Genomic DNA, 288358 nt, shown 5'->3' with positions numbered 1-288358 from the left:
AACCATACTTGGATATGACAAAAGTAAGGAAGGAAAGGAAATAACTGAAGTTTAGGAAACCATGGATTAGTAAAATATAGAGTAAAATATATTAGTAAAATATAGAAAAAATTAGTAAAATATAGTCAAATCTTCCTAGATAAAAGGAGTTTAATTCTATAGCTGTCAGAAAACCAGTTTCTGAAATGGAAATCTAGCCATGTTCAATTTAGGTTTTAATTTGTTTAAAAATGTCTAAATTGGGGAATTTCCTCAAGCTTCCTTCTTTTGCTAGAGATCAGTTTTGAAGAGGGAGGGGGAGCAGAATTCTTTCTAAGTGAACTTAGAAAATCTGACCATTCTGAAATATTTTTAGTCCTGAATTGCCTAGCTGATAAAAATTTTCTTTTCAAAGTTTCCCCCAGTGCTAACCATTATCATCAAATGCTACAACCCATCTTCCCTGTGCCTGACTGGATCTCTTCTAGAAAATCAATAGGAGAGCTGAGGTAGAGGCAGGCAGGCCTGCTGGGAGGGGTATCCAGTTCCCCAGGGTTCCTCTCCCACCTCAATATGACCTTTAGAAAACTGTCCCTCCCCCCTGTACCTCACTTGCACCATTTGGGAGGGATGGGATGGTGACCTTCTCAGCGCATGGTGAGAGGAATGAGTTCCTGTCTGTTGGCACTCTGAAACCCTTGAAATGCAAAGAGGGAGGAGGTGAAGGAACAGCAGGGTTTCGGGCTATGTCTGTGATCACAGAGAATGAACAGACAGAACAGGTGGCTAGCTGATGGAACGCAAGGGCCGGGTTCTGAATATGGAGGAAGTTGCAGGCTGTACTTGGAACCTCCACACTCCTTTATTGTAATGCAGCATGATTAAAATGAATGAGCAAATGTTAAACTGGTGGGTAAAACTATTTCCTGGATTTTTTCTTTTCTTTCTTTTTTTTTTGGTTTACTTGTTTGTTTAAAATGGACTAGGAAAAAAGCAGTGCTGAAGAAAACTGGATTTTGAGATTCATAAGCTAGAATAGCTTAGTGTGGAATAGCATAGTCACTAATTATAGAGGCTTTAGAGTTGGACAGATCTGGGTCTCGGTCTGCTACTTCCTGTGTGACATTGAGGAAATAGTTTAACCTCTCAGTTTCCTCAGCTGTAAAGTGAGTATAGTAATAGCAGCAGCCAGTTTTATTTGAAAGAATTAAATGAGATAATGCAGTGAAGCATACAATGCCTGGCACAGAATTCTGCCTCTGTTATTATTATTATTTATTTGACCTCTCAGAGTTGCATTTCCTCATCTATAAAATAACGACGACTACTTTGTGTCTACGTCATTATGTTGATATGAGAATCAAAAGAGATAATAGAAGTGGAGTATCTGTAACCTGTGGGGATTGGGAGCCTTTCTGTCCTTTGGAGATTTCAGTAAAATTGGCTTGAATGCTGTAAATTTTAAAATGTGTGTGTTCCTAGTGTTTACTAACACACACACAGGCTCGCATGCATGCACGCACACATGCACAAACACACAGAGTTTCTGCAAATTTCCCCTCTTACTTTCTCACTGTCTCCCTATCTCCAGGCCTTTGTTTTCATGGGTATTCCCTGGAACACTGCATCAAATCTGGACATGAAGTTCTGTCCTCATTCTATTCTCCTAAGAAATCTCATAATTTTGAGCATGCATAAACTTAGTAACTTTACTGAAGATCATGAAATTTAAAGGCATAACTCAGACACATTGCGAATTTTGGTTCCAGACCATGACAAAAAAGTGGACATCACGATAAAGTGAGTCACATGAATTTTTTGGTTTCCTGGTGCATAGAAAAGTTATGTTTACACTATACTGTAGTCTATTAAGTTTGCAGTAGCATTATGTCTAAAAAAATGTACTTACCTTAATTAAAAAGTACTTTATTGCTAAAAAATGCTAACTGTCATCTGAGCTTTCAGTGGGTCATAATCTTTTTTGCTGGTGGAGAGTCTTGCCTCGATATTGATGGCTGCTGACTGATCAGGGTGGTGGTTGCTGAAGGTTGGGGTGGCTGTGGCAATTTCTTAAAATAAGACAATGGGAGCCGGCCCGCAAGTGGGTGGGTGCGCACGCTCCGCTGCAGTGGCCCAGGGTTCGCCGGTTTGGATCCCAGGCATGCACCGACGCACCGCTTGTCAAGCCATGCTGTGGCGGCGTCCCGTATAAAGTGGAGGAAGATGGGCACAGATATTAGCCCAGGGCCAGTCTTCCTCAGCAAAAAAAGAGGAGGATTGGCACATGTTAGCATATGGCTGATCTTCTCACACACAAAAAAAATAAGACAACAATGAAGTTTGCTGCATTGATACACATTTCCTTTCAGGAACGATTTCTCTGTAGCATGGGATGCTATTTGATAGCATTTTACCCATAGTAAAACTTCTTTCAAAATTGGAGTCAACCCTCTCACACCCTGCCACTACTTTATCAACTAAGTTTATCTAATGTTCTAAGTCCTTTGTTGTCATTTCAACAGTCTTTACAGCATCTTCACCAGGAGTAGATTCCATCTCAAGAAACCACTTTCTTGGCTCATCCATAAGAAGCAACTCGTCATCCGTGAAGGTTTTATCATGAGATTGTAGGAATTCAGTGACATCTTCAGGCTCCACTTCTAATTCTAGTTCTCTTGCTATTTCTGCAGTTACTTCTTCCACTGAAATCTTGAACCCCTCACATCCATGAACGTTGGAATCAACTTCTTCCAAACTCCTGTTAATGTCGATATTTTGACCTTTTCTCATGAATCACAAATGTTCTTAATGGTATCTAGAATGGTGAATCCTTTCCAGAAGATTTTCCATTATTTTTGCCCAGATCCATTACAGGAATTACTTACTATCTATGGCATCTATAGCCTGATGAAATGTCTCTCTTAAATAATAAGACTTGAAAATCAAAATTACTCCTTCATCCGTGGGCTGCAGAATGGATGTTGTGTCAGGAGGCATGAAAACAACATTATTCTCATTGTACATCTCCATCAGAGCTCTGGGGTAACCAGGTGAAATGTCAATGAGCTGTAATATTGTGAAAAGAATCCTTTTTTTCTGAGCAGTGGGTCTCAACAGTGGGCTTAAAATATTCAGTAAACCATGTTGTAAACAGATGTGCTGTCATTCAGGCTTTGTTGTTCCATTTATAGAGCAGAGGCAGAGTAGATTTAGCATAATTCGGAATGGTAAATAGCTTCAACTTAAAGTCACCAGCTGCTAGGCCCTAACAAGAGAGTCAGCCTGCCCTTTGAAGCTTTGAAGCTGGGCATTGACTTCTCCTCTCTAGCTATGAAAGTCCTAGATGGCATCTTCTTCCAACATAAGCCTGTTTCATCTACATTGAAAATCTGTTGTTTAGTGTAGCCGCGTTCATTAATTATCTTCGCTAGATCTTCTGGATAACTTGCTGCAGCTTCTATATCAGCACTTGCTGCTTCACCTGGCACTTTTATGTTATGGAGATGGCTTTTTCCCTTAAAATTAATGAACCAACCTCTGCTGGCTTCAAACTTTTCTTCTGCAGCTTCTCCACCTCTTTCAGCCTTCAGAGAATTGAACAGAGTTAGGGCCTTGCTCTGGATTAGGCTTTGGCTTAAGGAAATGTTGTGGCTGGTTTGATCTTCTATCCAGACCACTAAAACTTTCTGCATATCAGCAGTAAAGCTGTTTCACTTTCTTTTCATTCATGTGTTCACTGGAGTAGCACTTTTAATTTCCTTCAAGAACGTTTCCTTTGGGCCGGCCCCGTGGCTTAGCAGTTAAGTGTGCGCGCTCCGCAGCTGGCGGCCCGGGTTCGGATCCCGGGCGTGCACCGACACACTGCTTCTCCGGCCATGCTGAGGCTGCGTCCCACATACAGCAATTAGAAGGATGTGCAGCTATGACATACAACTATCTACTGGGGCTTTGGGGGGAAAATAAATAAATAAAATCTAAAAAAAAAAAAAAAAAGAACGTTTCCTTTGCATTCACAACTTAGCTAACTGTTTGGTGCAAGAGGCCTAGCTTTCGGCCTATCTCAGCTTTTGACATGCCTTCCTCACTAAGCTTAATCATTTCTAGCTTTTGATTTAAAGTGAAAGATGTGCAACTCTTCCTGTCACTTGAACACTTAGAGGCCATTCTAGGGTTATTAATTGGCCTAATTTCAATATTGCTGGGTCTCAGGGAATAGGGAGGCCTGAGGAGAGAGAGACAGATGGGGGAACGGCTAGTCAGTGGAGCAGTCAGAACACGCACAACATTTATCAGTTAAGTTCGCTGTCTTATATGGGCATGGTTTGTGGTGCCCCAAAACAATTACAATAGGAACATCAAAGATCACTGGTCACAGATCACCATAACAAATATAATAATGAAAAAGTTTGAAATATTGCAAGAATTACCAAAATGTGACACAGAGACACAAAGTGAGCAAATGCTGTTGGAAAAATGGCACCGGTAGACTTGCTCAACACAGGATTGCCACAAACCTTCACTTTGTAAAAAACATATTACCTGCAAAGGGCAGTAAGACAAGGTATGCCTGTAGTCTCTTATTATTGTACTCCCTCAACCTTCTGTTCTGTGCCACACTTCACCAGTGTCAGCATTCCCAAAGCCTTTCCTGCCATATGCCATCTGCCCTGTCACACCGAGCTGGCTGGGGAAGGTACTCTAACGTCCTTACAACTGCTTTTCTAAAGGAATTCTCCCTCTCCCTTCCCCCAGATGTCTTCTTTTGTAAACTAAAAAGCACCAAATAATTCCAAAGTATCAGAATATGCAATTTATAAGAAAACTGGAATTTTAATTCCACATCAATTCAGAATATATTTATTGATATTCATCCTATGCTATGGTTTTTAAGAATGCAGTAATGACTAAAGCATATTTCCTGCCTCCAAAGAGCTGGCAGTAAGGTGCTGCGAAAGAGCCAGGAAAATGAATGGTTTCAGCACAGCTTCAGCAGAGGAGGGAAGGGCTTACGTAGGGGGGTGGGGTGGGGTGGGGTGGGGTGGGGTCGGGGGTGGGGAATGAAACAACGATGGGTGGAGCCCCCACTTCTGGAGAAGGTGAAAAGGGCACAGCAGGGTAATGAGATCTTGTGGGATAAAGACAAAATAACCAAAATAAGGACAGACAGACACTCATTTCAGGTAGAGGAAAAGCCATCACAAACAAACTGACAAAAATTTAGAAGCAAGGTGTGTTAGGGAAACAGAAAATAATTCATTGTGGTTCCAGTCCGGTCTGGGCACTTAGCTTGGATCTCTATTCCAATGTGTCAATATTTCTAAAAACAAAACAAAATTGGAAAGTCCCATTTCAGTACTATTTAGATAAAAATAATGATCAAGTCTAGCTCAGAATTATTAAGTGGAGTAATAGCAAGACCCCAAATTTCAGGCTTATTCTCATAATATATAATAGATTGGATCAATATTTATATGAGCTTTATGAAATCTTGGTATCTGCAGAAGTGACACATAAAACATCTGCTACTGAAAAAAGTGTGAATCTTTCATACTCTATGCAAGAACCACAATTTATAGGACTTTCTAGGTCATGTGTAGATACAGTCTTGGATACTAAAATGACAGACAAAAGAAAAATATATCAATTGTTGTACTGTATCATTAAGGGGCAAGTTTTTCTATTCTCTGTCATTACAAGTTACTCGTTACAATGAAAATAGAATTTTATAGCTGGGATTAAACTTTCCATTTAAAAAATAGCCAAAAGAATATAATTATCATAAAGAAAAGAAAGACAGCATGAAGTTGGAGGCTATCAAGGTCTAAAAAGAACCTAGATTTAACAACACAGAACTCAGAGCAGACCCATGTAACAAGTGTAGATTTGCTGTGCCACCCTGGAGAGATGAGAAATGTCATATCTTTCCCCTAAATAAAGATACTTTTTTTTCTTAATTATTTCAAATACAACTTAGGGCCTGCCTTCTAGGTTTGAGAAGAAATCTAGACATGTTTGAATGTCAGCATTTATCCATTCCAAAAACATTCAAGGAATGGCCTCTGGTCTTCATGTCTTCGTGACCCAGTATGCCAAGGTCTATTCCTTTTATTCAAGCTTGGGTGCAATGATCTTCATTTTCTTTCCAGTGCATCAGTACCAACTGGGTGATGAGCATTTATTTAAAATAACTTCGGTCTACCACATAAGAGTAGTTGAATAACATTTGAAGTACCCTAATCAGAAATCCATACTCCAGGTGTTTCATTAGCACCTAAAGGTTCTTAATCAGTTGTGTACACTCCAGAGGTGGCTGCATTGGTGCCTCATACATCACTATATAAATTTGCCACAGTGTTTATGAGTTAGCATAAAGGATATTAAAAATGAGTTTTGGTTGTTGAAAAGCCACAAAAGTGGTTTTGTGGAGAACACTTTGTTGCAAAGTATTGTTGATAAGCTCAACACTTTAATGCCTTTGGATTATTACTCCAGATCTGCAAGTCCTTTGAGAGTCTATACCCCCGAAAATGAAGGAATTTGTGGCCTGTTCCAACCAGTAGTCTTGCTGATCCTGCTGCTTCCCCATGGAAATGAATCTTGCACACAATGGGGTTTTTCAAAGGGCCTAAAAGGATGGAAAGTCTTTACTGAGCATAAGGAATAGGTTGCATGACTGTTTATGCACCTAGTTATTAACAACGTTCACTCGTGTGCCAGATTTTGACTGGAGACTGGATGTCATTGAAACATAACACCTGATAGTGTTACTAGATTGGGTGAAGACATATAGGTCCTCCTTACCTCTGACTGTTGGAGGTGACCAATATATACCAAAAGAACTTGACCAACTGTGAAAGCTAAATGATCTTTGCCTGGGCTCCAGAAATTCCAACCTCTATAAGTACACATACCTGAAAGCATCCCTTATTGAAATTTTGTCACTTTAGCACTATGGTGATTTTGTCCCTCAGGCAATATTTGGCAATGTCTGGAAGGCTGGTTGTTACAGTTGGAGGTGAGGATGCTATTAACATCTGGTGGGTAGAGGTCAGGGATGCTACTAAACATCTACAATGTATAGGACAGCACTCTCCCCTCCAACAAAGAATTATCCAGTCCCAAATGTCAATAATGCTGATGCTGAGGAATCCTGTACTAAATATATAATTGTAAAAGATACAATGTAAAACATGGTGACTATGGTTGATAACACTGTTTTGTATAATTTAATTTTGCTAAGAGAGCAGAACTTAAATATTCTCAACACCCCCACCCCCCCAAAAAATAGATAAATATGTGAGGTGCTGGATGTGTTAACTAACCAGATGGGGGGAATCCTTTCAAAAAAGAAAAAAAAAAAGATATAATTGGGGCCCAGGCCCTGGAACTGATGAAATCCTATCCTCCAAGTTTTTCTCAGGACAGGCCACTTTTCTATTTCCTTTCAGAATATTCTCTCCATCCAATCCCAAGCTCCCCTTTCCCTCTCAAATAAAAATCTAGGAGTTGCCTTCAAAACAGCTCATGAAATATGTAAATCTATTCATTTCTGGTGAAGCAAAAGAGCCCAATAGTGAAGCCCTGCAGACCTTCCAGAAGGGGTAGTATGTGGGCACAGATGAGGATATTTATATCCCCAGTCTTTAGAAGTTTGAAAGCTCTGAGATAATATCAAGTATTAATATCTCAATAAATTATCCTTCCTCATCATTAAAGAAACCAAAAATTCAGTCCAGTGGTTTTGGGGCATTGACATTACATTTTCTTTGTTCTTATTTTTGCCTAGAAAACAGGAGGGACAAGCATTGTAGTGGTATATAATAATGTCAACAGTAACAATGGGGATCGTGATGATGATGATAGTTATTTACTGCTCAAGGATCACTTTCTTAAAAGCCAGACGCTGTGCTAAGAATGTGCCTTAGATTACATTTTTTTTTTACATCCACCTTATTAGGAAGGTATTGTAATTCCCATTTAATGGATAAAGATATGGAGGCCAAAAGAAGTGATTTAGGCTGCTCAAGTTCACACTGATAACGTAATGAAAGCGGAGGGATGCAAACCCAGTTTACAAATCTCTGAAATTCAGACTCAATAAAATTCATTGAACAAAAATATTCAGTGTTTAGTATGTGCTAGGCACTTATTTTTGGCACCTGGGATAAATCAGAGAGTAAAAGGGGCAGATGTTTCTGAAAGATAAGTTATACTACCTATAGTGTGAACGTTTTCAGCTACTATATTGCAGTAAACTGTGTTCTTTGCTTATAACTGGCTTAGATTCATGAGTTTTTCTCACTCCACATGTCTGTCTCTTTTGGTTCCCATTCAAAGCAGATCTCATTTTTAGTTGACTCTTGTTCACTTTGTAGGTCAGCCAAATACCACCATTAGGACAGAACAAAATCTTTCTGATTTTCCCAGCATATCAAATAATAAAACTTGGGGGAAAATTTCATAAACTGGAGGCCAAGCTCTTGGAACTTAGAGACTTGGAAAGGAAAGAGTTTACTTGAGGCCAAATTCTCTTTTGAGGTCTACGTGAAGAATCTTACTGAGATTCAGGATTCTTTAATCATGAAAGATTCACTCTTCACTGTCAGCAGACCCAAGGTCACCATTCTTACCCAGACAAAAATTCTCTCTGTCCTTAGTGGCCAAGGATGTGTGACTGGAGATTAGCCTGAGGAAGGACTGCTGCATCGAGGCCAGAGGGAGAAAGGGGTTTGCAGAAATGTGTTGATTTTATCTCATGGCAGTGGGATTGCTGGTCATGGAACTGTAAACACTAATTTACATGTTATAGTGTTAGCAAATGTGACAGTGTTCAAGGGTGTAAAGTGTTTAAGGGTGTCGATCTTCTAAAGAGAGAAAGGAGGAGACATTCAGGGACCAAGGCACAAAACAAATCTCAGTCCACACAGGGATGTAACCTCCTGCCAAAAAACTATTAATTGTACCCCTCCAAGTAAAGGGTTCACAATCTGGAGAAACCCAAGCTGCTATGGAGGGGCTGCTGTCAGTGGCTAAAAAGCTAAGCTGGGGAATCAGAACAAGGCCCTAATCACTGCTGCATGACCTACCAGCTATATAACTAAAGGCAAGTTACCTACTTAACTCATTTGCACCTCAGTTTTTTTCACCCATAAAAAAAAGGAATATTAAGAGTGCTTACCTTGGAGGATAAAATGAAATAATGTACATAAAACACTTAGCAGAAGTTCTGGCACATTCTAACAATAAATACTAGGTATTGTTACTATTAGTTGGCCTCCTCATTAATTCAGATAAATGCATTCAACCGATCTTAGGAAGCCTGAAATCAGAATTATTCCTGCAAATAGTTTTCCCTGCAAAACATGAGAAAAGAGTATTGCTTTTCCAATGGCCTTTCAAAATCTAAGAAACTGGAATTATCTTATCAGTAACATATGGATTATCTGGTGAAGTTTCAAATCCTCTCGATTACATCCGTAGGTTTTCCACAGCAAAATCTCTAATGCCTTAATCATTAAACTAATTGCTTATCCTTACTCCAAAACAAATTTCTCGCTTTTGTTTGTTTTCGTCATAAGTAATGGTCTTCTAAACTTGAAAAAGGAAATCCGTAGGTTTGCATATGAAATGTTCAGGAAAAGATTTTAAAACTAGGTAAGTGAAGGATGCTGTCTGGCAAACATTTTGATTCTATGAAGGAACAACACTATTTTGTCACTAACTCTGTGGCCATGAACTAGGGAGAAAAAAATAAGTTGGTTACTAAATAGTGCTCCAGTGGATAGCAATATGAGACAGATCATAAAATTGAGATTTAAACTGGAAAAGACCAAAGGAAGCAATGAAAATTAACTTAGACAGTCAGAAAGTAAAATTGAAAAGGCAAGGAAATGAAACTTACAGAGGAAATACAAAACCACAGTATGAAGGACTGCTCCTTTGGATATTAGCGTGGTGGAAACTGAGCTCCTAAGTGCTCTATCGATAAGTGGAGCCGTCATTAATCTTTTGTGACAAGACACTTTGGAGTAACCAAATTGTGATGGTCCCAGGCCCTGAATATCCTCAGGATTGAAGATGACTTCTATATACAGTAATTGTTGTATCGTGTTTCTCTACTGCAGTAAATTTTAACAAAAATGGCTTTCAAAAGCTGTGTTAATAAAAAGTGATTTAGGTAAAAAAAACAGACTACCCAACTCCAGTTATTCGAGTTATTTCTTTTTCAGTGTTCACATAGATGTATTTGATTTTGAACTTCTTTTTAAAGGGACAGAGCTACTATGTCATTTAAAGCTGAAGTCAGAAGTGGGACATTCCCACTTGGTTGAGGGTTTTCTAACACAAGACCTCTCCCCCAGGATGTATAATTAGCGCTGTTTACACATCTTTTATAAATCTCAACTTATGACATTTATGCTTCTTTGTGTGTGTGTGTGAGGAAAATCAGCCCTGAGCTAACATCTGATGCCAATCCTCCTCTTTTTACTGAGGAACATTGGCCCTGAGCTAACATCCATGCCCATCTTCCTCTACTTTATATGGGACACCGCCACAGCATAGCTCAACAAGCAGTGCGTCGGTGCGCACCCAGGATCTGAACTGGCGAGCCCCGGGCCGCTGCAGCGGAGCGCGTGCACTTTAGCACTTGCGCCACCAGCCGGCCGCGACATTTATGCTTTTCATGAAAGATTTTCAGGGAGAGGTTAAGATAAAAGTTGGAGAAATCCAAATTTAAACTATTATTTCTCAGAGAAAAACCAGAATTTATAGCATATGGGAAGGCTTCCCTTAGCAGATAAAAGAGAGAAAGAGGGTCTTCCTATTTGCTACAATAATTATAGAACTTTATAGAAAGATGACAAATGGGAAAAAGTATTGAGATAGAAATCAGGCTCCCCCACAATGTGTTTCCCTGGGTCAAAGAAGAATTGCATTGCTGGGCTGGGAGGGCAGACTCTGGAATCACCTCCTGTGTTTCATCTCAACTCTTGCTTTTATCACTGTGACCTTGAGCAAATTATTTAACCTATCTGAGTCTCAGTTATGCCATCTGTTAAGTGTAGATAATAATAGTATCTATTTCATTTAGGGCTGTTTTGAAAATTAAATAGTTGAGGTAGAAATGTTTAGCAACTAGTGCCTGCCACACAGTAAATGCTCTCTGAGGATAGGAGCTTGTAGTGAGTTGAATGGCATCCCCCCCAAAAGATAGATCCATGTCTTAGATCCTCTGAATGTGACTTAATTTGGAAAAATTTGCAGATGTAATTAAGAATCTCAAAATGAGATCATCGTGGATTATCAAATTAGTCCCTAAATCAAATAAAGTGCTCTTATGAGAGACAGAAGAGAAGACACACAGAGGGGAAGACAATGTGAAAATGGGGGCAGAGATTGGAGTGATGCAGCCACAAGTTTAGGAATGTCCGGAGCCACCAGAAGCTAGGAAAAGGCAAGAAAGGATTCTTCCCTAGAGCCTCAGAGAGAATACTGTCCTGCCAACATCTTAATTTCAGACTTCTGGCCTCCAGAACTGTGAGACAAGAAATTTCTGTTGTTTGAAGCCACCCAGTGTGTCATAGTTTGTTACAGCAGCCCTAGGAAACTAATATGGAGCTGTTTTTTAAACAACTTCATTGAAATATAATTCACATACCCTATAATTCATCCATTTAAAGTGTACAATTCAATAGTTTAGAGGTATATTACATTATTAATTTTTTTAATATTGCAGTAAAATATATATAACATTTTAAACATTAAGTGTAAAATTCAGTGGCATTCATAATGTGCAACTATCACCATTGTCTATTTCCCAAACTTTTCATTACCCCAAATAGAAACTCTGTATGCATTAAGCAATAACTCCCCTTTTCCCCTCCCACCCAGCCCCTGGTAACCTCTAATCTACTTTCTGTGATACAGAGAGTATTTATTACTTACTATCTCCAACTGCTATTACTTCTGCCATAGTAAAATATTTGCAAATGTGATAGTGCTTCCTCTGTTACTAGATTGAGGTGATTTCAGCAAAATGTAATTATCAGACGGTAGCCTAAAAATGAAAATATCTGCCAGTTCCCCATTTGTGTGCCATATGAGAAACCAATCAGCAGCGAAAGAAACTTAACAAGGCTCTGAAGGCAATTACACAAGAAGGGCTGCCTTCCTATCCAACTCAGATTTCTATAGCCTGATATATCCTTGCTTTACCCTTTCTATCCTCCTAGGTATACATGGTGGGCAATTGTGGTCTTGTCTATAATCCATAGACTCCCTTATATACTGACAGTGGGCAGGATTTCTAGTTCACTCTCCTCTCAATATTATAAAAGTTGCCTGTATTTTATCCATTACACCACTTATAATTTTCTTTTCCATTTGAAATATGGTTTTCTAAGGAGATATTATATAGTATTTGTTCTATTCTATTTATTTATTAATTCAACAAATTTTAATTAGGGGAAATGACACACCATTTTAGGCACCATTCAAGAGTTAAGTATTTGTAATTTACTTGGTCTCTACTTTTACTTATCATCATAACTGCTGTTTACTAGGCTTTGGAGTGTGTACAAACCATAGAAAGTTCTTTTCACTGTTTTAAAGATAATTATACCTAACGGTTGGGGCTTAGGTCATAGGGAATCATATTTCAAACTATTTGCCAGAAAATTCTTCTGTCCCTTAAGAAACATGATGCCCTTTCTGAGCCAAGAAATTCCATGTATCGTGTAGTGAATATAGAGATAGTCATATCTGAATTTAGGTCCTAGTTCGGCTACTAATAACAGAGAGACCTTAGGCAAGATAGTTAACCACTCTAGGTCTGATTTTCCTCATTCTAATAAAGGATAATCCTTGAATCTACTTCTTAAGGTTGTGAAAATTAAATGAGAGGAATTGTTTAAAACTATTAGCACAGTGTCTTTCACATGAGTGTTTCAGAAATGATACCCAAATGATTAGGTTATAAGGCTAGAGATCTAATATGAATATTAAGTAGTCGTCAGTTTCAGAAGGTTTTCTTTCTCTATGTTTTCCATTATTTTTAAGGGCATCTTCCTAGATTTCTTCTTTATTTTAATCTTAAAGATAAGATCCGTGGCTTGAGATTAGACCTAAATTTAATGGCTAGCTCTCTCAGCAAAATACTGCCCCCTTATTCATTGATCTGATGAGTATTTATTAAGTTCTCACCATCTCCAGGGTGCTAGGTTCCATGCTATGTCCCAGAAGTTCATGGTGTAGTGGTATATAGACATATAAACAAATTATTAAACAATCAAATAAAGGTTATATTAGGAGGCTGTGCAGGGCAGTAGGGGAAGTACTAAGAAGTAGGCACTTAACTGCACCCTGCAAAGGCAGAGGAAATGGCATTTAAGGGGAATATGGAATCATATATAAAAGGCAAGTAGGAAGAAAGGAAAGATAAGGTTCAAGGCACGAGAGAGAGCACAGCATCGTTGGGGACTTGTATATTTGGTTTATATACAATAGCCAGACACCCATGAGTGTGGTAGGAACTAAGATTGACAACAGCCAAACTAGATCTAAGGACCTTAGCTTCTCTCTCAAAGATAATGGGGAATAATTGTAGTTTTAAATAATTAGAAATCTGAAACATATTCCCTACTTACCTCCCCTTCTTCTTTCCAGAAACATCTATGGAGCACCCATTTTGTGCCAGGTGCTTTGTCTGATGAATGGCAGAGCCCTGGGTCTCCAGGCACTCATGGTCAAGTGAAGAGAGGTGGGTAAGCATACAATCGCATCATGATATATACTAAGTGCTGTTACAGAGGTAAGTAGGAGGTGCTTTACGGGAACAGCAAAAAGGTGCCTAACCAGGTTTTAGCAAGGTCAAGGAAAGAGCTCCAGATGTATTCTCTAAACTAGGCCTTGAAAGATCAGCAGAGTAAAGCGTTAAGGTGGTGGAGGGGAAGGATGCACTAGGCGAGGAAGTGGCACATACAAATCTATTGTATCAAGGCAAGAGAGAGCACATGGAATTCAGGGCACCAAAAGTAGTTCAGTCTGACTAGGGCTTAGAGTGGAAAGTTGGGGGTGGGAAGAAACTGGGCTGAAGAGAGAGAGACGGAGTCATTCTGTGAAGTGCTCTCTAAACCATGTTAGGGAGTCTGGTTATTCTGAGGGCAGTGGATATCTAAAAAAGGTCTGTGCATAAAAGTAGCATAGTCATATTTGTACCTTAGATCATTCTGGCTATATATAGAGAAGTGCTTGAGGGGTAGAACTGGAGATAGGGAGACCAGATAGGAGGCTGCTGCAATAATCCTGGTAAAAGATAGAATATCTTAAATAGGATAGTGGCAGTGGGTATAGTTTGGAGAGATGTTTAGGAGACAGAATTAATTAGACTTGCTGATGTGAGAAGTGAAGGATAAGGAGGAGTTAAGGATTATACCAAGATTCCTGGCTTAGCAGTCCAGTGGCTGATTATATTTTCATTCTGATGGGGGGCTCAGAAGGAGGAATTATGCTTTGGAAGAAAATAATGTGTTCAGTATTGAATGTTTTAAACTGGAAGAACATTCCTATGGAATATTTAAATAGAGATAGATATCCAAGAGATATTCAATATGGACTAGAAATACAGATTTGAGATTCACCAGCAAAGAAGCAGTCACAGAAGCCTTAGGAGTATTTGAGATTGCCCAAGGTAGAGAAAATAGAATGAAAGGAAAATAGGGATAAAGACAGAAACACCAACATTTATGGAATTGGCAAATGTAGAGAAGCATACAAAAAAGATCTGGCAGAGACAGGCAGAGAGGTAGGAAGAAAACCAGAAGGGAGTATTATTACCTGACCAAGGAAGGAGTAATAGGAAGAGAAAGAAGTCAATACTATCATGAGTTACAGATAGTTTAAAATAAAGACTACAAAAAATCATTTTAGATAAATAACTGTAGACATATATGAAAAACAGTCAAGAAAATATTAAGAATAAAGCTAAGAAAATCAGTTAGCAAACCGATGCACTTGTCCAAGCATGCCTTTGTCCAAGATAATGAGATCTGGACTACTTCAACAGTAATTCGATTATTAGCAAGGGAAAGACTGACAGATCTGGATATATTTGGGAATTACAGATGACAAGACTTAGAGGTGAGGAATGAGGAAAAAAACAGAGTTAGGGAGAAGAGAGGTGATTAATTTAGTTAGGGAATTGTTAAATTTGAGGAACGACTGATTGAAGTAGAACACTGAGTGGAGAAAAATAATCTTCAGCTCAGAAGAGAAGTCAGAAAAAGAGAGATCCAGTAGAGAATCACCAGTTATCCCTGAGTGAGGAGTGTGTGCAGGAAGAGGAGAGAGACAGGAGAGGATTCTGGGAGCATCATCCTCTAAGGGAGCAGAGGAATGCCTAGAGGAGCACAAACTGAGATAGGAGGAGGGCTGCCAGAACAGTGTTGTCCAAACTAAGAGAAACAAGAAAAGGAGTATTCACAATATCGAATGCTGCAGAAAGCTTCAATTACATGGGATAGTCCTGGACTAACTCAAGGAAATCCAGTTCTTATTCTTGTTACTTATAGTGCAAAGTTATGGAGAATAGCATACCCCTGTAAATACCCAGGACTTGGATTAACAAATTAATAGATGCATATAAAGAAGATGTATATAAATGTCAATATGAAATGGATATGAGTATCTCTGGCAGAACTTTAAGGTTTTAGTTTTGGTAAAGTTCATTGTCAAAGACTGATTCTTCAATGACATGCTGAGTAAAAGCTAGGGTAGTCAATTGATAGACAAAATGAATGGATACACTCTGTAAGGGTGAGAAAAAATTCTCTAAACAACAATTTGAAAGGAGCACAATATGAAATGTTATATGAAATATTACATGGCCATTCTCTAAATCCCAATGGATTCACTCAGCTGCTTGTGGAAGCCAGATTTTAGTTAGGATGTTGACATCCATCATCCTTTAAGACTATTATGTCTATTAGAAATACCATTTATTGCAGAAAAATAAATATTTTAATAACTATCAGCAACATATTCTGGCTAAATATAATTTCAAAATACATACTCTGGAAAAAGTTGAAATTGTTTAAACAACTGTGAATAAGAAGAATTGGATACTGTAAACCATGGAAAGAGAGCAGAATTAAGGTCAGAAACTGTTCTGAAAACCACAGGCATTTTAACCCACATTAGCAAGATACTTTGGTAGAACCTAAATGTCGTAAATTACATAATGATTATATTAATGGATGAATACATTAACCATAATATAGGCTTATCTTCTTCCATGCACAAGCAGTCTTACTTCATGTATTTGCTAATTTGAATGTTTTCATATATAATTAAATTGGTAGCTCTAATAAGATAAATGCCACATACTAAATGCTAGGTTGATCACTAAATATAAATTATCTTGATGTACAATGACTACAGTGAGAATTAGGTATATCCCAGTGCACTGGATCTATCCCCAAGAATAACACCAGGTTTGTACCCCTCCCCCACCTCAACCCGACGCTCACACTTCTAAGCTGGTTTTGCACTGAAAAACCCAGGATTGTTTACAGTTCAGGGAGTCCTCACATTATGAATTTAGACAGCTTGAAATCTGGACTTGATGTCCAGAATCAGCAATCTCCCAGCCTATAGTAAATCCACAAATGAGATTTACAAGCAACAGAAACAATAATAGATCATTTTTCCTTTTAAATTAAAGCTCTGGACCAGTGGCTAGCTTAGTGGCCAGAAAAGTTGTCTTTTGGCTCCAGACCATAGTAAAATGTCTCCTATGGATTCAATAATAAAAAAGAACCTCTAACTTCGAGAGTAAACTGCAGGGATTCTTTTTGCCACATTCCAAGCTAACAGAGTAGCCATGACTTCATATTTATTAACAACTATATCATCATTTTAATACACTACTGTGTCTTTCCAGGAGAGTGCATAGAGTGCAGCAAAAGCCATATTTTACAAGCCAATTTTAAATGCCTTTTAATGATGATTCACAGTGCTCTAATACAGATTTCTCATCAATATCGCCATCCTGCAGGCACGCATTAAAGCTGCAGATCATTTCTTGGGTGGTGCTACTGTCAGACTCCAAATTACTACAAACATAACTCAGAGAGCTGAGTTAGGCATCTCCCTCGGATGCAACGGGTATAATCTGATTTCTGTAAACTGGAAGGAATGCCAGTTATGCCAGAGATAGATTTGTGTCCCCTTGTTTGGAAGATTTGCCTGAGTCCTCTCTTTCTACCCCAAATGAAAAAGAGCAGGCAGACACTCTTCAGATCAGAACCGCACCCCCATCTGCAAAATAAGCATGAGTTGAACATCTGCCCAGGTTTCTACAATTTGCAAATTGTTTGATTATTTAAGTCTTCTTTTTCCCCTAGTAAGTGTTAATCAGCATTCCTGTTGGTGGTCCTTAGGGTTGTTACCATGGAACTTGTAAATGATTTTAAAGACGTAGCTGAGATAAAGGGGGACACCTGTGGATGAGTTCTTTCCATTATCATTAGCATAAACCCTTTCAGGCCAATTCCTGCAACATTGTGATAAACTGCTAGAAATAGAAATGCTTGATACAAAACATGGTGGGAAGGCTTAAATTGTTCTGGGTCTTTAGCATATTTTCACATTGGTATTAAGAATGTTAGAAATAATTTAATCATTGCCTGATTATAGTGATGTTAGGAGTAATGAAATCCTTGCCTTATTACATATGGACTCATTCAGAGCCTCATTATTTATTTGGCAAGCATTAAGCATCAAATCAATTTAGTCAGATACTTGAAAATGGGAGATTCAAGATGAAAGTTAAAGAGTAAGAGGTAAAATTAAAACTATTTATTTCTAGCAGGCACAGAGCAATTTCCTTTGCAAGAGACCCATCCCAAGAGAGTTTAAATGGGAAGAAGGGCAAATGGTAGAGTCCATCCCAAAGAAGGGAACTTAAGAAGAGTTGGCAAAGCATCCCCTACTAACATTTGCCTGGGTCAAATGACATAGGAAGAAGAGGGTGATAACTTTGATTTGTAGCTATGGAGTATACTCTGTGCTTTTATGCAACTGATTATTATTGGAATGATTTCCATTTCCAGCTCAATAGAAATGGGAAGAAGGGAAGTACATGCTAATCACTTGGGAATTTGCAGTTTCACTTTGCGTATGAAGATGTACTGACATTAGAAGGATGCAATAATGTATTTAGCAGTGTTTTGGTCTTGGACTTAGAGTAGTGGCCACATCAATGATACATATTTTCACACTGCAATGTATATGGGAAAGTATACCACCTACACTAAATTGAGGCTGGAGATAATGCCATTGTAAGCAGCTATCTGGTTGTTCCTTGTAAGGACGTTTTCTAACGTATTGATCCATGATAATTACTGAATTGGGCCACAGGAAGCTGATCAAGCTCATGGTGTAATGGGTAATAGTTGCCAATAAAATCATCCAGGAAGCCTTAAGGAAAAAATAACTTCCTCTTGAACATAGAGGTAATTAGAAGTAGAGCCAAGACTATCATAGGGCAATATTTGGATTTGTTACCCTGGCTCTTACACACCAGATAGCAATGTATATGATAACAGAGAGAACCAGTGGCAGATGGGAGAAGCAGCAGGACTTCTCGTCTTTCTGCATAAGGTGAGAAGCTAGATATTTAGACTGAATGTTGAACGTGGGTCAGAGCATTAACTACAGAAAGAAAGAGCCATGTTTTATTCAGAAAGGGACACTGTTTAGCACAGGAACAAGAGGAATATGCATTTTGTCTTAAGGAAATGAGTCAAAATTCTCCAAGAAAATGGAGATCAACATTCTTATTGGGCCAGGCACTGGGTTAGAAGCTTTACATACAACATTTCATGTGATCCTACTAAAAACCACTCAAGCTGAGGAAGATTCAAATTTAGTAGATGAGGAAACAGATTTAGGCAGATTAGGTCACTGCTCCAGGTCATATTTGTTGGAAATGATCGACCTGGATTTAAAAGCAGCCATCTGATTTTAAAACCTATGCTTTTAAAAAATTCCACCTTTGATTTATCCAGCACATACCATCATGTAAAATAAATCCTTCCTCCCCCAAAATATCATCTGATTGCACAGACCCTATCTTGGCATTCTCCACGTTTCTGTCAGCCAGCTATAGAGGCTGATGGAGAAGACCTGAGGTCAAACAGCTTCTGTAAAGTGACCCCAAATTCAATAAACAGTCGTTTAATCTGCTGAAGTGGGGAAAGTGACTTTAGTCTCAGTCAGGAGTGGATCAATTCATCCCCACTGGAATTTTTTTAATGCTTAGATTTTACTAGTCAGCTCACTAGAGAGTCAAGAGGAGAGTAAAAGGAGAAAATCCTTTTAAAATCTGCTTTTGTTTCACTTATGTTTGCTTGAAGATCTTATGTAAAAAGAGACGATATTAATGTAAAGAGAAGGAACTAATGTGCTCCTTTGCTGCGATTACCTTTGGGTAATATTTTCACCTATTGCCAATTCCTGTGCTATTTTCAGGAAAGATCAATTGATTTCTCAAATAACTCCTCATTACTGGGTTCCACTATTCTCTTTATCATATCAAGTTTTGCTTTGTTTATATCCTGGCTAGTAACGTGTAGACGCCCAAGTATAATCAAACATATATGATAGTCAGTGTATTGGAAATGCTTTTTGGCTCTTTGTAGAAATCAGCTTGTATTCTCAATGCCTTTGTGAATAATCCTTTCATTCTTAGGAAGTTTACATTTTTCCTTCTTTATTTTTTTTCTTTTCTTTTTTTCCTTATTGTGGTAACATTGGTTTATAACATTATATAAATTTCAGGTATACCTCATTATATTTTCTTCCTGGTATTTCATGAATTCACAATTATCCACATGATTCAGATTAAAATAGGCTTGCTACTCTGATAAAGATTTGCTGTTGGGGCCGGCCCTGTGGCTTAGCAGTTAAGTGCGTGTGCTCCACTACTAGCGGCCTGGGTTCAGATGCCGGGTGCGCACTGACGCACCGCTCGTCCGGCCATGCTGAGGCTGCGTCCCACATACAGCAACTAGAAGGATGTGCAACTATGACATAGAACTATCTACTGGGGCTTTGGGGAGAAAAAGGGAAAAAAAGGAGGAGGATTGGCAATAGATGTTAGCTCAGGGCCGGTCTTCCTCAGCAAAAGAAAAGAGGAAGATTGGCATGGATGTTAGATCAGGGATGATCTTCCTCACAAAAAAAAGAAAAATAAAAAAAGATTTGCTGTCCCATGTGGTCATTGTAACCAAATCAGAATATTTTGTTCTATCTTGTTTTTTAAAATAAAGATTCTTTGTAAATAAGAGACATTCCATTGTTAATGCTACTGAGCCCTTTCAAGTAATAATAGGAAACAGTGCTGTAGGTAGATTTGAAGAGAAAGTTGGAATGTGATATTTTTCCAAATATTACAGTGAGAGATGTATATGGGAAATAATATTATAAAACATAGGTTAAGATGACAGTCAAAGAATTTGACAGCAGGAGGCCCTAGTAAAGAGACAAATAATTCCAAATACAGACACATTTTTATTTTTGGATTATAAAAATTGGGAGGAAATGTTAAAAATTTTTCAATGTTTAAATATTACCCAATAAATATCCAGAACTGAGGCACTGAATGCATGTGAAATCAAGGTAATGAAGGAAAAGAGGATGTGCTGACACCAATAAGGGAAGTAATTTTGACTATTTAAAGGAAGAATGCCAAAGAAAGAGAAGACAATAAGGAGGAGGTTACACTGAAGTAGGGAAAAAGAGAATTACAAGCCCATAAAAAATTTGTGTGGGATGAGTTGCTACAGCAGAATGAAAGAACAAAGAAAAGAATATAGCACATACTCTGTCCATCGCCAAGTATTTGAGAATAAATGAGAAAGTCTCACATTTCCTTTTAAAAAAAATTTTGCTTTTGGGGCCAGCCCCGTGGCCTAGTGGTTCACTTCGGCTTGCTCCGCTTCAGCAGCCTGGGTTTGGTTCCCAGGCACAGACCTACACCACTCGTCGGCAGCCATGCTGTGGCAGCAACCCACATACGAAATAGAGGAAGACAGGCACAGATGTTAGCTCAGGGCGAACCTTCCTTAAGCAAAAAGAGGGAGATTGGCAACGGATGTTAGCTCAGCGCGAATCTTCCTCAGCAAAAAAAAAAAAAAAGAAAAAAATATTTGCCTTTTTTTATGTGAATTACTTATTTTTCTCTTCATTTTGAAAGGTTTTACAAGATTATCTTGCTGATAGACATGAAAACATGTCATTTCCTTTTTTGGGGGGGATAGGGGATGGGATGGGGATCCATTAATGGGCCAAGGGGTTGAATTTCTTGCCATGGAAATTAATTCCATGTGCCCCACCACCCCACTCCAGCTACTCAGCTCTTAAGTGATACAACATGCTTCAGCTATAGAACAAAAATTTATGTAGATATAGAGATATATCTGATTTATAATTATCAACCACCTATATTTCTGGGTTTCCCCATACTGTGGAGGGGAAATATAAAAAGAAAAAATATTAGTGACAATTTATTTCAAAATACCCTCCATCTAAAGAGTTGTTTTAGAAGACTATGTCATCACCAGCTTCAGAGTGCCATATCGTTTCCATATTCATGTAGCCTAATAGAGGATGTATAAAAGTGAACCCTTTGAACTTCCCTGGTTATATCTATTTGTAAAGGGGAGTGCTCCATGAATAAGTCCTACCAATGTAAAGCATGATATAAATTCTCCTATCCTAAAAAAAAATCTCTCTGATGCCATGTACTCCTCTAGGTACCATTCCATTTCTCTACTCTCCTTTACAGAAAACCTCCTTAAACTCTCTGTCTCCAGTTCCTTTTTTGTCATTGTCACTTTTTTCCATTTCATGATTGTGAAATAAAACAGACATGTATGAAAGTGAACAACATAAATTTATAGCCTAACCAATTCCTAAGGTAAACATCCATGTAAATATCACCCAGGTTATAAAATAAAATATTCCTCATAGCCCAGAATCCCCTACATGCCCTTTGTTTGTAATGCTTTCCTTCTCACGTATACATAACCAGTATCTTGATGTTTCTGCTATTTATCTCCTTGCCTATTAAAAAATAGTTTATATAATTATGCTACCCTAAATAATATAATTTCTCTTATTTTTAACATTATATAAATGGAAACATGGCTTCCATTTTACTCAAAATGATATTTTTGAGATTTGGATTGAGGGTATCTATGTTTCTTTCATTTTTGTTGGTATTTAATTTTTTGAATATATCACCAATTGTATAGCTTGTTGACTAGAGGTAAATATTTGGGTTATTTATAAGGCTTCGGCATTGTAAATAGTAATATACCAAATTGTTTTGAAAAGTACCAATTTACTCTCCTTCCAGCAGTGTATGAATCCCTGTTGTTCCACATTCTCACCACTCTTCATGTTGTCAGATTTTTTTTTTCTCTTTAACCAATCTGGTAGGTATGGGGTGGTATTACACTGAGATCTTAATTTGCCTTTCACTGAACATTTTTCATATGTTTATTGATTATTTGGATTTTTATATTGGTGAAGGTGCTGTTAAATTTCTTCCAATTTTTAGAAATTGGGTTATCTTTATCATCTTGATTTGCAAAATTTCTTTATTATTATGGATATTAGTTGTCAGATAAACATTTTAAATTTCAATTTTTATGCTTTTAATTGGTTCATTCAATGAGTAGAAATTCATAGCTCTAGTGTAGTCTGTTTAAAAATCTCCGGCCCCATGGCTTAGTGGTTAAGTGCGCACGCTCCACTACTGGCGGCCCAGGTTCTGATCCCAGGTGCGCACTGACGCACCACTTCTCCGGCCATGCTGAGGCTGCGTCCCACATACAGCAACTAGAAGGATGTGCAGCTATGACATACAACTATCTACTGGGGCTTTGGGGGGGAAAAATGCTGATATTTAAAAAAATAAAATAAAAATCTCTTCCTTTGTGGTCAATGTTTTTATGTCTTACTTAAGAAATGCCTTTTATGTCTTACTTAAGAATTTCTCCTACTCTAGAAGTCAGGAAGATATCCTATTATTCTCTAAAAATTCATTGTTTTTACTTTCACAGGTCTGTTCATAATTCACCTGGAATTGATTTTTCTGTATGTTATGAGGCTTGTAATAACACCTTCATTGTCAAACAAGTGTTCATATAGGCATGGATCTATTTCAGAGCTTTTTATTCTGTTCCACTGGTACATTAATCTATCTTTAATTTAATGATTAATAATCATAGCTTTATATCAAGATTTGATCTTCAGTAAAGTAAGTTTCCCTACTTGGGTCTTTTTTTCACTTTTGGAGTATTTTGAAATTTTTATTATGTCTTTTAAAATGTATAGAAATGTAAAAAATTAGTATATCAAACTGCTATGTGCTCATGAACTGGTTTCAACAATGATCAACACATGACCAGTCATGTTTTATGTCTATAACACCACTCAATTCTGTCCACCACACCCAACACAAGATTGGTGTTAGGAAGATTGCTGATGTCATATCATTTATCTGTACATAGTCTGAAGATACTCATTTATTTTTTTCCTTTTTCATAGCTGTAGCACTATTGTTATAGAAATAAGCAAAGAGAATAATTGATAATAATTTCTCAAATCAGTGTTCAAATTCCTCTGATTACATAAATAGAGATAGATGTATGTGTGCATTTTTTATGTATATCTACAAAATTTTGTGTATGTATATTATATATTTTTATGAATATACACTTTTATGTATGTAACTGTAGATATATATATATTTGTATGTAAATATGGGTGTATATATACTTTTTATGTATATATTCTGTTTATATGTGTGTGCATATATACATTTTTTAAGGTATGATATATGAGTATATGTGTGTATGTATACACAATCAAAAAATTTGAATACTGATGTGGAAAATTATTGTTAATTATTGCATGTCTTTTTCTGTCTAATAATGCACTTGTGTATGTATATTTATATATAATTGTTATGTATATATACATTTCATATTTCATATTTATCCATATAAATGTATGTATATACACACACACACACACACATATATATATATATATACTTTTTTATGAATCAGGATCCAAATAAAGTCTACATGTTTTGTTTGGTTCACTTGTTTGAAATGTCTTTATTTTTTTTGTGTGTGTGTGTGAGGAAGATCAGCCCTGAGCTAACATCCATGCCAATCCTCCTCTTTTTTGGCTGAGGAAGACTGGCCCTGGGCTAACATCCGTGCCCATCTTCCTCCACTTTATATGGGATGCCACGACAGCATGCCCTGACAAGCGGTGCATCAGTGCGTGCCTGGGATCCGAACCCAGGCCACCAGCAGCAGAGTGCACGCACTTGACCGCTATGCCACAGGGCCAGCCCTGAAATGTCTTTATTTTTAATATTTAATAAACGTTTATTTTAGAATAGTTTCATTTTACAGGAAGGTTGCAAGGATGTTACAGAGTTCCCTGTTTTTTCACCCTGTTTCCCCTATTGTTAACATCTTACATTGCTGTGGTATGTGGGGGATCAGAATTGGCTGCCCCAAAATTGCCTTGATTATTTTTAAGAACAACTGACTCTGAAAGAAACTTTAACCTTCCCCCTAACTGCCTAAAAGAATTGAAGATAGAAAGCCTGTTCCAGGAAGGAACTAATACCGTAAGATAACATTGTCTACAGACTGCCCAGTGAACACTTGTTTAACAAATATTTGCATTTTCATCTCCATGTAAATTGCCTTCCTCCCCTTTGAAGCCCCAAACCACTACCTCCAACATCCTCCTTTGTCTTTAGCTGAAAATGGTATTTAAAGTGACAACCTCAGCCATTCTGGTGAGTTGCGGTTTTCCTGGGTTTCTCCCACGTATACATGTTATAAAGCTTTGTTTGATTTTCTCCTGTTATTCTGTCTCATGTCAATTTAATTTGTAGACCAGCCAGAAGGATGTAGAGGGTAGAGGAATTGTCTTCCTCCCCTACAGGTACATTTGTCACAACTAATGAACCAATCTTGATACATTATTTTTATCTACAGTTCATACTTTATTCAGATTTCCTTAGTTTTTACCTAGTGGCCTTTTTCTGACCCAGAATCCCATTTAGCCTACCACATTACATTTAGTCATCATGTCTCTTAGAATTCTTTAGACTGACAATTTGTTGGACTTGCATTGTTTTTGATGACCTTAACAGTTGATAAGTACTAGTCAGGTAGTTTGTAGAACATTCCTCAATTTGATTTTATCGATATTTTTCTCATGAGTAGACAAGAATATGGGTTTTAGGAGATAGACTACAGAGGTAAAGTGTCATTCTCATTGCCTCATATCAAGGCTTTGTACTATCAACTTGACTTATCACTATTGGTGTTAACCTTGATCACTTAGCTGAGGTAGTGCTTGTCAGGTTTCTCCACTATAAAGGTACTCTTTTTCCCCCTTTTCATACTGAGTTTCTTTGAAAAATCACTGTGTGCATTATACACTTACAGTATGGGAATTATATTCTCCCTCCTTGAGGACAGAGTATCCACGTAAATTATTTGGTATTTTTCTGTATGGGAGATTTGTCTATTCTCCCCCATTTATTTATTTATTTATCCAATCACTTAGTTATACATTACTGTTATTTATTCAGTTTTTGCTCAAATGGTTCCAGTTTTGATCATTGGGAGACCTTTTAGCTGTCTCCCGTATACCTTTGACATGCTTCCATCATTTTGTTTTTTGAGCACTTCCTACTTGTTGGAACCACAGGATGCTCCATGCTCATCTTGTATGTCCACTCCCATGGTCTTAAAATCAGTCCTTTTTTCAAGGAGCTCTGGTTCCTTTTATTGGAGAATAGTGTCAGAAATTAAGATCTGGGAACTGAGTATGCTCATTGTGAATGTGATGCTGCTGCTTCTAGGCCCTCTCAGTAGACAGAGCTATGAAATAATATGTGTGTGTACTATTTATATTTAATATACATTATATGTTATATTCATATATTATAAATATGCTTAATATATTCATAATGTTCTTCATCATGAATATGAAGAGAAAAAAAAGAGACAGATCTAAAAGAATCCCAAATGGACCTTATACAAATGAAAATACAATATATGCAATTAAAAAATAATATAGATTAGACATGGCCAAAGGAAAAAATTCATTGAACTTGAACACATGGCAATTAACACTGTTCAAAATAAAGAATAGAAAGAAAAAGGAGTAAAAAAAACAAGCCGTGTAACACATATAATTCCCGGAAAAAGGGGAGGGGCTGAAAAAATATGTGCCAAAAAAATAATGGCCCCAAAGTTTCCAAATATGATAAAATGTATACCCATGAAGATCAAAGCAGAATAAACATTTTAAAAAAAACAACAATAATCACTTCATAATTAATTTTGCTGGAAACCAATGATAAAAAGAACATCTTAAAAACAGCCAAAGAAAAAAAGACTTTATGTACGTAAGTACAAAGTTTCAATGATGGCATCATTCTGGTAGAAACTATGTAAGCCAAAACAATGAAGTAGACATTGTTCAAAGTACTGAAAGAGAAAAAAAAGTCACCTTAGAAGTCTGTTTATAATTTATGTAGAACTAAAGTTTATGAAGACAAAGAACAAAAAAGAGAAAATGGAAGTATACTGTTGCATGATTTATATGATATATGTGAATGGGTATATTATTAGAAGTCTGAATGTAATAAGTTATAGGTGTTTATTGCAAATTTTAGAGATAAACCCTAAAAGAACCCCACAAATATGTACAGCTAATAATCAATGGGGGAAATAGAATGGAATCATACAACTTAATCAAAAACAAAACAAAACAAAACAAGCAGAAAGAAAAAAAGAAACAAAGATATAACAAATTATAGAAAACAGGTATCAAGATGGTAAATGTAAACTCAACCATTTGTTGTTAGTGCCATGGAGTCAATTCTGACTCCTGGTGACCCTGCGTACAGCAGAGCAGAACTCTACCTGGTCTTTTTGCACCATCCTCTCACCTTCTGGCACTATATCAGACGATGCTCCGCTGCTATTCATAGGGTTTTCATGGCCAACTGTTTTCGGAAGTGGGTGGCCAGGTCCTTCTTCCTAGTCTATCTTAGTCTGGAAGCTCTGCTAAAACCTGTCCACTGTGGATGACCCTGCTGGTATTTGAAATACCAGTGGCAGAGCATTCAGCATCACAGCAACATGCAGCCACCACACAGTATGACAACTGACAGACGGGTAGTGTGGTTCCTTGACCAGGAAACAAATCCTGGCAGCAATAGTGAGAGTGCCAAATCTTGACCATTAGACCACCAGCGCTGGCTAAACTCAACCATATTGTTAATAATATTAAATGAAAATGGCCTGAACACACCAATTAACAAGCAGAGATTGTCAATTGGGTAAAACATCAAGATCCAACTATATGCTGTCTACAAGAAACTCATTTTTGAATAAAGGAAGTAATTTTGACTATTTAAATATTCCAAGTTAATTGAATGAGGAACAAATTATACTGGAACAACAATAGATGTTGAGGTTTTTTTTTTTGCAAAAAAAAAAAGAATTGTTCCAGTATATATATATACACATATATACACACACATATACATATGTGTGTGTGTATATATATATACACACACACATATGTATATGTGTGTGTATATATGTATACATATATACACACACATATATATATTTGCAAAAAGAAAAAAAGAATACTATCAATCCTTACTTTACATCATATATAAAAATTAACTCAAAACGGATTGTAGACCTAAATGTGAATCTCTGAACTATAGAAAACATAGAAGATCTTAATGACTTTGGATTACACTTAGATTTCTTGAATAAGATGCAAAAAGAGAAAAATAAAACAAAAAAACTTGATAGACTTCATAAAAATTAAAAATTTTGTTCTTCTAAGGACCCTTTTAATAAATTGAAAAGGCAAGCCAAATACTGAGAGAAAATACTTGCAAAACATATATATCGGATAAAGAACTTCTATCCTGAATATATAAAGCACTCTTACAATATAATTATAAGATGAGAAGCAATTTGATTTAAAAATTGGTAAAAAAAAAATCGTAACTTTATCCAAAGGAGACAGAAAACACACAAGCACATAAAAAGATGCTCTACATCATTAGTTGAGGGAAATTCAAATTAAAACACAACAGTGATATATCATTACACACTGACTAGAATGGCTAAAATCAGTACCACTGAAAATACCAGGTGTTGGAGAGGATGGAAAACAACTGGAACTCTGTTGTTTGTTGTTGATACACTGTTGGTACTGATACCAAATGGTAAGCAACTTTGTAAACAAGTGGTTTCTTATAAAGTTAATTATACACTTACCATATGATAATGTATGTCTGCCCAAAGATTTGTATGTGGATGTTCATAGTAGCTCATTCATTGTAGCCAAAATTGGGAGCAACACAATGTCCATCAATTGATAAATGGATAAACAAATTGTTATATATCCATACCATGGAAAACTACCCAGCAATGAAAGGGAACAAACTACTGGTACATACAACAATATGAATGAATCTTCATTCATAATATTAAGTGAAAGAAGCCAGGCACAAAAGAACATATGCTGCATGATTCCATTTTTATGAAATTTAATATACATTAATAGAATTTATTACATATAATTTTATATATTTTCATATACGATAACTTATATGAAATTCTAGGAGAGGATAGTGACAGAATAAAGGTAAGTAGTTACCAGGATGAGAATGGGAGTAGGGGATTTTACTGCAAAGGAGCACAAGGTACTGTCTGGGGTGATGGAAACTTTGTATCTCATATTTGTGGTGTGGCTACATGACTGCATTCATTTGTCACAATACACCAAATTTATCAGTGTTTCATGGAAATTATGCCTCAATAAGTATAACTTTTAAAAATGAATATTCTCTGGCCTAAGCTTTAAGGGGCAGAGACAGGCTGGTAAGCAATAATTATACTAATTCTAGTGTGATCACTACTATATCAGCAGTATCTCCATGTAATATTTATTCATTCAGCTGGGACCATACTAAGCACTGCAATGACAACTGTCCTCACAGAACTTAAGATCTGGGAAACAAAGCAGGAAATAACTAATTCTACCTAAGGTCTCAGAAAAGACTTCTTAGAGGTGATTTCTGAACAAAGTCTCAATAAAGAAGTTCATCAGAAGCATGTACAAAAATACTAGGACTAGTAAATTTAATGGCATGTCATTAAAACAAAAGGTAGTTTTGTGTGGCTTCCTAATCAGTGAAAGCATATTCTCTGTGAAATTCCAAAACATTGCATTTATGTAAACTAGCTGATAATATGGTTATCACATCAAATTTGTATTTTCTAGTTTTGGACTCATCTTCTGGATAACTACTGAAATGCTAGGAAAAAATGATCAAATTTAGCTCTCATAATGAAATAAAAGGTATTTTCCAGCAGGTGACATTTGCCAGTAGTAGGGTGCTTGTAATTTGTTTTCAAAGACTTACCATTCAGATAATTTTAAAAGGTCCAAGGGCTACAGATTGGCATTAACTTCTGTCATCACAAGAATCTTGTCCTTTTTTCCACCACTGTATACTTCAGTGTCTGAGATATGGTAAACGTTCAATAGATATTTTTGTTGTTGAATGAATGTGCAATAATGTTCTGATAACTTATTCCACTTGCTGCCTGTCCTTCATAGCCCAGAAGGGTATCTGTAGATGAGTGACCCCAACCATGTGCTTTTTGTTTTTCTCTGGTAATTCCCACTTTAACCTTCTAATGAATGGATAGAATAAATATATTAATATTAGAATGATATATTAAATTTATGAGCCTAGTACAGTTCAGATTATAGGTGAAAATCACAGTAATATTTGTCCATTTAAGAAATCTCAATTTTCTTATGTTTATCCAAGCACTTCATATACCCTCTGGTTCCTTAACATCTGAGTGGCTGCCAGAGGTCTGTCTCTGTCTCACAAAGGTAGCCTAGTTTGTGTTATCATCAGAGACATGTTGAACTGACGCATCAGGGACACTTATCCTGCAACCTACCTACAAATGCTCTACAGCTGTTAAATGTCTTGCAATCCAAAGTTAGTGATGGTAACATGTTTATTTCAACACTTCCCTATTCAACAGGTGTGATTATGGTGTGTGGTATCTAGTGTATAGTACCTTGTTTCATCACAAAAGAATGAGATGAGGTTCCACATAACTGCATGCGAGATGGTGAGTTGGATTTGCTAGTAATTCAAGAGCTAGTGAATCAGTCCAACTCCTTTCTGGCATTTTGTCACAGGCTTTTCAATCTGTTTATCTTGTTTTCCCTTCATGTCATATGAGTGGAGAATCCCTTTCTTTTTTGAAGGAAAGGAAACACAATAGTAAATTCTAGATTCCCTTTACATTACTTTCACATGGAATTTGTGACCAAGGAATTACAATATTGATAAATTCTTCTATTATTGCTACAGAGAGAGAGAAACCCAGGCACCTAGTTTAATCACATATTTTTCCCAAAAGCATCTTGTAAAGTCAGCTTTAGAAGGAGAGTATGTTAACTTTAAATTAGTTTTCAATTAGTTCAAAAGCAAGGACATGAATAACTAAACAAAAATTTCCTTTGGAACTAGCAAAAGCAGATGTTTATTTCACAATATTAAAAGGCATCTTTGTGCGTAGAGCTTTGGACTATGAGGTAGGAGATCTGGTTTGTTTGCCTTGCTAGGCCATTATCTACCCCTGAGACTGTGGATAAGATCCTTGAATAGTGTATATTTCATTTTCCTTATCTGTTGAATAGCAATGAAATTTTATATACCTCTACAGAGTTTTCTATAAAAATCAAGTCTGATAATATATGAGAAAATGCCTAAGAAAGTATTATGCAATGTACAAATATTTGTTATCACACAGACTCTTTTGTGTACACAGAGCATTGTGTTATATCTTATATAGAAGTTACTCAGGCAGACAAAATCATCAGGGCTAGTCAGTCTCCCTTTGGTAACCACTTATAAATTCCGTTATGCCCCCTAAAGAGCAAAGAATGGCTCACATATTTTTGGTTTCTCTAGATGCTGAGTAACTCAGGGTCCTGAAAGAGAAAAACTAGTTGAACTTGTTAAGTACTTTAATTGAGATGAACAAGAGAAATAACTCAAGATACTTATTGAATATTGACTATAATACTGCCCCTTTTCTTCATGGAGTTTAGAGTTCCATTGATTTATGTGTATAAAAATTAAAATTTTATCTTTACCCCAAAATATTCTCCAACTGCAAATTCTTAAATTCAAAAGTCCCCACTCTCCATATCCTCCTATCCTTTGTGTTTTCTCCTTCCAACTATAGCATGAGTCATGCTACACTTGTTCTCACCCCACTGAGATCTCCTGGACCTTTAACCCCTTAACGTCTCCTTCTCTGTCATCTCCATCCATGACCTCTTTCTTCCTTTCCTATCCATCTTAGACTTCACATCAACCACTTAGACTCTCCCTTAAAATAGTCTCAACTCATTTTCACTTTAATATTTCCAGTGTTTATATCTAACTCTCTTGCATGCTCAGAGAATATGGCTTGGGTCAATGGAGGAAACTGGAATGTATTGTAATCATTACAGATGCTGCCCTGTAATCCCAACTGAACCTTCAACACTGCCCCCCACCCTCATCCTTCTATGTTTCCTGAGTCAGCTCTCTCATCCATTCTCCACAGTAAGATTACCAACTTTGTTATTTGCTTCAAATCTATCATATAAATTCTGCTCTTTCTCTACTACTGCACAATAGAAATAGACCACTTTAGAAAAGAATTATGTTGAATGTTTGCTATAAATCTACACACATACCTGTATCTCTTTCTGAGTTGTCAAACATTGCCTCTCTACTGGCTTGTTCTTATTAATATTTAAACATGATTGAGTGACATCAGCAAAAAGGCCAAATAAGATGTCCCTCACATGCTCCCCCTCCAACAATAATTTGGCATCCATCCACAGACAAAAGTGCTTTCCTGAGAGCTTTGGGATCCAGGTAGGAGATCCTGAACGTTCCCAAGCTCATTTTATGAGGCCAGCATTACCGTGATACCAAGCCAGTTAAGGACACTACAAGAAAAGAAAACTACAGGCCAATATCCTTGATGAATATAGATGCAAGAATTCTCAAAATAATTCTAGCAAACGAAATTCAACAGCATATTAAAAGGATCATACACCATGTTCAAGTGGGATTCATCTCTGGGGTGAAAGGATGGTTCAACATATGCAAATCAATTAATGCAATACACCACATTAATTGAATGAAGGATAAAAATCATAGGATCCTTTCAATAGATGCAGAAGAAGCATTTTAGAAAATTCAACATCCTTTCATGATAAAAGCTCTCAACAAATTGGGTATAGAGGAAACATATCTCAACATAATAAAGGCCATATATGATAAACCAACAACTAACATCATATTCAACATGATGAATATGTCGAAAGCTTTTCCTCTAAGATTAGAAACAAGACAAGGGTACCCATTCTCACCACTCCAGTTTCACATAGTACTGGATGTCCAAGCCAGAGCAGTCAAGCAAGAAAAAGAAAGAAAAGCCATCAAATTGGAAAGGAAGATGTAAAGCTCTCTCTGTTTGCAGATGACATGATCTTATATATAGAAAACCCTAAAGACTCCACCAAAAACCTATTATAACTAATAAATGAATTCAGTAAAGTTGCAGGATACAAAATCAACATACAAAAATCAGTTGCATTTCTATACACTAACAATGAAATATCTAAAAGAAATAAAACAATCCCACTTACAATAGCATCAAAAACAATAAAATACTTAGGAATAAGTTAAACCAAAGAGGTGAAAGATCTATACACTGAAAAGTATAAGACATTGGTGAAAGAAATTGAAGAAGACACAAATAAATGGAAAGATATCCTATATTCATGGATTGGAAATACTAATATTGTTAAAATGTCCATACTACCCAAAGCAATCTACATTTTCAGTGAAATCTCTATCAAATTCTGATGGTATTTTTCAGAGAAACAGAAAATACAATCCTAGAATTCATATGGAACCACAAAAGATCATGAATAGCCAAAGCAGTCTTGAGAAAGAAGAACAAAACTGGAGGCATCACACTTCCTGATTTCAAACTATACTACAAAGCTATAGCAATCAAAAGAGCATGGTACTGGCATAAAACCAGACACAAAGATCAATGGAACAGAACAGAGAGCTTAGAAAAAAACCCATGCATATATCGTCAACTAATATTTGATAAGCAAGCCAAGACTACTCAATCGGGGGAAGGTAATTTTTCAATAAATGGTGCTAGGAAAACTGGATATCGACGAGCAAATGAATGAAATTGGACCTCATCTTATACCACTCACAAAAACTAACTGGAAAAGGATTAAAGACTTAAATGTAAGACATCAAACCATAAAACTCCTAGAAGAAAACGTAGAGAAAAAGCTCTTTGACTTTGGTCTTGGCAATGATTATTTGGATGTGACACCAAAAGCATAAGTAACAAAAGCAAAAATTAACAAGTGGGATTACATCAAACTAAAAAGCTTTTGCATAACAAAAGAAACAATCAACAGAATGAAAAGACAACCTATGGAATGGGAGAAAATACTTGCAAACCACATATCAAACAAGGAGTTAATATCCAAAATGTATAAGGAACTCATACAACTTAATAGCAAAAAACAAATAATATGATTTAAAAATGGGCAAAGGACCTGAATAGACTTTTTTCTAAAGAAGACATCCAAATGGCCAACAGGTACATAAAAAGATGCTCAACATCACTAATCATCAGTGAAGTGCAAATCAAAACCACAGTGAAATATCACCTCACACCTGTTACAATGGCTATCATATCAAAAAGACAGGTTATAACAAGTGTTGGCAAGGATGTACAGAAAAGGAAACCCTAGTACCCTCGTGATAGAGATGTAAATTGGTGGAGCCACTATAGAAAATAGTATGGAGGTTCCTCAATAAATTAAAAATAGAACTACCATATGATCCAGAAATCCCACCTCTGGGAATATATCTGGAGGAAATGAAATCACTATCTGGAATAGATATCTGTACCTGCACCCCCATATTCATTGCAGCGTTATTCCCAATAGCCAAGACATGGAAACAGCCTAAGTGTCCATCACTGGATGAATGTATAAAGAAAATATAGTATATATACAATGAAATGTTACACAGCCATAAAAAAGAAGGAAATCCTGCCTATTGCAACAACATTAATGGACCTTGAGGGTATAACGCTAAGTGAAATAAGTCAGAGAAAAACAAATTCTGTATGATCTCACTTATCTGTAGAATCTAAAAAAACAAAGTCAAACTCACAGAAATAGAGACTAAAATGGTTGCCAGGGCCTGAAGGATGGAGGAAATGGGGAGATGTTGTTGAAAGGATACAAACTGCCGGTTATAAAATGAATAAGTTCTGGGAATCTAATGTACAGCAGGGTGATTACAGTTAATGGTACTGAATTATATAGTTGAAAGTTGCTAAAAGAGTAAATCTTAAATGTTCTCATCACACACACAAAATATTGTAATTATGTGAGGTAATAAATGTGTTGTCTAACCTTATTGTGGTAATCATGTCTCAATATATACGTGTATCAAATCATCGTGTTGTACACCTTAAACTTACACAGTGTCACATGTCAATTATGTCTCAATAAAGCTGGAAAAATATTTAAACATGGTCAAATTCAGTTCATCTTGAGTAAAAAAGAAAAATGCTCTCGACTATATTACTCTCCAACTATGGCTTTATCTTTTTTCTCCCACCCTCAGCTAAATCTCTTGAAAGAGTTGTTTACACTCATAGCCATCAGACTTCAACTCGCACAACTCTACAAAATGACTTCACAACTACACAAAGTGAATTTTTGCCAAGGTCATCGATATCTTGGTTCCAAAATCCACTAGATGCTTTCTCTACTTATTTCACTACTTCTTGTTTTTTGTGAGGAGGACTAGCCCTGAGCTAACATCTGATGCCAATCCTCCCCCCCTTTTTTTTTCTTGAGGAAGATTGACCCTGAGCTAACATCCGTGCCCATCTGCCTCTACTTTATATGGGACGCTGCCACAGCATGGCTTAACAAGCAGTGCGTCAGTATGCGCCTGGGATCTGAACCTGCGAACTCCGGGCTGCCAAAGCAGAGCGCGCGCACTTAACCGCTTGTGCCACCGAGCCAGCCCCTGATCTGATCTTTTAGTACCATTGCACAATGTTGGCCACTTTCTCCTTCATTAGACACTCATCTATTTGCTTTTGTGATACCCTCCTCTTCTGGTTTTCTTCCTACCTCTGGGTCACAGTTTTTCAATGGCACTGCCCCGCCAACCAATCCCACTCCCCTGAAATGGACGCTCTCATCTATATCCCTATTCAGTGTAATGAGATATTCGATTCTAGAGATACATGACTATCTCTAGTCATGTAATACATATGTCTTTGCCCCCCCCCAGCTCTTCCCTCTCCCTCATTCCTCAAACCAATCAATCATCATGTTGATTTAATTCTACTCAATAAATATTATTGAAACCTGAATCCGTCCAGTCTTTTCCAGCCCTGCTTCTACTTCTCTAATTCAGCCAATCATTTATTAAAAAAAAGAAACTCTTGAATGCCCACTCTATGCCAGGCACTGTGCTATAAGCACTGGGGAAATATTGGTAATCAAGCCAGATATATATTTGAGCCATCATGAAGTCTCTATCACCTTTCTTGAATTATTGCTATAGCCTCATCATTTGCCTCCTTTTCTCCAGATATGTCAGCTTCCAAATTATTTTTTTATATTGAGGCCAGATAATTATTTTTCTAAAATGAAATTTCAGATATGATATTCTTCACCCTAAATCTTTCAGTGGATCCCCAATGCTCTTAAGACAAAGCCTAGGCTCTGTAACATGGCCTACAAGACCCAGCATGATTTGGCCCTAACTCATATTTCTGGACTTATGTCACTGATACTCCCCCCCCTAGTTTCCTTTCTACCTTGAATGACATATCCAGCTACCCTTTTAATTTCTGTAAGCCACAGTGCTATTTCTCACTAGAACACACTACTTTCTCTTCATGAAACATCCACTCTCCCTCTTGATCTAGGTGCCCACTTCTAGAAAGCAGTCCATGACACATCCACTCACTATATTTGTGTTTTTTGTTCCCTTTCTCAGTGCCCACTTCTAGAAAGCAGTCCATGACACATCCACTCACTATATTTGTGTTTTTTGTTCCCTTTCTCAGTGCTCCATGGCATCTTCTGTGATGTTATGCTGATATTTAAAATGCAGTTCTTCTTAATGATTTTTCTTATATTAACATTATCAAATCATACTCACACAAAACCCTTGTATGTGCTGGCCGTTTGTGCATATCACTATAAATAGAAAGAATATCTGCCTCCAGGGAAATAGATCTTAACCAGTGGTGTACAGAATTACCTGTGGAGATTTTAAAAGTATAGATGCCTATATGAATGCCTAACCCCAGATATATGAAATCAGAATTTCTGGGGGCAGAATCCAGTTGTTATTTAAAATCCTCAAGGTATTTTGATACTCAAAGGTATTCCTGGTTAAGAAACACTGTGCGTGCATGCACGCATGCACACACAGAAAATTTTTTAAAAAGACATAAAAGAAACAGTGATTGGTGATTTTCAAAGTGTGATCCCTGAACCAGCAGCATCAGCATCATTTCAACATGCAGAAAGTACCCATTCTTGGACCACACCCCAGATACACTGAATCAGATATTCCCTGGGGAGTGGGACCCAGTAATCTGTATTTTCACAAGCCCTCAAGGTGTTTCTGATAAGGATGGCATACCCCACCCTATATTAATTTGGTATTTGATTATAGTGGCATTCCCCTTTGAGACCAGGCCATGGTCTCAGAATCATTCTCAACAGAGAGACACAGGAAGTATTGGCAATCAGTCAGAGTTATACCTTGAATTGAAATCTTTCTGATTCTTACTGTAATTTCCTACAAGATTTATACTACTTCTTAGTGCATGGAAAATTGTTTGGGATATAGCCTTGAGCAATGGAGGAGAGAGGGTTGGGCATGAAGATATGAACTTTACGATACCCTTGAGAAAGGAAAGAACAAAAGAGATGGTGTGGAGGAAAGATTCTCTAAATGCAGGGAGAAGTGTTGGAGGCAACAGTGGAGGGAAAACCAGATAAAGGAGACATTTAACAGGGGATAGTAGACAGAATAGTCTGGACTCCAGAATGGACAGAGTTTCTAGCTATAACTTTTAAATACAATCACATTAATTTACATTCACAAACTGTACTGAGCCCTGTAACTGAGGGCCTGGTTCTTGGTTTTGATACAGTGTAATGGCAGAAATTGTCCTAACTGGTCTCACTGAAGGGGAAAGAAGAGGCAAGTAGATATTTTTAAATCACTTAAATTTAAGGCAGTAAGTATTTCCAAATAGGCTAAATTTAATGAATTTAAGACAATTTTGAGAATTTTTGAGTTTTTAAAATATCAGTATAATGGTTTAATACAATTAATACCAAGGCCTTTCAGCCCCCACTTATTTTATTGTCATTAGAAATTCTTTTTCTTTGGTAAATGGCATTGTCTATGAGCTATTAAATGCTTCCCTTTTTTGAAAGAAACAGGGCATTTTATGAGAATATCCACAATTTTTATTTATCCAAACCATTATATGTTTAAAATCTCAATAGGTCTGAAGTAGTGTATAAACAGGAGTAACTAGAGTTTTAAATGTATTTATAATAGCCCCATTTAATAAATATCTCTTATATTATCCATTAATTTACAAATATTTTGAAAGCTTGAATAGTCTCATTTGAATGTATGTTTCCATGCTAGAGTTTGTGTGACTTTGCTGTCACCAACAGGTTGCTGTGTGAATTAAATGTTTTCATCTCAATATGTTTTCATTGTATCTAACAGTTAAAAATCGAGGAATAAACTATATTGTTATTTTTCTTAAACTTGAAATGCTCTGTAGAGCGCAATTAAGCATTAATGTATTATATCTGGGAAAGTAATTATTATTTTTTGATTTGCCTGAAGAGGATAGTGTGGACATATATCAGACAAAGAGCCATTTGTATTTTTTTTCTCTAGTGGCAGATTTATTTCTCCATTAAATGCAGAAAGATCATCAATATCCACTACATGGCTTCAATTAGCTGAACATTTTGTCAACCACTGCTGTTCTCCAGCTGCCAAATATACCATATGAAATAGTAGAGAGCCTATCCTGTTTTCTCATCTTCCTTCTCAATTAAACAAAAGAAAATAGAATGAGAAGAAGACATTAAAACTAAGCCTGGCTTTTAGTTGGCATCTGCTCTTCTACAGGCAATTAATTTATAAACAGTTATATAAAAGAAGAACTAGCGTAAAGGCAAGAACACACAGGTATTAAAATGTTCCCTTCCCCCACCTCATTCTATTGTCAATGACCTTGGTTCTTATGCTTCCCAGAAAGTCTCAGCATCACTGAGGCATAAAAGAGAAGGATTCAGAAAGCATTATCCTTTGGCCAAGACAAAAATACCCAAGAAAACTATTGGTCGATCATGAAATAACACAACAGTTCATTAGCCAGCCCTGGTGGTCTAGTGGTTAAGACTTGGCACTCTCACCTCCATGGCCCGAGTTTGTTTTCCAGTCAGGGAACCACACCACCCATCTGTCAGTTGTCATACTGTGGAGTCTGTGTGTTGCTGTCATGCTGAAAGCTATGCCACCCGTATTTCAAATGCCAGCAGGGTCATCCATGGTGGACAGGTTTCAGCAGAGCTTCTGGACTACCAAGAAGGACCTGGCCACCCACTTCCAAAAAAATTGCCCATGAAAACTCTATGACTAGCAGTGGAGCATTGTCTGATACAGCACCAGAGGTGAGAGGATGATGCAAAAAGACCGGGCAGGGTTCCACTCTGCTGTACCCAGGGTTGCTGGGAGTTGGAATCAACTCTATGGCACCACCAACCACAAAGTTCATTAATGTAATTCCACATTACAACAGACCACCTTGTTATCCTTTTATTTTTTAATAATCCAGACTGTTTTGTTATTATCAATTGAGTAATATTTCTCAGAGTTTCATTAAACCTAAAATATCCCAGATGGAAACAGAGCATTAAAACGTGTATTTACTTTAGGTTCATCTTTTTTTAATAAGGAATTTGTAAGAATTTAGGACCACATGACAACATGAAAATAAAAACACAAATTTTATTATGTTACATTCAAGTGTAGTCCAAATGTACAGATTGACTTGGACTATCTAAAAGAACTGCTCTATTTTTTATGCTCATATTCATTCATTCAACCACCTACAACATGCTTGGTAAAGTGCTGGAAAATTGGGATGCAGATCTCCATGTTAAGGCTACTGTCTAGTTCAGAATGTGTGAAGACCCAAACGAATACTTATAATACAGTGTGACAAGTGCAATAATAGATGTGTGTGTGTGTGTGAGAGAGAGAGAGAGAAAGAGAGAGAGTTTATATGAATTTGGGAATAAGAAGGAAGAGAACCTAAGGAATCAAGGAGTGGTCATAGAAGACTTCCTAGAGAAACAGTTATTTGAGCTGAGTTTCCCAGAATTTGGTTAGAACACTCCAGGATGAAAAAGCATTTTTGATGAAGACAGGAAGATATTTCTTTGCTTGTTATTTTTACCTTAATTGAGCAACTACAAGTCAAGCCTCAAGCAAGATGCTTTAAGGAGGACACCTCCTTGAATCCTCCCAACTAACTCTGAGGCATTTACTATTATCATCTTTATATAAAGAGTTAAAAGTAAACAGTTTGTCCAAAATCAAACATGCTGGATTTTATCTCAGAGAGTCTGATTCCAGAGTCCATTTGCTACAACAGTGGAGATAGCATGGCACTTCCAGGAACATCCTATTTTTCTCCATGACTGAGAATCTATGGTATCTGGAAATGCAGGGAGCTACAAGAGATGACACAAATCAAAAATGAAAGTGTGACAGAGACAGTCTTTAGATGTGAAAACACTATCTTTGGACTTTATCCTCTTGATTATATGGTATCATTATAGGATTTAAAGAAAGGATGGATAGAATTATGTATTAGTTTTATAATAATCAGTACAGAAGACAGAAGAAGTAATGATTAGAGTTAGGAGATAACTTGATAAACTATGGCAATATTTGAAGCAAGAGATGATAACTTGAACTGAGTGAGTGGGAATTGAAGAAAAGTGGACAAATTCAGGAGATACTGAAAAGGAAGAATCCACAGGGCTTTTTTGATAGATTGTATGTGTGGAGACAGGTAGAAAAAGGAGGAATCTGAAGTGACTCTCACATTTCTAGCTTACGGAATAATATTTGGATTGTAGTGACTTCTGCTGATAGGGAATATAGGAAGAGGACACATTCAGGGGTAGAATGAGGGAAATGATGTATTCTCTTTGGGGAATGATGTGGCTGATATACCTGTAGAGAATATCATGGCAATTGAATAGAATGATATTGGATGCAGAGAGAGGTTGAGGCCAAATATGTATTTGTGTGTAACTAATTTATAGGCTATTGAAGTTGTGCCAGTTGGTAAGATCAGTCACGAGAGTATGTAGAAGGTAAAGTGCCTAGATATCAAGAAAAATCAGATCCCATGAGAGAGGCTGAGAAGAAATGCCAGTAAAGAGAGAGTGAAGCATAAAAAATTGGTAAGAGAGAATTTTGGAGTAGAGGCAATGTCATCAGTATTAAATAATAGAGAAAATGTAGGTTTGATAGGGACCCAAATGTATCTACTGAATGTGGCCCTTGAAGGATCAAATTTTGTTGAGTTGTGGGGCAGAAGTTAGACTATGGTTAGGGGAGGAAGAAATTTGAGTGTCTAGGCAAGAGAGGGGCTAAAGTGATGCATCTTGAGGTCTAGAAGGGATAGGGAAGAAATTAAAGCTAGGAGGAACCGAGGAACTGGAGATTGTGATGAATTTACAGAGTAGAAGTATTACCATCAAGGTACTGAGGAAATGAAAAACGGAGAAGTTATGGCAAAAAAATGTGCCGCTAACTTTTTAAGATTCCAGAGATAAGATCTCTTTGAGCAAGTATACCATCTAGGCATTTGACCACAGATTGAGTAACAGAGAATGGAAATGAAGGTCACTGGAGAGGAAAAGATCAGAAATTTGGGTAGCTGGCCATGCAAATGTTTGAAGTATCTGAGGTAGCTGACAGCAGTCAGAGTAGAAGGGGAGACTGAGGCAGGAGCCAATTCATAAAATACACAAGGTTGGGGGATCAGAGTTAGATTAAAGACCAGCGAGGTAGCATGAGCCTTACGTGAGAATGGCTTTCCCCAAAAAGGTGAATAAACACTAGATTGACAGTCGAAAGAGGAATTAAAAAGGTCAGCATCTCCTACCAGCTCCAAGATATGCAGAATGTGGAAAATCAAAGTGTCTTCACTAAAGAGAGCAGCAGAGTAGACATTAATTTCCTCCTATAAGTACCTGGTGAGCCACAAACTCACCTCATGGCAACCTGAAATTCCTCCTACCCACCATTCACTGTACTTGTCGTTACAAAAGCATATTTGTCTTTATCATATGTAACTTCCCTCAGAGTTACTGGCTTATATCTATTGCCTCACTCATCATTATGTTCATCCTTGCACCTTCTATAGAATATAACTCAGAGCTATACACATAATAACCTGGTAAAGACCATGTGAATGAAGGAATAAATGTGTACTGATCAGAAATGCTCCTGTGTCTTTTCCAATTGGGTTACATAACAACAACAACAAAATGGATATGTCTTCTCTACAAGATATTAATACATTTGCATCGTTACTTGTATCATAAGTAAACAAGCCAGCTAGGGCTTTAAAGTGTTTATTCCGGCCTGAATGATGATCCAACTCAGCCATATATTTTGACCAAATTAATTGGTAATATGGCAATAACCCTACTTCAATTTATGTTGTGCATAAAGAGGCACAGATATAGACAAGTCAAACTAATTAACTTTTAAAAAATCTAGATACCAAAAACCATGTTTATGAAAAGAAAAATAATATCAGGCGTAATATTGTCAAAGATGCATTACACATTCTAGTTTTGACTTCAGCCTCCCGATTTAATTCCCTTTAATCTGTCTCACTTGTATATTTCCTGATGATGCTTCACTTGCAGTTTCAGAGACTGAAATTATGCCACCAGGGATAGCATCGGAATTCTCTACGCTCGGAGTGACTGTTGTAATGAGCAAGGATACAGGTTCAGTCACTGTTTCAGTTAATGGATCAATATTTGTATCTTGTCCAAAGTCTGCTGTCTTTCCTTGACAATAACTTCCACCACTCCCTTGAGGAATAACCTATCAATGTCTGCAATTTTCTATCTCAAGTCCTCCTTTCTCTCTCACTATCCCTTGTCTTGGCAAAATACTTTTCTTTTTCACTACTTCAGAGACTGGCCTTGTTACTCCCTCATCCCATTTGGCATTAGCACTACTATTGGATAGGAGAGCTGCAGTTGGTAGAAGCTCATCTCAAAGAGTCAGACAGTCAAACTGGTATTTAGATTTTTAAAAATTTATTTCCTAACAATAGAATTAAAAATTTCAGATACAGAAGCAGTCGCTAAGTGCTGAATGCCAATATAGGATCAATATTTGATTAGTATTCTTTAAAAGTGTCAGTTTTATGAAGCTGAATCTAATAGTTGAAATAGCCAGTCTTTTCTATCAATTAGCAGATCACATAAATAAAAGATAGGATTGAATTCCTTTGCTAAAGTGGAGCTCATAAAAATGGCTGATACCTGCCTAAGAGCTTATAAAGGCTTTTTTTTTGATGTGATAAAAAGATAAATCTCATAGATATGTTTATATCAGGGACCCTATAATATTTTAATGATGTATACATTTAGTTTGATATTTTATTTGAAATATTGAGGGCTTGCAAGGAAGTGGAATCATTCAATGCACATGACAGCACGTGGTAGCAGAAAACAACTGAGATTAGGGGATGAGATCCTTGGATTCTATCCCTACTCTTTCTCTCTCTGCCTGTTTAACCTTAGGCAAGTTATTTTTGTCTTGTTTCTTTGTTTCTTCATTTGTAAAATGAGAGATATAAATCATATCCTTCTAAGGTTACTTCCCATTCTGTGACTCAAATCAAAGTGTGCAAAATATTACTATAGTGTTAGCTAGATTGCATAGCTAATGCTTCTCTAATTACCTACCAAGATCTGCCTTCCAAATATTTTACTCCAAATATTTTTCCAAGATGTAGAAAATTCTAATCATCTTAATCTATGGAAAGATGTTGAGAAATACATTTAAGATTTTCTATATATTGCAGAACTTGTCTTTTCATAAATACCTTGTCAAAACACAAGATGCTAAACATTTGTTACATAATAGCCTTTTTTCCCCCAAATAACATCATCAAGTCTAAGACAATTAATGAAAGCTTCTACCAATACATTCAGTTCTCAACTTCAAGGTAGACATCTTTCAAGTGCTCTGTCTGTAAAGGTCAAAATAAGCAAACTATTTTAGATATCATGCATGCTGTCACTGAGTTTTCAGGCATGTATCACAACATCAAGCTAGCTATTTAAACCAAAATCTATGTCAGTCTCTATATTAGTATATTCTTAATTGAGTGGCACCAGATTAACCTACCTACAGATATTTCATATACCACAGTTAGGGAAAGAAAATATATTCTTGCATTATTTAAATTTTTAATTAACTCTACTAGTCAACAATATGCTCAAAAATTTGTCTCTATGGTGATGAGGGAGAAATAGAAATGAATGAGCAAGTAAGTGAATGAACAGATATAAAATTGTAAGCCAGCACTGTGTTAAGTATGTCACATGCATTATTTCATTTGATCTTCACAAAACTCAATAATGTACCTATTATTATTATTATCATTCCCAGTAAAAGCAAGCTTAGAGATAAGTAACTCCTTAAGGTCACAGAGTAGGGAAGAAGAAAACTGAGCCCTGAAGCCCAACTCCAGAGCCCACACACATAACCACTAAGCTGCCATGTCTACATCATTAGATATTTATGGGCATTCAATTACACAGCACATGTGAAATGGTTAGTACAGTGTGTGGCACATGAATAGACCATAATATGAAATAGAATATGTAGCAGTGAAGAGTGTGGACTCAGGAACAAGAATGTAGGGTTCACACCCTACCTCTGCCACTTACTGGCTGTGAGACCATGGGCAAATCACTTAACTTCTTTGTGCCCTAGTTTGCAAATATGTAAAATGGTGATAATAAAAGTACCCATTTCATATGCTTGTTGTGAGGATTAAATGGATCAGTACATGTAAAGCCCTTAAAAAATGCCTCACCCATAGGAGGAACTGTGATTATTAATTATTATTATTACAAATTTTAAGCTGATATCATTTCCACATTTAAAAATAACAAATTATATTTTGTACAGCACTCCAGAAATGACAAAGAATCTACTCAGAGACTCTTCTTTGCTTCTCACTTTATTATAATCATTATTCTTATTTTGCCGATGAGGAATCTAAGAGTCAGAAACATAAAGTAATTTTTCAAAGTCACATGGGTGAGGAGTGTCTCAAACTCAGGCCCTCATGCTCCAAAGTCATTTACATTATATGTCTTATTGCTTTGGCCAAGAATCAAAACTAAGTCACTCTCAAGGAAGGTGATAATTTTACCACCAGTTCTTACCTCTGAAGTCCTTTGGAAAGAAATATGGGTAGTAGCTTGATATAAACAAATAAATTAACAAACAAACCAATCAATCAATCTAAAGAGTTAAATTCAGAATTCTACTTCTCTTCTAGAAATCAAAGAGTGCTTAGGAGAGTGGAGTAGATGTAGGCAAACTGTGGACCACAGGACAAATCCAGCTAGCCGCCTAAGTTTTGTATGGTCCATGAGCTGAGGATGGTTTTTACATTTTAAATGCTTGGGAAAAAAATTAAAAGAATATTTTGTGCCACCTAAAAATTATAAGAAATTCAAAATTCGTTATCCATAAATAAACTTTTATTGGAAAACAGCCATGTCCATTAGTTTACATACTGCCTACAGCTGCCTTGCACTACAACGACAGAGTTCTCTGTATGCCACAGAGACTGTATGGCCCACAAAGTCTAAAACATTTACTATCTAGCTCTTTACAGAAAAAGTTTACTGCTTCCCTTGCCTCTACATCTTAGTGTTGGTGGTAACTGGACTATTCAGAAAAAAAGATTTTTTATGAAAATGATGCTGAAACAAATGTCTTCTGATCCCCTCATATACCCAGCAAATTTCCTATAGTAATGGTTGTCTCTGCTATGCTATGACTCTGAATAAGTGTACCTGGAATTATTGGAATACAGCATTGAAATATTCACCTTTTGATTACAGATCTTTACACGCTGCCTGTTATTACGAAGTTCTCATATAAAAGGCTGACAAAAGCCAGCCCACAGTGTCCTTTCACAGAGAAAATAGAGTGAAGGTGATGGCTTGGGTTCACACCTAATGTATGGGGCCGGCCCCGTGGCTTAGCGATTAAGTGTGTGCGCTCTGCTACTGGTGGCCCGGGTTCGGATCCCGGGCGTGCACTGATGCACTGCTTCTCCAGCCATGCTGAGGCCGTGTCCCCCATACAGCAACTAGAAGGATGTGCAACTATGACAGACAACTATCTACTGGGGCTTTGGGGGAAAAAAAAAAAGGCAGGAGGATTGGCAATAGATGTTAGCTCAGAGCTGGTCTTCCTCAGCAAAAAGAGGAGGATTAGCACGGATGTTAGCTCAGGGCTGATCTTCCTCACAAAAAAAAAAAACAAAAACTAACGTATGTATATTCAAGCTGAAAACTGAAGGTCCCCAGCCTGCCAGGCTCTAAGATGCATACTGAGCATGGTATCTCGAGATGGATGAAACACAGGGCTGATGTATCCTAGATAAAGGATGGCATACTAACCCTAGACTCATATCAGCTGACTTTTTCCTTGGGGGCTAAGAAGCCCAATGATGACCTCATGTTCTGAACCCTGGGACTGATAAATGATTGAATTTGGTATTAGCTCAGGCAGTGGTGTTCTGTGGTTTAGCATTTCTAGTGACCTCTTGAAACCATAAGCTCAACATTATTTCTTAATGAATTTCCTTTGTCCTATTTCAGGAGCCCTCAGCACTCCTTGGTTACACTTGGGTGACTCATAATTAGTTCTGCAATACTAACATAGATTACAATTTAAAAAAAAAAGAGAGAGTAAAAACAAATATGCTTTCAATCACAGCAGAGGGGAAAAAAAGGAATTGTAACAAAATATGTTGGTATTGCAAATTACCTGGTTTTATTACTTGTTCTCTAATTTATTTATTTATTTTAATTAAGATTCTCAGTCCTTTAAGCCAGGCTTGTTCTTTCAATGGCATTCTATTTTCTAAGCTTTGAACAAGGGGAAAAGACAGTCTCTTTGATAAATGGTTATCCACATGTAAAAGAATGAAGCTGGACCCATATCTTATACCACTCACAAAAATTAATGCAAAATGGATTAAAGACTTAAATGTAAGACCTGAAACTCCTCAAAGAAAACACAGGAACAAAGCTCCTTGACATGGGTCTTGGTAATGATTTTTTGGATATGACACCCAAAGCACAAGCAACAAAATAAAAAATAAACAAATGGGACTACATCCAACTAAAAAGCTTCTGCAAAAGAAACCATCAACAGAGTGAAAAGACAACCTACAGTATTGAAAAAATATTTGCAAACCATGTATCTGATAAGGCGTTAATATCAAAAACATACGAAGAGGGGCCGGCCCGGTGGCGCAAGCGGTTAAGTGCGCGCGCTCCGCTGCGGCGGCCCGGGGTTCGCTGGTTCGGATCCCGGGCGCGCACCGACGCACTGCTTGGTAAGCCATGCTGTGGCGGCGTCCCATATAAAGTGGAGGAAGATGGGCACAGATGTTAGCCCAGGGCCGTCTTCCTCAGCAAAAAAAGAGGAGGATTGGCGGATGTTAGCTCAGGGCTGATCTCCTCACAAAAAAAAAAAAAAAAAAAAAAAAAAAACATACGAAGAACTCATACAACGCAATAGCAAAAAAACAAATAATCCAATTAAAAAAATGGGCAAAGGACATGAATAGACATTTTTCTAAAGAATAAATACGAAAAGCCAACAGGTACATGAAAAGATGCTCAACATCTCTAGTCATTAGGGAAATGCAAATTAAAACCACAATGAGTTATCACCTCACACCTGTTAGAATGAGCATCATCAAAAAGACAAGAGAGAACAATTGAGGGCGAGGATGTGGAGAAAAGGGAACCCGTGGGTACTGTTGGTGCAATTGTAAATTGGTACAGCCACTCTGGAAAACAGTATGGAGGATTCTCAAAAAATTAAAAATAGAACTGCCATATGATCTAGCAATTCCACTTCTGGGAATATCTCCAAAGGTAACAAAAACACTAACTCAGAAAGATATCTACACCCTCATGTTCACAGTAGCATTATTTACAATAGCTAAGACATGGAAACAACCTAAGTGTCCATCAATGGATGATTGGATAAAGAAGTTGTGGTATATATATAACAATGGAATATTAGTTAGCCATTAAAAAAAGAGGAAATCCTACCCTTTGTGACAACATGGATGGACCTTGAAGGCATATGCTAAGTGAAATAAGTCATACAGAGAAAGAAAAATACTGTATGATCACACTTACATGGTATCTAAAAAAAACTCATAGAAAAAGACATCAAATTTATGGTTACTAGAGGCAGGGATTGTGGGGAGAGAAAATTGGAAGAGGGTAGCCAAAAAGTAAAAACTTCCAGTTATAAGATAAATAAGTACTAGGGATGTAGTGTACAACATGATGACTATAGCTAACACTGCTGTATGATATACAGGAAAGTTGTTAAGAGAGTATATCCTGAGTTCTCATCATAAGGAGAAAAATTTTTTTTCCTTTATTCTTTTCTTCTTTCTTTACTTTTTATTGTATCTATATGAAAAGATAAATGCTAGCTGAACCAACTGTGGTAATCATTTCACAATATATGTAAATCAAACCATCAAGCTGTACACCTTAAACTTATATGTCAATTATTTCTAAATAAAACTTGAAAAAAGAATTCTCTGGTGTTAATGGGAGTTTGCTTAAATAAGCCACCCTGGCCATTAAATTTGATCTTTAAGTAAACAGTATAGTGATTACTGCATGACACATCCAAGAGTCACAGAATTGAGTATCCATGTGCATCATGGTAAAATCTGTGTGAGGTTAAGATCACAGGATTTGGGTTTTGACAAATCTCTGTTTGAAGCCTGTTCTTGCTACTCACTAACTTGGAATCTCAAGTAATTTATTTCAATTCTCTAAGGCTCAGTTTCAAAGGACCTGTCCTCATAGAATTGTGATCAAGATGAAATTTAGTATTCATGTAAAGTGCCCAGCACAGAAAGTGCTCATTAAACATATTTATTATTACCCTATTATAATGCAGTCTGAAAGTCCTGTATCCCACTGATTCATTGCCCAATGCTAAATGCATGAGTGTTCTAAAGTGTCCCTGAGAACCTTTTGGCTATGCAGTCTCTACCTGAACTCACAGATGCCCTCAAAGATGCCCATTTTGTTTCATATGCTCAAATTACCACAATTATTCTTATATTGGTCTTCAATCATTAGTCCAACCCTGCTTCCTGGAACTACACAAAATTAATCTGTCTTAGGGTCATCCACATACCTCTTCTCTTCCTCAAACTAACCCAAGTTACCTCAATTATTTCTCATATTATATCAGTGGTTCTCAACCCTAGCTACACATAAAAATCATCTGGGGACTTTTCAAAAATCCTGATGCCCAGGAAACTCACCAGAAAAATTGAATCAGAATCTCTGGAGGTGGAACCCAGGCACTGGTATTTTTAAAAGCTCCCCAGGTAATTCTAGATGTGCAGCCAGGGTTAAGAACCCTATATATTTTCAAAGTATTTCATAATGTTGATTACTTTATTCCTAAATAACTTCAGTTTCTAACAACACTACCTAAATTATTGCTCTCAGATAGACATTGTACTCTCAATACGACCTGAGCAGGATCACCATCAGTTCCCCTTTTCTTAGTGCAAGAAAATTTTCACCTCATTCAAGCAAACACAGTCCAGTGCTTCTCAGACATTACTGTGCATAAGAGTAACTTGGGGATTTTTTTAAATTGTAGAGCATGATTCAGAATCTTTTGGATGGCACCCAACATTCTGCACTTCCAGGAAGCTCCTAGGTAACGCTGATATTGCTGGCCCAAGGACCATACTTTGAGTAGTAGAGTCTACTGGCTGATAGAATCACATTAGAGTGATATGCCAGTACTGAAAGAGAGAGAGTAAATACAGGCATACTTTGTTTTATTGTGCTTCACAGATATTGCGTTTTTTACACATTGAAGGTTTGTGGCAACTCTGAAGTTGAGCAAGTCTATTGGCACCATTTTTCCAAAGGTATTTGCTCACTTTGGGTCTCTATGTCGCGTTTTGGTGATTCTCGCAATATTTCAAACTTTATCTTTTTTATATTTGTTATGGTGATCTGTGACCAGTGATCATTGATGTTCCTATTGTAATTGTTTTGGGGCCCCATGAACCATGCCCATATAAGACAGAAAACTTAATAAATGTTGTGTGTGTTCTGACTGCTCTACTGACCTGCTATTCCCCCATCTCTCTTTCTCTCCTCAGGCCTCCCTATTCCCTGAGACACAGCAATATTGAAATTAGGTCAATTAATAACCCTACAATGGCCTCTAAGTGTTCAAGTGAAAGGAAGAGTCACATGTCTTTCACTTTAAACCAAAAGCTAGAAATGATTAAGCTCAGTGAGGAGGGCATATCAAAAGCTGAGATCGGCCAAAAACTAGGCCTCTTGTGCCAAAGAGTTAGCCAAGTTGTGAATGCAAAGGAAAAGTTCTTGAAGGAAATTAAAAGTGCTACTCCAGTGAACACACGAATGATAAGAAAGCGAAACAGCCTTATTGCTGATATGGAGAAAGTTTTATTGGTCTGGATAGAAGCTAAAACCAGCCACAACATTCCCTTAAGCCAAAGCCTAATCCAGGGCAAGGCCTTAACTCTCTTCAATTCTATGAAGGCTGAGAGAGGTTAGAAAGCTGCAGAAGAAAAGTTTGAAGCTAGCAGAGGTTGGTTCATGAGGTTTAAGGAAAGAAGCCATCTCCATAACATAAAAGTGGCAGGTGAAGCAGCAAGTGCTGATGTAGAAGCTGCAGCAAATTATCCAGAAGACCTAGCTAAGATAATTAATGAAGGTGGCTACACTAGACAACAGATTTTCAATGTAGATGAAACAGCTTTCTATTAGAAGAAGATGCCACCTAGGACTTTCACAGCTAGAGAAGAGAAGAGAAGTCAATGCCTGGCTTCAAAGCCTCAAAGGACAGACAGGCTGACTCTCTCGTTAGGGGCTAACGTAGCTGGTAACTTTAAGTGGAAGCCAATACTAACTTACCATTCTGAAAATCCTAACGCCCTTAAGAATTATGCTAAATCTACTCTGCCTGTGCCCTATAAATGAACAATAAACCCTGGATGACAGCACATCTGTTTACAACATGGTTTACTGTATTTTAAGCCCACTGTTGAGAACTACTGCACATAAAAGAAGGATTCCTTTCAAAATATTACTGCTTATTGACAATGCACCTGGTTACCCAAGAGCACTGATGGAGATATTCAATGAGATTAATGTTGTTTTCATACCTGCTGACACAACATCCATTCTGTAGCCCATGGATCAAGGAGTAATTTTGACTTTCATGTCTTATTATTTAAGAAATACATTTTGTAAGACTATAGTTGTCATAGATAGTGATTCCTCTGATAAACCTGGGAAAAGTAAATGGAAAACCTTCTGGAAAAGATTTACCATTCTAGATGCCACTAAAAACATTTATGACTTATGGGAAGAGGTCAAAATATCAACATTAACAGGAGTTTGGAAGAAGTTGATTCCAATGCTCATGAATGACTTTGAGGGGTTCAAGATTTCAGTGGAGGAAGTAACTACATATGTGGTAGAAATAGCAAGAGAACAAGAGTTAGAAGTGGAGCCTGAAGATGTGACTGAATTGCTGCAATCTCACGATACAATTTTCTTGGATGAGGAGCTGCTTCTTATGGATGAGCAAAGAAGGTAGTTTCTTGAGATGGAATCTACTCTTGGTGAAGATGCTGTGAAGACTGTTGAAATGACAACAAAGGACTTAGAATATTACATAAACTTAGTTGATAAAGTAGTGGCAGGGTTTGAGATGGTTGACTCCAATTTTGAAAGAAGTTCTAGTGTGGGTAAAATGCCATCAAACAGAGAAATCATTTCTGAAAGGACGAGTCAATCAATGTGGCAAACTTCATTGTTATCTTATTTTAAGAAATTGCCACAGCCACCTCAACCTTCAGCAATCACTCTGATCAGTTAGCAGCCATCAACATGCTAGACGCTCCTCTGGCAAAAAGATTACAACTTGCTGAAGGCTAAGATGATGGTTTTATCAATAAAGTATTTTTTAATTAAGGTAAATACATTGTTTTTTAGACATAATACTCTTGCACACTTAATAGACTACAGTATAGTGTAAACATAACTTTTATATACCCTGGAAAACCAAAAAATTTGTGTGACTCGCTTTACTGTGATGTTCGCGTTATTGCAGTGGTCTGGAACTGAACCCACAAAATCTCTGGTCACATCATAAGTCATTCCATTGAATTCTTTATAATCTGTATGTATTTGGTGAGTTTGTAAGTTGGTTGGCAAGCCATCTGTCTCAAATATTGGTTATTTTCTCAGATGTTCTGTTTGGTTCCTGGTTTGGAAACCAACATCCATTTGTCTTTGTGGCAGCTAGAATAGTGAATTTAGGTAGCTGGAGGGATTCATAGAAATATGAATATTGCAACTTCAAGCTTTTAAGAAGAAAAACTTTCTAAAACATTATATATATATATATATATATATATATATATATATATATATATATATATAATTTGAGCAAATAAACAACCTCTCTGAGTACAAGGATCATGCCCTTCCTTAATAATGTCTCTTGTGACACTCAGTGTTTTCAACATGATGGACATAAAGAAGATGCTAAATAAATTGTATTGATTTATTAACTAATTGATGAGACACACTCACTGAACAATAAAACATGCTTTTTATGTCCATGGAATAACTAAAGAGGGAGAGACTATGCCAAAAATGACAAATTGCATGGCATAAGCAGTGAATGTAATTTGGCTAATATGAGGGAAAATTGAAAGGAGTTGAAACAAGGCTTTGAAGGAGTGATAATCTACAAAAAGGTAGAGAAAGAGGGCAGGGAAAAGACATTTCAACATTTTATATGGATAGTTTTACATCCAGAGTCAACATCATGCTTGACTTAGGATATCTAATGAGACTGCAGACCTAAATGGTGTACTTGTAGGACCTTCTGTCACATAATGTCAGGGATAATATATTAAGCCAAGGAACATGTGAGCTATATTACAACTGCACAGGAATAAAAATTAAAACCCTTCATGTGGAAATAGACATAATCGTGCTACATTTCCCTGTAGAAGAGCATACAGTGGCAATTTTTCTTCATATAATATTACATTAGTTTTAATTCTTATTAATAAGATACAAGAGTCATTAACACTATTAAAAATCTAATTATGTTAGCAATTTTCCATCATGTCATATTTGAGCAGTTAAGTATTGGTATTTGTTTTTCTTAATGGGATTCAAAAGTCTAATTAATACGCTTTCTTTTGTGGTTAAGTGGAATGAATCTCTATGCGAGGCAAGCCATTTTTAATATGTGCAGGCAGCTTATTTTCTCATATATTACACTACCAAGCCATCTGCCCATCTGTGGTATAAATAGATATGAATTATGAGATTATTCTATGAAATTGAACAATGCTTTTCATTACATGTGATGTTATAGCTACTATATTCTAAGAACTTTGATATATTTTAGACAAGAAGTATAGAAAAAGAGTATGCAGTAGGACGTTTTGCCTGCTTGAGTGGGTATTATTTTGGGGCAGTACACATCCAAATAACTAACAGCCAAAAGTTGTATTTCTTAACTCCAGTCTTGTTTAATTAACGTAAAGTTAATGTATTAATTAAGAAATATTTGTGTGTTAACTAAGAAATATTTGTGTGTTAACTATACCTCTTTAATCCTTGGTAGTATGCTAGTATGTATAATATATAGGTAATATAATATACATATAGCATGCATAGCATACATATGTAATGTAATACAATATATATTATAGTTTACTATATAATGTTATATATATGTAAACATATATGTATGTATTAGCATAGTACCAAAGAATAAAGAATATTTATATAGGTAGCTGTTTCTTGGTTGTTCTTATTAAAAATGCCCCTGTGATATGCTAGTCATTTGTTATTAGTCATATAGTCTCAGGAATTAAACCACCATCTCTTTTTTCCTTCAAACTATTAATTATAATTTTTTAATTGAGACTTTATTTTTTAAAGCTTTTAGGTTCACAGTAAAATTTATGGGAAGGTACAGAGATTTCCCATATAACCTCCACCCCTACAGATGCATAACCTCCCTGCCTTATGAACATCCCCCACCAGAGTCGTACATCTGTTAACAATATATGAACGTACACTGACACATCGTAATCACCCAAAGTCCATAGTTTACATATGGCTCACTCTTGGTATGTTGTACATTTGATGAGTTTGGACAAATGTATAATGACATGTATCCATCATTATGGTATCATACAAGTATTTTCACTGCCCAAAAAATCCTTTGTGGTCCATCTATTTATCACTCCCCACCCTCCCACCACTTGCAACTACTGATCTTTTTACTGTCTCCATACTTTTGCCTTTTCCAGAATGTCATATAGTTGGAATCATACAGTATGTAAACTTTTCAGATTGGCTTCTTTCACTTAGTAATATGTACTTAAGGTTCCTCCATGTCTTTTCCTGGCTTGATAGTTCATTTCTTTTTACAACTGAATAATATTCCATTGTCTGGATGTTTATTTATCCATTTACCTACTGAAGGACATCTTGGTTGCTTCCAAGTTTTAGCAATTATGAATAAAGCTGCTATAAACATCCATGTGCAGGCTTTTGTGTGGAATAAGTTTTCAGCTTCTTTGGGTAAATACCAAAAAGCATGATTGCTGGATTGTATGGTAAAGAGTTTATTTAATTTTATAAGAAACTACTAAACTGTCTTCAAAAGTGGCTATATCATTTTGCATTCCCACCGAAAACATGAGAGTTCCTGTTTCTCATACAGTTCTTCTTATATAGTTCCTCACCGACATTTGGTGTTGTTCTTGTTCTGGATTTTGGTCATTCTAACAAGGGTGTAGCAGTATCTCATTGTTGTTTTAATTTGCATTTCCCTGATGACTTATGATGTGAGGCATCTTTTCATATGCTTATTTGCCATCTATACATCCATCTATACATCTATACAAAGACCTATTAAGGTCTTTGGCCCATTTTTTAATCAGATTGTTTGTGTTCTTGTTGAGTTTTAAAAGTTCTTTGTATATTTTTAACAATAGTCCTTTATCAAATGTGTCTTTTGCAAATATTTTCTCATGGTCTATGGCTTGTCTTCTCATTCTCTTGACATTGTCTTTCATAGAGCAGAAGTTTTAATTTTAATAAGTCTAGCTTATCAATTATTTCTTTCATGGATTGTGCCTTTGTTGTTAGATCTAAAAAGGCATCATCAAACCCAAGGTCATCTAGGTTTTCTATGTTATCTTCTGAGTGTTTTATAGTTTTGCATTTTGCATTTATGTCTGTATCCATTTTGAGTTAATTTTTGTGAATAGTGTAAGGTCTGTGTCTAGATTATTTTTTTTCCAGTTGTTCCAGGACCATTTGTTGAAAAGACTATCTTGGCTCCACTGTATTGCCTTTGTTCCTGTGTCAAAGATCAGCTGACTATATCTACATGGGTCCATTTCTGGGCTCTCTATTCTGCTCCATTGATCTATTTGTGTGTTCTTTCACGAAAATCACATTGTCTTGATTACTACAGTCTTATAGTAAGTCTTGAAGTTGTGTAGTGTCAGTCTTCCAGCTTTGTTCTTCTCCTTCAATATTGTGCTGGGTATTCTGAGTCATTTGCCTCTCCATATAGACTTTAGATAAGTTTCTCAATATTCATGAAATAACTTACTGGGATTTTGATTAGGACTGCACTGAATCTACATATTATTTATTTTTCATTCTTTAATGGGATTTAATATTGCTCTATTTTATGTTATAAATATGCATGTGCTTATTTTACTAGTCCTAGTAAACTGTAAATTCTTTAAGGTTATTGGTAATTTGGTAACTTATTTTTGAAAATAATTTGGTAACTTGTTGATTTGAAATACACAAATTGTGTTCAGCCCAATGGAACTTTTTAGAGATAGTAAGGAAACGGTGAGGGTTGTTAACATATAAAGCAGGATTATGTCCACAACTCATCCCCCAAAAATCAGACCATTCCTACTTATATCTATTTTATATCTTAATCTGCTGTACTTTTAAAAGGGTTTCTCACCTTAAAAAAAGTTTAAAAATCATGGTTGAGATTTGCAGGTGAGATGGTAGATTGAATACACACTTTTATCTCTGTTCCCTCCCCAAGAACCAGTAGAAAGACAACAAATGATTTCTAATGCCTAAAGCTATAAAGATAAAGATAATGGGAAAGGAGAAAGCAGCCCCAACACTTTGAAAACTAAAAGGCAGGTAGATGAGTGGTAAGTGACATGGAATTAATTGAGTACTAAGCTGCCATGAAGAAATCTAAGAACCAACTTAACTTATACATCACAACTGCAAAAGCTCAGGAACTGGTTGTACCACATACTCCTGGACGTGGGAATGAAGGTGGTACCCAAAACAGGAAGCTGCTTATGAAGCAGTTAACTGCCAAATCTCCCCTACTCCAGCAGGAAACTAGAGGGCTACTCTCTTCTGAGGGTAAAAAAAAAAAAAAAAAGTCTTTCCAAGGGACACTAAATACAGTTAGGCTGGGACATCATATTGAGAAAAGGGGAAGCGAGGAAGTGAAACAAATGTTTACACACAGAATGTTAGTTCCCTTAGCTTTTTTCTCACATACAACTTCTAGAATGCTTGCATCTAGGGAGGATTTAGAAGAGACGACTCTGAGCGTTTAAACTAATAAAGAGAGAAAATAAAACAATACTGACATTTTGTGTTTGCCAATATAACTGCCCAGCCAGATGGTCTTCAATTAAGACCTCATTTGACAAACCACACTCAAAAGTTGAGAATCTCAAATCAGCCTCTCTCTTTCTCACTATTAAAATTAGCAGAGTCAAGGATCACCAAATATAAGGAAATTTCTCTGGTGAAATACAGAGAACAAAGAAATCAAGCATACAATATGAAGGAAACAGAATCATGCAGAGAAATTTAAAAAATTAAAAAGTCATAAATAAGTGAATATATTTCTTAGATGAAATAATGACAGGCTGCCGTAAAAGAAGAACTCTCATAAAATAAGGAAGAGCTCCTGTAAATTACTGTGATAGCAGAAATAGCAGACTCAACAAAAGTGCTAATAGGAAAAAAAAAGATAAAGAAATGGCAAAATAGCATAGAAAAGATTAAACAATTAGAAAACTAGGGCACAAGGCCCAATACCTATATACTTGGTCTTCCGCAAAGAGAGAAAGAGAAAGTAGGGAAGGAAATAAAAAAATTCAAGAAAATTTCCCAGAACTAAAGGACTTGAGTTTTAAGATTGCAAAGCTCCACTGAGTGACCTGCATGATGGATAATGATATACCAGCACTAATGATAGACATTCACTGTAATATCATCATGAAATTCTATAGCACCAGGAACTGAGAGGAGATTCTCCAAACCTGCTTATGGAGAGAATAAACAGACTTCCAATGAAAGGAAGAGTCAGAATGGCATCTGAGTTTTCAACAAGACAGAACCCAGATGTCTTCAAAATTCTGAAAGAATAAGATTTCCTAACTGTAATTCTGGACCTGACTGAACTAAAATTAAGTGTAAAGGTAGAAAAACGATTTCTACGGATATCCTGTATCTAAACAAAAAAAAAAAAAAGGAAAGAAAAAAGCACTCCTCATGAGATCATTCTCTGAAACCTACTAGAAAATGGGCTTCTCTAAGAAGGGATAATTCAAGAAAGAGGAATACAAAGAATCCAGGAAACAGAAGGTCCAACTAATAAAGGGCATCAGTCCCCAGGAAATCGTGAATGAAACACCCAAGACCACAGCTGAGTAGATGCCTAGAAAATGACCAGTCTAGATGGGAACACGTGAAGGCTTCAGGGGAAGTTGCTTTTACAATGAGAAAGGTAGATTATCTGATGCCTTCTTCCCTAAGAGAAAACTTACACAACTGGGAGAAGAATTTGCAGTTGAATTTGTGATAAGTTCATAGAGAGCTAAGCAAATAAATAGCAACAAAAAATTAATTCCAGGGGAAAAAAATTTGCCAGAAAGGAAAATTAATCATGAGACCTAGCTCAGCTGAGAATAGCATTTGCATAGTCAAATACTATAAATGCTTAATATTGATCTAAAGAAAATTATGACAATTGTATTGGGAGGCCAAGAGGATTGGAAATTGTTTGTGTGTGTGTGTGTGTGTGTGTATGTGTAAGCATGTAGGCAGAGCAGGTTGGAGGAGAGAGGAAGAATAGAATGTGAAATGCTGATCTTCTTTAGAGGAAAGTCAATAGATAAAGTTTAAAACTGAAAAATAAAAACACAGCAGTATACACATATTATTTAGAAATATGGAGGCAATAACACAAAGAATGAACTAGATGAACTAAAAATAGTTATCTTAAGAGTAGGAAATAATTGAGGAAATGGGGGTAGGGGACAGTTATTTTTCATAAGTATCTTGTAGAAAAATTATATGCATATACTTGATAAAATTGTATGAATACTTAAGTACTTTAAAGCATATGTATATCCTTTGATAAAAACAAAAACTAATTTTAAATATCTAAAGTAAAAATCAATAATAAAATTAGTTTCTTAAAGCCTAAAATGTGGTATGACTTCAATAAATACTTTGATTTAAATAGCCTGGACTAAGCCCCATTTAACTGAAGATATTGCATTAGAGTATGATATGCTGCACAAGGATGACAAAAGAATTTCTCAACTCATGTCATCTTTGACCAAGAGCAGTTGTGTAAAATGATGTGTTGAATAGGATTTTGAAACTGAGTGTAAGATAAGTGGAAATGAGTCTGTAATTGATTAACTATGTCTGCCATAGGTAGAAGAGTGGATAGTGGCAGCGTGTAGAGGAAGTATTTTCCAATCTCAGTTAACGAGGTGACAGTAAGGTCTAACGAGTTTCTCCAGTTTTCAGTCTGTGGTTTTAGCTGATCAGCAGTATTATAAATGGAATGATTATATAATTTATCAAGCAAGTGGAGATATTTTTGAAAGTAAAATGAGCGGGGTGGGATGGCTATTGATAATTATGCTGGGACCACAGGGATAAATGGGGACAATCCTGGACAGTCTCCATTTATACCTGTGGTCCCAACAAAATTATTTATGGTCACCTTAAATATAAACTGTAATACTGAATAGAAAATGGATCCATATGGCGCTAAAGTTATGGTTTAGAATTATTCTTAAATTAATGTTGAGGAGTGAGTGGTAGGATATGAGATGTCTAACAGCCCTAGAAATGGTATAATACAAGAGCATGCAGAGCATGGATAGAGACCGGTGGTATTTCAGGCCATTTCTCTGTCTGATATACATACATATATAGATAGATATAATTTTTCAGTTTATTCATAACCATGAAACTGGTAAGATCTCAAAAAGAAAATACTAAAATCTAACTTTGCAAGTTGCAGATAGCAACACAAATGAACATATTATAAAGGCTATGACATTATTTTTATCTTAAAGCAGAGAAAAAATCTGAGACAGAAAATGTGACTATTTTTTACCTGTTTTATTTTATTAATTATTTTATTACCTGTTTTTATTTTATCTGTTTGGCTATATCTGTTCTTCCTATTTTAAAGCTACAGAATTTTAAGATTTTTCTCCATTGTTCTTTTTGCCCTTTCATGTTGAGAAAAATTGTTTATAATTCTGTTCCTTTTACCTGCATTTATGTTAGTTCTCTACATCTTATTTTGCTTTTCCATGTGTTTTAACCTCGGTTAAGTTAATGGTTTCTCTACATTATAGTTTTTGCCTAATTAATTTTGGCATTTATGTTTATTGCTCCTTTTCTTTTGCTTTCCTTATAGCTATTTTTGTTTATTTCCTAACTTCTTAAGTCAGATTTTTAATTTATCTTAATTATTTCTTGTGTTAGTACATGTGTAGGGCTGTGAGTTCTCATCTGAGCATGGCTTTTGCTATTTTTCCCATGTGGTGTCTTCATAATCATTATTTTCTAGATATTCTATAATCTTGGTTTCAATTGCTTCTTTGGCCCAAAAAATTTATTGAGCGAGTTTTAATTTTCTTAATTTTCCTCCGGTAAGTTTTTCTTTCATCTGGTAAGGAAAGTTATTACTTTTTAGCTTTATTACATTGTGATCACAGAATGTTTGCTGTATTTCTTTAAACACAGTTTTTTTCTTTGAGGCCTAACATAAAAACAATTTTTATGATTGTTTTCATTGTATATTTGAAAAGAAAGTATGTTTTTAGATTTCTGGGTATAAAGTCCTATGAATATCAATTAGATCTAATTGATCTAAAGGTTTACCTTTATACTTTTAAATATACTTATAGCACCATCCTTTGCTTAATTTCAGATTTAGTTTTTGACTACCATTTGCTGTCCTACCCCCTCTACAAGAATTGAAGAAATCAGTATTCTGATCACTATCTTCTCCACTATCCCTTTCCCAGGTCAACTATGTTAAGATAACTATCTATCTTGTTAGGATTTATAACATTTACATTCTGTTTTATAACCATAATCCACACTTCTTTACTCTTAGTCCTAGAATTAAATGGAATCAATTCTCAGTCAGCAGTATTCTACTATAGTTTGTTCATTAATTTTATTTTTGGCTTACATTTTTCCTTGAGAATTCATTTTTTAATACATGCTCATAGGATGCATAATCCCTGTGTTGTGGAAAATTCAAATAAGTTTTTAATTATCTTTATACTTGAGTGACATTGTAGATGGACATAAAATTATTGGGTCACATTTTGCCTTCTGTGGGCTTTTAGACATTGCACCTCTGACTTCTGGCGTTAAGACTTGCCATGAGTAGTATGAGGCACATCTGATTACTCACTACCTTCTTCCCCAATTTGTGACTTGATTTTTTTGCCTGGTTGCCTAAAGGATTGTTCTTTCTCATTAAAATCCAATAGGTCTTAGTATTAGTCTTTCTAGATAAAGATTTCTGATAGACATTTTAATCTTTTAAACTATAAATTTAAGTCCTCTTTTATTTAAAAATGTTTTTGTCTAATATACATATGTTTTTCTCTGCCCCATTATTTTTACTGTCTTCTTCCAGAACACCAATTACAAAAATGTTGTATCTCCTTTGCCTATGATCAAGATCTATAAATTTCTCTCTAACATGTTTTTAAAACGTCTTTGTTCTATTCATTTTTTTTTGTCTGCTTTGCTTGATTCTGTCCTCTTTGTACTTTATAGAGTTTTCAGCAGTATCTCTTCTTTGCACTGTTTTCAATCCATCTTTCTCTTTGTGATTTTTTTTCCTTCCTTTTATTCCTGAACTCTGCCAGCTCACATTTCATCTTCTATTGTCTGGACATATTTTATGTTCATTCTGGAAACTCTATTTGGGATTTTTATTTTATACTATTGATTGATGCCATAATTTTTTAAATATAAATATATTTCGTCACAATTTTTACATGCCCCATTACAACGTGTTTATAATGAACATTCTTCATCTGTCATTTTTTCCTTTCATTTTCTTCATATTTTCTTACATTATCTTCATATAGACAACTTTTATTTATATTAAAGGTCATTTTATGGTTTCTTTTAGTGAGATGACTACTTCTGAGAGCATCTACTTAAAGGAGATTCACTGGGGAAAGGAGGCCAGGGGCATGTTACAGACTAGCAGAAGATCTTATGTAAGATTGTACTGTGAGTTCCTTTAATATTTAATTCTTCCGAACAACCTTGTATTGGCAGTGCAGCACTTCTCACGATACAAGATTTCTCGCCTCATTCCTTCATTCATTGATATGCTACTTCCTGAAAATTGGTATGTCCCTGTGATTCTTGTTCAAACTCAGCTAGCTTCTTGAGACCTTGTGCTAACAGGGAATACTGGCATGATTTCATCATGCCTTTCCTGTTCCCAATTGGTTTTGTTGTTATAGGGTATACGCCTTAATTTGGAGAACAGTACACTTTTGGCTTTGTCTGAGTTCTGCATCCATTTTCATCCTCTCTCATCATTACCTCACAACTATCTGTGATACTTACTGCATTTGGTAGTATTTCCTGAAATATTCAAATATCGTTTGACTTCTGGTTTCTTTAAAGATGCACTTATATTTTTGTTTCTTTTTCTCCTAAAATTTTTTGTATGAGAAGTTGGGAACTGTCAGCCTTTATTTCAATGTGTTAAAACTAGAAGTAAGAGTGGCAATATTTTTAAGTCTGTTTTAAGTCCTAGGAAGAGAAACATACCTTCATCCTGAGGATGTTAGCAGTGTAGAATTAGCATTAGACTCATGGGGTATGTGTTTATCTCATCATTTGCCCTATCCACTGGAACACTGTTCAGATTAGAGAGCATTTTATAACGTGAGGAAACCTCACAGAAATGTTTGCCTTTTCTCTATCTGATTTTAGGATCCAAGATAATAAGTATTTCAACAGCATACGAGAAAAGATCACAAAATGCTGCTGCTGCTGCTTTTTTTTTTTTTTTTGGCAAGGAAGATCAGTCCTGTGCTAACATCTGCCAATCCTCTTTTTTTTTTTTTTGCTAAGGAAGTCTGGCCCTGGGCTAACATCCGTGGCTCATCTTCCTCCACTTGATATGGGATGCCACAGCATGGCTTGCCAAGCAGTGTATCGGTGCATGCCCGGGATCCGAACTGGCAAACCACAGGCCACCGCAGCGGAACACGCACACTTATCCGCTTGCGCCACCAGGCCGGCCCCCACAAAATGCTTATTCTTAAAAACAAAGTATTTATAAAATTCATCCTGACCTTTTATGTAACTTGGCTATATTAATTTTTTTAAAAATTGGCAAATTGAAAGAAAACTTTCAAAACACTTTCATATAATGCAAACATCAATTTCACTTTTACAAATATTCGCAAATATTTCACTTCAAGGTGTAATTTTAATCTCGCAACAAAATTATTATAAATAATTCAAAATAGCCCTATATTTAACTATTTATTAATAATGCGTCCAACATGTATTATATATATTCTATAATATGTAAATTATAATTTTAAAATATAGAAATACTTTATATAATAATTTTATATTTATCATTGAAACAATTACAATTGTTTATATGACTTCTATTTTAATCATAAGGTCCTAACAAATACACAGAAAACAAGTTATTTCAGCCGACATAAGAGAGATTAAAAAGCAGACATAGTAAATATTATAGCTAACATTTATATAGCAGTAACTAGTTCTAAGCCCTGTAATAAGTACCTAATTCTATCCTCATCATACTCTTATGAGATACATATTATTATTATTTCTACTTTATAAAGAAGACATAGGCTCATAGAGATTTTGTGCTGTGGTCACAGTCACAAAGCTAGTAAATGGCAGAGCTGGGATTCAAACCCAGGCAGAATGACTCCCAGTTCATTCTCTTAACCTCTTGCCTAAAACTTACCCAACAAAGTGGCAGAAAATTGTAGAAAGCACACTCACCTGGATGAGTGTTCAGTTTTGTTGAGCACACTCAGCAGTTGGCACCACTTAGTAATCATGAGTGGCTGTTAAGTCAGTGAACCAAGCACATGGCCTGGAGTTTGAGGAAGGATCACACTTTACAGGAAGGACAAGATAAGGTACTTTCAATTAATTCAGTGATCCTCCCAACAATAAAAGAAAGACCAGGTACATGCTCCTTGGATAAATATCATTGCAAATGAGAATCCTATGATTTTCACAGTTCAGGCTGCAAATTAAAAAAATGGCCAATTTGGGGCTGGCCCGGTGGCATAGTAGTTGAGTTCTGCACGCTCCACTTTGGCGGTCTGGGTTCGTGGGTTTGGATCCTGGGTGCAGAGCTACACCACTCAACAAGGCATGATGTGGAGGCATCCCACATACAAAATAGAGGAAGATGGGCACAGGGCCACTCTTCCTCGAGCAAAAAGAAGAAGATTGGCAACCCAGGTATTAGCTCAGGGCCAGCCGTCCTCACCAAAAAAAAAAGAAAGATCAATTTCACGTAAAGCAAGAGTTCTTTTTACAAATATTAGACAAAAACCAACCTTCACTCTCCTACAAAAACTCATTTATTTACTATTAGGATAGATTGGTTCTTAATTGGTGGCTATTTTGCTTCTCCTCCCAAATGAGGACATTTGGCATCTCTGGGGACATTTTTGGTAGTCACAACTTGGGGGGGAGAGTTCTAGCATCTAGTGGGCAGAGGACAGGGATGTTGCTAAACATTCTATTAACACAGGACAGCCCCCCCAACAAAGAATTATCCAGCCCAAAATGTCCATAGTGCTGAGGTTGAGAAATCATGAAATACATATGTGTGATTTTTAATTTTGATGAAACTTTGATTTTTATTAACATAAGAGAAGAAAATAATGTGACTTGGGAAGTTAAACAATGCTCTCCTCTTCCTCATTCCTGCCCCAAGTTTTAAGTGATTAGTTGGGAGAATAAAAGCAAAAGAAAGAAATTAAGTCCTCTACAGTGCTATTTTGGAACTCAGAGAACTTGAGTGGATGGAAACTACTGAAGACTGCCTGCTATTTGTCTTGACTTTGAGATTCTTGGCTCTTGAGATTCTACTTCAATTCTGGACTTTTATCTCTGCTCTTGCTTCCACCAAAATACATCTGCTAGCACCTTGTTCTTTAAGTTAACTGTTCACAAATATTGAAACATTAAGAAGAATTTGCTGGCTTTTAACTTTTGCAGGCTAGGTTATTTGGATCAACCTTCCCTCTGGAAACAAAAGCTAAAAATGTTTGCTTTGGTGTTGAGCAAAGCAGAAGAAAAGAAAAAACGAGAGAAGGGAGAAAAAGTCCCTTAGAACTGTGGGCAAAGACAGGACTTCATGGTAGCCTGAGTCAGCCAAGGAACCACCAGCCCTGACATGGTTGTGGCTAGAGCAGTACAAAGCCATTCTGGAGGTATGTAGCTACATCATTAGACTTAAGGGAATACCACAAATAATTTTTCAAGGGCAATGACCATCAAGCAGTATAAGATAATTAGATCTGAAAAAACAAGGTAACATGAATGAAAACCAGCAGAAATAACAGATATCATAAAAAACCAGTAAACAGTTTAGTTACTGGAATTATCAGATATAGATTTGAACACCATGCCTACCATGTTGAAAGACAAATATCAAATATTACCAATTACGGTAAATTTGAATGGATAAATGCTCAGTTAAAAGATAATGGCAAAATAAAAAAATCCAAATTATATCTTTTTTCTAAAACCTAAGAAAACAGATATATAAGTAGAAATATAAAATAGAAAAATGACAGATCCTTTAAATAATAACTGAAAGAAACCTGGAGTGACTACACTAATAATAAACAAATATATATTAAAACAAAAATCATTATTGGAGACAAAGAGTTTCACCACATAATGACAAAAGTTTTAATTCGCCAGGAAGATTTTAAATTTTAGACTTATATGCACCTGATATAATAATCTGAAGAATTTGTAAAGCAAAAATTGACAGGCCTAGAAATAAACTAATTCACAGTCACATTAAGATATTTTAATATTTCTCTGAGTAATTGATTGAAGCAGCAGCAAAAGATATGAACAGAGATAGAGAAGATTTGATTAATATTTACATTCTTGATCTACAGATAAATATACTGCTCCCAACAACTGTAAAATATACTTTTCAAGCACACATGCTATATTTTTGTAAACAATATATGCTGAAATATAAAAGTCTCAAAATTTTTTAAAAGATTGAAATTCTACGTGCATAATCTCTAACCACAATGAAACTGTTAGAAATTAGTTCAAAAATAACTAGAAACTTCTCATATGTTTTAAATTAAGAAATGAACTAAATAATGCATAAATCAAAAAATATAATGGAGATTAGATAATATTTTGGATTCGATGATAATAAAAATACTGCATATCAATACATATGAGATGTAGCTAAAACAGTACTCTGAAAAAATATATAGCCTTAAATACACGTAATAGAAAAGAAGAAAGGCTGAACACTAAGAAATCAAACATTATCTCAGAAAGAAAGAAGAAAATGGCATAATAAACCCAATGAAAGTAGAAAGAAGACAGTTTTTAAGACATCAGAACTTAATGAAGTAGAATATAGACATAAAGTAGAGGGAATCTATAAAGCCAAACTTGACAATCATCTGGCATGATTGTTCAAGGAAGAATTGGATAGATAAATTCAAAATGAGAAGTAGAGACGATCAAAGCTGTATTTTTTTTCCTTCAGGGATAAATGAATTTCAAAGGAACTGCCTCATAATCTAAAGGAATAAAACTCTTGATATTCATGCTGCCAGTATCTTGAGATTATAATGATTTGCCTTCTCCTAACTCTGCCAAATTGTATAAATAAGACAATAAAGATTGTCCTCTGAAATTGAAAATATAAAGCCAATATCAAATAGATAAGCTAATAACCTCACCTTTAAGATATTGAAGAGTTCTCAGGCTTGGAAAAGTTGAATTCCACTAGATAAAGAATGGCAAGATACCTCAAGAAAGACTTTGGAAACAAGAGAGCTTGATCAGCCATGGAAGCCTTAGAGAAGATATATCTCAAAACCAAACACTTGGAGTACACATGAAAGCCTGTCTGGGGAGGAGGATACCCTGCTGGGCACAGTGATCCTGTCCCCATGGAAAGTGCACTATGTGATGGCAGTGCCATTAAACATCTTCCTTCCTGACTACTTTTTTCTGGTTCTATGCTTGTCAAGAAGTCTTTCAAAAATTTGGTTTCATTTGCAGTTTGCCTATGGCATGGATTTTTGACTTCAAGATTCGAAGAAAGCCGTGGCCCTCTCAACAAGGAAAAGAAAAACAGGTTTGCATATATACGTACAATTTTTCATGCAATTTTGGGAGGTGATTGTGAAGACCATCCTGATAATCCAAGGCCTAAAGGGGAGAATGTGCTAAGTAGGAACAATATTGGACCTCCTCATAGTTCTAAATCTCAAGGTAAATTAATAAATTAGCATTCTGGTTCAACGTTTCAGTCTCTTGTGGACCTTTCCAGGAAAAGTCAGTGTCTATAAGTCTGAACAACTTTGGAAAACTGAAGAAACCAGCATTCTGCATGGCCAAGCCAGATGGAGGTGGCTGGGTTTACTTTCTTGTATATAACATTTGAACTTATTCAGCTTGAATGGAGGAATCTCAGTCATCAAAGTGATTTTGAAAAGAAGGAACACACCTTACATTACCTACATCCCTGGCAGGTATTGTCAATGGGCAAAGCCAACTTGAAGGAATATCTGATCTTCCAAACAGTTTTCATCTTTAAATTTCAGTTTTGTTAGATCTAAAACAAACAAAAATAGATTCGTTAATATGAGTCTGGATATTTCCCTTACCCATTAATTTACAAACTTAGATTTGTAGCCAGACAGCTTAGAAATGCCAGTGAACCAAAAATACATGAGCTTGTTAAGCAATAATTTGTTGGGAGATCCTTGAGAGAGGAGTGAAAAAATAAGTGAACGATACTATGTATATTAAGAATGTTAAACAAAAGAATGAACAGCTTCTTAGATAAGTCTTTGGAACTTAATTACTAATCAATTTTCAAGGATCTCAATGAATATTAATAGCCAAAGTTTAATGCCAATGCATAATAAATAATCTTAAAATCACTGATGTGTATTTTGAAATGGCAAAGGCAAAGAAAGAAAAAGATAAGTAAGTCAACAGATTGAAAGAAAATTAAATATGGGTGACCTAACCAAAGCTGTTAGCTTTTCTTTTTTCCTCCCTATAAAAAAACAAGACTGAGGGGGCCAGCCCTGTGGCTTAGCGGTTAAGTGCACGCACTCCGCTACTGGCGGCCCGGGTTCGGATCCCAGGCGCGCGTTGACGCACTGCTTGCCAGGCCATGCTGAGGCGGCATCCCATGTACAACAACTAGAAGGATGTGCAACTATGACATACAACTATCTGCTGGAGCTTTGGGGAGAAAAAGGGAAAAAAAGGAGGAGGAGTGGCAATAGATGTTAGCTCACGGCCGGTCTTCCTCAGCAAAAAGAGGAGGATTGGCATGGATGTTAGCTCAGGGTTGATCTTCTTCACAAAAAACATAAAAAAAAGACTGCATTTACCCACATTTTACCCAACCATCATATAAATTAAATATACATAGATTTCTAGAAAGAGCAGCAAACATGGGAATGCTTTTCCTTCGTGTTTGCTCTGGCATTGGTAAGATATGAAGATCAATCAGTGTACCTCCAACTTCAAAGTTTAGCCTATATTCAAAACAATCTAAACAAAGGAATTGATTTATCATTTCCCTCTTATTATTTTTATTCATCCACATAGAAGAGACTGAACACATTCTCATAAAGATTAGTTTTAGGCCCAAGACGTGTCTCTACATTGGAAGCCTCAAAGATGCACGCTTGACTACTAGAACATTTATTTGGTGGTGGTTGTGATTTGTCTGGAAGTTAATGGAAGAAAATTGTAATGTAAGTCTTTGTATACCTATGGGGAGGATCTAGGCTTACTAGGAGGTGTTCCCTGTATAATTTTCCAGAACAAATATTCCTTTTAAAGGAAAATTGTAAGCTTCAACTAATAATGGTCAATGTCCTGGTGACATTTTATATTACAAAATGCTCTGATTTAAGTTTACAACAAAAGTTCTCAAATATAAATACAAATCTCCAAATCTTTAATGTTCAGCTCAAGACAAAACAAAATTAAACTGTTTAAAACATAGAAGAAAACAAAATTCTCAAGAAAATAAAAAACGATTGGATGTTGAGCAAATCTCTTTCACGTACTCTGGTTTGACAGCTTTGATTAATTAAGGATAAGAAGTTTCTTTTTAAACCCAATATATCAAGTCAAACTCAAGTCCCAACTCTTTATTTTCTCCTACTGGGTCTTACAAATAATTCCATGAATTCTTTAACAAACACTCATTGATTATGACAATGAGGAGCTTTCTTTGAAGTCAAGGGGCTCTTAGTAGATGTAAAAATTATTGCTAAGGGAGAGAAATTCCTTTCCACTTTAATAACTGTCTGTAGCATCCACAGTTTTCACAAGGCAGGAAGGACCACAACTCACGCGTGAGAGGGCACCCCTCATAAGAGGGAAAGGAAGAGAGATACGTGGTGACCACAGACAGTTCAGCTTTAGCTTATTCCCAAAACACTGTGCTCAAGCTAAAGGCTTGAAAAAAGTTGAACACGAAACTAACAACTTTGGATTTTCTTCTGGTGGGGAGGGGACTCAGTATTTTTGATCAAAGGTGAACATAATCATGAAAAAACTGTCTATCTTCACAACTTCTTTAGCCCCTACGCTTTCTTTTACTTGTGATTGTCTATATTCCACTTATATCAAACCTTTATGGGTGTGCCACCTCACTCCCTTTGTGGCTTATTCCAATAGACATATCTTAGTCCTTCTCATACTTGACTTCTAAATAATATTTGACACTGCCGATCCCTTATTTTTTGAAATGCTCCCTCACATTTAATTTTCTTCTGTTTTGGATCTTTTCTTCTCCAGCTCATCCCTAAATGTTGATATTCTTGAGGCTTGGACCAAGACCTCTTCTCTCCTCGCTCTACCCACTCTACCTACATAATCTCATCCAAGCTGGTGATCTCCAACCTACGTCTACAACCAAGATGTCTCACCTGAGCCTCGCATCCATACATCCACGTGCCTAATGAATTCTGAGGTCCCTTTAATGTCCTGTAGGCTCCTGAAATGCAATTTAGTCAAAGCTGAAATTTATCAGCCTCACCACAAACCTACTCTTCCAGATATGTTAGGTAATGGGACCTCTAATCAATAGGAACAGAAATCTGGGTTAGTGATGAGAGTCAGATTTCTCCAATATAGTTCCCAACATAATCATGGCTTCCAAAGTATTCTTTCTAAAGTGTGTATCATGATCCTACCTCCTTAAGAACCCATTTCTGATTCTTCACTGCCCAAGAATATGGCTCACTTTAATATCACATTCAAAACCCATCACTGACTTCAAACTAAGTTTCCAGTCTTGCCTCTTTTTGTCCCCTAAGCCCCTGTGCTCTTGTCATACAGAACTATCTATCGTTCTTCAAACATGGCAATAATTTTCACCCCTTTATGCTTTTCCCCTCTATTTTCTCTGCTTAAAATACCTGTGTACTCCCATCAAAGTCTTACTCATTCTTTAAGACTGAGATGAAACACAGAAGCCCCCAGACAGAGCTAATTCTGTCTTCTCATACGGGCCCTGAGCACTGTGTTCAATCCTCTCGTCAGCCCTTCTGTATGTGGTGTTACTATATCTGCCTCACACGCTGGAATATAAACTCCATGAGTGTAGATACTCTGTTGCCTATATCCTTCATGTCACATGTAGCAAAATTCCTGATGCGCTCAATAAACTTTTAACAAAATTTCAGCGGAGCACCCCCCACCCAATTCACGTAACCATAAGTCTATCATGTTAGCAACAATTATAGGTCAGTGTTGACCCCAAAGTAAACACTCAAGTTCCATTCTTGTTTCTTATCCATGAGCTCAGGTTGTATGTATCTTACGGTCCTTTTGAAATAGAATTTTTTCATTTTAGGGACCCTCATTTTCAGGGGAGCAATGACTCCATTGTAAGCTGATTTATGTGGCTTCAGGAAGGTAGGACTTACAGGAGGGTTCTAATGGCACTTTCTGCTCACTTATTCCATGTGTGTCATTCAGCCATGGCTCACAATGCTATAAAAATGTCTCTGCCTGCATGATGAAACACGTGTATCCCAAGGTACGCCAGAGATTTGAAAATAAAAAGTAAATCTCCTCCTTGGGTGGGATCCACATTATCATGCAATTTGTGAGCTTGCCCACGTGAGCCTGTTTCAGGCACTTTTAGATCAGTGGAGCAGCTATTAAAGTGCCATCAAAGCATTTTTGACTCCATAGAATTAATCATGAAATCTGTTCCTGCCAGCTCACTTATCATATTCGAAATATTAATTTAGAGCATAATTAAATCGGACACCCACCGACAGCAACATTTTGCCCTTCAGAACTCCCCTTCATATTGATTTATTAATGGCTGCCAGAACAGTGTACTAGAACAATTTATTACTTCTTTCTGGATGTTTCTGTATGCTTACAAATAGTCCTTGGGAATGAGAGGTGTTATCTGACAGTCTTTTGACAGAGATATTTTTCAATTTGCATAACATTTGGGGGATTTATTGAGATTTAAAGAAGAAGTTTCATCTTCCTATTGGTGGCAATGGGTGATTTGTTTCAAGAAGTTTTAAAGCCGGGGTGGTCGTTTAACTGTGGTGCAAGTCGGAGATAATATAAAACTTAGCGCATCACTGAAGCCACTCTCCACTGTGATGAGGTACTGTAAAATGCAGAAAGGAAGCATAGGGTGTCCTTTTATGAACTATGTAAATATTCTTTTTACTTTTGCTATTAAGACCTTAAAGGCCGCATCAGCACTTGAATACCATGAAAGTTCAAATGATCAACTGTGGCAGTACATACTCCAGGCAGTGAAAACAAATAGTCCTCTAATCCTGAGAAAAAAGGCCTTTACCCCTGGACTTCAGAGAGGAATTACACTGAGCAAAGCCACTGAACAACCCTCTTACAAGGGCCCAATTCACCATCTCATTTGTGTAAATAGTATCACCAAATACAGATACAAATACGAGATAGTCTTGTTTGAGCAGTAAGCTTTGTGCTCATTCATTTAGTCATTCAACACATTTTTAATTGAGTGCCTACTACCAGGCACTATTCTAAACACTGGGTGTTCCATGTTGAATGAGATAGACAAGGTCCCATATGACATCCCAGCTCACACAGAGCTTACATGCCTAAAGAGGCAAGGGGGATGGTGACAGAAAATAAGAAAGAAAGAAATAGACAATTTCAGATAGTGGCAGGTGCTGTGCAGAAAATAAGATAGGGTAAAGGAATAGAAGGTCACTATGGGGTGGAGAGATACTGCATTTTAGTTAAGCAGTCAGGGAGGCCTCTATAAATAGCTGGGAGAAGAACATTCAAGCAGAAGAAATAGTCAGCATAAGATTTTTGCTGTAGGAATGATTTTGTATGTACAAGAAACAGAAACAAGCCAGAGGGACTGGAGTATGAAGAATGAAGGGGAGAGTGCTCATAGTTGAGGTCAGCCAGGCAAGAGTCAGATCTTTAGGGGCCTTGTGTATATATAATGTGGTTGATGTTTTAAAATATCACCCTGGCTACCCTGTGGGAAGATACTTTAAGTCTATTATCTCAATTAATGCCCACCACCACACAGTGAGGTAACTACTATCACCCATCCCATTTTAGAGAGGTTAGGCAGATTAGCCAAAGGCACAACTAGTTAGTGAAAGAGCTGACATTCCAGCTGCACTCAGTGTCCTTAACCATTGTGCTGTGCCACTTCAAGTGAAGTACAAACATGATACAACTATTTAGTTTCTTCCAGATCCAAGGCAATCAGCACCCCACTGTCGCAGGTAAACAGATTCCATGTAAAAGGAGTCTGTTATCTCACCATCACCCTGTGCCCACAGTCCTGCACACAAAGCCAGATTTTAGAGGTAGATTCTCCCATTCATTGCCTTTTGGCTAGTTACTTGGGATTTGTCCTATCTCCCAGCTGTCTCCTTCCTCCGTGGCTTACCTGTTCTCCATCTCCTTCACCTATGATCACATTGCCATCTTCTGAACACGACCATGATGCACAAGTGATGGGGTCTTTCCTAGTTAGTCTCTGTGAATGCTGGTTGTGTCTTCATAGGCTCAATTCAGAGGTTCCTCATCATTACGCATCCAGCGTGAGTTCAGCTATCTGGAGCATTCTCATTATAGGCAAACAAAAATAAACAGTTTGACCTTTATATGCTACGCTATTAAAGCAATTTCTCCCCTTATTATTTTTACTTTTCTTTATATTTATCAGGACTGAATCATACATTAAAAATTAGATCACAGGAAGATAATATTAAGTATGAATAATAAAAATAGCCCCAAATATGTTAATAAATACAGCATTTGCTAGCTAATGTTTGATCTTTTGTAACTAGGCAATAATTTGGGGAAAACAAAAATTAACTTTCATTTAAATTGAGACACTTAACAGATATCACTATTTATTATCTATTCATCCATCTATGTTATCAATATTTATCTACCTACCTATATATCTATAATGCATTGCTAAATCATTTATACATAAAGATAAAAAACAATAGAAAAAAATGTCAGTGGAAGACATCCTAATTAAACTGTAATTATAACCAAAACCTAAATGATGATTTCTGCCAGAATGTATCAGCTCTTGTGTTAGATGTTGTGACTATATGTAGGCAAGAATTTTTTTCCTAAAAAAAGCAATAGTGCCAATAGCAAAGCCATAGTGCAGCAATTGTTTTTCTACTTTTACATATGAGTGAGAGTAACATCAGCAAATAAGAAAAAATAAGACAATTAAATTCACATACTTAGATATTCTCATTCTTGTACAAACTAGAAACAGACAAGAAGATAAATTAATAAAAGAGAGGGAAGTCATAAATCTCAGCCTAAGAAATTACCTAAACTGTGGTGAGAATATAGACCTGGGAATTAAGACGACGTTGTTCTACCTCTGACTTGTCACATGAGACGTTTGACCACAGTGAGCCTTGTTCTCCTCATCAAATGAGGCTAGTAGAATCAGTTCTTACCTCCCGTACTTAGTTGATAGATAATAAAGTTTAGAAAACCTGCCAAATGTAGGTGGTGAATCCTTACTCTTAACTTTCTCGGCCTCCTTATCTCCCAGCTTGCTATTGACTATCTAGTATCCATAACAAGAGATGCCAAAAATCTCAATAATCAAGATAAATAATATTTTATTGCAATATTTTAAAAAAAATCAAAGTTAATGCAAAATTCATGGTGACAAATGTCAAAAATTTAAAATAAAGACAAGATCGGTGTTACCGATTTTTCATTTTGCCTCAGGCTCCAGCATGGCACTGTGGATTTGTTCATATTAATTTTGACTTTTAAAAATACTGTATTTAAATATAATTTATCCTGACTACTGAATTTTTTGGTGTCCTTTAAATTTTGTATGCTAGGCAAGTGCTTCACTCACCTCACTCATTTCACTCGATCCCCTGTCCTGTTTACCAACCAATTCCCTAGGAGCTCTGAACAAACTAGAGTTGGTGTTATGGATGCAGATAAAAAGAATAGCAGAAGTCACTGGATAAAGTGTAAATATAACAAATGTTATGAAAACCTAACTGTACATGGGGCCTGTTCTGCTTGTGTCTGCACTTGCTTTCTGTTTCTTCCCTGAAGAAGCTCAGACATAGAGCTCACTATGTTCACCAGGTGCTACAAGAAACCCACCAAATAGTCCATGACATTGGAGTCTTCCCTGATGATGTCTAGGGTCGAGAAGTCTACATCATGAGGTGTAAAATTTCCTCTGGACCTCCTGTCTGTTCCTCTTCTCCCTGCATCTTGAGCCCCTTCAAATGCTTCTGAAAACTGGTGGCGCATGCATCCAGGTTTGTAGAACCTGCTTCTCCACCAAGACAGCTGGCTTATCAAAAAAGTTTCCCAAAAGGGAAAAAGGTTTTCCTTAAGAAGAAATATCTTAACTAATTTTACTCTTCACCACCCTGCTATAAAACATATATAAATGTGATAAAAGAATAAGATACATTATAAGGGTCAAAAAGATTTCCTTTAGGAACCTTTGTCCAATCTGAAATTGATCATTTTCTCTCTTCTCATTCACTTCCTAATGCCAGCAAAAAGTTCTATCCAAGGTAACAGATTTTGTTTACCTTGGTTCAGTCATCAATTGAAATGGAGACTGCAGCCAAGAAATCAAGAGAAGACGGAGACTTGGAAGGGCAGCAATGAAAGAACTAGGAAAGATCATCAAATGTAACGAAGTGTCATTAGAGACTAAGGTCAAGATTATCCACACCCTCGTGTTCCCAGTTCCTATGTACAGGAGTGAAAGCTGGACAGTGAAGAAGGCATACAGGAAAAAAAAAAGATTCATTGGAAGTATGTTGTTAGAGGAGAGCTCTACGGATACTCTGGACTGCCAGAAAGATGAACAAGTGGGTCCTAGAGCAAATTAATGCCTGAACCATCATTGGAGGCAAAAAGTGATAAAACTGAGGCTGTCCTTCTTTGGGCACATGATGAGAGGGCAGGATTCTTTGGAAAAGACAATAAAGCTAGGAATAGTAGCAGGCAGCAGGAAAAGAGGAAGACCAAATACGACATCTATTTACTCCATAAAGTAAGCCATAGGCATGAGTCTACAGAAGCTGAGTAGCACTCTTGAGGACAGGACATTGTGGACATTATTTATCTATAGGGTTGCCAGGAGTCAGAGCTGACTTGATGGCACATAATAACAAAGGAAACAGAAGTAGCTTTCTCTCCTTCAAGTTATTTTCTTTTTTTTTTTTTTTTTTTTTTTTTGTGAGGAGATCAGCCCTGAGCTAACATCCGCCAATCCTCCTCTTTTTTTGCTGAGGAAGACGGCCCTGGGCTAACATCGGTGCCTATCTTCCTCCACTTTATATAGGACGCCGCCACAGCATGGCTTACCAAGCAGTGCGTCGGTGCGCGCCCGGGATCCGAACCAGCGAACCCCGGGCCGCCGCAGCGGAGCGCGCGCACTTAACCGCTTGCGCCACCGGGCCGGCCCCTATTTTCTTATTTTTAATGGCCACCTTTGCTCAGGAGCCTTCATCCTTTCCCGTAGCAAATATATATGGGTTTTTCTCTTGATCTCTGTGGGAAGAGAAATACATGCAGCAAAACACAGGAGATGGGGCCGGCCCTGTGGCTTAGCGGTTAAGTGCGTGCGCTCTGCTACTGGCGGCCCAGGTTCGGATCCCAGGCGCGCACCGACGCACCGCTTGTCCAGCCATGCTGAGGCCGCGTCCCACATACAGCAACTGGCAAGATGTGCAACTACGACATACAACTATCTACTGGGGCTTTGGGGAGAATGGGGAGAAAAAGGGGAAAAAGGAGGAGGATTGGCAATAGATGTTAGCTCAGGGCCGGTCTTCCTCAGCAAAAAGAGGAGGATTGGCATGGATGTTAGCTCAGGGCTGATCTTCCTCACAAAAAAAAAAAAAAAAACCCCACAGGAGACTCCTGAGGTCTACCTATGGTCCAGAAGAGGAAAGTTTGGCCCTGGGATTTGTCTCATAATGCTAGGGATTAGCTGTGAAATCAGAAGGCTCGCTTTCCTGTACCACAGAGTTCTGGGAGTGGCACCAGAGCTCTGCCGCTTATTTCCCTGAAACACAGCTAAGGTGCAGGCTACCTGAGATACACTGTTCTCATGCACTGAATGCTTTTTTGGAGCTTCATGCCTTTGAACTTGCTGGTTCATCTGTCTGGAACACACTTCCTTTCTCTATCTTACAATGCTCATCAATCCTTTAAGACTGTTCAAAAGTCTCCCTAAAAAGCCACATTAGTTTCCTATTGCTGCTGCAACAAATTACTTAAAACAATACAAATTTATTACCTCATAGTTCTGGAAGTGAGAAGTCCAAAATGGGTCTGCAGGCTCTTGGGGAGAATGTTTCCTTGCTTTTTCCAGCTTCTTGACACCACCTATATACCCTGTCTCTTTGCCTTGTCCTCCATCTTAAAAGCCATCAGGATAGTATCTTCTCATCTCTCTCTCTCTTCGATCATCACATTGCCTTCTCCTCTCTGACTCTGTGCCTCTCTCTTATAAGGTTCTTTGTGATTATATCAAGCCCACCTGCTGTAATCCAGGAATATCATCGCATCTCAAAATCTTTAACTTAATCACACATGCAAAGTTCCTTTTGCCATGTACAGTAACATATTCATGGGTTCTGGGGATTAGGACATGGACATCTTTGATGGGGAGGACATTATTCTGTCCACCATAGAAGCCATCATTGATTTCCTCCCATAGAATAAAGCTTTGCCATCTTCTAGGCACAACAGAACCTAAGCTGTGCGATCCCCTCAGGGATAGGTATAGGCAATTGCCCAGGAGGCTTATCTATAAAGGATGTTAGAACAATGCTGTAAACGAAATGAGTTGAAGGAAATTGTATTTGCTAGAAAACCTCCCAGGAAGGAGGTCTATTTGGTTAGGAGGAATACTTCCATGAGCTATTTAGAGGGGAGGGAGGAAGACGGGGCTCCTAAGGCAGATACTGGCTACCACACTGCTTTCTAAAGAAGACTCTGCTATCCTCCTCTGCCCTTTCCCACCACAGACTCAACCCCTTTTCTAAACAATGAATACACATCTAAACGATATTCATCAGAAGGGAAACCAAACTATCAGCCAGCACAGAGGGCCAACATATCCCACCCAGTTGGAGATCTATCTATATTTTAGTGCTTATTACTTTGTTATAAATTTCTTTATTTCTAAAATGGTGATAAAAGCTTTTCCCCATATGGTGGAGGGAAGATCAAATATGTAAAAAGTTTAGTACAGTGCCATACACATAGTGAATGCTTAATAAACCTTAACTATCCTTATTGGGCATTGTTATGCTTATATGAGGGCCATCTGGTTTGATAGGCTTGTATTCTTCAAACCCCAGTATTAATAATTTCTGCAGTGGCTAGATCTTCAGTGTCCAATACAATAGCTAGTACCTACATTTGGTTATTTACATTTACATTCAAAATAATTAAAATTACATAAAAATTAAAAATCCAGTTCCTCAATCACACTAGCTACATTTTAAGTGCTCAGTAGCCACATGTGTCTAATTATTACCCTATTGGACAGCTCAAATCTAGATTATTTCCATCATCACAGAAAACTCTACTGCATAGCCCATTCAATAAATACCCCAGTGTCAAGGAATATTGTAAGATTTTTACAGGAGGTAGAGAAGTTTAATGTACTCATAGAATCACACATATGTGACAGTCATATTTCTTTCATGGTAAATCTTAAAACCATTATAGATCTGAAATTAAATAAACAGCATTTTAAACTCTAAGATGAATATACAGTTTGGGCTTTGAAGTTTCTGATATTGTGATATTCTTTTTTTGGCCTCTACCCTCTAGCACCAATCAGCCAAAAATCTATTAACCTTTTCCTTGTGGTATTGACACTATTTTCTCATAATCTTCAAAACTCTGGCTAGATTAGGTGAGGCCAGAAAAGAGAACACTTATAATTCAGGTCATGTTCACATTATCAAGGATGAACAATATGTTCCAGTAATCTGACTCTCAACATATCACCTGTCATTACTCTAACTTTTTTTTATATTCCACCTATATTTTCTCTATCTAGCCCCTATGGTAGTGCAGAATTTATTCTTACCATAGGTCCTCAGTATATAATAGAGTTGAAAATGTAGGCTAAAGCAACAATGGCAAGTATGTCACCGTTCCAATAGTCTGTACCCACAGCAGACATTGTTAATCAATCCATAACATTCTCCCCATTGGCTTGGATATGGCATCAGAATCCTTCTCAACACTGGGCTCTAGCTAGCATCTATCAGTTGATATTGGAATTTGAGCTCAAACCTACTTGTCATTCCTGGGTCAAAGAGTGTTTAGTGGATAGAAAGACTCAAACAGAGAAAAACCAATTGTCCTGTTTAAACAATGCTACTTTCTTTAAGGCACAATCACGCTTCATTTCTTTTCCTTTTTCAGTATAAGAGAAATGTTCTTTAACCAAGAACTCAGTGGAGCAACAGTGCCACCCAGTGGCTGGTTAGGTTAGATATACATTTAACTGTAACATTTTAACAGAGAAACTGTCTTCCACAAATAAAAATGGGAACTGCAGTTGGCTATTAGCTGCTTAAGCTGCTATTCACTGTTTTTCTAAATGATACACAAAAGGTAGGAGGCATCCTGAGAAAGAGAATTGTCTTAAAACAAAATCCTCAGCACGTTTCGGCAATCAAATCAAACAGCTCAACAAAAAGAAAGGCTCCTCATGAAGTTACAAATGAACAGGATGGATTTTTACCTCTCATTTATAAGTGGGTAGAATGGGCAACAGTTCCCAACACCTCCCTCCCCCTGGTGAGCATGATTCTTTTTTTCCTATTTTCTGATAAATCAGTGTGCTAAACATACCCTACCAGAAACATTAGAGTCAGTATATGTATTGCAGCATTTTGTATGTAAAAAGGAGTGTAAAGGCTATGACAAGTGTTATAAATAGAACCATTATTTAGTTTAAAGGGAAGCAGAATTTACATTTCCCAAATCGGAGACCACTCAAGCTTTGAGATTCAAGTAAGCAAAATAAATCTGAGCTTTTTGCAGTGTGAAATCAAAGCTCTAACTCTATTAATAGAAGAGGTGAGTAACAGATTTCCCTGGTTGGATGGTGGTGGGTTTATTGCCCAATCTTCGTGATCTGCATAGCTCACCAAATACTTCCACCATGACGTGACAGGGAGTTCCCAGGCGCTGAGGTTGTACGTTGTAAGAGCTGGAGTTTTTCTCCCTTAGAGGGACTTATTTGAAGATCTAGAGACATCCTCACAGGACTTAAGCCCAAGGAAAGAAAAAAGACTGCTCTTCTTTTTATCTCGCAATCAATCAAAGTGCTCATAAAATCTTTTTTTTTTTTTTTTAACTACATTGATGTTCTTAAAAAAAATATTCCACAGTCAAACAGAATGAGGTGGTGCTGGGTTGATCTGATATTTTTTTAATGTTTAAAGAGGTGACACACAAATATATATTACTGTTTACTAGTGATTGCTATAATTAATCACTTTTAAAGGAAAATTAAATTCCCAATTTGGCATCCATTTGTAGTCAAAGGGATTTTGTCTAGAACTTTTTTATTCAACCTTTGTCCTCTTATTTCATTTAATTTTTATTTCAGTGACTTGGACTGTGTTTTGCTGATAAATATGATTAATTGGAAAAAGACTCTAGCTTTGAAAATGAAATGTATAGGCTGAACAGAGGCATATAGGAAATATTTTATGCAAAGACCAAAAATATAACCCTAGTGAATCCAAGAAGAATATTTGATTAAGTTCCTGTTTATTCATTGAGTCAGTAGGTAGGAAGTTCAATTAAAAGAAGTTCCCTGCATTATTTTAGTTCTTTTTGAATAACCATGATTTGTTCTGAGAGTGATGAAATGGTATAAACTAGTTCAGTAAGAGACAAGATAATGTGGGCTGTAAGTTTGTGAGCTTTTAGATCAGCTCACTGTGCTTGAATCCGAATTCAGCCACAAATTATCTATGTGAATCTGAGTAAACTACTTAACATCTATGAGCCTCAATTCCCCTATCTGTTAAGTGGAAACGCCAATAGCACAAACCCATAATATCATTATGAGGATTAATGAGTATTGTCGATGGTGAGAGGATGAAATATTCAGAAACTGTCAGGACCTCCAGTGTAACTGGAGTGGCAGGAAATGTGAGTAGAAAGGAAGACTGAAGTTAGAAAGCGACTTGGATCTTAGACATGTAAGTCTAGCAGCATCCTAGAAAGTAGTCTCAGAAGAAAGCCAGAGGCAAAGAAAGAAAAGAAGAAGGTTCTTCTCCTGGGTCAAACTACCTAAATTTAAATACAATTTCCTCACTTCCCAGCATTGATCACTCATCTCCAAATCTCAATTTTCTCATCTATTATATGGGAGTAGTAATAGCACCTCCCCAGAAACTGTAGGGGATAAACTGAGATAAGACATACATAGCTGTTACACACTGCAGAGTTCAGAGTAAACAGTTAATAAGTAGAAACCAGAAGCAGACCTCATCTTCATTGTAGTTGAAATATTAGCATATATGGTTGTACCTGTGCTTATTCCACTGACGGAGGCAGAGTTTAATAACTGTCAGGTCATGCAAAGTTAAATAAGCTTTGCAGGAGATAGAACAAAAAGGAACATAATCTGCAGAATCTGTAGTTAAGTTCCTGAAATTCAGAACTCTTTTTTTAACCTATTGATTCTTTGCTATAAATGCTGTTATCTTCACCTTTACCAGATAGAAAGCATCAGGCAGACAATTCCTACCTTCAAGGAGTAGGAATTCTAGTTCAGGAGGCAGAACATTCACACATTAAATGTCAAATGAGGGGGACCCATAGCAAAAAATTAGAGAGGCACTTCTGCACAGCCGTAAAGACTACAGACTCTAAAGCCAGACTGCCTGGGTTTGATTATTGGCCTTACCTAGCGGTGCCACTTAGGAGCTGTGTGACCTTGTGCAAGTCACCTAACTCCACAACGCCTTAACTTTTCACATCTACAAAAGAGGGTAATAATAATACCTACCTAATAGGGTAGTTGTGCAGAATAAAGGAGTTAAAATATGTTAAAGTACCTGGAGCATATTTAGTTCTAAATAACAATTTACTACTATTACTACTTCTACTACTACTAATAAAGACCATTAAGAAAGGCACCACTGGAGCCAGATGTTTTTCAGAACTTTCTGATATTAGACAGATAACATGATATGAACACCATATATTAAACAACCATCCCAGTGGGATCCAGGACAGCACCTATATTCAAAAACAATATTTCTACAGTATGAATTTCCACAATTGTTAGCTAAATAAAGACCTATAAGGAGACTCACATCCAGTGAAGTCAGGTTTTACTAATAAATGAGTTCAGATCAGGCAAGATTTTATCACCAGATGAGTTTTTAAATTCTTTTAGTTTCCAGAGCGTTCTGAATTTTGGCTTTGTGGATCTGCACGGCTATGAACGTTAGAGAGAGATTGGTCAGGCTTCAGAGAGGGGCATTTTTTCAGTTGGTAAAGAGTGGAGAAATTGCGAGCAAAGGGAACTTGTAACAGTCTCTCTGGTCAAAGTGAGCAGGGTACCCTGTGAGACAGAAGGGCAGAGGGAGAGGTGAGGCAGGGGTCAGATCACCTGAGGAAAAAAATTGGCAGAGGTCAGACAAGTACTGATCTGTTTCAATCCAATAATGTTCATGCTTTTGGAATAGTGACTCATCTTTATGCTTAGCGTGTATAGCCAGAGACTGCAAATCAATAAATCTGCCCAGCCAGTGTTGGTTTTTCAGATGTGTTTTGTTTGGTGACACAGCGTTTAGTTTTGGGAATGTGGATACTTTGAGGAGGGCATATACTTGCCATTTGCCACAGATGGGCCCATCACTCTCTACTGTCTTCTCCCAGCTGGGTTCTCTCATTTCTATCTCTGGTCTCTCCTGGCATTGAAATTTTTGACTTCTGGTTGGCAAATAAAAGAAAATAACTGTTTGAAATGAGTCTTGAGATTTCAAATGACCAATTATGTGGCTGAATTCATTTTATGGTCTCTATCTAGATTGGCAGAGAGGTTTCATCCTAAATGCCTGCTCTCTTGATTGGCAGTGACTTCCCAAAATGCTGTGTTATGAAGATGTTTAGGCTGCTGCTGGGCTCAGTGTTATAGAGAAGGAGAAAGAGGGCATTAATCTGTCCTTTGTTCTACATGGGTTGTTCTCAAAATATAATCCAGTGAGTATAAGTAACATATTATATGATCTTTTACTGTGCTGTCCAATATGGTAGCCACTAGCCACATGTGGCTATTGGGCAGTAGAAATATGACTAGTCCAACTTGAAATACACTGTAAATGTAAAATACACACTAGATTTCAAAGGCTTTCTACAAAAAATAATGTAAAATATCCCATTAATAATTTTTAATATTGATTACATGGTAAAATGATAATATTTTTATATATTGGGTTAAATAAAATATATTATTAAAATTAATTTTACCCTTTTTTACTTTTTTAATGTGGCTGCTAAAATAATTGAAATCACATATATATTTGTGTCTTATATATTATTTCTATTGGATATCACTATTTTATATTATAGATGTTAATGATGTAGTAATATTAAATGTAATTTCTGACCTCTGTTTTTTTTTTTTTTTTTGTGAGGCGATCAGCCCTGTGCTAACATCCGCCAATCCTCCTCTTTTTTTGCTGAGGAAGACGGCCCTGGGCTAACATCTGTGCCCATCTTCCTCCACTTTATATGGGACGCCGCCACAGCATGGCTTGCCAAGCAGTGCGTCGGTGCGCGCCCGGGATCCGAACCAGCGAACCCCGGGCCGCCGCAGCGGAGCGCACGCACTTAACCGCTTGCGCCACCGGGCCGGCCCCCTGACCTCTGTTTTTTGGTTTATTTTTAATGAACTACAGACCCCACTAAATTATTATTTCAGCCAAAAAAAGAAAGAAAAGATTTCCTCTTAACTCTTGATGGGAAAAAAGATGAAAATTTCTAGTAGATTCTCTTTACCTTTTCAGCTAATGAACTTCCCAAATCCCTCACCAACACACATAAACATCAATTGGGAATCACTGTTTTAGAACAGCTCATGGGCCAAATCCACCAGCCACATACATATGTTTGCATATTGTCTATGCAATGGCAGGGCTGAGTGATTGTGACAGAGAGGGTCCCCAATGCCTAAATTACTTACTATCTGGTCCTTTACAGAAAAAGTTTAGACCCCTGCTCTAAAACAACAATTCCCAATGGGCTTTTCTAAATTAATCTTCTTAGCAAATATTTGGATCAGTTTACAGCTGTAAAAAAACTGCTTAGGAAGAAATGTGAGTCATCAGTGTTACAAACCATTCATATATTCAGAAATAAAACATCATTTTCCAGTTTCTAAAAATATTCAAATTGTTTTTTTTGAAGCCATGCTTTGTAAAATGAGATCCTGGGGGTCAGTGTTAAAGAGACTGATGGTTATTAGAGGCTGAAATGAGCAAACAATAAAGGGGATTACTTCTGGTCATTTGCTCTTCTAAAGATCCTATAGAACTTCATGTTTTACTGACATGTGTCCAGTCTAAGAATAGACATCTGAATTAATGGCAAATTACTGAGAATTTCCTTGGATCGATCGTAAGCATCCTAAACTTTTGGTTGCTTAGCTAATAGATATTTTGGTGTTTCAATGAGAAATTGAGGATATTATATTATTACTTTTGTCATGTAATTTTTTTTTCTTATAAGTTGAATCTAAATCTCCTGGTTTTTAGAACCCATTTGATAAATCTTCTGGTTTGTGGTTTATAGGTCATCACACAAAAAGTACAGAGCTTCTATATGAAAACTGGCATTAAAGACCTAGTTATCATATTAAAGCTTGCAGATGTTCATTTCTCAATTTTATTAGCTTTCTTCACAATTTGTTAAAAATGGAAAGAAAGGAAATTACAATTCTAATTGTGACTCTACTTAACTAGTTCAAACTGATTTAAGTATGAACATCTGAGAAGCCTGAAGACTCGGCAGCCATTTAAAAGTCTATTTGCGCAGTAGATCACAATTCCTTAGAGAAATGGAAAGGTGCTTTATAGCTATATCTAATGCTTCCTTTTGAACTATATATCACTTTTTCTGTTTAGAATTCATTTGAATGCAGAAATCAAGTTAGGTTCCTTTCATTGGAGACAGTCCAAATATTTTGACAGTTATTTGAATACCATATCGACAAGCCCATTATATTTACTGGTCCTAAAACAAATAATTTCCACATATTCTAAGCTTTAAAACTCTTTAGTACAAATTATTAAAAGATTATAAAGTGTTTGTGCATTTTTAAAGGGAGGGAGTTGTGACTTCTTAAAAAAGGAAAATATTTGAATAGCAGCTATAATTCTAGTATATTCACAAATCAGTCATGAAAATGCATAGAGCAGAGTTGTTGCAGCTGTATACAGCTTTTATTATTCAGACTGCTAAATGGGTGAAACATATATTTTAATTTAACGTGTACTGCACAGCTCAGAATGAACCAGAACGATTCTTCCTCCCCTCCCATTCCTAAGGAGAAGCCAGAGATCCTTCAACAGGCTGGTGATAATTTCTCCTGGGCAATAGCCAGCTGAGATTTATGGAATATGCCAGCATCTCTTCATAAAACAGTGCAAGAGCTGGCAGAAGTTTAGTCAAAAAATCAGCTCATAACATTTCTACTTTTATTCATATATTTTCATGGGGGATTTAATCTCTAAGCCTTCAGCTCTGGTTACCAATTATGGCTCAATGGGAACTTCAGCTCCTGTGGAAAGTTAACAAACAGAGTGTCTTCCCATTTCATTATTATGGGAATAGAAGACTTGGGTTTGGGGAGGGGGAACATTTCAAGTCCTGACTAAAGGGAGCTACAAAGAACCACCTCGATTTATTGATAAAGGGGAGGAACAGGTGAGGAGGGGGTGTCTATTCTCATTTAGTGACTTTAGTAGGTCAGTGAAGGTATGCTAGAAAGCAAAAGAAATCACATGACATGACTGTATTCAAAGCATGTCGAGATTCCTCTATTCCTCTATAGGGCTTTTACCTGGAGAATGCTATTGTCTACCTAATGGTCAAACTTTCCAGCCCTTGGAACGTCATCTTGAGCCCCCCTCCAACATAAAGGCCCTCCTCTTACATTTTCAGAATAAACAAAATCCCATTTATAGATTCTCATACCTCTACAAATACTTGTAGTCTATTTTATTTCTTTGATGAAATGTAAGGTTCTCTCAGATGTAATTTATTCCTTTCTTAAGGTCTCCAACAAGCTCTCACTGGAGTTCTGAACTCTACTTCTACAGCACAAATCTCCATGGTAGCACTTAATTAATTTACAGTGTTTAATCAGAGACTCTGAAAAATAATTTTCTTGTGTCTTTCCACGTCTAGAGATTTATATTGGTGCTTAGTCTCTTAGAAAGGACAGTGCTAAACTTCATGTCAGTTATGTTGGCTTTTGGATTTAGTCAATTCGTGACCATGTCAAGAGGGGATTGTATCTTTTAGCATTATGAGTAATTTCACAAAGAGAGGAACAAATTAGGGCTGAGAGTTAAATGGTCTTAGGAGACTCTGAACTTGACTTACTGAATTGCTGAAGCAAATCGTGACACATAACAGCCTTCAAAGCTGTGAGTGCCACAGATTCTCTGTGTTCTCTCAGGCTGCCACTGCTCTGTGGCAGACTCCCGCTAGAGTCTAAAGGCCTTGTCTTATTTTCAAGATGTCCAGACTACACACAAAGGCCTATGGTATCTCTTCTAATTTTTGATCATTTAAAAATAATCAGTGATATGGCCCCATCTCTCCCATATCTATACTGTTTCTGAAACATCCTCAGTATATTCATGTTTTATCCATTAGCTTATAAAAGAGATTTGAGGTATCCTTATAATAAGGGAGATAAATCTCATAACTTTAATAAAATAGAAAAGTAATTCAGGACCATGGAGAGGTAGAACATGTAAATATGCTACTTTCTGGGGCTTATGTAATTGAAATTGGACTTAACACGTGACTTGATGCTTCTTGCTGGCAGTATAAGAGGAATGCAAGCTGTGATCCATACCAACTGTTTCTTTCCCTCACTTCTAAAATGGATTTATCCTTGATACCCACATCCATATGACTTTGTAGCCTAATTGCCTTATATGTTCAAAGTTCATAATTTCATTACATCAATTTTATCAAAAAAAAAATAAACAAAAATAGGAGAGGTCAGTAAGATTACTCTAATGTCTTAATTCATCTTCCTTTTTTAGAGAAAAAGCTAATCCTGATCTCTTCCAAGACCATGCTGGACATCTGTGCTATCATTTTTATTCTACTTCTCCTTGAACCTTCTTCATCAATTAGCTACTTTCTCTTCTATCCTAACTCCCTCTCATCTCTTTACTTCTGTCTATAAATATTACAAGTCTCTTATAAGGAAAAGCTTTCTTCCATTCAGCTTCATTTTCAAGCCTACTACCCCCATCTCTCTGTCTCTTTTGATTATCAAAATTCTTAAATGAGTAGAGTATTCTCAGAGACTACTCATTCTTACTTCCTTAATCCTCTGGATACTACTGTCAGAAACTCCCTGACATTTTTCTAGAAAACCTTGTCTATGACTCTCTATTTGCCAAATTCAAAACCTCCTCCTCTCTCCTCTTCAGTCCATCACTAATTTATACCTGAAATATCTCAACTCCTGTCCCCAATCTTTCCTCTTGCTGATGCGTTGTCTTTATTTCTATCAGAGTTAACTTTCTAATCGAAAATTGGATTGTATCACTTGGAGAACTCAAGACCTTTCTCAGATGAATTTTACTTCATCTTTAGATACTCCTCACATGCAAACACACACCCACTTCTGAGGCACACAGTCACAAATAGCCATTCAGAGCCCACTCCACAATAACACTGCTCTTCCTAGAATATCCTTCCTTAACTTGTCCATCTGGCAAACTCCGGCTCTTTAGTTCTCTCTTACTGTCTCTGCCCCACCTTGAAGAATTAATCCTGTGTGTTGCCAGGGCACTTGATTAGATTACATGATAGTTATTTGTTGATATGTCTCTCTCCTGCTAAAATGTAAATTCATCTAAGGAAGAGACCTTGTCTTATTCTCCTTTGAATTTCTGGTAATTTAGTCAATGTCCAATAAATATTTAGCAAATTATAATGTTAGTTTAATGTTATTATTCTGCTATTGATTCTAGATATGTGTGTACAGGCACATTTATATTATAGATGACTTTGGTCATTCATGCCATCGTATACTATTGTCAACTGCCCTTGGCTGCTCAGAACTTATCGTGGGCATGTTCTCATTACCTACAGCCTAACACTGAAATGAAACATGGACAAGAAATGGCAGTCATAATATTTTAACAATATCACTATCAGCATTTATTTATTGACTGTTTGACATGTGCAGTGCCCAGTGGTAAGAACTTTTCTTCTACTCTCTCCTTTCCTCCTCAAAAAACCCTATGAGGGTGAGTGATGTCAGCAAGATGGTGCAATAAAAGCCCTAGACCCTCCTTCTCCCAACAAACACAGTGATTCAACAATACATGGACAGATTCCCTTTGTAAGAAATCCAGAAACTAGCTAACAGGCTCCTGCACCCCAAATAAGCACAAACCAGCCACGTCAAAGCTAATAGGAAAATCTGAGACATCCTCTTGCCAAAATCCCTACCCCTGGAAATTAACCCTAAAGGAATAGAAATATATGATTTACTTAACAGAGAATTCAAAATAACCCTCATAAAGATACTCACTGAGATCAGGAGAACAATGCAAGAACAAAATGATAATTTCAACAAAGAAATAGAAAACTTACGGAAATCATGTACCTGAAGAATATAATAAATGAACTGAAAAATTCACTAAAGGACTGCAGCAACAGACTGAATCAAGAAGAAGAGAAGCTCAGTGAACCTGAAGACAGGTCATTGGAAATTATTCAGTCAGTGGAGTAAAATGCAAAAGAGTAAAGAAAGCCTACAGGACATATGAGATATAATCAAGTGGACCGATATATGCATTATGAGGGTCCTAGAAGAAAAAGAGAGAGAGAAAGGGGCAGAAAGCTTATTCAAAGAAATAATGGCTAAAACCTCCCCAAATCTGGAGAAGAAAATAGACATCCAGGTCCAGGAAGCTGAAAAGATCCTAAAAAAGATTAACTAAAGAAATCCCCACTGAGAAATATTATAATAAAGATGTTTAAAGTCAAAGACAAAGATAGAATTTTGAAAGCAGTGAGAAAATAGCAACTTGTCATGTACAAGGAACCCCCTATAAGACTATCAGTGGATGTCTCCGCAGAAATCTTACAGGCCAGAAGGGAATGATATGGTATATTTAAAATGCAGAAAGAAAAACAGTGAAAACCAAGAATACTATACCTGGCAAAACTGTCCTTCAAAAATGAAGGAGAGATAAAGACTTTCCCAGAAAACAAAAGCAGAGGTTATTCAATACCACTAGACCTCCTTACAATAAATACTAATTTAGTTCTTCAAGTAGAAATGAAAGGACACTAAATAGCAACACAAAAGCATAAGAAAGTATAAAACTCATTGAGAAAGGAAAATATATAGATAAATACAAAATACGGTCATACCTCATTTTATTGCACTTCACTTTATTGCACTTTGCAGATATTGCATTTTTAATACGAACCTCCACCAGCAAAAAGATTACAACTTGCTGAAGACTCAGATGATGGTTAGCATTTTTTGGCAATGAAGTAGGTATGCACCTTGTTTTTTTAGATATAGTGCTATTGTACACTTAATAGACTACAGTATAGTGTAAACATAACTTTTATATGCACTGGGAAACAAAAAATTCATGTGATGCGCTTTATTGCGATATTCACTTTATTGCAGTGGTCTGGAACTGAACTTGCAGTATCTCCAAGGTATGCCTGTACTGTGTTACTGTAATAGTGGTGGGTAAATCACTTTTAATTCTAGTATAGAAGCTAAAAGATAAAAGTATTAAAGGTAACTAAAATATAACTATGTTAATGGATACATAGTACAAACAGATATAGATTGACATCAACAACTTAAGTGTGTGGGGGGAGTAAAAGTGTAGAGTTTTTGTATGCAATTGAAGTTGTTATCCATTTAAAATAGACTGTTATAGCTATATGACATTTTATGTAAGCCCTTTGGTAGCCACCAAGAAAATACTTATAGAATTCACACAAGAAAAGAAGAGACAAGAATAAAAAGACATCAATACAAAAAAATCAATGAAACACAAAAGAAAATAGCAAAGGAAGGACAAAATAACTACAAGACAAACAAAAAAAGAAGGAACAAAATGACAATAGTAAATCTTTCTCTATTTAATAATTACATAAATTTAGATGGATTAAACTCCCCAATCAAAAAACATAGAGTGGCTGAATAGATTTAAAAAATAATATTCAAGTATATGCTATCTACAAGAAACTCACTTTAGATTTAAGGACACACATAGGCTGAATGTGAAGGGATAGGAAAAGATAATCCATGCAAATGGCAACCAAAAGTAGGGGAAACTATACTTACATCAGACAAAATATACTTTAAGTCAAAAACTATCACAAGAGACAAAAAAAGGACATTATGTAATGATAAAAGGGTCAATTCAACAGGAAGACATAATTATAAACATATATGGAACCAACGGCAGAGCATCTAAATAAATAAAGCAAACATTGACAGAACAGAAAAAAGAAATAAACAGCAATACAATAGTAGTAGAAGACTTCGCTACTCTATTTTCAATAATGGATAGAACAACCATACAGAAAATCAATGAAGAAACATTAGACTTAAACAACACTGTAGACCAAATGGACCTAACCAACATGTACAGAACATGCCACCATACAGCAACAAAATACATTCTTCCCAAGAGAACACAGAACATTCTCCAGGATAAACCACATGTGTGATATTGTGATATAATAAGAAATATATATTTTTGTCTTTGTCTACAGTTCCTAGCACATAGCTCCTAAAACCCTTGTGATTTACAATATAAGAGCTATAGCAGCCTTAGTTTTATTTCCAGTTCCTGAAATAGCTCCAGAGTGATAAAAATAAAATTCATGTCTTTTGTTATTCATAACAAGCCCCTTTCAATAACATTTGATTAACCACATATGTTAATGAGGTGACTTTTGGAAATCCTCTAAGGGTGGGGGCTTGTTGCCAGGAGAATCAACCATATGATTAGAGAGTTGGAACTTTCAGCCTCACCCCCCAACCTCCAGGGAGGAGAAGGGGGTTGAAGGTTGAATTAATCACCTATTGCCAATGATTTAATTAATTGTGCCTATGTAATGAATCCTCCATAAAAGCCCAAAAAGTTGGGGTTCAGAGAGCCTCAGATTGGTGAACACTTGGAGGTGCTGTGATGGTGGTGCTCCCGGACAGAACATGGAGGCTTCATGCACCTTCCCCCATATCTTGCCTTATGCATCTCTTCCATCTGGCTATTCTTGAGTTAGATCCTTTTATAATAAATGAGTAATCTACTAAATAAACTGTTTCCTGAGTTTTGTGAGCCATTCTGAGGAGGTGGTCATGGGAATCTCTGATTTATAGCTCGTTGGTCAGAAGCACAGATAACAACTTGGACTTGTTGATTGGCATCTAAAGTGGGAGGGCAGCAGGCTTGTGGGACTGAGCCCTTAGTTTTTGGGATCTGATGCTAACTCTAGGTAGATAGTATCAGAATTGAGTTAAATTCTTGGACATCCAGCTACTATCGCAGAATTCCTTGGTGTGAGAATGCCCCCACCCTGTGACACACACACATTTGGAGTACAGAGTCTTCTATGGATAGACAGAAAACAGAGAAGTGTTTTTTCTGTACATTTTGGTATCAGCATATGTACAGAACATTCCACCCTACAGCAGCAAAATATACATTCTTCTCAGGTAAGCACAGGACATTCTCCAGGATAGATCATGTTAGGTCACAAAACACATCTTAAATTTGAGAATATTGAAATCATTCCAAGTATCCTTTCCAACCACAATGGAATGAAACTAGAAATCAATAGCAGAAGGAAAACTGGAAAATTCACAAATATGTGAAGAATAAACAAGACACTTTTTGAATAACCAGTGGGTCAAAGAGGAAATCAAAAGGAAATTAGAAAATATCTTGAGATAAATGACAATGCAACATACCAAAACTTATACAATGCAGCAAATGCAGTACCACGAGGGAAGTTTATGGCAATAAACATCTATATGAAAAAAGAAGAAAGATCTCAGCTAAACAACTTAACTTTATATCTCAAGGAACTAGAAGAAGAAGAAGAAAGCAGGCCTAAAGTTAGCAGAAGGAAGGAAATAATAAAGAGTAGAGTAAAGATAAATGAAATAGAGAATAGAAAAAGATCAACAAAACTAAGACTTGGATATTTGAAAAGATAAACAAAATTGACAAAACTTTAGCTGGGCTAACTAAGAAAAAAAGAGAAAAAACCAAAATAAATAAAAGAGCAGATATTGCAACTGATGGCACAGAAATAAAAAAGATCATAAAAGTTTACCCTGAACAATTATATTCCAACAAACTGGATAACCTAAAAGAAATGAACAAATTCCTAGAAACATACAACCTATCAAGACTGAATCATGAAGAAATAGAAAATCTGAACAGACTGATTACTAGTAAGAAAACTGAATCAGTAATCAAAAACCTCCCAAACAAGGAAATCCTAGCACCAGATGGCTTCACTGGTACATTCTAGCACACATTTAAAGAAGAATTAACCTCAATCCTTCTTAAACTCTTCCCAAAAAAATGGAAGTACATTTCCAAACTCATTGTTTGAGGCCAGCATTACCCTGATACCAAAGCCAGACAAAGACACCACAAAAACAAAATAACTACAGGCAAATATTCCTGATGAATATAGATGCAAAAATCCTCAACAAAATACTAGCAAATTGAATTCAACAGCACATTAAAAGAATCATGCACCGTGTTCAAGTGCCATTTATGCCTGGGATACAGGATGGTTCAACATTGGCAAATCAATTAATGTGATATACCACATAAAATAAAGGACAAAAATCATGTGATAATTTCAATAAATGTAGAAAAAGCATTTGACAAATTCAACACCCTTTCATGATAAAAACTCTCTACAAACAAGGTATAGAAGGAATGTACTTCAACATAATAAAGGCCATATATGACAAGCCCAAATATCCAAAGAAGATGTACAAATGACCACAAGTATATGGAAAGGTGCTCAACATCACTAATCATCAGGAAAATGCAAAGCAAAACCATAATGAAATTATCAGCTCATGACTGTTAGAATGGCTGTCATCAAAAAGATAAGAGATGGTAAATGCTAGTGAGGATGTGGAGAAAAGGGAACTCTTGTGTACTGTTGGTGGGAATGCAAAACGGTGCAGTCACTGTGGAAAACAGTATGGAGGTTCCTCAAAAAATTAAAAATGCAATTACCATATGATCCAGCAATTCCACTTCTGGGTATACATCCAAAGGAATTGAAATCAGGATCTTGACGTGATATTAGTACCCTAATGTTCATTGCAGGACTATTCACAATAGCCAAGATGTGGAAACAACCTAAAGTCCACTGATAGATGAATGGATAAAGAAAACATAGTATATACATACAACGGAATATTATTCAGCCTTAAAAAAGAAGGATATCCTGCAATATGCAACAACATGAATGAACTTTGAAGATATTATGCTAAGCGAAATAAGCCAGTCATGGAAGGACAAATACTACATGATTCCACTTCTAAGAAGTATGTAAAATAGTCAAACTCACAGAAGCAGAGAGTAGAATAGCAGACACCAAGGGCTAGTGGGGAGGTGAAGGGAGAAATGAGGAGTTGCTAATCAATGGGTATAAAGTTTCAGTTATGCAAGATGAATAAGTTCCGGAGATCTGTTATACAACATTATGCATATAGTTAAAAATACTGTACTATGAACTTAAAAATTTGTTCAGATGGTAGATCTTATGTTAAGTATTCTTGAGATAGATAGCTAGGTAGACATGAGTGGGGGATCATAGTTGGAGACCTTGTTGCATCAGTGGAGCGTCTTACTGATATCCAGGCATGAGCAGGGATCATAGCTGGAGACCTTGCTGCATCAGTGAAGCGTCTTGCTGGCATCCTACAAGGTGCAGATAAAGGGGAACTGAGATCCGCCTGGCACCGCCACCTGAGACCTTCAACCACAATGATGAAAGTAACGAGTGCACAAAACAAAGGCTTCTGCTATACATCTCTAGAGGACCTTGACCTTTCTTTAATTTACATACAAATTCTATATCCATTAGCCCCTCTTCCATGGGGGATGACTGCCATGACAGTTCCGGAGATTCCCCTAGAAGGTCAAGAACTCCCCCTCCTGACATGGAGGTGGAGGAAAAACCATTATTGGCAGATAACCAGATAATGCTAATTCCCTTCTAAACAGCCCAAATAAAAATAAAACTAACTCAAGAGCTGGGGCAGATGCATTCTCTGACACTGCCTGCTCCTCACTTGGAGTATATCTGACCTTTCCTCTAATAAATCTTTGCTTACTTGCTGTTGCCATTGTGTCAGTGCCTGAATTCCTCTGTTACGTTGACCAAGAACCTGGGCGATCAGACTTTTCAGTCTGGTTACATTCTTACCACATAAATTAAAAAAAAAAAAAAAAAAGCCACAACCCTATGAGGTAAGCATTGGTATCACCATTTCTTATCAGGAACCTAAGACCTGGAGAGACTACTTTGCCTAAGACTCTATACCCATTAAGTGACAGTGTCCATTAAGTGGCAGCGTGAATTGTGTGCACTTATCCACTTGTCTAAAAATAAAATGGTAACATCAGAGGACTGTTTTTTCTGTTGTTGTTTGTCTGTTTATTTGTTTTGTTTTTTGACATGAGCAAGTTAAAGGTGTTTTGGGGAGACAATGCCTGGCTCTGTTTTCTGACATAAAGGTGCGAACCTCCACTCAGACCAAAGAAGAGGGGAAGGCAGTGCCTGTGGAAAGGAAGAAATTTGAAAGCATCTTCAATCTTCATATACACTGTGTGGAGCTTCTCCTACTTAGATTCTAAATGAAAGCCCTAAGACCAGGGTTCAGTTTTAAGTTTGTCTCTTTCTGACTCTGCTAATAAGTTCAGTCTGTGTCTTTTGTACAGTATGTAGTTTGGTGTCATGCTTGATTAATGTTTTGTGCTAATTAATAATAAAGTAGATAAATCAGAACCTTGAGATTTAAGTTCTCTATCCCATTGTCTCTCCCCCTCAACCTGATTGAAACTATGCTCATTATCTTTCTGCAATTAATTCCTTATTCCTGAGGCTCATTCCTGTTATCCCAAGGGATGAACCTCTTGGAAGGAGAACTTCATCAAGATGATTAGGTCACACTGCATTCACCAATTAAACAATAGTTAGCTATTGATTTCTACTGAGAAATGTAAATGATTAGCAGATCCTTTACAGCGAGAGCTGTTGTTCTAAGAGGTTACCATTTTATAGTTCTATTTCTAGAGAATTACTTGGCATTTTCTTAAGGTCAGATGGGATACCATAGTGCTAACTATTTAAGAGGATAAATCTGTACCTTATCACCATTGGAGAGTGCTTTCAGGGCCACTGCTAAAGCTCATCATATAGACACAAATATTAAACTTTTTTATATGTGAATAATGTGATATTACAAAGAAAAGTACACCATAATCTCTTCACTATTTGCATTTCTTTAAGGCCTCTCTCTCTCTCTCTCTATATATATATATTTATATCTATATATTTATCTAAATATATATGTTTAGATATATAGGGAGAGACACACAAACATATGTGTGTGTATACATATGTATATGCATATAGATACAGTCATGCACTGCGTAATGACCTTTCAGTCAACAACGGACCACATATATGATGGTGGTCCCATAAGATTACCATATAGCCTAGGTATGTAATAGGCTATACCATCTAGGTTTGTGTAAGTACTGTAGAGGAGGAAGAAGTTTTTCTCTATTCTTCTAGGTTCTTCTGGCTGGTCTAAGAATTAAATTGACATGAAATAGATTAACAGGAGAAAAACAAACAAAAGTATAATAACATGTATACATGGGAGAAACCCAGGAAAACAGAGTAACTTGCCAAAAGGGCCAAAGCCCTCACCTTAAATACCATCCTCAGCTAAAGACAAAAGAAGATATTGGGAGTGGGGAGAGTCAGGGACTTCAAAGAGAAGGAAGGCAATTCACAGGTAGGTGAAAAGGAGCATATGTTTGCAAAACAAATGTTTATTTGGCCACAGAGAAACAGAAGAACACAGAGGGGAGCCCAATAAACAGACTTTTCTAGATGCCTCCCTGTGGACACCTAGATCATGTTATACTAAAGTGATAGCTTACTCCTTGAGATAGGTTTTCTTTTTAATCTGAATTCTTTTAGGCAGTTAAGTGGGCGTTAAGAAAAACTTTCTGAGTTTATTATTTCTTAAAAATAATCAGGGGGCCGGCCCGGTGGCACGAGCGGTTAAGTGCGAGCACTCCGCTGCACCGGCCCGGGGTTCGCTGGTTCAGATCCCGGGCGCGCACCAACACACTGCTTGGCAAGCCATGCTGTGGCGGTGTCCCATATAAAGAGGAGGAAGATGGGCACTGATGTTACCCCAGGGCCAGTCTTTCTCGGCAAAAAAAGAGGATTGGCAGATGTTAGCACAGGGCTGATCTCCTCACAAAATAAATAAATAAATAAATAATCAGCCTACAATAATCCTTATGTTAAAGAGACACATTTTGGGCTGGCAGATTTTGTTCCTCTTCAGTACATTCTATGATATTTGTACAATGATGAAATCACCTAACGATGCATTTCTCAGAACATATCCCCATTGTTAAGCCACACATGACTGTACATACGTATGTATGTGTGTATTCTGTATATGAACTGTCTTTTGTGGACAAATGTTCTATGTTCTCAGGACCAAATGTGTCTAATTAATCTGTAGTGAAAATTATTTCTGAATAGATAAACCATGTGAACATAGGTTGACCTTAATAATAAACAGCTATAATAAGTATGGCTTTGTTTATTGCACCTCTCTCTCTCTCTCAATATGTATTCCTTGTTTTGCAAATAGATAGTTTTGGGTGGATTTGAAACTTCAAACAAATGGCACAAAACTGTAAATACGCATAATACTCATAGTATGTGAGGGGTTTGGGGTGATACACAGACAACTGTTTTTATAAGGTTATATATTTATTTCATGTATGATAAAATATGCAAAGCACATAAAATTCATGATTTTCTAGCTATAAATGCCCAATATAAAGCTAAGTAAAAACTGAATTTCATTTGATTTAATGAAATATTGTAGGTATGGAAAAAATTGTGAAGGCTGTACAAAAATATCAGAGGTAGATGTGGGGTAGAAAACAGATTACATTCAGGAAGAGAGAGGTTATTGGCACTTGCTATGTGCTCAGTGTTGTTTTTAGGGCTTTAGGTCTATTAATTTATTTATTGCCTGCAACAACTCTAAAAGGTAGATACCATCATCGTCTTCATTTTCTAGATGAGGAAACTGAGGCACATTGAATGTAAATGACTGGCCCAAGGTCACACTGGACATAAGCCTCCAGATTCTTGACTCTTAACTCTAGGTTGCACTCTTTCTGTTTTTAGTAATAGTCAATGCATTGGGGAAGGACAAAAAATGTAAAATTTAATGCTTAAGCATAAAAAAGAAAGGGACTAGGACTTCAGAGGAGACATTACTGGGTCCCCCGTGCTCCATATAATCTTTTAATCTGGGCTCATTCCTTATCTAATCTAAAAATTGAACAGATGGAACTATCCCCTCAGAGTATTTAAGCTATTTTGTAATTTTCAGAGCCAGTTAGAAACACATTAGGGAAAATGGTCATTTATGGACAAACATTGTTTGTTCTCGGGCCCAACACCTATCTAATCAACCTATGGAGAAAACTATTTCTGAATTGATAGACAATATGAACATGATTGTTCCAAGCAATAAATGACTATCATTATTATGACTTCAATTTATTGTGCACTTGCTACATGACAGACACTTGTTAAATCCTTTATGTGCATAATCCAATTTACTTCTCACAAGTGACGTGGTTATTATATTCCCATTTCATTAAAGAAGGTTTGGAGGAACAGAAAAGCTAAGCAATTTGTTGAAGGTTCCATGGATGGGAAGTGGGTGCACTCAAAATTTCAACTTGGGGCTACCTGATTCAAACTTATGCTATTTTGCCTATATGTAGATGATGTCAGAACATTTTCTTAACAATGTCTTAAAAATTAATTCTATCGACCATTCAACAACAATAACTTTGCTGCTATTCCTTCAGAAACAACCACTGTATAATTTAATAGTTCAGCTCAAAAAAGCAAAATTTGTAGCCATCCAGATGCATAAGGGTCTCCGTGCAAAGAATTTGGTTTTGTAGACCCTATAAATTAACACTAGCTTACTGAATTCAAAATTTTCTTATTTATGCTCTTTAAGATGTGATTTTATTAACTCAATCCAACAAGAGCCTGAGTGTCTACCAATTCCTGATGACAAGGAGCCAACCATCTTGTTGGAGATAAATAACAGGTACATGCAAAAGTGACATAGTTCAAGACCACATGCTATAGAATAAGCTGTGTAGAATAGATAGATAATAAGGTCACTTTCTGCATATCCTTCAACAGCAGAAAAAGACAATTGTGTCTCAGGTGGATAAGGTTAATTCTAGTGAAAATTAATTTTCTTCTTTACCATATTTGGAATCCCTTTTTACTCTGTTGTAGCACACAGTTTAGATCGCAATAGAGTTATTTAGGCACGTGTCTCTCTCCCTCCATTATTGGATGGGAACGCTTAGAGGGTTAAAGACAAATTCTTACTCATCTTCATATTGCACTTCATAATGATGGCTAAGTGTTAACTTTGATTGAGTACTACTCATAGCACTTTACATGTCTAATTCCTTAAATCTGTACAACCACCCTTTGGGTAGGCACTATGATCATTGCATTTTACAGACGAGGGAAGTAAATCACTTGCTCAAGACATAGACTTAGTAAGGGGCAGAGTGGGATGTAAGCCCAGGCAGACTGACTCTAGGAAGTAGGCACTCAATGAATGTTCATCAAAGTGATTTGAGTAAAATCTGTTTCAAGATGGTATTCACAGAGGAGGTCAGTACTCACATTGAAAAAATAATTATCAGGGGCATTAATCAAGGTTAGGTAGCCCGCCCCTTCATCCCCAACCAAGCAAGGTCATGGAGTGTTGACACAAATACAGCAGCAGCAATGTACTAGGCTGCTCTACAAAGAAAGCGTAGGACTCATGCACAGTATGGATACTGCCAGTCATCTTCTGCTGTCCTACACAGAAGCTTGAAGGTGTAAGCAAGTATGCCAAAATATGGGTCTTGCCTTATTTGATCATAACAATTACATGACAAGGAAGAGGAAGGGGAGAAAGAGGAAAAGAAGAAAGCATTTATTATTGAGCAGTTATATGCACTGTGCTCTGAGCTAGGCACCTCATATATATTATTTTATAAATCCTACCACATCACTTTAAATTTTGAAAACTAAAGCTCAGTGACGTTGAGATTGTCCAAGGCTACATAGCTATCAAGATTGGAATCTAAGCCTATCAGGATCCAAAGCTTTATTCTTCCCACTACAAACAGAGAAACCATGCTTATTCTATTTCTCAAATACTTAATATAGTCTTTGTTTCAAAAGCTACATATATAGCAAGTATGTACCGGATTTGGGACTTGCTCATAAATGTTAAAAACCATCATAATTTTCCTGAGAATAACACCCAAATTCTGAGAACATCTGTCTGTGCTATTAAGCATCTGAGCAGTTTTTCAGAGTGTGGTATGCTGTAAAGACTATGGATGCTTGTTTGTTGAATTATTAGGATCCAACTGTTTTCATTTTTTTGAAGTCAAGATGTACTTACCAAATTCAGAAGCAGAGTATAGACTATAGTGTACATGAAGAATCTTGTGCTGTGATTCACATTAGTCACCATGCACTGTGCACTGTCCAAAAGAAGAAAGGATGGTCTTTGCTCCTGAGATGCTCATTATGTTATTGTGAATTTAAAAAAAAGAGACCAATTGCAAACATGCATATTAATTTGCTGAAAGGAATGATTCAGACTATGTACATGCTACTTTTCAGTGAGGAAAGCAATGTTAGCCAGTGGGCAAAAACTTTTAGGGAAGGGAACATTTTAGTTTGGAGGGAATATATTATAGTATTGCCATTATGAGTTTGGATATAATAATAACAATAATAATACTAATAATGATAAACAACCTGGGTTCAGATCCTGGTTGGTCTCCATAGTGCACATCTGTGATTATTGGCCCTCCTGTATCACCTCTCCATTCTTCTGGTAACAGCTTCCCCATTTTGCTTAGGAGATCAGCCCACCATTATTCTAAGTCCTGCGTTTAGAGGGAAGGACTTACCTGACCCGAGCTCCAGTGACCCAAGCCTAACCCTCTCAACATATTCTATCTTGTGAACGTCAAAGATGGCTACGTGACTCTAATCGGTCTAATCAGAGCTAGCCCCAGGACTTTTTTAGAAATTGCTAGAAATGGAGGTTTTCACTTTCACTGGGGATGCTGTCCCAGTCTGTCTGCGGCAGCCATCGTGCCACAACAGGAGGGATAGTCTGCCTGAGAACAGAGCCAACACATGAGGAGGCAGTGATGGGCAATACAGAGAAACCAAGTCCTAATGAATATCATTAGTCTCCTTGAATCAAGCAGCTCTATCTTAACTCAGCAGTGACTCCTGAATTTTTGGAGTCAATAAATCACCTCCTTATTTTTTTCTTCTTACATAAATTTGTTTTTTATCTCTTGCAACCAACAGTGCTGACTAATACAGCTATTTACCACTGGCATGTCCTTAGACAAGTTATCTACCTCTTGAGATTTTTGTGAGGAGTTTTTATAAAATAATTTATGTAAAAGATTCAGCATGTGGCCCAGCACAGTTTATTGCTGGCTGACTGGGAAAAGTATTTTCTGAATAATAATAAGCTGCACTGAGAGTTCAGAAACCCTTATATGGATGCCTAAGAGAAGTCTACAGAAGAAGGGGCCAGAGAGCATGATAACCTTGCTCTCCAGCAGTTCTTCTCTTTTTTCAGGCCTGGAGAAACTAGTTTGGAGTCTGAAGTGACAAGGCTAAGAACAGGGAGGAGAAATGGGTTAGGTCACGTCCATTCATGTCAGTCACTTTCACATTCCAAGGTACAGTATTTCAAGTGACAAGCCTTAGACATACAAAGGAAAACAAAATAGGTCACTTGAGCCATAGTGAGCTTTTCAGGAAAACCTGCTCTGGCTCAATCAGGCTAAACTGAACTGCATTGTATAAAGCTATCATATGACTTGAGAATATCACCAGTGGCAGTCATTTGGGACTTTCATTGTAGTTCTGTGGCCTAGTTTCCACACCTCTCTGTTGTAGAGAGAAATTAATAATGATAAAAATTATTCTAATTATTTCCTTCTGGTACATAATTTGATAACCAGCAATTTAAATAACATGCCTATATTAAAATATTATTATATTTAAAGATATTTTTGAAGTTCTATAGAATTTAAATCACTTTCTTATATGTTTATTCTTAGTAAACAAGGTCAACCCCATCACAGAATCAGTAGAGTGGAACTAGAATAAAAGAAAGAAAATTCACTTATATGTTTTGGAATTAAGACCTAGCATGTGTATTTGAAGGAAAATTCAAAATTATTATAATTTTGGCTATTAATAGTACTTTGTTTTGTGATCGCTTGAAAAACAGACATGGTCTTTTTTTTTTTTTGTGAGGAGATCAGCCCTGTGCTAACATCCGCCAATCCTCCTCTTTTTTTTGCTGAGGAAGACGGCCCTGGGCTAACATCTGTGCCCATCTTCCTCCACTTTATATGGGACGCCACCACAGCATGGCTTGCCAAGCAGTGCGTCGGTGCGCGCCCGGGATCCGAACCAGCGAACCCGGGGCCGCTGCAGCGGAGCGCGCGCACTTAACCGCTTGCGCCACCGGGCCGGCCCCCGACATGGTCTTTTTTATATATATGTAATTCATACAGGAAAATGTAAAACTTTATATTTATAATGCCACCACAAATGTTTCCGGGATTTCAAACACTAGACTTTAAATACAAAATAATAATTCTTCTCATTTATACTTTTGTAAACTCAATTTTAGAAGCATAGCAGGACATTCAAATGGAAACATCACAATGTACATTTTTAGGTTCGACCATACCACTTAAAGAAAGAAATGTGAGTGCAAGCAAAATGATACGGGGATAGTAGGATTACTCCTGCTAAATAAACTTGAAGTCTTGTAAGAATAAAAGAACCAAACTGATGATGTTTTAGTTAAGTTTAGTTTAAGTGTTTTACAAAAATGATTAAAGAACTAGGTTGTTTTAAAGGAAGATCTTGAATTAAGCAACCCAGGATTGTCACATATTCAGACGTTTAACACACACACACACACACGTTATTTCCTGAGTAGCCATAGGTGGATAAAACTGGGCTTATTTTCATCGTTTTAAACTACTTAATTGAGGTATAAATGACATACAAAAAGCTGTACATATATAATGTACACAACCTGATGAGTTTGGAAATAAGTATATGCACAACTGGGATTCTTTTTAATTATACTTTAGAATTTCCTCTTTAATCATACATTAAATTTATTTAGTCTAACTCCCAAATGGTTCAAGCCTCAAAGTTAAGCCCAATTATGACTTTTTTAACCCACTGAGTAAATACAATAATTTTTAAGCAGCACTGTCCAGTAGAAATACAAGCCACATGTGCAATTTGAAAAATTTTAGTAACTAGATTTTTTTTTTTTTTTTTTTTTTTTTGTGAGGGAGATCACCCCTGAGCTAACATCCATGCTAATCCTCCTCCCTTTTGCTGAGGAAGACCGGCTCTGAGCTAACATCTATTGCCAATCCTCCTCCTTTTTTTCTTCCCCAAAGCCCCAGTAGATAGTTGTATGTCATAGTTGCACATCTTTCTAGTTGCTGTATGTGGGATACGGCCTCAGCATGGCCGGAGAAGCGGTGCGTCGGTATGCCTCCGGGATCCGAACCCCGGACCGCCAGCAGCAGAGCACGCGCAGTTAACCGCTAAGCCACGGGGCGGGCCCAGTAACTAGATTTTTTTAAAGTCCAAAGAAACAGGTGAAATTAATTTTAATAGCATATTTTACATAGCTCAACATATTCAAAATATTATAGGTTCAACATGTAATCAACATAAAATTTATTAATGAGATTTTTTTCCTTTTTTACTTTTTTTTTTGTACTGTCTTTGAAATCCAGTATGTATTGTACACTGATGCACATCTCAATTCGGGCCAGCCACACTATGCTAGTGGCTTCTTATTCAACAGTGCAGTTCTAAAGTTACCACTGGCTCTTCCTCTGACAATTTCCTTCTTTGAAAATTAGCCTGCCATAGCAAACGCAACATATCCAACCTCTCCCCCAATCCCTTTTCTGCTATCTTCATCATGGAGAGCCATTAGGAGAAATCAAAATCTCAAAATTCCAGAACACAATCTGAAAACTATTTGGGGAAATGAAAAGGTCCAACAAATGTAGATAACTGAGAGAAAATGAAACCAGGAACTAGAAGTGTATACAATAAGTTGACCAGTCCAATGACTTGACACATCAGAAAATTAGATGCCCTTGCACTTTTACTAAAACATTAAACATACAAAATTGTTGGAAGACTGTATATTCATTAAATTCTACCAGGCCAAGAAATGTAGGCTTTAACTGAGTTTTGTAACATAACATTTAATTTCTGATTATAAAAGCAGTAATTTTAGATAATACCTGCTATGAAATAGTTCTAAACTTTTCTAATACATCAGTCAAATAAATATATTTGGACTACAAACAAATGTGACAAAATGCTGGCATACCCTCTGCTCCCCTCTCCCTTTCCCATCTTCAGGCTGGAGAAGGTGGCCCAGGAGCTTTTACAGATGCTTTTCCATCTTGGGTTGGGAATAATGACGCTGTGTTGATACCCATAGTGCTCTGTCAAATTGCTTGTAATCTCATGGGGAAAATCACATAACCAATTATTCATAATCATAGTGACCACTCCAACAAACTTCAATTATTCTTTCTCTAAAATATTACTTTGTAGATAGTCTTAGTTAATATATCCTTTAACTATCTATTCTGTGCTTATTTAAATTTCCAGTTTTTTCTCAATACTCTTTGACCATACCTTACTTCAATTGGATATCTAATCCCTCTTACCTCTCAGTCTACCCTCTGAGAGGCACCAAAGCTCAGTAGATGAAGGGACTGTGGTATAATGAAAACCCATGGGCTGTGGACAAAGGCCAGTGTTAGTTCAGAACCTGCCCCTGCCATTAGTAGTGAGTGACTTTGAGCAAGGTGCTTAATCTCTCTGATTTGCTTCTTACCTTTAAAATAAGGATGAGATCTAATAAATTGGGAACATCCATCAACAAGGCATGGCACAAATGCTAATTTTAGCTATTTTTATTATTGTCATTATCAATATTAACCCAATAATTTCACTTCTAAAAGGTCTTAAAGTCCTTTAAAGAAAATTTCAGAGTTAAAAAAATACCTCAGTATTATCTGTCTATATGTTTATATCTCTCTCTCTCCATGGATATATAGGAATCAATATATCTATCTCTCTATAGAGATAGAGATAGTCTCTTTCTCTGTCTCTCTGTCTCTCTGTAACTTCAAAGTTAGTCAGTAAATTATAGCTATCTGATGCTGTCCCCTCCTACTATATTCTAGTACAGTGATTCTTAGGAATTACTCTATGAGATGTTAATAGTATATTTTAAGTTCTATTTCAAAAAGGTTTGGGATATACATTTTATATGGATAGTTTTTGATTTTTTGGTAAACTTGTCAGAATATCTAATATGATTAAGGACTTGTGAATCTCCAGAAAAGAGAGATATTATCAGCATTTTCTAAATTTACATGAGCACAAAATCTTTTTTATCAAAGTATTTTTCAAGACTGGTGTTCCACAGATCATACTTTGAGAAATGTTACTGGCATCTAATACTTTTTTTTCACCAACTGACTCAGCATCTTCGGCTGCATATACTTTACAGTTCTTGCACTTTTACCTGCCGTCTAAATCACAGGAACAAATCTTTTCCTTGCTTCAAATCTTCCTGAAACAATTTTGTGCCAGGTTTCAAAACTTTGTTAATCCACATTCTCTTAAATTCTACTGTATAAATAGAATTCCAAGTGAAGAAATAATAATTAGAGGCATAAAAGGATAAAAGCCAAGTTTTCAAATAAAATACTCTCAGGGCTTCAAGTTCAAATAAAATTGAATATCCCAGGTGTGAATTAAGGGATTAAGTTGCTAATGAAAAAATTGAATGCAGAATTTTAAAAAGTCACATGACAAAACCCATCATATATAACTGAGTACCCACTTATAATGAAGCCATATATAAAAATATCATTGTTTACTAAATATTAAGATATAATTATGATTCCTCACTAGGTTGCTCAAGATCACAATTTTATTTATTTATTTTTAAAATAATTGTATTTATTTATTTATTTTTTCCCCCAAAGCCCCAGTAGATAGTTGTATGTCATAGTTGCACATCCCTCCAGTTGCTGCATGTGGGACGCGGCCCCAGCATGGCCGGAGAAGCGGTACCCCAGTGCCCGCCGGGATCCGAACCTGGGCCGCCAGCAGCGGAGCTCGTGCACTTAACCGCTAAGCCACCAGGCCGGCCCAAGATCACAATTTTAAAAGGTACAAGTAAACTAAATATATGTTAATGTATTGAACAGTAATCAAATTACTTGCAAAAGCATATTTTTCAAATCAATTTTAAGATGCCACACATTTGGAAGGTATTTAATTGACTTTTCTCCTGAAAGATACTCAAATGGAATGCAAATAGCAGAACATATATCTTATGATGGTAGGAACTATGATAAACACCTGGAACTTCTAAGGACTTCTTTCTTTCATTTTTTTTAGAAAGAATTACAGGGGCCGGCCCTGTGGTGTAGTGGTTAAGTGCGCGCGCTCTGCTGCTGGTGGCCCGGCTTTGGATTCCAGGCACACACCAATGCACCGCTTGTCAGGCCATGCTGTGGATGGTGTCCCATATAAGGTGGAGGAAGATGGGCACAGATGTTAGCCCAGGGCCAGTCTTCCTCAGCAAAAAAAGAGGAAGATTGGCATGGATGTTAGCTCAGGGCTGATCTTCCTCACAAAAAAAAAAAAAAAGAATTACAATTTATGAATTCTCAGGATGCAAATTGTAGGTGAAATTAAAATCAATGGGAACGAGATAGACATAAATGATTTGTGGGGACTCTCCTCCTCCCTAACCATGTATATAAAAGAAGAAACTATCTTTTGTTCTTGTATAATATAATCACCAGGAATAGAACTCTTAATTTTCCATAATTTTAATAAATTTAGGATATTAGCTACTTCCTATTCTATACTGTCTGCTTCTATTCTCTGTATCCATTTAACATGAATAAAGCCCTAACTAAGCATGGGAAAGACAGACAGATAGACAGACAGATAGATAGATATAGAGATATAGAGCCTTAAAAATGAACCCATTTTTCTTTTAATTTTCACTAATTATATTATTTAGAATAGAAATTTGTATGGGGTGAGGGCAGCAAGATAATAATCTGTAATTACGTAACAACTTTCTCAGAAGACTTCAAAACATTTGTAATCTTTGCAATTTGTAGGCCCATTTCTCAGATGGAAAATTGAAGGTAAAACATGTATACAATGCCAAAACCGTGTCTGAGATGCCAAAACTTCAATCAGTGATTTGTCCATCAAATGCCTGCCAATCAAATGAATTCATTGGTTTTTTTTCCCACTTATTTTAAATTACTGGCTCTTTTAAAAAATCTCGCTTACTTTCATATCCTATTTACTTGACATGAATTAGCCTATATTTAATATTGTGAAGAGCTTGCAAAATTCATTTGGAACTGAGCTTCTGTCCTGAAAAATAACTCAAAGCCGGTCAAATATATAGGAATATGCCTTTTTAATATCCCAAATGGTCAATAGTACCAACATCCTAGTTATCACTAAATAGAGACACAATTCAGATTTTGTTGCTTAAAGTTAACAGCTTCAATCTAAGGATCTCTAAAGAGCTCCAAGGCTCAGAAGCTTCTAGCTGCTTCTAGAGTTCAACTGACACACAGTCATGGCAAGCTGAGAGAGAATTGCCAAAGGTCACTCATGAGCAGCAGTAGGGAAAATCAAATCCAAGTGCCGCATGCTTTTATAAATGTTTTCATCTCAAGAACACCAAGAAAAAAATGCTTTGCAATATGCCAGTCCTCAAGTGTATTTATTATTACAATTTAATAAGCATTCACCTAGTGAGAACCCAAGAGCCCAAATGAAAATAAATGATACTTATTAGTGAATAATGGTTTATTCCAGTGTCTGGGTCTAAAATAAAGTAACCTCATCAAAAGATAAATACTAGCACTACCCTTGGAAGCCAACCGGTAATGGTGAATACGAACAAATGGAAAGAAACAAGGAAAACAACTTAGAGAGTTGGGAGATTGATTTTCTTATATCAATGATATATTCTGTTTTTTTTCCATTTCCTTCATTGGCTAGCACAATTACATTGAATATAAGAATTTCTCTTCAATAGATTTTGGTCCATTTGAATCATAGATGGGGCCTAAAAGAGGAAGAAAAAAAGAGAACAGTTTCTGATAGGTATAATTTCTGGGAATGAAAAATGACATTTTTCCATTTCTATGGATATTATACGATCTTAGATGTAGCAGTAGTTTGGCCACATCATATCCCTTTCGGAGAAGTTGCTTTCATGCAGATTGGCCTTAAACCACATATATGTTGAGAAAAATGTCTATCAGATATTTCTAATAGACATCCTGAGGTCTTGTTCAAAGTGTTTTTAAGTATCATTATTGTCATGTAGCTGAGGTAAAAGATGAACTGCATTTAAAGATACATGATTATCTAATGGAGGTCAAGGTCAGAAAATATGGCTAATCCTCATGAAGGCTTAGAACCAAGAACCGGGAATCAGTCATCAGTCTGGCATCTTTTCTCTACTTCTCCTCATATAGCCTGTGTCTGCTCCTATTACCTGATTTTCTCCATGAAATGACTCTTTCTCCATACATGCCTCCTCGCTGACACCCTGCAAAATAAACCCTGCCCAGAAAGTCAGCAGTAATTCTAGAGATTATGTCATTCCCTAAATCCAGACTCATAACTACAGTAGAAGCTAAACCCTCTTATCCAACCTTATTCAGTTATGTGAACTAAAAAGTCAGATAGAGTGAAGAATTAAAAAAATATATACATAATTTATAATATAAATTATATTCATATAAAATACATAGTAATAAATATATAATAAATATAAATATGTATTATAAATATCTATAAAATACATACTCGATCACTATAACTTTTTTTTTTTTTTTTTTTTTGTGAGGAGATCAGCCCTGAGCTAACATCCGCCAATCCTCCTCTTTTTTTGCTGAGGAAGACGGCCCTGGGCTAACATCAGTGCCCATCTTCCTCCACTTTATATGGGACGCCGCCACAGCATGGCTTACCAAGCAGTACTTCGGTGCGCGCCCGGGATCCGAACCAGCGAACCCCGGGCCGCCGCAGCGGAGCGCGCGCACTTAACCGCTTGCGCCACCGGGCCGGCCCCACGATCACTATAACTTTTTAACTTAAAATGATTATATGTAAATCATACACCAAGTTTTGATATAAGGTCTTGAAGCTGGAGGGGAGGGGCCAGGCATGGGTTGCACCTCTCCACCCAGGTGCTGGCTCACCTGTAGGGAATGTTGAGATAGATAAGGGAATAAGGGTAACATCTCATTTCCTAACTGGACAAAAGTATGGTCTGATGTTAGGTTGGTTGTCATTGCTTCTCTGGCTAGCTTGCTGACAATCTTTGAAGGACGCTGTAGGGGGCCTCCCATACTACACAGATCTCTGAGGTGGGAGCTCCTGTTTCATCTCTTTTTCTTTTCTCAGTCCCTCACCAAGGCAGCCCAATTCAGACTCTTACTGCTGGGGCCATTTCCCCTGGCAGGAGGATATCTTTAGTGCAGTTCTGGCAAAATAACTCAAGTCATCTACATTGCTACTCAAGCCACAGGAAGCTCACATACGCTTGATCAACAGCATGCAGTTGGAAATGACATTTTGGGACTTTCAAGACTGGTTCATTAAACGCCTTCAGCTTCTGCCTGTGCCTCTTAGAATGCTCACTCTGGGAAAAGCCAGGTGCCATGCAAGAAGTTCAGTTACTCTGAGAGAGTCAGGCTGTGAGGAAGTCCAAGCCTGCTATCTAGAGAGGCCCCATAAAGAAAAGAAAGACGCCTGATGAGTTTCAACCATTCCAGCCCAGTTAGACGTGTGGGTGAAGAAGCCATCCTGGACATTCCAGAACCCAGCAGACATGATATGGAAAAGAACGAAGGAATCCAGTCAATGGCCAGTATTCAAGCAATAGGCATATGGCCACAATGAAGCCATCCCAGCTGAAGACCAAGTCATCATGGAGCAAAGACAATTCATCCCCACCATGCCCTGCCTAATCTACTGATCCACAAACTTGTGGGCATAGTCAATGATTGATGCTTATACCACTAAGTTTTAGGGTGGTTGTTACGCAGCCATAGATAACCAGAACAACTGTACAACCCTTGAATTCAAACTTTTTCAGCCTTTTAAGATGTTTACATACATTTTTGTGGATGGCTGAAGTTCCTCCATTAGTAATTACTATATAAGGTTATTTCTCTAAAAATATTTAATCTTATTTTAGCTTAATTAGCATGGATTTGCTATCATAATGATATAGTTTTTATATATATATAAAAACTATAAAACTAAAAAAAGTACACATATATATAGTTTTAAAAACAATGTTTTTTTGCCTATGTAATCTTGGGCAAGTAACATTAACTCCTATATTTTATTTTACTTATTTTAAAAATGGAATAAAATCAGCCGTTTCATGGGACTCCATGGGAATTCAATAAAACAATATGCATAAAATGCCTTTCACAGTTCCTGACACATCATAGGCACTTACCAAATGGTGGCTCTTTGGAATGATAGTATTAACATATTTTCATTTTCATTACTATCCTTCATAAGAGCCAGATGTGCACAAATGCCTAAAGGAACTATTTCTGACACAGTAAAAATAAGTTTGCATTTAAAGGAGTAAAATCTGTGGAGATATTAGATTTTTGCATCTGCTTCAAGACCATTTGGAAGAAACTTGAGAAATCTTGTCAGTCATTCCCAAGTATGTCTGCTTGTTCTACCAGAAGGAAACCTCTTAATGTTTTGAAGTTTCCTCATCCTTACTTGAAACATTTGTGAAAAAAGAACTTCACATATAGAAAGAGAAAGTAAACAAAGATAAATCATAGAAATTTAATCTGCCACAGATGCAATGAAAACAGAAAAATTGTGGGGGAGGGGTAGAGGAAACTTGCAAATATTTCAATCAAATTAGCATCAAGCATACGTCAGACGAGACTGGGAGGATAATTATCTGACTACAAAATCAATTAAATTAAGCTTTTGTCTTTTTTTTCGTTAACAGCACATGCTGCTGTAAAACAGTAGAAGCATTAATTCTAGTAATATAATATTTTACGATTTATTTTTTCTGGAAATACCTATAAATATGAATATTTGGTGTGAATGTAGAGCCATGCAAAATCATATGCTGTGGAACCAGTGCATCCTCACACAGGCCTTCCATTTCACTAGATCTTGACTGGATATTATTATTTTACATGCCTGTAATAAAATGGCTCTTTTTGAAACAGGTGTTATCTTCCAACAGTTACTTCTACTTTATTGGAAAAGTAAAATCTGTGAATCCTTTCTTGATAACTTTAGGCTGTTCATCTCGACTGATTATTCATTTTACTTGAATCCTTCAAGAGGGTGTCAAGGACTTTTATTTTTGTTGTAGAAACCATTAATTTGCATTTGAAAGATGAGAAGTTGGAAATAAAGTCTTCAACTAATTATAATCAGTGGCTACATCTCTGTGCAGAAGCCTGTGCCCAGTCACAAAGGATCGAAGAGGAGAAACGCATCTGTTTTATTCCTCTTTGTGTTTTCATCAAAATTGTGGAGATTTTTATTAGTCTCCTCCACATTTCATTTTTCATCATTTCTTATCTTCGTTTTATATGTGAAACATGTTTGGCCTTTCAAAAGTCAACATTTCTAATTCTCTCTTACAATTAATTGCCCTCTGCTTCCTCCTCTTTAACTTTGTTGTTTTACTTTTCTTATTGTCAGAAAAAGTACAGGATAAAAGATGGATCTAAAGAGGATGATAAGTGAGTCTATATGTTCTAATTTATATTTCAGCAGAAAGTGAGAAAGATATATCCATTGACTATCTCTAAGAGAAATAATAAGGCATAGTATAAGTAGCTAATTAGGATTTGAGATCACAATTAACTTTTATATCTATTATATCTTTGAAAGAAAACTATATTTCATATATAGTATTGTTAAAAGATAAAGCATCAGAGGAACTGTGTGAAATACCAAAATAAAATTTCAAAGGCAAGTCATCTATAAATATGAAGAAAGAAAACTGAAAAACAATATGAAGAAAAATAATGCAGCAGTGAATAGAAGCCATATAATCTCCAGGAGAAGAAGAGAGTTGAGTAATGGAAACTTAATATAAAATAAAAGTGGTTGCAACAAAACAGTTTCGAATTTCAAAGGTCAAAAGATAGGGGGAAAAATATCCTTATGACAGGGAAACAAAATAAATTAATATAAAGTAAGGTTTGGTGAAGCAGCTCAGATAAAACAAAAGACCTTGAAAAATCGCAAACATTCATTCAAATTTAATCAAACCATCTTGAACTCAACCCAGACCTCTATTTTATATTTTAATAGTGTATACAGAAGCATTCTGCATCACAGCAGACTTTAATTTATTGGCATTCTTAAAGAGCAAAGAGTAGGTGCAATGTGATCTTTTAACTAAATTACAAAGATTAAAACACAACAAACTTCAAGTGAATTCCTGAATATAAAAATAGGTAGTATTTTAGGGTTGATTTCATATAATAAATCATTCATTAATATATCAATGTACATTTTCATCAGAAATATACCAAAAGAGACTTTGGATCTGATATTCTACAGTGCTGGTAAAATATACTTTAGCTGTGGTATCCCCCCTAGGAATATGCTAATAGCATTCAACCAACATTTTCAGGTCAGAAGTGCCCCTAACTCTGTGAATATTTAATTATTATAAAATAAAGTTGATTCTAAACCTGTATGTTTTACAGTCTAATTTTCACTAAATGAAATTTTAAAAAAGTTTTTTTCCTCTCAATCTTCTGGCTCCATAAAGAGTCCCACTAAACATCTATGAGAAAAATAGCAACTACAAGAGAAGACACATTCAGACACTGATTGTTTTCTTATCTTTGGGATTAGATTGGCAAAGCCAACAGCCAATGAATGAGAGAACTATTGCACTAACAGATACTTCAACTGTTTCCCTTGGAAATGGCAATGAGACTAATAATAGCCTGCAATAACAATAATGAATCTTATTAGCTTTTCATGATGATGATGATGATGATCATGATAATGATGATTACTCTATGTTGAAAATAAGATTACAATAAAGAATATTGTGCAAGATGTTCTCTGAAATTATAAATGAAATATGTTCTCTTTCATATGTACAACATTTCTTCCAGACAGTGTGCAAGGTAGCAGCTATTTCTTTGGTGCATAATAAAAGAAAGATCATTCCAATCGTGTAAATTAAATTCTGGTTATTGTTTCTATGGAGGTATAGACTAGAAGCAGTATATATACTTCCTTTTCCCATATCTGCAATATTACCTCTTATCTGTAAGTCAGAGAGAAATCCTCTTGCTCCTGACACAGAAAGAAATTAGCTAATATCTGACAATGGATTAAGCCATCCTTAAATTCTGGCTTTTTCAGAAAATTAATTATGTTTAATTCTTACCCTAGAATTTGGGTTTATATTTTAAAATACCTAAATTCTAAAACCTCTAATGTGTAACGATATTGCTTACCTCGTGCCATTACATTTGTTTAAAAATGGCAGTCCTCTATTTTCAATAAAATTTGATGTCAACCACACAGTCCCTTAATGTAATAACTTGATAAAAGAGCAGGTCGTTTTAGGGCATTATCATTTCAAGGCACTGTTAGAAATATTGATAAAAGTTTCTGTTTTAGTAGCATAGGTTATTTTCTTCCAACAGAACCTGTACTGTGCATGATTACAGCAGTGTTTAACATTACAAAACTCTGTAGAATATTATATATGGCTTTCCATCAAGTTTGAACTCCAAAATAGAGAATGAATAATGAAGAAAGAAAACCAACTTGAACAGTTTGGGTAACTAAAGAGAAATGTGTCACCTAAACTTTAGCCAATATTTGTCCCATAATTTAAAATCTCTTCCTAGTAAATGAAATTATTTAATGTAATTAATTGTGGCTTTCCTTACGGTCACATACAAATCTCCTCTCTCCATCCATCCCCAACCACTACATACATCTTTCAAATGGGATATAATGAGGCTTGTCTGCCTTTGTCACACATCGGAGGAGGGCCATCCAGTTTAAAATGAAATGTTGGAACTTGTCTGGGGTAAATAATGGTTCCTTCATCCAAAAAATGTCTCTAGGGTGCCATTTCTATGCCAGACACTTTGTTCCGAGTGCCTGTCTCTTCTAGAGCTCAATCCTAAAACGGCTTATAGACTTTTTTGACATTAGAGCTGCCCAACAGTCAGTGTATAGTCTCAATGAGGGTGTGCTTTTTTAGATGGTGACTTGAAAGAGGGAGAGGGAAAAAGAAGTGGTGCAAAATGAGTTGGACCAGAAGTCAGTAAAAATAGATTCAAAGCCTGCCTTTGTCTTCAGCTGTATGATCTCAGGCATATTACTTAACCTCCTTAGCCTCACTTTCCTGATTTATTAAATTACTAAGTGATCAAGACGATCCCTTAACTTTGAAATTATACCAAGCTTCCTTTTAGTCATTTTTATACCATCTTGTCTATGATTCTAATTTAAGCCCTTTTCAATTAACATTGATTAATATAATACATTTCCAACTAATCTACATTTTCCATTCCTTCTTCTGCTCACCGTTTTGTCTGATGTCCCTGTATTTACTTCCTAAAGAACAGTTGTCATCATGCTTATACCAGTGGATCTTAAAATTCATGATTTCAGAATGGGTGAGCACTTGCCCCATTTAAAGGGGGCAGCCATTACCTGGCTTTTGCCAATGGTTAGTAGACAGAAATGTGGACACAAAGTTGTCCATTAAAAAAAAAAACAAAAAAACCCGAAAAAACAGAAATCTAGGTTTTTATATGAAATCTCCTAATTTAACAATCTTATCAAATACTTTTTAAAAATTGAACACTCTACATGGATCAAATAAAACACTTTGAGACAAATACAGCCCATGGAGTAGATGAGTGCTTGAAATCTCTACCTTAAGGCTTATAGAGCATTTCATTAGATGCCCAAGGACCAACTGTTTTCACTCTGCATTCTGACAGGCATCAGCATAAAGATAGCAAAAGGTTGCAACTACCTATCTAGCAGATTGGCAGTTAGTCCAACCTACTCATTTTACATGTATGAAAACTGAAATCTGAAGAATTGAAATCCCTTTTCCAAGGTGAGACAGCAAACTGGTAACAAAATTGGAGCAAGAATCCAAGTTTCACACTTTCCAGTAAAATTTCTGTATCTTATAGTTTCCTCCTCATTCTTCCGATATGTCCCTGATAGAAAAATTTCATGCTTTCAAATTGCAAACATAATTTTCTCATTTATGGAGCTGCCTTTCCTAGGATCACCGTACATTATTCATCTTGTTCATTTATATAAAATTTAATATATATTAAATCACAATAGAAATATATGTAGTTTATTATATATGCACTTTATACATATATGTTTATTTTATTTTATACATATATAAATATACATATGTGTATTTTATACACATAAAAATATGAGGCTTTTAACAACGTGAGTTCTCACAAAACTTTCAATTCTGATAAAGGCATTGTCCTTTATCATGTACTCCATCGTTATGAACAATATCCTTCTCTTTCCTAAGCTCTTTGTCAGAAATACGTGGTTACTCCCTCTCGAGCACTATTTAAATCACAGTGGAAGAATGCTAATCCTGACAGCTCAGTAAAATCACTTGGATAAGTCAAAATTGATCCATTCTTTTATATGCCTTGTCAACCAGTGGTTTGAATTTGGTTTCTCAAATACAGACCACTATGAAAAATGTAAGTGGCTGACAGTTGTCAAAAAAAAAAAAAAAAAATGGAGGATAAAAATAGTATGGCAACAAGAGATGATCTTTATTTTTTCTTTAAAATATGTTGCTGCATTCAGTATTTTTTAAGCCAAAGTTATTCAAACACTACAGGAAAAAATGTACACAGGGGTTCTTTTTATAGTATTACTCAACAAGAATGAAAATTAATGAATAAATAGAAATAAAAATGAATATCTTGGGGACCATTCAATCTGCTTGAATCATTTCTAATCCCATTGAATCATATGAATGTTCTCAGACCTAGGGGATCCAGGAACTGTATTTCATTTCTTCTCCTGTTTCTCCTTTAAGAAAATGCTACATCAGGGGATGAAAACTAGGAATCTACAGGTCAAATCTGGTCTATACACATTTTTGTACATCATATATGTATAGTTGGTTGTTTTTGTTGAAGTTGTTGTTGAAATTATTGTTGCCTACTTTTAAAAATCCGGAGATTTTACTTACACACTGGATTCTGACTTCTCTTAAATAATTGGGCAACCTGGAAACAACTAACCAAACTAAGTCACTTGTCTCCCTTTAAATGTAAGGTACACTGACACTTCACCACAGTCCTCAGCAGTCTTGCTTGTGTTTTCAACACTGAGCCCATTTAATAATTGCTTCATACCCAAACCTCATCACTCATTTACTTTACTCATGGGACATTTGTGAGGATGTACACTGTGAATTTTTGCTCTAACAAATGTATGCTTTACTGAAAAGACAATAATTAGGTAGTGTCTATACAACTCCAAAGCCACCAGATTGTTCAGTGTAGAAAAACAAGAGTTCACACCAAACTGACCATTTATTTAAACTGATTTTCCAATCACTTTAGTCTAAGTGGTAAAGTTGGGAGATGATTCTCCATGGATCTCCTGCGTCTCTGCACATCTTATGAGCAAGGTACTGATTGCCCTTTCATTCTGGACAAATGTCAAAGACATTTGTATAATGAACAGCCTTGGGAGACAGAACATCTTCATCCAGAGCAAAGAACAGTCAGGCTTACTGTCTATTGTCAAAGATTTGGGTTCTCTCAGCTCAGGGTTTCTGCCTTGTAAAGCAACCCACTGTGCGTGCAGACATCAGTCTGCGACCATTTATGTTGCCCCCTCCTGTGTTCCGCAAACATCCATGAAACTGTTGCAGGCTAACTTGTTACCTTGTATATAGAGTAAAATCTCAGACTCTTCACAGCTCTTGACAAGTCCCCCCATTCCCTGGATTTATGAATTAACTGAACTTGGAGTTAACTCTAATCTAAGTCATGCCATAATGATGTCAAATGTATTCATCACTCTTATGTTCACACACACAAAAAATATTTGCAAACCTCCTACAAATAGGTGTTCAGAATATTCTGGGTGAATTGTTCATGTTCAGGATACTCACACTGTAGAGATGGGATGCTGTAGTGACTATAAACACAGGCTTTCCAACCAGACAGACTAGATTTCAAATCATGGTTCCCACACCTATTTGCAGTGTAAACTTTGGACTGTGCTTCTCTTTCTTAAATCTCACCTTCCTCATCTTTGAAATGGGACAGTAATTCCTATGTTATAATGTTGTTATAAGTATTAAATTCAATATCTGTGAAGTACAGTAGAAAGAAATTTTCTTGAGAAATCATGTAGTGGGATAACTTGTTGATAAATTGTTTTTTGCCACTATAGATTTACTGGAAGGAACAAAATAGAATATTTAAACCTCCTTTTTTTTTTTTCCCTCTTCCCTCCAATGTTCAGGAGGGTATTCAGGCCTATATCCCCAAGTTCTAGGTTTTCCTTATCCCTAGAGGGTATTTTTAAAGATTTTTTTTTTAAAGGCCGAGAAGTAAAACCCTAACAGGCCTTTAAGCCCATGGCGATGGAATATATGCTGGGGGAGTTAAAGGTGAAAGAGTAGAGGCATCAATTCTAGGTGTGATGGCTATCCTAGAACTTGATCGTATGAACAGACGAGCCCTGAAGCAGATGAAAAACCATGTTCTTAATGTAGTAGACATTGCAAAGGATTACATTTGGGGTGAAAAGGAAGATCAGACTATGTAGTCTTAGTATCTCAGTGAAGGTGCTCTGACAAATCTGTCCTTCAGGAAGTGGTGCACCACTGGTACCCAAATGACCACAGAGGCCCTGGAAAAGATAAATTGCCAAAGTGTCAAATGTGGATTTAAAAACCAAGACCCTTCCCATTTTCATGTACAGCACAAAGAAAAAAAAAAAAAGATTACCAATGGGAAATGGCTGATATTGGACTTTTCACTGATTTTGGAAGTGGGGCCAACTTAGATTTATTGTGATTTGAAAAAAAATTAAACTTGGTGTTTATTTTATGAAGATCATCATAGAACAATTTAAATCTGTTTAGCAAAGTTCCTGAAAAATATTATGTTCTCAACAAATTGGAGCTTTTATTAGTATTATTATCCTAGTCAATAGAAGCCATTCTTATATAAAGATCTCAATTCTGTGACACTTATCTATTTTCTTAGACAGTTGGAGTTATAAGTGTTCTAAGAGATCATTAAGACCAACCTCTTATTCAAGGTAGCAACTATTTGTACAGCTTCTCTGACAGATGGTTATATATCCTCCACTGGAATATGTTCATTGACAGGGACTTCACAGTTTTTAGTAAGTATTCTTTGTGAAATTCCCATCTACCTGCTTTTAAAAAAAAATTAGAATATTTTTCATAGGGGAAGAACACCAAATTCCATGATAAAGATCATTTTCATGACTATACTTTATCCTAAAATATATTGAATAGTTGTATCTACAAAACAAGAACTATATAGGAACAATTAATTTTAGTTCACTCATTAAATGATTTGTGTATTGAATCAAATATGTAAGTATTCATGTTATTTTTAATGTTCTATATCCATATGTGAGCTTTTACATACACAGAACGTGAGAATCTCTCTAAATGTAACATTGACTATAAGGAATTAAGAAAGTCTGAAGTACTATACGACAGAGAAAATAGAATATCATTGTATCTGACAGATCATCTTTGATGTAAACTAATACAAATCTCAATAATAATTGAGGATAAATAATAATATGACAGGGGAAGTCCAAAAAGGAATAAAACCATTTAATTTAAAATTTATAAATTAGCTCCCCCAAAGTGTTCTGTGACTTGAATCTAATTCAAACTGAATTTGGCACAAGACTTCAGGATAATACATGGGCATGGAAATGAAGCAGTATGAAGTACAAAAGTTCACCTCCTAGGGGTCTCGGTGACAGATCCTATCTACCTTGTGCCTAAATGGTGAAAGGAGTCATGTTTAAAACTGAAGGAAGCAGAAATCATTTGCACTGCATTAACTTAATTCGCACAGGCTCTGCTGAAACCTTGGAAAGTCATTCTATTGGGGAAAAGCTTAAATTATAGGTGCCATATTTTTCTGTACAATGAACCTGAGTTATTAAAAGCACTCACTAATCTCATCAGCCACCTATTGTTAACCAAATTGTGAAATCCTTTATAATATTTTCCCACAGAAAATTTTCAAGCAATTCAACCAAATGAAGCTATTTCAATTCACTGCATTTATCATCTATTTTTACTCTTGCTGAGGCATTATGGGAAATGTGCAGAAAAGGTGCCCCTTTTCCTCACCTTTACTGAGTATTTAATGTAGTAGAAGGACTTTTGATAGGGACACAAAATACCTACATTAGAAGGTATAATATGGCAAGGACCATTATGTAAGAAACTACGGGTTTCTCCAAAACAAAGCCTTGGTCCCCCGTACCAATGTATTCTCTTCTCCAAGCGTAAGGCCCAATGTGTCTGTTGAATGGAGAATTTAAAAACTAGAAAACAGAAAGATGAACCGAACTTGGGTACAAAATGAAAGACAGAGAAAATGTCTCTAAGTGTGACTGAGGGAGAAATCATGCATTGAGTATTTGAGCTGGGTTTTTGAACAATGAGGATGATTTTGACAGGCAGTTATTGAGAGAAAGGGTATTTAAGAAACAGAATTCAGCATGAGCAATTAATTCCTAAATATGGGAAAAAACAAAGCTAAATTCAATGAAGAGCAGGGAGCATCTTTGACTGTTTAAGATTAGCTGTAAATGTCCCTCTGGGAGGTATCATGTGGGAATTTCACCTGACAGAGAGCCAGGTAGTAAGCATATGCTTCGTTTTTGTTTTCACTTTTGTCTGATCAGCATCCACTTACCTTATTCTGATGCGAGTGCTCTGATATGCCTGGGAATACCATCTCTTCCCTATATTTGTTTAACATTTTTTGAGGTATAATTTAAATTCAGTATAGAGCCCAAGTCATAAGATAGTGAATTTTCATACATGTATAAATATGAATTACCAACCAGACCAATATTTCTAGAACCTCAGAAGGCCCTCTTGTACTGTCTGCCTATTAATACTCCATCAAAAGAGATTATTAAGCTCACCTTTATTATCGTATAATAGTTTTGTCCATTTTGAGTATCACATAAATATAAACCTGCTTCTTCAACTGAACCTGTGTCTGAGTTTCATCTGTGCTGCGGCATGTAGCAGCACGTCATTCTTTTTGTTGTTGTTGTACAGTATTCCATTATATAAATACATTACAATTTATTTATCCATTCTACAGTCGGTAAACATTTTGGTGGTTTTCAGTTTGGAGAATGCAAGTTAAATATGGATTTTTGTTAAAACTAAAATCTTCATACAGAGTGACCACATATCCCAGTTTGCCTAAGTCCCACTCTACACCTATTTTTTCTGGCTTAATTATAATAGTGTGTCCTTCCCATTTTACTCCTAAAAAGTGACATAGTTTGTATGATAAATTACATGATAAGCCTATATGAAAATCAGATGATACAGATAACAAATATATTATTTTCTGAAGAAAGACCAAGAACAGCCACCACTTACTATCCTAGCAGTTGACTGGATCTATAAAATAGACTTTAATTAGAAGAACTTCCAAGAATTCCATGTACTATACAGTGATCTTAAATCTATTATTACCATGGATATGGGTAGTGATTTATTTGAGAATAACTTTAGAACTTCATTATGTAGATTATTAAAATTAACTTAAGACAGTATAAGAAGAATAGAATATAAATAGAAATTACATCAAGAGCTACAGAACAATTTCTTATCCAAAAACATTTTTTTGAGGAGCTCTGTGGAAGGATTGCACATTTAATTTTCTCCCTCCGTGGCCTTTTCATTTCACTCGTGTACACCCCAAGCCCAAGAGCACAGAACCCACATTACGAACTTTCACTGAAATCCTCAGCAATATTTACATGTTTACTTCTTTTTTTCCTTACAAAGCTCTATTTACTTTGAAACATCTCATGACTGGACTTGATTTGGCCATTTTCCTTTTATTCAGTGCATTTATTATTGATGCTGTTTTAAATTATTGATTGTGCTATTTATTTGGTATTGTCAAGACCTTTAAATAAAAGGATTTTTTCCCTTAAGTAACTCACATTTAACTCCATCTCCATCTCTCCTCTAAGCACTAATTTAATCAATTATTTCTGCATATATAGTGCATTTCATACATCACCAATGGATTGTGCATTGAAATACCTGTTTTTAATTTCTTCTTGAATATATTATATATCCCAAACTTAAGTGTTGATGATTTTTAATGTTATATAGGAATGTCACGGATATAATTTGTTACCATTAAAATCGTGTTACTAAGGATTACTTTTCAATTGGTTTGTGAAATTTAGCCTATACACACTAGAAGGCATGAAAAATTGGCAAATGGTAAAAGCTTGATGTTCTTACTTAACAAGGTGTTAGTGTGCATTCATAGCAAAGGTATTAAATGGATTTAGTGCCTGAAAGGGTGTTCAAAAGAGGCCATAAATAAAAGCAGGAAGACTAGCTAGACATAAAATTACTAATGATATCTTTTTTACTGTCTTCTGATGAAAGAAAAAAGAATTTGGAAATGTCTCTTAAACCAACAATGGAGAGGAAAAGATGCTTTTCTAATTTAAATAACACAGTATTGCAAAAGTCACTCTATGAATTTGTAGAAGTCCAGTAGGAAAATTGGTGGCAAGATTTACAAAAATGACAACAAAGAAAACTTATCTCTGTTTGTTAAAAGGAAGATTCTCTCCTGAAAAAATATATGCTCCAAAAAGAGGAATTGACCTTTAGCATAGCATGGAATAATATACTATTTATAGATAAAAACAGATACTACCCTATATTATCTGTTTATACATTTATTATAAAATTATTTTGAGATCATTTTTAATTATTTGCTGTTCCTGCTGCTCTTTTCTTTCTTGCAACAAAAAATTGACCTTGTAGCATCTAAAACTTCAAAGAATCCAAACATACAATTTGGTCATTACCAGATTTCAATGCATCTAGAGATAAATTTTTCTTTCCTGTAGGCTTTTACTAAGTAAGCAATGTGCCTATATTCTGCATTTTGAATTTCATTAAATGTCATTTTGTCCAACACTCTTTTAAGTTAATCCAATTGGTCAAGCTTCCAGCAATGGATGTTGAAAATGAATTTTAGCCTGCATCTTAAAGTATTCTATCCAGGAAGTTTTCATACTACCATGATAAAAATACTGAGATTTTATAGGACACATTTGGAGTCTTTCAATAAATGTAAATTTGTAGGCCCCATCTCCTGCTTAACTTCAAACAATAATATTTCTAGACTTGTTAATGACTGTTAAAAAACTCAAGGTGTTTTTTCATAGGAAATTCTCTGACGTACGGTAACTAAACCAAACTCTACCCTGTTGAAAACATGAAAACACCATAGATAGTCTTCATTCATGTCTTCTTGTCCTCAGCCATTCAAACATGTCTTCGGGCATTTCAAAGCCCTCTTCTCATACTCTCTTTGGAAAAGATTCCAGTCATTCCTGAGGTTAATTGATCTCATTATGTCAGAACTTTCTTCCTGTGACCAACCTGGATTTTTTCCAAGAAGAATGACCTTTCTTCCTTTGAAAACATCAGGAAAACTTCCCCCCAAATTTATACAGTGTTTGTAGGTATGCACATATTTAATAATAAACAACATTAAAACAAAGGGAAATAGAATCCTTATACACTGCTTTTGGGAATGTAAAACACTACAGTCACTTTGGAAAACAATCTGAGTTCTTCAAAAAGTTAAACATAGAGTTACCATATGACCCAGTAATTCCACTCCTAGGTATAAATCCAAGAGAAATAAAAATATGCATCTACACAAAACTTGTACATTAATGTATTATTTATGATACCTGAAAAAATTAGAAACAGCCCAAAGGTCCATCAACTGAGAATGGATAAATAAAATGTGGTATATCCATACAATGGAATATTATTTGGCTGTAAAAATGAATGAAGTGTTGATACATGCTACAACTGGAATGAAACTTGTAAATACTATACTAAGTGAAAGAAGCCTACCACATGTTGTATGATTCCATTTATATGAAATATCCATAATAGGCAAATTTACAGAAACAGAAAGCAGATTAGTGGTTGCCTAGGAAGGGGTGTGTGAGAAGGAATGAGGAGTGACTATTAATAGAAATGGTGTTTCTTTTTGGAGTGATGAAAAGTTCTAAAATTGATTGTGGTGATGGCTGTATAAGTCTATGAATATACTTTAAATTGTGTACTTTAAAATGAGTCAATTATGTGATAAATGAACTATATCTCAATTAAGTTGTTATAGTTTTAGAAAATATAAGATAGCATGAGATGCATATATACATACATATATTCTATATATCAACAATAACCTGATTGAATATTTATTTATTTACTCAACTGACATTAATTGAGCACCTAGAAAAGCAAGAGGAATATATTAAACATAAAAAAATGATAGAAATAATAAAGGAAACAATGAGCTTTAAAAAAGAATGAAGTCAAACACATAGATAAGGAGAATAGATTAGTGGTTACCAGAGGAGAAGGGGGTGGGGGGAGAGCGAAATGGGTAAAAAGGGGCACATATGTATGGTGATGGATAAAAACTGGACTGTTGGTGGCGAGCATGATGCAGTCTATACAGAACTGACATATAGTGATGTACACCTGAAATTTACACAATGTTGTAAGCCAATATGACCTCAATTACAAAAAAAAAAAAAAAAAAAGAATGAAGTAAATAAAATCCAAGCAAATCTATGGAAAAGAGATATGGCAGATCTTAGGTCAAATCTTGGCCCTACCAGTCCATAGCAGTGTAACTCTAAACTGGACATTTAACTACCCTCAGCCAAAGGCCACCTGGCTCAGCTACTGCCCACCTGCACAGCAAAAGCAGTTAGATGGTTCAAACCTGTCTTCTATTCTAGAACATTTGGGTTGTTTTGAATTATAGCTTTTAAGTTAAAAAAAATAAAACAATGGGAAAAAACTTTTAGAAATTAAATGTAACCCATTTCATTAAACTGTATTTTTAAAGATAGAAAGAATACATAACCATATCTATGCACACTACAGTGGAAAAAAATGAGTGCTATAGCAGAACAAGATATAGTGTCAAATTCATTAGTGGCATTTCTAATTTTGTGCTTATAGCCACTGTTTTAAGTAAGATATTTTATTTCTATTCTGATCAAAAATAAATAAGTCAAATTTGTTTTTCCCCAAGAGTGTTTGAATTCAACAATTCTATTTTTTGTCAAGCAACGTTATTTTCAACTTGAAAAGCAAACACACCAACAGAATCATTTCTCTTCAATTTGATGATTGTCGAGTACAGTCAAGAGAACAGGGCTCTGGAGTTTGATAGACCTGGCCCAAAGCCAGGTCTGCCTTCCTTTCATTTGCCTTGTAACTCTAGCAAGTTACTTTACCTTAGTTAGTCTCGGTTTCAGTGGCAGATGCTATAAGTTGCCTACTCATTACCTGTTCTCCTCTTGTCCTTAGATGTAAATGCCAATTAGTGTTGGGTATCAGTGTGCCCAGTTAATACTCAACTTTCCCTGGGTTAGCTTTAGTCATTGAGAAGTAAGAGTAAGTCCCTGAGTGGGCCTTCCAAGAAAGCTTTTAAATAGGGGCAGAGTCAGCTGGCATTCCATTTTGGTCTTTTGTCCTTCACCCTTGCCCTCTGTAGCTTGTCTAGAATGTAGACACTATACCTGAATGAACGGCAGCCATATCATGCATGAGGAAGCATATCACACACTAAGGATGGCAAAGTAGGAAGATCAAAGGATTTCTTATGACACCATGTAGCAAATGCACCAGCCCTGGACACTATACCTATAAACTAAATCTCATTTGCTTAAGCTCCTGATTTCTAGGTTTTCCACTTCTTGCAGCAGAGCACATTCTAATAGTTTCTTCTTCTGATACTATTTGAAGATAATTATTGTACCAATCCCTGTGTTTTTTGATTAGCAGAATGCTTAGCACGTGGTAGGTACCAGAAAGTGTTTACAACTAATGTTATTAGCAGGGATTCTATCATAAACCTTAACTGATAGATGTCTCTGAGATACCTAACGTCTGAGGCAAAACATGAGTGGGAGAGAGACATGTATATGTGAAACCAAATATAGAGATACACATTTTAAAATCTGATTGGTTTCTAGTGACACCTTTATTCAGCTAGGGAAAGCTTCCATATTATACACTTAACTTTCGAGCTATTGCCATTTTCCCATGGTCTCGAAGAAGTCAATAAGTAATTGATAAATTTTCTGTCACTGTGGGCAATTAATAGGAGTTACACAGCATCAGTTACATCAATTTTCCTGTATCTGAGGAGCAAAAAATTGATTTCACAAAGTTACTGGTGCATATTGATTCAATGCCTATCCCTAGGCCATTTCTATTTAATGCTTTTGTGCAGTCATTGAAAAAAGTCTCGGGACTGTCAAATAAAATCTAGTTTTGTGGAGTTCTTATCTATTACTCTGCTTTGCAAGTATTTTTGGTATCAGTAATGCACTTTCAAGCTGGGGGATGTGGATATTCTCTGTCTTGAAATATTTTCATATCTGGAAAATATGAATAAAAACAGCTAAAAATTATTCAAGTCTGAAAGCTCAGATGACACATTCGCAAAGGTATTAGAGTATGTGTTTTTTCAAAAAGAATGGGATTTGTGTGTTTTAAGCCTTTCTTGAGTTTCAACAAGTGGTTTGAGATAAAGGAATACAAATATATTTCCAACACTATTTTTGGGAGTATCTCATTCCTCATCTTCTCATGGAGGCCTGGGGTGGCGTTCAAAGAGAAGGGAGGCATTGCAATATATATATGAACATATATTATATTCAGTAATAATAGACTTTAAAAGAAATTCTAAAATTTCTTTATTCAGATATTTCCCTGTCAACAAATATAGTTGAGGTGTCCATTCTGTGCCAGGTACATTCTGAGTCTTGGGGATAACAGTGGGAGCAAGAGAGACAAGACTCCTGCCCTCATCTAGCTTATATTCAAGAGAAGTACAAATGGATGCGGATGGGGAATATAGAAAAAAATAATAAAAAATAATTGCAAATAGTGTTAATGCTGCGAGGAATAGCAATGGAATCTAGCAATGGAAGAGATAGTAAGTGGTGTGAGTGAGAATTTGCTGTCTAGATAGGGCGGTGAAAAAGTCTTTTCAGAGGAGGTGATATTTGAGCTAAAACCCGAACGACAAAGATGAGGAAGCTGTACAAAAACTGGACGAAGAACATTCTAGAAAGAAAGAATAGCTTGTGTAAAGGCACTGAGGCAGGAAAAAGCTTGTGTTGTTCAAGGACTAGACAGAAAAACTAGTGGCTGGAGTGAGCAAGGGATGAATGGTAGGAGGTAAGATGAGAGCTATCAACAGAGGTCAGATCATGAAAATCTTCATACTTATAGACTGCAATAAAAACGTATGGATTTTTTTTATGTGACATGAGTAGACACTACAGGGGACTAGGCATGGAAGTTACTGAAGCTGACTCATATTTTGTTTCTTCAATCCCAATGTCCCTAACTAATCATATATAAAGAAATTAGTTAAGGTTATTAAAAATATAAAGAATGTAATTGTTTGTTAGAATCCCTCAAAATTCAAAAACTATTAAGTTTTTCTATAAAACAGTAGTTCTCACCTGGGGGAGATTTTTCCCTGTAGGGACATTTGGCAATATCTGGGGAAAGTTTTGGTTGTCGCGATTGCAGGGTGCTACTGGCATCTAGTGGATAGAGGCCAGCGATGCTTCTAAACTTCATAAAATGCGCAGCCACCCTCACAGAAATGCCTTATCTGGCCCAAATGTTGATAGTGCTAAAGTGGGGGAAACCTTGCTTACTATAAAAGAACTAAACAGAATTAAAACAGTTAGAGCATTTTTGTCTAATACAAGAGGTGATTTTTGTTTAGCTCAATGCTGATCTCTATTTACTCAAAGTTCCAACACCTCTCCTGTAAATAAATACATAAATAATACATACACAGAAATAGAACAAAAGTAATCAATTCTTTGTGTTATGGACTAAATTGTGACCACTACAAATTCATATGTTGAAGCTCTAACCCCAGTATGACCATATCTGGATATAGACTCTTTAGGAGGTAATTAAGGTTAAATGAGGTTGTAAGGATGGAGTCCTAATTCAATAGAACTGTGGCCGTATAAGAAGATGAAGAAAAAGAGATCCTTCTCTGTCTCTCTCTCTCTCTCTCTCTCTCTCTCTCTCTCTCTCTCTCTCTGTCTCCTCCATGTGAGGACACAGCGAGAAGGCAAGCCAGGAAGAGAGGAACCTTGATCTTGGACTTTCCATCATCTAGTACTGTGAGAAAAGAAATTTCTGTTGCTAAATCTACCCAGTCTATGGTATTTTGTTATGACAATCCAAGCATGCTAAGATATTTGAGTATGAGCTTTCCAAACAGTGATCAACATAGAGAGAGAGAAGAGCTTGAGAAAGCAACAGTAACTCCTGTGACACATTTCAAAGTCACAGTGACTTTCAGCCAAATACTTATCAAAACTTTTACATTCAATTTGATAGATGATCACGACATTGTTTTCCAAACTTCGCCCTAGGATAGAAAATCTACACTGTATATAACACCCCTTGACTTATTGACAGCAGCACCCTCTTGAAACCAGTTATTTCCTTGATGATGAGGCAAACATTGAAACATATGGCTGCATTCAATAAAGTTGCGGTCATGCTATGTATCAATATAAATATTTCACTTTAGAACAACCAAATTTATAGTGTGGATTTATTCTCTAATTGAAATTTACTATCATTTCTTCCTGAGACATTTTTCCCAAAGATGCAAAGAAGTATTTTATGTTTCAGCAATTGCAATTGTATTTTTCATAATTAATAACACAATTGCTGTGTATTTTCCATATTGAGGCATTACAAGAGTCTTGACAGTTGCAAGAGTTTTGCAAAATGTGTTATGTTGTGTTGCTGAAGACCTTATTAGGGAAACTGTCTTGCCTCCAAGTTAGTTCCGTTTGCTACATTACAATGAGACTGTAAGTTACTTTGACAGGGAAACAGGAAAAGGAAGTCTATACTTATAAATATAAATAAGGGCCCAGACAAAAGAGAAAATGTAAAATTATCCCATAACCTACATGATGATTGGGAATCCTGATCAGCATAAACATGAAACTCAAACACAAAGCTATTTTCTTTTTCCTCTGATATCTTTATGAACATAATCAAGACTTGGATACAGTCCTTACTAGCCAATATTATAAACACAGTTAATGTTTATGAATACATATGAATCATTTCCATTTTTAGCATTTACATATCCCTAAAAATAAATGCCCTATAATCCTGCTTAACTCAAATATTAAAAATCTACCAGAACCTATTCTCCTCTGTAAGAATAACAAAATAACCTTATTTTATGGTTATGTGAAATTATTCTAGTGCAAAATATTAATAAAATTGATTGTCATATATGACTATCTTCTTCAACATGTAGTCTAAGAACACAGAGAGGGCGAGGATAGCAAAATGTTGCTCATGATGGAGATTTGTTACTAAACTGAAATACCAGAAAATTAAGCAAAGGATTTTCAGGCCAAGGAAAACAAAACATTCTGCATTCTAATGAAGTGTTACAGTATTAATCAATTTTGTTTGGCGAGTACTCTCCTGCTGAACTTGTAGAGTGCAATATTAATTAATCATCTTTACCCTTGAAAAAGAATCTTTAGTTTCTGCTGCTTCTCCTCTCTCAAAAAAAAAAAAAAGAAAGAAAGAAGGAAGGAAAGAAGGTAGGAAGGAGGAAGGGGGGGAGGGAAAGGAAAAAGAATGAAAAAAATGTGAGGGCTGAGAAGAAGAGCTTGGACATAGGTTGAAAAAAAAAGAACCAGGTAGGTTTCGGGTTGCTTCAGGAGCAAGAGAAAACATTATGAAAATAACAAAGTCAGAATGCGGTCAAACGCTCCCTTTCAGTAACAACCATTGCACTACATGGTTTGTCAAATTTCACAACCCTTGAAAGCAATGATTACATTAGCCGTAATTAGATGGGTGTGCTATGGGGCCAACCTACTTGGGGAGCTGATACACCAGGTCTGTATACCCAGCTTCAGGTAGTTTGGATAGCATAGTAAGATCTGGTCTGCTTGCCCATAGTGGCTTTTGAATATCTTGTGTTGCTGCACAAAATGTCACTCTTTAAAGATAAAGAAATAATACCCTCCAGCAATCATGTTTCATCAGTCATTTGGGCTCAGTAGAAATTAGGTTCAAGTTGCCAGGACCTAATGTGAATGTTCCTTTGTAAACATACCTGGGCTTCATGCTGCTTTGTTATGTGGCTACTTGCATAATTTATAGCCCCAACACTTAGCCCAGGATTGTAGGAAATCTATGCCCAGTGTCTATATTTTATTCTTTCATTTAGCTGAGCATTTATTTTAAAGAGATAGTGTTAATAATTCTGTTTCCACTTTTCTTTGAATTGCTTTTTTTTGTGTGTGTGTGTGAGGAAAATCAGCCCTGAACTAACACCCGTCACCAATCCTCCTCTTTTTGCTGAGGAAGATTGGCCCTGGGCTAACATCCGTGCCCATCTTCCTCTACTTTATATGGGGCGCTGCCACAGCATGGCTTGACAAGCGGTGCGTTGGTGGGCACCCAGGATTCGAACCTGCGAACCCCACGCCACCGAAGCAGAGCACGCGTACTTAACGGCTACGCCACCGGGCCGGCCCCTGAATTGCTTTTTTGTTTAAAAAAATATTTAGTGCAAAAAAAAAAAAGAAAAGGAGTATATTATTCCCTTCTCTACTCTTTAAACCTTACTCATCTTGCCTTAGTAGGCAAAAAAGTAAGCAAAAAGAAAAATTTCACTTATTCATGTTGCTTCTTTCAACCACAGGCTGATTTTTGATCTTCATAGTACAGGCCCCTTTAGTGAACAATATGTGTCCTTTTATCGAATTATATTCCTCCTAACATCCCACGTATATTTCTGAAATAATCTGTTCTCTTTTAAAGTCAAAGTACTAGGACTCATTGCCAAACCATCAAGTATTAGAAGAGAAGCTCCAAAAATATATATATAAAGTAGAGTAGGTTTAAAACTGAGCTACTGTTAATATTTATGTTGTTTTAGTCAGTTCAGGCTGCTATAACAAATTATCACAGACTGGGTTGCTGGGATAAAAAACCAAACATTTATTTCTCACAGTTCTGGAGGCTAGATGTCTGATATCAGCGTGCCAGCACGGTCGGGTTCTTGGTGAGGGTCCTCTTCCTGGTTTACAGATGGTGGTCTTCTTGCTGTGTCATCACATGGCAGAAAAAGAGCCAGCCAGCTTCTGGCCTCTTCTTATAAAGGCACTAATCCCACTCATGAAGGCTCCACCCTCATGATCTAATTACCTCCCAAAGGGGCCCATCTGCAAATACCATCACATTGGGATTAGGGTTTGAACAAATAAATTTTGGGAGGACATAAACATTACATGCAGTCATGTGCCACATAACGACGTTTTGGTCAACCACAGACTGCATATATGACAATGGTCCCATAAGATTAGTACCACAGAGATTAGCTCTGTAGTAGGCTATATCATCCAGGTTTGTGTAAGTATACTCTATGATGTTTGCACAGTGACAAAATTGTCTAACAACACACCTCTCAGAATGTATTCCTGTCATTAAATAATTCATGACTGTATATATATATATACTTTGATTCCATGTGCAATGAGGAATAAAAGCAAAATTATGAAATGTCATTGACATCTTTCATCTACCACAAAATCTGTAGTCAGTGCCTTTGCATGGGCTCTGCTGCTCCCACCTTAAAGGAAGTGTTCTGGTGTTTATTATTGCTTTAATTGCATCTTAAGAAACCACCTGAAAAAAAATACTGAATATTACAAATGAATGTGCCTCTGTTGGTAGAATTCCTTATATTCCCAAGATGATAGTGGAGAAGATATAGTTTGTATCAGTAAGAACTCCATACCTTCGCAACTACAAGTACATAATTTTAACATCCATTTGTTCCATCAATAAACATAAGACTGAATCAAGTTATCAAAATGTACTTATAAATTTGATATACTCTTTATACAATTATAGACTCATACAGTTAATGAGACAGGTAAAATAAATTACTGTTTTGTCACTATTAATATATCAACACACATGGGTAACTACTAACATGGATTAATAGAAAAAATGGAGTCCATTGTTCTTTTAATCTAGATGTTCCCCTAAGATATAAAAAGTGATAAACTATTTTAGAGAGAAATATAGCATGCAATTGTTGCACTTTCTCCAGATACTTGCCACCATAGTACCTTCTATGAAGACAGAAGCAAAAATAACAGAATTGACAAACTCAAGCTTCCTGAAAACCATCCCTGCAAAAGAGGTAAGAACTAAAACTTTTCCCATTATTCTCTTCCCAGGGAATGAAAACATGACCCTGTGGCATGTTTCAGCAAGATTCCAGGTAAGTGGGAAAACCAGTCTTAAACCCACAACTCCACTTCAGAACAACTGCTCATTTAGTATTCTTCTGAACAAAGATGGGACATTGTATGATATAGTTCCACTTCACCTGCTAGTCCCTTTGAAGAGTTTCACATGACATTCAGTGATAAATCACCTCCTTTAAGGCTCTTAAGTCACTCTATCACTCACTGCAGACTAAAGACCTAAGTCCTGTGCAAGAGTACCACTCTCCACCCAAGCCAAACATGTACTTTCCTGGAATCCTCACATTGTCCTCCAAACCTGACCCCTCTGCAACAGGCTTCCTTGAGGGAGACCTTCAAAATAGAAAATATTGTGTCCCCCTGTCTCACAAAAGAATTCAGTATGAGGTAGTCTTTCAACTATTTTCACGGAGGTTTTCTCCCAGAGGGAAAATGCATATTAAAATATGAATTTACTATCTACTGTTTTCCCTTGTAGGAAATGAATTAAAATTACAGAATTCTAACACTCTTTCTAAATAATCAATGTGAAATTAAAAATCATGGCAAATATGTAGTTCTAGAAAAGAGAGATATATCAGTCATCTTTTTTGTATGTGTGGTGACGGATGTAAAGGAAATGCCATAATCTAATCTTTTTCCTCCAATTTCAATTTGAAATGCACCAGCAGTCAGTGATGTGACTATACTATTTCTAGAGTTTTTGTTGTTGTTTTTAATAACGTCCTCATATTCTTCATAGCATGTGGGTAGCTGACCTTGGTGCCTAAACAGTTTCACATCAAAATATCCAATCAGTCCAGCTATCCCATTGACTATATACCACAGGTGGCTTGTGTGATTTTGTGGGTTTAGAAAAATGAACCAACTGAATAATTTAGGTCCAAATAGGCATTCACAAAGAAAGCCAACAAGGTCCTTAGATATATAACAGACAGGAGTTTCCAGCAGGAGTTCTGTTGGCCCTGCCCTGTAAATAGGCAAGACTAGGAAAACATTTGTATGATTGAGAGTTCCCAGTTTCCGCATCCTTCTCACATTTACTACCTGGCTTGATCATCTCTTACAACTTTCCCAAACCAATCTCTTTCTTATTTGTATGTGGAAGAGAGGCATTCCCTAAGGAAATATACGAAATTGAGGTATTTTATGGATGCAGTCAGCATGTAACAGATGACTTATGGCAACCATCTGAAATGTAGCAATTTTGCATTTCCTAAGTCCATTTACTATACTCCTGCTCTACTCTTGAGACATAACCAAGACCCTAAATGTTTCATCGTATCTGGAAGACATTTCAGAGATGAACTTCTTATAAAGTAATATGTTTCCTTGGGCATATCTGTTGCTTCCAGGTAACCATAACTATGATGGTCATTAATATAGTCATTGGTGGTAATGTCCTGAATGTCTCAGTTGCAATTAAAATAAATAAAAGGATGCAGAGGTTACCTTAGCCTCTAGGATAAACCACTGTCAAGATTTGCTTGGCATACTTTTTGTCATATGTACCTTAGTCTTTGGCAAGATAATTATATAGAATAAAGATAGTTTTTAAAAAGCAACTGTTATTGGCAAAATGTCAAAATTTCAAATACATTTAATAGTAGGTAGGCATAGCTACATTATAATAATGAAATGTTATTTCAATAATATCCTGGCTGTTTGTTGTAGCTCTGATAACTTCATTATTTTATTATTAATCTTCCTAATGCTTAGGATATATCACCTCCTACTCAGAAGCCTTTAATGCTTCCTCACTAGACATTGGATAAAGTCCAATCTCCTCACTTAGGAACACAAGATTTGACAGGTCTAGCTACCTCTCCAAATTTAACTCCCATTGCCACACTGGGTAAATCATCTCAGTCCAATTCTTCCACTTACTGTTGCAGGAACAAGATGTCAACATTCCCTTAGGAACTCTGCTCGCAGCATTCTTTCTGCCTGTTCGCTCCTCTCTTCCACATTTAGAAGCATCATCCTTTCTTTAGCACTTCCACAGATAGTGTCCGAGTTTGGTGATGGTAATATCACCTTCTCAACAAATAGAGTTATTCTTTCTATTATCTATCAGACACTGTGCTTGGAATATCCTCATTAAATATGAATTCTTATCCTCAGTATTAAGACATCAAATTTAAAAAAATCATTTCTAATTCTCATAAATTTTATTCATCCAGTCCACATATATTTTACCAAGTGCCTATGGTGTAGCAATATAGTATTGACAGAGGTTGACATGGGCCTTGCTCTCATAAAGGGCATTAGCGGGAAGTGGGAGTAGGGGCGACAACTAAACTACAAAGCAGGTATTATTATTATTCGATGTCACAGATGGACAAACTCAGTCTTAGAAAAGAGAAGTGACTTAGCTAACTCCACACATTAAGCAGAGTTGGATTTCATTGTCCATTTTTCCCACTTATTCTCTCATTCCTTTGTCTAACTCCTTCATCTGTGGTATTCAGCATTCATTCAGCATTTGGTATATGTTATTTCACATTGATATTTAAATTTCCACATGTGCATCCTTTCTTCCTAAATAAAGTGTTAAAGCCTTTGAAAGCAATGACCTCATCATTTATCTTTTGTATCCTTGAGGCCCAAGGCAGTGTCTAGTCTGAAGTGCAGATATTCACTAAGCTTGATGATATCAACAGTCTCCTATTTGTAGTTATCATCAACTGATATTATAATAAGTTTAGCCATAGTGATATTGAACACTTAGCAAGCATGAAGAATATCCACCTAGATACATTGTCATTTTCAGGCATGTTCTTTTAAAGCATATCAAATATATTTTAAAGCATATAAAATTATTAAAATATGAAAATTAACAATGGCACAAGACTATTCTCTAATCCATAGACTTTATTCAGATTTTGCCAATTGTCCCAGTAATAATTATTGTAGTAAAAGAATATTCAAGATCGTGCATTGTATTCAGTTTTCCTGTCAAGTTAGTCTCCTTTACTCTGAACAGTTATTGAGTTTTTATATTTCAAGACATTGAATTGACTTTTTTTTTTTTTTTGGTAAGGAAGATTGGCCCTGAGCTAATATCCATTGCCAATCCTCTTTTTACTGAGGTAGATTGGCTCTGAACTAACATCTGTGCCTATCTTCCTCCATTTTGTATGTGGGATACCACCACAGCATGGCTTGATGACCGGTACGTTGGTCTGCACCCAGGATTCAAACCTGTGCACCCCAGGCTGCCAAAGTGGAACACGCAAACTAAACCACTATGCCACCGGGCCAGCCCTGAATTGACTTTTAAAGAGTACAGTCCACTTATTTATAGAATGTCCCTCAATTTGGATTTGTGTGATTCATATTATGGACTTTTGGCAGGAAAACCTCAGAGGTGATAAGGTGATGTAAAGTTCTTCTTAAAGCATCCTATCAGGAGGTACATGCTATCAATTAGTCCCATGACTAGGACTAACTGGTTAAAGCAGTGACTGCCAGCATGCTCCACTGTAAAGTCAGTATTTTACTCCTTGTAATTGATAAGTCTCTTATGAGGAGTAATTAATAAGTCTTTTATGAGGAGATATGTAGAGACTATGTAAATATTCTCTTACTCCTTAAACTTTCAACCACTGGTTTTTATATCCATTAATAATTCTTGCCTGAATAAATTATTACTATGACAATGGACAAATGGTAATTTTCTCATTCTATTAGTCAGTGTTTTCTAGAGAAACAGAACCAATAGCATGTGTGTGTGTGTGTGTGTGTGTGTGTGTACACACACAGAGATTTACTATAAGGAATTAGCTCACACAATTATGGAGGCTCACAAGTCCCAAGATCTGCAGTTGGCAAACTGGAGACCCAGGAGAGCCGACGGTGTAGTTCCAGTTCAAATGCCAATACAAGACTTAGGAAGAGCCAATGTTTCAGTTTAAGTCCAAAGGTAGAAAAAACCCATGCCCAACTCAAAGGCAGTCAGGCAAGAGGAATTCCCTCTTACACATGGGGGGTCAGCCTTTGTTCCATTCAGGCCTTCAACTGATTGCATGAGGTCTACCCACATTAGTGAGGGCAATCTGCTTTACTCAGTCTACAAATTCAAATGTTAATCTCGTCCAAAACAGCCTCACAGAAATACCCAGAATAACGTTTGACCAAATATCTAGGCACTCCATGGCCCAGTCAAGTTGATGCATCAAATTAACTATTGCATATTATTTCACAGTTTTGCTGAAATATTATATCAGATAGGTCTTCTCTAACCATCTATATAAAATCACAACTACATTTTGTCTCTATTTCCTTTACTCTTCTTTATTTTTCTTTCTAGCACTTATCACCAACTGGTATATTATATATGTGTTCTTTGTATACTGTCTCTTTCCTCCTACCCTCCCCCTCGGCCAAGACATTTGATTATAAGCTCTATAGAAGTATGGACTCTGTTTTATTCACTGCTCTATTTCTAGTGCTCAGAACAAAAAGGCAATCATTAAATATTTGCTCATTGAATGGATGAATACCTTCCTTACCTGCCATATTCTTTAAAAGGTAAACTAGCTTGTTCTTTTATCACAAAAAGGAGTAATATGCCATAGAATTTAGTCATTCATGTGTGATAACCTAGAGACAACTTTCTATAAGGTAACCATTGGTGACATGTGGAAATTTCTTTTTGTTTTAGAATATACACATTATGTGGATTATCATCATCACTCTTAAAAATAGATATTTATTTCTCAGTATTCACCAAGGCAGTAGCAAAATCTTTTGATGAGCTTTTAAGAGATTACCAAGTTCATAGTTGTCAGAACTATGGAAGTATTGATTTGTATTTTAAAGTTTTTGCTCATTTTTAAAAAATAGGTAAATTTCTCGACTATTCAAATAACAGTTTACACCAAATAGTTATCAATTGAAAAGTTGCAATGACTACATTTCTGAGTTAAAATAAGCTAGCACAGTGATCAGTTAACAAAGAAAATATATAAATGTGCCTTCAACTCTAATTTCTTGCTGTTTATCCTGACAACCATCTCCACTCTGCTGCCTACACTCACTTTATTGATAAAATAAAAACATTTTTCTTTTCCATTTTCCTTCTCCCAGTTGCCCTCTTTCTCTCATTTGATCTCATTTGATCTCATTTCTATTTTTGACTTCTGTTAGGAAATGGAATTTTCTGTATTCAATGTACAATGCCCTGTATCTTCAACAATTTTGCTTCAATGATACACAAATCTGGAAACTGATAACTGCAGCTTGTCAGAAGGTATTTTTATAAGAGAGAAATTTCTATGGTTCATTTTTATGGGAAGTTTCCTAATGAATTTTTAAAGCATATATTTTTTCATTCTTAGCATCAAAATCTATTATTTTCATAAGCAGTTTTGGGACTGGTATATCCACATGTGAAACTTTGATAACATCCTTTATTATGTTCTTAACAAATGTAGAACTCAATTATTTCAAATCTGTTCAATTAATGCTCTATTGCTTTTTCATGCTGGTCAGTCAGTCTTTTAAGCTCTTTGCAGAAATAACAGGAGCTTAAACCACATAATACTTGGTGTCTGAGGAGGGGGTGTGCTTTGAAAGGCTCAATTCTCTAAGCAAAGTAGTTCTAAAAACTGTTTTCATCTTCTTGATGATAATCCATCAATTTCTACAGTCCTTAAAATAATATAAAGCAGTTAAGCCACGGGGTTTCAAGCCTTACCTACCACTGGAAGTAAGCTTAAGTCCTGTTTGGAAGGATGTAAAAACATTTTTATACAAAGAAAAATTAATAACCTCAAGCATTTGGATAAGGACAAAATAATCCATATGCTCTAATGTTTTGGTTTATTTGGGGAGCCTTCGAAAGTGTCAAAAAGGAAAAAAATATCTCAAAGATACCGTGAAAAGAAAATTCCAGAAATTAAATCTTTTCCCTCTAGTGACATATGTATTCATTTATTATAAAGATAGTTTCAAAGAATCAGAATCCAAATAGACTGTCCCAGCTCAATGATGCCAGAGAAAACTTCTTGGTGTGGTAACTATAAAAATGGTTCAAGAAGCTAGGAAATAGAGACTATGATTCTCTTTCCATCTCTCTCCGAAATTTCAACAAAAGTTTGTTTTAACGCAGCAATAATCATAAGCTTCTAGAGCAGAGCAAAGGTTAGCACATGCCAGTCCTGGATCAAATCCAGCTAAGGGGCTTCTATGGAATGGTCTTTATACTTTTAAAGAGTTGTAAAAAAGAAAGAAAGAAAAAAGAAGAAGAGGAATATGCAAAAGGTATTGTATGTAGCCAGCAAATCCTAAAATATTTATTACCAAGCACTATATGGAAAAAAGTTTGCTGATCCCTCTTCTAAAGCATAGTCTGAAATTTAAACTTGTATTTCTTTTTCCTTTACCAGGAAAGCAACAAAAAGACACAGAGAATTAGAACCAAGAAAAAGTAAAAATGCCACATCTACTACAAAAATTATCCAGGAATATGGATTAAATGCAGTGATGTCCTACAGCTGATCACACTGGCTTCCAGCAACCAATTATTAAATTTTCAGGAATTTTGTGAGTTACTTGGTAAACTACTGACAGTTTGAAATCAGCCATTTGTGAGAGTATTTACACCATGGAAATTAGCAAGCACTGCAAATAGGGGGCTTTGTTTATTTTTGTTTTGTCTGTCTTCCAGCACACCAGTGACTAAATGTCTGCCTTACATGAATTATAAAGTAAGATTTCTATCAAAGAATCTCAGAGTTGAAATTATCTTGCTCAACCGTCTATATATTTCCAGTGAAGTGGTCCTTAGCCTTTTGCATACACTTCTTTTGACTGAGAACTTGCTTTCTGCAAGGTAGCCCATTCATTTTGGGATTTGTGTAACAACCACCATGGACTTCCATTTCTACAGTATTATTGACTGAAAACCTTCTGTTACCAAGCACAAAGAAATTCTAGAAGAAATATAACAAGCAGTCCTTTAAAAAAAAATACCTAGGTACATGTGTTTTGTGCATGAATTTGGATCTCCCAAGGGACAAAAATTTAAAGAACACTGGAAAGCAGGGGGTCTGGCATGTGAGTTGACTCCACAGAAGCTGTATGGAGGGTTATTGCTCTCATAACCAAGGGACTTAATATTTAAAGGTCATGAGAATACAGAAGAGGAAGAGATGTTATCACACAAATTCTGAGATGAAGGCAGGACATTTGAGTGGTTATTAAATCAGTAAAATGCTATTAAATGAGTTACCATCTAACAACTGGCTCAAGGAGGTGAAAAGGAAATTTAAGGTTGGATTGTGATTGGAAAAAAAGTCTTCCTTGAGAATTCATAGGCCAGAGGTTCAGATTTAAACTACTTACTTGATCTGGACCCTACCAAGCTGAAATATTAACATTATAAGGGCAATGATAATAATTAATGGCATTTGGCAGAAGCAAATACAAACCTCCTTAAAAGATGAATTATCACAGCTAAAGGCCTTCTAACAATAAGCCCACATAACACAAAGTTGCAGAATACTCAAGGAAACAATAGACCACAAAGAAAGTCAGTAAACCCAACAAACGCACAAAACTTCACATAATTAAACTATCAGAGTTAAGTATCTTGAAATGATTATATTTGTGAAAAAAAGAAAATTAAAGGCATAAGCCAAAATAAAAAATTGGCAAAATTGAAAAAGAAAGAAGTTAAACTTCTGGAAATAAACCAAATAAAATCACTGAAAAGAGATTTAGTAAACTGTGTTTATAAAGAAATTACCTAGGAGTGAGCACACATAGAAGAACATTTGGAAGAAAAGAGACATCAAGGATAGAATGAGAAGATCTAATACATCTTTAGTAGGCGTATACAAAGAAGAGAATCCAAAGAACGGGGAAACGTGATATATTGAAGATTACAACTGAGAATTTCCCATAACTGACTAAATGTAAGAATCCTTAGCCTCAGGAAACGTACAGAATACAATGGAAGAAAAGTAAAACATCTTTTCATGTGTCTGTTGGCCATCTGTATATCTTCTTTGGAGAAATGTCTGTTCAGGTCTTTTGCCCATTTTTTAATTGGGTTGGTAGTTTTTTTGTTGTTGAGATGCATGAGTTCTTTATATATTTTGGAGATTAAGCCCTTATCAGAAGTATGGTTTGCAAATATCTTCTCCCAATTGTTAGGTTGTCTTTTCGTTTTGCTGATGGTTTCCTTTGCTGTGCAGAAGCTTTTTAGTTTGTGGAATACTACTCAGCCATAAGAAACGATGAAATCCAGCCATTTGTGACAACATGGATGGACATTGAGGGTAAATGCAAAGTGAAATAAGTCAGAGGGAGAAGGTCAAATACCGTATGATTTCCTTCATTAAGTAGTAGATAATAACAACAATAAACAAACACATAGGGACAGAGATTGGATTGGTGGTTACCAGAGGGGAAGGGGGGAGGGAGGAGGGTGAAAGGGATAATTCGGTACATGTGTGTGGTGATGGGTTGTAATTAGTATTTTGGTGGTGAACATGATGTAATCTATGCAGAAATAGAAGTACAATGATGTACACCTGAAATTTTTACAATGTTATAAACCAATGTTACTGCAATAAACAAAAAATTAAAAAAAAAAAAAAAGTAAAACAAAATCCATACCTGGATACAATGAATATAAAGACAAAGAATACGCCTTTTTTTTTTTATGAGCATTATCATTTATTTATTTTTTAATTTCCTGTTTATTGCAGTAACTGGTTTATAACATTGTATAAATTTCACGTGTACATCATTATACTTCTATTTCTGCATAGATTACATCACGTTCACCACCCAAATACTAATTACAACCCATCACCACACAAGTGTCAAATTATCCCTTTCGCCCTCCTCCCTCCCCCCTTCCTCTCTGGTAACCACCAATCCAATCTCTGTCTCTATGTGTTTGTTTATTGTTGTTATTATCTACTACTTAATGAAGGAAATCATATGGTATTTGACCTTCTCCCTCTGACTTATTTCACTTTGCATAATACCCTCAATGTCCATCCATGTTGTCACAAATGGCTGGATTTCATCGTTTCTTATGGCTGAGTAGTATTCCATTGTGTATATATACCACATCTTCTTTATCCATTCGTCCCTTGATGGGCACTTAGGTTGCTTCCAAGTCTTGGCTATTGTGAATAATGCTGCAATGAACACAGGGGTGCATGTATCTTTATGCATTGGTGTTTTCATTTTCTTTGGATAAATACCCAGCAGTGGAATAGCTGGATCACATGGTAGTTCTATCCTTGATTTTTTGAGGAATGTCCATACTGTTTTCCATAGTGGCTGCACCAGTTTGCACTCCGACCAGCAGTGTATGAGAGTTCCCTTCTCTCCACATCCTCTCCAACACGTTGTTTCCTATCTTGTTAATTATAGCCATTCTGATGGGCGTGAGGTGATATCTCATTGTAGTTTTGATTTGCATTTCCCTGATAGTTAATGATTTTGAACATCTTTTCATGTGTCTATTGGCCATCTGTATATCTTCTTTGGAGAAATGTCTGTTCAGGTCTTTTGCCCAAGAATACGTCTTAAAAGTGTCCAAAGAGAAAGAAAAAGATTACCTTAAAAAAAGATATCTTTAATAAATTTTTCAATAGCAGCAATGGAGCCCAGAATGTACTGGAATAAAATTAAAGTGTTAAAAAAATATTAATAATTACTACCCAGCTAAACTATTATTCTAGAATGAGGAAAAAATGAAAGAATTTTCAGTCAAGAATAAGAGAGAGAGAAAATGGGTTTGCTGTAAGAACTGCCAAAGGATGTGCTTCGTGGAAGAGGAAGTTCAACTCAGAAGGAAGGCGTAGCAGGAAGGAGTGGTGAGAAAAGAAAGTGGTATGTGGACTGCTAAGTCTAAAGAAGCATTGACTGTATGTATTAGTCTGCTCGGGTTGCCATGAGAAAATACCACAGACTGGGTGGCTTAAACTACTGAGATTTATTTCTCACAGTTCTGGAAGTCCAAGATCAAGGAGCTGGCAGGATTGGTTTCCACTAGACCTCTCCTTGTCCTGCAGAAAGCTATCTTCTCACTGTGTCCTCACGTGGCCTTTTCTCTGTGCATGTACACTCCTGGTGTCTTTCTCTTCTTCTAAGGACACCAGTCCTATTGATTAGGGCCCCAGACTTATAAGCTTATTTACCCTTAATTATCTCCTTAAAGGTCTTATCTCCAAATACAGTCACATTGGGAGTTAGGGCTTAAACATATGAATTTCAGGAGACACAATTTGGTCCATAGCACTATATAAGATAATAATAGAGGTAATTTCTAATGGGAAGGAAAAATAAGATAAAATTAAAATACCAGAGAGCAACATGTAAAAATTTTTGCCTTTGAATTCTTTAGAAGGAGGAAGAGATGTAAATTAATTTTAGATTTTATGTCAAATATGCATGTTAAATCTTTAAAACATTGATGTAGAATGTATAAATTCCAAACAGAGGATTGAAAAGAAAAAGTACAAAAAATCTGCTCAATCTAATAGAATAAAAATAAATGGAATCATGGGAAAAAGAATACACTTACATTTACCCTAAACATTCTAGATGAAATATAAAAATATTTCAAGTCTATTGATGATTTTACAAGGAAGTAAGGGACATTCAGGCTTGCAGCTAAACCAAGGCAGGAGCCTAGACTGATAAGCAGTACACTTAAGCTCAGTTTTGCCTTGAAGGCCTTTACTGACCCAAGGGAACTTAAGCTTTGGTTTTTATGGCTCCAAAAAGCTCAGAGAATAAGCGAATATAAATTAACAAGCATAGAAGGAATGACAGAAATATAAAACTAGAATTTTGTGTCTCCAATATAATAATTGATTCAGACAAGGATCATCAAGCCCGTAAGGTGAGATGTTGCTGGGGAACAGAATATTTGCGTCTTGCCAAAGTATCATCCTACAGATTATTTGTTAATTTAAAAAATAAAATAAAACAAAAATGAACCTTAACAAAGGTGAGATATGATGGTCACCACTTTAACCAAATGATCAAGGCAACCATCATTAAAAATGAGACAACCTAAGTGTCACCTGATGGGTGCAACAAGAGGTACATAACATCACCTCTGAAGTACTCTTGCCAAAAATAGCATCCACAATGGAATCAAATCTACAGATTTACCTTCCAGTTTCCAAGAAAAACAGGATATAGACAACAAGTTCACACCATGGGAAAAAAGAAGGACCAATACAGAATGGAGACTTCCTGCACGACAACTGGCCAGGTCTCTTCACAAGTCAATATTATTTAAAAGAAAAAAAAAAAAAGAAAGCTTAGGGACTGTTCTAGATTAAATGAAACTAAAATGGAAATTTGAATATGGACTGTATTTAGATGATATTAAAGAATTATTGCTAATTTTCTTAGATGTATGAGAATTATTTATTTTTGGAATATGTACACTACAATATTTAGATATGAAGTGATTTGATGTTTGCAATTTGCGAATGGTTTAGCATAGATACATAAATGTGCAGATAGACAAAGCAAATATGGCAAAATGTTAACATTGTTAAAGTCAGGAGTACAGACCTTAGAGTCAAACTGGTCTGGTTTGAAGTCCTAGTTTCATCTCTGTCTAGTCCTAACTCAGTTCAGTAATGCTTACTTCCTGGTTATTCCAGAAAGTGCTGCCTTAATTCCTGCCTCAGCACTTTCCCCCTGCGATGTCCCTTGCCCGGAGGACCACCACTGAACTTATCCATGATCCAGCTTCGGCGTCTCACACAGCCATTCCTGACCACTCTGCTTTCATGGGTCTCCTTCTGTGGCCAGGGTTTGAACACTCCCCTAAGTCCTTCTCTGTTTATAATTTTAGGCTTCACATGTGGCTGTGATAGAAAACCAGACAAAGGACCAAGGCAGGGTCTGAGACTCAGGAGACAAGCCTCTCAGTTTCTTAAACTAGACCACACGGGAGGCATTAGAGATAAGAAATAAGAAAAAGCTCAGCTGTTAGAACTAATGTTTTCTTTCTAGGCCCATGGTACAGCAGAAAGAACAGGGCGAAGGTATAGGGGTGGAGCCAGGATGAACCATGTCACCCCTCCTTGTCCACCCTTCTAGGCCTGAAGATCATCAGTGGTTAATCAGCAGACTCCAAGGGCATTCACCACACCATTCATAGGGGCCTCCCACAAAACCTTTGCCTCTTTGTTTGGTGGTTTCCGTCCCTTTGCAAGCATCTTTGCCAGGAGCTGCTACACTCAGCCTTTCAATGCCTTTTACCCAGTGCAGGTGGATGAAGATGAGAAAACACTTGGTGCCTTTGGCCACTTTGTCTTCAGTGGGCTGAGCAGAAGTCCAAGATGAGCCCCAGATGCACTGTACCCTCTGGGGTGCAGGACCCACCCATGACGCATAAACTGAGAGCGTCCCTGAAGGAGACCTGTCATGGCTCCACTGAGCTCATGAAGATCACAAGGCAGGAGTCTCTATTAGGGAAACTAGGGACATTCCATTCCTTCTAACAAGCTGGTTATTCTCTCTCCTCTTCATTCTATTTCCTCATTTTCCACTCAGTGTACCCACATCTTTCCTCACTCTGACTCAGTTTTCCTTGGGCACTGTGTAGTTTCACCGTGAACATTCCCACCACGAATGTCTGGGTAATCCCTTTATTTGCAAACAAGTCACCCAGCCAGGCACTGGGCAGAGACTGCGTGGGGAAGGCCTTCCCTTCCAGGAGGAGCTAAGAGCCCTCAGGGTGACATCACTATCAGTTCAAAGTTTGTTCCTGGATTAGCACACCAGATATTAGGATCCTTAAGGAACTACTCTGATTCGCAGCTTTGCCTCAGCCATCCCAGGCTCCATCACAGCAATACCCCAAAAAATATACCCACCATGCACAAAGGTCACGTAGCTTGTCTCTGCATTTTCAGGAAAATGTTCCCATCCCTGAAACACTTCACAGCTAGGTTGTCTTGTGATGGGAGGGGAGACACCTGACCCAACCCGGGGGGTCAATTTTCATATTCTTATTTTTGAATCCACTTCCTATCACGTGGCTAGAGGAATAAAATAGATACAATGGCCCATGAAGTTGAGCTTGAGCTGCTCCACGCGGTACTACATCTGTTCGGGAAATAGAGCTCCTTCTCCATCTCCTGCAGCTCGCTGCTGCCTCAGGCAGCACTGGGTACCTGACACTGAGCCTGCGGGCTCTGAACTAGAGACGGAGGCCCACGTCACTGAGTGTGGGACAGTCACTCAGGGCCCTCAGGGTGGGCGGGGGAGCATAAGGGGAAGGTGAACCCACAGCTCCTCCGCCACCACCCAGACGCCACAGAGATAGGGCTACGAGGTCCCTCCACCCTAATCTGGGCCTTGCCATTTTTAACTCCAAATTTACAGCATATCTGTAATTTTCTAATCATTCCACACAGACAGAAATGAACTGACAGTCTCAGCTTTGAGGCCATCAATTGCTCAGCCCTGAAAGTTTGAAGTTTTGCCAGGAACTTTTTGCTATTTCCCAGTGCTCCACTTTCAGAATCTCCTCTGCCTTAGCTCCAGCTTGCCCATATAATCTGGCCTTGCCTTGTATCAACCCAGACATAGAATTCAGCTCCCCTCTTCGAGTTTACCCAGAATAACTCACTTACACAAAAAACATGAGTGAGCAATGTGTCTCTATTAAAGATATTCTAAGGATGACAAAGTGAGAGAGAGGTCCTAGCATACTCTATGGCAAATAATTTACTACTAATAATTATTTAATAATTTAAATTTAGTAATTTTTGTATAGCAAACTCTCTTTTGGGCTGCTCTGTCCCCAAGACTGCTCCAATGGCCCCTCTCGGCCAATGCAGTGCCCCATCTTGCTGGTCCATTTATTCAGGTCCCCATCCCCCAGTATAATCTCACCCATAATTATAGAGAGTAATTCAGCTCTCCACAGTCCCTAATCAACCTGCCAACCAAAATCCACCTGGATTTTCAGCCTGGGTCAGGCCTCCTCTTGAAGTACAGTTGGAGTTCTATAATGCAACATACTTACTTTTTTAGTATTACATCTGTGGTTACTGACTCTGTGAAGCACTTTCTGATTTTTACCTTCTACTTCCTAAGTTTCCACCAAAATTCCTATTTGCCTTTCAATAATTCTTAAAAATAATGAGGTTTTACATATACACATTCATACACATATTTATGTATACACACACATAAGATCAATATATGAGATTTATCTTTCCATTTTGGCAGGCATATAGCAGCATTGTAGTACTGAATGCTTTATTATTAAGATTATAAACTGGAAATCAAGCACTGAATCATTTCATTTCTTTGATTTCCTCAATCTCCCTCTAGTTCTAGTGAATAAGCCTTGTCCCAGAACAGCAAAACAGTTTATACAGGGAAAAATTCATGCATCCATATAAAAAAGATACTTGAAAAATAGGGATAGGAGAGGAAACTAGCCAATTATAGAGAAAAACGTAATAGAAAGCAATCATACTTAAAGCAGTTTGGTACTAAGACAGGGCTAGACAGAAAAATAAATAAAACAGAATACAGTCCAGTAATTGATTTAAACGTCCATGGAAATCCTGTCATAAGATATTTCATATAATTGGGGGAAAAGTTACAGTTAATGTAGTCTGTTGAGGCACATGGGTAGCTGAGAAGAACTGATTTCCAGAATGATGAAAATGGAGGCTGAGATGTTTGTTCAGAAATACCTGGTACTGACCTTACTTTTTCTCCCCTAGGTTTTAATATGGACCTAATGACGTGGAGCTTATACGGGGGAAATGGATGATTCTATAAAATTTCATAAGCGGAAATGCCTAGTTGTGTGTGTTCATTTTATGGGAGGGTTCATAAAAGCAGAAAGTCAAAAAGGCCTGCAGTTTGGCAATAACTAAACTTTACAGATCCAGCGAACCCCACTGTTGTGAGGAATAAATCACCCATAGCTGCTTAACATCACTCACCATCTGAAGGCCAAGAGAAGCACCTGTGAGAAAGCAGCACTGTGTCTCTCCCTGTCTTGGGTAGCCACCTCTCTTCTGAAAACGTGTGGACTCTGTGTGTGTGTGCTGCTCCTTCCCATTAATCTGTGGTGCATCTTAAAAGCTGCACAACCCACCCCTAGAAAACCACCTTAGTTCTCTACTTCATTCCTTCCTTAAAATAAGTATCAGTAAGGGTCTGGCCCGGTGGCGTAGTGGTTAAGTTTGCACACTCCACTTCAGTGGCCCAGGGTTTGCGGGTTTAGATCCCAGGTGCAGATGGACATACCGCTTGTCAAGCCATGCTGTGGCAGCGTCTCATATAAAGTAGGGGAAGATGGGCACGGATGTTAGCTCAGGGCTAATCTTCCTCACCAAAAAAAAAAAAAAAAAAAAGTATCAGTAAAATCAAAGATTTAAATATAAAGAAAAAAATCATAAAAACACAAGAGACCTTAAAAAAATATATTGTCAGCATTGGCAAGATTTTAGAAACATGGCTAAAAACCACTGAAAATACTGACTGATAAATACTTAAATTTTAATACATACGTTCTCCTAGGCTTAGTTGTAAAACTGTTGGCCACTCTGGGGATTAAAATATTCCCCTGAGAGCTATGGTGAGAGTTTCAGTGCTAGTCACTATTCTCAGTTAACAGACTTCATTTGTATCTTTACTGGTGAATTAACTGAGTTAATCCATGGCAAATTCAGTGACCAGAACAACATCATCATTTAAATATACTTGTATAAGTTATAGGTTGTTATTGGAAGATATTCAAAGATAGAATTATTGTTTGGTGCAAACTTTAAAGAAACATTTGACCTTATTTAGTAGCCAGCCTTTCATCAAAAACTTATCTCCTCCCCTCTCATTGTTCCCTCAATCTGCAGCCCCCTCCCACCTTCACCTTCTCGCTCCCTCCCTCCCTCTCTTTCTCGCTCCCTGTAGTCTTCTTTCCATGGGAGGAAACATAAGAGAATTAATAGTAGTTAACTGTGATGAGGCATGGGGATGTGGATTTTCAATTTTAATATTTTTACCAACATTATTTAAATTGTCTAATTTTATAAGTATTATTTTATTTTTTATATAAAACATGTTAAGAGTATATTTCTGAACAAGAAGGTTATGCATCCACTCACCCTCATTTTTTTTATTTTTTTATTTTTGTGAGGAAGATCAGCAATGAGTTAACATCTGATGCCAATCCTCCTCTTTTTGCTGAGGAAGACTGGCCCTGAGCTAACATCCGTGCCCATCTTCCTCTACTTTATATGGGACGCCGTCACAGCATGGCCCTACAAGCAGTGCGTTGGTGCACGCCCGGGATCCGAACCGGTGAACCTCGGGCCGCCACAGCGGAATGTGCACACTTAACGACTTGCGCCACTGGGCCGGCCCCCACCCAACCCCATTTTTAATGCTTTGGTAGAAGGTAGATTTTTTTTAAGTTCATTTTTTAACATTTTTAATTGTCATAAACAACACATAACATACAATTTTCCATCTTAACCATTCTTATGTGTACAGTTCAGTAGTGTTAAGTATATTCACATTGTTGTGCAACAGACCTCTAGAAATTTTTCATCTTGCAAAACTGAAACTCTATACCTATTGCACAACAACTCCCCACTTCCCTCTCCCCCACCCCTGGCAACCACGATTCTACTTTCTGTTTCTATGAATTTGACTACTTTAGATACTTCATATAAGTAGAATCATGCAGTATTTGTCTCTTTGTGACCGGCTTATTTCACTTAGTATATTGTCTTCAAGGTTCACCCATGTTGTAGCATGTAACAGGATTTTCTTCTTCTTTTTTTTTTTTTTGTGAGGAAGATCAGCCCTGAGCTAACATCCATGCCAATCCTCCTCTTTTTGCTGAGGAAGACTGGCCCTGGGCTAACATCTGTGCCCATCTTCCTCCACTTTATATGGGACACCGTCACAGCATGGCCTGACAAGCGGTGCATCGGTGCACACCCAGGATCCTAACCCAGGCCGCCAGCAGCAGAGCGCACGCATTTAACCGCTATACCGTGGGGCTGGCCCAGGATTTTCTTTTTTTTTTAAGGCTGAAAAATATTCTATTGTATGTATATACCACATTTTTTTAATCCATTCATCTGTTAATGGACATTTTGATTGCTTCTACCTCTTGGGTAATGTGAATAATGCTGCAATGAACATGGGTGTGTAAATATATCTCTTCAAGATCTTCCTTTCAATTCTTTTGGATATATACCCAGAAGTGGGATTACTGGAGCACAGAGTAGTTCTATTTGTAATTTTTTAGGAATCTCCATACTGTTTTTTATAGCAGCTGCACAATTTTACATTCTAATCAACAGTGCACAGAGGTTCTAATTTCTCTACACCCTCACCAGTACTACTTCTTCTCTGCGTTTTGTTGTTGTTGTTTATAATAGCCATCCAAAAGCGTATGAGGTGATATCTCATTGTGGTTTTGCTTTGCATTTCTCTAATGATTAGTGCTATTGAGCATCTTTTCATATGCTTGTTGGTCACTTGTATATCTTCTTTGGAGAAATAGGTATTCAAGCACTTTCTCCATTTTTTAATTGGGTTATTTGTTTCTTTGTTGTTGAGTTAGGAGTTATTGGTATATTCTGGATATTATCCCCTTATACGACATGTGATTTACAAATATTTTCTTGCATTCCATAGGCTGCTTTTCACTCTGTTGTTTCCTTTGATGTTCACAAGTTTTTAGGTTCGATGTAGTCCCATTTGTCTGTTTATGCTTTTGTTGCCTATGGTTTTGGTGTCATATCCAATAAATCATTGCCAAATCCAGTGTTTTTGGATTTTCCCCTATGTTTTCTTCTAGGAGTTTAATATTTTTAGGTCTTATATTTAGGCCTTTAATCCATTTTAAGTTAATTTTTGATATGGTGTAAGGTAAAGATCCAATTTCATTCTTCTGTTTGTGCATATCCAGTGTTCTCAACACCATTTGTTGAAGAGACTATCCTTTCCCCATCGTGTTGTCTTGGAACCCTTGTTGAAGATCATTTGACCACATACACGAGGGTCTATTTCTGGACTCTATTCTGTTCCATTGGTCTATATATCTGTCTGTATGCCACTATCACACTGTTTTGATTAGTGTAACTTTGTAACATATTTTAAAACCAGGAAGTGTGATGCTTCCATCTTTGTTCTTTTTTCTCAAGATTGTTTTGGTTATCCGTGGTCCATTGAGATTCCATATGAATTTTAGGATATTTTTTCCATCTCTGCAAAGAATGCCAAATTGGGATATTAATAGGGATTGCATTGAATCTGTAGGTAGCATTGGGTAGTATGGCCATTTTTAACAATATTAAGTCTTCCAATCCATGAACATGTGATGTCTTTCCATTTATTTGTGTCGTCTTTAATTTCTTTCAGCAGTGTTTTGTAGTTTTCAGTGTACACATCATTCACCTTGGTTAAGTTTATTCCTAAGTATTTTATTCTTTTTGATGCTACTGTAAATTAGATTGTTTTCTTAATTTCCTTTAAAGTATAGATATTTTGCAAGAATAATTAAAAGTCTGGATTCTATGTGATATGTGAATAGTCACAGACCCTGAGACAAGGGTTCAAGAACAAATGTCTTATTTGGGAGGTGACCCCAAAAGGCACTGGTAGAGGAGCAAGAACATGAGACAGTGAAAGTAAGGCAGCCTATAAAATATGCTTTGTTCTGCCAATTCACTGGTCTTTGTGCCCACTGGGATGAAGCCTGGAATCAATGTGACACATGTGTCTCTGAGTCATCTCACTGGAAGTATCACTGGCTGAGAGTTGCTCCCAGGGATCATTAATTCTCTTGCCCCTCAAGCCTGCCAGGACACTGGGAAGAGCAGGCTATGGCTACTGAGAGAATCGTCAGGGAACTGGAAGCCATTTGTGCTCAGCAGTTGTAATGCCCGAGGGGGAATGGGCAGGAAGCTTTAGGTTGGCTTCAAATATCTTGACATTTATTTAGAGTAGTGGTACACTAACTTCCCCTGGTCTGAAATTTCAAACGCATCTTCTCTCTCTACTGCCCTGATTTATCCACTCCTGATTCTTGGGGGGGGCTGGTCAGGATTTCCAGCCAGGAGAGCTGGAAATGAGGCCAGCTAGAGAGCAGATGCACCTCAAATATGGTTGGGTTGGTGTCCATTTTTATTTCCCTACACAGGGAAACCATCCTAGATTTATTTGGGAAGGTTCTTCCCCACCCCTTCCTTCCCCTGGTCCCCACACCCCCACACATACTCTCCAGTCCACGTGAATCAGGATACGCAGTCAGCAAAATTTTCTGTAAAAGGCCAGGGAGTAAATATTTTAGGCTTTGTGAACCAAGAAGCAAAATCAAGAACATTATATGGGCAGTAATATAACAAGAGAAAAAACAACAAATTTCCACATTTAAAAATAAAAAATCCATCCCGGGCGAGCACCATCGCACCACTTGTCAAGCCATGCTATGGCAGCATCCCATATAAAGTGGAGGAAGATGGGCACAGATGTTAGCCCAGGGCCAGTCAGTCATCCTTAGCAAAAAGACGACGACTGGCCACAGATGTTAGCTCAGGGCTAATCTTCCTCACACACACATAAAAAAATCTAAAATATAAAAATAATTGAGTCTGTTTTTTGTATAGAGGTCTACAAGTGAGAAGAATGGAATTCTTTTCTTTTGGGGTAGGGACAACATTTCACTTAAATGGAGGAGGGATAACATTTTACTTAAATGGTGTTCCAAATTAATATTCCCTATAATAATAAGCAGTTGCAAATGTTCATCTGTTAATGCTGATCTGTAATGAAATTTTACCTATTTCATCTTTAAAAAGGTCTCTTCACACAGATAGGTATTGTCAAGTACTGATACTAATTCATGAGCATATAACTTTAATTGAGGATATTCATCATTTGGAAGACATTTATAAATTCTATTAAATTCTTCTCTTGGTATTTGTCTTTCAGCATGTCATTACAATGTGGATTAATCACTTTCAATCGAAGGTTAAGTGGAAGCTCCTCAATTATACAGTTAAATGGATTTTGGAATACAGAAATTCCCTTTTCACTTGCATTGAGGTCCGAAAAATGCTGCTAGATCTGTAGTTTGACCTTAGGAAGTATATCTATTGTAAATGTGTGTGGGTTTGAGGATCAGTCTTCTTGTTTTAACTCGTAATAGTACAGGAAGTATGTAAAGAAGCTTGACATTACTTGTGATTCAAGCAGTGTTAGTTGTCAAAATATCTTTACTGCAGTATACATTTCATATATAAGTACCGTTTTGCTTTGTAATTTTAGTTTTAATTCATTACACAACATTATCAAGTCTTCAGCAAAAGCAAATTAATTTCCAAAATGTGCAGTATTGCATAATAGTTGAGGAGCATTCTTCTTGTTTAGAAAACTTTCAGTCTCAGTCCTGAGCTCAAACAATTACAATGAAACTTTACCCCTGTTAAGTCATCAGACTTCTGAGTAGCAGGGCAAGTTATGATATTTAGCTTCTACTTTGACAAAAATTCACAAAACCGATGATAGGTAAGTCCACGAGACTGAATGAAGTTCACCATTGACACTACCAGTTCAGTAACATATGATAGATTCACGTATTTTCTGCAAAGTACTTGCCAGTGAATAACATGGTAAATAACCACGGGCTTTAACCACTTCATATTTTCACAAGAAGCTTTGTGAGTTTGTCAACAAACATATTCCTACTCCACACATATTTTGCCACCTTCAGTTATAACACATCTTAGCAGATTCCACTTCAGGCAGTACTGAATTAGTATTTTCTTAAAGTCTTTGAAAAAAGACTTGCTTCTAATGTTCCATACAGACTAATTGTTCAATGTCTTCAAACTTGGTGCTGACTCTTCAAATAAATAACTGAGCAATATGGTAACATCTGTCAACTCACCAATAACCAAAGAAATCCACTCAAAATTGTTTGCGTTGTTTTATAATTAACTATTGATGTTGTTGCAAATGTCCTCAACTGTTTAAGCAACTGTTCTTGCTGAAAAGCTAATAGTCTTAAGCTTATTTTCTCTAAATATATTTCTTTGGTTGTTTCAATCAAACATGATTTAATTAACTCACTTTCAGTAAGTGACTTTTCTTGCTTAGTTAACAAGTGAGCCATTTGAAGTTTACTTTGCAGCTTGATGCTTAGTTTTCATTGTTGTGAAGAATTTCTGCTGAGATGAGATACTCTCTTGCAAAATTTTCTAATTTTCCTGACCATTGCTTTCCTGTGCACTGGGAATATCGTGATGCGTGCTTATTCAGGTAATATCATCATATATTGTAGTCTTTTAGCACATCTGTATTGTAATTAATAATAATTAAAAATTAATAATAAACACAATTTGGGGCATCTAATTGAATAATAAAATAATTCACACTCCATTGTGCTTTAAAAGTATGATATTCTGTATCAGTTTCTTGTGGCTGCTATAAAAATTACCACAAACTTAGTGGCTTAAAACAACACAAATTTATTCTCTTACAGTTCTGGGAGTAAGACATCTGAAATGTCTTATGGGGCTAAAATCAAGATAGCAGCAGGGCCAGTTCCTTTTGAAAGCTTTAGGGGAGAATTTGATCCTTGCTTCTTCCAGCTTCCAGAAGCTGCTGGAACTTCTTGGCCTGTGGCTTGCATCACTCCAATCTCTGCTTCTGTCATCACATCACCTTCTCTGTCTGACTTTCCTATATGCCTGCTGCAAGGACCCGTGTGATTACATTGGACATACCCAGATAATCCAGGATAAGCTCTCCATCTCAATATCCTTAATTTGATCATATCTACAAAATCCCTTTTGCCATATAAGGTAACACACAGCTTCTGGAAATTAGGACAGGGACACCTTTGAGATATTCAGCCTACTGTGCAAAGTCCACTTTTCTTTTCTCATTTTGATATAATGAGCATGCACTAATAAAAAGTAAATAAACAGCATAAGTGTACACATGTAAAAGTAAAATAGTATAGTGTAAATAGTATACAATAATATGCATTTTGAAATGTTGTCAAGTTATAACAGCATCATTGCACTTGTTAATACACTGAACATGATGAGAATATGGTCTTTCTTGCAGCGACTCAACTCTGCTTTTGTAGCATGGAAGCAGCCATAGACAATATGTAAATGAATAAGCCGCGGTTGTATCCCACACTAAAATTTAAATTTTATATAATTTTCACATCATGAAATATTAATCTTCCTTTGATGTTTTTCAACCATTAATAAAGTGTAAAGCCATTTCTATCTATTAGGCCATACAAAATGAGATGGCAGGCTGGATTTGACCCTTAGGCCACAGTTTGCTGACTCTTAGCTTAAACCAACAGACAACATGACAGCCAGACAAGATCTACAGATATACTTTGGACCACCAAGTGTTCAAAGAAAAAATATCACATTTAAAAATCAGGAGAATTCACATAAAAACCTTGCTGTCTGTCTCCTCTTATAAAATCTGAAGATCTGGCAACACTGGGCCCACATGACAAAATTCCCACAATGAAATAATTTACCATCTTAAATAGAACGTGGACTCCCCATCTGGCCTACTTCGATTTTATATTTCTTTGAGTATATGGCCCTGGTTTCTTTTTTTTTTTTTAATTTATTTTATTTTATTATTTTTAATTAATTTTTTTATTGACATGACCTTGGTTTATAACATTATATAAATTCCAGGTGTACATATTTACCCCTATATTCATTGCAACATTATTCACAATAGCCGAGACTTGAAAACAACCCAAGTGCCCATCAATGGATGAATAGATAAAGAAGATATTGTATGTATATACAATGAAATACTACTTAGCCATAAGGAAGATGAAATCTTGCCATTTGCAACAACATAGAAGGACTTTATGGGTATTATCCTAAGCGAAAGAAGTCAGATGGGGAAAGACCCTGGTTTCTTATCCTTCTAAACTTCCTTTTGAATTCTTTCAACAATTCCTTCCAGGCCATAATTTCTCAACCCTTCTGCCATCTCAACCCCTTTCCTTTGTACCAGCTCCATTCTCTCCTACCATATGGCACCCAATAAAAAATGCAGTGCTTTACCTACTTAGCACAAACCCTGGGGTGGTGGTTCTTAACCCTGGCTGTACATTAAAATAACCTGGGGATACTTTGGGGGACAATGCAAATGCTTGGGTCCAACCCTAAAGCAATTAAATTAGAATTGCTGGGACTGGGGCCCAGGTGTCAGTATTTAAAACACCCCATGTGATTCTAATGTGAAACCAGGGCCCAGACCCACTGAATTACAGCAATAACATTATATCATCTTCTCTTATTCTGGGGTTTATGTATTCAAAATAGTTTTTAGATTTTAAACTGAGAAACAAATATCCAGTAAACTTCTGTTTATCTAGAATAAACAGAATATTTCCATTTAATTTTTATTTCCCATTCTCAATCATTCATTCATTCATTCAATAAGAATTTATTAAGCACCTACTACTTTCCACACACTAGGCTTGATTAGATAGTTACAGTAAGAATAGTTTGTTAATTCTCATTTCAGTTTGTTGACCTGGACTGACTTCATGCTACATTAATAACTACTCTATTGAACACTTGCCCGTGTGGCAGACTTTGTGCCAGGCACCCGTCACGGATTTCTCAGTTTGTTCTTAGAGCAACACACTACTGTATATATACTCTTATTACCTCCATAATATAAATGTTGATCCTGAGGCTTAATGGGGTTAGAAACTTCTGCATGGTTCCACAACTAATAATTTGTACACACTGGAATTTGAACCGAGACTCCAGACCTAAACTATCTACCTTACTAAACTGCCTTACCATGTAATAAACTATAACTCTCACTAAATAAAATGTAATATTTTTAATGATATAAAGCACTTTAGGATCATGCAGTGCTTCAGGCTCAACTCTGAACAATAATAATCATTATTCTGGGGAGACCATACACCCTAGTTTGCCCATGACACACCTGGTTTATGCCTATTTTCTGGGCAAACATATTAATAGTCCCACCTTCACCCTCAAAAATGTCCTGGTTTAGACAATAAATTATATAGTCACCTAGTTTTACAAGATTATAGCCAAGTACAGTATTGGTAAACTCTAGGCACTCAAAATTTGTTGTTGTTTAACAAATAAAGGAATGATGGTGAAGGTAAAAACTTATGCCCTGCCTATAGCTTGGCAAGTTTATGTTTAAGGAAAGTCACCCATAGCAGTGTGTTTATCATGGGCTGTTCTCAAAACTTCAGTAAAAGAACATTCCAAATATTTGAACATTCAGAAAAGCAAGGTTTAACAATTAAAAAAGAGTCACTTTAGTTATTATGACTGCCTCTTTTTGCAAATGAAATAAAAGTTATTGACTAGCACTAAATTTTAAACACGGCTACCTTGAGGAGCTTTTTGCCCCCTGAGTATACTTATGCTGTTACTGAAATTTCCCCATTTGAGAAAAGAGATTTAAGTACGTCTCCTTCCTGTATAGTGGCCAAAGAGACAACTCAGTAGAGATGGAAGTTTTTTCACTCACAAGAGGCGTTCAGTCCTGGGTCGTGTCTAACGCCCCCCTTGTGTAATGTGAGATGTGGTCAGATCTAGGGATGTCAGCTCACAGCCACAAGCTACAGAGCTTTGCCGTTGATTGTTCCAATCACTCCTCATAACTCATCCTACGTGCTGTTGGAACATTTATAAAGGCTCACAAAAAATAACTATCAGTGTATTTTTAAAGATTTTATTTATTTATTTTTTCCCCCAAAGCCCCAGCAGATAGTTGTATGTCATAGCTGCACATCCTTCTAGCCGCTGCACGTGGGACGCGGCCCCAGCACGGCCGGAGAAGCGGTACGTCGGTGCGCGCCCGGGATCCGAACCCTGGGCCGCCAGCAGCAGAGCGCGCGCACCCAACCACTAAGCCATGGGGCCGGCCCCATCAGTGTATTTTTAAAGTGTGAGAGTAGAGGTGAATTTGTGTGTGTCTGCATTTACTCCTATTGCAGGTGTTTGTTATGTAACGAAATGATGCACTTTTTCAGAGTTCTAAGAATGTCATTGATGCAAATTTTATCTTTTCTCACATTACACTTCCTTCTCCAAAATTGTCCATACTCTTATTTGACTTGCATTTTCTACCCCGTGACTATAATTACATTATATATTAAAAAGTAATAAAAAAAAGTGTTCCCACTTGAAAAAAAATACAGAAAGATATGTTTCTCTAGTCACTTCTGATTAGCTCTAATCTGGCTCTCCAGAGGGAAAGGACACGACATTGAACATCGAGTCTCTCTATTCAGAAAGCTGATCCTTAATAGCGCTGAGAAAAAAAAATGATTCTTTTGATCTTGTATTTTAATCTTAAATTATCATTTGCACCATACAATTTTAATAACTGTCCTCTAGGTTTCAAAGCGAATAGAATTAAGCATTTTGCGCACGTTGCATATTACACATGTAACTTCAGATTCCTTTGTATCTGCAAAAGCTTTGAAGACTGCTTATTAAATTAGTAATGACCACCAGTCAAGGGCTGTCAACCTCTTTGTATACTCATGAGCCTTGGCCACAAATCAAAAATAGATGTTGAACTTCTTTTTGTTCCCAAGCATAATATAATAATGTGGCCATGATTAAAAAACTCCATATTTCACATGGGATTGTAAGTAACCATGTCTCTTGCTTTTTCTAGGCTGTTTATTACACACAAATGAATAAAGATGCCAATCGATTTCTTATACTGTCCAAAAGTCTGATGATCAAGTTCTACACTATAAAAATAGGATCACTTCTGAGCAGCATGTTCCTATCCTTATTATCCTAGACTAAAGCAAAGTTAATGTTCCAACAACGGAAAGACATCAGTAGTCCAAGCCTTTCAATTTAGAAGTCGCAATTTCACTTTTCTGTTTGCTATTTTGTTTTGTGTGAAGATTAGATGGTACTTAAAATTAAAGAATATATTATTAAAAAACTACAGCCTGTACATCTTGAACGCATGTGAGAGAATGAGTCTGAGTTTATATATTTACAATTCAATTTGGAAGCAAACATTAAAAAGACATGAATGTGTAATACAATTGGCAAACATTTTACATTTTCCCAAGAAAGTACGCTTCTCTTCATTAGTTCGTGCAGGGAAAATACACTGAGAAGTCGCTATACGTTATGCACTGTATTAGGAGCTGAAGAGAGAAAATTTTACAAAGCAAGGAGTTTTGTCCAGTAATCCACTGTTTTCTAGGGCAGATAAACACGGAATCAAACAGTCACAGGAAAGGGCTATAAGTGGAAGAATGGACGGAGGCCGATAGACTAGAACGAAGGTGATGGAGCACTGCCATGAGGGGGCAAGTAGCTTCAGTGAGGACAGAAAGCTTGACTTAGAGCTTGAAACATACGGAGGAGCTCACCAGGCAGATAAATGGAGCAAGGGCATTCCAGGCAGACCTCAAGTAAGGAAAAAGAGAGGCATGGAATGTGAGGTCCATCGAGGGCTTTCTGAGTGATTAGTATGGCTAGAGGACAAGTGAGAGAAATAGGAGATGATGCTGGAGAGGAAATCAGGATTCTACTCTGTGTGTGTGTGTGTGTGTGTGTGTGTGTGTGTGTGTGTGCGCGTGCACATGAGTATGGATATGTTAGATTTTAGTTCCTGAGAATTAAAGTGGCTACCTAAACACTCTGTGTATATTTAAAAAGTAACCATATAGGAAAAAAGAGCAAATGATTGCTATTATGTTGTCCTCCCACCCTCAATGCCTCAACACACCCACCCCCAAAACACATATAAGTAAATATAAAATTGGCCCAGAATAAGGTATTCAATGAGTATAATTTGTGTCTACTAATAATCTGGTAAAATACAGATTATAATAGACTCAAGACTTTATTATCATGATGATCTATACTAATGTCAATTCAACAAATTGATATACTTTGTTTATTGAGTTATGATTTACACGTTGTAAAATTAGATCTTTTCAGTGTAAGATTCTATGAGTTTGAAAAAACATACAGTTGTATATCTTGACAATCAAAATATAGTACAGTTCTACTACCCCCCAAAATTTCCTTGTGCCCCTTTTAATCACTCCCTACCCCACACTTCCCCAACCCCCAGCCAATGGCAACAACTGGTCTGTTTTCTGTTGCTATAGTCTCACCTTTTCCAGAATGTAGTATAAATGGAATCACACAGTTTGCAGTCTTTTGAGTCTGGCTTCTTTCGTTTAGCTGAATGCATATGGGGTTCATTCACATATGATGTACATTCATACATACATGTATCAAGAGTTCATTTGTTTTTATTGCTGAATAGTTTTCCCTTGTATGGATGCACCACACAGCTTGTTTAGCTATCCATCAGTTTAAAGACATTAGGCTATTTCCAGATTTTGTCAAATATTAAGAAAGTCACTATAAACATTACATGAAAATTTAAGGGTGAACATATGTTTTAATTTTTCTTAGGTATGTATTTGGTGGGGGTGTTACTAGGCAATATAGTAAACATGTTTGAAACTATATAAGTAACTGCCAAACTGTTTTCCAGCGTGGCTGTACCATTTTGTATTCCTACCAGGAGTGTATGAGAGGTCCAATTGCTCTGCATCCTCACCAGCAATGGGTTTTGTCATATTTGATTTTTTAAGCCATTTTATTAGGTATGTAGTATCACAATTTAGTTTTAATTTGCATTTCTCTAATGACTACTAATATTGAACATCTTTTCACGTCCTTTTTGCCATTCATCTTCTTTGGTAAAGTGTCAGTGCAAAACCTCTGCCCATATTTTCAAATATCACATTTTGGAAGTTCTTCATGTATTCTGAATATATGTCCTTTGTCAGGTATGTGTTTTGCAATATTTCTCTCAGCCCACAGATTTTCATTCTCTTAATAGTGTCTTTCACAGAGAAGAGGTTTTTAATTTTGAGGAAGTCCAATTTATCATTTTGTCTTTTATGATTGTGTTTAATGTCATATCTAAGAAATATTTGCCTAATCCAAGGATTTGCCAATCCTTATGGATTTTCTCCTATAAGTTTTATAATTTAGGCTTTATATTTAAGTCTAGGAAACATTTTAAGTTAATTTGCATATAAGATGCAATGTATGGGTCTAGGTTCATTTTTTGCACATGGATATCCTATTGTTCCAGTACCATTTTTTGAAAAGACTCTTTTTTTCTCCATTGAATTTGCTTTGAACCTTTGTCTAAAATCAATTGGCCGTATAGGTAGGACTGTTTGGGGACTCTTTGATATACTTTTTAAAACGAAACTAGTAAATAATGGAACTCACTACAGTTTCACTAAGCAAGCTACCTAAAATATACGTGAAAAATGAGAAGCCCAAACAATATGTGAGAGATGGGAAGAAAGAGGCTTGACAGAACACTGAAGGGTCTGAAAACATGAGATGCCCTGGACAGTAACACAGAGCCATCCTTCTTTGTTAAACTGCTGTTTCCAAGCATCTGGGCCACCTCTCTTTATTAGAAATATCAGGTTAGAATCTTTTTCCGTGAATTCACTGACTTAAATTGAAGCTGACACATCACCCAGGTAAGCAGCAGACAGAAGGATTTGACCCACAGTGGGCAGATCCATTAGGAGCCAGCACACACCCGAGTATCATAGGATGACTAAAGAACAACTTCTCATAGCTCTGTGCACACATCTTGTAAGGTGTTGTTGTTGTTGTTGCTGTTTTCCTCCCAACTCACTTTACATATACTTGTAGCACAGTCTCTCAAAGAGCACTCTATTGAAAGGAGATTTCTCAGATTCAAAGCCTTTGTTCTTAGGTAACAGTTTTTGATACTTTAACTGCCCAAATCCAAATCCTCAGCCAACTTCTATCTGTACGTCATATTCCTTTGTGTGGTTAAGGATGTAATTCATATACAAGTCATCTCTCTCTTGCACAGCCTGTAATTCTCATTTAATTAAATTGTAATTAAAACCAAATAAGAAAACATGCAGATGAATAACTTCATAAGTTTTTTCTCCAGGAAAATGGTTATTTTTTCTTTGATAATCAGCCTAAAATAGAATCAGAAAATGATTTTGTGCATTTTGATAGTAAACCACTGTTGTGTGTGTGTGTGTGTGTGTGTGTGTGTGTGTCTTCCCCTGAAAGGCACTCACACAGAGAGCATTTTAATTTTCGATGGTATTGCTATTTTGACCTCTGAGACCTTGCAAAGTAAAGTATTTATGATCCTGGGCTTTTTTATGGTATTGTTTCAATATTTTTGTAACATTTGTATTTCTTGCTGAAGTTTTTGGCATTAAAAATCATTCAAGCTGTGCTGAAATATAATGGTATTCACTGAACCATACCATGGAAGGATAATTCAGTTCAGTGAGGTTATTCTAGCTCATCATGTACACAAAGGATTGAAAGAAATTGTAGAAGATTCTCAGTTCTCTACACGGGCAGCATTGAGTGTTTTTTTCCTTCTAATAACTTGACATAGACAAACCGTCACTTGAATATAGAAATATCTAGTTTTAAGTCTTTAGACCAAACCAAAGGAACAGTACAATGGCCCAAGGTATAAGGAAGCAAAGTACTGGTGAACGGTTGCTCTGGATCACTAATTTCCTTTACCTGTTAGACAAAAATCAAACCTCCAGAAAGAGTCAGCTTCCATTCCCAGTTTCAACACATCCCTATACAAGCCCCCAAAATGATTAGTCTCAAACTTGATTAGAGTAGTGGAATATGCTATTACAGATATAAACCAGGGATGATTTAATTTCCAAATATTTAAGTTGTCCCTAACTATGCATATCCATTAATGCCTAAGCTTGACCATTCTGTATTTATTTTGCAATTTCTGTCCCAAGAATAGATAAATGCAAAGCCTTTCTGTCTCTTGTCACACTCAACTTGAGATGTCTATTAAAACAGCATCCAATATTATTTGACCTTTTGTATATTTTCTCTTTGATTGGCTTACTGTTCAAGTTTGGCTTGGTCACACAACGTAAACTCCCACGGGATGAAGCACAAAAGCTGACTGGTCAAAGCACTAATATTTACAGGTTTAAAGATTAGATAGATAGATAGATAGACAGACAGATAGAGATATAATCTCTAATATATATATCTTTTTCTTCAATTACACAGGACAAATATATTTTCATCTATAAATTTTGATTGAGACCTTAAATTTAGTATGCCTATCTAATAGAAGCCATAAATTCCTACTGAAGATGAAAAATAGATCTTCCCAGTTTTACTCCCTGTAGGTAAGTAAAAGTAAATACTGTTGCAATATTCAAATGCAGCAGACTTAAACACATGGGCTCTGGAATCTGACAAACCTGGGTTCAAATGGTGCCATTGCTATTTATCTGCTAGGTGACTTTGGGCAAGTTTCTTAGTCTCTCTAAAGCTCAATTTTGTCATCTGCAAAATGGGTATAGTAATAGTTGGGTTTCTGGTTCAGTTCCTTGAGCACAAACTACAAAATAATGTTGACTCAAACAAGATAGAAGTTTATTTCTCTCTCAAATGACATGCTGAACGTAACACTCTAATACAGCAGTTTTTTTATGGTGTCAGGGACAGGGCTCTCTATCATGTTGCTCTGCCATCCTCAACATATAGCTTCCAAATTTTGGTCAAAAAATGCTGCTTAAGCTCTTGTTATCATGTATATGTACCAGCCAGTGGGAAAATGAATAAAGAGGTGGTGAGGTACACTACAAAAATGATCTCCATTCTCCACTCCTTCCTGTATCTATGCCTCTTCACAAGGTGACTTTGCAGTAACTCCCATAAAGAGTATTTCTCCACCCCTTGAATCCTTGAGTGTCTTATGACTTACTTCAACCAAGAGAATGCACCAAAAACTGCATATGTGAGTTCTGAATCCAGATCTCAATAGGACTTGCACTCTCCCACCTGCTCTCTTGGTTCCCTGACAGTCACTGTGTAAACAAGCCCAGGCCAGCCCTCTGGATGAAGAAAGACTTGTAGCCCAACCATCATCATTGCCTCAGTTGACGGTCAGTCCCCAGCCAACCTGATAGCTAATCACAGATGTATAAGCTCAGATAATGCCAGAAGAATCTATTAGCTGATCTCAGCCCAAATTGCCAACCTGCAAAATTATGAGTAAACATAAATTTTTGTTGTTTTAACCCACTAAATTTTGAGGTGGTTTGTTAGGCAGCAAGTGATAAAAGGAAAAGGCATCACTTTCCTTTTAATGCTATGACCCAGAATCTGCACACATCACTTCCACTTTTGTGCCATTGGTAAGAATTCAATCATATAGTCATAGTAGCTGCAAGGGAAGCTGGGAAATGTAGTCTTTCACTGGATGGTCATGTGTCCAGCTATAGCTAGGTTCTTATTACTGAAGGAAGAAAAGGGGAATCTAGGAATCTATTTGGGGGACGACTAATTAGGTCTCTGCCACCTCCACCTCTTCAGCTAGTTGTTTGCTGCTGAAGATTAAAAGATTAAATGTTTTCTGTTATTTATTTTCAGAATCAGAAATAGATGACATTTGTTACAGGATCACGAGGAATAATCAGAAGTATCAGATTCTTCATACCTATTTCTGGTTTGTCTGTTATCTTCCAGCAACCATTCCTTTGTCCCAAACTAAAGTAAGGAACCACATTGGAAGAAAATCCATAGAGAAAATATAAAGAGTGACATTGAAACACTGTGTCTACTGATGTGATGCAGACAAAGCCTGGATGTCTGTTAGAAAAGATTAGATAGTTTATGGCGTAAAGCCAGGACACAGGACTAAAGGAAGTCCTTTCAATTCTGTCATCTGTCACTGTATAGTAAATTGAGAATGTCACTGGGCAACTGTCAGAAATCAGAGTGGGAAGGGCTTTTCTTTTTTCCCTTTTTGTTTTCTTTTTTTGGCACTGGGAGTTTTCTTTAAAAAAAAGAGTAGTGGGTGTGGTAGTAAACTATCTTACCCTTGAGGAGAGAAAAAAACAGGTGCCCATTTTCTGCAGCCAATTTATGTGTCTCTTTCCAATTTTAATGGAAAAGAAATGAAAGACAAGAGCAGAATGGGAGATGGGCTGTGGGAAACTGACAGAAAATAAATCTAAAAGGAAAGTTTTGAAAACGGTTTGATGGATATAGATAAACTCCGCCCCTATAAAAGATGATCATCACTTATTAACCAGCTAGATGATTACCCAACGGTAACTGGAGAATAAGTCAGCAATCATTAAACAAGCCCTAGTCAAGAACACATGCATGCATGTGTTTTGAAATCTGATGTTTTGAGTTATCCCCCAGACCACTGGATGACCTCACATTTGGTAAACAGTTTTTATTGTTGAAATCTGTGTGAATCATCGCTCTCTCCTTCCAGAGTTGCTGCCAATTCAGAATTTGCTATTACAAGTCAAATCCTGAAACAACCCCTGAAAAAGTATAACTGAGGGACCCTGGATAGAAGAAATATTAAATAATCAATAAGTAAAGTGACACATGCACAAAAGAATGAGACAGCAGTGAGATGCAGGGCAGGTGTGGGCCATCTTGTGAGTGGCAGTATTTACAGAATATGTCCAATTGAGACGCCAGGAAGGGCTCAAGGTCAACAACAACTAGAAAAACAGAAAGCCATAAGAAAGAAGACTTTGTCAGGAGCCATATATGGATAAGGCCTAAAAGCTGAGAGTTTTGTGCTCAAGGTGAGCCAGAGAATACAAAGGACATTTTAAAGGAGAAAGACTTCAGAAATGGGAGAAGGATCATAGACCAAGATAGTGGCATACGGGAGAAAAGGAAGACCAATGATTCCAAAGCAGCATCTTTAGAAATATTTGTTTTATTCAAAGTGATTAGGAAGCAAACACCCATGTCACCTACAGTAGTTGATATTTGAAATATGAGAAAGTGTCAGGGTAATCCGATCAAAGGATTAGGAAATTGTAATATAGAGCATAGGAGGAATCCAATCAAAGATTAAAGTGTGATGCCCAAGAGATAGAAGTCAGCATTTCTAGAGGTTATTCAAAGGAGTCCTAGTCTCTCCTGAAAGTAACAGATATTACAAAAAAACAAGAAATATGAAAAACAGCCAGGTTACCTGGGGTTTTATAGGTTTCTTTCCTGCAGAGAATATTAAGAGCTAACGTGCATTGTGACACTCCAAAAGGGAGATGTGTGGTAAATACCTGTTCTTTGTTCCCCCATCATCACCTCGCCACTCTTCCTTTGGGGAGCAGGATGGCTGCTTGCATTGGGATTTTCCATCAGAGTGCTCAGGTTATAAGGTTATACCCCCCTCCCAAACTGGTGGACACATGACCGAGTCCAGGCCAATCAGGCTCTCCCTCCTAAGAATGTGCCACTTTAGCAAATAGACACAAGGATGAAAAATCAGTGCCAATACGCATCAGTGCTTTGTTCCTGCTAATGAGCTTCCCCTCCCTCCTAAGGCCTGGTAATTCAGTTTACCTCCGATGTTCTGAGCTACCCCTATCCTTCTAATGAATTCCTCTCAGCCTTGGTGCCCAGAGTTCCTTTGTGTGTAACCAAATTGCTCTGAGGGGAGCAGTTTGCAACACTTCGCAAATACATTTGACTAGATTTTTTTTGGCAAAATAACATACTGCACAGGTTATCTTCAGAATACACACTGTTCTAGAAAATAATGGAGGGCTTTTGGAACATATTAAGGGAACATAAAGTGTCTTCGACGCTTATATTTACTCATCAGAAATCACCAAGCAAGGAGCAATAACACATCCCTCTCTGTGTGTTCTTGACATAGAGAGTGTTAAAATGGCCTTGCTAATGATAGTAAAGCCACCACACAAAGGTACTGTATTGGTACTAAGACCATCAAGGGTCAGATGACTCCTAGTCTGAGGAGAAATGTAATGTCCTCAGCAAAGAATAGGATTTACCAGGGCATCATATGTCAAAATGACTATAAAAGGGAACCTTGAGCTTACCACAAGGCAGGACCTGCCTGGAGAACAATAAGCCTTAGTTAATGAAACAATCTCCTTTACTCTGGAAGAGTGTGAGGGATGGGGGAAGTACCCCTCACAAGTCTCGTCCCAAAGCCTAGTAATGTGGTGGTGATTATATACATATATATATTTTGTGTGTGTGTGTGTGAGGAAGATCAGCCCTGAGCTAACATCAGCCCTGAGCTAACATCCATGCCAATCCTCCTCTTTTTGCTGAGGAAGACCGGCCCTGAGCTAACATCTATTGCCAATCCTCCTCCTTTTTTTCCGTTTTTCTCCCCAAAGCCCCAGTAGATAGTTGTATGTCATAGTTGTACATCCTTCTAGTTGCTGTATGTGGGATGCCACCTCAGCGTGGCCAGACAAGCAGTGCATCAGTGCACACCCAGGATCTGAACCCGGGCCGCCAGTAGTGGAGGGCGTACACTTAACCACTAAGCCATGGGGCGGGCCCATATTTTTGAAGAAAAAAATAGCTCTTTAAGTATATTCACTTAAGAAAAGTAAAATTTCCCTAATATACAGCACAACAAAGAAATATCCCTTAATAGGAAAACGGAGAGAGGAGGGTCTAACTGGAAAGAAGGCATAAAAAAGTGCTAAAAGCACACACCCAAATCATGTTACCTGTTTGTCTTTCTACAGAATCTCTACAATGACAGGTCCAGAAACAACAACAATAGTATTTGTAATAGTAATAGCAAACACTAATAATATGATTTGCATTCTATTCTATTTACATTGCAAACCATTATCCCCATTATACAGATGAGAAAACTGAGGGAGGAAGGAAGGTTAACTGTCCAACAGCTTGCCTCTTTAACCAATTCAACTTCCCCTCAGCTACTTCTCTTGCCCTAAATGTCCTCGTCTCTATCCTATAAAAAATGCAAACATGATAGAATCCATAGTGATAATGGTGCTGCAAGGAAACTGTATATAGGTTTGCAGGCATATTATCGAGGTCATATTGGGTTTTAACATTGTGTAAATTTCAGGCGTACATTATCATATTTCAGTTTCTGTATAGATTGCATTGTGTTCACCACCAATAGTCTAGTTTTTATCTGTCACCATACACAGGTATCCCTTTCCCCGTATCGCCCCCCTTCTTTTCATTTGGGAACTACTAATCTGTTCTCCTTATCTATGTGTTTATCTTCCACATATGAGTGAAATCATATGGTATATGTCTTTCTCTGACTTATTTTGCTTAGCATAATACCCTCAAGGTCCATCCATGTTGTCACAAATGGCACAATTTTATCTTTTTAGTCTTTGTCTCAAAGAGATAAGAACCAACATTGGTCTTAGTCTCAGAGAGATAAGGAGTGGGCTGGCGTTGTCACAAACTGGCAAATGTGTGATCATCTAAAGCTGGCAGCTGCTACCCAGTCTTACCCATCAGTGCCATGCTTGAAGTGTGATTCCAATATTGTCAGATGTTCTGAATTTTTAAGCAAAATGTGGTAGATGACAAAAATGTCCCCTCTTCCTGTGTCTATGCCCTTTGCCATGTAACTACACAGTGCTTTCATACTCTGACTCTGCGATCACCTATGTCACTTGCTTTGACCAACACAATGACATACAAGTGACAATAATGCCAGAGCTTCTAAACCTAGAGCTTAGGAGGTCTTGCATGTTTCTACATGCTCTCTTTTACTTTTACTATCAGCACAAGAACACACCACAGCTAGCCTGATCTGTGTGAGGGACAGCGATGTGGAGAAAAGACCAATTGCCCTAGCTGACAACCAGATATGTGAGCCTACCAAATCAGTGAAGGCACATAGCTAACCCTTTCACATCCCAGACACATGAGCAATAAACTTACTTTTGCATGCCACTGAAGTTTTGTGGTTGGTTGTTAAACAGCATTATCATGGTAGTAGTTAACTGACATACAAATCCAAATTCTTATGTGAAATCTTCTGATTTTTAAAATTCATGCCTGAAAGAAGTTCTTGGAGAAGTATCATGCAGAGTGATCTGGAAAAAAAAAAGTTTTCCATCTGTTTCTTGAGTCTATTGGTCTGGACTAGCTTGCCATTTTCTAACAATCCATCCTCTATCCACATAGGATAGAGATATTTATCTATGATGGAAGTTTTTTTAAAAGTTAGCAACCAATTCATGTTTTTTAGAAAACACAACACAGTTCAAACACAATATTTCTGTGGATATGATCCAGACCACAGGTCACTATTTTGCAGTCTCTGTTATAGTCTAATTCTTTCATTTCATAATTAAGAAAAGACATTCAAAGAGATAAAATATCCTTTCCAATGCCAAGTAATTGGACCTCAGATGTGTTGATTCATCTAATTTGGTCACTTTTTAAAAAGCATCTTAGTGTCCTCCTTTGAGTGCATAGGTATTTCCAAAATACTCAGGTCTTCCCTCTTCATCCTTCCTGCCACTTTGCTTTTGTCCAGAGACTAGATCCACATGAAGGATCTACATTGCATTCATCTCTACAAGCCTCATCTGAGCCCTGTCAGTTACCATCTTTTGAGCAGGGGATTTGAATTCTCCTTTTCCCAGGAAAGGTAATACTTCTGAAAACATGCTTGAGGCCACAAACTTAGTATATTCTTTCAGCATTAAACTTACACTACCTCTCTCCACAAAACAAATGAATAAATGATGCTTCTATTTTAAAATGGAACAATTTTTACACAATGCTGACTAAGGCAAAATTCCCATGAAATCTGGATAACATTGGTCTTGGACCAGCAAAAACAATCTAGGATAAAAGCAAACAGGGAAATCCTAATAGGGTATATGTCCACTCATTTAGAAAAACAGTTTCTCTTTCACAGAGCTACTGAAGGAGAACCCATATTGAAAGTTGTGATTATTGTTTTAGCCTAGATTCATAAAGAGACTGAACAGCTGCACACTTTATTAGATCTAATCTAAATACCTGCTCCTTATATTTTGTGCTAGGAGATATTTATGTTATCAATTCAACTTTATATTAACCATCAAGAATACTCCCTGTAGCTCTGCTGACTCAAAATAATGACTTGTAAGGGAGCCCTAATGACAGAGCAAGGGGCAATTATAGACACAGCATGAGACTTAGAATAACTGTGATGCATTTTGTGCACTTGATTGACCTCATGTTCAAGTTGGTTTGTACCTCACTGTTGTAGATACGGCCTATGCCTTAGGGTATATGCCTTGTTAATTTCAATATAAGAAGACAGAAGGATTAAATCAGACGGCTCAAACGAAAAACAAAGCCTGCACCAGTGCTTGCTGGAAAAGTGATGGCACATTGGGGCCTACTGGAAGAAACCATCAAATATCTTTCAGAGAAGAAGGAGAAGTTAGAATAATCAATATGGATTGTTAATTCATTTCTACTCTTGGGATAACTAAAACCTCAGTACTTCTTGTGTCTTTACATAATTGTGGTGGCTGCTGGGAGGACTTGGCATTTATTGTAAAATGAGAGACGGATAGAAAAAGAGAGAACAAGAATTCAATATAAAATAAGGTTACTGTGAGATGTCCATAGACTGTATTGCTTTAGAGCAAGGCCATTTGGCAGTCTCTTCTGTACATGTCACACTGAAATACACTCCTGCTGTGCTGTAATTCACTGTGTGAGAAAGGGGAGAAAAGTCTTTTCTGATGGATTGTTTATAATCCCAATTCCAAACATGCTTACTTAAATGGGGGGGGGGGTAAAAGAAGGGGAGTATAGGAGAGGAAATGTTGTTTGTTTGGTTTTCATCAATGTTAGTGTTTACCAAAAAAGAAAAGAAGAAGAACAAATCCTCTCGTTTCGTTGTGTACAAAATTACAGAGGGAGTTCAAGCACATAACGATATTGCAGACTGACTGGAAAACAACATGGAATAACTGGCACTTATGCAATTTCTCAGAATTATAGCTTTGATTCTAAATTGGTTGAAAAGAGGCGTTCCGAAAAGTCGTTTCATCAGTCTTGGTTGTTTGTTAATAGTACCATCTAGTCAATTCCCCCTACACTGCCAAAGCAGTTGTTAGAAAAACCTACAAAAGCCTTAGTAGAAACTTGAAATCAATGTTTTCTAAATCAGACCGGTAACCACATCTTTGCTCTTCTATTGTTAGCCACATAATCTTTGAGAAAGTGCATATCTAATATCTAATATTGAGTGAGGGAGCACCTAATTCAGAATACAAATAAAGCACCAGCCTAGCAAGGAATACAGGCAAACACTGCCAAGTGATTACAAATTGGAATATGAGAATCTATTCTATATTTATCTGCCCTGAAAAATTTAGGCTAGAAATGAGTCATAACTGAAACTATAGGAAAGTATGAGCTATTATAGGAAAGGACAAGATGCTGATGTTTTCCACACCGATTTTTGCCTCAGATGTTAGGGAAAGAGTAGGAAATGTATGCTCAAATATGAAGTACTTTTTTAAAAATTTATTTTCAATACGCCAAATTTTAAAAACAAATATTAGTAAGTTCTCTTCAAGACACTAGTCAGATAAAATATACTGATTTTAAACAGCATGTAGAAAAATGGATTTTCAGATTTCTCTAAGAAAATATGATTTCTGACTGAAAGCTCTTGCTTTAGGAAAGATGTTTCTTCTCCAGTGAGGCAATATCCTTCACTAACTTAGAGTAACTAATAAGATTCAGCCCATCCTGGGGCCAGCCCCGTGGCATAGGGGTTAAGTGCGCATGCTCCACTGCTGGCAGCCTGGGTTCGGATCCCGGGCGCGCACTGCTTGTCAGGCCATGCTGTGGCGGCGTCCCACATAAGGTGGAGGAAGGTGGGCAGGGATGTTGGCCCAAGGCCAGTCTTCCTCAGCAAAAAGAGGAGGATTAGCATGGATGTTAGCTCAGGGCTGATCTTCCTCACAAAAAAAAAAAAAAAAAAAGATTCAGGCCATCCTAATAAAACAAGTATAGTATGTGTGATCAATTCATTAAATTTAAATTGCTGCCCTTCGATTTTATTTTAACAGCACTGCCACCACTTTTTCCCCAAATTAAACCAAAGAAAAAAGAAAAAACCCTCCAAAATAAGAGATAGTGATATTATTTTATAATACAGTATATACTTTTTTTTTTTTGTTTTTTTTTAAAGATTTTATTTATTTATTTTTTTCCTCCCAAAGCCCCAGTAGATAGTTGTATGTCACAGCTGCACATCCTTCTAGTTGCTGTATGTGGGACGCGGCCTCAGCATAGCCGGAGAAGTGGTGTGTCGGTGCGCGCCCGGGATCCGAACCCGGGCCACCAGCAGCGGAGCGCGAGCACTTAACCGCTAAGCCACGGGGCCGGCCCACAGTATATACTTTTTAAGCAGTATAAACTCACTGATTTTAAAGTCAATAAGTTAGAAAAATAAAGCTATTTTTGTGATTTCAACAATTAGAAATTAGAAATGCAGAGAAAAGTTTTGTCATATAATAGCCTTTGATTCAATCTATTTCAGCATTTTATTCAACTAAAGTTGAAGAATATGGTAAAAAAAGTCTATGATTTGGACATAGACTGGCTGGAAAACATCTATTCATCATTCATCCAGTAAGATGATTTTCCTCTGGAAGCCACCTACCCAACTTTCAGTTCCCACATTTGGGAATGTTCATAATTTCACCCCTGGCAGGTGACTCAGGTCTGACCAATCAGACCTTATTTTTCCTGGCAATAGTAACTGCTTCAAAACAGAGTATCTGACACAGTTAAGATCCATGAAACAGTCAAACTCTGAAAATTTTCTGCAATTATTGAGAGAGTCAGTGGATTTGAACCTGGAAACATTGGTCTGGAGCTATTTGCAGCCATTCTAATGTTACACAGGGCCTGAGAATAACTCCATCAAAATAGAAGACAGCTCCACAGAAAAAGTGAAAATAAATTCTGATACATTCATTTACTTATTAATTTATTCATTCAACAAATATTTATTGAACATTTACTATGGACCTCGACAGTTAACGAATGCTCTTGACCTCATGATGCTTACTTTGTGGTGACGATAAGAATAATTTTTAAAAATTTAAATAATTTCAGAGTGATATGGGGCCTTGTAATAAATAAAGAAAAGTATACTAAGAAAGGATGAGGTGTGTGCACTATATTGTCTAAAGCATGGGTAAGCAAACTACATGTCATCGATCAAATCTGGTTTTTACGTTTGTAAAAGATTGTTAAAAAGATAGAGAGAGAGAATATGCAACAGAGACTGTATGTGGCTATAAAAGCCTAAAATGTTTACTATCTGACCCTTTATAGAAAAAAGTTGCTGGTCTACCAAGGTAGTTGTCAAGAATTTCTCCTGTCCTTCTATAAGCATGCCATTGATCCTATCAAAAAGTAGAGTCTATTCTCCCACTTGTACCTTGGCTGAACTTGTAAATATTTTTGGCCAATAGAATGATGTAGAAGTAATATTCTGAGACTTCCAAGCCTACATCTTAAGAGGCCTTGTAGCTTTTGCTTTCACTCTTGGAAACCAAACCCCATGTAAAGAAGTCTAGGCTAGCCTGCTAGAGAGAGAGGCCACAGGCAGAGAGAGACCCTGAAGGATAAGAGACCACGTGGAAAGAAAAGCCACAAGGAGGAGAACTGAAGCATCATAGGCAGTACTAAGGACCTCAGCCCATTACTGAAGCCATATTTGGTCGTCTAGCCCTAGTCAAGGCACTCCAGCCAACAGCTAACATGTGGAACAGAGATAAATCATCTCTACTAAACTCTACTGGGAATTCCTGACTCACAGAACTGTGGACAATAAAATGGTTGTTGTTTTGAGCCATTAAGTTTTGAAGCTGCTTTGTTTTACAGTAATAGATAAGTGAAACAGAAACTGGTACCAGAATTAGAGTGCTGCTTTGGCAAAATGAAAACACACAGTTTTGCCTTTGGAATTGGGTGAGGGGTGAAGATTCAAAGGGAGATAAGGAACCATTAATGGAAGTTTGAAAAGTGTTGAAAAGAACACTACTGGGGCCACCCAGTGACATAGTGGTTAAGTTCACATGCTATGCTTTGGCGGCCCAGGGTTCGTGAGTTCAGATCCTGGGCGTGGACCTACACACCGCTCATCAAGCCACGCTGTGGTGGCGTCCCATATACAAAATAGAGGAAGACTGGCATAGATGTTAGCTCAGGGACACTCTTCCTCAAGAAAAAAGAAGAAGATTGGCACAGATGTTAGCTCAGAGACAATCTTCCTCACCAAAAAAAAAAAAAAAGAACACTATTAAAGACTAGGGAAAGGATGACCTGTATACATAGAGGTAGAATGTTTGGCAACACTTGTGAATCTAGCTAAGACTTTTAGGCATAAACCTGAAAGTACCAATTGGTTTCTTGTAGTTGTGTATAATAAAGTATAGGAGAGAGAGAAACTAAAGAATTGCTCCATATACAAAAATAATTTAAAGGAAATATAGAGGACCTGGGACACTTTTTCCAGTCAGAAAAATGTTCTCAACGTAAGAAATGGCCTTCAAGTAAAAACTAAATCAAGAGTGTGGCCATAAGATCCTTTGTTAAGAATTCAGAAGAATTAAAAGTAATGCTTATTACACACTTTGGGCAAATTAAGACAAGCATAAGAATCTTAAGGCATGTTCTACATCAGCCTGACATGCCCAAAGTAGAGCAAAAAATATATATGTACACACATAGATATATATCAATGTGACTTTGAGACATGGAGTGAAACCTAATAAGATATATGAAAAGTCCACAAATATTTTAAGAGAGCTACATTGGTACAAGTACTACCGGCCTAGATTAAACGGGATTGAGATAGATGAAAATGAAAAGAGGCCTCTGGGCTCCCAACTTTGTATAGGTACAAAGCAGGAGGAGAAAGCAGCTAAACTGAACACAGGAATTCTCAGTGCATGTAGCCATGAGTCAAGGAAAACAATGTGCTAGAGAAGCACTGTCAGGGAACAGGAGAACCAGGCCCTAGTAAAAAAGCATTCTCTTGAATAGGGAAATGGGTGACATGTGCCTAGATGAATTTTAGAATTGCTATGGACCAGTCACTGGTCCATGGAGGGAAGGACCAGTCTTCCTTCCTCTCATTGCTGAATGGGAGTGTCTCCTACAGATAACCTGCCCCTGTCTCACCATTGTCTGTTGGTGTGGGGAAAGGATAACTTGACTTTTAGTTCACAAATCTCTAGATCAAGAAGAACTACATTCAAGGAGCTTTATCCCCTCCAGAGCAAAAGTAGATCACAAGACAGTGAATTTTGGGCCTGATGCTATATTTGCATAGGATTTGGGGGTCTTGAGGGAATGAATATATTTTGCATGTGGAACAAATAAGAAAGGGTGTAGCTAGAAGGTGGACTGTGGTAGATTATCTGCAAAAATGGTCACCAACAATTATCCAATCCCTGTAGACACATGACACAATTCCCACCAAGTAGGGAGTCTGTTTCCTCACCTCTTGAATTTATGGTGGTCTTATGACTTGTTTTAACCAATAGAATGAGGTGAAAATGGCATTCTGGGACTCCTAAACACAAGCCTTTAAAGCCCTGATTGCTTCAGCTTTCACTCTTGGAAGAAAGCTACTATACAGCAAAGTCCAAGAAAGAGAAGGTCCAAAAGATGAGAGATCATGTGAAGAGAGAAGCCAGATGGAGGAGAATTGAGGTGTCCCATCTGACAGCCAGCACCAAAACCCCAGACAAGTGAGTGAAGCTATATTGGTTCCCAGCCCATCGATCCACCCAGCCAACACCACATAGAGGAGAGATAAGCTACCCACAAGTCTTACTTGATTTTGACACACAGAATTATAAGCAATAAATGGCTGTTTTACGCCACTTATGGTGGTTTATTACGAAGCAATAGATAAAAGACACAGTCTATTTTAGATAGGGTAGCCAAAGAGGCTCACTCTTTGAAGTGGCATCTGAATCAAGATCAAAACGATATGGATGAGGAAATGGTAAGACTGAACATTCCAGGCAAATACACATAGCTATAAAGCTTAATTGACTTAATCTATTCTAGAAACTTCAAGAATTTTACTGAAGCTGGAGTGGTGTGGATAAGGTGAGGAGTGAAAAGAGATAAGGTAAGTGAATAGGAAGAAACTGGAAGAAATCAGATATTTAAGACCTTTTAGTCCAAAGAAAGGAATTTGAATTTTATTCTAAGCCTGTGTTCCAGTTTCTGAATCAAGCATACTACTCCAGAGCTTTTAAGTCTTATACACCAATACATTATTTTCATCTCTCTCTTTCTAAGTTTGTTGTATTTGCATCTGAAAGAGACCTAACTAAACAATCTGATTCACTGAGATGATTGATTGCAAAGTAACAGTATTTTAACACGTTGCATTGAAATCTTAGGATACTATTCCATTAACTATGAAGGGTAAACTTTATCCAGATATCTAAGCTCTGCACAAAAATGGGATCCCCTGAAACTAAGAGCATAGTAGTGATCTCCAGTGTGTTCAGATTTGGCAGATTATATACATATGTAGGTGCTTTCAGAGTTTATTTTAATTAGTTTTAAGACATACTTGTATTAGTTTCCTGTGGCTACCATAATAAATTACCAAAACTTGGTGGTTTGAAGCAATAGAAATTTATTCTGTCACAATTCTGGCAGCCAGAACTCCAAAATCAAGGTGTCAGCAGGGCAGTGGTCTTTCCAAAGGTTCTAGGGAAGAGTCCTTCCTTGCCTCTTCCACCTTCTGGTGGCTCTAGGTGTGCCTTGTGCCTGCATTACTACAATCTCAGCCTCCATTGTCAAATGGCCTTCTCCCCTTCTCTGTGTCATATGAAGACACATGTCATTGGATTCAGGTCTCAACCATTTAATCAAGGATGATCTCATCTCAAGATCTTTAACTTAATTACACCTGCAAAGATCTTTTCCCCAACTTGGATCACAATCACAGGTATCCGGTGTTAGGACTTGGACATGTTTTTGAAAGGACACCATTCAACCCACTAAAAACTAAAAATACATTTTTTAAGTCAAAGAAAAACAGTAAAACATTGCAGTGTGCCTAAAGCACCATTACAAGGAACCATTAATGAAAATCATTAATTTCAAAGGCATATGTTATTTCATTTTATTTTTAATTTTACAATTTCACAGGATAATGAAGTGTTGAGTTTAAGAAGGACCAATAGATGGAAGAAATCAGTTTGTATTTGATGTATTGCACATCCACAGCACCAGCCTACTTAAAACATTTGAAACTGCTGAAAAAATCATTTTGAGAGTCTTGATACTTTAGATGCCAACCTCCATCTCCACACATAAGAAATTTTTATTTTCATCCTGCTTTCACTGGAACCGTCCTTACTCCATTTACAATGTGAATTACAATTTATATTGCTGCCCTACATGCCTGAAGGTGACTCGGTAGGGAATAGAAGAGGGAATCACTGTAATATAGACAAGCTTGGTGCTATCTGTCAAACAAACAAAAAGAACATCCTGAGAGTGTTTATGACGTCTTTTTTATGATGCATCCAGTTGAAGAGTTGAATCAAAAATAATTGTAGAGAAACAGAGATTAAAAAGAACACTGAAAAGCAGTAGGATATGATTATGACAATTTAAAACAATATTTAATAGCAATTTTCATTTCTGACTACAGATGCAAATAATGGGTCCATACTCTTTTTTTTTTTTATTGATGTTTTAATGGTTTCTAACATTGTGAAATTTTGGGTTGTACATTTTTGTTTGTCCATCACCATATATATGACTCCCTTCACCCCTTGTGCCCACCCCCCACCCCCACTGCCCCTGGTAACCACAGTCCAGTTTTCTCTGTCCATGTGTTGGTTTATATTCCACATATGAGTGAGATCATACAGTGTTTGTCTTTCTCTTTCTGGCTTATTTCACTTAACATAATATGCTCCAGGCCCATCCATGTTGTTGCAAATGGGACGATTTTGTCTTTTTTTATGGCTGAGTAGTATTCCATTGTATATATATATACCACATTTTCTTAATCCAATCGTCAGTCGAGGGACACTTAGGTTGCTTCCACTTCTTGGCTATGGTGAATAATGCTGCAATGAACATAGGGGTGCATAAGCCTCTTTGGATTGTTGATTTCAGGTGCGTTGGATAGATTCCCAGTAGTGGGATGGCTGGATCATAGGGCATCTCTATTTTTAATTCTTTGAGGAATCTCCATACCGTTTTCCATAGAGGCTGCACCAATTTGCATTCCCACCAGCTGTGTATGAGGGTTCCTGTTTCTCCACATCCTCTCCAACATTTGTTGTTTTTTTGTCTTGGTGATTATAGCCATTCTAACAGGCGTGAGGTGGTATCTTAGTGTTGTTTTGATTTGCATTTCCCTGATGATTAGTGATGTTGAGCATCTTTTCATGTGCCTATTGGCCATCTGTATATCTTCCTTGGAGAAGTGTCTGTTCATTTCCTCTGCCCATTTTTTGATCGGGTTGTTTGTTTTTTTGTTGTTCAATTGTGTGAGTTCTTTATATATTATGGAGATCAACCCCTTGTCAGATGTATGTTTTGCAAATATTCTCTCCCAGCTGGTTGGTTGTCTGTTCATTTTGATTCTGGTTTCATTTGTCTTATAAAAGCTCTTTAATCTGATAAAGTCCCACTTGTTTATTTTTTCTTTAGTTTCCCTAGTCTGGGTAGGCATGTCATCCGAAAAGATTCCTTTAAAACCAATGTCAAATAGTGTGCAGCCTATATTTTCTTCTATGAGTTTTATAGTTTCAGGTCTCACCTTCAGGTCTTTGATCCATTTTGAGTTAATTTTTGTGAATGGCGATAGCACATGGTCCACTTTCATTCTTTTGCATGTGGCTGTCCAGTTTTCCCAACACCATTTATTGAAGAGACTTTCCTTTCTCCATTGCATGTTCTTAGCACCTTTGTCGAAAATTAGCTGTCCGTATATGTGTGGTTTTATTTCTGGGCTTTCAATTCTGTTCCATTGATCTGTGTGTCTGTTTTTGTACCAGTACCATGCTGTTTTGATTACTATTGCTTTGTAGTATGTTTTGAAGTCAGAGATTGTGATGCCTCCTGCTTTGTTCTTTTTCTTTAGGATTTCTTTAGCTATTCGGGGTCTTTTGTTGCCCCATATAAATTTTAGTATTCTTTTTTCTATTTCTGTGAAGAATGTCATTGGGATTCTGATTGGGATTGCATTGAATCTGTAGATTGCTTTAGGTAATATAGACATTTTAACTATGTTTATTCTTCCAATCCACGTGCATGGGATATCTTTCCATTTCTTTATGTCATCATGGATTTCTTTCAATAATGTCTTGTAGTTCTCATTGTATAGGTCCTTCACCTCCTTGGTAAGATTTATTCTTAGGTATTTTATTCTTTTTGATGCAATTGTAAATGGTATTATCTTTTTGAGCTCTCTTTCTGTTAGTTCATTATTAGCATATAGAAATGCAACTGATTTTTGTAGATTGATTTTGTACCCTGCAACTTTGCTGTAGTTGTTGATTGTTTCTAATAGTTTTCCAACAGATTCTTTAGGGTTTTCTATATATACAATCATGTCATCTGCAAATAGTGAGAGTTTCACTTCTTCGTTACCTATTTGGATTCCTTTTATTCCTTTTTCTTGCCTAATTGCTCTGGCCAAAACCTCCAGTACTATGTTGAACAGGTCCATACTCTTAACATAAGGAATGTTTACATATCCTTTACGTTTGCACATTTCTAATTCTCATGTCTAAGAATACTAAGTTGGTCAGAATGATTTCTGTTCCAAGTGACAGAAAATGCAACTCAAATTGGATTTAGGGGGAAAAAAAGCAAAAACAAACAATAAAAAAACTTAGTGATTGACTTAATGAAAGAGTCCACAGTTTCAATTATGGATGGATCTAGGTCCCTAAATGAGTCTCTCTCCATATTTCAAATCTGCTTTTCTATGTACTGGGCTTCATTCTCAAAAAAGGCTCTCTCCATGATGTATTCCCACAAGTCTTGGGTTACATTCTTTCAGGTTCATATTCAGTAGAAGAGTAAATGTTTTTCTCCCAAACACTCCAGCAAAAGTCTCAGGTTTATTTTGGTAGAATCATGTGCCCAATCCTGAACCAATCACTGCAGGTGGAAAGATAGAATGTTCTGATCGGTCAGAACTAATACTTATTAACATGCCCAATTCTGGAAACTTCAGTCAAGTCAACCCAGCATTGGTGGAAATTTAAGTTGTTCTCTTTTATTTTCATTATAGACAGCTGTTCAAGGAATATCTTTACATATGTCTATGTATTATTTTCTGATTAATCTTAATAGAATAAATTTGTAGAAGTGGTATTGCTATGTCAAAGTGTATACATATATTTTGAAACTTTTTTAAAAAAATGTACAAAATTGGGGCTGGCCCCGTGCCGTAGCGGTTAAGTGCACGCTCTCTGCTGCTGGCAGCCTGGGTTCAGATCCCAGGCACGCACCGACACACTGCTTGTCAGGCCATGCTGTGGCGGCATCCCACATAAAGTGGAGGAAGATGGCTGTGGATGTTAGCTCAGGGCCAGTCTTCCTCAGCAAAAAGAGGAGGATTGGCATGGATGTTAGCTCAGGGCTAATCTTCCTCACACACACACACACAAAAAAGTACAAAAGAGCCTCCCAGGAAAGTGGTATCAATTTCTATTTCAATGAGTAATGTATGAATTTGCCTTCACATGGTTTCATCATATTTGGATATTATCATTTTTGCTAATCTCTCCCACATTCGAAGACAAAATAAATGAATTCATGTTTATGTCATTGAGCACACACATTACTTTTGTCAAAACTTTTGAAAGTCAGTTGCACCTATTAAGATACTTTACCTCTATATACTTCTGCAAATATCTCTTACATAACCACAACACCATAATCATAACCAAGAAACTTAATTTTGATATTTAATAAATAGTTCATATTCAAATTTTTCCAATTGTCCCCAAAATGCCCTTTATAGCTTTTTTTTTCAGATCAAGATCATAAATCACATTTAGATATCATGACTCTTTATTTCTCCCTTCCCAAACTATATACCTTTTATTTCTTTTTCTTGTACTATTGCATTAGCTAGGACTTCCAGTATGATATTGAAAAGGAATGGTAAGAGGAAATATCCTTCCTTTGTTCCTGATATTAGAGGGAAAGTGTGTAGTTTCTCACAATTAAGTATGATGTTAGATGTAGGTTTTTGTAGATGTTCTTTATCAAGTTGAGGAAGTTACCCTCTATTCCTAGTTTACTGGGAGCTTTTATCATGAATGGATGTTGCATTTTTTCAAATGCTTTTTCTACAGTTATTCACGTGATCATGTGATTTTTCTTCTTCAGCATGTTGATGGAATGGATTACATTAATTGACTTTTGAATGTTGAACCAGCCTTGCATATCTGGAATAAATCCCACTTGGTCATGGTGTATAATTCTTTTTATACATCACTGGATTCTTTTTATACATTGTTCAATTTGCTAACATTTTGTTGAGGATTCCTGAATCTGTGTTCATGAGAGATATTGGTCTGTAGTTTCCTTTTCTTGTAATGTTTTTATCTGGTTTTAGTATTAGGGTAATGCTGGCCTCATTAAATGAATTCGGTGGTATGCCCTCTGCTTTTATCTTCTGAAGGAGATTGTAGAGAATTAGTGAATGTTGGTAAAACAGTGAACCAATCTGGGCCTGGTACTTTCTATTTTGGAAGATTATTTATTATTGATTCAATTTATTTACTATATATAGGACTATTCACATTGTTTATTTCTTCTTGTTTGAGTTTTAGCAGATTGTATCTTCTTTATCTTTGATTTTCTGCAGTTTGAATTGAATATAGTATGCCTAGGTATAGTTTTTTGACATTTGTCTTGATGGTGTCTCTGAGCATCCTGGATATGTGGTTTGGTGTTTAACATTAATTTGGGGGAAATTCTCAGCATTATTGCTTCAAATATTTCTTCTGTGCCTTTCTCTCTTTCTTCTCCTTCTGGTATTCCAATTATGTGTATCCTATACACATAGTAGTTGTCCCTTTGTAGTTGTCCCACAATTCTTAGATATTCTGTTCTCTTTTCTTTTTTTTTTTAGTCTTCTATTTGCTTTCAGTTTTGGAAGTTTCTATTGACATATCCTCAAGCTCAGAGATTCTTTCCTCAGTCATATCTAGTCTACTTATGAGCCCATCAAAGGCATTCTTCCTTTCTGTTATAGTGTTTTTGATCGCTTGCATTTATTTTAAGTTTTTTCTTAGAATTTCCATCTCTCTGCTTACATTGCCCATCTCTTCTTGTGTGGTGTCTACTTTATCCATTAGATCCCTTGGCATATTAATCATAGCTGTTTTAAATTCCCAGTCTGATAATTCCAACATCCACGCCATATCTGAGTCTGGTTCTGATGCTTGCTCTGTCTCTACAAATTGTTCTGGTTAATTTGCTTTTACCTTTTAGTATTTTAGTATATCTTGTAATTTTTTTCTTGATAGCCAGATATAATGTACTGACTAAAAGGAACTCCAGTAAATAGCCTTTCATAATGTCGTGGTAAGGCGTGGACAAGGGGGAAGAGAAGCCGTCTACTTCCTATGATTAGGTTTCAGTCTTTTATTTAGCCTGTGCTCTGGACTGTGAACTTATCAAGTGCTTCTCAGTTTTTCCCCCCTCCTTAGGTGGACAGGATATTTAGAGCACGCTGGAGTTGTGTATTTCCCTTCTCCCACTGAAAGGCTAGAGAGGGCTACAGTTGAGCTATTTCCCTTCCCTCAGGTTGGTTAGGCTCTGAGGAAAACTCAATAGTTTAGGCTCTAGTAAATAGTTTCTCTTGAGGGCAAGTGTTGATAAGAAGAACAGAATGCACTGGTCTATTTCAAAAATGATTATTGTTCTCCTCCTCTAATGAAAGCATGAAAGGATTTTTCTCTGATATTCACTGAGAGAATCTGGTCTAATTCCTGGAGGTAAAACTCACATACCCTTTATGACTAGCCCCTACCCCTGAAATTTTTAACTATCACACTGAGCCTCCCGCAATTCATCAATGACAGTTCAGGTTTTCCAAACCGACCACTGGTTCCTGTGATTTCTGCTCATGGGTTTCTGCTCCAGTAAACTGTGATTCTCTGTATTTGTCTACCTGTCTCTTGAATTTTGGGGGCAGTGGCTTGCCCTGTGACTTCACTTCTCTGACAAATCTAAGAAGAGTTGATTTTTCATTTCATTCAGCTCTTTACTTGTTAGATCAGAGTGGCAATTTCAAAGCTCCCTACATGCCAGATTGGAAACCAGAAGTCCATTTTTTTTTCTCTAGTTTACCATTTCCCTCATTTTTAATATCCATCCTGGGCTCAAACAGGCCCCAGGATATGCTTAGAAGCTTCCATAATGATATGCTCCCCCTTGGCACATAGCTCCTCAAATAATCCATGAGTTTGCTTACACTCATCAACATCCTTATGCTAGAGTTGTCTTTTTGTTCTCTTATAACAGAGTTCTTACCATAACTTTTAGCATTGCAAGTTTTTTCCCATATGTCACCAGTACAACTGATTAAATAACAGAAAATCTGGACAAACAATTGGATTATGTAGTATACATACATTCAAATGAATAAGCCTTTTAACTAAATTTGTGCTCATGGCAACACAGAGAATAAAGGCAGTTTGTGGTCTGCTACTTCCTTGATAGTAGATGTACCTTTGCGCATGACAGAAATTTCTCATTTCTTCCACCATGTCTGCATTGTTGCAGGTCCAGGATTTGCTGGTATGCTGGAAGGTCATCACCAATCTCTGATGAGAATCTAGTCTCTTACCTATAATGAGAAACTTTAAGAATTGTCATCCCCTTATATGCCCTCTTCATATTGGCAGAACATATCGGATCTCAGCTGCAGATGACAGAAAGCCCAAATCAAATGATCTTATCCCAAAAGGGAATTTATTGGCTCTTGTGAATGGAAAGCTCCAAGTAATAGAGCTTACCTCAAATATAGCTTGATATTACTAGGACACTCTTCTGACCCAGCTCTCCTCTCTTCTGTGCACTAGCTTTGTTCTTAGACACCTCTTCTTTTGTGTTTCTGTGATGACCGCATCAAATCTAGACCTTCTCTCCCCAACTACATGTCCAGAAGGGAAGAATGAGAGACGCTCTTCCAGGATTTCCAGAAAGGTTTAATTACATTGTTGGTTCTGAACGGTTCTAAATAGGCTGTGGGCCCACCCCTGATCCAATCACTGTTTCTCAGGGAATGCAAGATGCTGGTTAGCTATGGCCCAGGCCACATGATCCACTTGTGAACAAGGAATGGAGTCAACTCCCCTGAAACCTTTGGAAAGAGATTTGGGGATGGTGGATAGCTCAGAGGAGAATCGGGATACAGTTAGTAGAAGATGGATGAATGGATATCAGGCAGCCAAATCAACATATGTTGTCTATCCTAGAAAACTAAAGCTAATTTGTAGTTATTCACATCAGCAGTTCTTGGATAAAAAACTCAAAAGTGAATTTTACTGGTTTGTGATAATTTAAATTTTTTCTCTCAATCATATTTACATGATTATAGTATCAGAATTTTGGTATTTATTCAGTACTTCATTTACTTTGCATTATTATTCCCCACCACTAATAACAATGTTCCACTTATGATACTACAATTAATTTAAGTTACTTTGGGAGGAGATTTTGATACCATGAACTGAAGACTATAACTACAGGTGAAAAATAAATAGCAGGAACCAAAAAGAGAGAAAATCAAGACCATGGTTTCATGAAAATGCTCCCCCCATTGTGTAATAAATTTTAAATGTGATTTGTGATTTATTGGTACCATTGTTTTTAAACACACACAGTTTTCTTCATTTTCCCCCTAGGGTATGTTCTTGGGTGTTACAATAGTTAATGATAATTCATAAATGTTGAATTGCTATGAATTTCATTTGCACATTATTTTGAATACAAAACAATAAATATGAAGTTGCTCTACATGTATACAATTGTTCGCATAAAACAAATTACAGGGTTGATGAAATCAAAAGTAAATTTGACAGGACATGTAGTCTAGAAAAAATAACAACTGTATAATAGTTGGTATGCACAGGCAAAGACTAAAGATATGCCAATGATCAATTATAATTCTGACAAAGAGAGTGAAGAACAATGATCTAAATTAAGGCTTCTTATATTCAATATTACTGACATGATCATAAGTTGCAGAAATGAAAGCGTACAATAGAAACTATATCTGACAAAGGAAGTCCTGAGTAGGGGTCATTAATGTTAAATAAATATTCAACATTCACTTTCCACAATACTGAAAAGCTGGCAGGCTGAATCCCAAAGGCCTCGCAGACCTAACTCTCACAGAAATGTGTCGGTTTTTTTCAGTTATAAAAGCGCTTATTATTAAAGTTTTTTTTCTTTTTTTTTATTGAGACTAACATTGGTTTATAACACCACATATATTTCAGGTGTACATCATTATATTTCGACTTCTGTATACACTACATCATGTTCACCACCCAAATCTAATCACCATCCAATCCATCACCGTACAAATGTCCCCCATTACCACTTTGGCCTTACCCCCAATTAACAAAATATATGGAGCTCAGTAAAAGTACTTTAGTTCTCAGGCCCTGGGGCCATATGAGGAAAAGAACGAAATATGCTGAGATATCAAGTATTGTTTCTGTCTCATCCCACCCCATGGAGAAAAAAGTAAAAATGAAATATGTGCATTTAAAAAAAATTTACTGAGCTCCTAATAAATGTCAGGTGTGGTTTCCAAATGTGGTTTAAAGTTTGAGTTCACAGTACACTGTAATCTCCACCAAGATCTCAGAATGATTCTCTGAATAACTCTCAGTAACAAGACATTAGGTTGACCAAAGAGAGGGAAGGAAACGGAAAAAGGTAGCTTGAGCTCCTTGGGGAAGTCCTCTCTAGATCACCAGAATCCCAGTATATTGTAGTGGAGTGGAAAGAATGTGACATTTGGAGATATGCAGACCTGAATGTGAGTCTTGACACCCACCAAGTACAGACTGTAGACTTTGGTCAACTTGTTGAACTTCTCTGAGCTTGAGTATGATCACCCATAAATGGGTAATCACTCCAACTGCACAGGTTTCCTTAGAGTGAAGACTCTTAATTTCAATTTCAGGGAGATTTCTTCATTGACTTGAAATTATGTGGAAAAAATATACCTGCATATGTATTATTTTGTGTGGATAGCTATTTCATTACTCTTATTGGTATACCATTGTCAAGCAGTACAATAAACTAGCATATTAAATCTTGTATATCTTTAGATTTTATTTTAAAGCGTGTTTTATGTTTATATGTGGTACATCACTATCTATCTCTCTATCTCCAGGAAAGAAAAAGACCATAATTTTACTCTTATTATGCTTTCAAAAAATTCCATGTAACTCTGGGTTTCTGAGTATCAGTTAAGGATTTGGAGCATAGGATTTCCAAGAAACATCTTGCTTTACCTCAGTACCCAAGAGGTTATTTCCACTATGTCTAAAATATCCAGTAAGGACGAGAGGGAAAAGAAACTCTTCCATTTAATTGCTTCTTTGATTTGTATCAGCTGCCTTAGCTTTGTTGCTGATGCCAAGAATAGTTAGAAGAGTTGGAAGGTGAGAGATAACAGAAGAGCGGCTTCCGTGTGGCTTACAAATGCAAAGCAAAGCATCTTTATTGATATTCTTTTTAAAGAGTTCACTGAGGTGCAGCTCACAGTTGTCAATGGAATGGAATATAGAAATCCCTTTGAAAATAAGAGATAGAATTCAAGGTCAATCTCCCACAAGCCAGTATTCCCTCTACCCGCACCGTTTTGGAAATGATAAATCATTTATCTGGGTTTGTTCACTGCATGCTGATGGTATCGCACCTTATCACTGTCTGAAAGAACACTTCACTAGAATATTTTTAGAACAACAATTTATCTTCTCTTGTCCCCTAAGCTAATTTGAACCCCAAAAGTTTCATTGGAAAAAAATTTATAAGTTGCAATGCTTTTGATAAAAATTAAAACTTTCTTAGATCTGTCATTCAAAAGTTAATGAATAGAAGATACATTTAGAGTGGATACATTTTCTCTTAGATGGGCCACTGTGCCTACTCCAATGAAAAATTTCAGAAAATATTCACACCATTCAAGACAAGAAGAAAATTATTATATTATAATAATATATTATATTATTATATAATAATATACAACACATTTTTGGTCATCTTTTCTCCATTTCTTTTATGCTGGATCTCTCAGATAGAAAAACACTGGTATTGAGTCGCTGAAACCACCATAGCACAAGACACCTAAGCCAGAAGTACTCAAACTTTAGCTCCACCTAAATTTCTGATTCAGTAGGTCTGGGGTGAGGCCTGAGAATCTGTATTTCTAACAAGTTCCCAGGTAATGCTAATGCTGCTTGTCTGGGGACCACACTATGACAATCACTGGCTTAAGCCAGAGAAAGATGAATTCATTAGTCATCAGCATTAGGATTTTAAAGTATTACTTCATTGCAGGTTAAGAAATTTCTAAACACATCTGAACTGCAAAAACACTGAATAAATATAGGGAAATCTGTATCATCTCTATGACAAAATCAGCTCAGCAGGCATGATATTTTGAGATTATTAAAATATGCGTGTGCTACAAAATGCAAGATTATATTTTCTGCCAACAGCACTTAAGATACAAACTATGTTCAATTATGGATAAATAAATTATGTTTTCCTGCACACCTAAGTTTTGTGGCCTAAAACATTGTTAAACAGTAAAATGAGGCACATTAAAATTTTTAAGTGTTTACTTGAGCATACATCCATTCAAATCAGGCAGCACCAAACCAAAGGTGGTTAAGAGCATTCCACTGACAGGAGCTTTATAAAAACAGGGGAGGAGTTTTTATAAAGAAGATGTGGCAGCAAAGCAAGGAAATTATTTGATTGGCCATAGCTTAAGCAGTTGCCTTATTTGGGAAAGCCTATTTTGGCTATTTGTGATGTGTTGTTCTGAAGTTCCGTTTTCTCAGATTTGAGTGCATTGACTCTGGCTTAGGTTTTGGTTTGCTTACATAAGTTACCAAGGCATTAGAGCCACCCCAGTCTAATGGCCTCCTTGTTTGATTACTTTAACAACATTACAACTGTTTCATCCATTTTTAGGGGGCAAGGATTTATTGGTGCTTTCCTACTGATGGCTAAGGCAGTGATTTCCTATCTCTGCCAAATTTAATTAATGCGTAAATTTTATATTTGCTTTGTCAAATCTTGATCCAGGTATAAATTTTACATTTTTTATAATTTGAATATTCATATAGTTAGACAAGTTTGAGTGTTTCTGTGACAGTAGAGACCAGAGTACATTTTTCTTCAAAGAATATAAAAGAGGCAAAATGTACCTTGAAGTCAGGGCCAAAAGATAAAGCAACAACAACAACGAGCTCATGTTTACTGGAACCCAGAGGGCTTCGTATCATGATTATGCATAAGCGAGCTGTAGAGGCAGTGGACAGTTCTCCTCTAAAATGAAGTGTCCTAAAGAACAACCAAGAAAAGAGAATGATTCCTAAGGATGTTTAAATTAAAAGCAAGACAAAAAGAAGTGATTAACGTATCTTCCAAAATTACAATTTAATGTTTTGAGTCTTTTAAGCTTGCCTACTCCCAAAATCTAGTATTATTTAAAAGTGCCTAGGAGCCTAAGAACTCAGAGAGAATGAGAACTATAGACCTAGAGTTGAATTGAATGATTTATTTAAACAAAATAAAACAAGAAGGATAAAGCAGCTATCCCTCAACTTTAGTGAGCATTGCTTGTGAAAACTAAAGATCCTTGGACTTTACTCCCAAAGAATCTGATTGACTAATTTGGGAGTAGGCCCAGGAATCTATATTAATAAATGATTATGAAAGGACCAATTGGGAAAACTCCAAAAGAGAGTAATCCTTAGAAGGTTCTTTCCTCCTCTGTGCCTTGCTTCTTACTCTATTGCAATCATTTTCCCACCTAGGATTGCCCAGAAGGACTTACCATTGATCACTAGACTTATACTTAGCTACATATTATTGAAAATAAATGTTATGCTCTATATACACTCCCAGTCTAGTGGACATTCTGTGAATGGAAATGACTAACCGTCAACTTCTTTTTGAATACTCCCTTAAAAATAAGATATTTGAAGAGTTAGGCAGTTCAACATGTCCCCTTCTCTGAAAACCTTGGTATTATGCCCATGAATTTCCCAGTTTTAGCCTGAAAATCTCATGGCCCAGGAACCCCTTAATAACCTGGGAAAACCAGGGTGGTTTGTAATCCCACCCATCATTCTGTGATTGACTGTTCACATTTACATTCCCAGATGCCTATATAGTAGCTGAAGCAATAAAAACAAACAAAAACCCTTCAATCTAGAGTGTTTTTCTTTTTTAATTGCACTCTTGCTTCTCTTCTGCAGATACCCTCACATATTTTTCAGAACAAGAAACAAGACATCAAACAGCCATCAAATCCATGAGTGACTTGAGGGCAAATACAGCATCATATTCAACTTTCTCTCCCCAGTGTCTAGCCTAGTGCCTGACACTGTGAGAAGTATTCGATAAAGTTTTGGTGAATGAAGGAGGTTGGAGGACTTTAAAATATCGTTTTCCAGGCAAGAAAGAAGTCATTTCCTTCTGTGAATATGCTCAGAGTCGGTTCTTCTTACTCTCAACTACCAACAAATGTATTCTGCCAATCTTAAATTACGTTTCAGGTAAATGCCCCATTTGCAAACTAGGCTTGCCCCTCCAAATGCTCTTCATAAAACAGTAGCTCTCAAAATTATCCATCAGAATTGTTGAAGTGCCAAAGAAGAGATCTGTACTCTGTTGTGAAGTTTGCTTTAGGGAAATAAAGAAATGCATATATTTGCACAACCAAAGATTGTGCAAAAAGCCTCGGACATTCATCCGAGGCTTTTTGATGTGTATCAACAAGGATATCAGGAAAATCAGATTAAGTTCAGATGCATTTCTCTTGATTCCTAGGGACAGCTGGGAGGCATTTGACAGCCATTCTGAAAGTGGAAAAGTTTCTTCCTGTAAAAGAGAAAACTATAGGACCAAATCCCAAGCTGGGAAACCAAAGAGAACACTCTAAAGCTTTCTAGAGATTTTTCAATGAAGGAGTTTAGGAAGAAATTCTGACTCTTATTTGAAACATGTATCACAGAAACATCAGCAACAATTCAGAAATCAGTAAATTCACTATCACAACCCCATATCAATTAAAGTTATGAAGACTCCCAAATATCCAGGAGTGTGTGTACACATATCTATGCTTAGGTCTGGGAAGAAAATATAATAGGACTTTGAAGAAGATACAGATCCCATTCCTGTACAAAGAACAAGTGTCTTGATAGCTGGCAGCTCACTGGTATAGCTGATTTGAAAACTCTATATATAAATGACTCTTCTCCCCAAATCTTAATCTTCACCCTTGTACCAACTATACAAACGCCTTTACACATTTCAGTCACTCATTAATAATGATGAAAAGCCCCTGGAAAACATCCTTTGAGCCATAGACTTTCAACATGGTCTTTCAATATTCTGTTGCTCCTGACTCCAGCACTCATATTTTCCCTTCACCTCTGCCTGAAACATCAAGTTCAAGGCTTCTCCTCTCCCTCCCACGTACGCCCATCACTTTGAAGCCTTTCCTTCAGCATCTTAGCTCCTCTTCCTCTGTCAAACAGACTGATGAAAGACAGGAGCACATGGCTTTTACAAAGTCTTTTCACTTACACAGCATAGGATGATGTAGCCCAGTCAAATTTTTCCAAAGGATTCAATAGGCACTGAGAATATTTCTGCTATTTCTTCCATTTCACACCCCATCTCTCTGTGCTGACAGCTGGTTTTGACAGTATGTTCCATTCTGATGTCACCTCAGGCATATAAGTTAGGTCAAAGCTTTAACAAGAATGATTCAATCCGGATGAAGAGGAAACATATTGCTAATAAAATTCTGGGTGTATTTTCTTGATAACAGCCTGATGGAGTCATTAATTTTTAAGCCCAAACAATTATTTTAATAGTGCCTTCTACCATTAAGAGCTTTGCATTTGTTTTGTTTTATTTTGCTTTGGGGGGGGCGGATTTTGTTTTTGTTTTGTTTTGCTTTTGGTCTTAGCAATCGATAATGAGTTTTGTGATTTCCTCGGAGGAGAATAGCACTATCCACCAGCATTGCTCCACAGATTATCTTTGAAGTTTCTTTTGCAAAATATGTCATTTGACTCTCTTGGGTATTCCCAAGATAAAGCAGTTTTGGTTAAAAATTAATAAATAGTAAAGTTTATATACAGTCTGCGAAAGACACTGTACTTGCACATATTAGATATTTAGCAGTAAGTCAATGATTCCTTATTGTTAGAACTATAAAATCATCACAGAATAAGAAACAATCTTAGTTGCAGTACATCTTATATAGATTATAGGCTTGTGTGAGTCATGAATTTTTATAGATTTAGGCATGAAATCTTTTATGGTTTCATGCCAACTGGTTTAGGAAAACAGAAAATGTCAGGTCACACAAAGAAGTGACTGCCATGCATGAAAGGAGGTATGGAATTTTCAAGTCTGTACGTCTACTCCTTCCCATTCACCCTCTACTCTGGCTCAAATTCGTCTATACCCTCCTGGGTCAAGATGATAAGTGACAAAGACTCTGTCCTTGACCAAACTCTCATCAGGTTCCTCGGAGCTCTTTTTGACTAGGTCCTGTCCTTGGGCATGGCCTTAAGAGCTCAATTTTAGCAAGAATCTTGTCAAGTCAGATTAGCCAGAATCCTACACCCCTGACATCTGATCACTCTTCTCATCCCCCACCACCCCCAGGTGATGTCTGATCACCCTGGCTTGCCTTTAGCAAGAATCCTATCAGGTCAGTTTAGCCAGAATCCTTCCTTATCCTGATGTTTGTTCTTAGTAATTTTCCACCCTGCTTCTTGGCTATAAATTTGCATTTTTCTTTGTCGTATTCAGAGTGGAGCCCATCTCTTTCCCCTACTGCAAAACCCCATTGCAGTAGTCCCTACATCTTTCATAGGAGTCTTTAATAAAGTCTCTTACTGTTCTTTAACAAGTGCCACAAATAATGATTTCTTTAACAAAAGACACTCAAAAGATATTTTAGGAAGCAATGATTATTTTGTTAACTTAATGCTACATCAAAGTGTGGAGTTTATTCATCTGTGAAAAAAGTATGCTGATCTCCCTGGGCATATTTTTGTTTTCTAAGGAGAAAATGCAGTCCTATCAAGAAAAACAGACCTGGAAAAAGAGAGCAACATACCTCTGTAACGTGTCTACTGAGGAAATGCTAGAAGAAGAAAAGGCAGAACGGCAAACTTAGAGGCGGAAAGATGGAAGTTCATGATCTCAAGGACAGAGAAGTTTCTCTTGCCCAAGCAGATACTCTGGGTGATCAGTAGCACTTGTGGTATTATGTGGAAATGATGCTACTTTAGAAAGCAAGGGCTGTTATTGAAGTTAGGTGACATCTCTGTCATCATCTAATTTGATTAGAGACTATAGAGTTTTGAAAGGCTGTTTTAATTTTTTTTATTCTCTTTCACAAATGAACAATGACAGAATTACGTGGGTTGGGAGGGAGAGAGATTTGTAGGTTTGGGGAGTGAGGGTTAAGGATTGGGGGCAAGTTTTTTTGTTTTTTTTAACAAAAAACAAAATCACATCGAAAAGTAGTGGAGATAGGGCCAGCCCAGTGGTGTGGTGATTAAGTTCGTGCACTCTGCTTCAGCAGCCTGGGTTTGTAGGTTCGGATCCCGGGCGCAGACCTACACACTGCTCATCAAACCATGCTATGGCGGCGCCCCACATACAAACTAGAGGAAGACTGGAACTGATGTTAGCTCAGGGACAATCTTCCTCAAACAAAAGAGGAGGATTGGCAACAGATGTTAGCTCAGAGCCAATCTTCCTCACCTCCCCCCCCGCCAAAAAAAGTAATGGACCACATCGCTATTGAGTTCACAGCTACTTTTTCACATTGTATTCCTTGCCTTGAATTAGATTTGGGGGGAGCTCTTCATTTAATTTTAAATAATATTTGGATTTCAAAAGTGAGATCATATTCCTCAGCTGGAGTCAGCTCTTGTGGAGGGGCGAGATTAAAGCTCAGATCATTGAGGACAGAGCATTCAGCCCTTGGGTCTCCCACTGTCTGCTGCTATTCTGAGTTGCTAAGGACACATTAAAGGAATATTTATCCTGCACATGTTTTGGAGGTCTATTTTCCCTCTATTCCCTCCTTACCAAGAAGAAGCTTTGATTAAGTTTCATTAATTGGCCCTTACCAAAGCCAATAATCAGAGGCAACGTTACTGTTGACTCACCACAGCTATTCCAGCCTGAGCTTCTGCCAATATTTTCCCACTTGAGCTGTTTTACTATATCTAATGTTAATTTCATTGGGTTTTCTGGGTCATTTTAGGGAGTAAGAAAGGGAAATAGATGTTAGGAAATATTCCCATACACTACAAAAGTTCTTTATAGAGTGACAATTTGCTTACATATATATATATATATGTTTACGTACATATATAAGCATATATATGTATGTATGAATATGTGCGTGTGTATATATGTGTCTCATTCAAAAAAGTCATGTATTATTAAAATAATCTTTTATATTACAAAAAATTTTATGCATTATAACTTTTAAATGGTCATTTGCTGATTTTTTAAAGGCTTTTCTAAGTCCCCTATAATCTCTCTTTCATTAGGGAACATAAAAGACGTCATGGTCCTTGATCTGGAGTTGAGTAGACAAAATATACACATATAAAACAACTGAAGTACAATAAAATCAAGTTCAAGTTTCTATGATACAGAGAACCTAAGTGTACATAATCTTATTCCATAATGACCCTCCACTTTTTCGAAGTCATTATAGAAAAAGATTTGACTTGGCTGTCCAGAGGGGAGTCTAAGTGAGAGATACCATGTGTGCAAGGGCACAGAGGAGGATAGAAGTGTGATGTGCACATTTTAATATATTATTATACACAAGAGCAGCGGCCTGGTGAAGAAATAGTAAGAGAGAAAGTTCAGATGGGAGGAGAATATCTATATCCATATACTAAACATATCAAAACTAAAAATTAAATGGACATCTTTTCATAAATTCTACCCAATTTAGAAGCATGGGGATCAGTTTGTCATTTGTTTGTAAAATTTTCTGGTTTTTTGCATGTAGAATTTACCATTTCCAATTGTGATTTTTTTCCTATGTCTTCATTTAACTGAATCTATGCCAGCTGTCCCCAAAGCAAAGAGTGTGGTATATTCTTTTTCCTTTATTTTAATTGGTTGTCTGACGGCTAAAATAACACTTTCATTTCTAAGGAAATGAAAGAGTAAAGTTGTCCATTCTTGCTCTGATCCCATAGTCAAAAGCACTTGGAGTTTATACAAGGTCCAGACAGTTCAGCCCCAATCAGAGCAGGCTATTTTCCTTTTCCACTTCTGACAGTGAAGGACCTGCTGCCAGGTTATCACTTCCAGAAAACATGTATGCCAGAAAAACCTGCAGAGAGAGACTTCTTTTTTTTTCTTTCTGAATTGTTAGTTGGTCTCTCAGCACATTTTGAACGTAACCTTTTTAATCCCTGCATTTGCAATTAGAGATTAAAGTTCCATTCCAAGAGCCATTCGGCAGATGGCATAGCATGAAAAAACTGGAGGTAGTTTAAAATTGTATTTATACAGAACAGATGAATTTGCCAGGCTGTTTCTTCCTGAGCTTATACATTCGGTTGCGAAAATTGATTGTTTAAGATGTAAATTTCATTTGCTGGGATTTAGCATTTTTATAGGATTTTAAAGCATCAATTAATCCATCTCTTTTGTTCAGCACAGTTGCTTTACATATGGAAGTAAAATCTATATTTAAAGAAACTGCTTCTTAAGAAGATTAAGTCAGCTGTGCAAGGGTCACCAAGGTAGGCTGAGAAAGGGCACGTGATAATGGAATGGACAGGCCACTGAACCAATGCATCTATTAAGTGGAAACCTCATCATATCTTAGGCCATTTAGGCAATTTGATTCTTAATTAAGATTTTTCCTTTAGCTTCCTCCAAGAGCATTTTTTAAAATCCTTATAGATTTTAAATGTTTATTGACATTTAATAGATTCAGAAAAGTACACAAATCGTAAACATTATAGCTTAAGGAATTTTTTTAAAGTGAGCATACCCATGTAAACACCTCCCAGATCAAGAAATTAAAAAATTACTCATACCGCCAAAGCCTGCCCTGTGCTCCTTTCCATTATTTCCTCCCCCAACATAACCACTATTCTAATTCCAGCACCAAAGACTAGTTTACATCTTACTGAAATCTATGTAAGTAGACTCATGCAGTATTTACTATTTTGTGTCTGGCTTCATTCACACAACATTCTGTTTGAGATTCATCCATTCTGCCAGAGGTAGGGGTATTTGTTCATTGTCATTGTTGTACGTAAGTATATTTTATAAACATACCATAATTTATCCATTTTACTATTGATGAACTTTGGGGATTTTTCTAGTTTGAGGCAGTTACAAATAGTGCTTCTATGATCATTTTTATACATGTCTTTTGGTGAACATCTGCATGCATTTCGGATAGGATTAGACCTATTTCTAGAATTGGTCACACTTTTCCAAAATAACCACATCCAGCAGCAGTCTATGAGGGTTTCAGTTGCTCCACACCCTTGACAGCACTGGACATCGTCAGTCTTTTTCACTTCATCTGTCTGGTGGGTATGTAGTGGCTTTGTATTCTAATTTTATTTTGCACTCCCCTGATAACTAATAAAATTGAGCACACTTCCATATTTATTGGTCATTTGTGACGTGTCTGTTGAAGTCATTTGGCCATTATTTGATTGATTCATCTTTTTCTCTTTTTTTTTATGCTAGACGCAATTCTCTTGTGAGATTGCAAATAATTTCTATCCTGTGGCATTCTTTTTCACACTCTTGGGTCCTTAAGAGGTTCTTAATTTTAAAGAAATTCAATTCATCAATAATTTTTTTCTGTATGCCTAGTGCTTTTTTATGTTTTGTTTATGAAATCATTGCCTCTCTTAAGTTCACAAAGTGAACTATGCCATCTTCTAGAATCTCTATTGTTTTATCTTTCAAATTGGGTCAACAATCCAAATTTATTTTTCTATATGGTGTCAATAGGGATTAAAATCATTATTTTCCTTTTAGATATACTATGATCCAGCATCTTTTATTGGAAAGACCACCCTTACCCCTTACCCTCAATGCACTGCAGTGACATCTTTTTCATAAATCAATTGATCCTATATATGTGAGTCTATTTCTGTACTCTATCCTGTTTGGCTATCCTTGTGTCAATACCACACCATTTAATTATGTAGCTTTGTAAATCTCAATATCTGTGGAATAAGCCCTTCAATTTTGTTCTCATTCAATAATTCCTCAGCTATTTTAGTCCTTTGCATTTCCATATACATTTAAGAATCACTTATGAATTTCCACAAGAAAATATAACTTGCAGGGATTTTGACTGAAATTGTATTGCAAATAGATTATTTTGGTGAGACTTGACATCTTTGCAATACTGAGTCTTTTATTCTGTTAATATGGTATGTCCCTCAATTTATTGATGTCTTTAATTTCTCTCAATAATGTTTTGTTATTTTCTGTGTAGAGTAAATATACATCATTTAATAGGTTTACTGCTAGTTATTTGCTTTGTTTTGCTATTATATAAGGTATAGCCATAAAAAAAAATTTGAGATATATGGGATAGTACAAAAAGGTGTAGCATATATGTAGATTTCTGAAAGAAGAAGAGAGAATTGAGTAAGATAGAAGCAATCTTCAAATATATAATGGTCAGGAATTTTCCAAATCTGCTGAAATAGATCAATGAACAGATCTAGGAAGTTTTTCTCTAAACTCCCAGAAGTATAAATTTTAAAAATAAAAAAACAAAACACACATACACACATCTAGGTTCATGAGAGTGTAACAAAAGATAAAGAGAATAACTTAAAAATAGCTAGGAAAAATACACATTACTTTCAAAGGTAGAACAACAAGAGTGATGAATAGATATTTAGCACAAAAGATGGAAGCCAGAAGACACAAATTGGTATCTTTAAAGTACTGAAAGGAAATAACCTCCAACCTTAAAAATCAAAAGTGAAGAAAATAATATCATCAGAAAAAAAAAGGAATTTATTGTCAGCAGAGTCACACTAAAAGAAAAATTTAGGGGAGTTCTTCAGCAGAAGGCAAAAGATCCTTTATAAAAGTATGAAAATTCAGTAAGTAATAAAGAGCAATGAAAAGTAAATATGTAGGTAAATCTCAATGTATATTGACTTACAAAACAATAAATATAATTGGAACCAAAATAGACGACAATTATATAAAATATTGGAGAGGAGTAAACGGATTTGAAGAGTTCGAACATCCTTGCATTGCCCGGGTAGTGGCAAAAGGATTAACTTACGGTAGAATTTAATAGTTCAAACATGGTAGTATAATCTTTAAAAAATAATAAAATATAACTAAAAAACTAATGGTGGGTGAAAATGGAATAAAATATGGTTGGTTACTTCTAAAGAATATAAGAAAGGAGAAAAAAAGAACAAAGAACAGATAGGGCCGTTAGAAAACAAAAAATAAGGTAGTAGATGAACCCAAAGACATTAATAATCACATTAAATGTAGGTGGACTAAATCATTCAAGTAAAAAATATTGTCAGTCTGGATAAAAAACAAGCCCTGGCTATATTCACATAAACTTTCTGAGTGTTGGTTTTCATCCATAAAGAGGAATAATAATTCATGTAATTAAATGATACTTTAATGTGAAAATCATTTGTAATTGAAATGCAAAATGAAAACAAGAGATAAAACCAGTTATGATACCAAAGGAATACAAAAACACTCCAGACATATTTATAGTAAAAAGGATCAGAATTGAAGACTAGAATTGACATATACTAATCTGTTCCACACGTAAGAGCAAGCCTTTTGTGGGTCCTGAGAAGCTATTTTTCAATGGGTTTTTATTTACTCAAAACATACCTAACTAAAGCGAAATAAGCCAGACAGAGAAAGGCAAACACCACATGATTTCACTCATATGTGGAAGATAAACAAACACAGGGACAAAGAGAAGAAATTAGTGGTTACCAGAGGCGAAGGAGATTGAGGGGTGGGCAAAAGGGGTAAAGCGGCACATATATATGGTGACAGATAAAAATTAGACTATTAGTGGTGAGCACAATGCAGTCTATACAGAATACTGATAAATAATAATGTACACCTGAAATTTCACAATGTTATAAACCATTATGACCTCAATAAAATAATAAAAAAACAACAAAAAAACCATACCTAACTAAAATATGATCTATGTAAAAAGGAAATAGAAAATATGAATACACTATGACAAATAAAGAGATTAAACTAGTAATAAAAAAAACCCACAAAGAAAAGCCCAGGTGCAGATGATTTTATTGGTGAAGTCTACAAAACATTTAAACAATCAAAAAGACATCATAAGATAACTACAGATGAATATCTCTTATGAATACAGACACAAATCTTCAACAGACTACCAGCATACCAAATCCGACAACATGAAAAAAGATTATACACCAAGACCTATTGGGATTTATCCCAGGAATGCAAGGTTGGTTTAATATGCAAAAATCAATTAATGTAACAGACCATATCAATAAATAAAAGTAAAAACCAAAAGCTACATAATCATCACTAAATTGCAGAAAAAAAAATTTGACAAAATCTAACACCTTTTCATGATAAAAATACTCAACAATCTAGGAATAGAGGGAAACTCACTTAACATGATAAAGGGCAACTATGAAAAACCCACAGCTAATATCAACTTAATTATGAAAGACTGTACGCTTTTCTGTAAAGATTAGGAACAAGACAAGGATGTCTATTCTCTTTACTTCTATTAAACATTATACTGGGAGGTGTAGCCAGGGCATTAAGACAAGAAAATGAAATAAAAGGCATCTAGATTGGAAAAGAAGAAATAAAACACACTCTATTCACAGATGACATGGTCTTGCACACAGAAATTTCTAAGGAATTTACTATTACAACTAATAAATGAGTTCATCAAGGTTATAAGATACAAGATTAATATAAAAAATCAGTCATATTCCTAAACTCTAGCAATGAACAATTCAAAAGTGAAATTAAGAAAACAATTCAACTTAAAATAGCATCAAAAAGAATAAAGTGGTACTTAGAAACAAATTTAACAAAAGAGGTGTAAGACTTATACTTTGAAAACTACAAAACATTGTTGAAAGAAATTAAAGAAGCTCTAAATGAATGGAAAGACATCCCACAATCATGGTTCCGAAGGCTTAACATTGTTAAGATGGCAAGACTTTCAAAACTGATCTACAGATTCAATGCAACCTCTATGGAATCTCAACTAGCTTCTTTGTAGAAATTGACAAGCTGATCCTAAAATTCATATGGGAACTCAAGAGACTTAAAATGGCCAAAATCTTGAAAATAAAAAGCAAAGTTGGAGGACTTATACTTCCTGATTTTAAAAGTTACTAAAAAGCAGCTATAATCAAGACAGTATGGTACTGGCATAGGATAGACATACAGATCAAAGGAATAGAACTCAGTGTACAGAAATAAGCTCTGGATTGGGTAGAGGTTTCTTAGGCATGACACTAAGCACAAACAACAACAAAAAAAACCAGATAGATTGACTTCATCAAAATTAAAAATATTAGTGCTTCAAAGAACACTATTAGGAAAGTGAAAACACAACCCACAGAATAGGAAAACATTTTTGCGTATCGTATATCTGACAAGGTACTTGTATCTAGAATATATAAAGAACTCTTACAACTCAATAACAAAAGGATAAATAACCCAATGACAAAATGGGCAAAAGATTGAATGGACATTTCTCCAAAGAAGATAGACAAATGACAAACGAGTACATGAAAAGATGCTCAATGCCATTAGTTATTAGGGAAATGCAAATTAAAACCACAATGAAATACCACTTCACACCCACTTGTATGGCTAGAACCAAAAAGTCAGATAACAGGAGTTTGTAAGGACATAGAGAAATTGAAAGCCTCATAAATTGCTTATAGGAATATAAAATAGTGCAGCTGCTTTGGAAAATAGTTTGGCAATTCCTCAAAAAGTTAAACCTAGAATTACTATTTTACCAAGCAATTTCACACCTAGGTTTATACCAAAGAGAAATAAACATATACATCCATACAAAAACTTATATTCAAATGCAGCATTATTGATAATAGCCAAAATGCAGAAACAACCTAAATGTTCATTAATATGTGGTATAATATGTGGTATATGTAAATATGATATATACATGAAATGAAATATTATTCAGCAATAAAAAGGAATGAAATACTGACACATGCTTCAACATGGATTAACCTTGAAAACATTATGCTAAGTGAAAGAATACAGTCACAAAAGACCTCATATTATTTGATTCTATTTTTAGGAAATCTCTAGAATAGGCAATCTATAGAGACAGAAAGTAACTGAGTGATTGCCTAGGGATGAGGGGAGGTGTGGGGATTGAAGAGTGATAGCTAAAGGGCATAGGGCTTCTTTTTGGGGTAATGAAAATGTTCTAACATGGTGGTGATGCTTGCACAACTCGGTGAATATACTAAAAACCAGTGAATTGTATAGTTTAAGTGAGTAAATTGTATGGTATGTAAATTATATCTTAATAAAGCTCTTACCCTCCTCCCCTAAAAAGCTATATATATTCAGCAGTAGTACTAGGTACTATAAGGACTTAAAATATATTAATCCCTGATTTTGATAAATATAATAAAATCTATAGAAAGAAAACATAGATATATTTTTAAGTAAAATTTAAAAAATTTTAACTCTACACCAACAAATACATATTTGCCTCATTTTTTAGATCATAAATTTCAGTGGTCTTTAAAATCTTAATATATCTAAAAGGATATATCTTAAAACAAAGTATAATTTAATGTAGGTTACTATTCCTCATAAGAACTATGAGTTATACTCCCTCAGTAACTTAGAATCAAGTAAATGCTGAGGAATGTAATGGAAAATAATTTGTATTATACAGGTCTAATCTCATTGTGAATTCATGCAAGAAGTCCCATACTACTGAGGTTTGAAACGGTCAGAGAAGCTTTTGTCAAAATTTGTGCTCAAAGTAGTCTTTAAAAAATGGGCAATGTACAGATTGGGGGAAAAAGCAAGAAAGAACTTTTCAGGCACTTTTTATGGAATTTCTGCAGATGTCTTATAGATTCATTCCCTTTTGCTTCTATTTCCATGCCCTTGCTTTTAAACATATTGGACACACACATCTGCTGCATACAATCATCTAATTAAAGAATGAGGTCCATATCTTTTCCTTTTATAAGTCACGCATATTACCAATACAAATACTTTACACCATTCAAGATAAAATGGGTAAAAATAGAGCATTTTTAAAATAAAAGATGAGGGAATTACAATGATTCTCTCACAGTCTGTTTTCTTATTCATACATGAGCAACAATTGTATTTATAGGAAATCTAAATTCCTACAGTGATTTTATATAATTTATTTCATCCTCCTCAAATATTACATCACCAGCAGCACAGCTAATTTCACAAAACAATATAGGATAAGCCTAGGCATTATTTTCTTTAAAAACTAGACAAAATAGTGTAATTGTTAAGAGCTCAGGCTGATTTCAAAGCCAAAACTTTGTCATTACTACTTGTAAGACCTCATGCATGCTTCCTAATCTCTCAGTCTCAAATTCCTCACCTTAAAGTGAGAATAATAACAATATCTAGCTGTGGGAAAATGAATTTGTTTTCATGGTCCTCATATAAACTTAGTATCAGAATCACCCAGATAAAAGACCAGAGTCGAAGTAGACTTTAGGGAAATGGATTTATATAGTTCAAGAAAACTGGATGAAGCTATAAATCTACTTTCTGCTTCCAGATAAGGATATAGATTCAATATTACTAAGTTTGGTTTCAGAATCATGAGTGTCTCATTATTGTAAAGATTCCCTCAAAAGGGAACATTGTTTGTGCAACTTTCTGAATGGTGACACAAAAATGAGGGTGGTGCAGCTAAGATGATATTCTCAGGTCTGGCAAGATTCTATCTTGTCAGTAGATTTGGGTGATCTCCTGTTAGGGACTCTGGGACACATGGGAAGCTATGCTAAGATATGCTGAAACTGGTCCTGCTGTCTCTCAGCATCCACCCCTCTTACACAAACAGTTTGCATCCTTGACTAATTAACTCAGGATTACAATCTAACCTACAGAGGATGTTTGTGTAAGTGCCAGCCTCTTCCCAGAATCTGTAACCTCATAGGCTGTTGTGCACAGACAACCATATAATGCATTTAAAGGGCTTAGCAGGATGCCTGTTATAGAGTGAAGCCCTAAATAAACACTAGTTAGGACTATGATGAAGGTGATGACGTTGATTACGAAATGAACAGATGCATAGATGATGTCGGCATTCTATTTTGGTGGATGATCAATAAGATAGGAGTGGGGGGATGCTTCCTTTACTCCTCTAAAAGCTATTGGCATGAAAGAATAGGGATTTTAGTCAGTTCTTGGAGAATCTTGCTTCTCCTCATTTTGTGAGAATTTTAAAGTAAGATCGTTAAAGGCAATGAGGTGGTCCAGAGAGTACATCAAGGAACACGTTTTTTCTTTTGTCTTTAAACTAAAAATGGAGTGATGGATCTTAAATTAAGTTGGAATCTGACATTCCAAATGTGGTCATTTTTGTGATTCAGAGGGATTCTGTGCTCAATGTTTAATACAACAATGGTTCACTCAGTAGACAACCCTGTAAGATCATCCAGAAGACGCAGATACAAGATCTAAAGGCTCTTCAGAGTGAAAGTAACACATAGGGAAGAATTACCATAGCCTCTGCCCCTGTCTGTTAATTAAAGCTCTGCCATTACCAGCTCTGTGGCCTAAGGCAAAATACTTAACCTCTCTAAATCTCATTACACTCACTTGTAAAATGGGGAAAGTAGAAGCTACCTCATAAGTTGTGTGGGTATTATTATTATCATTTCACCATTATAAGCATTATAAAAATGTCTTAATTAAAAAGGACAGAAGAAAAGGAAGCCAAGATTTTTCAGAATCCAAGCCATTGTATCCATCTTCCTTTCTAGCTTCATCTATAAAATAGCTCTCAACTCTTCCTACATTTCAGATACATCAAAATACTAATTGCTCTTAATTACACCCTAATTCATTCCTTCTCAAATATGACTTAGGCACCTACTATCTTTCAGACCCCTGAAATACAACAATGAAACAACCTAGACACCATCCTCAGGAAATTTACAATCTGGTTAAAGACTATTATTATGCCATTATTGACACTGCTCCCCTAATCTACACATAAGTCTCTACTACCATGTTCATTCAGGAAACACTTTCCAACACACTCCAACAGACTGGATCTATCTGCCCTCCTTCTCTTGCTACATTTTTTTTTTCAACCTTGAATACAACACTTAAAATACTGGGTCATACAGAACAGTTAGTTGTATATATAGTAAATTCCATAATGCAAAGGATATGTATCCTTTTTATATAGGGTCTTATTTCTGTGTATCCAACAGCACTAGTAAGCTATATCTATCAGCAGACATTACACATAAATAAATACACATGAACACAAATAATAATACCTATATTCCTTTGGCATCTTATATTTTCACAACACTTTCTCACACATCTCTTCTTTTAACCTCATAATAATTTCTAAAATGCATTAATGTGAAAGAAAAGAAGACTGCTTTAATGAGTTGCCAAAAGTCACCAACAGACAGATCCGAGGAGTCTAGAATATAGGACTTCCAACTCTCGTTCCAGTGATTTCTCTACCATGATCCCATTGCCTTCTAAGAGCAACCTTACAATCTGTCAATTTTCAGATGGGCTTTGAAGAAACATTTAGGCAGAAGATTGGAAGTTAGAAATGAGAAGTATCAAGAAAGTGAAAGATTTACTACCTTCTTGAAAAGGATGAAAAGCTATTGTTAGCAAACGACAAGCCTAAATTCAAAATGCAATTCTAAATCAATGATTTCTAGCACTATTTACCTATTAAAATATAACTTAAGTCAACACCTTTTCACCTGTGGAGCTGCCAATTTTGTATCTGTAGCACTAGGCTTCAGGGCTATGTTCATCTCCCATTAATGAATCTTATGATATTGGTTACTATGTTCATAAAAGACTATTAGTTTCCCTACGTATGTATGTGTGTATGTGTATATATATATATGTGTGTGTGTATGTCTGTCATTGTACAGAAGAAGCACTAGACAAGCTCCTAGTTCAGAGAGCTATCTCACTACACATTCTATACTTTCAAAATTGTGATTCTCACTGGAGAAAGGGAATGACTGGACAGATCAAGTGACCTGAGTCTGGAATTCATGAACTATCATCTTTGATCTAGCTGATTCATTTTGTCATCTAATCTTTTCTTTTTTGGAAAATTAGTTGTGCTTTAAACAGTTATTTTTCAACATGTATGATTTGCTGGTTGATATTGGTACTAGAAGTGTATGCTTAAGGAGATATCTGGTTCAGTTGAGGGGGATATAATTGCCTAAAACAGACTAGGTTGAAATCGTCATACTCCTATATTCTCAGAGACTAATCGACAGGAGACTTTCCTAAATTCCACTGACCCCTTTTCCTTTACCTGGCCACTACCTCCACAGTCATTTGGACCAGCCCACCCAGTGAAGCAAGAACTTTCCCCTGATGCTGAGCTCATCACCTTCTCCTAAACCTCAGGGTAATAGAGGGAATGATATTTTATTGTTTAAAAAAAAAAAAATGGCCTTGTAGCAGAGGAAAAAAGAGGAGAGACAAATGGACAGATTTTAAAGCAAGAAGATATCCCCACCTATTGAAAATTGGCCAGGTTCAAAACGTAGCCCACAACACACACACTGAAGATTGCTCTTTATTCTACTCCACAACTTCGCACATACACCTTCTAAAAGGATCTTAGTCTCCAGGTGTTTTTTCCAAGCTCTCTCAAGTTTTAATTATCAATTCACATGATAGGTCTAAAATCAAGTGCAGAACCAGATTTATTGCTGTGGAGACAAGGCTCTGTACATCAAATATCAGCCCTGTTAGCCAACTGGCAGCTCTGTTTGCACACTCTTGCAATTACTTCCAGGTCATTAGGCCCATCTTGAGTAGATATTTTACCGTCATTAAGAAAAGTGGTATAATGACATTCAGTGATTTCATGATCACAGCAGCAAAAGAGGGAGGAGGTGATGCCAACAAGGAAGACTTATAGGCATTGAATTTAAGCTAAATTTTATGAGAAAAAAATATGAATAAGAAATCCAGCATTTCCATACATTGATTATCAATAGATTTTATTCAACAAAGATATATTGTGGGCCTACAGTTAGCCAGACACTGTTCTAGGTGCTAAAGGATAGAGTTCTGGATAAGACAGACAAGGCCCTGAATTTGCAGAATTTATTTTTAAGTGGGATGAAATAGACAGATAAACAGATGTACCAGAAAATATTAGTTGTAAGCGCTATGAAGAAAATAAGACTAGGTGATATAATAGAAAATGATCTGGGACCTAATATAGAAGTCCTTCCTGAAGTATCACACTAAACTTAGATCCAAATGACAAAAAGCATCCAGTCATTTGGAAATCGAGTACAAGTTGGGACAGCTGGTACAAAGGCTACAAGACAGGAATAAATTTAGTGTGTTTTAGAAACAACAACAACAAAAACATCAATCTTGCTAGAGAATACTGACCTAGAGGAAATGGCTGGAGAAGTAGTCAGGGACCAGATCATGTAAGGCTTGATAGGCCCAAATAATTGTACTAAATATTTATTGAAAAGCTAGTATGTACCACGTACCATTCTAAACTCTGGGGCTATATCAGTGAACAAAAAGGGCAAATTCCCTGACCTCAGGGAGCTCACTTCCTAGTTGTTTGAGACAGATAATAGACAAATTTTTACAAATACAAATGCTATGGAGAAAAATAAAATGGGATAAGGAAGCTAAGTGGTATGTGGTAGGGGGAGGCATGCTATATTATATAGAGTACTGTGGTAAATGAAGGATGAATGCAGATTCTCTGCCATTCCTTGCATTGAGATGTTGAGTCTGATTCCCTTACCCTTGAACCTGAGCTAGCCTTGATGACTTACTTAACCAATAGGATGCAGTGAAAGTGATTTTCTGAGACTTGTGAGGCTAGAACATAAGAATCCTTATACAATTGCCCAGGTCTCCTGGGACACTCTTTCTGGGAGCCCTGAGAGCATCAAGCTGGAGATGTCATGTGTAAACACTCTGGCTGTAGTAGGAAGTATCTAAACTGGCTCGCAATGCTCAACTTCCTAATATTCACATCTTTGTGTATTCCCTCCCCTTGAGTATGGGCTGGACCTAGTGACTTGCTTTTAACAAAGAGAATGCCACAACCATGTTGTGATGTCACATCCAACGTTAGGTTCCAAAAAACTATGTCTTCTGTCTTGCTTGACCTTTCTTCTTGCTCTTTCTCTTCCAGATCTCCCACTCTGGAGAACGCAAGTTGCCATGTTGTGGTCAACCTATGGAGAGGCCCATGTAGCAGGGAGATAATGTCTGACCAACAACTAGCAAGGACTTAAGACCCGTCAACAGCTGCATGAGTTTGGAAGCTGTTCCTCCCCCAGCGGAGACTTGAGATAACTGCAACCCCAGAAAATGCCTTGATTGCAGCCTTGTGAGACACCCTGAATCAGAGGACTCAGCTAAGTTCCACCTAGATTTTTGACCCCAAGAAATTATGAGATAATAATGTTTGTTATTTTAAGCAACTATGTTTTGGGGTAGTTTGTTACACGCAACAGATAACTAATATCCTGGAAAACAATCCTAGTTGAGGCCAACCTTCTGTTCATCCCTACCAAAGAGCCAGGTGTGTGAGTGACACCTCCCTACAAGCCCATCCACCAACTAAATACCACTGAATGACCTCTGTCTCCAGTTGCAACAGATTCATCCAGCAAAGCCCTGCCCAAATTCCTGACCCACAAAATTGTGAGCTCTAATAAAAACTGTTGTTTTAAGCCGTTATATTTTGGGGTAGTTTGATATGTAGCAACAGATGACTGGAATGGGTGGTCAGGAATATGTCTTTTGATAAAGGCAACATTGAGCAAACATCTGAAGAAAAGAGAGTGAGACATGCTAATATCAGGCAAAGGGAATAGCGAGTAAAGAACCTAGGTGAAAGCATGCTAGGCATGCTCAAAGAGCGACAAGCGGCCCTGTGGCTGAAGTGGAGTAAGTAAAGAATAAACTGGTAGGAGATGAGCTCAGGGAGGAAGCAGGATAGCAGATCATGAAGGCCATTTCAAGGACTGGCACTCAACTGTGAGTGAATTGCAGAGTTTTGAGCAGTGGCTCCAAGTTTTCAGGAGAACATCCTGTCATGAAATTCTGTCTCTCAGTCCTACTCCCTTCACTTACAATAGCCATGTCCAAATGGTGAGCACCACACACCTACAGCAGACATCCTTCACAGCATCAAGCACTCAACAACAACCAGTCCTTTTCAAACTTCTCCTAAGAGAATGGCTCATGGACTTGGGAGTCTGTCTGTGGCCTGTGCCTTTACTTCTTCCCATCCTTCTTCTTTGCCTGGCTATATTTGCAAGGCAGCACAGGTGCTTTCATTGTCAGAGTGTTTACATTAACTTGAAGTTGTTAACCTAGTTGTGTTGCAGAATGTTTCAGACAGTGCCAGAGGCTATAAATAAATAACAGTTATTTCAGGTTTGCTTGGCAAACAAGCGCCTGGATTCTGCTGAGACCCCAGAGACTATGACTCCTGCAGTGCTGAATATCTCAAACAGGGCTAAAAGCAGGTATTCTCAAGGAATACTAAGCAGACGCACTCCAGGTGACACAGTTATGTCTCCCATCAACATACATCTCCTGACTGCCATGAAGACCAATAAATAGACCTCCCTGTCATACCCACTTGGAATAAACTGCAGCTAACCTGAGCCAATTATTCCATATTACCAACCAGATTTCTTATCTCTCCTGATAAATGACCAAAACCAAGTCTTCCAAGGATTTTTTTTTAATTTATGCTGTCATCTACAGCAGTGGGTCCCAAATTTTTCAATTAGGAAGACCGATTTTTTAGCATCTCATTAATTACCAATATCTAGCTACGTGCACCCAGCCCAGATAATCCATCTCTCTGTGTCTTGGTTTCTCTACTTGTAAAATGGAGATGAAACTACCTACGTCATAGAGTTAATGAGAATTTAAATGAGATAATACACGTAAAGTGTTTAGAAAAGTATCTGACCTGTAGTAAACAGTCAATAAATATTAGTTCATCATCATTTAAAAATATTGACTATTCTTCTCTTCACATAAGAGTAGTTATACTTATAACCATCTTTTCTAAGGAAAACAGTCATGACCACGTTACAATGAATTCAGTAGCACTTATAAGTGAATTTATAATTCATTATCCACTAGAGAATTGCATATACTTGAAACATAGGACATTTTTGAGAAAGACACTGTTTATTGAGTTGGTTGTGCTTCGGGAATATGTGGCCATCATAGAGTTTGTGAATCTCTGGTCCAGGGGTCAGAGCACATTTATCTTCATCCACTTTGTCACTTGTATCTCTAGTATTATACAGTGAAAGTTACTGTTCAGAATTATGATACACTGCCCCAGGAAGAGTCTTTACTTGTCAAAGAACATAATTAAAAATTATATTAGTGCATTTTAAGAGCAAATGCAGGAAATTTGAATTTGGAATTCTTTAGCAACAAAATAGAAAAAAAAATTTTGTCCTTTTGATTCATTTTCCATTAAGTAGAAAAAGGGAAAAAGGATAAATTAATATGGTTTTAGTGTGGGAAAGATTCATAGTATCTTTGATGAATCTATCCATCTTTAATAATTTTTCCTTCATAACCATTTTCACATTTGCCTTTCTTAGGAACATACAAGATTTTTTATATACAAGACAAAGTGCCAAATTAAATGCTATCATGATATCTAATTACTCAGAATAATTCTATCTTATGAGCAAGAGAACATATTACTGCTAATCTTCAGTACTGAACCTGGCCCAAAATGTTGACTATTTTTAATTCCCCACATTAGGTGGCCACACCCATTTAAAGTTCCTGCCTTTGTCCTCTTAATCTTGGAATTCACATGTCCAGAGCTGCTATTTGCAGACTGAAGTTGGACTAAGAATGCTTCACGCAGGTCTTTACTCTGAGAAACTCTTGATAGTATGCGTTAATAATCTCTCATCTCACTTCCCAATACCACTCACTCAACTAAATACAAATTTGAATGGAAAAGACAGTTTTCTTCCCACACAAATGTTTGTTTTTAGCCTAATGCACTTTCTAAATAACTGGTTGTCATTGTGGCAGGCACTTTGGACAAAGTATCTCAGAGTGAGTAAAGATCATTGAAAATGACTAATTAGCCATCAGATAGGAAGTACTATTTTCATGCTGAGGTGAGAACCAGAATTCTCCTTGCAGTTTGATATACATGCACATAAAATGGGAGAGAAGTGAAGGTGAAGAACACGTTTTCTTTTATTCCTTCTTTCTCCCCGAAGGGGACTCTATTTCCAAAGGATATTAATAGGCTACAAAAATTGCTCTTGGTTACCTGAGTACCAATTACTGCTGCCTTTCTAGAATATCCATCTAGTATCCATCCTTTCACAGGCCAGTTGTTTGTGATGTATATGAAAAGAGTGTAGTCATTGGTACTTTAGCCATCATTAGATTCTGCTACTTCTCTCACCAATTCAAAATTCACTATTGTATTTCCAGAGAAATGTCTCTAAGCACAAGGTCATAAAGACACTACCAATTTCAGTTTAACCTGCCTCTTCAATTGACTACTTAAACTGACAACTCTAATTGTCTACTAGTGGAGACATTTATGCATTAAAATGTCTGGTTACATTGTTCTAAACCAAAGGATAATCTGACTTCCATAATCAGGTCTGAATTTAGAGGCCAATTGCATCTCACCCTTTAACCTTTAAAATGAGTTCCCCTTATAATTTAGCAGAATCTTCTGCACATTTGTCTAAAACTAAAGGTTCCAAAGGGATGAAAATGAAAAAAGAGATTATTCTCTGTGACTGAAAACTGACAAGGCAATGACGTCCCAAGTCTTCAATTTCAAAAGGGTTATGAAATCTATGTTCATATTGCGTACTTGCTGGATTTATAATTCGTTCATCGCCCATTGCTTTCATTTGCATGAAAAAAGGAGGAAACGGTCAATACATTCGTTTTAAAGTGTCTAAACTTCAATTCCAGAAAACACTGTTTAATGGATAGTGTCTCTCTTTTCCTCTCTCCTTCTCTCCCTCTCTATCTCTTTCCAAAAGATACAACCCCATAATGTAGATGTGTGTTCAGTTTCAGAAAAATCTGAGTCTTGATCCTAACTCTGCCCTAACAAGTCAAATAATTCAGGGAAAACATTCATCTTTTTTTCCAATATTGTTTGTTTCTGGAATGTAAAGATTATTTTTACAACCTACTCAGTTACTAGCAGTGTCCCGCGTATGTTTAACAGATAGTCATTAGATGTTTGTTTGTTGCCATGTCATTTGGCAAATGTGTAAACGATTGAATAAAAATGAAGTAAATTATGTATGTTTATTAGAGACCATGGTCACTGCCCTCAAAGAGATTATAACCCTACTGCTACCCAGTTTAAGGAAACAGTGAAAATGTGTTCTCAGAAAAAGATAAATCCATATGTAAATATCAGTTGTTTTTACTTGTTTAGATTTCTCTGTCACGTGTCTACTCTGCTATACAAAAGTAATAATAACTCACAACTCACCTGCTTTTCTTCTGATTCCTGGACTGACTCTAAATTGTAGATTCTGTCATTTATTCCGATATTTTCCACATATAACACAACTTTCAACTCAGTAATATTGGTGAAAAAATAATAACTCTAATGAAAGTAAAGTACAAATATGCCTATTTTTGCTTATTTGTTTGGACTGTCGAATTGAATGTACTATTTGAATGTATGACATTTTTCCTATATGAATAGAATGAAGGGAATCATTCTTCTCCAATCAGAACTGCTCTATCAAAAATCTAGGAAAATCTAGGGGGAGGAGAGTTGCTATTCCATAGGTATAAAGTTTCAGTCATGCAAGATGCAAAATTTCTAGAGATCTGCTGTACAACATCGTACTTATAGTTAATACTGTACAGTACACTTAAAATTTTGTTAAGAGGGTAGATCTCGTATTATGTGTTTTTTACTACAGTAAAAAAATAAAAAGTCTTTCCTCCATGGATGATTAAGAAACCGTTAGGCTGCTCCTCAACAAAATATTAGCAAATCATATACAGCAATACATTAAAAGGATCACAAACCATGATCAAGTGGGATTTATTCCAGGGATGCACAGATGGTTCAACATCCACAAATCAATTAATGTGATATACCAGGTTAACAAAATGAGGAATAAAAATCACACAATCGGGGCTGGCCCAGTGGTGTGGTGGTTAGGTTCGCGCACTCTGCTTTGGTGGCCCAGGGTTCGCGGGTTTGGATCCTGGGCGTGGACCTACACACCACTCATCAAGCCACGCTGTGGCAGGGTCCCACATACAAAATAGAGGAAGACCGGCACAGATGTTAGCTCAGGGACAATCTTCCTCACAAAAAAAAATATCACATGACATCTTTAGATGCAGAGAAAGCATTTGACAAGATCCAATATCCATTTATGCTAAAAACTCTCAATAAAATGGGTATAGAAGGAAAGTACCTCAACATAATAAAGGCCATATATGACAAACCCACAGCCAACATCATACTTAATGGTGAAAAACTGAAAGCCATCCCTCTGAGAACAGGAACAAGACAAGGGTGCCCACTCTTGCCATTCTTATTCAACACAGTACTGGAAGTTTTGGTCAGAGCAATTAGGCAAGAAAAAGCAATAAAAGGGTTCTGAGTTGGAAAGGAAGAAGTGAAACTCTATTTGTGGGTGACATGATTCTATATATAGAAAACCTTAAAGAATCCACCAGAAAACTATTAGAAATAATCAACACTACAGCAAAGTTGCAGGGTACAAAATCAACATACAAAAATCAGTCGCATTTCTACACACTAACAACAAACTAGCAGAAATAGAAATCAAGAATACAATCCGATTTGGAATCACAACAAAAAGAATAAAATATCTAGGAATAAATTTAACTAAGGAGGTGAAAGACCTATACACTGAAAACTATGAGACGTTATTGAAAGAAATCGAAAAAGACATAAAGAAATGGAAAAATATTCCATGCTCATGGATTGGAAGAATAAACATAGTTAAAAGCTCATATTACCTAAAGCAAGCTATAGATTCAATGCAATCCCAATCAGAATCCCAATGATATGCTTCACAAAACAGAATGAAGAATCCTAAAATTTATATGGAACAACAAAATACTCCAAATAGCCAAAGCAATCCTGAGAAAAAAGAACAAAGCTGGAGGTATCACAGTCCCTGACTTCAAAATATACTACAAAACTATAGCAATCAAAATAGCACGGTGCTAGCAGAAAAACAGACACACAGATCAATGGAACAGAATTGAAACCCCAGAAATAAAACTACACATATATGGACAGCTAATCTTTGACAAAGGAGCCAAGAACATACAATGGAGAAAGGAAAGTCTCTTCAACAAATGGTGCTGGGAAAACTGGACAGACATGTGCAAAAGAATGAAAGCAGACCATTATCTTACACCATATACAAAAATTAACTTAAGATGGGCTAAAGACTTGAATGTAAGACATGAAACCACAGAACTCCTAGAAGAAAATATAGGCAGTACACTCTTTGACATCGGTCTTAGCAGCATCTTTTCGAATACCATGTCTACTCAAGCAAGGGAAACAAAAGAAAAAATAAACAAATGGGACTACCTCAGACTAAAAAGCTTCTGCAAGGCAAAGGAAACCAGGAACAAAACAAAAACACAACTCACTAATTGGGAGAAAATATTTGTAAATCATGTCTCCAGACAAGGGGTTAATTTCCAAAATATACGAAAAACTCATACAACTCAACAACAAAACAAACAACCTGATTAAAAAATGGTCAGAGGATACGAACAGACATTTTTCCAAAGAAGAGATACAGATGGCCAACAGGCACATGAAAAGATGTTCAACATCAGTAATTATTAGGGAAATGCAAATCTAAACTACAATGAGATATCACCTTACACCTGTCAGAAAGATTATAATTAACAAGACAAAAAATAACAAATGTTGGAGAAAAGGGAACCCTCATACACTGCTGGTGCAAATGCAAACTGGTACAGCCACTATAGAAAACAGTATGGAGATTTCTCAAAAAATAGAAATACCATATGACCCCGCTATCCCTGGGATACTGGATAAATATATTGGCTATTTATCCAAAGAACAGGAAACCAACAACTCAAAGAGATTTATGCATCCCAGTGTTCATCACAGCATTATTCACAATAGCCAAGATGTGGAAGCAACCCACGTGCCCATCAACGGATGAATGGATAAAGAAGATGTCATATATATATACACACACACAACAGAATACTACTCAGCCATAAGAAAAAGACAAAATCATGCCATTTGCAACATAGATGGACCTGGAGGGTATTATGCTAAGCAAAAGAAGCCACACAGAGAAACACAAACACTGTATGATTTCACTGATATGTGGAAGATCAACAAACACATGGATAAGGAGAACAGATTAGTGGTTACCAAAAGGGAAGGGTGTGGGGGGAGGGTGAAACGGTTAAAGGGGCACATAAGTATGGTGATGGATAAAAACTAGACTACTGATAGTGAACACGATGTAGTCTTTATAGAAACTGATATACAATAATGTACACTTGAAATTATACAATGTTATAAGCCAATATGACCTCAATAAAATAATTAAATTTTCAAAAAAAGAAACCATTTGGATTGGAAGAAAACATGTGAATAATCAGCTATTTATCACTAATAGATTTAATGATAATCGGCTGACCTCCATAAGTAAAACTGCTATTATTTCTGGTCTCCCACAGTAGACTATGCTTGGTTTGTTTGTTTCACATGCAGTTTCGAGGACTCCCAGAGATTGTAATTCAGTAGGTCAGCTTTATGGTCCTCAAATGTGCATTTTCAACAGGACTTCAAGGATTCATAGGCATAGGTCTACGGATCACACTTTGAGAAGTCTGGGGTGGTCTGCCCCTTCTACCTCAAATGCCAAGGATGGATTTGATGAATTCTTTTATAATACCTTTCATGATTTCTACTGAAACATGCACTTGGAAAACATTGCCCTGGATGTAGTTGGAAGCCTAAAATGGTGTAATATTAAGGGTCAATTTGGGGAATAAAATCCGTGACTCTGACATTATTAAAACCAATAACTGGTTGCCATGGTGACAGGAACTATGGTCAAAGTGCCTCACATAGAAAGTAAATTTCATTAAAAACGACTAATACACCATCAATAGGAAATTTACTAAAATAGCTATAATTCATGGGCAAGTTAGTTTAATAAAGGAAGAAATAAAGAGGAAAGAAACTACCCTTGAATCTGTCAGATCTCAGAGACTATTTTTTTTAAAGCTCCTTATGAATACAATGAGACATCTGACTGGTGATGCTGCAACTTTAGCCATTCATTTGGCTCCTTTCAGTGTAGCACCACTAACTTTGATTAGAATATTAAAATTCCAGAGGTTATTGCAATTTATAAAAACATATTGAGAAAGGCTGATGATAACAAAGACATGGATAAAATGTATCACCAGGCCACAGGATATTTCAAGATTACAATTCTCTTCCTTTTTTTTTTTTTTTTTTGTGAGATCAGCCCTGAGCTAACATCCGCCAATCCTCCTCTTTTTTTGCTGAGGAAGACGGCCCTGGGCTCACATCTGTGCCTATCTTCCTCTACTTTATATGGGACGCCGCCACAGCATGGCTTACCAAGCAGTGCGTCGGTGCGCGCCCGGGATCCGAACCAGCGAACCCCGGGCCGCCGCAGTGGAGCGCGCGCACTTAACCGCTTGCGCCACCGGGCCGGCCCGTCTTCCTTTTTCTTTTATTAGAATGAAAACCTTTTTCCACTCAAAAATCTTTAAATTGCATTCATGACATCTTGGTATTCTTGGAATATCCTTCTTTTCTATATAAGGTCCAATGATTATAAATCAAAATCATCCAACAGAATCATACTCCCAGACAATAATTTGCTGGATAACTAACCTTGTATATTTGAAGATATCTTAGAATATGTAAAAATCCTCCTTCCCTAATCCAGACCTGCTTCAGCACAAATCAGGAAAGTCTTTCATACCGTGGGTGATTAAGAAGCCACTGGAATGTGAAGGAAGGATTTAAATAATACAATCTCTATAACACTGGAAAGTTGTCAAGTCATTCACAGATTGCTTGCATTTGTATTCTTCTTTCTTTGTATATGTGAGCTTCAAAAACACTCAAAAGACCAAGTTATCAATTAAAAAAAATCAGTCTCAAGTTAAATTTATATCTAGACTTTGATGGATACACTAGACCAATTAATTCATATCTCTCGGCCTTTAAAAGAACACTTAGTCCCAGTTTCTACTTGCCAAACTACCACCAAAAGAGAAGCTGTAAATTGTAAGTACTGTAAATGGAGTCCCAAACCCATATTCCATCTTCACAATCCAAGGGAATGATTTCACACTAAAGACAATAATTTGAATAACTTTGAGATTTTGCTTCCATTAATATAGCAGACACTGATTATGTGAATATTGGTCTTAGACCACGTAATAGAGATGCAAAGGTAAACTGCTGCCCCCTGAAGGAGCCTGCATCCTCGCAGGCCTGACCATCCCAGGGCCAGTTGCAGCCCAAGTGATGAGAATCACAATCCAGGTGTGCAAACATTGTGTGGGAGCAGAGCCGAACTCTAGAGTGACTCTGTCTAGGGGAGTCACTAGTTAGTGAAATATTTATTTCACAAATCCCACTCTGCTCCATGAACAGGAGTAGATCTTGGGCAAGTAGAAAAGAATCAAATGTAGAGGGGCATTTGTGATGGAGAGAACAACATTTTTCAAGTACATGGACTGTTTCGTTGGGCTGAAGGATGGAGTAAATGGTGGACACTGGTAGGAGATGAGAATGGAAAAGTTTTTCCAATCAGAAATCTTTAAAACAAATTTGTCTTTTTCTTCAATTCACCAGCATTTTCTGAGAGCCTACTATTCCCTTTCCAACTGTTTCACATTGTAACACACACACAAACAAATGAAAGTACTTGTATGGCACACTGAGGTAAAGGTCCCTCCCAGGACTGAAGGAAGCACAACTTCAGAACACCTGAAACTGCCTCTCAACCCCCTGATGGGAAGCTCCAAGTCAGAGAAGAGTATGCCCCGGCTAAGAATCAGACTTCTCAGAACTAAACTCTCTAGATTCAAATTCTGATTCAGAACTAAACTCTCTAGATTCAAACTCTGATTCACTAGCTATGTGAGCTTGGAGAAGTCTCTCCACCTAGCTAAGCCTCTGTATCTATATCTGCAAAATGGAGATGAAAATATTTACTTACCCATGTTGTGATGATTGATAATGGAAGTGAGTAACAAAATATATGTAGCAGCTCACCAAGTTTTAGCTACTAATATTATCATTATTAGTTACCATGGAGAATACAAAAGAATAATAAAAAATAGCCATTATACATTGAACTCCTACTAACAGCCAGGAGCTGTTTAATCTTCATAACATTCTGATAAGGAAGGCACTATAATTATTCCCCTTTTACAGATGAGGAAACTATAGCACAGAGAAGTTAAATAATTGCAGGGGCCGGCCCAGCGGCGCAAGCAGTTAACTTCAGATCCCGGGTGTGCACTGACGCACTGCTTGGCAAGCCATGCTGTGGCAGCGTCCCATATAAAGTGGAGGAAGATGGGCACGGATGTTAGCCCAGGGCCAGTCTTCCTCAGCAAAAAAAAAAGGGGGGGGGGAGGATTGGCAGATGTTAGCACAGGGCTGATCTCCTCACAAAAAAATAAAATAAAATAATTGCACAAGGTTGCACAGCTAACAAGTAATAGTCATCTGAACCGTGTTAGGAAAATTGTCATTCCAGGGAGATCCTCTAGCCCATCGAAGAAACTGGTTCTCTTCTTCAATAAACAAAAAATAATAGTGTATTCTCAGCTTCTCTTAAGAGGTATCATGCCATTTCTAAGTGTGTCTAAACCCTCTTGATGTTCATTTATGTGTTCTGCCTCAACCATCTGCTAGTAATTCTGCAGTACTTTCCTTTAAGTTTCCTATATTTACTTCTCTCAAATCATACATAATATCTCCTTGGGCTGATATTTCCAGATTTGGACAGAAAGTCAATTTTCTCCTCAGATGATTGTTTCTAACTCTGGCTTCATATAGTAACCCCTTGTCCCTAGTCCTTTCCTAGATTGTTTTATAAGTGGTGCTATGTCTTTTTGAGGTGTGACTGCTAGAATTACACGCAGTATTTCAGGATAATTTGGAAAGTTGTGTTGAGTCTGGTTTGCAGTACTTTTTTTGTTTATAAACAAATCCTGCTCTCAAGAAGCTTAGAATATGGTTGAGAAGAGAGACTAATATACTGACATAATGTTTGCTGAAAGATGGAAATGCATTTTATGTTTTTCCCCTGCCCACAATGCCCTTCATCTTTCCCTACTTACCCAAATGCCATACACATTTCCATCTTGTAGAATGAACAGGATTTTCATAGAAAGCGGTGAAAAAAAGTTGGTGAATATTACAGACAAGGGAATAGCATGAAACCATGCATCCAGAACTAGTTGCCTGCTCATCAGTGTTTTGCAGGCTGTTATTAAGTGTGCTACAAACATGTTCTAGTTCAAGCAAGCTGGAGAAAAGCTGATTTAAACAGAGTAAAATATTTTTTATGTTGTTGTTTTTGTTTTGTTTTAACACTGTAGGAGTTTTCAGAGCCTTCAGGATGCTTCTGCACACTGTGAATCTCCAAGGGACAGAAGAGGTGTGATATTTCCCACACATATTTGACCATGGAATTCTAGATGGCATATCCTGGAGCTAGTATACCATAGGACACAGCTTTGGAAACACATTAAAAAAAAAAAACCATAAAAGTAAAACCAGCATTATTTAGGGGATACAACAAAACCAGTGAAACTTAATAAGAGCATCTATCATGAGGATTCCTGGAATCTGTTAGGTGGAGTATAGGGAGCAAGACCCAGCAAAGGGATTCCGTCTCAATCCTATACAAAATAGGAGTTCATTTTCATGGAGTACTATACTACTATAAGTATTCAGTCACGTAAAGATATATGAGTTTAGCTAAAGTACAATATTCACATTCGAGATGTGTTTTTGCTTAGCAAAATAGAGCTCCTGGCATATCATTATTGTTTTTCATGGTGTAAGCGTAAAAAAGGTAAAACATCTGGCCTTCTGACATCATTAATTTCCTACTTTGCACAAATAATTTCTATAAATTACGTTGACATCCAGAAAAATATTGGTTGTCTGTTCAATGGAAATTACATTATGACTTTACTCAGAAAGGTTGAGGTATAAATTAATTTTTCAAATCACCAAATGAAAACTAGGTATTGTTTTCTGAAAATAGACCAAATAGACATGCATGATAGAAAACTTTCCAAATTGTCATGCTTGGTGCTGCTATATTGTTCAAAAAAAAAGAAGTATGCGGGATAATCTTGTTATTTAAAGACGTGGAGGTAAATCCCAGATGAAACAGCTAAAATAGTTTAAGATAGGTTTTCTGGAAAATGATGTAGGGGCAGGAGGTTGGTAGAGAAGGAGCGGGAGACAGCTGTTTTTAACTATGTCTTTTAGTATTGTTTGATATTAGAACACTTGTGCAAATTGTCAAAAAAAATTAAATAGTTTTCTAAAAGAAGACATACCTTTGCCATTTAATGCTCATTTGCTAAAACGAGTGCTGAAAGTGCTCAAGTGAATACTTAACCTGAGGCTGATATCGCTATGATACATGGCCAACGCTGTGATATGGGGTCTATTTAAAGTTTGATGACTAATAAAATGTCCACCCTTTATTTACCAAGCAAAGTAGAAAGGCTGAAATAAAGTCAATAAAGTCAATCTATTTGTTTAATCAGGAAAATTTTAAAACTTAAATCACTTCGAATGGGATTTTCCCCCTTCAATTTGAAAATAAATATATCTTCTTCTGCCCTATGGCATTGATTATCTTGTTATTTATCAGACAACTAATCCCTTACAAGTAGTCCATAAACTCTTTGAGGAAAGGTCCATATTTTCTTCAATTCTTGTCTCATACAGTCATTTCATAACTGTAGATGCACGATGAAGGGAGAAAGAAAGGAGGGAGTGAAGGTGGTTAGAAGAAACAAGTCGGGAAATTCCAATCCAGGGTTTTTACAAACAAAAATGTATTAAAACCATCTTGAACTCTGGCAGCATTGCTTTTCTGTTCTTTGGGTGTTTTTATTTAATTATACAAGAATAATCTCAGAAGCTAGTGGTTTCAATTTATCTGATAGAGAAAGCTAGAGAATTACCCTTCATAATATTTAATTAAACATTTCTATCAATTACACTGAATAAACATATAGTCATAACTACTTCTGGTTCAGTTGGTATTTCAAAAGATGGCATATATTAAAGCCTCAGTTTGGCTATGCAACGCATTACATTCAGTTAGTAAACATAGCAATTGTTTTTCCTGACAAAATTGTTCCTTTTAATTAAAGCATTTGCTCTTCTCTTAGCACTTTACAATGTGTGATGCAAAATAAACATAAAATAGTTACCACAGATTTTTCCTCAGCTTTCTCAGTCCAGATTCAGAATAATTTGATTCATAATAATTTCTTAAGGGTTTATTTACTTGGACTGGGAGAAAAAATACTACTGGCAGTTTTGGTAATCGGCAAAGCTACTTTATCAATAAATCATACTACTTAGAAAATTCCTACAGAAACCATGATGGGATGGTAGAATGTGGGATCTTATATCTCCTTTTCACTTAATGACTAACAAATGAACTCTCCAGTTACATATCGAGATGTATGTTGAAAAAATTGACTCACATGGGAAAATGATTGCTTCAAACACTGAAGATCAGGTAGAAATAAAGAATGTGGGTCTTGAGCCTAAGGTAATTTATCAGAACTGGGTGTTCTTTCTCCTTGAAATACTGCAATTAAGTAAGAAGCGTGAACTACTTTTGAGTTCGCGTTTTTTAAACTAATCTCAGATCATAATATAAATTGACCTATTCTTCAATTATAATTTAGAAATGTTGCAATTTCTCTCTCTCTCTCTCTCCCCACTCCCCATCCTCTCTCTCTCCCTGCTCTCCCCCCTCTCTCTATAAATATATTTAATTCATGCCCTGGATCTACTTTTTAAAAATAAGTATTAGATGGGGGCCGGCCCCGTGGCTTAGCGGTTAAGTGCTCGCACTCCGCTACTCCCAGGTGCGCACGACGCACCCCTTGTCTGGCCATGCTGAGGCCGCGGCCCACATACAGCAACTAGAGGGATGTGCAACTATGACGTACAACTATCTACTGGGGCTTTGGGGGAAAAAAAGGAGGATTGGCAATAGATGTTACCTCAGGGCCGGTCTTCCTCAGCAAAAAGAGGAGGATTGGCATGGATGTTAGCTCAGGGCTGATCTTCCTCACAAAAAAAAAAAAGTATTAGATGAAAGAGTATTCATCTAGTATGCCTGAACCATCCCCCAAAAATGTGATTCTTCTGGATTTTCTCTTCAAGTGAACGTTAGCAGAGATTTTAGAAGCTCTGGAATCAATTCCTCCTATAGAACCACCTCCAGTGGAAACTAGGTATAGAACTGTCAGTCTAGAAACACACCTGTGTGACTGATGTTTTTAAAGGAAAATTCAAGGAAACCATTTTATTGTTCTATTTGATGCCAAATACAGGTTTCGCTTTTAATTGGGTATTTAGAATTCACTGGGTTTTTTTTACCTATGGCTGAAAGAAACAAAAGCCTACATCCACTCACCAAAAATGTGTGTATTTGTCTGTGTGTGTATGAAAGTCAAAAGAATAGGCCACAAAACTAGAGACACAAAGTTCATCTTTCCTCATGAGAACCCAGAATTAGAAATTAGAATCAGAAACTATACCCTCAGTCACCCGTCCTTTATAAGTGTAAGCATGTCTTCCATCTGCCTCATTTCTTTGTCCCTTTCTCCACATTCCTTCTGACTCTCCTCTCTCCACCCTCTACCCAAGGAAGGGAGATCCTCTCTTTGTTCTGGACTAAGTCCTTAATTTCACTCTTTCATTCTGAAAATACAAAATTACAATGTTAGAGTTTGTTTTACCAACTAATAGGAAAATCTTCGTCAAAACTCCCATGGAATTGACTAAGTCAGTGAGCATTGTGGGACCCATTGACAGGCACTGGAAACAGGGACTGGGTGATGTAATATGGGCCTTTCAGGAATGCATGCCCTGTAGATGCAGGCGTACAAGGAAGGTGACAAGTTCCTATTATCCATAGAGCAAGCCCCCAAACACTACATATACAGTCATGCGGCACCTAATGACATTTCAATTAACAACAGACCGCAAAGATGACAGTGGTCCCATAAGATTAGTACCACATAGCCTAGGTGTGTACCAGGCTATACCATCAGGTTAGTGTAAGTACACTCTATGATGTTCACACAACAACGAAATCGCCTAATGACGCATTTCTCAGAAGGTATCCCCATCATTAAGTGACACGGGACTGTATTCCATAAATAAAGAAATAGGGCATTTATGGATATAAGGCACTAGGACGAGAGTAAAACAATAGGAATCAAGTTAGAGACAAGAAAATTGGCTTTAAAGTTAAAACACCTTGTATTCAACTTCTGACTGAATTATTTATTAGCCAAGTAACCCTGGGAAAATAATTTAACTTCCATGTGTGTCTGTTTCTACATTTGTAAAATGGAGATAATATTATCTACTTGGTAGGGTTGAAGAAGTAATCAGATAATGCATATAAAGTCTGTGACACAGTGACAGTGTTCATCTTTAAAAAGAGTGTGTACAGGCTCAGCGAGTGGGAGAGGTAGGCTATCAAACGTAATTCAGAGAAGAATGCAGAAGCGTATCTGTCATTTCCTAATCTGGTCAGGGACTTCTGGATTATCTTTGTCCCTATAATTTCTTCCCCTAAAACGTGGAGTTCCAGAATAAAGGGTACTTGCACGATGGGCAGCTTAAAGACTGCTTGGAACACCTGCCTTCAACACGTCCATCATTGGCTAACTTCTATTTAACCTTTCATTCTAAGCTTAAGTGCTCCAAGAAGCTTTATCTTACTGACTGGCCTGCCTTTCAAAAACTAGGTTAGGCCAGCAATCTCTCTAGTTGGTCCAGGAACTATGCCCTGTGCTATAATATAAATCACTAGTTTGTCACATCATTGTTATCATACTGAGATTCTTTTGAGCAAGGAGCATTTCTTGTTCACTACTGCATCTCTAGCAGTCAGTACAGAGTCTGACAGGTGAGTGGTCAGAATTAACATCTGCCATTTGTTTTTTAGTAGTCTACCATCCAAACACCCTTCTAGCTTTTGGTGAAACCTCCAGTGCATGAGACTTGGTAACAGTTAGGGCTGACAGAAGCCATATGTACCAGAAATTCTCATTTTCTGAAACCTGTAAGTTAGGGCTTGAGCATGAGACCTAAGCTTGGCCAGCTGGACACCCCTGCCGAGGATTCTAAATTCACAGGGAAAACAACCAAGCATATGAGACAGAGATTATTCACAGTGGCATCTGTGCTATTAGGAGGCAGGTATTGGCAATCATTGTCATAAAAAGACCATGTTCAAGCTCTGCCACCTACCTGGCTATGGTCTGTGTTGTCATTTGCCTTGTGTCCTGAGTCCAGGTCTTTAAGTCTATGAACTGCACAGTTTTCTACAAAGAAATTCATTTTCTGTTTAAAGTAGTCAATAGCAGTTTCTGTTATTTATAATCAAGACATCTAAATGATAAGGAAAGAACTCAAAATTTTAATAACTAGATGATCAGAGAAATGGACTGATGCACAAATAATTAAATCAACAAACGAATGAGTGAAACAAAGAATCAAAGGAAGACTAGGCTCAATTTCCATGATATCTGACATTCTTTCTCTCCCTCCTCCATGACTTGTCCTCTCAATCTTTTCCTTAATAACAATTAATTTTTAAAACAAATAAACATTCCAGTTTCCTAGAAACCCTTAGGGATCTCACATAACTTATAATAATAATTCCTAAGATATTGGTTTAATTATATTCAAATAGACTGTGAACTAGTTGAAGTAGCTCTATATCCTCTCCTTTAAGCTCATTTATTTTTTTGAAACTAAGAAAGATTAGAAGGAAATGAACATCTTTTCATTTATAAAAAACTAGCTGAGCTTAGCACTATTTAAAAGCATGAGTTTCAATAAATAATTCTACTCATGATTCTAAATAACAATTAGAGATCTTCCTGTGAATATCCCTCAGGTATCTTAAATTCAACAAGTCTTTAAAAATTAATTTACCTCTTCACTGCTAAACATGGTTTAAAACTTTGTTTATTCTTCATGTTCCAGATGAAAACATGAGCCTATAGACAGACCTCCACTACTTTTTACCTTCAAATTTCCTTAAAATTAGTAAGAAATGCAGTATTAGTAAGAAAATATATATTATTACTAGAAAAATTTTTAAGACTATTCCATACAAATGCTAGATATTTTGAGGCAATTCTGTAAACAATGGAAGGAAGGAACAGAGAGTGGAATTTCTATCACGCAAAGCAAATGCCAAGATGGGGAGTAAGTGAAGGAGTTCCCAGCAGAACCATCATCAGACCTCATACTGAGAAAAGCAAATGAGCTCAAAAAAGGACTGAACCTACCAGAACATGTTTTTAACATAGCAGAAAATTCTTTAACACTCCTTCCATTGGGATGTGGAAATCTATGAAATCTCCTTTTTAAGAAGAGTAGGCTTATGACTGCCTTGACCGACAGCACAGCAGACATAACTCTGTGATTTCCAAGATTTTAAAAATGGCTTAAAGACCATGCAGTTTGTGCTTTATTCAATGGAATTCTCACTAATGGAGCCCTGGGCCTCCATGTAAAAAGTCTTACTGCTCTGAGAAGCCCATGTTAGGGTAGCCATACGTAAGCACTCTGATCAACACTCCCAGCAGGCCTCCAGCCATCCATGCCCAGGTGCCAGACATGTGATTGAAGTCAATATTCCAAACCACACCTTTTATCAGCAAAATGTCATGGAGTGACCTTCATGTGACCTCCCCTTGATCAGAAGAAAAACAAAGTCAAGTCCTGCCTGAATGTCTGACCCAGAAATTTGAGCGATATTGACACCAAACCTAATCTCAAGCTTGTGTGCCTGATGTGCTATAAGCCAATCGCTGAGACACTGGAGCTTGGAGATGGAGGAAGATTTTATTCAAATTGGCCAAAATAAGAAGGTAGGAGGATAGGTTCTCTCAAATCTGCCTTAATGAGAGAAGAAATCAGGGGAGTTAATAGAGCTAAGAGGCTCGGCAGGAGGAGTTTGGAGAAACAAAGGGGTAGACTGTGTTTCTTTCACTCCAGATAAGCCCTTGGGCAATCTGACTTCTGGGTGTCAGTGGCAGGTGGGGACTGGTTATCTGGTATCATAAATTCCTTGAAGGTATTCTTTTTCTTCTGCAAAACAAGCTCATAAATCCTTGTGACCCTTGATTCACTCCTCAGGTTAAACAAGAAAACAGCAATTGACAAGATTAACTTCTTTTCATCTATGTCTGTGTTGGGAACAAGGTGGAAAACTAATCATGTTCTTATTGAATATTTACAGTAACCCTCAGTACCTCAGGTACCTGGCTTCAATATAATAGAATGGCTGGTGGGTTAAGCCCCTATGTTTTGGGGTAGCTTGGTATGCAGCAACAGAATTTGATGACAGAAGTGGTAAAACTAAAGGTACGACATGTAGCAAGGATTTGGGGAACAGGCAATGGATGAAAGCATGACAGGCCTCAAGCTGTCAAACGGCTTCATGGAAAATGAGGAACAACTTTTTGGAGGCTGGAGGAAAAAAAAATTCTGGTTATGCAGTAGCAGAAAGTTTGGCAACATTGTCACCTGGGGTAACATGGAAAATAGAAAGTATACTTAATGAATTCAGTGATCTAGCTAGCTAAGGAGATTTCTGGACAGGTTGGAGATACCATCTGACCTGTTCCTAATGCCTCTATTAAATGAAAGAGGAGAGGAATGAATCTAGGAAAAAACTCCTTAGTTTTTGAACAGAATTTGGAGGAAATGTAAAGGGCCTATTCTTTCCAAATAACTCAAGGTTCTCAAAGATACAGCCTTAGGGAAAAGATCAAATTCAGAGCACAGCAAATAAAACTCAGCCTCAAGGAACCCAAGTTTTGGCTGTAAGATCCTTTTAAGATGTGAGGAAGACTTAAGTCAGCACTTCAAACACCCTTTCACTTACACAGAGAGGCTTCTAAGAACATTAAAAGCATGCCTCACAGACCCTCTCAAATAAACAATAGTCCTTCTAAGACTCAAAAGAATCCTAAAATCTATGGACAGAGAACAGACTAAGAAAGTTACTTAGTTGGACATTGGCTATGTTTTAGGGATAGAAAGTATTACTTAGACGGCAGAACCAAGAGTTTCAGAGAATCACTCACAGAGAGCCGGACTGAGCCCCATTCATGAAACTGACAATATGTACACAGCTGAATTCAGAATTGCTCTACTGGTGACCACCATGTACGTCCCATTTCCATCTTTCTTGAAAAGAAGTGTCTAGTGTGTCTAGTTCCCATCACTGTATCTTAAGTGTATGGTAGGGAGGGGAGAGAGGCAAGGTATTGTTCCTTACAGTCACAATTCTTCAGAATAAAAGGAATTCTGTCCAAATAACTGAACTCAAAGAGTTTCATCTGCTCCTGGACATAATTTAATATGAGATCCTAGACCTCAAGCCTGAGTTTGATACTGTAATAAGATGAGACTTCTGGGAAGAAGTCTTAGGGAGGATGAGCATACTTTGTATGTGAGAGAAATGTAAATATAAGTGGCCCGAAGGCAGATTGTGGTAGTTTTAAACGTGAATGCAAAATCTTTGATACTTCTCTTATCAAGAGCTAGGGCCTACAAACCCTGCCCTTGAACCAAGGTGAGCTAGGGATGCTTCAACTAATAGAATACAGCAGAAGCGATGCTCAATGATTTCTGAGGATAGCTCATAAATGACATGCAGCTTCTGACTTGTTCGATGGGCGTCTGACCACTGCAAGGCTGCCACACTAAACAGATCATCTGTAAGCAGTATGATTGACAGTTCCAGCTGAGCCCAACCTTCCAACCACTCCCATGAAGGCACCAGAATGTCAGCGAAGCCATCCTGGATGCACTAGAGCAGCCCTCCACCAGCTGAATACCAGGAGGTGACCTCCATCTATACCACTTAGAAGAAGCACCCAGCCAACCCCTGCCAAAAGTCTTAACTCAGAAAATCATGAGCTATAATAAAATGCTTGCTGTTTTAAGCTAACAAGTTTTGGGGTCATTTGTTATGTAGGCATAGATAAATGGAACACTTATTAAAGCTTCTAGAGTGTTTACTAGGCACTTCAGGCCATGTATCAGGAATCCCACTGACGGGATTTCGACTACCACTCATTACAAACAATAAACTAAGTAATGTGAGGGCTGCTGCTGGTGATGCCACTAAAAGAAGGAGCTAGTCCCAGCTGATTTAAGTAAGCCACAAAATAAAAATCCCTTTCTGTAAATGATCATTCTCCCCCAGATATTTCTAGCCAGCCACAATATCTTCCCTACTCTTCACTGAGCTTCGAGCTGGGAAAACTAAATTACAGAGAATCCATACTTTTCTCACCACTTGTTTTTGTTTTTTTTTTTTTTGGTCTTTCTTTGAACTTTTGGTCTTTTTCTCACTTTCTCTGAAAAGTGAGCAGAAATTTTTGTAGTCAACTCCTTTATCCAACCATATAGAAAAATTTGATGGATCATAGAACCAAAATGTAAAAAACAGAAACATAAAACTTCTAGGAAAAAAATATAGAAGAATAATTCTCTGATGGTGGGACAGACTTGGACAGGACACAAAAACACAAATGATACCAGAAAAAAAAATGATAAATTGAACTTCAACAAAATGCCCATCAAAAGACACCAAGACATTAGAGACATTAGAAAATGAAGAAACAAGCCACAGACTGGGGAAAACATTTGCAGCAGATGTATCTGACAAAGAACTTGTATTCGGAATAAAGAACTCTTACAAATTACCAATAAAAATACGCCCAAATTCCCAAATTAAAAAATGGATACAGGACTTAAACAGTTAGATACTTGACAACAAAATATATTTAACTGGCCAAGAAAAACAAGAAAATGTACTCAACATGTCATCATGTTGAAAATGTCATCAAGGAAAAGCAAATTAAAAACCACAATGAAATACTACTTCAAATATGATAGATAGCTAAAAAACAATGGTGGTAGGGATATGGAACAACTGGCACTCTCATTCTTTGTTGGTGGGAATGTGAATGATACAGCCATTTTGGAGGACTGTTGACAGTTTTTGATAAAACACAGATCTACCTTATGACCCAGCATGTTCACTCCTAGGTAGCTACTCAAGAGAAATGAAAAATATATGTCTACACAAAAACTTGTACAAGAATGTTTATGGCAGCCTTATTCATAATAGCCAAATACTAAAAACAACCCAAATGTCCACGAACAAGACAATGGATAAACAAAATGTAGTTTAGCCACACTGTGGAATACTACACAGAAATAAAAAATAAATTAAGTATTGATATATGGATATTCTTTGTTCCACAAATTCCACTTCCAGAAATTGCACAGGAAATGAATTCAGAAGATTTGCAAAATTTAACTACAAGTTAGTTGTTACAGCATGTTTATAATAGTAAATAATTGAATCAATTGGAGTTCCTCAAATTAAGAGACAGGTTAAATTAACTGTAGTTTATACGTATAGTGAGAAAATATAAAAAATTAAAACTGGGCTGTAGAATTTATTTTTATGGAAAACTGGTCACAATATATTAATTGAACAAATCACCTTACAGTATAATATATATAGTACAATAAGTTATAGACAATGGGTAAATGCTCACATAAACTTGTACTTACAATAATATTTGTGTGTTTCTATATATGCGTACACTTGTGTGTGATACAAGTGTGTCCCAAGCTGCATAAATGTGTGTGTACCTGTGGAAAGGCTGAGTGGTGGGGATAAGAAAGAATCATGCTGAAATAATGTTGTGAAGCTTCTTTCTTCAATGGCATCGCTCAATCTTATTTTGTTAACAGATGTTAATTGCCAATATAATAAAAACAAACCATAAACCAATAAAAATTCAGTGTTCAAATCAAATAAAATATGCTTAATTATATGCATTTTATATAACGTACTCATTAAAATGAATCGTAACTTTTCATCAGATGCTTTTCACACGATCCATGCACAACTATCATTTCTCATAAACCTGATGTGAAGCCAGCCCATATTTCTATTGGGAAACACCCAGAACAAGGGAAAAGCTGTGAATTTGCTTTTTATTGGTTTGTGAAACTATGTAGCTAAATGATAATTCTGGAATACCATGCCCCAGACTCTCTTAGGGCTAGCAGGTAGAAGTTACTGTTTCCATTGACTGAACTCTCCCTAGAACATGTGTTTTAAATAACTTTTCTCCTATATCATGGGTTAGCAAACTTTTTCTATAAAGATCAAGATAGTAAATATTTTTGGCTTTGCAGGCTATTGGTCTCTATCACAACTACAAAATCTGTGTTGTACAGTGAAAGTACCCACAGACAGTAGATAAAAAATGGTTGTGGCTGTGTTCTAATAAAACTTTATTCACAAAAACAGGCAGTAGGCCAACTTGGCATACAGAACACAGTTTGCTGACCTTGCCCTATATAATATAAATAATCATAATACTGATGCAAAGAGTAATGAATATCAGGAATGAATTGAATAGAAATGAGACGGACAAGGTAAGACAAGAATTAATAAATTTAATAGACTGGGGCCAGCCCCGTGGCTTAGCGGTTAAGTGCGCACGCTCCACTACTGGCGGCCTGGGTTCGGATCCCGGGTGCACACCGATACACCGCTTCTCCGGCCATGCTGAAGCCGTGTCCCACATACAGCAACTAGAAGGATGTGCAACTACGACATACAACTATCTATTGGGGCTTTGGGGAAAAAAAAAAAGGAGGAGGATTGGCAATAGATGTTAGCTCAGAGCCGGTCTTTCTCAGCAAAAAGAGGAGAATTGGTATGGATGTTAGCTCAGGGCTGATCCTCCTCACAAAAAAAATAAATAAATAATAAATTTAATAGTTTGTATATATTGAATACTCATTTTGTAGATGTGAAATATTTTACCAAAATGTTAGTCATGTGTTTTTTATATCAATATACAACCTCTAGCAAATACTAAAAAATATTTAAGTCAAAGTAGAATCTTGTAGTGAGAGAACAAAATTACATTTGACGACTTTTTTGAAATAGATATATATCTTTTGAAAGATATATACCAATTTGCTAATGGCAGTTATCTCTGAGCATTAAACTGATGAGTTGAGTGACCATATAATTTATCATTCAAATTGGGAAAATTTGGAGAATAAAAGCAAAGCTAAAATAATTAAAATACATACTTTTTGACATATGTATTTATTAACCAACAACTTTGTTTCCTTATGTTGCTAGATTTATAAAATAGTTCTATTTAAAACTTATTTCTAAACATGATTAAAATTCTTTGTAAAAAATCAAAATATATACACATGTTTATTTAAGCAAATTTGTTTCTATTAACCGGACATTGAACAACAGCATAAGAAGAATAATCATTCTTACCTTATACGTCTCTTATACCATGTCACAGGTATTGTTCTGAAGTTTGTATTTCTCCAATATAATCTTATTATTAATTTATTAATAAAATTGCTTGAAATCTTCAAATTTTCATTTTAGAGTTAATAAAGTTGAAATTGTTGACACTTTCAATGGATTTTGCTCTATAGATTATAATGTATTTAACTAAGAAATTATTCTCTATTTAGGTTCCAAGGTAAGCAGAACAAACTCTTAAATATTCTCATTTCTAATGTTTTCATGTTGAACTTTGTAAATATTTCAGCCCAATATATTTAAGGTACTGACTTTTTGCCTCCATTATGACTATCTTTCTTCACAACCATTTTTACAAAATAAAATCTTCAAAAAGTCTTCTCTACTTTTTATATATTCCTTACATCTTTCACACAATATAAATGCTGAAAACTCATAGAACTTCTCAAACTCAGTCCTTTTCAGTCCAGAATATATATTTATTCCATTAGAAATAGGAGTTCCACCAAAATATTTTTCCACACTTTGAAATATTCCAAAGTGCAATTATAAAATTTCAAATTTAAATCTTGTCCACCATTTGAGGAATAATATTTAATTTGTTCTAATCTTCCCTTGTTGATCATCCCTTATACGGATGCATTGCAACAGTTTCCTGTTCATAAGTTTTATTTTGAACAATTGCAATGTACTAAAAAGCATTAAGACCTGATGTTTCTTGGTGTTCCATTCATAAATACATTGATTAAATATTTCCAACTGATTTTGAGTAAAATGTAACAAAATTTTAAATGACTCATTATCCAAAAACCTCAATATCATGGTAGAGCATTTAGGTTTATTTCCAAAGTTTTCAGAGGCTCAAACATTTCTAATATCTGAGTGATGGTGGGGAGCAAAGGTGGAAAACACATCTGCCAGTGAAAATTCTTTTTTTGTTCTTATTCAGAGGAGTTGCTCACATAAAAATTTTGTAGTTCAGTTACTCTAGACTATTTGTTTAACACTGTATAAATTTGACAACTCTCACTTTTGTTACCATTGATAGAATAGGAACAATGATTAATTATGTGCTCACCATGATGAATACCAAGCACATTGCTCCAAATTTTCTTAATTCAGTAACAATATTGTTTTTCTGTGATGCTACATTCCGCCATTTGTAGTAAAACAGCAACGCCACATAATTTTATTTTGAATGTTGAACTTTTTAACTGAATTTCACAAAAGCATCCACCATAATATAAGATATTTCACATTTGACAGAATGAACATCCAAAGCCTTTACTTTGATCCCATAAATTGGATGGGAAAAAATTGATCCATTACTGAAATTAACTAGTTTTCTGTTTGAAGGACCTGAACATACTGATATAAACCTGCCATCATTTAATGATTGGAGATATTCTTCTGCTGAAACAGCCAACATATTCACAGCCACTGCTTAAGTGTTCATATAGGCACAAGAAAATCGGGAATGAAAATTGAATAAAAGCCATTTTAAACAGTCATTTTGTCTAAATGATAAATGATATTTCACAGAGTGATATGTAAACATACCATCTGCAGCTGCATATTAAATCAGTCTTCAGACACATTCTTCTTAATATAATTATTAACTTTTGAAGTAGATTCTGATGCTTCCTCAGCATATTTGTCTTCTGTTTTCTATGCAGTCACTGATATCACTGTGCTCCCAATGGCAGGTGGTAATTGTCAACAAATATTTTGCATAAGCTAAATGTTCTTCATCAACTCTTTTGAAAAACAGAAATTTAGTACTTAATTTTTTTAACTATGCACTTGTAGTTTTGAGCTCACTGCACCCAAAAGGATTTATTCCAAAATTAAACACATCACCAAACAATAAAATATATGCTCGTATATTTGTCCACATAAGAAAAATCAATATCACTGTAGTGATAGTTTCTCAATATTCTCAGCCTCTCTTTCCTGCACATGTTTCACACACACTTAAGCAATAATTGTCCATTTTACCCACTGATTCCTCCAACTGGTGATCTGACAACTTCTTGTATCTCACAGGCCATAGCACAACCTTCTGGCACACCAAGTAGGGAGAACAATGAATATTTCTTCCACTGACACCAATGAGTTAGCAGTTCCTAGCTATTCTTAGGAGGTAGTTGTTACCAGGTAAATGAAAAAGATAAAAAATACAAACAAATCATAAGTGAATATTTTGTCTTATTTTGCTTTGTTTTCCAGATTTAATCATGTGATAAAGTGAAACTACTGATCACTGCATGGTAGAAGCTGGAAGCTCTAAGGGGAGGACTACAAAACCTTAATAGGTACAATTTTCCAACAAACAGGTGGAAACTGGAATTAGAGAAATAATGCCATTTACAATAGCATCAAAACAGGAAATACTTAGTATAAATTAAATATTAGGATATGTGCAAGAGCCTCACATCAAAATCTACAAAGTATGGCTGATAAAAATTTTAAAAAATCTAAAGAAAGACATGAATCATGCTCATGGATTAGAAAGTGCATTACAGTAAGATGTCAAAGCTTCTAAAGTTGGCCTATAGATTCACTGCAATCTCAATTAAAATATCAGCAGATTCTTTGTATAAATTAAAGATCTGATTCTAAAATTAATATGGAAAGACAAAGGAATTTAAAAAAATCCAAACAATTTTGAAAATGAAGAACAAAGCTGGAGAACTTACAAAATCGGATTTCAAAATATCCTAGAAAGCAACAGTAATCAAGACAGTACAGTACTGGACACACACATAAATCAAAAAACAGAATAGAGGGAAAAAAATATACACATACACACATGTATCTGTATGTGTATAGACACATGTGTATATATGCATGTGCATTTATACACACGTATATATACACACATTACATGCATTTTGTTAATATATTATAGATATGTTATACTCTCTATATATGTAAATATAATGTATACGCAAATGATTCCAACAAAGTGTCAAGGGAATTCAATAGGAAAAGCATGGTCTTTAAAGAAAAGCTCCAGTTTCATTTCAAACCATGCATAAAAATTAATTCAAAGTGAGTGACTCATAGGCTTAAACGTAAGAGTTAAAACTATAAAACATACAGAAGAAAAGTTAAGAGAAAATCTTTTTGACCCCAGGTTAGGCAAATATTTTTCAGCTATGACACAAAAAACATGGGCCAGAAAATTAAAAATAGGTAAATTGGACATTGTCAAAATTAAAAATTTCTGCTCTGTAAAAAAAATAAAAGGAAAGACAAACAGAATGGAGAAAATATTTGCAAAACATATATCTGATAAAAGACTTTTATCCAGAATATAAAAAGAACTCTTACAACTGAATAATAAGACCAACAACCCAATTTAAAAATTGAGCAAATGATTTGAACAGACATAGAAAGCACATAAGCAGAGAGAAAATAGTTCAAAATCATTAGTCGTCAGGTAAATACAAATTAACCCTACAGTAGCATATAGATACTACTATATGCTAAATAGAATGCCTAAAAACTTAAACAGCAGACAAAAGAAATACTCACCAAACTAATTGCTGGTGAGGAGGCAGAGACCCATATGTCTACCAGCTGATAATGGATAGACAGATTGGGGTAGAATATTATTTAGCAATGAATAGGAATGAATCACTGATATATACAACACAAAGGTTTGATCTCAAAAGCATTATACTAAGTGAAAGAATTTAGAAACAAAAATCACATAATGTATGAATTCATTCGTGTGCTATTCTGAAATTCACTCGTGTGCTATGGGGTCAGAAAACAGACGAGTGATTTTCAGGGACCAGGGGTGAGAGTAGGAGCTTGAATGCAAAGAGGCAAAGACAACCATTTTGGGGTGATGTAAATATTATAGGTTGATTGTGGCAGTGGTTATGTAACTGTATACATTTGTCAAAAGCCATGGAAATGAACACTTTTAAAGGGTGGATTTTATCATATGTAAATTTTACCTCAATAAATCTTACTTTTAAGAGAAGAGTAAGTAAAGGAAACCTAGATTGAGCTGCCACTTCCTCTTGGAAATATTTCTTGCCTCCATTATTTTCAGCCTGGCATCTCACTCCAGCAGTTAAGTGGTCACTCTCTTTTTCCCACCCGATGTGATGTGCCTCTATCCTTGTGCTTAGTATTAGTACTCTAGGTTAAATTCTCTGATATTCCTGTCTGTTCTCCCACTGGATCAGGCTTCTTGAAGGTTTTTTTCCCCCCTAAAGCTGTATCCTCATGCTTAAAGTCACATCTAACATATAAAGATAACCAAAAAATGTTGGGAGAGGGAAAGAGTGAAAGAAGGGGAAAAACGACCCTCTCTTCATGACTATTTTCTCTCCCAATCACCCCTTGGAGGAAAAAATGCTTTCTTCTGCCAACCTGTAGATACCAAAGCTAATCTTAACTATAAATATGTCCTGGATTTATATTTTAAAATGAACCCAGGATTTTGTTTTCATTCAGGTATGGAGGAGCCAACAGATCAGGAGATGATTACCACTGGAAAGATCATTTGTCACTCACGGTGCCCAAGAGGAGGGGGTATGCCACGCTGAGCAGGGCCACACAGAGAAGCACCAGTTGGGTTAGGAGGCAAGAGGAGTGAGGGGAGAGGTGGGCAAAAGCCTTTATTGTGGTTTTCATGAGAAGGAATGGGCAAGGCAGAGTACGCAGCTGAGCAGGCTTAGGATCAGATAGTTTGAATAACTTTAGTGGGCTCTGGGCCGTAGGGGTGGTCTCTAGGTTTCCAGTACCTGGTCTTGGGGTGATTTACGGCAAGGGGATTGTGTCCCAGACTTCAGGAGCCTGATAAAAGGAGGCAGAAAGAAGTATGGACTCAGGATTGGTTGGTTTGCATATCAAAGGCATACTCACAGGCAAGTATTTGCTATCTCTAGGAATGGGGAGGTCTCTTTCCCCACACCCCACCTCCAACAGGGAGGCCCCACATGCCATACATGAAGAGTAAAGAAAGGGGCCAGCCTGGTGGCGCAAGAGGTTAAGTGTGCGTGCTCCGCTGCAGTGGCCCCGGGTTCACCGGTTCGGATCCCAGGCGCACACCGACGCACCGCTTGTCAAGCCATGCTGTGGCGGTGCCCCATATAGAGCAGAGGAAGATGGGCACAGATGTTAGCCCAGGGCCGGTATTCCTCAGCAAAAAAAGAGGAGGATTGGTAGATGTTAGCACAGGGCTGATCTTCCTCACAAAAAAAAAAAAAAAACAATAAAGAAAATACAAAAATATAGTTAATACAATTTGTATAGTATCTTTCCTGTATACATTACAGTTTATTCTGCAGCCTTAGAATAAAACTGGGTGTGCACTGCTAGTGATCGAGGTGTTATTGCTATTTTTAGTCTCTAAAATCAGTAGAACATCTTGCTAAATATCAAGTGAAAAATAGCTTAGATGATGTGCTAAGGCACATTCCTCTATATTCTGCAATAAGCACTATGTAAACATTGAGAGAGAGATTTAATTTGTGTATGGAAAGATGGATTACACAGTCAACTTCTTTAACTTTTATTTTCTACTGTGAATCAACAAAAGCCACGCTTTAGTGCCTCCCAGGATAAGTAATAGAAAATGCCACAGACGCAAACTGCTGAGTTATCTTCACCCTTGTTCTTTTATTTAACATTATGTCCGTGTTATTTCATTTAATAAAAGATACAAGGGCTGAGAAAACACAATAGTATGTCTGTGCATGTAAAGATAGAGGAGAAATCAATTACGATATAATAGAAAGCATTATATTTTCTTCCATAAATTTTGTTTAAAGTATTAGGAAAAGGCCACACTATATTAGACTTCAAAATATATTTACCTTAATATAAACTCCACAATAACAAGAGAATAAAACATTTATTACTGTTCTAAGATCACTATTAGGTTTTCATTTCTGATGTTTCTCCTACAATCTACTTTTAGGCATTATTCAGGGTTAAAGGTGGGCACAACAATAATTAAATATAAGACCATCAAATACTTTCATCATAAGGTTCTCAATTACTGGGTAAATGTACAGAATAACATATTCATTTAGGAAATTGTGTTTTGTGTCTCAAAAGGCCTCTCTCAATTACCCTCTCATTTTCAAAAACATAAATATAAACATTGGCTAACTCTAAAAGAATGCCTAAATGTAACCTATAATGACAATAGTAATATTAAACAGCTAATATTTGATATCTTACTATGTGCTCATTAAATGTTTGACATACATTATCTCATTTATTCCTCTAACCACCACATGAGGGATATATTTATGCCATCCTCATATGTGGATGGAGAAACTGAAGGACAGAGAGATTAAGGAACTCACCCAGAGCTTGGCACGTGCAAGAGGCAGAAAGAGAAGCACATGGGAGGAATGGGAAGAGATGTGGTCAGGAGTCAGCCCAGGTCGTGAAGGGCCCTGTCGCCCACTGCAGGGTGTTCAGGTCATATTCCGAGTGCAGCAGGTGGGCACCAAAGGGGTTTAAGCAGAGGAGGGCCAAGGCCTGACTGACACTTTAGAACTGCGCTCTTCATCGCTGTCGAGCACTTGACACGTAGCTGGTCCACAGTGAGATGTGCGACAAGTGTAAAATATATGGTAGATTTCAAAGGCTTAGCACAAAAAAAGAATGTAAACTATCTCATTAAACATTTTTATATTGATTACGCGTTCAAATGACAATATGTTGGATATATTATGTTAAATAAAATATATTAATAAAATTTAAAAAAAAAGAAAAGAAACTCACCCAGTCACTCAGCTGGTCTGTGGTAACCCTGGGATTTGAATACAGGGCTCTCTGACTCCTAACCTACTTTAACCACTCTGTTATGCTGTAGCTCAAGTATAAGCTGCTTAGTTGGAGCATTTTCGCCCTAGAAACCATGTTACAGTGATTATAGTTCTATGAGTACCCACAAAAGCATACTGCATCCATATAAAAGTGTGAATACAGTTATACAGAATCTGACCATAACGTGTAAAGTCAGTTCTGTGAGACAATGCATTCTAACATTTTTATTCTTGACATAGCAAGAATAGATTTTTGTTTTTAAGTAATTGGACAATGGAATCTCCCCCCTTCCCCTGTGCCCTATTAGCCTGAAATATAGCTGATTACGGGGGGTTTTGTGATAAAATAAGAGAGTGAAATAAGAATCACTTTCACCGTTGAGGGGACAGAGGTAGATAATTCTAGAAAGACTAAAATAACCACATATAATGGGCATAGTAGAAGATAAGAATCTGTTCTAAGTTTGTTTTTGAGAGAATACATTCCTATCATACATTACACGTTTATGGTTTCTAAGCCCATGCTAGCAATTTTAAAGATATTACCTCTAATCCTCACAGCAGCCTTGTGAAGTAGACATAGATATTCTTATTTTATAGGTTAGGGTCAACTGAAACTAAAAGTGGCTCTCACAGCCAGAGAGGCAGTAGAACCAGCCTCTGAATTCCTGGTATGTCTAGATACAGTCTCCACTGGACGTGATTATTGGTGGTGAAACATCTCTGAGAGGGCAGTAAACTGTCAGCATGAACATCAAGGTTGTTCCACAATCATATTTTATTTGGTGCCACAAGTATTTTAAATAATTTTTAATTTAAGTTCCTTTGCTCACCAATTTGTTACAGTTCCCTCATACACTACCTCTTACACTCAGCTTCAACACAGTGACATTGATTTCATGGTTCCTGAAAGAATGTAAGAAGCCTGGTGGAAGATGATGATGATGATGATGACATCAAGATACTATACAAAAGCACTTCACCTAATGCCTTACACGTATTATCCCATATTTAATCCTAATAACAATCTAATATGTTAAATACAGTTATTCCCATTTTATAGATAAGGAAATTGATTAATTTGCCTAAGGCCACACAGCTCTCTAGTGGTAGTGCTTAGATTTGAATCCAAGTCTATATTACCCAAAGCGTGTGCTCCTAACTACTATTTGTATTGCTTCTGCTAAAGGACCATGTTGTAAATATTTCTGTTAAGAACAACTCCTGGACAACAGCTAAAAATATCAGAATATGCTCTAAGAACTAACAAACAAAGCTGATTAACTTGTTGTTCATCAGTAGACTCTTTCCCTTCCTTTAAAAATGAATCAGCCAAGAGCCAGCCCTGATGGCCTAGTTGTTGAAGTTTGGCATGCTACACTTCAGTGGCCTGGGTTTGGTTCCCAGGTGCAGAGGCACACCACTCATCTGTCAGCAGCCATGCTGTGGCGGTGGCTCACATAGAAGAACTAGAAGGACTTACAACTAGAATACACAACTATTTGCTGGAAAAAAAAAGAGAGGAAGACTGGCAACAGATGCTGGCTTGGGGTGAATCTTTTACTAGCAAAAAAAAAAAAAAAAAAAAGAATCAGCCAAAATTTCAATTCAACTCAATTACAAACACCTTATATGGAGAAAACCTTCACCTAGGAGGTTGACGTAATTGTCCAGAGGATTTGAGGCTAAATAGTCTGTCCTTTGATTTCATTCTTGAATCAATGACCCTCATGCCTTTCTGTGATTGTGAAGACTACGGCTTCTCACTCTAGACAGCAGAAGAGCAAGTGAGCTAGAAGGGATGTTTGCTGATGTATTAAAGAGAACCGCAACCTGGGCAGAGGATTGATGGTGGCTTCAAGAGAATGTGCTCTCCCATTCACTCACAAGTGTAATTTAAAGAGGATTTTTCAAGGCATGGATAGACACCATTACTCACATCAATTCCCACTGCCTTCTCCCTCTATAACTCTTTACTAATTCTGGTCCACAGCCATGCTGCCCTGTTTAATCAACAGCATGCATTTGAGAAGTATTCTCCAGCATCCCCAAATGAATTTCTTATAAAGCAAATTGAATGAAGTGGTGAAAATGATAAATATGTCTACAGTGTAACAGATTTGTTTCAAGCTGTATGATCTGCCTGAGGGTAAAAGGGACTTCCCAATTAACTAGCCAACTTCAGATTTGATCTATTTTGACCCTAATCTTACTCTCAATTTTTCTCCCATGATTTTTTTTTCTGTGAAAACTTTCATCTACAATGTTTTATGATATTGAGGTCAATTCTCTGCTTTGAAAACAAAGATATAAATAAACTCAAGGATGTGAGATTATGCAGGACAAAAATTCCATAACCTAGAATGCATTTGCGATTCACGATGTTTTTCTAACACTTTTCCCACATGACTATTGTGGTAGACAAGATAATATACCCCCAAAGATGTCCATGTCCTAATCCCTAGAACCTGGGAATATGTTATGTTACATGTCAAGGGTACTAAGGTTGCAGATGGAATTAAGGTTGCCAATTAGATGACCGTCAAATGGAGAGATTATCCTGGAGTATCTAAGTGGGCTCCATGTAATCGCAAAGGTCCTTATAAGTGAGAGAGAGAGGCAGGAAACTGAGAGCCAGAAATTGAGTGTCAATGTGATATGAAAAAGGAAGGGGTCATGGAAGGCAGGAAGTCTATAGACGCTGGAAGATGCAAGCAAACAAATTCTCCCCTAAAGCCTCCAGGAAACAGTGCAGCCCTACCAACACTTTGATTTTACCAAGCATGGTCCTTTTAAGATTTCTGGCCTTCAGAACCATAATATAATAAATTTATGATTTTGTGTGTGTGTTTGTGAGGAAGATCAGCCCTGAGCTAACATCCATTGCAATCCTCCTCTTTGTTTTTGCTGAGAAAGACCAGCCCTGAGCTAACATCTATTGCCAATTCTCCTCCTTTTTTTTTCCCTTTTTTCTCCCCAAAGCCCCAGTAGATAGTTGTATGTCATAGTTGCACATCCTTCTAGTTGCTGTATGTGGGACGCCGCCCCAGCATGGCTGGACAAGCGGTGTATCAGTGCACACCCGGGACCCGAACCCAGGCCGCCAGTAGCAGAGCGCGTGCACTTAACTGCTAAGCCACAGGACCGGCCCCAAATTTATGATGTTTTTAAGCCACTGAGTTTGTGGTAATCTGTTAGAGCAGCAAAAGAACACAATACAAATATTAGGACCCAGAAGTGGGATGATGCTATGACAAAAAACTAAAAATGTAGGAATGGTTTTGTAATTGGGAAATGGAAAGATGGAAGTGTGAACAAACTTTTGGGGCCCCTCTCCCTGGTCTAATAGGCAAATCTAGCAAGCAAGCTGCACAGGCTTCAAGTCAGTAGGAAAACCCATGCTGTGCTGTCAAGCTGCTGTGCAGACCATCTTAAGCCTGTCTTAGAATGACCTTGCAACCCCACACCTCATGACTGAAGACGCCAGCTGGACAGATCCACAACAGGAAAAGATAAAGGGTATCTCGCTCTCACGTTTCCCGGCTGCATTTCTTAGAGACTGAGGGAAAATGTGACAACCCTGGTCCTTGACTCCCTCAACACATAGATGACACCAACATTACAAGCCTTGTTTGATGTATAACCAAAAAGCTCTTGTTCGTGTTATCCTTGAAGTATATGACCATTAGACATGTAAGCCCTTTCCTGCACATGTACTGTTTTGTTAAAAAAAAAAGTATATAAACTACACTCAGATCTGTAGACCTCGGAGCAGTTCCTCAGAATATTCTGTTGAACTGTTTCCCGGGACTCAAGTTCCTCACTTTGATTATTAAGTAAACGCCTTCATTTAACCTTCACCTAGACACTTTACTTCAGTTGACAGAAGAAATTTGAGGATCATGATAGAAAAAAGCCTAGATTGCTTCAAACAGAGTGTTAGTAGAAACGTGGATGATAATGACTCTGCTAGTGAGAAATCATAAGGAAATTAAGAGAATGGTAGAGAAACATATATCATGTCTCAGAGAATATCTAAATCATCATAAACATACTGTTGGCAATGAAGCTGTATTACATCGTTATATGCCTGCCAAACATGGGAGATAACTCTGATAAATATTTTATATACATATATATAACTTCATTAATTGTTTTTAAGAATTATTGAGAGGCCAATAGGAATTTTGGTGAAAACTTAGGAAACAGAGGTAAAAATCTTCACAGGGTAAATTACAAAAAATTATAACCATAGGTATAATTTTTCTAAAAAGCAGATATGTTGCATTGTGGAACTCCAACTTCTCTTAAAGAGAGGGCCTCACCCAGGCTCTAAAGCCAGATGGGTTTAGGCGCGCAGGTTGGGATAGATACTTGGGAGAGCAGAGCTACTCTTTATTGTTATGGGTGAAAATATACTGGGGGTGTGAAGACCTCAGAACATGGGCCAGCAAGGTACAGCACTGCATGAGCATAGAGGGGAGATTTGAGAGGACTTGGGGCAGAACAACCCAAAAGAGACTTTAGTAAATAAAAATATTGAAAATTGAAAAGTTATATCTAAACAGCCAATACAAATATGAAAAGGTGCTGGACCTCATTAGTCATCAGGAAAATGCAAATTAAAATCAGGACTAGATACCATTGTGCTGGGTGAAAAGATTGACAACATAAGGGTTAACAAGAAGGATTAACAAATAAGGTACCTTTAAGAAGTAAATTACGCAACTCAGCAATTTCACCCCAACACATATATTTAGGAGCAGCATTATATGTCATAGCTGTAACCTAGAAACAACAAGAATGGTCATGAACAATGGAACAGATACATCGTTTATGTTATGTTCATACAATGCAATACTACACAGCAATAAAAATGAGTGAACTATAGCTACACAGAACAACTTGGATATTGAACAAATACAAACATATTATTGAGCTAAACAATCCTGACACAAAAGAATATACGGTGTGTGACTGTCCACAGAAAGTTGGAAAACAGAATACAGCTAGCCTGAGAGTTTAGGAATGCATACTGAGGGGCAAATTCAAAAGGAAAAGCAGGGCAGTAATTCCCATAAAAGTCAGGATGGTGGTAACCTTTGGGAGACATTGGGAGGGACAAGGAGGGGGTTCAGGCATGCTGGTGATGATCCATTCCTTGACCTGGGGAGTGGACACACAGGTAGTCACCTTTGTTTTGTGTACTTTTCTGCTTGTGGGTTATATTTCACAACAACAATAATGGCAAAGAAGAAATTAAAAGCTGCAAGTAGGAAAACCACAGTGCTAAAGCTCCTCAAAATCACCACAAACATTTCTGTTTACGTGTGAGCTACCTTTTTCCAAGACAACATGGTTATGAGCTAAATGATTTTTACCCTATGGGATGTAAATCATTACCACTCGGCATTACAGTGCATTTGAAATTACTTTTCATAAACGTGCACGTACGTCTCTTTGTCTCCTTTTAAAATCTTTAATTCATTCCAGACCTGGAAACAGCAGCACAGAATAACAGCATTCTAAAACACATCACTGCGTCCATTATCTTTGTGATAATGGACCTGGTCACCGCAGTTATGGACCCCTACCTAAGTTAGGGAGAGAGGAAAAGAATACTTTTTTAAGCATAGCTCTTCCACATACAGCGTGCTTGAAAAAAATGAATAATTATAGACTAATGGAACCATACTTAGTTATTCTAACAGTTACTGCAACTAATTCTTGCACATTTCAGCAAATGAATATTACATGATCATTATTATCTCTAGGAGCAGTTTCAGGTGTTCAAAGAATAAAGCCAAAACCCTAGCCCTCTGATGAGACCTTCAGACATATTTCCTTGGTACAAGGGAATGCAGTATCAGTATTCCATGTGTAAATAAGTTCAATTAACAACGAGTTATAATTGCACAGGGAGATGAAAATTCGTTTAAACAAGTCAATTAAATCATAAACATTTCAGAAATAAGAGGATGTGTTTGTAATCCAATTAGTGTGTTAATATACCAATAAATTTACTGATTTGAATGGTATCTTAATTGTATAGTAGGGCACCAGAAGAAAAAAACAGTATATCTTAATTGTCATAAAGGGAGCTTTGGCTGTAGTATGACTACATAAGTTTGGAGAAAATTATCCACGTTAATGAGATCAAAACGCTTCTATCTAGAATAATAAATAAGGTTACTTGATGGTTTTGTTAATAAAAATGCATCCAAGGGACAGGGGAAATGACTGAACACAGCGTTGTCTGCCAGACGCTAATTACACTAAGTTCCTGATGGGAGAGAATGGGACATTTTATACCATGACCAAAAAAATAACTTCCATAGTTTAAACAGTCAGATAATCATGGCAATAAAATATTCCAGGGATAATTCTTTATTGCTACCTCAATTACCACAAATTAAGCTGATATTAATATACTTTACTGATGCTCAGCCTTAAGTGAAATCAGTTGCACTTCACAGATAACTCAAGGGAATGAGCTGATCTCCTATTTCTGCGTAATTACCTGTAATTTATGGAGCACAGAGAGATCTGTGAGCAGCCTAGTCAAGGTCATCTAAGAAGGTTGAATCACATTGTTTTCAATCACCATCTGTGATCTGGGCTGAGGTTGCCACCTCCCCACTTGCCACAAGAAGAAGGGACCCCTTCCCAGCACAGGAGTCATAGGACCAAATCCTCAGGCCAAGGGGCAGAATGATCATGAGCTTTACACAAAGTGTGCATTTTAATGAGTATACAGCATTCCAATGAATGCTGAAATGGATAAATAATGGGTTTTAGTGCTAACTGCAACATTTTAAATCAATTGGAATGCCCTCGAAGAATTTTGACAACCCACTCTGGAAAAAATCCAACTTACTTCTGCAAATTCACCCTGCTCCTCAAGCCTTCTACTCTAGCACTGTAGACATCTGTAGCATCTTCTCCAGCTCTCCCCAACTTTGACAAATCTCCAGCCACTTTAAACATCACCATAAGCCATTATTACTCCACTAATATTTCCCAATTTTTACCTCACTCTAATAAAATTCATTGTGAGGATTTTCTATTTGCTTTTATGCTCGTTTTCTTGCTTTTTTTCTTTTTTTAATCAAGTGGAAAAGCATTGGGGAATGACATGCAAGGGAAGTCACTAAACCCAATGACGAACTAAAAGTAGCTGAATGTGAGGGGAAAAGACAATCTGGGGTTTCTTGGGGAGCACTGTGTGTAGAATTTAATAACACAATAGCATTTTGTAAGCCAAAATTAGGAAACCAAGATAGAAAATGATCTTATATTAATTAATTTAACAAATACATAATAAGCACTTGCTTTGTGCTGGTCACTAGAACACAAGTCCCCTAATAGCCTAGAGTTCACAACTTTGAGTTTATTGCTTGGAAGACAGATGGTAAACAAACAAACAAGAGTAAATATAAAATACAAATGATAAATGAGGAGAAAAATAAGGAAGAAAGGGAAAACAACAGGGGGAGGGGAAAAAGTTTATTTATGGTGATAAAAGAAAGCTTATCTAATAAGAAACACTTGTCCACAAGTAAGCGAGAGAAAGTCATGTGCCTAGTAGAGAAGAAATAAGGCAGAAGGAAAAGTATGTGAGGTTGGGCCGTGACATGGAGGTGTGCTTGGCATGTTTGAGGTAGGGGGAGGAGGACAGCACGGCTGAAGCTTAGAAAGTGTAAGGGAAAGTTGCACGACGTGATATCTAAGAGATTCCAAAGGGCCAGATATTAAAAGCTGTTATAAGCCATTGTAATAAAATTTTCTTTTGCTTTGAGTGATATTCCCATATCATTAAAAGCCACTGGAAGATGATGTGACCAGATATGTTGTAAAAGAATTATTGTGACTGCTGGATTGCTAGATTGATGTTAGTGTGTCAGCATAGGAGACAGAAGAGTTAGGAGGTTATTGCAATAATCCAGGTGAGAAATTATGGTTGTTGAATCAGGAAGATAGCAGTACAGGTAGTTAGAAATTATCAGAAGTCTGTATATATATTAAAGGTAGAGCCAACTGGATTTTCTCATATTGGAGGTAGGATAGGAGAAAAAGGCAACAGTGATGGACAAATTCAAGATTTTGGTGTAAACAATCGGAAGGATGAAATTATTCTTTGCTGAGATGGAGAAAACAGAAGAAAGAGGTTGAGAAGGAGAAAAGAGTTGGCAGTTAAATTGTAGAAATAGTTTGTGATGCCAATATATCATTCAAATGGAACTACTGAGAGAGCAGCCAGATAGATGAGTTCACATTGGTCCACACTGCAGATATAAATTTAGAAATCATCAGTTTTTAAATGGTTTTAAAAGCAAGAGTCTGGATGAGATCACTCTGGAGTGAGAATACACAGAAAAAGGAAGAGATCCGTGGACTAAAGTGGGGAGATGAGGAACCACTAGCAAAGGAGATGGAGAAGTACCACCTCATTCCTAAGAGGAAAACAGTAACCCAGACTCCAAGTGATATATATATATGAGGTCAAGAAAGATGAAGACTAAGATGTGACATTTGGATTTCACTGTGTGGAGGTCACATTGGTGATTTTTGACAAGTGTTTTCAGTGGAGTGGTGGGGGTAAAAACCACTTTGAGTATGTTCAAAAGAATATGGGAGCAAGCAAACAGATGCCCCTTTCAAGGAATTTTGGTGGAAAGAGTAAGAAAAATAGGGCATAAGCTAGAGGGAAACATGAAGTCAGGAAATGTTTTTTGTAATGTGAGAAATTACAGCCTATTTGCATGCTGATAAAAACAAATCAGTAAAAAAGGAAGAGAGAGGGAGAAACTACTAAAACACGAGTGTTGAGTTTGGCCTTAGAGAGAAACACAAGAGATTTCATTCCTAAAAATTAAGGAAAGGCAGATTATATGGGTACAGTTTCAAGTAGACTAGCAGATGTCAGAGGGGGATCATGTAGAAGTTTTAAGTGTGTCTATTTTCTCAGTGAAATAGGAAACAAGGTTATCAGATGAGAAAGTACGTGTTGAAAGTTTGATGAAAAAGAGATGAAAAAGAAATAGTTGTCGAGGAGTGTTAAAGAATGAATGGACTAGGAAAATGAGGTAGGATGGCTCAACAGCAGATAGACCCACTTGAAGAAAGTGGCCATGGGTTTCAAGTAAGACTATTCAACATAACTTTGTTTTTCTCTAGACACGTTCAACTATATAGGTCCAGAAGCAGATTAAGTAGAGAGTAGAATTCAACCAGGATTAAGTGTTACCAAGTAAATACAACGAAGGGATAGAGGAAGAAAGGGCAATGTGGTTGCGAGTGTATGCAGAGAAGTGATTAAAATGGCAGACCTGTTAAAGAATAACCAAACACCAGAAATATCAAAGCTGAATTTATTAGTCTGCCAGGCAAGGGAAAGTCACTCTGGAGTGTACAGTGAGTTTCTTTGAGTGTGAAGTCTAAGGCTAGATATAGGGCAAGAAGAAGGACATTCTATCCAAATAGGATAGAATTCTGAACGGCACTTTTTGATTATACATAAAGGTAAGGAAAGCCTTTCTTAGGATTGGTCATTATCTCAGCATGACCAGTCATTTGTACAGGACTAAAGCAGGGCCTGATTCTCAACAAGGTGGGATAAAGTAACTTAGCATCAAACTGGCTTAGGGTTAGGAGTGATCCAGTCCTTATGAGCAGGGGCAAGATTGGATCAGACTTAGGTCAAGCAGTGGTTAAACTCTGAAGTGCCAGTGCAAGGTTTAGGCCGAAATATTTCATAATTAGACCAGAGAACCCAAGCTAAGTAAGTATGAGAGTGAAATGTGATATTAGTGAAAATGTGACAGTGTACAGCCCATGGAGTAAAAAAAATTGCTGGCAAGTATATTAGAGGAACTGAGCTAGAAAGATAAGAAGTGGTAGCTGGAGAGTGAGATGCTTGTAATTAAAATGATGGAAGGAGTGTAATTTTAGAGAATCTCCTAGTCTGGGGTTCAACTAAGGGAGTGTATGTCTGTATTAAGGTAGAAGACAAGATCCTTGGAAGAGAAGAAGTCGAGGAACTTGGAAGTCAGGGTGGTGGAAGAATTATCAACATAGAAATTAAGATCAGTCACAATGATGACAGGAAAGTGTTAGAGAAAATGACAGTGAGCTAGGAGCTAAAATCTTCATGAAATAAGGAAATGATGTGTCTATGAAGACTGCAACAAAGGAACGGCAGCAGGTAGTGTAGTCTGACCCTTTGAGTTTCAAGACTGGAGACTTTCTGGGAAGAGAGAGAGACAATGATGTCTAATTGACAATGATAAACAAAGACACCACACCTTTAGGGAGAATAGAACAAGCCAAAGATGGGGAAGATGAAGTCAGATTAGAGGTGTACACGGACAACTGTACCTTATTCTTAGGTCAGTCTGGACATTAAGTGTCCCTGCAAGAAAGGGTTCAGTGCCAGTCTAAAGTTCTACTCAAGGAGAAATTTTCCCTGTCCAATGTTGGGGTTAAAGCCACATAAAGAATGGTATTTTCATAATATACTTGGACCCTTCACGACAGTGGACAGTATAGGATTCTAGGTTTTAGGGTGGAAAGTAGTGGCAATTTCCAGTGGATGATTTCTATTTTCTCTCTGTAATTTCTCATACCAAAATAACAAATGACTTTTCTGTTCTTAAATCCAATGGACACCTTGCTGTTCTTGTCTTCTTTAATCTCTTAGCACCACATGACATTGTAAACTGCTTCCTGTTTCTTTACATGCTCTTGTCTCTCAGCTTCTCTGACTTGTCACTCTGCTAGATATTTTGCTGGACTTTTTCATTTCTTCAAAAATGATGTGCCAATTAAAACCACAATGAGATACCGATACATACACTAGAATGGCTAAAATTAAAAAGATGAACACAATACAGTGTTGGTGAGGATAGGGAGCAGCTGGAACTTTCAGACTACTGGGGAGAACGTAAAAGAGCACAGCCACTTGGAAAAGTTTGGCAGCTTCTTAGAATTAAAACGTTCATGTTCCATACGACTTAGCAATTCTACTCAGGTATTTACCCAAAAAGAAACTGGTCTATAAAATGACTTGTGCTTGAAAACTCATAATATCTTTATTCATAATAGCCAAAAACTGAAGAAGAAAAAAAAGTCATCAACACATGAATAAAAAAACCAATCATGGTACATCCATACAATGGAATACTACCCAGCAATCAAAAGAAATACGTAAACCGCTGATATCTGACGTACGTAACGACATGGATGAATCTCAAAAACATTACATTGAGCAAAAGAAGCAATACACAAAAGAGTATTATTAGACTTACATGAAATTCTAGAACAGGCAAAACTAATCTATAGTGACAGAAAGCAAATCAGTGGTTGCTTGGGGCCAAGGATTCAGCAAAGGGCATATGAGGAGACTTTGTGGGGGGATGTATATGATCAGTTTTGTGCTGGTAAATGCTTAACAACCAGCTCTCTGAAAAATAACATGTTTATTATAAGTTTTACTGATATAAAAATGTACAGTACGTAATTTACAAATAATAAAATATAGAATAAACTTCACTGTAAACACCATACAGCCAATTAATACTCACAGAATGTTTTCCTTGGTTTTTGCCAGACTCTTACATGCCTAAGCTACCTATAATTCCAATTCAATCAAGTTTCCACAAATGAAGTTGCATCCTAATTCCTAATTCTTCTCCCAATAAATTTATTTTCATTGCATCTGATATGTGACATACTGTTAAACTCTTTCTCGTTCTCTTGCAAAGTACATTTATTAAGCTTCAGCTCTATGTATATTGGAACCTAACTTGTTCATCAAAAGCATGAACGATTTATTTGCTAAACCAGATAATAGTTTTTAAATACAGGAAGATTATATCTTCAAATAGCCTCAATTTTTTGTGCTATTCATAAAGCAACAGCTACAGACATGGCACTTTTAAATTTAATCTACATTATAAACATTTTATCTTTCACTTACTTATGTCTAGACAATCCACTAAAAAATAAGTCAAGCCCTGACTTACAGTGTTTATCAAGTTTACCATGGTGTAAATACTCTCACCATGGCCAATTTCAAGCCACCAACATGATATCATTGAACAAATACCAATATATAGTATTTCTTTCATTCAAATAAAACACATGTAAATAACCCCAAGATCATAGATAGTATTAAACATACTACGTAACTAGGAAGTGTTAAGTTTTGAGAATGTTTTGCTTTTAATATAATTTATTTAATTAAGATCACACAATATAATTTTTAACTAATGGCTGTATCTAATAATTAGTATCCAAAACTCCTAAAAACGAAATGATCACAGAAGTGGCAAGCCAGATCCAGCACAACACTAGATATTTTCTGTATCATGATTAGTGTGTTGGTTACAGGGGTATATACATTTGTCAAAATCATGGAAATGTTTACTTAAAAGGAGTGCACTTTGTTGTATATAAATTATACTTCAATAGAGATGATTTAAAAGAAAACAATTGGTATCCCTTAGAGTTCTGTGTCAGGCCTCCTTTCCACTCCACTTGTACTCCCTGGGCCAGTTTATCTCCTCCCATTGTTTCAATTAATATCCATATCTTCATAGCTCCCGATTGTGTATCTCTTAAGTTTCTCTCTCTCCTGACTGCCACTTTCATATAATCAATCTTCACTTGGATGTTACAAAGACATTCCAAACTCAGTACATCTAAAACCGTACTCCACATCTAATGTTACCCAACTGTTCTCCCTCCTGGCTCCCCATTTCAGAAAACAGTACTTCCATCCCCTGAGGTGCACAAGCCAAAAATCAATATGAAACTTAAATCTCCCCACCTCACTCTAACTCCACACCTCTAATCAATCAACATCTGTCAATTCTACCCCTAAATATCTCACGTTCATCTGTCTCTAAGTCCCTACCTCTCACTGCTCCAGCTCAGATCACAGCTCACTCTCACCTGGATTACCCCAAAAGCCTCCTAATGACCTCTCACTGTTTATTTTTGGCCCCTCAAATCATCCTGCAAACTATGTAGACAGTTTTTTTTATATATGCAATTCTGACTTTGTAATATAGCTTACGAGAGCCTGCATGATTGGGCCCTGATTATGTCTCTTACATATTTCTTTGACATTTACTCTCCAAGCTCACTGAATTTTACCCTCCAACCTCACTAAAATTTTTTCACTTCCTCTACACGAAGTCCTTTCTCCTCCTTTTCTCTAGCTATTTCCTACTCATCATTCAGATATCAGCTGATGCATCCATCCTTAGGGAAGTCTTCCCTGACCCCTTAGGTTTGGGTTAGATGCCCCACCTGTATAATCCATAGCTCTTATCATACCATAATATTGCCTAGGTAATATTCTGTCTCCCCTGCCAGACCGAAGCCTCCTTTAGGTCAGGGACCATTTTTCTGTGCTTGTTGTTGCAACACTAGCTCCTAGCAAGGTGCTTGGAAAACAGCAGCTTATCATGGAATATTTATTGAATGAGTCTTATTAATACTCCAGACTGAAAGGGTTTTGTCAGGTTTTTCACTGTTAACCCTTGTCCTTGTCTCATGCACATCAAATTTCAGGCCTTGTCGCCTCAAACATTACTGTAAATTCCTTGATGGTTTTAAGGTTCTGTTTTAAATTTATTTAAAAACCCACATAGGCTTCATATAGCACTAAGCATCATTCACTAAATACCTGATCAATTATGTGGATTCCTATTATTTCCAAAACCCAAACTCTTCAAGTAGACAATGAAGACCTTATCAACAAAATATGTAGCATGTTTCAAACATTTCTTCTAAAACACAGATTTTGTGTTGTTTTTCAGCCTATTTTCAAATAGTTTCCCTCCTCACTCACCCCTAGTTCACCCCTTCTCTTCCCTCCTCCCCTCTCCCCACCTCTGCCCTGTGCTTACTCTTGCCACTATCTTGAATATCTTCATCTCTTGCGATTAATTTCTATCTCCAAAGGACGACTTCAGTTCTTGACTTTTTCCTGCTTTATGTTCCTTGTTTTAGGGATATTTTTCAATTCTCTTTCTATTCTAGGAACAGCAGTAGGTGCTGAGAAAACAAAATTAAGTAACAGACTCTACCATGTAAGAGCTTCCATGCTGCTGGGTTGGGGTGGCTGGTATTTAAATACATAGTTTTAATACAGCGTGATAAGGTACAAGGTGCTGAGGGGAGCAGTGAGAAGGGAACCCCCTGTGACTGAGCATGGGAAGTAGAGGAATCGAAGAAGTCATTAAGAAAATTATATCTTCTTTCTCTAGATTCCTATAATAGAATAACATGTCACAGTCATTCCAGCACTTTCTGCGGCTAACATTTGTGGAGCACACCCATTAACTCATTTAACTCTCATTACAACTCTATGAGGTAGAATGATAAGATACTATTATGCTTAGCATTTTAAGGCTGAAATAATAGACTTAGAGACACTGAGTCAATACTCATGCTCTTCACCACCGCCGCAAAGCATCAATCGCCAGTGGATGACCTAAAATAAACTTGGAGCAAGGGAAGGTGGGTCCCAATTCCAAGTGGCAGTCTTTGCTTACCTGTAGATATAAATATGGTTGATTAAACTGTGACTGCATTTGGTGGCCACTGCAAGAAATTATGCAAAGTAAAAAATTCTCCTTTGGATAAACTAGAGTATTCCAGGAAACCCACTTGACATGCTGACACAACTTTAGAGCATTCATTTATCCAACAAATATTTACACATGTCACATGAATCCTAGGACAGCACCAGGCACACGATAAATTGTTTGCATTTTTTTTCTCATATATTTGGGCCAAGGACAGTCTATACATCAAGCTTTAGGGGCAGAAATGAAATCCACAGCTGCTAACCCTCCACTCCAATATGTTCACACAGCAGACCTAGATTTTTTTCTCTCTTGTTGTACATTTATTTGTTTTGCTTGAATTGGGGTTGAGCATGTGTTTATTTAATGAGCGAAAGTCTCTCAGGAAGAAGAATGAATACCACAACAACTGCTCCTGTAGGAAATAAGCTAAATATGAGAATCCACAATCACTTTTCCCATTTTTATCAGGAAAAGTCTCTCTCTCTTGCATTTCTCAGTGTAGACACTGAAGCAGTCAGGCCAGCTCACTGACTCCCTCATTCTCTGTGCACACCAGCCAAGCAAGGCTAGTGTCCAATTGCCCTTCTGATGCTTCTCTTGCTGTTTGCATGAAAGAAAAGCTTGAAATAAAATTTACTCTTTGCTCTCAGCAAGAACTAATACTTATCAAATGCCCTGGTCAAACACAATAAAATCATACTGTGTAAGGAAATTGCTTTTGTAATTGATTTACTAGTTTTCATAGAGGAAAAAGCATTTCAGTAGCATTTTCATTAAATTGCTTGTCTACAACAAGCAAAAAATATCTAGTTTTCAGTTTTTAAAGACCCAGTATCTCTATAGTTTGGATTTAAAAAAAAAAGTAATAGAATGAGGAAAAATGCTAAGCCTAATGGCACACTGTATAGTAAATAAAAGACGTAGATGTGTCCTTCGTTGTAGAAAAGTATAGAATTAGAGATTATTTATAGGGAACACAATGCTTTTGTTTTTGCTGTCTTAGGTTGGAAGACAGAAAAATACAGTGAGAAAGGAGTAGTCTGGCTTTGTTTATAATTTAAAAATGCCTTAACCCACTCCCCTGAGCCTCAAAGGAGAGTCCAGAAGGCAAAGAACAAACTCAACTGCTCAGATTCTGCTCCCCAGGACTCTGCATGTCACTCGAGGCCCCACGATGAGTCCATAAGTGTCAACAAAAAGCTTGTATCACTTAAAATACACTTGGTTCAAAAGAGATCAAGGTAATGAACTACATCCAAGTTTCCTGTTGGTAAAATCACTTGACATAAAACCAAACCACTGAGCCTTTGGCTAACAATCTGTGTTTAGTCATTTCCATATTAAATTGTAAGCGCCATAAGGACAAGGTGTGTGTGTGTGCAGCTGTGTCCCCAGGGCCACGCACAAAATGTGGCTCATGATTGATATATGCCTTTTAAATAAATAAATGAATTTTAATTTCCTGCTGAATCAAATAACAACTGTCTTTGAATGGAGGTCAAAACAATATCTTTCACCATTAATTTCTCAAGGTAGAAATCTTCCCAAGCTCCCTTGATCTCCTATTTTTAGGGTGCATCAAAGGAACAGAAAGAGATGTGGGAGCCAGGGCAGAAAAATGAGAGTAACAGAAGGAAAGCTATAGGAAATGGAAAAATCACTTGGCACAATCAGATCAAAAGGTTGGGCTTCAAATTCCAAGTGGCAGTCTTTGCTTACCTCTAAATATAAATACTGTTGATTAAACTGTGACTACATTTGGTGGGCACTGCAAGAAACTAGGCAAAGTAAAAAATTTCCCTTTGGACAAACTAGAATATTCCAGGAAACCCACTTGACGTGCTGACACAACTTGAGAGTCTTCATTTATTCAACAAATATTTAGAGCCCTGCTATTTGCTAAGCACTGTGCTAGGTGCTGTGGAATCAACAGCGAACCTGCAATGCACGTCTGAGATTTTTTTGAAGGTCTGGGATAAATTTAAGAATCTGATATATAGAACATCCCCTTAGGAAAAAAAAAAAAAGGCACATTCAAACATGTACATGTTTTGCCTAGAATTTCAGGGGAGTTGTAGATCCCCCAAAGCCACTTCACATACCCAAAGTATATATATGTAGCAATCCTACCAATTCCATTGCCCTCTGCCCTAGCAGTAATCTAACGTGCTGCTGTATTTTGTCTCTTTGCATTTAAGTTAAATTCAGGTTATGTTCTAGACAGAAGCCTTTCGATTAGAACAGGTTACAAAAGGAGGCTCATGAAGGCAGGGCAAGATGGCAGGTGATCTCAGTCCCTTCCCAATCTCAGAGAGCTTCCTGAAGCAGCTCATAGAAATTAAGTATATCATTTTAATATAGTTTTTAGAAACGTTCCCTAACTTGATTAATCAACCTGGAGCACTTTCTATCTCAAAGGTTTTACTCATTTGAAACACTTTTGCATTTTCAATATGTAGATAACAAGCCAGGTATGAGGAAGAATCTCTAGGAAAAATCAAGCCGAGGTGTTCAATTCCACATAGAAAATGCTAGGTTGACGTTTAAAATACTTGTTTGCACAAAGGACACTTTGGGGTTTTTTTTAAATTAATTATCCTGCTCTCACTTGCTTTATGTATTATAATTCATGGATTACTGGAATTCATAATTGAATAATATGTAGATGTCACCTAGAGGTGCTAAACCAATTCTCCTACTTGGAATTGCCTGTCTAAGTAAGAATGACACTAACTTTAGCATTTTCTCTCTGGTTAGAGACACTATAGATTTGCAGTCGCCTCCATGTAATATAAATCAATAAAGAATAATTTTCCAGGCAGTAAATCAATTGTCAGTTCACAGACCCTAATACCTCTGTGCAGGATTTATTGAAAAAATGAATGGCAGTCTTGTTAGGAGATGTACAACATGCTTTATACGGACATAATAGTGTAAACCCCAGACTATTACATTCACTACAGTGAGGAATCCAACAGGAATAACTCTTTCTTTTCCATGAAACACACACTCAAACGGATTTTCTAATGACAAAATGAAAAAAACTTAAAAGACAATAGAATAGATAACATATCTCTGGAGCGGGAGAGTGTGTCAGTCTTAGGGACATCATAACCCCTTTGCTGGGACTTTCTGCACTTTGGGTGTGGTGGCCCTGAAAAATTAATATTCTAAGTCTTTGCCATCCAATAGGCTATCCACTAGCCACATGGGGTTTTTGAGTTCTTGTGATATGGCTAGTCCAAATTGAGATGTGCCCTAAGCGTAAAATAAATGTTGGATTTCAAAGACTTGTCCCAAAAAAAACCCATAAAATATCTCATTACTAATTTTTATATTAGTTACATGTTAAAATGGTAATAATTTTGCTATATTAGGTTAAATAAAACATACTAATAAAATTAATTTTGTACTGTTTCTTATCTTTTTTATGTGGTTACTAGACAATTTAAAAGTACATATGTAGTTCACACACTATTTCTATTGTACAGAAGTCTTCTACACAGTAAAGTGGCTCAGGTCACTGACGGAAAAATTATATCATGGTCGGCCAACAATGAACCAGCAAATCCTCAGAGAAGCAGATAGTTAAGTAAGGGAACAACAAAATGAGGCTCCACTTTTTAGAAGAGAACAATATGTGGATCCTCTGAAGAAGTGGAGAGATGACAATGGTTGGATGTTGATGGGGTGGGAAGGGAGGTCCCCAGAGGTCATATGGTAAATATTAAAGTGCTTGGCAAATGAAACTAGAGAACCTGAAAGCAGAGAAATGCCAGACCCGCTCATGGCTACATAACCAGATTTGAGCTAATGAGAGGTATAGGAAAGAAAAAGCCAAGAGAAGTTTTATTAATGCCCTACGAGGACATATGTTTGTTAGTGTCAAAAGTTAGCATTGGTTCAATAGTTAGAAGCAGTCTCATTCATTATTAGATGCCCAGAATCTTGCACAAGGCCTGACTCTGGAAAACACTCAATAAATACTTGCTAAATGAATAAAATGATTAAATAGAAAAAAAAAAAAAAAACCAATGCACTTAAAGTATGATTTAATGCAAAAAAAAACCCAGTATATTAATTTTTCTACCGCACTAAACTAGAAATACCCATGGAGTAGAGTGGAAAAATTGGAATTCTAGACAATGAAGAAGGAATTACTGAGAAAAGGTGGATAAAGATGGAGAGATTTTGAGACATAAGAGTAAGGAAAAATTAAAATGCATAGTAGCATTAGTGAATCCTAATCAAGGGAAGGTAAACAAGGACTATAAAATGTGAAGAGTGATAGGGTCTAGGCCAATTTCTACCATTCTGTGGCTGGGTGAGGTAATCATAGCTTTTTTAACCTCAAATTTTGAATTTGTATAAGGAAATTTTGGAATTAATTCTAAAATTCCAGTAGTCTGTAATATCGATATGAGGGAAATCAAAGGATGCAACCAATCATTCCCAAATCCTCAGGGAGTCCTTTAATAGATTCAACATCAAGGAGGAAATGCACGTAAACGTCAGTGCTTCTCACCCAGGGGTGATTTTGTTCCCCCTGGGACGTTTGGCAATAGGTCTGGAGATGTATTTGGTTGTCACTACTAGAGAATGCTACTGGTATCTAGTGGGTAAGACCAGAAATGCTGCTAAACATCCTACAGTGTACAAGACAGCATCCCAAACAAAGAATTACCTGGCGCAAAATGTCAGTAGTGCCATGTTGAGAAACTCTGATCTAGAATAATACAGAAACAGTATTTACAGAAGCCAATGAGGGTGGGACAAGAAAATACCAGAAATTTCAAAGTGCTGCACTGGTAGGACAAAACAGCTTGTATAAGTCTTAGGCTTAAAAAAAAAATGAAATAACACCTAAATTCATCATTCACCCCTGGTTCTACCCTCTCAATATCACTTCAGAAGTTTTGCTAGAATTCCTCTTAAGAAATCATCATCTCTAAGAAAACGAGGAAAATAATTCAAATTTATACAGGAGATGTACGCACGTTTTATGCAGAGGAAGTAAAAATTATGCTTTATTCTATTATGAATAAAAAGACTTGCCATAAATTTAGACTGGGTTCATTTCTTTATGCTTAATAAAGCCTGCACACAAGCACCTGAAGAGAAAGTAGAAAAACGTACCCATTAAAATATTTACCCTTCCAAGTAACCTAAAGTGGTAAGAAATACAGGCTTAATTATCCTCTCAGATTTTCACTGGCACATGAATTTGTAGTCCTACTATACTTGAAAAATATCAAATTTAAATCTACTGCTTTAAAAGTACCTTCCTTTGGGCTGCAAACTATAATCAAGTATTCTATACCACCATGAGTTTTAGTACATTAATGTGATATAAAATATGCTTTAAAGATACATTTATGATTTATAATAATTGCGACTTTCAGAAACTAATAGCCAGAAGCATTTGACTTTTACCTTCAAATATCTTCACTCAAATCCAGTTAAAATGCTGTCCAAATCAGCATAAGAGCTTCTATATAGTAAGATATTAGAAACAATCATCATTTTTTTAAAAGAACTCTGCTATTATGTTAATGCTTTATGTTTTACTCTTCCCAGGTAACATATTTTTTTTTGATAGGAATCTATTAATATTCTTCAATAGAATTCTAGTGGTGATATTTTCAGGGAACCAAAGCTGGAAAGCATATAAGTATATGAGTGGTTGGGAGAGGGAAGTGAAGGATAGGCAGAGTTTTTGGAATATCTCACCAGATAAGTTTCCTGAGGCTGCTACAACCAAGTACTACAAACTATGTGGCTTAAAACAACAGAAATTTATTCTTTCACAGTATGGAAACTAAAAGTCTGAAACCAAGGTGTCAGCAGGGTTGGCTCCTTCTGGAAGCTCTCAGGAACACTCAGGAACCCCATGCCTCTATCCTAGCTTCCAGTGGTTGCCGGAAATCCTCGGCACTCCTTGGCTTGTAGCAGTATTTAACCAAGTATCTGCTCATCTTTACATAGCCTTCTCTGTCTCTACCTCCTCTGTGCCTGTGTTTCTCTATGTGTCCTCTCCTCTTACAAGGGCAACGGTCATCGGATTTAGGGCCCACCCTAATTCCAGGATGATTTTATCTCTAGATCCTTAACTGATTATAGCTGCAAAGACCCTATTTCCAAACAAGGCCACATTTTGAGGTTCTGAGTGGACATGAATTTTGGGAGGACACTATTCAACCCACTATACTCACCATACCTTATTTGTAGTCAACTATTTTGTTTAAATAAAGGTCTGATTCTGTGTCTCCCTGTCTCATTTTCCATATGGCACCAAGCCTGAAATTATATATAGATAACCCTTCCCAAGGACCCATTGTCTCATCTATAAAATGGCATTGGCATCAATAGATGTCAATGAAAGAATCCAAACTGAATTGGAATAAAGTGGTCAATGTACCAGTTTGGGCTTTTTCAAAAATTACCTGGGAACATTAGATAAGTGATTTAAGCTCTTAATGTCTGTGTTATCAGGAAGACAAAATGAATTAACCATGACAGAATGTACTTGGAGTTTGATCGTAGTTCTTCCACCATATAGCTATTTGACCTTGGACAAATTACCCAACTTACTTTAATTTAGATCCTTATTTGTAAAACTAGAATAATGTAGTGCTGATTTTACTGATAAAATGAAAATCCTGTATATGAATATGCCTACCACAACAGATCCAGTGGTTACCCAGGTGACAAATTTTGTTTGGCCAGCACAAAGAACTTTATTTGAATTTAAATGACTTTAAGCAGAAAAGGCATTCTCCAATTTGCCATAGGCACCACTTTCCACTGCCTTACACTGAGTTTATCTGTCCTGGGAAGCCCTTGAGTTTGTTACTACAAGGTAGATACATAGCAAATATTCAATAAATGACAATGATATCAGAAGCTACCTGCCCCAGTACTGAACATCCAACTCAGCAACAGGGAATTCACCATCTACAGAGAGAGCTAATTACATTTTTTAAAATAACTCTATTTTCTGACAAATTCTTTCTTCTATTTCTGTAAGTTTTATTCACTGACCTTAGTTTTTACTCCTAAGACAATATTAAATAAATCTAATCCTACATCCACTCAACTGTCTTTCATTTACATGAATGCATCTATTGTGACTCCTTAATACATGAGATCATTTCTATGACAGCATTCAAAGGCGTAACTGTAAATTACAATTAGTACACATCATTGAACCATTCATCTCACTGCTGTCGAAAAATTGCCCAAGAAAATTTTCATGCCATGAGATGATTATATTTCAAACTTATAAACCATCAGCCCTCCTGTAGTTTTTTGACTTTGTGAGATATGATGGGAAAACCCCAATTAATCATTCCCAACGTCATAGGAAAAAGGACAGAAATATACCCTTGTGTGAATTTAACAAGGGCTCTCCTTTATCCACTTTTCTTGGGCCCAAGGATCATAGAATCAAATTAATGGCCAATTTTCCTTCTCATAAAAATAATTTTTCACCTAGTCTTAACCTTCAGATTTACCAGTAGGATGTAGTAAGCTTTCCCCCCACCCCTTCACCCCAGGCCACCTTTCCAGCTCCAGAAGCCCCACAGAAAAGCTTGAAGTTTGAAGATACATTGAAAATGCTAACTTGAAACTATTGACCAATGGTCATATGTCAGGAGTCTGGAGAATATGACAGGGGATCTCAGTCAGCTCTGGTATTCCTGGTGTTTAGAATGCATGGGAAAGAAATACCAGTCACCTTGGACAGCAACTTCTCATGCGAAGGCTATAACTGCAAAGTGACGAGATATCAATATAGTCAGCTCTCTGCAATGGCTATAGGAATTCTATCGGGTCTGGAATGCTGAGATACTTACTTATCTTGCTAACGGCAAAATAAACTACTGTCACCAAGCCCTTGATATTTAGGTCTTGTAGAAGCTAATTCTCTTTAAAGATATGGCAATCCAAAGTGCCCTATACATTAACTATTGGTGATAGGAAAGATGAGGATGACACTGCTAGTAATTTCCAAAGCATGTCAGGTTTATATTTCTCTTCTATCCCCCCATTCTAACCTGATGCTAAACTTACCCAAATAATCCTTTGATTAATGAAATAGTTGTATTCAAAGTCTTCTAAAGAAAAAGTGTATGAAGTTAGTTGGATTATCCTAATACATCAATTACAAATTTAGAAAACAGATTCTGCTATGGCCAAAAGGTTTTTTAAATTAGTTTTCATAACAAAAACTACACATGCATTGTATACAAATATAGCAAAGCAGTGGAAAAAAGGATAAAAATCACTAGTAGTCAACCTAACCATCAGAGATAACAGGTGGTGATTTTGGATTTTGCATTGTACTTTTCAGACAACCAAAGACTTATAATGATGGAAAGCAAGACGATTATCGACTTCGTATGGTATGACTATGGTTTTATTCAACCCAGCATTTTCCATCATCATTCTATCCAACTAAATATTCTGCCATCAGGTCAGCCTTAAGAATTTCTCTTATACTGGTGAATTGAATACACTCTCAAAACTTCCTGTTCCTTGTTACCATTTAATTCCTCATATATTGAGAATGGCTAGTAAAATTAGCCTACATAATAACCACATTTTATTATATGTAATAATTAAATCCATATAACTCAGACTTAAAATTCCTCATGTTTAAGCAATCCAGTTCAATAAAAATGAATTTGGTCCAACTTGATGTTTGATACTCAATACATTTATTTAGTTTTTAAGAACGAGAGATCCTTATTAGGCAAATTAGGCAAATATAATCAAATGTATTTCAAGAGATTTTAAAACACTACAATAATAAATGCGTATTCATAGTAACATTTCTTAAAGAAACAAAAAAAGAAAGATATATGTAACCAAAATTATTCCTCACTTCCAGTGTGCTGATGACCTGTGAAAGTGACAAAGGGTGAAATTAAAGAATTAAAACAAATGACTAAAGAAAACCTGGTAATTGTAGTTAAGAAGTTATAGGCTTTTAGAAAATTACATGTCTTACAGTTCAGTCCAAAATTCAAAGAGAAGATGAATCAAACTAAAATGATATTAAAAAGTACTTAAGAAATATCAACACTGAATAAGAGATGGTAGAATAATCAAGAGAGTGGGCCCCATAATCAAGAGAGTGGGCCCCAGCGGCAAGGTAGCAGGATAAGACTGGAAAAGGTGGATCAAAGGTGCAAGTTGGGGTGTCTCCTGTAACGGGCATGACCTCTGAATATGAAGAACAATCCTACTCAAAGGAGTTGAAAACTTATGTCCACACAAAAACTGCACATGGATGTTTATAGCAGCTTTATTCAAAACTCGGAAGCAACCAATATGTCCTTCAGTAGGTGAAATAAACTGTGGTACATCCACACAACAGATTATTATTCAGAGCTAAAAATCCATATTTTTAATTAAATAAATCCTAAAGCAATCATTAAAATAACAAAGCAAAGAATCATAGCTAATAAATCAACAAAGGAGACAAGAGGGAATCAGAAATACTACCCAATTATTACAAAGAAAGCAGAGGAAAAAAGAAAGAAAGAACAGGTGGGACAATAGCAATATGGTAGATTTAAACTTTATCAACAATCCTATAAAATATAAATGTTCTAAACACTCCAATAAAAAGGCAAATTTTGTCAGACTGGATAAAAAAGCAAAACCCAATTATGTGCTTCCTATAGGAAATGCACTTCAAATAGAAAGACACCAACAGGTTAAAAGCAATGATGCAAACAGATATACCATAGCAACACTAACCAAAATAAAGCTGGAGTGACTCTGTCATATTGGACAAAATTGAGACCAGAGAAAAGAATATTATCTGGGCGAAAGAAGTTTACTTCAAAAGATAACGAGGTGAATTCACCAGGAAGACCTGATGTGCTAAATAATTTTGCACTTAAGAAGAGAGTGTCAAGACACATTTCAAAAAAAAAAAAAAAACTAAGTTGCAAGGAGAAATAGGTAAATCCACAATTATGGTTGGAGATTTCAATATTCTCTTTAAATAATTAACAGAACAAATACACAGAAAATCAATTAGGATATAGGAGACTTAAAAAACACTACAACCAATTTGACCTAATTGATTATAGAACACTCCACCCAGCTAGAGAAGAAAACACATTCTTTCCAACTACACACAAAACACTTACCTTTATGTGTGTTACATTTTGCATCATAAAACATTATACATTTAAAATTATTCAAGTCATACAAAATATGCTCCATGACCATAATATTAACTAGAAATCAATAAGAGAAAGATCTCTGGAAAAATCCTCAAATATTTGGAAACTAAATAACATACTTCTAAATATCCCATGAGTCAAAGAACAAATCAACATTGAAATGTGAAAGTATTCTTAAGTGAATGAAAATAAAAACACAGCACGTAAAAATTTCCAGGATTGCTCTACCGCAGTACTGATGAGAAATTCTAAAGCACTAAAAAACAAAGGTCTCAAGTCAAAGACCTCAGATTTCACCTTAAAATACAAGAAAAAGAAGAGCAAATGAAACCCAAAGTAAGAAGAATAAAGGAAATAATAAAAATTAGTGCAGACATCAAGAAAATAGAAAATAGAAAAAATTCAATGAAATTAAAACTTGGCTTTTTGGAATCAATAATATTGATAAACATCTAATGAGACAAATGCAGTAAAAAAGAAAGACACAGATTAATAGTATCAGAATTGAAAGGGGGGATATTACTATAGACTCTATGGATATTAAAAGAATAATAAGGCAATTTACAAAAGAAAAGAAAACATTTAAATTGGATTACATCAAATTTAAAATTTTTTACTGCAAATAATACCATCAAAAAAGTGAAGAAACCCACAGAATGGGAGAAAACAATCGAAAATTATGTATCTGATAAGGAACCTGTCAACAATAAAAACAACAATAAAAATACAAAAACCCAATTAAAAAATGGGGAAACAATTTGAATAGTTATTTCTGCAAAGAAGCTATACAGATGGCCAATACACACATAAAAAGACACTCAACAATATTAGTCACTAGGGAAATGCAAATAAAACTACAACGAGACACCATTTCACACCCACTAACAACAGACAATATATTACACATGTTGGTGAGGATGTGGAAAAATTAGAACCATCATACACTGCTTGTGGGAACGTAAAGTGGTACAGCCACTGTGGAAAACAGTTTGGCAGCTCCTCAAAAAGTTAAATATAGAGTTAAAATACAATCCAGTAACCCCACTCCTAGATACAAACTCAAAAGAAATGAAAACACATGTCCACACAAAAATTTGTACATGAGTGTCCATAGCAGCATTATTCATAACAGTCAAAAAGTGGAAATAATCCAAACATCCATTAAATGATGAATAGATAAATAAAATATGGTATTTCCAGACAACAGAATATTATTTGGCCATAAAAAGCAATTAAGTACTTACACATGCAACAACATGAAAATAGTATTCTAAGTAAAATAAATCGGTCTAAAAATAGCACATATTATTCCATTTATATGAAATGTCCAGAATAGGTAAGTCTATAGAGACAGAAAGCAGATGAGTGGTTGCCTAGTGCAGTCAGGGAGAGGAGAATAAGGAGTAACAGCTAATAGGTATGAAGTTTCTTTTAGGGCAAACAAAACTGTTCTAAAATTAGAAGGGTGGTATATTCATGGGGTGGTTTGAAAACCCCATGAATATACTAAAATCATTGAATAGTACCTGTTAAGTGGGAGAATGGTATGGTATGTAAATTATATCTCAATGAAGCTGTTAAAGAAATATTATGAACAACTTTATGGCAATAAATGTGACACCTTAGATGAAATGGGCAAATTCCTTGAAAGACACAAACTAACAAAGCTCACTCAAGAAGAAATAGATGACTTCAATAACCCTATATCTATTAAAGAAATTTAATCTACAGTTAAAAATCTACCCAGAAAGTAAACATCAGTCACAGACAGCTTCTCTGATGAATAGTACCAAGCAATTAAGGAACAATACAAATTCCACACAAAACTTTCCAAAAATTAAGAAGGAATACTTCCTAACTCACATTATAAGGCTAGGATTCCCCTGATACCAAAATCTGGCACACATTACAAGAAAAGGAAATTACAGATCAATATATCTCTCATGATCATAGCAACAAAAATCCTCAGCACAATACGAGCATATCAAATCCCACAAAACATAAAAAGACAAATACACACAACCAAATGCAATAGTGTTTCAATGTTCACAAATCAAGCAATGTAATCTATGATATTAACAGTATAAAGAAGAAAAAAACACATGACCTTTTCAGAAAAACCTTATGCAGAAAAGTCATTTGACAAAATCCATCATCCATTCCTAATAAAAACTCTCCTAACCAGGAATAAAGGGCGCTTCCTCCAAGTATTAAAGAGCAACTATAAACAAACTGCAGCTAACATTATACTTAATGGTAAAAGACCAAACGCTCTCCTCTTCAGATGAGGAAAAGACAAGGATGTCCACTTACTGTATTCAACACTCCACTAGAGGTTGTAGGCAGTGCAATCAGAAAAGGAAAAGAAATAAAAGTATCAAGATTAGAAAGGAACAAGTAAAACTCTTTATTCACAGCCAACATGATTGTCTATGTAGAAAATCCAATGGAATCGATAAATAGCTACTAGAACTAACAAATGAGTTTACTAAGGTGCAGGATAAAAGATCAATATGTAAAAATCAATTGTCTTTCTATATTCTATCAACAAATAATAAGAATTTGACATTTTAAAAAACAATTAAAAATAAACATTTTAAAAAACACCATTTACCATTACCATTTTTTTAAAAAATGAGTCTATGTGTAGTTTATTTTATGTCAATTATACCTTAATAAAGCTGTTTTTAAAAATTAAACAAAAGCAAAGAGAAAAAAAGTTCTTACGGAAACTTAATTTAACAAGAAGTATTATAATCAACATCTGGGAATAAGCTAGTATTAGATTAAAATACAATAATAATTTTTTTTAATTGATGAGAATGTTGAAAGGTTATAGTTCATTTATATTTATTTTAAAGATCACTCTATCAGAAAAATCTGCTTCATACAACTATATTAAATCCAACTATATTAATAAAAGACTCATTTTTTTAAAAAGATCAACATCTGTTGTACAACAATTATAATATTGTACTCTTGGCTTCTGATTATTAGCATATATTTTATAAATTTCATAGTAGTTTGGAAATACAATTTTAGTTTAGGTTCTTTATTTTTAAGATTTATTGATTATTTTGTACCAGAGGAAATCTGAAGTATAAGCACCTAACATTTTATAATATGTATTATACTTTAAATAGCACAAATAATTCAATTTATGTGTTTAAAACCATCATTTAATGTAAACTAAGCACAAACAAATTTTACCCTCTCACCACATTTCTATATTTTATGTGGACAGAGAAATGGTTATATAGCACATAGGAAAGATTCCCAAAGGTAAAATATAGCTCTCTGATAAATTGTCAGGTATTTAATATGTATATTTATGTGAAATATTTTAAGCTAGAGGCTATAATATATATTCAGCCATAGAAAATGTATTCTCTGCCCTCAAGGAGTTTATGATCTAATAAAGGAGATAAGATTAACACATAATAGTATAATCACTGATAGGAGAACAGATAAAAACTAGTAATGTAATTAAGTGGCAACGAGTCATCTCAATGAGTTCAGCGGAGCCTAAGTGGTTTGGGATGGTTTCCAGATGATGATGAGGTGGAAGCTTATCACACCCTACCATAATTGCCTATTTACTTGTCAGATTCCCCATTATAATACAAGCTTCTTAAAAAGAAAGACCCTGTCGTGTGATGAGTTGAGTACTAAAGACATAGGCGCCTAGTTCAATGCCTGCACATAGCACACACTCGAAAAACAGTTGATCAATATTGCATAAATAACGGAATAAACTTTAAAGGATTTAGCCATGTAGGATTTGAAAACACAAATACGACAATTCAATTGTTGGCAGAGCTAGTAGTATTAAGCAAAAGCACATGGTTAAAAAAGCAAGAGTGATTCAGCAACAGTGGGCAGGCCAATGTAACTGGAGGGTAAGATGCATGCAGAACAGTCAGATGTGATAGAATTTGAGTGGTTAGTACAATCCCAATTGAGACTGAAGGTAATAACACCAATTAGGGCACTGAAAATAATGCACATATGAGCCAAAGAAGACCTTAAGCCAGGGTACAGACTCCATGGAAAAGGAAACTAGTTATAACCCAACATCCGTTAGAAAGGATGAACTGTGCTCACTTCAGCAGTCCATACTAAAATTGGAATGATGCAGAGAAGATTAGCACGGCCCTTACGCAAGGATGACATGTAAATTCACGAAGTGGTCCATACTGTGTAAAAAAAAAAAAAAAAGAACTGCCAGCATGTGTTGACTGACATGAGAAGGAGCCTAAAGAAGTGTGGAAAGTCAGGGATGACCAAGCCTTCAAGTTTCAGTAACAGGAAATACAGTGGTGCCTTTCATCATGGGATGGGGGATTAATTTTAATAAGAAAATTGTAAGTTATGTTTTACCATTATATTTAATTTTTCTTTTCCTACAGAAGATCTGTCCTGAGCTAACATCTGTTGCCAATCTTCCTCTTTTTTGTATGTGAGCCACCGCCACAGTATGGCCACTGACAGACAAGTGGTGTAGGTCCACACCCGGAACCGAACCCAGGCTGCTGAAGTGGAGCGCGCTAAACTTAACCACTAGGCCACCGGGCTGGCCTAAATTTTTGCACAAGAAATCAAAATTCTTGCAAATTAGACAAGAAATTTCAAAGAAAAGTGTGAAATTTTAAGACAGACCATTGGAGAGATCAGAATTAGATAAATCTTCTCACAGAAAACATAAATCAGAGTTTTTGGCTGAATCTAGAAGAGCAGATCTGAGCTCTAGTAAATAACTGGAAAGAAGAGAAGAAGACCAATGGGAGAAGAAGGAAGACACTCAGGATGTTGCAGCATTTAGGAGGCTGGAGAGCGGTCTGAAGACAGGGTTTGATAAAAGTGCAAATACTACCAGAAGGTTAAGGAGAAGGATTTGACCACCATGGAAGACAGCGGTTACCTCTGAGGATATAATTCAGGGGTGAACATCAGGTTCTTAGTTATAAAGGAGAAAAAATAGTGAAGAATTTGATGGAACATAATATGTACACAGTACTGTCTCAAGAAGGGCAAATATAAAAGAAAATTTTAGCACTTGGTGATAACAGCAGAATAAAATGAGGAATTTTGTGTATGTGTGTGTAAGCCCAGGAGGGGGAAGGAAGTGGCAGAGGGGTGGGAACTGGTGTATATTTTAAACAGAAAAAAATATACTAATAAGCAGAATTGAAGAGGAAAATAATCTAATTAGCAAATTGCATAACCAGATGTTGGCCTTTTTTTAAAGAAGTTCCTCAACAGTTCTTTAGAACTGCTCTGTCCAAAATGGTAGCCACCAACCACATTTGGTTATTTAAATTTAAGTTAATTAACTTAAATCAAGAATTCAGTTCCTCATTTCAAGTGCTCCATAGCCACACATGGCTAGTGGCTACCATAATGGACAATGCAACTTCAGAATATTTCCCTGATCTCAGAAATTTCTATTGGACAGCACTGCCCTAGACCATGGCCTTTTGAAAGTATGTAAATTAACTACTAATTTTCCTGAAATGTGTTGGTATTATAATAGAATACTGTATTCATCCTCTTTGGTCCTTCTCTTCCAGAGTAAACACAAGCTCATACGTTGACACACACACAGCATTTTACCATGAAAGACATAAATCAAAAACAGAATCCAACTTGCACAGAGCCATAAGCATTGATTACAAATCCCTAGAAATACTACATAACTGGCGAATGTCTTCTTTTTCAGTTGTTTTTCCTGACACATCACTACATCAAGCATTTTCAATAAACACATTTCACACATGGGTTTCACAGATGGGCAGACTGAGGCCTAACATGAGGAACAGTAATCGGAAATAGTTATGAGGAATGTCAGTTGCTCCAGTGTGTTTCTTTCTCTGAGGATTCTCTTTTCAACAGCCAGAGCTCAGTCTGCTCCCTTCCCATGTACTTCCAGAGATAGTATTTCCCTTGATCTCTCTGACAGGCGTCAAAAACCTCTCCCAGGCTATATCAAATGCTGGCTGAGAAATCAACCATGGACCAGACACCACCTACTAGACATGCACTATATATGTAGGTGGATATTTCATCTGACACAATTATCCACCACACTATTATGGCATACGAGTGCACCTGAATATCCAGTTTTATACTGCTTTTCTGCCAAGAAGCCAAATAAAAACTCTTCAAAAAGCATCTTCTTCAGTTCACCTCTCTATTCACTACAAATGTCATTACTGATATTTATTTGCATGTGCTTAATAATGTCACATTCATAAATGCATCCAGAGTGAACTACAGCAACTCAAAAAATAGACCTGAATAATAGGACATACATTTTGAAGGGATAGGAAGGATGATAAACATGGCAGAACAACTAAGAATAATTCCACTTTCCCAACTTCCCACGGTGGAAGACTGGAGTTTTCTGGCACACGACTCCCAGTGAAGTTCTGTATAGCATTTTAGGAACTTGCGAGGATAAAGATAATCAACAGTACTCGACAAATTTGAATTATACTGCTTGATGATTTTTCTTAGACTTTCTCCTTTCTGTCCACTGTGTTAGCATTACTGCACCCAGCCAGATAAAATATATGTGCAGCTACTAACAAAAGGGAACAGGCTCCATGACTCACTGGAATTATTATCTGATTGAGCAAGACTGTTCCCACAAACCTCTGTCCAAGGATTCACACGATTACCCTCCTAAAATTCTTAAGTGCTTCCCAAGCTCCTGCTTCCTTCATTCAAGAATCACATGAAATTCAACATCCTCCAGAAAGTCTTTGTTTCAGTCAGTGGGTTTGGCAAATTCATTTTCTTCACCCCTATCCCCCACTTTGTCATTTCCATTCAGATCACAACTCAAATATCATCTCCACAATGAGGTCCTGCTTGGCCATATCATGTGTCATCAACTGTCACTAGCTTAATTTCCATCATAGCACTTACCACCTGGGGAAGTTACCTTTATATAGATTTATAATATGTTTGTTTCTTGTATGTTTCCCTAAAAAGAATTTGAGCTTCATGAGAGCAAGGCTTTGCCTGTGTTGCTTCCACACTATCCTGGCACATTACAAGTAGTCAAACATTTACTGAACGTAATCCAACTGAGCCTCTAGACCTCAATTCCAGTGCACAGTTAATTCAGGGGAGAGAGGTACATATTAAACGACACCAAGAGGAAACAATCAACCAGATCAAGAACGTGGGAGATTATACATAATAACTGACTTGAACTCTTCAAAAAGTCACTGTTAACGGCGAAAACAAAGTAGAGGGATAATTCTAGATTAAATTAAATTCTAGATTAAAAGAGACCAAGCATAAAAGCATGAAAGCAAAATGATTTGCATGAATCTTGATTGGATCCTCATATGGGGAAAATAAAACACTACAAAAAGACGTTCTTGAGAAAAATACAGATATTTGAGGAGGATTTAGATACTCAACGATTTATGGAATTAGTGCTATTTTCTTAAAAACGATAATGACATTGTGGTGATTTAGGCAAATGTCCTTATTCTTAAGAGATCCGTGCTAAATTATTAATGGGTGAAATTTTTTAATATCTGCAACTGAAACTTTCAAATGGGATGGCAAAACAATGGGTGTGTGTGTAGACAGAGAGAAAGGGCAAGTATAGATGGTAAATCTTAAAGGATTTATATGAGTGTTCAATATACTTGTTTTTTGACTTATTATTATGAAAATTTTCAAAGTTGGGAAAAATAGCATTTGAAAAAATGACTAGCTAGACAAAACGTAGCAAATTCCTTTTGATTCTAGCCTACCTAATACCAAATGCTTAATACCCACTATTCCTCCAATTTTTCACTATAAGAATGTTTATTTACACTTATTTAATAATCTAAGCCATCTGTTTGCTGACTGTTCCCTAGTTGTATGTCCTTTATACCATTTTTTTCAATGATAATCTTTTATAGAATAAGAGCCCAGATTCAGGGATCATGCCAATCCATTCATTTCTAATGTTCATACTAGAGAGCCAAACGCAGAAAGATAATTAATAAATCATTTGGAGGAAGAAACATATTCAGATCAACTGCCCATTTAGGTAAGTCACAGATCCTGAGCATCTAGATAGAGATTTTGAAACCAGTCCCAGGAGAGCTGGCCATGAAAGGGAAAGTAGCTAACATTGTAAAATGAAGTAAGTCTGGTTCAGTTTCCAAATGCTTACATTGCAACTTTTGCCAAACCTACCTCAAATACCATGGTCACTGCAAAGAGCATCTGGCAGGGCCCAAAATGGTGTACTCAAACTAATGAATTCCTCCTTTCCTTTGACTTTCCAGATTGCCCACTAGAATGGAAGCTGCAAGAGAACAAGAGTTTGATTACTTGTTCACGCTGCTGTATTATCAGTGCCCAAAAAGAGCGCCTAGAACTTATTAGATACCCAATAAATACTTGTTGAATGAATGAATGAATTGAATTCCGTAGGACAATGGTTCTCCAACTTGAGCATACATCAGAATCACCTGGAGCACTTGCTAAAACATAAGATTGCTGGACCTCACTCCCAGAATTTCTGATTCTGTACTACTGGGGTGGCCCAAAATATGCATTTCTAACAAGCTACTACATAATGCTAATGCTACTGGCCTGGGGCCACATTTTGAAAATCACTGCTGTAGGAAATATCTCTTTTAACTTTTCCCTTGCTTCAGCTAGCTGCTGCTTCAGAAACAAACACTGCAGTCCTTTTGTATAAGATACTTAATGAACCTCATTGTTTATTTGACAAATAATCTTCTTATGGTATTATAGAAACATTTAAGCTTGAGTTTAGATTACTCAAAATTTAGACACTTTCCCATCAATCAAGCCAAATATTTACCATAGGTATTTTTCTCCCTGCCAGGGGAAGCTAGAATTGCATATTAGCAGCTCAGCATACTACTCCTTCAGCTCATATTTGTGCATTTGGAAGAAGGCTGGGAAAATATACACTGTCTCTTTGTAGCATGATTGCTCTGTGAAGCATGTCTGCCCCCAGAGAAATCAGGTGCCGCGTGCACTGCAGAAATTTATGTTCAAGAAAGTCTGTTTATGAGAGGCGAATGTGTAACCCAAATTTATCTCCCAGTGACAACTTCAGAATCTGAAAATTTCCAACTTCTCCCCTTGTGAGTTGCTTGAAATTGCTGTTTTTCAAGTAAAGAACACCTGTTTAGTGTTTTTCTCCTCACCCTCCCTGGTAAATGGCGCCGTTAGGAAAACAGCATCTGAAGGTTTTAATGAATAAAAAACACAAAGTATTGACAGATTTCAGCACATTATACAACCCTTACCCTGTCCCCCTAATGAGGCAAGATCAAAAAGGAAGAAAACAGTTGTGATATTGGGCTCTGGAGTTTGTTTTTAAACTGCTGCAAATGAGCTCAGATAGAGTACCATTCTACCGGGGACAGTCATAAGCAATTTGCGCATTGCTGTGAAATAACATACAGACATGACTTTGGTAAGTGAACAACTAAAGGTTTGATGTTCAGCATCAGGCACCCTTCCAAATAACTTTCCATCTCAACTATACCACACTCAAGCAATCAAAATTCCACTTGTGCCTTTACCACTGGGTCAGATCTAACTACAAAGCAAAAAACAAACAAAAACAAAAAAGCCTGAGCCACTTACTGAATCTTATTCTAATTCAATAGTTGAGTACCTACTCTGCACAAAGGAAAATATTAATTACGGCTAGGTGAGATGAGGAATCAGTACAGGCTTCAGGAGGATATAACCTTTATTCATCCAATAAACTGTCATAAAGCACCTACATTTTGCTAGTCACTGACCTAGGTGCCAATATTTATTTGATGGTCACAGTCCCCAAATGCCTTTGTGGATCTAGGTCTAGTCATAGAGAAAAACAAACAGGTCAACAAATAAAGGAATATGTAATTACAACTTAAGAAAAGTACACCGAAAGAAAATGAACAGAAGGCCTTTCATTCAACCAAGACTTTCTGTGCAACTGCAATAAGTCTGGTCCTGTGGCTTGAAGGATGAGAACCAGATAAGGAAAAATTGGGGAAAGAAGGAGAATGAGAAGAGCAGTCTATGTAGAGTGAATAACATGAAGAAATGTCAAGGATAAAAAATTACAGGCGAGTCATCAAATGAAAGTGAGATCTTAGAAGGCTTTGAACTCTGTACAAAAGAGTATGGGCTTTATTCTCTAGCACAGAGGTCTATCTACAAATCGGGGTTTACAAAATAATTAATCCACTGAGAATAGGAAGAACACATTGAAATATCTATCTTACATTTCTTACCTAAAATTTTTATTATGAAGAGCAGCATGGCTTCCTTACCTGACCCATATGTTGGACAGACATGAATCTTGAAAGGAACCTTGACAGAGAGGGTCACTTCCCTCAATCTTGCCCTCACTTGCAGTGTTTGCATAGCTGCCCTGAGATGTTATAGATGTCGATAAATTTAATTAGTAGAGTTTTTATAATAATTTATAACAAGATAAGGACTCATCAGGAACATCTTATGTATCATTCAGATGTTTGTTGGTGATCTCAAGAGACAGAGACAGTATTTAAAAGAGTTGTAGAATTGTCAAATTAAAGATGAAATATACATTTTTCTTTTAGAGAAATAAATTCCAAATTTTCGGGCCTTTTCTATAATTATAATAGATTTAAAATATCATATATGATTTATCTGTTCCTTCAAGGTAAATAATAACTAAGAAAGTAACTGCTTTCAGGAGAGAAAAAAGCTATAGAGAGAACATTTAGAATATCAATGTTTGGAAATTTTTAACTTTTTTGTTAACAAAATGACTTATGTCACATATTTAAACAAATATATATCAATACATTTAAATTTAGAAATGGAATTTTCTTGTTTGTATATGAATCTTCTAAATGAGTTTCAGATGGTTTAAAGCCATTTGTTAATAATATGAAAATGCTTGGTTGATTAATTTACAAGACTAATTTAATTAACTGCAAGAAAAACTGATTAATGTTAAAGAAGGTAGAAATTTATGTGTCAAATTTCACACAATTGGCAAAGCAGATTGAAAAATGAATATCATGACACTGCAGTAAACAATATATTCTCTCATAAATATATTATGAGGCAACTTTTTTAGTTATAACATCTATAACAAGTATCAAACTAATCTGGACATAGTCCAAGATATTCAATATATTAAATCAAAATGTTAAACCAAGATTTTCATAAAATAATGGTGCATAATTCTTGTACTTTAAACAAAATATATTAAATATCTTAAATCTTATTTATTTCATCTTTTGCATATATTTTTAATTTGTTTTATGTATGTTTATAAGTTTACAAGATACTAATAAAAAGCATGTGAACATAAATTATAACTAAATAAAAACATATTAATGTGTACACAAATTTATATTGACCGGTTGCATAATCAAAAGAGCTTGGTGAGCACTGCCTTATAGAAAAGGCTGCCAACGAAGCTTTTTGAGAAGAGATATAATAGTCTACACTAGACTTTATGGAGATTAGTCTTCCAGCAGAGATTGCAAAAGCTGTTGCAATGATCTTAACAGACGGGCCTGAAATAAGAGTCACATGGTTATCATAAAGGAAGGAATGGATATGATAGGTATTCTGATAGGCAGAATAATGGTCCCCCAAAGATATCCATGTTCTAATTCCTGTAACCTGTGTATATATTATATTAAGTGGCCAGAGAGAATTAATGTTGCAGATGGAATTAAGATGGCTAATTAGATGGCCTTAAAATAAAGAGCTTAACCAGGATTATCTTGGTGGGCCCAACATAATCACAAAAGTCCTTAAATGTGGAACAGGGAGGCAGAAGAGTCTGTGGCATGGTGATGCAATGTGAGAAAGACTCCATCACACATTGCTGGCTTTGAAGATGGAAGGGGCCATGAGCCAAGGAATGTAGGCAGCCTCTAGAAGATGGAAAAGGCAAGGAAATGGATTTTCCCTTAGAGTGTCAAGAAGGAGTGCAGCAGTGCCAACATCTTGACTTTATCCCAGTGAGACCAATTTCAAACCACTGACCTCCAGAACTATAAAATAATAAATTTGTGTTGCTTTAAGCCACCAAGTCCACAGTAATTTGTTACAGCAGCAATAGGAAACTAATATAGGTAATATAGAAGAAATATGATGCACAGTAGTTAGAGGGAAGACTAAAAAGTTGAAGACAACGTGGAGGTTTAAAGTCCAGGAGACTGAGAGTGAGGTTAACAGTTACAGAATCAAAGAAGAAAGGAGAAGAAACAGATGTGGAGAGTATGCTAAAAATAATACTGTAGAACCATCTAGGGTTCTAGTTCTATATTATACCTTAATATATATTAATCAGTTATAATAAAGAAACTGTCCACGACTTCAGTGAAATTTTCAATAACCAACATCACCTTAAACTTTTACAATTAAATATTACATTATTAAAATTGGGGAAGAGGCAAAAGAAAGCAAACATTAGCTTGACTAGTGATCATATGCTATCCTATATAGACACACATCCTAAATACAATCTCAGTATCAGACAAAGCACACAATGCTAACATCTTTTCATTACTCTTGTCTTTGACTTCTTTTTTTTCTCCTGCCTTTAATGTGTTATATTCCTATCAATAACAAGATGCTTCTGCACCTAAATTTAATACACTCATATCATGATATTGCTTTGGAATAGAAACAAGAAATTATTAAAAGGGTTGAAACGATTTAGTCCAGTAAATGTACAACAGACGCCTCTTTTCTGCTTTTCACGTCATGTCCTCTGAGCTACTCATCAAACTGCTTGATTGACTGGAGGATCAGTGAAGACTGGATGCTATTGGAACCCAACAAGCTAACACAGCTTTGGATTAGGTAATGGGGCAACATACAGGGTTTTTAGATGCTGACAGAGCACTTGCTGCTGAATGAATATAGACTTAAGGAGAGAACTAAAGTGAACAGTCACTGTGCCGTAGAGCTCTCCATTTCACTTCTTGGCTGGAAAATCTGGGTAGCATTCAACTCAAAAACTCTCCGCATGCTAGCAGTTTGGCAAGATGCTACAAGAGCATTTAAAAGTGTATACCCTCTGACCCTGTATTCCTACTTCTAGGACTCTACACTAAAGAACTAACCAGGTGTGTGTGTGTGTGTGTGTGTGTGTGTGTGTGTGTGTGTGTGTGTGTGTGTGTGTGTATCAGAATAATTTCTAAAACTGTTCATTCAATTCAGTCTTTCTATATTTTCCCACCCTCCCCCAGTTTCAAGCAGATAGCCAGGCTGTTGTTTGCTTCCTCAACTCAGGTATTTTTCAGGGCAAAAAAGCAAAAGTCCAAGTCTAGAATTCTTTCTATAGCTGGTAGATTCATACAAGAGATAATGCTAGGTGTGTGAAGGGAGGGAAAGAACAAAATTAAAGGGCAAAGAAATAATAGAAGTGTTCTCAGACCAGAGTTAGGGGTGAGTACTGTGAGTTCTCCTTCACTCCATACACATCTCAGTTTTGACCTCCCCAAGGAACTCAGGCTGGATTTTCAGCTCCAGCTCTGCCACTGACACGCCGGGTAACCTTAGTTAAACTTTGTTGCAAGTGCTGTGGATACAGCAGCGAATAAGACAGACCAGCTCTATCCTCATGGAACTTACATCCTCATGAAAGACAAAATAAACTAAATAACTCATTCTGCCCTGGTAATGATGTTACTCAAAACCAGGAGAAAAATCAGTCAAAAAAAAAAGAAAAAAAAACCACCCTCAGCAATGACACACATGCTAGCACTTGTAGACATATACATTAAGTCAGCTAATATGACTACATTCAAGCATTTAAAAGAAACCACAAACACAACGAGGAGAGATACATATGATATAACCTCCAAATGGAACTTCCAGACATGAAAAATATAATATTTGAAGTGAAAAATTCACTGGAAAGGCTTAACAGCAGATTGCACTCTGTAAACGAAAAGATCAGGGAACATGAAAAAATAGCAATAAAATGTACCAAAATAAAGCACAGAGAGAAAAAAGAGCAAAAAATCAGATCCATAGTAAACTGTAGGAAAATATCAAGCAGAAGAACGGCAGCAAGGACAGAAAAAACATTTGAAGAAATAATGGCCACAATTTTTCCAAATTTGATGAAAACTTTCAACCTACAGACCCAAAAAGATCAACAAAACTCAAGCAGGATAAATACAAAGAACACCACATCAATGCACATAATAATCAAATTGCTTTTTAAAAAAAAAAGGTACAAAGAGAAAATCTTAAAAGCAGCCAAAGAAAAAATATAGACAGGCTGTGTACAGAAGAGTAAAAAGTAAGAAATATAAAAGACTTATCAGAAACTACGCAAGCAGAAAGACAATGGAACGACCTCTTTAAAGAAAGTAAAGAATATCACCATTTGGCAAATCCCCAATAATAGATCTAGGCAATGATTTTCTAGGATGCTAATAGCACAAAAAGAAAAACAATTTATATTATTTGTCTCCTGATGGAAGTACACATACCACCTAGTATGTATTTTTGCCAAAAAATAAAATAAGAACATGACTCAGATCAAACCTCTAGATGCAAAATAATTTTATAAGAAATACAGGGAACAGAGGAGCTTATTAAATAAAGCTTAATGGTTGCAATCAGCAAAATTCAGAATGAGAGAAATACTACAGAACAAACACCACATTTCCTTAGCCAAATAAATTTCACGAAAATAAAAAGACTTAAGAGATATATCAACCAAATTCAATGTGTGGATTTTATTTGCATTCTGATTTTAACAGATCAACTATAATCAAAAAAAATTTGCACTAACTGGATATTTAATGGTATTAAGGAATCAGAGATCCAAAAAATATTTATGGTAGTGAAAATTTGTTTGGGAAGGGGGTGAAGAGTATGCACAGGTAAAAACGAAACCACAGTGGCCATTAGTTGATGTTTACTGCAGCTAGGTGGATGGTACATAGGGGTTCACTGCTCTCTACTTTTATTTATAAATTGACAGAATAAAAAAAAGTTTAGGAAAATGAAATGAAAGAAATGTAATGTTTTTCATATATCTAAGCTTATGGAATAAAATTCGTATTCTCTGTATGTACAGACATATTATCTGTAGTGTTATAGAATTGAAATGGGGTGGGGTAAGGATATAAAAATGTCTACATTATGATTCCAATTTAATTTTTAAATATATAGGACTATTTACATATGCCTATAAATGAGAAGGAGAGAAAGAAAAAAAAGAAAACACCAAAATGTTCATTGTAATTATTTCCAAGCAGCAGAATTATGGATTTAATTCATTAAAATTTTGTTTTCCAAACTTCCTATGTGATTTATTACTATAATTAGAAAAAGTAAAAATTATCTGAAATAGAGACCAAAACAAATGTATCCAAAATCAAACTCATATTAAGAGTTTGATTAAGAATATTAAGTCTGCCCTTTACTTTGGAGTTCACAAATAAAGGGATGATCTAGAAATAGTGAGTTCTAATACCCATGTATCTGCTATGTCTTCTCTAGGCACATTTAGTCCTTTCTTTCACTGTTTTCTGAAAGCATGTTGTAGATGTCTCTTTTTTTAGTGCCTCATTATCCCACTATATTATCATTTTTTAAGTACCTCTCTTTCTTCTCTTGCTTAAATGTGAGACCAGAGACCACATCTTATTCATCTTTGTATCTCAGCACTGACACATAGAAGATGGTCACTAAATACATGTTAGATGAATTAATTAATGAGTTACTAATGTGCTTTATAAAAAATAATAGCATGAAATTAACAGAAACTAGAGAAAACGGAAAAAACGTGACTCTCCTGACACTAATCAATTGTTTGTTCATTTAAATAAACATTTATTAAGCTTCAATCTTGCACTAGGTAGTTGGAGAAATACAAAAAAATGATCAGATCATCTTCTCTCAAGGAGATTAGAATCACATAAGGGAAAAGAGAGAAGCATAGATAACTACACCAAGATCACAGGAGAAAAGAGGCATGAATGGTACCAAGAGTCCATCACGGAAGAGTAGAGAATATTTACATCCCACGGGGATACAAGGGAAAGCTCTGTAGAGAAGATAACACTGACATTGTCTTGAAATATGTAAGTAAAGAACAGCATAAGTAAAAGAGGTAGACATATGCATATTTTGACACCATCAGTAAAGATGAAAAATGCAGAAATTGACTGGATGGAACTGAGAGGCTCCTGATTACTAGATTTAGTAATTAAAAGCCAACAACTAGTCAGATATTCACTAATTATTCCAGTAAGTATTTATTAAAAGATCCTGGGCACTAGGCACCATGTCCACCACCCTATGGTCTGACCTCTACTTACCTCTCGACCTCAAATGCTTCTTTTCCCCTCCACACATGCAATGCCTTAGCTTTCCACCTTTCCTCCTTCCTCTCTCTACCCCTCTCCCCACCTCCGTTTCATCCCTATCCAACTCATCCACCAAAGCTCCCTTTAGAAGTCACTTTTTCAGGTAAATTAACACTTTCTGCCACCCTCCTTCAGCTGCTCTGGGGGGGTACTCACCATCACCATCATTACTGCTTTTGTCACATTACATCCTAATTGCGTATGTGTCAGTCTCCTCTCTTACATCACAACAGTCCCTGCCTTCAAAGAGTTTGTCTCTCACCATTTTGGGAAGAAGAGAAGAAAGAAAAGATGAAATAAAAAAAGAAAGCTTCTCACTCCATACATTGTTGTGCCTCTTCAACCTTTGCCCAGTTGTCATCACAGCAAGCACACCTGATAAGCGTTTTGTAGTTTGAACCATTTGGAGCTTCATCTTCTAAACTTTCTTAACAAACCCACTTGCCATTTAATAACATTATTCCTCTCGACTATCAAATTATTATTAACTTTTTGTTGATGTATTATGGATATACCAAACATTAATCACTGACCTCAAACGGGAAGGGTATTCTTCATTACTATCTAATTGTGGCTGCTGAAAAGATATTTACATTTTTTCTATATGTAGAAAGGAGCAGGGGAGAGAAGGCATCTGCAAGCATTCCATCACGACTGAAAGTTTTTCTTTCAGAACTCCCACTCATAACAAATTTCAACAGACATGGGAACAATTTTTTCCAGGCCAATCAGGTCATTGGTACTGAGTTTCTCTTTACAGCAAGGCATCCTAATGGCATTTCGTTCTTTCCTTCACAAAAGGAGCCAGAATACCTCCCTCATTTTCTCCAAACTATTTACATCTCAGCCAGTGTCAGATTATTCCTGGCTCTCATGCTTGGCTACCTCCACAGTGTTGACTTAATAAATCAGACTTACCCGAATGTCCTCAAATGTGGCTGGGAAGGAAAACCTGATTTTTTTTTTTTTAATAAGCGCACACTCACCAATCATTTAGACTCCTTTGCACTTCTAGAGCAAAGAAGACATTCCCATTACCTCACAATGTCCCCTATTAGTTGTCTGTGGTTTTATTAAAACCTCTTCTCTTTCATTAAAATAAAAAGCCTCTGAAAAACTACAGTTACAGATTTTCTGCAACCCACAATTTATGGCTGCTACTTGCAACCTTCAAAAGCTTTTAAAAATAATATCGGCTCTATTATTCTATATTATGGTAATTGTACTAAAGATTTAAGAGGCACTTTAAGACTTTTTAGCTCTACAGTATATTTCTGTTCCAATTTCTTGCTTAGGCATTTGGGAAAGAAGCCTTATTTAAAAGCTTTACCCTCTGCCCTCTGATATACAGCTTCCCTCTTAACTACAGTAGCCAGACCTCACCACACAATTAGGGAAGCTAGGTCTCCAATTAGAGCTCAGCAAAACGTGGGGCAAAGCACATCTTTCCAGATTATATGCACCCAACGATAATGAAAATTTTTCTCGTGCGCTGCGTACCTTTGACCCCTTTGTTATTCTTCACATTCCCTTGTTAACTCCCTACCCCTCCTTTGCTCCCATAGGAAATCGGTGAAGATAATCATAAGATTAAATAACTCCAATGCCACTGCTAAAACGTTCAAAGCCATTAATATAACAAACGCCCAAGTGGCCACAGGGATTTATGTAGTATTGAAATTAAACTGACCTCTCCCTGTCTTCGACATAGATCTGTTCTTTCTAGTTAACCTGTGTTTTTCTCTTGTTGCCTAGTCTAGGATGGTTACAATTCAAAACAACCAACGAAACAGCTAATGGAATTTCCACAACTGTGAGCACGCACAAAATCCCAATCTAAAGGTTGCCCCAGCATTGTCCTTTGTATTCAATACACCAAACGGGATGAGCGTTTGAAACACAATTGCCTCCACACACCACAATGCTAAGGCATTTTTCTTGGGCACACACCATATGGAAAACCCACACAGTCCCTGCTCCTTCCCTTCTCTCCTTTAGGACTTCAGTAGCATCTGGACAGCACAAATCTGTGACAGTCCCCAACTCTGCAAAGGACAGAGCCAAGCCCCAGGCTCTCCTTGTTCTGCCTAGAGCCCTCCTACTGCACAGCCACAATCTTTATTGTGTCAACCGTTAACAGCTGGGGAGCTCTTCACAGGAACTTCCTCACTGAGCACATTTTCCCCCAACTCCCAGCGTTCTTCCAAAGCAAAGGAGAGTTCGATTTCATACCGACGGTAAATAATCTTAAGTGTTTCCGCTTTGTTTTGTCTTGCTCCAAGTTTCCATGTAAATTTCAGAATAGTGAAACACACAGTGATTCCTGCCCACTGGTATTTTATGATTTTAATTTGCTCAAAAGCTCTGAATTTCATTATATATCCCCATTTGGTGCATAGGATTTTTACAGTTAACAGATGTTCACTTAATAGAGCCTCCTAGTGAGCAAATCAGTTTTTTCCCTCTGGTATTCATGTAACTTTCCAGTCCTGCAGTAGCGGTTTCTGGCGCCTGCCAAGTTATCTGGCAGTGGAAGCTCAAATCGAAAAGTACAACAGCTCTTTGGAAATGTATATGCTCGTTCCTTCAGTCCCACTCACTCCAACTTAACTCCTTCCTCATTAACATCATGTGAGAAAGCCCACAGGGGAAAATACCAGCTTCAAACACCAGACAGGTTCCACTCGCAGATGCAAAGATGTTCTGCACCCAATAAATATTTTCTTAGCCTACGGCCACTGCAAATACCAAAATTTTTAATGCATCCAAAATACTAAACAAAGAGTTTTCCAAACAACTGTCCTAGGCCAATCTCCAACTCATAAGTTGTCTGGAGTTTTTTCACTCAAATATATCCCAGGACATTAAAATAGGTCACAACACTAAAGCAAGGTCCCTATCCTGGGAATCCTGACATGTCTGTTTACAGTTTCTTACTTAACAAGAAAGGTTCTGTGGGTGTCTGCAGAGGCTGTTATCATAGGTCCCCTTCAGGTTACGAACACGACCTAGAAGTTTGAATATCCAACATCCCACCAATCTCCTATATGATTCGGGATACGGAGAATGATCTCTCCTGAGCGTCCATTTGAAACCCCAAATTATCCAATAAGTAGCAGAAGAACAGGACAAATATCTTTACAAAGAAATCAAAGATCTCAACTTGCTAAAACTCCTCATGGTTATTTCTTGGCAGGACTCCTAAGATTAGGGTTTGCGACAAGTGAAGGATAGAGAAAGGGGATGGGAGGAATTTGGGAATGTCACCAAATCTCATTCATTCTCTCCTGATGGACGATTCCTAAACATCTGCAATGGACTTGCTCCTCCTTGGTTCCTGTCAGAGCTGTCTGGCTTTCTAATGAGGTCTTTTCCATACCCTTATCCAGCACATTTATACTCTGAACAGCTTTCTAGTCTGGCTGTGACATCGATAGCTCTGGGTCAGTCATCCTTCAGGACTCTGGCCAACTTCCCCTTCTTCAGGAAGTTCTCCCTGATCCCCACCATTTATCCTCAACCAAATTAATATCTATCTTTTTGTAGCTGAGAAATACATTATTTTCTAAATGTCTTACTAAACAGGTAGGTAAGCTGAGGACCTTAGGACTTAAGGTATTAACCTATTTTCTCATAGATGGCTCAACCCAGAGGCAGAAATTAAACCTAAGCATCTAAACTCTCACCTGAAGCACTTTCTATTATCTCAGCTACAATCTACTTTATCATATATAATCTTTTAATTTTTACCTTCCTCACTATCCCTGTATCCCTAAGTATTTTGAGGCTTATTGAGCATCTCTTATATGCTAGGTGCTTTCAATGCATTTTTCACTTAATCCTAGGAATGCTGAAAGATGGGTTGGTTTATCAGTCACAGTCTAGTTAGGAAAACAGAAACCACTCTAGGTGTTTCAAACTGAGGGCATTTAATGTAGAAAATCAGTTGCAAAGTTGATAGGAGAGTTGAGAAGCCTAACAGGGATGGTAAGACTACCCAGAATTTAGCCAAAACAGGAAGCTACTACCTCAGGGCTGGAGGGACAAGAGAGAAGGCATGTCACCAGGGCCCATGGGTCAACGCCAGTGATGGAACCTGAAGCCATAACCGACTTGTCCAGTGGGAACTAGAGCCCTGGAAGAGATGCAGCTGCTGCAGAGAGGCTACAGGAAGCAGACAGAGAGAGAAATACTCTAACTTCTCCCTTCCTCCTGCCCTCTACGCTCCCACTAGGGCTTCCCATGGGCCAAACCCAGAACAAGCCAGCCGACCAGGGAGCTTGCAGAGGTCAGTCTCCCCTGTGATGTAGAGCAGAGCAGAGTAAGAGTGAAGAATGACTGAGAACAAATAGGGAAATATCTGGCACAATAAATACCATTCACCCCATTTACCAGTTCAGGAAACTTAGGCTGAGAGTTAAGATACTTACCTAAAGTTAGATATCTAATGTGTGATGGATTCTGCATTTCAACTTCAACACTGCAATTGATGCCAATGCCCATAATCTCTCACTGCCCTGCCTTCATCCTCACACATGAACTCCCAGTAGGTGCTTAATGTGCGACCACGGAATTGGATGTAACGCCAAACAGGCAGCCTGGTTTTGTTCACATGTGAAGGCCGCCCCACCTGAGTTTCCAGAGGTTGTTGATTCTGTTTCGGCTTAGAGAAATCCTACTTATTTCCCATTTGAAAAAAGAGATGCTATTGGATTCCCAAAATCATGAACTTTCATGGAAGATGGTTTTAGAGCCAGCTATAAGTGGCTTGTGTTTTAAATAATATGGGATACAGTTGTGTTTAATGAGCAAGGGTTTTGAAATTAGATTGAGCTGGACATGAACCTTTGCTTTGCCACTCGCAAGCTGTGTGACCCTGGGCAAGTGAATTTCTCTCCCTATCAGTTTCTCCATGAGTAAAGTGAAAATTATAGGACCTACCATACAGGGTTGTTAAGAGGACTAAATTAGTTCAGTGACATAAAAGAGATGATACGGTGCCTAACACAGTTTAAGCATTCAATAAGTATTAGGAAAGATGATGATAATAAATGTTCAGAAAAGCATTCCCAGGAAAGAACACAGCTTTACATGGATATATCAAAGAGTAAGGCCTTTCTTAAGTCCTCTTGCAATAACTTGTGGTTCTGTGGTGATTAAAGAATAAGTTGGCAATAACAAGCCAGCAACCCTGGTCATCAGCAAAACCTGGGGTCTATACTACTACCATGGGGGCATTTAAATGGGTTTTTGGTTTTTTTGCTCTTAATTGGCAACAAGTTAGTAACTCAAGAATGATAAAGAATTTTATTTATCTGCAGCCAGCTGATCAATATTCACTCAGCATGCTTCAGCTCCTAGCATCTCAGAGGAATAAAATAAATTGTCAGTCAGCAGCACAATTTTGTTGTGATGGTGGTAGTAATTTTTTTTTTTTTTTGCTAAATTATTCACCTTCTCGAAAAGCAATTTGATAAATGTTTATTTCTTCATAATACATTCTAACAACGGCTGATTTGTGACCCTGGCTGTGGACTGAATTTAAATTGGGGAGGAGGTAAGGACTCTACGAAAATGCCAAGATAGGGCCACAGACGAGCTCTGGGGCTGTTTCTTTCTTGCTCTCAGCGCACACTGGCCTCCCCAGCATGAGGGCACTAATTGAATTTAAGAGAGTAATAAGTGAGAAGCACACATGAATACAACCTGCAGTGTGAACGCCAACAGCACAGGCTTGGCAGGAGACGCAGTGGTACAGCACAGGGGGCAGCCCTACAGCCAAGCCAGAGACCAAGACCTGGAGTTGTATTGACGAGTGTTCTAGGTGACAAGGGAACAGGTGAGAGACAGGGAAGGCGGGATTCTGAGTGCTTTCTGGCATCAGACAGCTTTCTGACCAGGAGACCACAACTAAAAAATGATAGAACAGACAGGAGGTTATTTTCTTCTTGCTGCCTCTTCTGAATAATCTCTCTCCACTGCCCCCTTCACTACCATTTAGATGGTTCCCCAGTTTGAGAAAAAGTAAATGCTGCTTGTGGGTAGCTGGGTAGGGAGGTGGTACGCCCAAGGGACCTTCTCCTCCTAGTGCTTCCCTTTCATCTTGATACCCGTGATGGCAAATGACAGCGGGTTTCCACAGTCTTTTCTCCAAACATTTAAGAGGATTTAAATTAAGAAGAACTGAAGCTCAGTGTGCCAGGAGCAGCAGGACAGAGCGTTATTTTCCTTCACACAGGAAAAGTACAGAAGTTAACGCGTGCTGCTTGGCCCTTGTCCCTGCTACGTAATCGCACGATGAAAATTCCCTTTCAGCGAAGGCCCACCACACACCCTGACTTTTGTTCCTCCTGCTGCATGAAGCAGGTTGCTCGATTTTAGCTTGGCTGGGACTACAAACTTCTAATCAGTCACTCTCCCTCCCCATTTTCAAATTCCCTGACATGCAAAGTTCTGCAAAAGGACCCACACCAAATTCTTTTATGTAGCTGCTTCTGAGCGTTAAGATTTTTTTTTTTTTCCAACCACTATGTTTTACATGTATAACTTTTAAAATACCATAGAATTTATTCCTAAGTGAGGGAGGTTCCCAAGCTTTTGCACCCAGGGTCACTATTGTTTTCGTGCCAGCCTCTAAGCACTTGGTGGCTCATCCTTTATATTAGGGACATAAATTCGAATACCTACAGAGGTCAGGAAAAATAATAAATGAGTAAAGCCAGCTGGGTCAGGAGTATAAGGCCATGGTGGGGACTGTAGAAAACTTGACAGCACAGGGGAAACTGTTACTGAGCTCTGGAAAACTGTCTTCATGGGGAAAGGCAGTATTAGGATTGCCAGTTTCTCTAATTTTGCCAAAGAATTGACAAGTTCTTCTAATTCTTCAAGAAAAGCTGGAAAACTGGATTTTTATAAAAAGTTAATTGGCAACAAATTCCATAAAAATAAAACAAAAACAGTGTGGGCCAACACGTGCAGCTGCAGTTTGTGATGTCTAACCAGTGTCGTCCCCTTCCAAACTCCACGATATGCTATATTAGGCTGCAGCAAAAAATTAAACCAAGCAACTAGTATCTCAACCCAACAGAAGATTATTTCATGCTCAGGTAACAGTCCATGGCAGTTCTAAATGAGTTGGGATGGGTGGGGATGGAGAATGTGAGGGAGGCAGGGGAGGTTCCACTCCATGCAGTCATTCAGGAAACCAGGGTGAGCGGTTCTGCCATCTTCAGTACAGTCGGCCCTCTGTATCCATGGACTGCGTCCACAGATTCAACCAACAACGGATCCTGTAGTTCTGTGGATGTGGAACCTGTGGGTACTGAGGGTCAACTAAGGGACTTGAGCATCCATGGATTTTAGTATCCTTTGAGGGGGCGTTCCTGGAACCAACTTCCCGCAGATACAGAGGGAAGACTATAAATAACATCCAAGGTCACCCTGGGAGTTACTCCATCCCAGTCAAGTGTTAGCTTCTCTCTCCTGTTCCTTGTACATGGAGGCAAGGGGGGATGACGGGAATAAAACATAAAACCTGACTTTCTTCTAACATAACATTTTTCTATTAAGGATCTAGGGATCTTATTCTAGGAGAATTTAGAGGAAACCTACTATCTTATATAATGGTATATTTTGTTTTTTTAAAAGTGACATATCAAAGATTTTACCATATTTCAAAGTTTGTCAAGGCATACATATACCGTTCTCCACTTTCAGATGGAAAAGGAAAAAAGTTAACAGTGCTTGCCAATAAGAGGATACAGTAGTCCCCTCTTATCCGCAGTTTTGCTTTCTGGGTTTCAGTTAGCTGCAGTCAACCATAGTCTGAAAATATTACATGGAAAATTCCAGAAATAAACAATTCATGAGTTTTAAATTGCATGCCATTCTGAGTGGTGTGAGGAAATCTTGTGCCGCCCTGCTCTGTCCCAGATGTGAATCATTCCTTTGTCCAGCGTATCCACACTGCATACATTACCTGCCTCTTAGTCACTTAGTAGCCGTCTCAGTTATCAGATCGACTGTCACGGTATTGCAAGGCTTATGTGCAAGTACCCTTACCCTTATTTTACTTAATAATGGCCCCAAAGCACAAGAGTAGTGATGCCGGCAACCTGGATATGCCAAAACGCAGCCATCAAAGTGCTTCCTTAAGTAAAAAGGTGAAAGTTCTCAACTTAAAAAGGAAACAGAAGAAAATCATACGCTGAGGTTGCTAAGATCTAGGGTAAGAACGATTCTTCCATCCGTGAAAAGTGCAGAAGGAAAAAAGAAATTTGTGCAAGTTTTGCTGTCGCACCTCCAATATGTACATATAGGAAAAAACATAGTATATACAGAGTTCGATACTATCCACGGTTTCAGGCATCCACTGGGGGTCTTGGAACATATCCCCCGTGGATAAGAGAGGAGTACTATATCATTTCATGAACATCATAAAACATTAGAGCTGGAAGCATACTTAAAGATTTATCACAGGGCCAGCCCTGTGGCTTAGCGGTTAAGTGCACGTGCTCCACTACTGGCGGCCCGGGGTTCGGATCCCGGGCGCGCACCGATACACTGCTTCTCCGGCCATGCTGAGGCGGCGTCCCACATACAGCAACTAGAAGGATGTGCAACTATGACATACAACTATCTACTGGGGCTGTGGGGAAGGAAAAAAAAAAAGGAGGAGGATTGGCAATAGATGTTAGCTCAGAGCTGGTCTTTCTCAGCAAAAAGAGGAGGATTAGCACGGATGTTAGCTCAGGGCTGATCTTCCTCACAAAAAAAAAAAAAAAAAAGATTTATCCCAGCCTCCTCAATTTAAAGAAGAGTACTTGTCAATGGTCACACAACTCATTTGAAGCAGATGTACAATTAGAAAAATCCCAAACCATTGTTTTCTCCATTATTTTATATATTGTCCAAGCTACAATGTAAATAACTTTTCCACATAGTTTGAAGGAATATTATTATAAAATGCTCCATTTTTTTCATAGATTTCAAAAGCCAATAGTAAAATAAAAGGGCAGGGGGCATGTGATGCACATGTGTCATTTTTGCCTTCCCAATACCTCTTCTCTCTTCTTCTGGCAATAGCACCCTGATTTTCCTTTGAGGAACCACCTGTCCCCCGTTCCAAATGTTGTTCGACCCCATCCCTTCCCCCAGCTCCAGGAACAGGCAGATGCCCCAGACCTGGCCAATCACAGCATTCCTGCCGTGGCCATGGTGTCTGATTCGGGGATAAACACATGTTCCAAGAAGATGAACAGAGTCAGTTCAGGGACTTTTGTTAGATTGTTTGGAAAAAGAAACAAGATTTCTGCTGAAGTTGAAGATTTGTAAAAAGAGGGTGTGAGCCAGGAGCTAACGGGTCTATAGAGTAGAAAAAGCCTGCCTAATCACGCAGCCGGTACAGAAGAAAACAGACTTACCTGACAGAACGAAAGTCCTCCATCCTCTAACATCATCTGACTCTCTGGCTCTAGCTATATGTAACATCAATCCTTTTTTTATGCTTAAGTCAATTTGAGCTGAGTGATAAAAAGTCCCTCTAACAAAAAAAAGTATTACAGGGAAATCAGATACCATACCCAATGGTGAAAAGTCAAAATTGACAACTTATTTACTATTTGTGAGGGAAGCTCCTTTTAGGAGACAGACACAAAGATACAAAAGATAAATAACTGTCACAGTGGTAAGTATTCAATAAATGTGAGCTCTGTCAGAGGCTATCCAGAGAACTTTACATCTATTAACCCATTTAAATTTCATGAGGCTGTGAAGTAGGAATTATCATTACCTCCATTTAACAGACAAAGAATTAAAGGCTTATAGAGGTAACTTTCAAAGGTCATAAAACTAGGAAGTGGTACAGCTAGGAATCAAATCTTTTCATTCCATAAAATACGAAGATGTGGTACTCGTTTCTGCTGTTGTAATATCTTGGGAGATATTTCCTCACAGAGGACATTGGTCCCAGAAATTGGCAAGAGAGTTCCTAGAAGATGTTGTACGGAATACAACTGGTTGTTTCACTTATCTAAAAAATAATACTCTTCCTCATTGAGGATTTTACCTATTCTAAAGATAAGAAAACTAAAGTCAGGGCCACTGCTATCCTATATGCACCTCTGAGCAAATGCAGCCTTATTTCAGAGCTGATAATCACCCTAATCCTCTCAGCCTAGTGCTCTTGTGCAATGCACCAACTGCATAACCAGACACAGCAGCCCTGAGTAAAGCCCAAGTTAGTTTAAGGAATTGCTCAAAATCAAGAGACCCGGAAAGCAGCAGAGATAGAACCACAATCATGGTCTCCAGATGTCCACAACAGAATAAGGAGCAATTCAACTTTCTCCTCAATCCTTCTCCTCATCCGAGTGTTGCTCACACGCTCTCAGGACTATAAATATCTGCATCAGGTTTTTACCCCAGTCAACTGTGTTAAAGAACAAAATTCAACTGAGCAAACTTTAAAGATCTTATTGGCTTTATTTAGCAATTCATGAATCAGACAGCATCCAATCTAGCAGATGGAAAGGAGCTCCAAAGAGCTGTAAAAGGTGAGAAATTTTTATAGACCAAAGTGAGAAGGAACAAGGAAGTTATACTGGGCACTTGCTGATTGGTTAAAGCAGGGTTACTTTCCTTACATGGAGCAAAGGGAAGTCTTGGAAGTGGGTTGGGTAACTTGTGCTGAGCAGGCAAGTGCTGTTGGTCAACGTAGGCCTTCCTTTTCTGGGAGAGCAGAGAACAGAAACTTAGCTAAGTCTTGGTTTGCTGATGTGGGCCTTAGCATGAGCGACTCCATCTTGGGCCTAATCTGGTTACTTTAACAACTGCAAAGAATAAAGGCAGCAAGTAGTACTGGATAGAGCCAGAGCTCTGCTGTCAGGTTTTAATCCTACCTGTTTCTTTTACTACTTGTGTGGCTTTCAGCAAGTGGGTTAAATTTCTAAGCATCAGTCTGCTCATCTACAAAGTGGGAATATCTAATCCACTGAGTTGTTGGCACAGTGACTGTCACATAGCAAACAAATGGCAGGTCTTCCTTTCCCACTTCTGCCACCCCAGGATCTCTGCTTAGCTAGACTTCCAGAACAAGGCCCATGCTTTGGGAGCAGCCAGCAATGAGGGTTCCATGACTCCTCATTCTGATTAATGAGGCATGTGCAAAGCTCAGCAGAGCTCTGGCTAGGGCATTTTGATATACCAAAGGCATTCCTCCCTTTCCTCATTTATACTTTAGAAGGCCCAAATCACACACTCCACACCTAGTTTGCTCCCAGGACAGAGTTGACCTAGAAGCATAAAGTGAGACAGTGATAAATTTGCCGGAGATGATAGCAATGATTAGTGAGAGAAGAGAAAAGCACTTCTCAGCTGACAGTAGAAGGCAGCTGGAAGAGGAAATGGAATAACCAAAAATACTTTTAAAACATCCAGATAAAGTAATAGAGAAGTTCAAGAATCTGGTTAAATGCTATTAGTTTATATTTAAGTAGAGAAAAATACCTTCCCAAAGCCCGGTGTGGCAAATAGCACTTAATGGTTTTTCTCTCACAAGAAAGATGAAAGCAAATGTGGTTCTTTTTTTCAGAAAAAAATATAAATATTCACTATTTTTCCTTTGAGCATCCACTATATGCTTTCTGTGGTGCCACATATAACACAAACTTGTCCCTGTTCCTTATGAGGCTTATGTTTATGAAACCGGGGGCCAACTTGCTTTAATAATACTCAGTCATTTGTTTGCAAAAGTAGTTAGATAATGCATTACTAAAACTCACCCTACAGATAACATCTCTGAGGCTTGGGTCACCATGGTAGCAGGTGGTGGAGTGCTTGAGTCTTTCAGGAACTGAGAGTTGACCTATTCTCCAGTTCAGGCTTGTTGAGACCACCATCTCAGCAACTGGGCCTGTGCAAACACATGAAAAGTGACCTTTTTGACGTCAAGGAGCAAAAAACTCAGATCATGGTTAACACTGCCATTTTGTGAATGTGCATCCTATGAAGAGGCATGAAGCTTGACTACGCTTGCACAGATCATCAATTACCTCACTTCTCCTTAATTCCAATCATCTATTCCCACACTTCAGACTGCCTCACCCCCTTATCCCATAAATATCCCTGAGTCCCATTTTCAAGAACACAGATCTGAGACTAATTCTCCCACCTCCTCGCTTGGCCACCTTGTGTTTAAATCCTCTCTCTTTGCAAACTCATTGTCTCGGTGATTGGCATAATCATGTGGCAGGCAAAACGAACCTGGTTCGGTAACACTTAGATGGTGGAAGACAAACAACAATGGAAGATGAATAACTACATGAGACAAATATTTTCAGTTATCAGGCACTTGATAAATTCAAAGGCCACAGAAGTTTATAGAGTAGAAAATTCACTCAGCTCTTCACTCCTCCTTTCCCTTCATATCCATATCCAAGCAAACACCCAATCCCATCTTCTCCCCCTCTTCCACCTCTCTCCAACTCATTCTTTCCATCACCGC

General features: G+C 36.7%; 1 long non-coding RNA gene and 1 other non-coding gene across 3 annotated transcripts; one reads left to right on the top strand and one right to left on the bottom strand.

Annotated features, from left to right (window-relative positions):
- Positions 1-106789: 106789 nt before the first annotated feature.
- LOC131408595 (uncharacterized) lies at positions 106790-267806 on the bottom strand. Of its 2 annotated transcripts, none has more exons than XR_009220794.1 (3): positions 267671-267806; positions 185975-186110; positions 106790-106879 (listed from the first exon to the last, which is right to left on the bottom strand). It is a non-coding gene; the product is annotated as an uncharacterized LOC131408595 (long non-coding RNA). The 2 variants fall into 2 exon arrangements; XR_009220793.1 differs by lacking the exon at positions 106790-106879 and adding an exon at positions 166404-166552.
- Positions 263561-263663, top strand: LOC131410493 (U6 spliceosomal RNA). Its single transcript, XR_009221265.1, has one exon. It is a non-coding gene; the product is annotated as a U6 spliceosomal RNA (small nuclear RNA).
- Positions 267807-288358: the final 20552 nt, after the last annotated feature.

This window comes from Diceros bicornis, chromosome 1 (assembly GCF_020826845.1).
Source record: "Diceros bicornis minor isolate mBicDic1 chromosome 1, mDicBic1.mat.cur, whole genome shotgun sequence".
Taxonomy (NCBI): domain Eukaryota; kingdom Metazoa; phylum Chordata; class Mammalia; order Perissodactyla; family Rhinocerotidae; genus Diceros; species Diceros bicornis.
The sequence above is the reverse complement of the archived record's forward strand: the minus strand, read 5'-3'. Positions and strand labels throughout refer to the sequence as shown.